The sequence below is a fragment of the Chrysemys picta genome, chromosome 1, assembly GCF_011386835.1.
Source record: "Chrysemys picta bellii isolate R12L10 chromosome 1, ASM1138683v2, whole genome shotgun sequence".
Classification (NCBI taxonomy): domain Eukaryota; kingdom Metazoa; phylum Chordata; order Testudines; family Emydidae; genus Chrysemys; species Chrysemys picta.
The window spans coordinates 66,896,666-67,106,734 of NC_088791.1; the positions used below are offsets into that span (position 1 = coordinate 66,896,666).

The following is a 210,069-nucleotide window of genomic DNA, read 5'->3' on the forward strand; positions in this document are numbered from 1 at the left end:
GTTAAAAGTGGCCTGGGAAGGGAAGCTAGTTGTTGGCGGCTACTGAGAGTAGGAAAGCAGTCCTGCGTGGCTGGACTGGGGAAAATGTGTTCCTTAAGAGGAAAACACTACTAACTATAACAAGTAATAATGCTTGATGTATAGCTTGTCTGGAAAGGCTTTAATCTGAAGAGCAGCGAAAACACTAGAGACTGTTTTTGAAGCAGCCTGCTTCCAAGCCTTGCTTGTTTAGAGGGGAGAAAAGGAACTCCAACGACTGTCTTTGCTAGCAGCTTGCTCACAAGCTTTGCTTTGTTCTGGAAACAAGAAGGAACTCCAATTCTTCATCTGTTTATAGCCTGGCTGTGTTTCCTTCGCTCTGCTCTGGAATGGGAAGGAATCCTTAGGACTACTTATAGCCCTCACTTTACTTTGCAAAGAGAGAGAGGTGGGGACAATAGCAGGGCATCTGGGAAGCTAGCCCAGCCTTCTTCCTTGTCTGTTCCCAGGTGCTTTTCTCTCCCCATATCACTGAGGCTTTGTCTACACTGCGCTTTCATCGTTATAACTTTTGTCGCTCAGGGGTGTGAAAAAAACACACCGCTGAATGACAAAAGTTTTAATGACGAATAGCACCAGTGTGGACAGCACTTCATCAGCAAGAGACCCACTCCGGACAACAAGCTACCGCCCCTCATTGCAGGGTGGTTTTATTTTGTCGCCGGAAGAGTGGCTATACTGCACCGCTTACAATGGCGCGGCTGCAGGAGCGTGGCTGTGCCGTTGTAAGGTGTGCAGTACAGACATAGCCTTAGAAACTGCGGTAGGAGCTACTCAGTACAGCCAGCATCAGCATCCTGATCAACATGCCTCTCAGACATAGGTTACAACTTGCCCATTACTCATATAGCATTGTCAGCTCTCTTGATCTTACCATGAGTCTTGTGACATTTGATATAATAGCTCCAGTTCCAGGAGTTGGATTATGTGAGAATCTCAGCTTTGTTTCTTTTTTTTTTTTTTCTTAAATAAGTTTCAAGCCCTCTTGGTTGTGGAGAAAATTTTACTCTATTATAAAGGCTCAGAAACCAGAATGCAAAGAAAAAGAACCCCCATTTTTTTATTTTTTTTTAAACTCATTCAGAATGGAAATAAGGTGTATATTTTTAACAGTGAGGGTAATTTATAGGGCTCTTGATTATTCAGGTTAACTACATGATTAACTCAAAAAAAATTAATCCTGATTAAAAAAATGAATTGTGATTAATCGCAGTTTTAATCGCACTGTTAAACAATAGACTATCAATTGAAATTTATTAAATATTTTGGATGTTTTTCTACATTTTCAAATATATTGATTTCAATTACAACACAGAATACAAAGTGTACAGTGCTCACTTCATTTTATTATTTGCACTGTAAAATGATAAAAGAAATAGTATTTTTCAGTTCACCTCATACAAGTACTGTAGTGCAATCTCTTTATTGTGAAAGTGCAACTTACAAATGTAGAATATTTTTTGTTATGACTGCATTCAAAAAATCAAACAATGTAAAACTTTAGAAACTACAAGTCCACTTAGTCCTACTTCTTGTTCAGCCAATCACTAAGACAAACATGCATGTTGTTCATTTTAAGAACACTTTCACTGCAGATTTGACAAAACACAAAGAAGGTACCAATGTGAGATTTCTAAAGATAGCTACAGCACTCGACACCAAGGTTTAAGAGTCTGAAGTGCCTTCCAACATCTGAGAGGGATGAGGTGTGGAGTTTGCTTTCAGAAGTCTTAAAAGAGCAACACTCCAATGTGGAAATTGCAGAACCCGAACAACCAAAAAAGAAAATCAACCTTCGGCTGGTGGCATCTGACTCAGATGACTAAAATGGACATGCGTCCGTTGGCACTGCTTTGGATTGTTATTGGGCAGAATCCATCATCAGCCTGGACGCATGTTCTCTGGAAGGGTGGTTGAAGCATGAAGGGACATGTGAATCTTTAGCGCATCTGGCATGTAAATATCTTGCGACGCCGGTTACAACAGCGCCATGAGAACACCTGTTCTCACTTTCAGGTGACATTTTAAACAAGAAGCAGGCAGCATTATTTCCTGCAAATGTAAACAAACTTGTTTGTCTGAGCGATTGGCTGAACAAGAAGTAGGACTGAGTGGACTTTGTTTTATTTTTGAATGCAGGTTTTTTGTACATAATTCTATAGTTGTAAGTTCAACTTTCATGATAAAGAGATTGCACTACAGTACTTGTATTAGGTGAATTGAAAAATACTATTTCTTTTGTTTATTACAGTGCAAAGATTTGTAATAAAAAATAAATATAACGTGAGCACTATACACTTTGTATTATGTGTTCTAAGTGAAATCAATATATTTGAAAATGTAGAAAACATCCAAAAATATTTAAATAAGTGGCATTCTATTATTGTTTAATGGTGCGATTAATCACAATTAATTGTTTTAATCACTTGACAGTCCTAGTAATTAATCAAGGATTGTGGTGGATTTTTCATTACTGACAATTTTCAAATCAGCAGTGGATATTTTTCTAAAAGAGCTGCTCTAGGAATTATTTGGGGAAGTTCTATGGCCTGTGTTATATAGGAGGTTAGACTACATGATCACAATGGTCCCTTCTGGCCTTGGAATCTGATTGGTTTTAAAAAAAGAGAGAGACATTCTTTTACACTTAAAGCCAGCTAAGCAGAGCACGTTGTACTGTTCTTGTGGAATTTTGAACAAAAAAATGAGCACATTCCTGGGAAGAATTCCCTTTAGATTGTAGGGCATGTCCACACCATACCTCAATACCTCTTGGAGTGAAGTTAGCACCCATTTAGTCCCCTTATTCTCTAATGAACAGTGGGGGGAAATGTTAAACCACTGATATTTGAACCAAACAAAAACCTACGTTAATGATACTTATCTACTATTGGTACAGAGCAACCCCTGAGTAGGTATTGGACATTAAGCTATAATTATAAATTATATACAGAACTCTCCACTTTATCTACCCTTATTAATGTTCTAGGAATATATTTCAAACCCACTCTGTTTATTTCTAAAAAATGAATAGCTAATTATATGAACAAATAGTACAAACTATGAAAAATTTTCAATTTCCCAGAGCTCAGAAGAAAGGAGGCTTAATGCCAGTTGTCCTGGCTAATCAATCAGATGGTAGTTAATATGTCGCCCTAAATGCTGGCTCCTGCTTCTTTTATTTAATCTTGGTTTGAGATAATTGTCTGTCTGGCAAATGGGCAACTTCAGCTGAGCCAAAAATGGGTGGATGTAGTTTCTTTTCTACAAAGTATACTCGGAATCTGCTGCAGTGGAAATACGTTTCCATGTCCATTCCAGAGCTTGGAATAAGTTAACTGAACATAATGTCTTCTTGAGGCTGAAATCTTAAATCTGTGATCTCCAAGAGATTTTATTTTAATTCTTTCAGTCTGAATTACTGATTACTAACCTGCAAAGAACTACACTGCTGGATTATTATGGTTACAGAGCAGCATTTTGACATGTTCTTTCCCAAAAAATATGCTCAGAAGTGCTTCTCTTCATTTCTGTAGTGTTTTTCTGTAATTGTCACTTTTAAATGAGTGTGACTCATATCAGATGTCATGTCTGGGATGCACTTGGGAGAAAGTTTCTGTTTAGAAAGTTAGATCAGCACAATGGCAAGAGGAAAAAATACTAAGTAATGGTGAAAGCAGATGTCAAAATCAGGTTTAGCTCTGCTAGCATATCATCCAAAGTAACTTCATTTGTAGTCTGAATTTTGACACCTTTTGGATGTTCCAATCCATTCAGACAAATGAAAGACTAATAATGGTATCTAGGTGGTAGTATCAACACAGTATATACTTTAGGTAAACTATTTCCAGAATTAAGGATTGTTTTATATTTAATATTAGCATAGTCTGTTGGGTGGCTTAGAAAACCTCATATAAACTGCTATTGATGGAATGTATACAGTTGAATATACTAAACAATGCCAACTCTAGAAAGAATGTACAATTAGTGAAGGAATCCTTAGACAAATGACTGCAGATGTAAACAAACATAAAGAAGTTCTTTCAGCATCAGTATTTTGCTTCTATATGAACCAATTAAAGGTGAAATCTTATCCCCACTGATATCAATGGGAGTTTTGCCTTTGAATTCAGTAGAGCAGGGATTGCACCTCAAAACTTTAATCTGTATACACAGTGGAAGGCTAGGGTTCATTTAGTGCCACTAACATGTTTGTTGCATCTAGAGGCCTCAATTCTGCCCTCAGTTATGTGTGTAACCCCTTTTGAGAACTACTCCCATGTAAGTGTGGAAGAAGTAAGCTTGGCATATGTACAATCACAGACAGATCATCTGTTATCATTAATAGAAATTATAGTAGTTGGAACCAAGATTAGTGATCAGATAGTTTAAAGCAATATCTCCTGCAAATAAATCAAAGGGGTTTGGATACAGATACAAAAATATCACTCAGAGTTCTGGGAATTATTCTGAACAGAGCAGCAAACTAGTAAGGGACCTTTGATGTTTTTTCTTATGGAAAGGGCTGCAGCTGGATAAAAATAAAACACAAAAGAAGCTCCCATTTATTTGTAAAGAATCTGAATGTCTTTTAGCAGATAATATTTCTGGATACCACAAGCTTAGTGGGTGTCTGTAAAATGGATGTAAACTCTCAGCTACTGACTAATGGGAATCAGATGCTATCCAACAAAACTGACAAGTGTACATGTAATTCTATGCTTTTGGGCCCAGATTCTCCATGGTATCAAGGTGCCTCACTGTCATTCATTTGAACGGGAGATAGGTGCCTACCTTTGAGAATCTAAGCCATGGTTACTGCACAAAGGCTGATACATCTATAGCTGAAAGGACCTGCACATTAATATGAGAGAAAGAAGCTTATTATATGGTGGCAGTTTTTTATTAATGTCTCTGTCACGCTGTCTGGAGTGACTCATGACCATGAGTGCCTACCTCTGAGCAGATTGTCAAAAGCAGGGCAGACACCCCAAACTGGTGGTATGTTCTGTAATTAGATTTCACCACCTTGGTATCAAATGTGAACTCCCAAAGTACTGCAATAGTCTAATAATGGATTCACAGACAGTCCCCTTAGACACTCCTGTCTATCTTGCCACCCAGGCAGGCTGGCCTATGTGGAAAATAGTCACTTACTCCAAAAATCACAAATATTCCAGGTTGCACTTAGTCTCAAGAGACCAGTCACTCACCCAGGTCGAATTGCATCCTAGATCTCACACCAAAGACAATGCTGGTAGCCAATTCTGTAGTAAACTAACTAATGGTTTAATAGCTAAGAAAAAGAAATGAGTTATTGAGAAGTTAAAGCAGGCAAAATATCTGTACAGGTGAGGCATGGCGTATAGTTCCAAATGGTGGCAGAGATGTAGTAATCTACCTGTTTCCAAAACGTCTTTCAGGGCTACGCAGAATAACTCTGGTGATCTCCATCTTCTCATTCAGTTATTCTGCCCTGTTAGAATCCAGACAGTCTGGAGATGAAGGGTTTTCTTTGGTATCCATATTTATATTCATTCTCTTAGAACAATCTGACAGGACAGCTATCCAGTGGTTTCTTCTTTGATGGCCAAGAGAGAGGGATGCTTTTAGAGACTTTGAACTCTGAATGCCCTATGCAGTGACCACTCACTTTGAAGTGCCCAAAATGCATTACCTTTCTGATAAGAGTCCTTCATTTGCATTATACAAGGCTTCTTTCATGTTTGGAGGGTTACTTAGATATTGGGGTCATATACAATGCACTATATTAACAAGATACAGATAAGTGCAAAAAATCTCATTCATTATATGAACTTTAAACACCAAACGCATTCACACAGTCTCTTTTGATCTTCTGCTAGTACACAAGTGAATTGGCCTGTGAAGTTTTATCAGTTTTCAGCTAAATCTACAGATTTGATCAGAGCTGGCATCAGTGTCCTAGTCCCATATAGTATTTTTGAGTTAAGACATGTTCCTTCCTTCAACAAAGGAAGTACTTTGTCTTCAAAATTTGCCAGTACTTTGTCTTCAAAATTAGAAGTGGGTCACAATCTGGAACCTCACAAGTAGTTACAAGAATCAATAACTTCAAGCTCAATCCTCCTGTGAAGAGCTGAATGCCTTCACGGTCTTCAATGAGTCATGATTGTGAGTGCTCTGCACCCTGGAGGATTGGGCCCTTATATTGAAACCGTGCAAGATTATTAATTACAGCTATGATGTTATGTTTCTTACCAGATTATTATACATGGCATGTGGCATCTCACATTTTATCATATTCTATGACAATGGGACACTGCCAGTTTGAAATGGCGATAGAACATGAATGAAGGAACCTAAAGAAGCTTGGGTTATGCCTAGACTGCAGCTGGGAGTGAGCCTCCCAGCCCAGGGAAAATAGAGACATGCTAGTTCCTCTTGCACTAGTGTGCTAAAAAAAAGCAGTGTGGACATTGCTGTGTGGGTGGCAGCTTGCGGTCTTAAGCCCATCCAGCTCCCTGGGCCTGAGCTCAAGTGGCTAGCTCAAGTGTCTGCTGGAGCCACAATGACCATAATGTTATTTTTAGCATGCTAACTCCAGAGAAGCTAGTATGAGTTTGTCTATCCAGGCTGGAGGACTCACTCCCAACTGCCTTGTAGACATACCCTGGGTGGCCTATTGGCCAATCAGGTTCCTAAAGAAACTACCATCAACAATTAACCTCTTTCTGATGCAGACAGGCGTGTCTATATGTCACATCTTAGGGGAGGAGGGAAGGACTAGGCCACCTGCTGTACATTTTCAGTGGAATTCTTCCCCAAAACAATGTAACAGGTTCTCATTGACCTACACACCAGAAATACTTGGCATGGGTGATGCCCATGAACCAAATATTTATTTCCATATTAAATGTATATTGAGTAAATAACCTTCCCAGTATTATGTCGCATTGTAAGTGCTGCAAATTCCTCTGATATTCAGCTGATATTTTTGTTCTTAAGAAAATGTTGAGCCTTCTATTTGAATCTTTCTGAACTGAAATTGACCAGTCAGTTCAGGTCCTTTTCTGTTGCTTATGCTCACTGTTCTGTATTGATTGTTAATGCTGTATTTAAGTGTAGGAAATGTGATTGCTGGCTCACTTGGGACCCTCACAAACATGAGAAGTGTATTTTATGAAGTTACCTCAGTGAACAATCTGATAGGAAAATGAAGAGAAAATAGGTTAACAGTAGCAGAAATTCTGTTCAGCAGTTTTGTTTAATTTCAGTGACAAAACATAGTCTTCGCAAATTTCCATTGAATTTGTTTAGCCATTGTAATCTCACATTATAATGGCATCATCAGAAGGTCTTTTTATGCATATCCAAGATCCCATTACATGTATGCTAGAATCTTTCTGCCATTGCAATGACACAGTAATGAGTTTTTTTCTAGGACTTAGTTGTTTTTTTGTTTGTTTGTTTTTTAATCAAGCATAGTAATGGTATTTTAATGGCATAATCAGTCAGACTAGAAAGATTAGCAATAAAAACAATAACAGAAAATGTGGAAATGGCAGAAATGCTAAGACTTTTTTGTTTAAGTTTTCACCAAAAACTTTAGTAACAATTGGACCTCTAACTTAATGAATACCAGTGAAAATGAGGTAGGATCAGAGGCTAAAATAGGGAAAGAGCAAGTTTAAAAATTACTTAGACACATTAGATAGCTTCAGGTCACCTGGTCCTGATGAAGTACACCCTAGAATAATCAAGGAGCTAACTGAGGAGATATCTGAACAATTGGCGATTATCTTCTAAAAGTCATGGAAGACGGGAGAGATTCCAGAGGACTGGAAAAGGGCAAATATAGTGCCAATCTATAAAAAGAGGAATAAGGATAACCCATGAAATTACAGACCAGTCACCTTAATTTCAGTACCAGGAAAAAGAATAAAGCAAATAATTAAGCAATCAATTTGCAAACACGTAGAAGATAAAAACATGGGGGGAAAATAGGTTTGCGTAGTTTGGAGAAGAGAAGTCTGAGGGGGGACATAAGTTTTCAGGTACATAAGAGGTTGTTACAAAGAGGAGAAAAATTGTTCTCTTTAACCTCTGAGGATAGGACAAGAAGCAATGGACTTAAATTGCAGCAAGGGTTGTTTAGGTTGGACATTAGGAAACACTTCCTAACTGTCAAGATAGTTAAGCACTGGAATAAATTGCCTAGGGAGGTTGTGGAATCTCCATCATTGAAAATTTTTAAGAGCAGGTTAGACAAACACCTATCAGGGGTGGTCTAGATAATACTTAGCCCTGCCTTGAGTGCAAGGGACTGGACTAGATAACCTCTTGAGGTCCCTTCCAGTCCTACTATTCTATGACTATGAAATTATACCATTAGAATTTTACATATTAAAGTCTTGGTAGTAGGGTTTAATTGTATTTATTTATCTCTATCTATATTGTAGTAACACTGAAAGATCCTTCTTAGGATCAGGGCCACATTATGCTAGGGGCTGTAAAAACAAATAGGAAGACAATCCCTGCTCCAAAAAATAGGGGGAGAGGTTGAGTGAAAAGGATTGAACATAAATGCAAAGGCCTCAGTCCTGCAATTGAGTTTGCCTGTATGGATCTGATTTCAGGTTTGAGGCCAATGCGACCAGGGCAATGAATGGCCCCAATGCTGTAGATGTGCTGTATTTTAAGTTTATTAATTGAAGTAGTCTCCTACTTTATAGCTTTGTGTCTGTTATGTTTACTTAGTTTTCTCTTTTAAATGTGTATTTATTATGACTTTTGTCTTCAAATGAACATTAGCACTTGTCTACTTTCTCATTTTGTATGTTATTTTGATTATTTTAAGTCATTGCCTATTTATATGGATGACTGATACTAATGTATATGTTTTGTTTTTAACCCCCATTATGTTTTGTAATGGTCTTTTTATTGAAAAACTAACATTTGCCCGCTGACACTCTCTCTCCCTGCATGTCCAACCTCAGGTCACTTCTACCGCTAAGTACCAACCCAAATCTTTGTGTACTTCAGTTTTTAGTTACTTGGGTACTTCACTTCTGAGTTTGGCTGACAACCCAGGTTTCTTAACATAGCCAGAGTCCCAAAATGTGGTGCTGCTCCATCCCATCATTGCCCAGTACTTAAGGGCTGTCTCCTTAAGATGTAGTTTGTTGGCTTCAGATATTGTGCCTAGTAGGATGTGTCGGGTGAGGGAATGGATGGACATAAGTTGATTGTGGATGCACATTAAACATGTCAGCCATTTAAAACCATTTTGTTCCCCAGAATCTCAGACTGCAGTAGGAACTTCATATATATCACATGTATAAAAACTATGTTAAAAGAAATTATTAAAGTTGCATAATCAAGCATTCTAAAGTTAGCAAATGATAGAATTAAGGTCATCTGTGCCACATTAAATCAACAACTTCTTTTGAAGTGTAAGATGTGTGCACTGAATAATATGGAGGGACGGCTTCAGTCAGGGTGCATCTTGCTATTGATTGCATTTGTGATCACAAGGTAAGTTATTTTCAAAGCAAGATGCAAATAGACATTCTCAAAAGAAATCAGTCCTCTTTCTTCCTAGTAAATTCCTTTGCCACAGTAAGGGCAGAATATGCCCTCTGAATACTGGCCTTGCCCCACAAGAGAGATTGTAGAGACCAAATTCATCCCTGCTGTAACTCAGCTGAAGTCAATGGAGTTAAAAAAGAAATGAATATGGCCCTAAATAGTTATCCTACTGGCATCTATGACTGATCAGCTACAATTCTCTCTGCTGCTCCTGCTTCAGTTGGATATGCTATTGCTGGCTCCTCTAACAGGCCCAACTTTCTTCTACCAGAGTTGCGGTGCTCTCTTGAGGAGAGGAAGATGGGGGTTGTTGGTTGGATGGCCTACTCCATAGTCTCATGCTCAGAGAGTAGTCAGTTGGTCCACTGTTCTCTATTCAAGCCATACTCTGAAGACCCATGGCATCTTCAACTTGATTGCTGGATTGTTCCTTCCCTCCCTCTCTGTTCTTCTTTTCATTGTTTTTATTTTTAAAGAGTGAATAGTTATAAAGTGGTCACTTAAGCCAGTGCCCTCTCTGTTGTGTGCATTTCACACTTCCTTCTGCATCATTATTCACATAATTGTGACGTTTCCTTTTACAGTAAGTGCACTTCACTCTCCCAAAAGTGAAATTCCTATTTCAGGTGAGTTATATGAGGAAACTGCTTTCCTTCTAGGTAATGTGTTGTATTGTAAGTGTGAAATGCACAAGCCTAGCAAAGAAACAGCTTGAGGGGACAGAGCCTAACTAATTGGGAATTAGGCAAGTGTAGAGGAGCAGACTTACCCGGCGGCGCCTCCTGCTGGTGACTTCCAGGAATTAGCTCATTCCAGCTCCAGAGTGCCCTCTGCAGGCCAGTGATCCGCCTGTCCTCTGGCCCCTGTGTCCCTCCCAGGACCCCGGTGCCCCTTTAACTGGGTGCTGCCCCTGGCAGTACCCCCTCAGTCTTAGGGTCTCCCCTCCCCAGGGAACCCCCACCCACTATTCCCACCTCCCCTCAGTATAAGGCTACTGCCAGTCATCGTCTAGCCCCACACCCTGGGGCAGACTGCAGTATCAGACTACTCATCACTGGCAAGGTTGGGTTTGGACCTGCTGCCTTGGCCTACCCCTGGGCTGCCCTCTGCAATCCCCAGTGCCCCTTGGCCTTCTTCTAGGCCACAGCCTGGGGCTTTCCAGGCTGGCGCTCCCCAGCTCCTCAGCTTGTCCCCAGCCCTGCTCCACTCAGATACTCTGTCTCTAGCTCTCTACAGCCAGGCCCTTCTCTCTCTGGATGCAGAGAGAGACTGTGTCCTTGCTCCTGGCTCCCAGGCTTTATAGGGCCAGCTGGGCCCTGATTGGGGCATGGCCCAGCTACGGCTGCTTCCCCAATCAGCCCAGGTCTTTCTTTCACAGCCTGCCAGCCCTCTCCCAGGGCTGGTTCCAACCCTATCAGGGCAGGAGTGGGTCACCACCCTGCTACAGCAGGATTCTATCATCTCTTGCTTATTATTATTATTTTTTATTTTATTTTATTTTATTCTCTTCTTCCTTTTTTGAATTAGCCTCTTCTCTCATAACCATAAATCTGTGATCTGATATTCAGAATGCCCAACCCGTAAGAGAAATAACAGTGATTTCTTTAAACTGTGAGTGAAGCCTTCTCATTTGATGCAGCAGATACTTCACAGCTCACCCCAGATGACTTCACTAAATGCCCCAAGAAAGACAGCTTCTCCAAGGAGCAGGAAGGCGGGTTACATCTTAAAGGCATTAGGTTGCAGCTTCACACTTGCTTTGGTACCAAAAAAGGGACAGCAATCATCAGGAAATCTTCCCAACACAGAGATGCAAAGCAGCGGTGTGCAGCAATGTCTGGAAAGAATGGAAGCCAAAATGTGGAACAAAGATGGACAGGGGTAGAGTTGAGTACTAACTGCCTGCTTGGGGAATGTAAACAAACGGAAAGAAGATTGGAAGGGGTGAAGAACTGGGCAAGGATCCAGAATGTCCATTTGTTGAGTGAGTCCTGGCTGCACCAGATTTTCCCAGCAATAGTGGAGCTGATTTCCTCTCATTTTATCCCAAATATTTAATGTGGGTTTTAAAGTAGAGAATAAACGGAGAAGCACAACAGAGAACACAAAAGCTGATACAGTGAGAAAAGAGAAAAATCAAAAAAAGGATTAACAGTTTTATTGGAACGATTGGGAGCAGATGTTAACAGCTGCCAGAACAAAGTCATTTCTGTTCTTTAAGTGTAATAGTTCTCTTTCTAGGCATCAGCTCTGTTATTCAGAGCCTTAGGGCTTGTCCATGAACAGAAGTTACACTGATCTACCAATGCCGTGCAATTGAAACAACTCTTTTGGTGGAGTGCTTTCACATTGTGTCACTTGCCCTAGAGCATGTTGCTAGGCACACAGCAGCGCACTGTCCTGAAAACAGCATGGCGCCCAGTGGGTAGTAGATATTCCGTGTTCTTTGCACTGTCTGCAGGCTCCCTGCCGTGTGGGTAATTTTTTCATGCATTTCAAACAAAACAGAAACACCCTTAACAAGAGAACCTGTCTATGGACCCTTTAGCCTGCTTTGGCTGCTTCCAGCCACTTTGGCAGTGCAAAGCAGCCTTTAAAAATGCCTTTAAACAGCCCCTTCCAGAATTCCCTGGAATTAGGGAGTCCCTGGGTGATACTGAGCAGCCGTAGTAGTTCCTATATCACCCCCGTTTTAGCCATGGTGCAGAGGGTGTGGCTAGGCATACATTGCTATGATTCAGGAGTTCACCATTGCTGGAATATCCCCTGGGGAGCTGTGGGCAGCCAGCATAATTTAGAGCAAACAGAAGGTTTCCTCAACTCATATCTGGGGTCCAGCCAGCACAGATTGGCACCAGGATCCAGGGTCAGCAAAGATGGCATAAACCCCTGTTTTTCTACAGCCTCTGATCTTTCTGCCCCAAATCTCTAATACATTGTTACAATGTTGTCTTGTAAACTGCCAGTTGTATCAAATTAGGCAGTATGGCTAAAATATTCAAACTGGGGTGCCTAAAGTCAGGCACCTATAACCATATATAGGCATCTGAATTGACATGATTTTCATGACATGAAAACTTGGACTGAAGTTTGGGGAGGTTCAGGTGCTCAGTATCTATGAAAATTTGGCTTTACTTCAGGGACGCAAATTTGAAAATCTCATGCTGTTACTAAATTCCTTCCTGACACCATAAATTGAATGTGGTTAATATACCTAAAAGCACTAAAGCTTTCCTGCATTGTTGGTACTATCTGGAGCAGACCTAAAGTTAGCAGCTGTAACATGGTACCATTTCTTCCTATGCATGTACAGCATGTAGCACAAGATGTGCCAAGCCTGATCTGGGTGTCAATGTGCTAATTCCCTGTTCTGCGTTCTCTGCTAGGTAAGCCCTGTATGTCATGTTTTCCTGCAATCTGAATTCTAGATTCATTTGTAAAGCTCTATGAGATGTACTGATGAAAAGCACTATAGAATCATAGAAATATAGGACTCAAAGGGACCTTGATAGGTCATCTAATCCAGTCCCCTGCACTGAGGCAGTACTAAGTATTATCTAGAAAATCCCTGTCAGGTGATTCTCTAACCTGTTCTTAAAAACCTCCAATGACAGAGATTCCACAACCTCCCTTAATAATTTGTTCCAGTGCTTAAGTACCCTGACACTTAGGAAGTTTTTCCTAATGTGTAAACTAAATCTCCATTGCTGCAATTTTAGCCCATTACTTCTTATCCTGTCCTCAGTGGCTCAGGAGAACAATTTATCACTGTCCTCTTTAGAACAACCTTGAAGACTGTTATCATGTCCCCCTCAGTCTTCTCTTCTCCTGCCCAAACAAACCCAGTTTTTTCAATCTTTCCTCATAGGTCATGTTTTCTAAACCTTTAATCATTGTTGTTGCTCTCCTCTGGACTTTCTCCAGTTTGTCCACATCTTTCCCAAAGTCTGATGCCTAGAACTGGACATAGTAATCCAACAGAGGCCTTATCAGTGCTGAGTAGAATGGAAGAATTACTTCTTGAGTCTTGCTTACAACACTCCTGCTAATACATCCCAGAATAATGTTTTTTGCAACAGTATTACGTCATTGACTCCTATTTAGTCAGTGATCCACTATAACCCCCAGATCCTTTTCTGCAGTTCCTTCTTCCTAGACAGTCATTTCCCATTTTGTATTTGTGCAATTGATTATTCCTTCCTTCTAGATCATTTTGAATGCTAATCCTGTCCTCCAAAGCACTTGCAACCCCTCCCAGCTTGGTATCATCTGCAAACTGTATCAGTGTACTCTCTGTGCCATTATGCAAATAATTTATGAAGATATTGAATAGAACCAGAGTCAAGACACACCCCAGCAGGACTCCACTTGATAGGCTCTTCCGGCTTGGCTGTGAACCATTGATAACTACTCTCTGAGTACAGTTTTCTAACCATTTGTGCACTCACCTTATAGGAGTTTTGTCTAGGCTATATTTCCCTATTTGTTTAGGAAGTTATGTGAGACAGTATGAAAAACCTTCTAAAGTCGAGATAGAGCACATTGTCTGCTTCCCCCACCACCCATCCACAAAGCTTGTTACCCTGTCAAAGAAAGATATTAGGTTGATTGACATGATTAGTTCTTGACAAGAAGAGCTAGGTATTATTATTTAATAATAATAGGAAATAAATTCTTAAATTATTAAAATAAATTCATCACAGTTGGTAATACTATCATAAAATATAATTTTTGAAATACAGCATATTCCAAAGGGATAATGCCAAGAGGGAAAAAAATTAAATATAGATACTTGGTACTAGTGTATTTTAATTCAATTGTCATGCCTTCAGAATTCAATTGGAGAGAGGATGCCCCTATAAATGTTACATGTGAATGTGCTAGTAAGATTATACACTTAGATCATCAGCCACAGGAAAGCTGATTTTTTTTTTTTTTGAGGTTTCATCTCTCTCTTGACAAGCTCACAAAGGCCTTTTAGAGTTAATTATATTGTGTGTTTTTCCTGACAAGTCAGTAATGAATCATGAGGCTAGTTTGCAAAGTACTGTTGCCTCTTTTTTGACCCAAGCAGTTAGTCAAAATCTGGAGCCCTGGAAACGGTCCATTTGGGAGTAGAAATTGACTATGAAGACTGGTATTCTTTTTGATGCAATATTGTTTTCTTTACAAGGAATGTACAAAGTTCTGCTTCTCTCAATGCAGGAAGAACCAAATACCGGGGATAGCTTCTTTGCTTAAAGTGCCAAGCTCCTTTAACCAGCACACAAAGATCTTTCTGTAGATTTTTCAGGGTCACACTGTGCTTATAGGCTGTAACTTGGCTTTCTAGATCTCCTTGGAGTCTTACCCTCTTTCTTCTCTGGCCCCACAACTAGATTTTTCCCTCATGCTAATTTCCAATCTGAGCAGACTCTATTATGCCTTGTTTTAGATATGGCCCCTTAACTGTCTCTTACAACTATCTTAAGTGAAGGGTGTGCTCACACACCCATTTCAATGAGGTTTTAACTCAAAGCTTTTCAAGGTTTAACCCAGCTCATAACAGTACTTTGACATTTAACTCGGGGTATGAATGTGAAAAGTTTTTCTGTCAATTCCAGATTTATTTAAAGTGTGCTTTTACAAGGTGTTCAGGGAGAAGTTTTTTTGAGTCTGCAACACACTATCCTAGCTTCTGTGTTGAGGTGCAGAGTTACTCTATTAATGGATTCATCTGGACAGCAGCCAAGTCCAGGTGTTTCATTAGCCCTGCAATCATCCGATATACAAGCCTGAGAGCTTCCCTAAAGAAGAAAATTAGAGGCACAGACAACCTTGCTACAGGGAAGCTTTCACAAGAGGCATTTTAGGAGAGAGTATGGACCAAGTTTATGTTGATCTCTTTCAAAGCACATCCTGCCTGAGGACTTCATTGTTGAACTAAATCACTGCGAGAGCTGAATAAGTGAAACCGCCTAAAAAAAGGTGAGTTACATTTAAAAAAGACTTCTTATGTACACAAATATGTGACTGTATGCTCCATTGATAACCCAAAACACTGCAGGGTCACTACTAGAAGCAGTAATATTTGGACAAGTACTGGAGATTATTCTGGTACACTTTTTAAAAATAAGAACTGGGTGTGTTTGAAGTGAGAAACTGGGAGACAAGATACAGTAGAATCTCAAAAGCGAACTACGGAAATGAGACATTTGCTTCTATGTTCAAAATATAAAAATACAGTGCTTGGCAGAAATAGCCCCATAACGTGTTACAGCCAGATTTTGCTCTCATTGAAATTTAGTAGCAAAAGTCTCATTGATTTAAGTGGGAGCAAGATCAGGCACCCAGATATTGTAACATACTCTATGGGGCCATTTCTGCCATGCACTTCCTTTTCTTCCACAGTTATACAATTTCTCTCCCTCCTTCTTTAGTCTTACTATTCCTGGTACGCTGTGAAGTATCATTCTTGTATTTTTATATTTTGAACATATAAGAAAATGTCTCAGTTCCATAATTTGTGTTTGGGTTTCCACTGTATCGCATGTCTTCCAGTTTCCAATTTACTTAAAATGAGCTAGTCTCTGTGAGAAGACAACTACTGAAGAGTAACTTATACCAGTGACTTTGACTTATCTGATGATACGATAGTCACTATAGAAGAAAGAGAATTTGTGCTCCAGTTAAGGATTGGCTGAGAAACTGTAGATTCATCTCAATGCATTATTTAGTAACGTGGTTGCGCATAAGGCACAGCTACATCAGAAAGCAAGTGTAGATACTGTATGCAGAGAGAGTAGATGAAAGCGACAAACACATCATTACAATACAGGAAGAAAAGGACTTTAGGAAGAGTAAAGAAGGGAAAAGAAAAAATGAAAACTGATAAGGTAAAATCTTGATAGCATAGTTTGTTTTTAATTCTGGAATAATAAAAATGATGGTCATATTAGGCTAGTGGTGAGCTGCTGATGTCCTGAGAAGTTTGTCAGCATGGCATTTTTGGGTATAACAAATAGATGAGTAAATGAAAAGAAATAAGCAAATTGGCATACTATTAAAAACTGATTAATGATTATTCAACTGTCACATTTTTAAAAATAATTTTTCTGTACTGCAGATATAACAATCAAATTGATTTGGTAACAAAGAAAAAGTAATAAAATGTTGAAATTGTTTTCCGTCTCAGTAAAAAGCTAAATATTGCTGTAGGAGTATCTGGTTTTCTGACCACCATTTTTATACTACATATCTAATATTTGGATGCTATAAATGTACTTATTTCCTCTGGAAAAACTTTACATAAAATCCATTGCATCTTTGCTTTCAGGAGGTTTAATTTTCACAATGTGTGTGTTATGATCCCTGTTCTTAAGAATATTTAGTCAAGGTAAGGTAATCAATTAATATTGCAACAGCTATGACTACAGTAACATTTGTGTATTTCTCAGCACTTCTTCACAAATGCAGATAATTTTTTCATTGTTTATGATGAATTATTGTTGTGTTAAAAACAGCAGAGAGGAAAATTGGTGTTTCTTCCAAACATATCATTATACACACTAAAGGAATGAAGACACTATCAGATAATTTTAGAAAAAAATTGTCAGCAGAAATAGCAGCCCTTTAGAATAAGTTGGAAATCATTATCACTTCCATTGGGAATCACTGTGATAACACTCAATATGATGAACTCATATGGTATTCATGCAGTTACAAATAACTAATTTAATTGAAATTCATTATAGATCACATGGGCTAGATTGTCCCCCTGCCCTGGAGAAACCCACAGGATGAACCAGAGCATTAAAAATGTGGTCTTTCAGTATTCTAGATTATCATTTCCTCAATTATGATGTGTTTTGGGGAGCACAAAAGAGGCAAGGAGTAAAATGACAAAACTCCCATTGACTTTGATGGAGCCAGGATATCACCCCAGGTGTACAGTCTCCTATGGATCTTGAGAGCTGTTGGAAAGAGAGGAAGGATGGTCTAGTGGTTAGAGCATTAGCCTGGGACTCTGGAGATCTGGTTTTAATTCCCTTCTCTGGCACAGATTTCCTGTGTGACCTTGGGCAATCACTGAGGACTTGTCTACATGGGAACACACAGGAAAGTTAATCCTGAAGCAACTAAAGGTGTGAATTTAAAGCACATTAGTTTAAAAACTGCATTAAACCCCAGTGCAGACAATCTCAGAACTAAAGTGGCCTAATGTGAATTAAGCTAAAACAAATTAAAACCATTTTAACCCTGAATTAGCGTCTACATGGGGATTTCATTCAGTATAATTAATGTGCTTTAAATTTACACATTTAGTTAAATGGATTCACTTTCCTGAGTGTCCCCATGTCGACAAGTCCTGAGTCTCTGTGCCTCAGTTCCCTATAATACTCCTTTCCCTCATGGGGTGTTACTTAGTCCTGCCATGAGTGCAGGGGACTGGACTAGATGACCTCTCAAGGTCCCTTCCAGTCCTATGAGTCTGTGATTCTATGTTGTGACGATAAATACATTAAACATTGTGAGGTACTCAGATACTATGGCAATTGGGCCATAAAAGTACTTACTGTACCTAGACTGATAGAAAGAGAATTCCCAGTTGCACTCAGATACTGACTATCTTCCCTATCACAACATGTCTCCAGAGGGCACACTGTGGTGGTGCAGCTGTATTAACTCCCATTTATTCCTTTTCATGTGGAAATTCAGCTGATCTGTTGCTCCACATTCTTCCTCCTTCACTGTCCTCAAAGTCACTGGACTCAAGAAGATCAAGCAGAGGAGCATCCATGGGTTTCCAAGCACACTTCCTCTACTTCTTTTCCTAAGTCCCTTTGATTGATATTTTTTAAATTTATCCTGAAATGTATCCACTTTGTAACAGAATAAAAAAAGGATTAACATAAATTGAATTTCTGCCTCTCCCCACTTTTTTAAGACAAAGGAGTATTTTATAATAGATGCATCATGGCTGGATGAGCAATAGAAATGATCAAAGGTATGTTTATTTCATGGAATTTTTTCTTGAATGAAATGGAATTTTGAGTTAAAGATTTTCTGTGACATGTTTTGTTTTTGCCATGACAATATTGAAAACAAAAGTTTTAACTTTTTTCAACTGGAAAAAATGTAAGTGTTCCCCCACTGAAATGAAACAATTTTCATTAAAAAAAATAATTTTGCCAACAAATGAAAATTTTTTTTACCCAAAATAAATTTTTTGTTGTTTTCACACAAAAAATTAACAGACAATTTTAGTATCAACATTTCAATGGAAGACTTTTAACCAGCTTTAAAGAATAGCCAATTTGTGTAGTCTCTGAGGAAGCTCAAGAGGTCACCCTTCAAAACCGATATGGTAATTTTAAACAATTGGAAACCAAATGAAAAGTAGAAATATAATTCAATTTAAAACATTTCTTTATTGAGAGATAGATTAACATTATTTTCTGAGTGTGACTGCTATTTTTCAATTACAAAATGGTAACTGATTTTTTGATGTAGGTGGTATTCTTTTCTAAAGCTTTGTAAACATTACAAATGTCTAACTGGGCTCATCATTTTAGAATAAATACCTTGGCATTCATTGAACCCAACAGCTCAGAGATATTTATTTTATATTTATTTAATTTATTTTGATTTAGCAGGGGGTTGGACTAGATGACCTCCTGAGGTCCCTTCCAACCCCGATATTCTATGATTCATATCAGAGCCTTAGACTTTTTAGGAGTTTAATGGACTGAGATGAAAACAATAAAAAAGTGTTAGGCTTCATTCAGTGCTTAAAAGGCAATTCTGAGCATTACAGCATATAAAGGATACAACATGTGCTAAATGAGTCCTGAGGAAAAAATGATTCTTCAATTTGAATAAATAGCAATTAAACAATAGCAAAGAGAGAAATGGAACATGTCAAAATTAACTTTCTTTTTCAGTACTGTACTGACTTCATTTTATACACGCACATTTTCATCCCACAAAATGCCAAGTTGTTTAAAGTACTATGAAGCCGTCAAACGGAAATATGTCATGAATAAAAACTCAGCTACTGTCATTTAGATGCCTGTATTCTAAATGGAATGGTAATTGCAAATATGTGCATGTTTAGTAATTGTTTCCTTTTTTATGTTACTTAGGACCAAGACATGATGTACCTGACTGAAGATACTAGTGTAAATAACTTCAAGCCTACTGAGGGAATACAGGGGTCATATTGCAGGATATGAGAGCAATCAGAAAATGAGGATAGATTTCGTTACTGTAGACAATGGTCACAGAAGTAAACTGAGCTGCTGATGATACAGTTTAACTTGACACACCAGATTTATTTTATAAATAATTCATTTTGTTGTCCATTGAATAACCCCTCTCCTCTGCACCCCCATTAAAGTTCAATATTCAGAAGCTCTGGAGACCCCAGCAGGTGCCCGTTTGCTCACCAGAGACCCAGACCTGCTCTCACTGAAGTCAAGGGCAAAATTCCAATGAACTGTACAAGATTAAGTCTTCTGAAAGTTGCGACCACATTATGGAAACTATAAGAATTAACTGATTTAAACTGGATTTACATTTTCCCTCTTAATTCAGCAGTTATACCCCTAATACCATATATTCCTTCACTTTGTTCACTCATAGTTCCAACTGTAGCACTCTCACTACTTGGCTAGAGAGTTGAAAGTTAAATTTCCTCACCAGGATTTAGACCCTTACCTAAAGCTGACACTGTTCTATCCTGTAGGTTAGCATTTAGATACTACAGTGATCAATGCTCTAGAAACACCTGGATAGGGATTCTAAAAATGAGGTTTTGTTTAAGCACTGCATAGTTTTGTTCATATTCCATAGGATTAGGCAGAATGGCTAAACTTCCATGAGAATCAGCCAGTTCTCCCTAATGAAGGTCCAAACCAAGCCAGGAGAATGTGAAGAAAGACCAAGAACAGCTTATGGAAGCAGGTAGGAATCAACTTGGACATAATAAATATATTAAATTATCACAGTTGTATAGCTTTTAGGTACACTGACTCCTGATGATTTCAATGTAGATTGTGATGTAAAAGCTCTGTATAAAGGTTTGAAATGTAGAGAAGTGTGTGTCTCACTAAAGTGATTTTGAGCAAATAATAATAACACTGTCCCTATTGAAGAAAAGTTTGTGTTTTGATTCAAAGAAAAACATCTTTTTTGTCTTCCTTTTATTTATCTTGGGTGGGATTTTCAAAAGCTTGAATGTTTTCATGGAACTTCCAAGCATGACTTTCATTGGGATTTGTGCTCCTAAATCACACTACTACTTTTGAAAATCCTACTCTTAGGAATTGTGATATCTAAAGCACACTAATGTGTTTGCACATTAATTGGTCTGTGTGTAGACCCTGCTGGTGCATATTAAATGGTCTCTAGTGTGTTTTAACTTAATGTTAAAGCGCACTAGGGAATATTAGTGTACACCAGTAGGGTCTGCATGGACCAATTAATGCGCAACACATTAGTGCACTTTAGAAATTACAGCGCTTGTAGTGTGCATTACCTCATTATGTTGACAAGCCCTCAGTCTTTAGGTCTGGTTGTTTCACTAGGAGACATGGAGAATCAGTATAAATAATAATGGTAGCATAATGATCCACCTCGTTGTCCATGACTCAAAACACTGCTGTATTCCATAGGGATGCTGCAGCCGGAGACAAAGTACTCGGTTCTTGATGTCTGCTGGAGCTGCCATAAAAGATGCTAATCAGTGCCATTTGCAATATAGCCACTTATTCATGATAAACTAGACTGAAACCATAAGGCCTCTCACCTAGGCCCCACTGAATAAGTATTAGATTATAACAATTTTCACTAATTACTCACCTGGGGTGATATAGAACCAGTGATCTAGACATAAAAGAACATTGCCAATTCTTTCAGTATCCACATGGCTCCACTCACAGTATCCAATTATTTTTTAGTTTCAGAAATGCACAATATTAATGCAAAAATTAGAACAAAGTTAATTTAATTGTAAACAACAGAGAGTGCTGTGGTACCTTTAAGACTAACAGATGTATTGGAGCATAAGCTTTCGTGGGTAAATACCCACTTCGTCAGACGCCGCATGCGTCTGGAGCTTATGCTCCAATGCATCTAGTCTTAAAGGTGCCACAGCACTCTCTGTTGCTTTTTACAGATCCAGACTAACACAGCTTCTCCTCTGATACTTAATTGTAAATAGAATGTTCTGTTCCTAATAACAGCACAAATAATACATGTTACTAGACCACATTCATATTTGAAGAATATGCATATAAGAGAAATTTTTAAAAAAGGAACAACCCTCAAATAAGTATCCAGTATTGGGGAATTCCCAGCATTTAATGAAGCTTTCTCTCCTTCTCCACTGGAATGGGTTTTTCCATAAGGGGAAACCTGGATGAAAACAATGTTGGTCATTAAAAAGCCATTTATAAGCATCAGGGCAGATGATAAGGAATGAAAAATGGAGAAGCTTTGAAGGGAATAAGATAAATGAGGTAAGAAATTCTGGAGATTTATTCCTTTTAAAATATATGAATTTAATTCACAATTTTGACTCTCGTTCATTCAGAAGTACTCAGGAGACCAATGACAGACTCTTCTTCCCTGCCCCTGGTAAAATAAGAGACTATTTAGCACTATCCTTATTGAATCTGATACATTCCACTAGTTTTTTTTGAGCTATTCTGTCAGTGAAAACATGGCCCTCTTAACAAATGTCTCCTATCCAGGAATCTTGCATATCCATGTTAAGCTAAAAATATTTAGAAATGTACAGCTTTGGTGTACATGCACTGTCTAAATCTCTTAGCTCTCCAAGTAGTGGAGTCGTAGTCCAAAAGGACATTTGATAGAAAGACTATCTGTAAAAGACAATATGGCAGAAGAACCATGAGAGTAAACTCCTGGCCACATTGACACCAATAGGAGTTTTGCCATTTACTTTGATGGGGCCAGGACTACATGCTCTCATCTCTTGATTGTTTGTTTGAGTTTATCTGCAACACTAATTTTCTCTTAATTTTTTAAGCATCCATTGACTCTTCTTCCATTTATTATTAGTTGAGTAGCAAATGCCAACAAGACTTTTTGCTCTTTTGTAGCACCTGAAGATCTCCAAAGCGCTTTAAAGCATTAATGTTCTTTGGGGCAGGGACCTGTTCTGTGCTTGTACAGTGCCTAGTACCTTGGAGTCCTGGTCCCCAAGGTACTAGGCACTGTAGAGTCTTGTGACGGGGACTCTTAGGTGCTACAGTAATATAACAAATAATGACAAACCGTAATGATTTAAACCTCATAACATCCTTGTGAGGTACTGTAGGGAGTATGATCATCCCCATTTTAAATAGATGGAGACTGAGCCATAGATATGTTAAGTGGCCTGTTCAAGGTCTTGCAGATGGTCATTGGCACAGCCCAGGTATAAATCTTAAGAGCCCTGACTCCTCACCTTCTGAATGCAGTGTCTCCTCTATTGCATTCTCTGGACAGATATGGCAATGTAGAATCATATTGATTTGTAGATCCCTAGGCCCAGCTTCTCAGCTGGTGTAAATCAGCACAGATCCACTGACTTCAGTGGAGATGCACCAATTAACGCCAGCTGAAGATCTAGTCCTTAGCTTGTAGATTGAATTGAAATGTTGTTCTCCAGTTTATGGAGCTTAGTAATGTCCTTACAAAAAACATGCAACTTGGTTTTGTTAGCTTGGTGCAGCAAGAGTGCGACCATTCACGACAAATGGACCCGTCTCACTCAGCTAAAGCTATTGCTGTATTTTCTTTTCTCCCAACCCCTGTTTAGAACAGAAGAAAAACAGGAAGGCCTGAGACCCTTAGAGGAGCAAAGGCAGCAAGAAGAATACAGTTTGTTAATGGAGGTATAAGAGAAATGAAAATTACACCTTTTCATTTTATTAAGTACTAATTAAGGCTTGCAAATCTGACATTCTGCCACCAGACCTGGAGCCTGTGTTGTGATGAAAGCAGCTACCAGTACGTGTCTGGAGGTTGATTGCTATCCTGTGATTATACTGAATCTGATCATGGTCTTTTTCTTCTCTGACTAATGCTGTCATTTGAATAATAGATCACGAGTACATCTCACTTGGATAATCTATTATTCAAAAGAAGTCATTGTCCAAGGAAGATTTGACGCTGCCTCACAGAGCAGAGTCAGTTTAATTCAGGCAACAGGAAAGAGCACCAAAGTATTGTACAGAAATAAACTTTGTGACCCTACGTCCATGTCTGGCTGCTGTGGGGGATGGAAGGTGGTGAAATGGAATGGAAATATCACGACCCAGAGAAAAGAGTGCTTGACAGTCCAAAGGAGGTAGCAGGAATGAGATAATCTCTTGTACTATTAGACATTTTCTCCTTAGCCCTAAAAGGAGGCTGCTATTTCTGGATATGAGACTGTGCATGTTGGCGCAGCTTCCAGTGCAGTGCATGAGTTTATTTGAATCCTCTTCAGCCAGAATATGCAGCAAAATGGTATGGCCAAAATTAACAGATAAGACAGCACTAAAACTATAGTAATCTAGCTGTATGCACAAAATAAAGTGTTAGCAACAAGTGGATTTGAGCTAAACAATCAGCCATTTTAATGGTAAAATATGATCTTTAAAAGCCACAGACACATCAGCAAGGGATTGGCAGGGAAGGGGAAACTGTGTCTGCAGCTGTTCCCAGAGGCACTCTACGAAAGTTGCCAAGAACACTGGGGGAGCACACAGGGGAGTGGCAACAACCTTTTTCAAGTGACCCCTGAACCAGTGGCCTTATCTACACTTGCCTCCACTTGCGGCAGCATATAGGGTATATGTAGCAGCTCTACATGTGGCATACTCACTGTGGTGTGTAGCTATGCATAGCCATGAAAGGCTCTGGCAGGAGGGAGGCAGTGGGGAAAGGATCTGACAGGGTGGAACTGCCAGAGCTTTTTCCCCACAGCCAGAGTCTTTCACTGTGGCCAGGAAAGGCTCCAGCAGTGGGATACTACTCTGCTAAAAATAGCAGTGTAGAAGTGGGAGGCACTGCTTGGGCATGTAGAGAGCTATGGAGGGCATAGACCTTAGGGTTTAGGTGTGCAGGGCACTTTACTCCACTCACCTAAGCAATACCTCACCATCTATGCCACTATTTATATATTATAAATATATATAAATAATGTATAATAAATATTTATATATTAGCTGGACGTACAGGCTCTACTCATCAGCACAAACCTAGACCTGTTAGTTCCACTGACGGTGCTACTAAGGTGAATCCATGTTGATTGACTGACTGACTGAAGCACTTGGAGGAGAGGAAGGTGATCAGGAACAATCAACATGGATTCACCAAGGGCAACCTGATTGCCTTCTATGATGAGATAACTGGCTCTGTGGATATGGGGAAAGTGGTGGATGTGATATACCTTGATTTAGCAAAGCTTTTGATATGGTCTCCCACAGTATTCTTGCCAGCAAGTTAAAGAAGTATGGATTGGATGAGTGGACTATAAGGTGGATAGAAAGCTGGCTAGATTGTCGGGCTCAATGAGTAGTGATCAATGGCTCGATCTCTAGTTGGCAGCTGGTATCAAGCTTAGTGCCCCAAGGGTTGGTCCTGGGGCCAGTTTTTTTCAAAATCTTCATTAATGTTCTGGATGATGGGATGGACTGCACCCTCAGCAAGTTTGCGGATGGCACTAAGCTGGTGGGAGGAGTAGATCGGCTGGAGGGTAGGGATAGGGTCCAGAGTGACCTAGACAAATTGGAGGATTGGGCCAAAAGAAAACTGATGAGGTTCAATAAGGACAAGTGCAGAATCCTGCACTTAGGACAGAAGAATCCCATGCGTTGCTACAGGTTGGGGACCGACTGGCTAAGCGGCAGTTCTGCAGAAAAGGACCTAGGGGTTACAGTGGACAAGAAGCTGGATATGAGTCAACAGTGTGTCCTTGTTGCCAAGAAAGCTAAGGTCATATTGGGCTGTATTAGTAGGAGCATTGCCAGCAGATTGAGGGAAGTGATTATTCCCCTCTATTCAGTACTGGCGAGGCCACATCTGGAGTATTGCGTCCAGTTTTGGGTCCCCCACTACAGAAAGGATGTGGACAAATTGGAGAGAGTCCAGCAGAGGGCAACGAAAATGATTAGGGGTTGTGGCACATGACTTATGAGGAGAGGCTGAGGGAATTGGGCTTATTTAGTCTGCAGAAGAGAAGAGTGAAGGGGGATTTGATAGCAGCCTTCAACTACCTGAAGGGGGGTTCCAAAGAGGGTGTAGCTAAGCTGTTCTCAGTGGTGGCAGATGACTGAATAAGGAGCAATGGTCTCAAGTTGAAGTGAGGGAGGTCTAGGTTGGATATTAGGAAAAACTATTTCACTAGGAGGGTGGTGAAGCACTGGAATGGGTTACCTAGGGAGGTGGTGGAATCTCCATCCTTGGAGGTTTTTAAGGCCCGGCTTGACAAAGCCCTGGCTGGGATGATTTAGTTGGGGTTGAACTAGATGACCTCCTGAGGTCTCTTCCAACCCTAATCTTCTATGATTCTATGAAGATTTTCCTCTTTCCTCCCCCATCCAAAGATCTAGAATTCTTACTGCCCTTGCTCCAGTTCACAAAAGCAGGGAAACCAGAATCTGACCCTATGTGTCTCTGCATTGTGTCAAAGTCTTAAATTGTCCCAAATGGGGGGAAAGGTAGAATTAAGGGAATTTTAATTCATAAACAGAGTAGGTAGAATTGAGGAAAGGTGATAGTTAAAGAAATGATGAGCAATGTTTGTTTGGACTGAAAGAATTGTTGATTAGATATTTCCAAGGCTTCTGGGGAGATGACAAATTTGTAATAGCAACAACCCAGAATCTTAAAATGAGAAGACATGACTGTGTATGCATTATTAGAAGTTTGCTTGGGACACTCTTGATGTCACAAGGTTGCCACCCCTTTTGGACATTTTTTTCTGGGGAGCACTTACCTATTGATGGGTGGAAGAGTGGCAGGAAACTTTGGGCAGCAGCATCTTCATCGCATTAACCAGCATTGACACTCTGGTTGCCTCTGTCACCACCAAAGATGGACAGATTTACACTTACACAGTGGGCTTTATTTTTCCTAATCCTATAAAATGTTCTCACCAAACCAGATGAGGAAAGGGACTTAGACAACCTCACCACCTCCATGGTTGGGTCCTGAGCAACACTTTCCCCTTACTCCTCCTGCCTCCTTTCTGTCTTTTTTGCCTTTAGTCTAATAAAAGTCCATCTTAATCAGCTGAAGCTTATCTAATCTTGCAATAAAATATTTTCTGCTCACACTCTGAGCAGAAGAAAATAAGAATAACACAGCCAAAGCTTTTCTAGTGTCACGGGAGTAAAGCTGAGATCCAGGAGTGACTTAAGGCTCATATACCATGTGATCTGCAAGCATCAGAGGCAGAAGCTGATTCTTCTTATCCTTTTGCTGTTCTTTTCTCTCTCTCATGTGAGTAGTTGTCTTGTTCTGTCATAAAAAGGAAGTCTGATCAAATAATAAATGAGAGCTGCCACCTAGCGCTAACTCTAAGGGCTAGTCTACACTAGCAGCTGCACCACTATAGCACATCTGGTGAAGAGAGCTCTCCTGTTGGCATAATTACTCCACCTCCACCAGAGGCTCTCCCGCTGACATCGCGCTGTCCACACAAGCGCTTAGGTTGGTGTAACTTGCGTCACTTACAGGGTGGCTTTTTCACACCCCTGAGTGACGTAAGTTATATCAATATAAGCAGTAGTGTAGCCCTGCCCTCACATTTTATTCTGTTTAACAGAATTTCAAATTATTTCAGTTGCCTTAAATTCATTAGACAAATAGAGAGAAGAAATAAAGAAGTTAACTCAAATGCACACTGAGCTATTTATCTTTAAAATATTTTGATTTTCCCACCTATCTTGATAAATATTAAAAAGAATGCCTTGCTGGTGGTTTACAAAAAGTAAAATTAACTTCACAGCAACAGAATCCAAAACCAAAATTACTTTTAATGGGATAGTAAGAAAAGTAGGAATTAGGAATTTATAAAAATTGTAACATGCTAAAAACCCTCTGTGGTTCTCACATCTGGGAAAATGGCTTACCAGGAATTCAAAGCACAAAAACAATACCAATCTTAATTTAAAATATTTGGGGGAGAGGGGATTGGAATTGCATCTGCATGAACGTAAATAAGTTGTGTTCATCTATCTGTTTCAAAGTGTACAGATAGTCACATGCTTTTTTTTCTTGCTTCAGATGATGAAGATATTATTTATGCCCTCATGTTATTTTTACGTACGTGTAAATATACCTTCCTACTTGATCTATTTGTTTAATATACCGATGTGCTGTGGGTCACAGAAAAAAGCAAATTGCCTGCTTACGCGTGTTTACCAAAGCTTGTAATTGAGGAATTATTAATCTAATTGTCCAAGAGACACTTGCCTCTTGAATAATGAGTGCATCTCTGGCACAGCTTTTTCACTTTGAATCAGAAATCCAGGAAAGAACACGGAAACAACGGAATCAGCAGAAAGAACAAGCAGAGCTGCAAAAGGAAGAAAACAGAGACAGATGGAGGAATCTGTGTTACATCACACAGAACCAGCGCTTCAGCAAGTAAGGATATTAATTGCTCAGTACATATACACAATGACAAACAGCAGATTATTCAGAGTAAAGATGGACTATTTCCCTAATGTGTCCTGTATGATGGCTACAGATTGCACTCCTAGCTGCTGCTATTGAGGCCAGGTCTACACTACCCCCCTAATTCGAACTAAGGTACGCAACTTCAGCTACGTGAATAACGTAGCTGAAGTTCGAAGTACCTTAGTTCGAACTTACCTTGGTCCACACTCGGCAGGCAGGCTCCCCCGTCGACTCCGCGGTACTCCTCTCGCCGAGCTGGAGTACCGCAGTCGACGGCGAGCACTTCCGGGTTCGACTTATCGCGTCCAGACTAGACGCGATAAGTCGAACCCAGAAGTTCGATTGCCAGCCGCCGAACTAGCGGGTAAGTGTAGCCAAGGCCTCAGTTTGAGCTCTGTTGACCAAATCTCTTTAGGGTTGCGTGAAAAATGGGGGATTAACCCTTAATTTTCCCATCACGTTGGCTTCCAAAGCAACTAATCTTAAAATATCACCTGTCTCTGCTTCCAGTTCAGGCTGTCCCCGATACTTTAGGTTCTCTCTTCCCCTGAGCAGGAAGTTTTAGGATTTAGGATCCTTTTTTTTTTAAAGAGACTTACTAAGGAAGATCATCTTAAAAAGAACCTCAATATGAGGACTGAACCTAAAAATAAAGATTTTATTTAGGAAGGCTGAGATTTTGTCTGCTCCCACTTAGGCATTAGCCTCTGCCCAAGCGTACTCCTTGAATGATGCTCTGAATCAGGGAGACCATACTTAGACTTACAGCAATCATACATATAATCAGAAATGATTGTTCTACAGAACCTTGAGTCACCTCTTACATACACCAATTCTATACCTGTACAACTCCATTATCTTCAGTGGAGCTACACTAGGGTAAATAAGGGGACAATCAGACCCTAGATGTCTTCAATAAAATCATTATTGTGAGAGAGGACCCTAAAGTTGCTGTAAACTACAGCAACCACTATTTCAGTACTTAAATTATTCTTCCAAGTCCAGAAACTTCTTCTGAGGGCAAAAAAGAGGCACTTCTCCAGAGAGTGTAGAGCAGTGGTGGGCAACCTGTGGCCTGCAGGCTGCATGCAGCCCATCAAGGTAATCTGATTGTGGGCTGCGAGACATTTTGCTGATGCTGACTGTCTGCAGGCACAGTCCCCTGCAACTCCCAGTGGCCGCAGTTTGCCGTTCCCGGCCAATGGGAGCTGCAGGAAGTGGCGGGCCACAGGGATGTGCTGGGCTATTGGTTGCATTAAAAATGTAAATATCAAAAGGAGGGAAGCAAAGTGCTTAGGGACTTTGATAAATTAGAGAGGGTTCTGTAAAGAGCCACGAGAATGACTAAAGGATTAGAAAACCTGCCTTATAGTGATTGACTCAAGGAGCTTAATCTATTTATCCTAACAAGGAGAAGGTTAAGGTATGACTTGATTACAGTCCATACGTGCCTACATGGAGAACAAATATTTAATAACGGCCTCTTCAATCATGCAAAGTCAGATGTAACATGATCCAATGGTGGGAAGTTGAAGCTAGACAAATTCAGACTGGAAATAAGGCATACATTTTTAATGATGATGATAATAAACCACTGGAACAATTTACTAAGGTTCATGGTGGATCCTCCATGACTGAAAATTTTAAAATCAAGATTGGATGTTTTCTAAAAGATCTGCTCTAGGAATTATTTTGGAGAAGTTCTGTGGCCTGTGTTATACAGGAAGTCAGACTAGATGATCACAATGGTCCCTCTGGCCTTGGAATCTACAACCTTCTAGGGCCAAATTCTCCTACTTGCTGTATACTACTTTGAATGTTCTTGCTGAGAAAATGATTCCTTGTTTCTAGGCCCCTGACATGTATAAAGAATTGCTAACCTACTACACATGATGTGATGGGTTGGATCACAGAAACCCCCTTGGGAGCTGCCACCCAATGTGCAAAGACTACCCCTGCTTCTGTTTTCCCTGCCAGTTCAGGACTCCAGCACCCTGTCTTGCTGGGCCAGACACTCCCATCTGCTCCAACACAGAACCAGGGTCTGAATCACTTGTCCCAAAGCTGCAAGTTTACCTGAAAACAGCTCACAGAAGTGTGCTTGTCTTTAGCACTCAGATGCCCAACTCCCAATGGGGTCTAAACCCAAATAAATCCATTTTACCCTGTATAAAGCTTATGCAGGGCAAACTCATAAATTGTTCCCCTCTATAACACTGATAGAGAGATATGCACAGTTGTTTGCTCCCCCAGGTATTAATACATACTCTAAGTTAATGAATAAAAAGTGATTTTATTAAATACAGAAAGTAGGATTTAAGTGGTTCCAAGTAGTAACAGACAGAACAAACTAAGTCACCAAGCAAAATAAAATAAAATGCGCAAGTCTATGTCTATTCAAACTGAATACAGATAATCTCACCCTCAGAGATGCTTCAGTAAGCTTTTTCTCAGACTGGACACCTTTCAGGCCTGGGCACAATTCTTTCCCCTAGTACAGCTCTTGTTCCAGCTCAGTTACTTTATATTCACTTATCATATTTTTGTAGAACTATTCCAGTTACATTATATTCACTTATGTTTTTATAAAACCATATAGACTGCACAACGTCACACATGACATCTATTAAAATATGAACCTGCACTGAATATCATATGTTAAATACCTGAAATAACAATCACATTACAAAAATCTAACATTTAGTTCTATTAAAATGAGTCTACATTAGTCAGAGTAATTATACAAAAATAATTGACTTCATCTGCGTATCCTGTAATCACTGCGGGTCAGGTTCTTATACCTTTACTTGTGCCGAACAGCATCTTGCTCCACGAATGGTCCGGTTGAGTTCAGTAAGGTGAGTCGGGGGCATAAGGTATTGTTCAGCATGACTAAGGGGACCTGGCCCCAAGGACTCCATACTCCCTCAGTTGCATGTAGGCTGCAGGAGGAAGCAAAAGCACTTAGACATAAACCTGATGCAAACACTACCTCCTCAGCCCCATCTTTAATATTTAGTATATTTAGCAATTTATTTAATTTTATATCATTATTTTAGTAAGGCTTTTGATACAGTCCAACACACCACATTCTCATAATCAAACTAGGGAAATATGGCCTAGATGAAATTACTATAGGTGGGTGCACAACTGGTTGAAAGACCGTACTCAAAGAGTAATTATGAATGGTTCTCTGTCAAACTGGGAGGGTGTATCTAGTGGGGTACTGCAGGGGTCAGTTCTGGGTCTGATACTATTCAATATTTTCATTAATGACTTGGATAATAGAGTGGAGAATATGCTTATAAAATTTGTAAATGACACCAAGCTGGGAAGGGTTGCAAGGACTTTGAAGGACAGAATTAGAATTCAAAATGACCTTAAGTTGGAGAATTGGTCTGAAATCAACAAAATGAAATTAAATAAAGACAAGTACAAAATACTAAACTTAGGAAATAAAAATTAAATGCATAACTACAAAATTGGGTATAACTGGCTAGGCAGTCATACTGCTGAAAAAGATCCGGGGCTTATAGTGGATCATAAATTGAATAAGTCAACAATGTGACACAGTTGGAAAAAAGGTTGATATCATTCTGGGGTGTATTAAGAGGAGTGTCATATGTAAGACACAGGAAGTAATTGTCCCATTCTGCTCAGCACTGGTAAAGCCTCAGCTGGGGTACTCTGTCCTGTTCTGGGCACTGCAATACAGGAAAGTTGTGGACAACTTGGAGAGAGTCCAGAGGAGAGCAATAAAAAATGATAAAAGGTTTAGAGAACCTCACTTATGAGAAAAGTTTTTAAAAATTGGGCATGTTTATTCTTGAGAAAAGAAGACTGAGGGGAGACCTGATAACATGGGCGCCGACTTCCCCTCTTTCCTGTGGGTGCTTGACCCCACCCCCACTCCCACTCCACCCCTTCCATGAGGCTCTGCCCCCATTCCAACCCCTTCCCCAAAGTCCCCACCCCAACTCCACCCCTTCCCTGCCCCTATTCCAACTCCTTCCCCAAATCCCTGCCCCGGCCCCGCCTCTTCCCTGCCTCCTCCCCTGAGTGCACCACATTCCTGCTCTTGCCTCCCTCTCCCAGAGCGTGCTAACGCTGCCAAACAGCTGTTTGGCAGCAGCAGGGTGGGAAGCGCTGGGAGGTAGGCAGAGGCGGGGGGGGTGAGGGGAGCTTGGCTGCCGGAGACCTGGAGCACCCACGGAATCAGCACTTATGCCTGATAACAGTCTTCAAATATAGTAAGGGCTGTAACAAAGAGAATGAAGATCAATTGTTCTCTATGTCCACTAAAGGTAGGACAAGAAGTAAGGGGCTTAATCTGCATCAAGGGAGATTTAGGTTAGATATTAGGAAAAACTTTCTAACTATAAGGGTAGTTAAGCTCTGGAATAAGCTTCCAAGGGAGGATGTGGCATCCCCATCTGTCAGGGTTCCCTCCCCACTCTGAACTCTGGGGTACAGATGTGGGGACCCACATGAAAGACCCCCCTAAGCTTATTTCTACCAGCTTAGGTTAAAAACTTCCCCAAGGCACAAATCCTTTCCTTGTCCTTGGATGGTATTGCTGCCACCGCCAAGTGATTTAGACAAAAATTCAGGAAATGGACCACTTGGAGTCCCTATTTTCCCAAAATATCCCCCCAAGCCTCTTCACCCCCTTTCCTAGGGAGGCTTAAGAATAATATACTAACCAATTGGTTACAATGTGAGCACAAACCAAACCCGTTTTTAGGACACTGAAAATCAATCAGGCTCTTAAAAGAACTTTATTATAAAGAAAAAAGTAAAAGAATCACTTCTGCAAAATCAGAATGGAAGGTAACTTTACCAGGTAATAAAAAGATTTAAAACACAGAGGAGTCCCCTCTAGGTTCAGCTTCAAAGTTACAAAAACAGGAATAAAACTCACTCTTAGCATAGGGCAAATTCACAAGCTAAAACAACAGATAATCTAGCGCATTTCCTTGCCTTACTTACAATTTTTATAATCTTAGATGCTCATTTTAGGTATGTTTTTAGGAGATGTTTTTTCCTGTCCTGGTCTCTCTCTCCATCCCAAGAGGGAACAAAACAAAGAGAGAGCACAAAAAAAGCCTCCCCCTCCCCAGATCTGAAAGTATCTTCTTTCCTTATTGGTCCTTTTGGTCAGGTGCCAACCAGGTTATTTGAGCTTCTTAACTCCTTACAGGTAAAGTGATTCGGTACCTCTGGCCAGGAGGGATTTTATGTTACTGCATACATAAAGGTTGTTACCCTTCCCTTTATATTTATAACACCATCATTGAAGATTTTTAAGAACAGGTTGGATAAATAACTGTCAGGGATGGTTTGGGTTTACTTAGTCCCGCCTCAGTGCAGGGGGCTGGACTTGATGATCTCTCAAGGTCCCTTCCAGCCCTAAATTTCTAGGATTCTTTGCCAAAGTTATAAAGGATCGCCACGGTAGAGCTTCAAAGCTAAAGCTGAAAAGAAAGGGAGAATTTCTTGAACTATTTGGCATGTACTTGTGAAGAAATCAATGATCTACAGCTTTTCCCCTTGAATTTAGCCACTGGCACAAAATTATTTTTATTTTAAACAAGATTGGGAAAGTTCATTGGTAGGAAGATTAAACCATTGTTGCAACTAATCTAATACTCTTCAGTATGCCACTGGCAAAGCTGTTTGTTTGATTTTAATCTGAACCTACATGACTTGCAGAATATTTGGAATGATTATATTTCTCATTATTTTAATTAATCTACAGTTGCTTATCCAACAAATAAGCAAAGGATACGAATCTGTGTTTAACTTCTTCCTATGTTGCCCCCACCTGGCAGATTGTAATCATGATTGTGTATAGACTCAAGGTTACTTGCTCTTAATGTAACTGGATGAAAGGCCATAGACAGTTATGGGTTCTGCTTTTCTAGTTCAGTCTTGCAGGAGTTTAGGGTTCTGCTTGGTATTAGAAAGCATACTGAAAACAAGATGGTAGTGTGTAGGCCTTAATAGTATTCTTGGAAGACTGGAGATATCAAAAGATTATTTAATAACACACTCGAAGGCAATATTTTGGAGCTTAAACCTGATGGCCAGGAATGATCAAAACAAATAGGTAGGAGTAGAAAGAACAGATCACAAGTCAGAAACTTCCATGTAAAGCAGACATTCTGTAAACAAGCAAAATGAAAAGTGAACTGTTCTGTAAATGACCATTTAAAAATATATTAATGTAAAAAAAGGGCTGTGTTTACCCTCAGCTAAGAAATTACTGTACCTCTAATGAGGCTACTGTACTATGGCACTCCTGCTGCATCAAAGTCCTGTCTAAACATGAGCTTTACAGTAAGTGGCTTGCTGTAATGTGTATATTCCTTGACTCCAAAGAACAGCTTTCCTACTAGTCTGTATTAAAGGTGTGCAATTGGCAGTGCTTGGAAAAATAAGTGCTCTATATACTTACTTCCGAAACAGCACAGTAGTGACCAGGCAAGCTTCCCCACATCTGCCTGCCAATATGCCTCATTCTTGTTCGGTGACATCCATCTCAGATTCAGTATTGATATCCTTCCAATTCCTTGGCCTCTGTGCTGAGACAAACAAGGTGCCAATTAGTGATACGTGAGGTTGCTACTCTTGTAACATAGACAGCTCTTTTCTAGGAACTGGAACGAAAGCACCATTTCATTTTGCATAGACTGCCAAATATCTGAGAGATGGTAACTGTATTCCGTCATTACCAATTTAGGTTGGATTTAAACTGGTGACCTAGAAGTGAAAAACTCTGTTATTGCAAGATCTCGAAAAAATCCAGTTTCAGGATCTGAGCAGAGTGGATCAATGCATTCAGGGCTGGCTCCAGGGTTTTGGCCGCCCCAAGCAGCCAAAACCAAAACAAACAAAAAAAGCCGCGATCGCGATCTAAAAAAAGCCGCGATCGCGATCTGCTGCGGCAATTCGGCGGGAGGTCCTTCACTCCCAGGTGGAGTGAAGGACTGTCCGCCGAATTACCGCCGAATACCTGGACCTGCTGCCCCTCTCCGGAGCGGCCGCCCCAAGCACCTGCTTGAGAAGCTGGTGCCTGGAGCCGGCCCTGAATGCATTCTAGGGAATTACTCTATTAATTAGACATAGTACTTTTTGAGTATTATGTGATATAGTTTTCTGAAGCTCCTGCATGAATATCATCAATCCTTTTCCATTCATCTCACACTTAGAAAATATGCTAAGTTTTTACAACCTTGCAGCACAATCTCAGCAGCTCAAATGTTTCTCAAGGTTGTGCCTTTTCAAATAAATACCTCTAGGCAAGTGAAAGAGAGAGATTGCTACAATTAAGTAAAATAATGAAAATATCATGAATAAAATAGATCATGTAAAGTGTTTGATATTCTGAAAATTGAGATTAAAAATGTAGGTTTTAAAAACTAAATAATATAATACATTTGTATAATTTATTAAAACATACACTGATGCAAAAGGACAATTTTTATAGGTGTACAGTCCATTCATTACAGTCTTTCTGGTTTTTGAAAAGCTTCTTAAAACTATCTTACTATCCATATTGCTATTCATTCTGTATTCATTTCCATAGTAGCTGCACTCAATAAACTAGAAATAGTTGAAAATATTTTGCAATATTTTTTTCCTATTTTCAGTTGAAATTTTGATATAAACTTTCATCAACATTTTCAATTTTAAAAAAAAGTCAGTTACATACAACTTGATTTTTATCTTGATCCCTTATTAATTTGATGAAGTGTTTTACAGATAGACACCACAAGAAAGGTCTCCTTTGTCTTCAAATCAAAAGATAAAGGAATGGGTATACCAATATGAAATCTTTTTAACTGTGTTTTCCCCCCCCACAGGCCTTGGGTGTCCAGTTATTTTAAAAATATCCCCATGTACATCTACTGCCAGCCAATAGTGCAAGCCAGTCAGAGTGAAAAACAGAAAAATATAAGAAAATGGCAATGATGGGAAGAAATAAAAATTGTCTTTTAAAATATTTATTTTTGTACTGGGCCACTGTCGTGTGTTTTAAATAAAAAAAAATTCTTTCCCTTTGATCATATTCACGATGCGCTGGGATTTAATATCTTTCAGGGAAAATAAATCTGCCACAAACAGGCCACTGTGCTTTTTTCCTCAGACTTTTAGAATAACAATACAATGATCTGATACTTGGAGATTCAAGAATACTCTTATATCTGAAATGTTCATTAATGTTAATGGGAGCTATAATCACATGAAGGTGCAAATGCATCATCTTCATAAGCTTAAAGATGAACTTCTGTAGACAATTGCAATTTTTTGTATATTTTTACAAGAAGTTATTAATTGGTCTACCACATATGAGGTGAAATCCTGCTTGCCCAGCGCATGTGCATGCTGTTCCTACACTGCAGAAAATGTCAATCCCAGTACTGGCTGCCCCAGAAACCTATGGGGAAGTTGATTGCAGACACCCTTTTCCCCCTGTACACCCTTCCCATAGACAACATGCAAGGAGCATATTGGCACAGGTTTATGGATCTGGGTAAGGTCCACATGTTTGAGCATGAACTCCATGATTTGGCAATGGCCTTTGTAGTTTATCTGTAAGGAGAGAGTCCTATTGATCATGTGCTGCTGACTGGAATGTACCCGCCTATTTGGAGATGGTAACACCACATCCCTTGCGCTGGCCAGATTTTGGCCCATGAAAATCTCTACATCAAGGTAAAACCCCAAGAGGACAAATTGACACATACTGGTAGGGTCACAGAAGTACTTAACTTTTTGAAAGTTACCATGGAGTGAGGAGTTATATAAACAAGTGTCACATTTTTTATGGTGACTTTTCATCAAGTCAAATGCGCAGGAGCTGAATAAGTTACCTCTAATGGTAAAAATCACATGCCCACTGAACACAATATCAACTTGTAGCTAAAACTCTAAGGAGAACCAGAGCTTGTGTTTGCTTTTCTTTTGCAATATTTCTGCAAGAGTAAACTGTGCTTGATTTTCAGTTGACATATTATCTCTAGACTATCTGGTTCAGAGGATAGGTAATGAGATATAGAAACTTCCATCCCCAAGTCAGCTGTCTGAATGCAATCCAGGTCAGTGGTGCTGAAAATGATTTATCATCTGACTGCTATTAGATGGCCTGCCATAGATGAAATGAGTTGGTACTCTTAGGCAGATAGTTAGTCACAGCAATACAAACCTACCAGCACAGTTTGCACTAACCGGCACTTCAGTTTGCAGTTTCAGCAAACAGGTGAAGGACTGTGTGAACTGGTGTTTTCCCAACTAGCTCTAAACCAAATTCGCATGCTGTGTAGAGTCAAAGAACAACCCCCTCCCTGGGGTTTGAACTTAATGGTAAAAAAAAAAAATGCCAAGAAGACAATGAAAATTGCAACTAAGACTTCTCAGATTTGGCTGTTCCTAAGGTTCCTACCTCAGGGCTCACCAGCCCCCCTGCTAAGGAGGTGAGTCAGAGGGTAGAGCCTGAGTCCCGCTGTGACTTAGATCTAAGCCCTGTCATTTTGGAGTGGGAATGCAGCTCAAGCCACAGACCTGAGTCAGAAGGGTTGTGTAGTACAGTAGGACACATCCCGACAGCTGTGAGACTTGGGTCCAGAAACTCTAAGACCAGGTTTACAGTGGAGTGTGGATGCTCAAGGGTCAGCTTGGAAACCCCAAATCCAGAAGCCCAGGTCCCACACACATGGGTTTACAAAGCACTTGTAGACATACCTTCAGTTTTTCATATAGCATATGTTAATTTTTATTTTAATAAAATGGCTTGAACAAAAGCTAACATCTGATTGGTGTCCACCCGATGGATTCCACTTGGGTCAGTGTGGTCCAGTGGATAGGACCCCAGACTAAGAGTCAGGAGACCTGGCTTTTTTTCCTCACTCTACTACTGACTCATTGTGTGAAATTGGGTGAGCCACTGAGTCCCATATTTGCAACAAATGTTAAATGGCAGCTGCAGATTTAAGAGCCCAACCCCTCTTAAAATCAAGCTATAGGAATCTCCGGTTTGGCAAACAAAATTAGTGGCCACTTCTGAAAAAGTCACTTCTAATTTCTCTGCGCCTCAATTTTCCCATCTATAAAATTAGGATAATGATGTTTACACTTGTTTCTAAAGCACTTTGAGATCTATAGATGACCGGCACTATAAAAGTGGATTATAAGAAGCAAGCTTTAGATATCATAAGTGTCTAGCTCTCTGAATAACGATATCCCCTCCCCAGTCAGCTCATTATGACAGCCCAGTGTTTTCAATTTTCTTCCTGGTTTGGCACTTTCTTGTTATCCTCTACTGCAACCCCAGGACTTTTGGGGCTGTTGGAACTTGATCCCGTATTAGCTGCTTGCGGGTGGCCTGCATCTTCCCCTTTTGGTGACCTCCACTGCTTTTTAACACTGTTAAGATTGTATGAGCCAGGCCCCGAGCTGTCTAGCTTTTCTACTGCTGGCATTTTGTCTTCAAAGGACCATTGCTGTGGCCATTCAAGTCTCTGCAAGCAGTGAAAAGACTCTGAAAGCCTTTGAAATTTATGAGGCTCCACAGCATGGTCCGAGTAATGATGCGCATGAAAGAAAAGGTTTTATTTGTTTAAAATGTTGGTAGACACTATATAATTAAAAAGATGAGAAGATCTGGGTTTGTTGGTTTTTTTTTAAATGCAGGTTATTCTGAATCACTGGTTTCCACTCTTCTACACATTGGGCCAAATTCATCCCTTATTGTTATCCAATGACTTCACTGTTATTACATGCAGGATAAATCTGGCCCTTGTGTCTCAGCACACTCAGGGCATGTGTATATTAAATGATGAATGCTGAGTCTGATGTATGTATTCACTTACTTAGATTATAAAGTACCTTAATACAAGGACCACATAATTATTGGAGTAAAGAAACTTTTCAGTTGACAGGTAATATACAAACGAAGTGGACGTGCTTGCCTGGAAGAGCTTACTATCGTTTTACAGAGGGGAAAAAAACCAACACCTGGACTGTAGGAATACATGATAAAATGTTAGCAGACTTGGACAGAAGCTATGAACACAGACTATATTCTAGAGGACAGTTACTTTTTCATTCTGGTAATAATGTTGCTGCTTATATTGTATCACTTCAGCTTCTCAAAAATGGAAGCAGCCATTTGAATCTTCCTCTGGCAGTAGGGGATGATGGCAACAGAGCCTCTTTGACAAGTGATTCAGCCAGCTGAAGCATTTCCTGAGACTGGGCCTCAGCCTCACAGGTTAACAGTGGTCCCCACAGTTCTCAGGGGGAATAGCAAAAGGCATCTGGGGTTTAGGGCATTCTGCCCTACTCAGGAGCAGAATCTGAAAATCCAAGTATTGTGAAATCAATGAAACAAGAAAGGATTATTAAAGTATAATTACATGGAAGCATTTGAGGAATTACAAAGGAGTTCACAGTATCAAAATGAACATTTTCATAGAGCTACTGAATTGCTTATGTCATACCTCATGTCAGAATTTATCCAGGGAAGAAAGTTGATTGGCTAGATATATTAAAAACAGAGGAAGAAAAGTACTTGAGGTTTTACACAGTTCTGTTTGAGGCAAAAGTAGAAACAACTTTAACCCAGGTTAAAGAAAAAAATACTGGAGTGATGAGTTTTAAATACCATGAGGCTTGTTCAGAAAGGAGAAGATTATGGAGTGTGCCAATTCTAGAAGCCCATGTCTGCTTGCTGCATAGCAGCTTCAGCTATCCAGAGGAACGATGAGCAGGCTGTGCAAGGCCACACATCTGCTCAATAGTAAGAAGGTGCTGAACGGCTCAGGGGTTGACAGCAGAGTCTTGAACCAGAGCCTGAGTTGGGCTGAGAGGACTATGGGATTTGGTTGCAAAGGGCTGGAAAGGGCCATTACATGGCTGCTTCTGAGGGAAAAATACTCTTTGAAAATAACAGTTATGTGTACGGCTCAGATCAGCAGCGGCTCTCGTGGTGAATTCGGGCTGGACAGGACCCATAATCTGTGATCAAGGAAGTATTGATATCACATGATTGTAAGACTTTAACAACAGTTTTAATTAGAATGTAACTATTTACCAGTGTCAGGGCAGACAGACTGACAGGAAGCTAACACAGCCTGAAAAGTTTATAGTGTTAAACAGGGCAGGGTATGGCCAGGGTGGGCTGGGGATGAGTGGATTAAGGAGCTGGTACTGATCCTATTTAAATCAATGCCCAAACGCTCAGCATTGTAATGGAACAGGGTTGTGCCTATGTGCATTCCCACTGCATTTTCTATCAGTAGAAATCCTATGTAGTTGCTGGAGGAAATTAAAGCTAGGCCTCCTGATCTCCCCAGGTAGTGAGTTTCTCCTCTGCAGGCAGGGTGAATCTAGCCTTTTGTGTACACATAAGAATCTACTGGGCTGAGTCCAAGGACCTGATCCAAAGCTCATTGAACTCAGTGGGCTTTGCCTCAGGGGCCAAGTGATCATACAATTCATAATGGGCTGTAACAAAACATGCAAGTGAATCGAATAAAAACAAAAATGAAAACAGTTATGAAAAATTGTGTGTATATTTTTTCTCTCTCTCTCTCTTTCCTTTTATTATTAGATGACCTGGCAACCCATGTAATTTATAGGTAGATAAATGACTGCTGCTGGGAGGGAAGAGGGGACTTCCTGATATTTTTCTAAGTACTTTCTAATGTTTATTATATTTAATACTTTTTAAAATGTTGGTGCTAAGTGTATAAGATACAATTTGTTAAACTGTTTGTATCTGCTACTCCAAGTCTCTAAACTTTCCTAGCACAGACGTTCATCATTCCTTCCCTGAGCAGCCCAATTTCTGGTTAGGGTGTCTCAGCACATACAATCCTAAGTACCAGGTAATTAGCTTTAAATATAGAATTTAGCTTAATTTACATAACTCTGGCATAACTGAGGTCCCAAAGCTGCGACCCTCTGGCACCCAGAGCTGTGAGCCACTGTATCTCTGTAAGACTGAGTGTTGTGGGAGAATAGTGTGTGTCAGCTCCCTGCCATACTAGTCTGTCCACCTCCCCAGCAAACTGCTTGAGATTCCGCCAGTTGTTACCTTGCCTTGCAGGTAACAATCAGTGAACCCCAGTTCCCAAGTTCCTCAGAGACGTGTCTCTGCAGTGTACAGTCCCTCTGACTGGACACTCACAGAAATTATTATGTTTGGTGCCTCCAAAAAGCTGTGTATACACCAGCCCACTAGGTTACCTGAGGACACACTCTATACTTCAATATAACAGCACTGATATGGTTTATACTAAAATTAAGAATGAGCTTATTAACAAAGAACAGAGATTTAAGTGATACTGAGCAAAAGAAAAAGACACAGGTATGGTTACAAACAAACAAACAAAACAAAACATGCTTCCTAGAGACTAAAAATTAATTTTAGCAAGTTACAATCTTTGCTGATGCTGTTTGCTCACTTACATCAAGTTACCAGCATCTCTAGCCCTCTAGGTCAGGGGATCCAATCTTCACAGAATCAGAGGATCCTGTCCCCTTTGTTCCCTAAGTGATGGATAACTAGAATGTCTTTTTGCTCCCCCTTAGATTTTTCCAAAGTCCATTGTCTTCATCTCAAGAGCCAGGAAGAATTCCTGGGTGGGTCAGAGGATGCAGAGTCGGAACCCTCGTGTGCTCTGTAATTTGATTTCTCTACCACTTATTAGCTTAATTGTTTTGTTTACCTTATATGTAAATGTCCTTTCATTGTCCCCTGCCTGTAAGCAAGCTGGTCTGACAGGTAAATCCACATTCCTTTGTCTAGGGTAGACTTCATTTATTCACAGCCTGAAAACACATTTCCAGCTCACATCCAAAATTCGTTATACACAACCCTTACATACACCATGCAGTGATTTTCGGGACCAGTCTCTACCAGTTTACGAAATGATACTTTACATAACACCTCTTAGATACATATGATAACAACATTGTATTGAGTGTAGTGACCACGTCAGGTCTGATATGAGTTACAGTATAGTGAGCCCTTTAGCTTTGAAGAACTCTTAGGGTCACAAAAGTCTAATATACTGATTGTATGCTCAGATTGTTTTATGCTTTCACAAAGCTATCAGGTGCTGCTCACTAATGGGACAGAGCTACATAATTAACTATATTTCTACCCATTACTAACCTGAAAAACCATTCTGGTACCATTGTGCTTCAAGTCAACTCATCTATGCTAATGTACTCCACCAAATCAACATCCCCCAGGGCTATACTTTGAGCACTGTATAGAATAATTATATAACGGGCTGGAGAAGGATGTTTGTGCAGTAGTCATTCTGGATATCCAGCTGTATTGTTAGAACTGTTCCTCTATACATGTAGCATACATAGATTTATAATGTTAAAGAGTAGTGTGTGAAAATGTTGGTGTTTTATTCTTCAGTGTTCTCTGTCACGTATTGAAATGTTCATTAAACATGCAAGTAAAAACCACTATGTAGTGTAATGTGAAATGAATGCATAATTTAGAGAAATTTGTATGTGTTATGAGGGTTATTTGCTGCCATTCCTTTCTACATTTTATTAAATCAAATTTGCTAACACAACCAGACATGCTTAAAACTGAGGGTGTAAAATCTGCATTTATAGATTTAAAAAAAATAATGATAATATATTAATAAAACTTTCTGGAGAATTTAGCAGGTTGCTAAGATCCAGCTAAATTTTATATTTTTTTAAAGTCTAGAAAGTATAATTTTTGGCAGGTAATTTCCTCTATTATATATTCAGCAGGTCAGAGTAAGTGCAACAAATGAGGACTGTCTGCCCAGATGTATGTAGAGTACAAAGCTAGTTATCTGAATCACAGAGCTTGCTTTCAGATTTCAAAGGTTATCTTGGGAGATTCCATATTGAATCTCTTCATTCCTCAAAGTTCCATTACCTTCTGTCCCCCATAAAACCCAGCAAGCAGCAGCAGATTCATGTTAAATTTGATACCATCACACAAATTGTGCTCCTTGTATGAATTGCCCCTGCAACACAAAAAAGCCAATTCTGCTGAAACAGGAGTTTTATTAGATAGATTGTGAATTAACTTTATCTTGAAATGTGTATGTTAATAATGGAAAAGGAAACAGTTTCTGAATATTAATATCATATTTTATATAATCACAGGGTTCAATACTGTATTCATAATGGAAATGCAGATTCACACCATAAAGCTTCTACTTTCACAAAGCTCAATGAAGTAGAAAATCATTTTGTGGTTAAGCCAATGATCACCAACTCAAACCCTTAGTCTGAATCTCTAGATTTTAAATGCACCAAGAGTCATGAATGATTTAGTCATGCAATTCACTGTGCTTTGCAAAGCACTGAGAACAACATGGTTGAAGATGTATAATGGTTCAGAGACTTGCATTTTTAGCTTATTGTTTCTTTCTAAGTAGACAATGGAAAGAGAGAGAGAGAGAGAGAGAGTGTGTGTGTGTGTGTGTGTGTGTGAGAAAAGCCTTACCAATATTTTATGATTTTTTTTCTAGCATTTCCATTAAGTTTTCATTTGTTAGGAAATCATTTCATAACTACAAGTGCCATGCTGATTTGTATAGTAATGCATTCTTCATCTGTGGAGAAATTACTGAGTTCGGTGCTTTTATAGCTTTACCATGCTATAGCTGTGGAATGAACTACTTTATTTAAACTAATCTATGTTACAAGGTGCACTAAACATTTGGGACAGAGATTTTTATACAAGCTTCAAAATTGGGCTGGTTGAAACTTTTTTGATGAAATTTTTCATTGGAAAAAAGGGAGGGACGTCTAAATAAAGACAAAGTGAGGAAAAAAATCTTCTTGCATTGTTTATTTTTTTCCCCTGAAGAATAAAGTAAAGTGAGTGATACTAATGGAGAAAAAACCTCACTTTTTAATTACTTTCTGCTAGAAAAGTTTTTAAAAGTCCCCTTCCCCCCACACACACATGCAGACTTTCTTTCACTATTTACTTTGCTCCTTTATTTCACATGAAGGGGGAAAAGGGGGGGGATAAATAAGTGAGAGAAGGGGAAAATAAAATTCTTAAAGGAAACTTTTAAGCAAAATTAAAATTTTTGTTTTGAAAAATCTTGTTTTGAAATGTTTTGTTAAAAAGTGAAAACATTCATATGAAATGATGTTTTCTTTTGAATTTTTTTACAGAAAGAAAACCCAACATTTCAACCAGCTCAAATTCAAAAAAATGTTCTCTTGAATTGTTTGCTTGAAATATGGGTTAAAGGTGTGTATAGCTGTAAAGATACAGGTACAATACTATAATATATAACTGTTCTTTATGTATGTTCTGTATGTACAATTATTTATAACTTACAATTACATAAAAGTCTATACACATTTCAGGGAGTTTATGGACTTGTAAACATTAGTTCAAACGTGAAATTAATGACACATAAAGTGTTTGGTTTTCCGTTATATATATATATATATATATATTAATTAATAGAATTGTTAACTTGGAGATGTGTAATATTGTTAAGTGCAGATAGTTTGCTTCGTGCTGTACAAGATGCAAAATACCATGTCCTCACATCAAGTCTCTACCCACTCACCAAAACACACCTGGACAGTGTATAGAGAACTCAGAGTGTATAGGGGAAATAGTGTGTCCTGTGGCTTCATGGAAGATCCACTTGACCCCCCCACCCTCCCAAGCACAGGTATATTGGGGCACAATATTGCCCATTATAGGTGTTATGGACTAATTTCTTGTGGGAAAAAGTCTTTAGGGGGGATTTGAATTAAGAGAAGGTAATGGCTTGACAGACAGGAATAGAGAGGGCATGTGGGAAAGGGCATAAAGGCAGCTAAGAGAGAAATAAACCAATAAGCTTATTTAAAAAAATACCCATCTTGTTCAACAGCTGATCTTATCATATTAAAGAGACATCAGTGCATTAGAAAATGTTTATCTGTCTAATGGTTCTTCACAGAGCCTACCTCTGTGGTATCTTTAGGAATGTAAATAATATGTCTTTAAGAATATAAATGGTATTAAAATTCATGCCATCCCTGAGAGGTTTTGGGTAGTAACATGGAGGGAGAATTTGTGTAGGAAGATAAGAAAAGACCCAAGAAGATGAAACTGGCTTAGGGCTCGGAGAAGAGCTCGGGAAACAGAAAGGGGGATGTTGAAATATATATACATAGAAACATTAAAGAATGTACTTCTCAAACAATCATAAGCAGGCTATTACTGGTGACATGAACAAACCACTCATGCTTATCTCTTGTGACATGTGGTCAGAATCTCTATTTGGAATGAGAGCTTTGTTTTGTTCAGCTGGGCAGCAGGGGTGGAGGAATACATCACTCCTTATAAAGCCACGTATTTATATTCATATTATTCAGTAGTGCTCTCAGAAAAAAAATGACACCAGAAAGGTACATACTATTGCAAATGTAATTCAAATCTTCTTGTGTACTTTTAAAAAAATGTAAATAGTCTGAAATATGATATTATCCAGATAGGGGCCAAATGTCTGGGACTAAAAAGACAGAATGGAAAAGCACAAGAAAGCTGAAAGGAGGTCAGAAGACTTAGGGATAAATCCTGGTCTTGGAGGTGCAGCTACTCAAAATTGAAAACAACATAAGAAAACCACAAACTAACTTGGAACCTGTGTAATGTGGATGGATTACAGAACATCCTACATCGGCACATGTGTGCCCTGGCAGTATGCTCAGCTAACGTGATGAGGGATACATGACATCCAAAGAGAAAAAGATATGTGGGGTGTCCACAATCCAGCAAAAATACATGTTGCTATCCACAGCAAGATCTAGCAGGCAGCAGATTTAGGAAGTACACTGTTCCTGGTGAAAGGAGCAGTAAAAAGGACCTCACAGAGCTTGTGTGGGCCTGTAATGAGAGAGACTGCCCTGCTGTTACATTCTTGGTTTAGATACATGTGCAGTCACATGACACTACTGCCATTGATCAAAGTGTTTGCTATAAAATGAAGATTTAGGGCCAGATTTTTAAACACCTAAATACCTTTATATATCTGGCCCTTAGCCTACAAAGTGAAGGAGTAGATTTTAGCACAGTGGGTGTTTTATATTTAAAATATACCATAGTGTAAGTAAAGGCTGTAATTCCAGATCGGAGTCTGATAACAACCATCAGCTTTTACTTGCCAGGTTTATTCTGTCACCAAAACACCTTGATTGAAATTACTACCTTGTTAGTAAAACTGGTGATACATTATTCCTGATATGACACTTGAAGATCCTTTTAATTGGAACTATACTAAAATCATAGCTTCATGTCATGTTTTTATGAAGAGATAAAGCTATAGGTCGAGAGAGTCTCCTCCTCTGCCATCCCCTCCCATGGAGAAACTGACAGGACATTCCATGAGGATCTACTTTGTACAGTTTCCAGACAAGCATTCCTTCAGGCAGGAGGGGGATGGAAGAGGCATGGTCTCCCAATCACATAGGCTTTTCCTTGTGTATATAGATGTTATCTGGATCCCCCTGAGCCTAACGACATATACACTGCCACTATCGTAGGTTTCTGTTGGCTTCTGGAATACAGTGAGGACCACTGGAGGGCTTACAAACTATTAAAAGGGATCCATGTTGAAAGGAAGCCTCAGTGGCACAAATGCAGAGGTGTCTGCTGTGCTATGGTGTCTTCAGGATGAATTCCTCATGGCCATGCAGTAGAAGCCACAAAGAAGACCAGCAGGAGTTAATGGTGGGGCTTCCACAGGAAACAGCAATACAGCAAACAGCAACTGGTCCTGGCATCATCCCTTCCAACCTTTTACACTGCCCCCAAATTAACACACAGGGACTAGGGATTGGAGGTGGCGGAAGAGCTAATGTTGTAGAGTGCAGACTCTCCCTCTTTCCAGATCTGAAGAGATCTGCTGCATCTCAGTCCCCTCTACTTATAGACGCAGAGGGAAGTGGAGGGTGATCTAGCCCAGGTTTTCCACTCTCACCAGACATTCAGAAACTTGATGTTTAATGGTATTTCATGCTCATTGTAATTTACCTGGAGTCTGATGGGTTAAAGGTGAGGAACTCAATACTGAAGATTTTCTACTTCTATCATAGTGGCAACTCATGGCTCAGTTAACTAGTACTATATGTCCTAACGTGGCAGTTGGACCCTTAAATCAGACATGACAGATGACATTTTCAATTTACATACTTTTATGCTGTACGTCATCGTCGTTGAACCTTCATTGATTTCTTGAATGCTGAATAATTATAGGTCTCTCACTAGCAACAAGAGGTAGTTTTGTTGCCACTCTCTGCTGTCTATAAACTATATGTGAGCTTGATGGATTAAACAATGTTTATCTAGTGATGTTCACTCTAGCAGTGTATAGATTCAGCTTTCCCACACCATAATATGAACAGTTGTGGACTTTAGATGGGAAGTACCTATCTCATGGTCGCAGCTATATGCATGAGGGACCAGAGAGGAGAAGTAGGAAGGGCCAGAGCTCTAAAGAGTCAGGATTCAGATGTATGTCTGAAATTATCACAAACATTTCCCTGCACATAATGGTATGACCGTGGTCGACAGGGGCTATTTATAGCTAGCAGGGTGGGAACAGCAAAAAATTGATTTGGAGGCACATGCAAAAGTGCTGGCTGTGGTGTGGAGATTCATACAATAGAAATATAATAGAAAACCAAATAATTATTCTGATTCTTGTCAGTTCTTCAGCCTCAAACAGGTCAGTTTGTGCTAGTTCAAAATTTTTTGTGGAGGCTGCTATCTTGTGCTCTTAGATTCTGAGGGGAATGAAGGAGCCTAAAACCAGTATCAGGCCCCTTTCCCTTGTATTCATCACCCCCTCCCCCCCCCCCCACTGCCATTGCCTCCTACTGTTTGGGATGCAGCACAAAGGAAAGCAGAGAGGTGGCCTAAATGCCCACTCAGCAGATGCCACAGCAGTCCTTGGCAGCCTGGAGGAGCAAATGCCTGCGGCTCAGTTAGATACCTGGGAATCCCCCTGAGATACGAGCAGGCATGCCAGGGGGCTGCAGACCTGAGTACCACACAGGATGCATGACTCTATGCAGTTCTGGATAGAGGTGAGCAATGTTAAAAACATGAGTTGGGATGTCCTATGTGTTCTGTATTTTGCTCTTTACACAATGTGTGTAATATGAAAGAACCACATAGGTTCAGTGGGGTCCAGATACCATCTATATATACAAGGAAAAGCCTAACTACATATACACTACCACTGTGGCAGGGTTCTGTTGGCTACTGGAATAGAGTGAGGACCACTGGAGGGCTTACAAACTATTAAAAAGGATACTACCCAATTCTTATATACCCCAATATGGAACTCAGCCTTAATTATAGCCTGAATTACTATGGGAAAGTTTGATTAATCAATTAATGTATTTGATGGCACGTCAGATATCCAAGCATACTCACAAACATAAGATCCTACAGGCGAAGAAAAGCAAATAATAGAGAATTGTCTGAATTCCAGAGTGCCACCCACTAATTATTTCACCTCTGGAATTTTCAGCCAATCCCTGCCCCACACCCACTTCCTTGATGAAATCCACACTGTTAGTGGGTGGGGGCTGACAATACAGTATATACCTAAAATGCTGAACATGTTGGGAAAATATTTAATGAGTTAATCCTATCCTGCAAATGAAATTAATTTAACTGCATATCTGCAATTCCAGTGTATGGAATAAAAAGACAAACTGCTATGCAAGCTGAAATGATTTCATCCAGTGATCTTTTCAAGAAGAATGATTGTACAACTAAAAACCAACACACCCAGTCCTGCAATACTTTTAATATTTGTTGTACAGAGTTGGTCAAAAAATGTTCAAGGGAACAGTTTTCTGTCAGAAAATGCAGCTTTGTTGAAATTGAAATGTTTCCCAGGAACATGTTGATTCAGTGAAATTCTCTATAGGAAAAATGTTCAATATTTTGTTTTGATAATATTGAAACATTTTGATTAGATCAAAACATTTCATTTTGACTAGCATTTTGTTTGTTTTATATTATATTACAATATTATTTTTGTTTTATTATATTATGTAACATATATTTAATATTTTAATGTACTATCAAGTCAACAATGATTTTAATGGTTCTGAATCCAATTTTCTTTTGAATGTTTGTTCCACTGGAAACGTCACCATTTTGTTACAATTCAAATTTGTTACAATTTTTCAAAATTTCAGCATTTCCCTCATAAGAGAAATTCCAACTTTTATGTCATGCAATATTTACACTATAAACACACAGCACTAACTAACTCAACCCTAACACTAAACATTAAAGCCTTAGGTGCCGTAGTTGTGCTTGATTAATTGCTGGCTCTTTTGTGACCAAGTCTGCATAGACTTAAGGGGCATAATGCTATTGGAGCTACTATTGTTTGCATAAAACTAAGTTCCTGACCACTTGTAGTCATTGAAAAATCCTATGGCACTTTTTTAAAAGAATGAGGTTTGTCTCAGATAAATTGTAACGATGTAATGTCCTCTAACACCATACTGGATTTTTGGTCCAGTAACTCAGAGATGAGCACTCCCTACCGAATAAGCAGCACTACTTCTTACAGCATTTTGGGTTTTTTTCTAGGTTTCCTATGGCATAACCTGCTTGCTTAGTGAGCTCTGATAAGACTACAACTTGAAATTATATGGCTGTACAGCAGCTTTAAACACTCAGGGCATGTCTTCACTACCCGCCGGATCTGTGGGTAGCAATCAATCTATTGGGGATCGACTTATCGCGTCTAGTGAAGACACGATAAAATCAATCCCCGATGGCTCTGCTGTCGACTCTGGAAATCCACTGCGGCAAGAGGCGGAAGCGGAGTCGACGGCGGCGCAGCGGTGGTTGACTCGCCGCCATCCTCACAGCCAGGTAAGTCGACCTAAAATACGCAACTTCAGCTACGCTATTCATGTAGCTGAAGTTGCGTATCTTAGGTCGACCCCCTCCCCACCCCCCACCGCTAGTAGTGTAGACCTAGCCTTAGAGTAGATTGCATGATTTGTTCCATTTTATCTTTAGGATCTTAAGTATCAAGCCCGATGAATCATTTCATTGAGCCAATTCTAGTGCAGAAAGCCATTATTTCCTGTGGTTAAAGAATAGGTAAGAATGAATAACTAACAAGTGTTCCCCAAACACAGACAAACATATTTAAAAGTCTTTACACTAGTAAAAAGGCCCTATCTAAGTAAAAGACAAATAGCATATGCTAACACCCCACTTAAAGGTACTTATGTATATGGGACTTGGGGATTCCTGGAATTCATTTATTCAAACTCCAGGTTACTAGGACAAGAGATTGAAGATAAATCTACTTAAAAGTTTTCAGTTTATTTATGTACTGTCATCTAGGTAACTACAAAAAAAAGTAGTTGATCTCTATAGATGCTAATTAGCATACATTAGCAAATCCATTAAATTTATACTTTTATTTTGACATTCAAAAAGGCACCATTTATTTCATTTTTCTGACTAAAGAAAGGGAAATGTAGCTTTGTAGTTTGGATGATATATAGTCAAAGTTTTAAGTAAACCAATTATTTCAGCAACCAATAAGCAACTCGCTCTAATATCTCTGCTCCCATGGTTTTCAGATCATGTAAATATGGAAGCATTAGCAGTACTTTACGTTCACTTTCACTTGCAATGGGTGGGATCCCTGAATGGACTTAGGTGTTGCAACACTGAGCATCACAATGCCTAACTGTTAGGCACCTAAAAAAATCACAGAAACTTCTCTGTGATCCATGAAGCTTGAGTTAGGTGCCTTGGCTCTCCTTTCCCCAGTGACTGCTCCATTGTGGATACATATTTAAATAGTTGTTGGGCCAGAGAAAGCAAATGGCTCTCTAGCCCAGTGGTTAGGGCACTGAGGTGGGAGACCCAGGGTCCAGTCCTGTTGCTCCAATTACTCTTTAATTATTTATACACAGTGGAACAGTTTTAACAGGACATAGGTGCCAACTCCATGGGTGCTCCATGGCTCGAGCACCCATGGAAAAACAATAGAGGGTGCTCAGCACCCACCAGCCACAGTATTTCCAGGCCGGGGCGGGGGCTGCGCACCGATCAGCTGTTCGGCACCCCAGGGCAGCTAGCGGAGCAAAGGGGGCTGGTGGGAGGCGCCTGGGGGAAGCTGAGAGGAGCAAGCAGCGGGCACGCAGGGGTGCCTTGGGGGGAGCGGATGAAGCGGGGGCAGGAAGAGGCAAAGTGAGGGTGGGAGCTCAGGGGAAGAGGCAGAGCAGGGGGAGGGGGAAAGTCAGCACCTGTGCAACTGGAGAGAGTGAAGGCTCCCTACATCAGAATATCCCATGGCTCAGTGGTTAAAGCACTGCTCTGAAAGGTGAGAGGCCCCTGTTTAAATTCTACCTGAGAGGGGAGAATTGTTTCTGGGCCTCCCATATTGCAGGTGACTTCTCTAACCACTGGGCTGAAAGTTATAAAATGGGTGGCAGGCACACACCCTAGATTTCAAATGGGACCTGATTCAATAGGTGGCCTATGAGATTAGTCCCTCCATGCTACTTAGGAGGCCGAAAGCTTATCATCCTCTGTTTCGTGAATCATTCTGGGGCTTAGATAGAAGTTAGGTGGTGAAATAGCTCAGTGGTTTGAGCATTGGCCTCTTAAAGCCAGGGTTGTGAGTTCAATCCTTGAGGGGGCCACTTAGGGATCTGGGGCAAAATCAGTACTTGGTCCTCCTAGTGAAGGCAGGGGGCTGGACTTGATGACCTTGCAGGGTCCTTTCCAGCTCTAGGAGATAGGCTATCTCCATTAATTTTATTTAGTTAGGTGGCCAGATGCCTTACAGGAAGGCAGCAATGCACATGCTCAGAGGCAGGAAGGGAAGATAGGTGTCTAGGGAACTTTTACTCTTAAAACTTAGCTGTCAAGTGAGTTTAGACACCTGCCAGCTACGGCAGGAGTTTTGTGGATCACAGTGAAGCCAAAACTGGGATTTAGGTGCCTAAACTTGAGACTTAGTACCTAAGTACCTTTGTGGATCTGGGCCCATATCACCTAAGATGATGCTTCTACTCTACTTTCACCTTTAGTTACCATAGTTACTGCTTAATAGCAATTGTTGCACTTTGGTGCTCAATTTCTTCAACATCAGATGAGATCATCAGTATCACAGATAACTATACTGTATTCCCCATTGTCAGCTCCTTTCCTGCTGAAGTATCAGAGGGGTAGCCGTGTTAGTCTGAATCTGTAAAAAGCAACAGAGGGTCCTGTGGCACCTTTGAGACTAACAGAAGTACTGGGAGCATAAGCTTATGCTCTCAGTACTTCTGTTAGTCTCAAAGGTGCCACAGGACCCTCTGTTGCTTTTTCCTGCTGAAGTTTGCCAGAAAATTACAAATCAAGCTTACCATATATTACTGACAAAGCTTCCATGGTAAAGAAGCACACATTATAGGTACAGAGAACTTATTTCACACCTCATTGGAATTAAGCCTTGCAGAAGGTATCACCTGTTTAGTAGTATTTAACAACCTAATAATTTAAGGTCGGAACTGAAGCATTTTATATTCAATTGAAAACCACAGGGCGGGATCTCAGTAAGGTATGATGCCGAGTAGAGCTAGTAGAAAAACAAATTTGTCCCTATTAATGAAGAATTTTGAATTTTTTCAATCTGCTCTAATCCTTAGGTTCTCCCTCCTACCAGTCTTACAAATAAGTGCAATAGGATATTATTGTCTACAAATGGTTAAATTTTATTTTCAAGAGCCAGAACCACACTCTAACAGTGAAGTGCCTCCTTGCATTATTCATCAATGACTCAGAAGGAAGAGTATCCGTTCATGAGTCACCACGTGTGTTTTATAACCGGGGTGTCCCATCTGCCCCACCTTGCAGAACTTGTGAGCACTGATGAGATCACAGGAAAAGGTGGTGTGGCTATCAGCTAGAAATATAGGCAGAGACTTTTCAGCTTCTTTGAAGTTTTGACTTCAAAAGTACTTTGTATGCTACATTTTTGGTTTTGATAACTAAAAGCAACTTTTAAGTGCTGGTGTGAGTTTGTGAGGCTTGAAAGACTATTCTGCTCAAACTATTTATACTGCATCAGAATGTTTATCATTATAATAACTAGGAAAGGGGTTATAACCTTGGTAGATTTACAAAAACTGTATTAGTTAAATCTGAGGGTAAAAAACTGTGGTCCATAATTCTTAGAAAACTGGAAGGTCTCATGGTACTGTTTCTTCTTCTGGAATATCCTTTGGAATATGAAGAGGAATTTCTTAGTGGCCACTGCCTTTTAGTATCATGTTAGATTTTCTCTGGACAGAAGTGTTATTTACTCCTTCTCATAATGCAAGAACAAGGGGTAACCAAATGACATTAATAGGCAGCAGGTTTAAAACAAACAAAAGGAAGTATTTTTTCACACAATGCACAGTCAACCTGTGGAACTCCTTGCCAGAGGATGTTGTGAAGACCAAGACTATAACAGTGTTCAAAAAAGAACTAGATAAATTCATGGAGGATAGGTCCATTGATGGCTATTAGCCAGGATGGGCAGGGATGGTGTCCCTAGCCTCTGTTTGCCAGAAGCTGGGAATGGGCAACAGGGGATGAATCACTTGATGATTACCTGTTCTGTTCATTCCCTCTGGGGCACCTGGCATTTGCCACTGTCAGAAGACAGGATACTGGGCTAGATGGACCTTTGGTCTGACCCAGTATGGTCATTCTTATGTTCCTCCTTATTTCCAGTTGCTTCTACAGGCATCCAAACTTTGCAAAGAAGAACAAAGGCACCTATTAAAACAGCTGGAAATGAGGAAGAGCTAACACAGCTGCCACCTCTAAGGGCAACTACTACATAAGAGAAGGGGAGGAAACAGGAACTGCCTTTAGAGAGCTTCTTCTAGCTAGCCTCACCTTGCCTGTGAGAGGACTTTATTCTATCAAAACCCTGTCCTCAATTTTGTATCCCTTCCCTAAATAAATGTTCCTGGTGTAGATAAACTGTTCTAGTTTTAGTGAGGGTCAGATTCTCTGACTCTGCTTTCTTAGTAAGGAAGGATTAAAAAAAAGCAGCAGCAAATAGATTATTCTAAACTAGAATTTTTTTCCTTACTAATGTGAAATAGGGAACAAGGAAAAGAAGAATTGCTGGGAGGTGACGGGAGGGAGAGATGTGTCACGGTAATATAGCCTTTGTCCAACCTCAACTCTCTCCGTTTGGAACGGGAAAAGAAGAATAGAAGTGGGAAAAGGGAGGCAGAACCTTTACTCTTACAAGTGCTTCTCCAATGAGAATGAAAACTTCTAGGTAAACTCTGTTCCTTGGACACTCTCTTGCCTGAGCCATCCTCTGGAATATCAAGAGGAATTTCTCAGTGGCCTCTGCCTTTTGGTAATCTGCTTTCCCAATGGACATCATTTCCACTGAGGCAATGAACAGCTAAGGCAGAAGGGACACTCTGCTGTCTGGAGTCTGTCATTGGACAGCTCAAATGGGTCCTGGTATGTTTTCTCTCAAGCTCACCCTCTTCATTTGTCCCTAAACCCCATGCTTGGGGGTAGATCTCCTGCTTGATATTCCTAATGCTGCTCCAAATTCTCTTCTGATTCAAGGAAGTCCTTAAAGAGCTCAGCTTTAAATCCGATGCCTTGGCTTTTCTCTGGAGTATATCTGCTGATGCTCTGTCTCTCCTTCTCTCCGCACCTCACAGACACATCCCTTCTGTGTCCTCCCTTGGCTCATGGTTTTGCCTCTTTCTTTCTGCTATGTTCTAATTATTCAAATTTAGGGAGGAAACAGTGTACTTTCTCCAAGTGACACACAGCTGGTGCTTCTGACAGGTATCTTAGAATCTGTTGTAATTCTTTGCTCCCTTCTTCCAAGCTGGACCTCATGCCTGTTAATTTGTTAAAATCCCATTGTCTTCTGAAAAGATACCAATTAAAAGAATCTGAAGGATGAGAGTACTTGGCTAGACAGTAAGATGCCATGTGAACTTCCTCTTGTCACTGTGAACCAAAGCCTCGTATGTCACAGAGCATGGGCAGCGGGTATCAAAGGCCAGGGCAGGCTAAGCCTCCCCTAACCCAGGTTGTGGCCCCACCCATGTTCTGCTCCGAGGCCCCACCTCCCTCCCTCTCTCCCCTGAAGCTGGCAGGGGCTCAGCTCCAGCCAGGGCCACGGGCTAGAGCCACCTGGGGTGGCTCAGGCCACAGCCTGGGACAGTGTTCAGGCTGGCACAGGGCAGTGCTTGGGCCAGTCCAGGGGTCTGGCCAGCAGCTCGGCCTGGCGCTGGGGCCAGTGGCTTGGCCACTGGGTTTGGGTGGGCTGGCTGGCTGGCATGGCTGAGGCGGACCAGCCGGTGGTTCAGGGCAGATGGGGCGGGTGGTCCGGGGCTCCTCCGGTGGCGGGGGATGCTCGGGGCTCCAGCCCCGGGGGGGCACTGTGGGAAGAAGGGGCAGGGCCAGCGTGTTAGCCTCCCCAAAGGGGGGGTTTACCTGCTGCCCATGTCAAAGAGCTTCTGGTTCTTTTGCCAAGAGATCTCTAAGAGAAATTTTGAGACCAAGAGCATTATCAGGGGATCAGTTTTTTCTGTTGTCATGTAACTTCACATAGCTTATCTGCAGTTTAAAATATACCCTTATAATGAAAAGCTCACATTATGGAAGGTTGTGAAATAATGAAACCTCAGCAGTTTTATGGCCCAAGCTTTCATGAGAGAGACCATCAACAAAAAATTAACTATGTAAAGGCTTTTGATTCTCTAATTAAAAGGGTTACTGTATCTTGATTCCCCATATCTTGAATTGTTAGAACTGATTTGTAAAGGTTGATCAGTAAAAGATATACAGGATTAAAGCTTTAGCTGATGGTAATTGACTCTTTGAACTATTCATTGCAAATAAATTGTCCGAAAAATTAGACCTTTTTTTCCTGCTGCTGAACCAATCACAAACTGGCCCTAATTAATATGATTTCATAACTATCCTGTAAATTCTGCCTGAGTATTTGCCAAACAATATGAAAGAATAATTTTCCCAGCACACAAGTCAGTAAGTAAACTGTTCACATTGATAATTCTTTGAGCCACTAGGGATGTTGGCATCACTTTTAACTTGAGGCTGCATTAACTTAACAGAGTGGCCCCTTCCGTCCTGGGGAGCCTGCCTTCCAGCAGAAGGATTGCAGAAACAATCAGTTGCTGGGGAAGCCCTGGCAGGGTGGTTCCAATAGAACAATGCTGTCAGAAACCATGATGTTCACTAAAGTCTTATTGCCTCAGTGTGATTCTTGGGCCTGGTCCCCACTTAGTCCGGACTTCGGACTAAGGTACGCAAATTCAGCTACGTTAATAACGTAGCTGAATTCGAAGTACCTTAGTCCGAACTTACCGCGGTCCAGACGCGGCCGGAAGTCTCCCCCCGTCGACGCCGCGTACTCCTCTCGGCGAGCTGGAGTACCGGCACCGACTGTGAGCACTTCCGGGATCGATCCGGGATCAATTTATCGCGTCTTAACCAGACGCGATAAATCGATCCCAGAACATCGATGGCGTGCCGCCGGACCAGCCGGTAAGTGAAGACTAGGCCTATGTTATTGTGACAGGGTGTACTCACCCTGCACTGGCCCTGCAGGGGTTAACCATACCCTGTTAACACTCCCTCATCCTTGCTAGGTATGCTCCAATTGGAGGCAGACTATAAAAAAGGGTAGTGCAGCTCAATCTGGGCTGACCAGGGAGAAGAGTGAACATGTGTTGCAGTCTCCTGCCCAGAAGCTACCAGAGCCCTAGGCTGCAGAGACCAGCCATGCCAAGACCCTGGCGAGTACCCAGCTGTCTGCCGAGGCCCATGGAGGGAAAAAGTTGCCATAAACCTTGCTCATCAAGTACCCCAAGGAGAAGGAGGACCTGCAGACTATGGAGCGGGAAGACAGGGTAGGAAGTAGCCCAGGGGAACTAAATGTTGGTCCAGTTGCAGTACTGGGAATGGAGTCAGTGTGTTTTAGGTGGGATCCCTGCTGACGCAGTGGTGGGACCAACTGCCACTGATAGGGACCTGGGCTGCGACCCAGTGGAGTAGGGAGGGCCCAAGTCCCCCTACTCCTGGCCACCAGCCCCAACACTGAATGACAGCCTGCTCCCCTTTGGCCAGAAGGCCTGAGCTTGTTGCTGACTTGCCCCAGCCAGAGGCTGTGGGACCCTAGATGATGAGGCCCCATTGACTCCAGCCACTAGGCTACATGGCCCTGCCCCAAATGGCAGCCCTATTGACTCCAGCCACTAGGCCACGTTGCCTTGCCTAGGAGGGTAGCCATCTTGAAGCTGAGTACACCTGAGTAAACCGTAGGTGTACTTACCCTACGACAACTGGTGGAGAATGTGGGCAATGACAGCTACATGATGAGAGGTCCACAGCAGTGAGGGCCAGCGACAAACCCCCTATTTTGGTTTGACAAAGATGGAGATGGAAAAGGTTTTGAAATAGCTGTTGGAAAGCCGGCAACAATAAGTGGCACAGCAACAACATGGCGCAGCTGCTGCAACAAATGGCTACCCAGCAGCAGCTCCAACTAGCTCAGCAGCAGTGGCAGCAGCTGGTACAGGAGATGGCTACCCAGCACCAGGTGAAGCAGGAATGCCTGGTACATCAGATGGCGATGCTGCTGTGACCAACCATCCCACCTGCTCCCAACCAGGAGGGACAGGGTAGCAAGCGGACTGGCGGGGCTCCCAGTACAGCTCACCCATATGGGGCCCAGTGACAACCCAGAGGCTTTCCTGATGACATTTGAATGGTTCGCCACTGCTGCCCAGTGGCTAGCAGAGCACTGGGCTACCCTGTTGGTGCCATATTTGATCAGCCTGGACCAGACTGCCTAATGAAATTTAGACCCGCAGGAGGCACTGGAGTAGAACAAGGTAAAGACAACCATTCTTGACCAGACTGGCATCAATCCCAAGGCTTACTGCCAGCGATTCCACTGCAAGCAGTACCTGGGGGCCAAGCCTAAAGCAGTAGCCCAGAGGCTCTGGGACTACTGTTAGTGCTGGCTGGAACCAGAGCAGATGATTGGGACCCACGTGCTGGACATGGTGGCACTGGATAGTAAACACAGATCCTCCCCAGTGTGGGGGAGAAGTGGGTCTGGCAACATCACCCAGCCACCCTCATGGAGCCCATTTCCATAATGGAAGATTATCTGACCACCGAAGGATCTGAGCCACAGGTCTGTAAACTGCAAGAGCCCCGGGAGCTGGAGTCAGCCGGAGGGGGCATGCAGGCCCATGATAGGGAGCCCTCAGCACCAACCCAGGCTATCTGCAATAGTAGTAACACCAGCAAGGAGGCGCCCCATTGACCCACCTGCTCCTGAGGGGGAAGAAGAGGACCCACCAGGGAGACATGCAGTCTCGAGATTGGAACCACCGGCTGGGGGCCCCGGAGTCGATGTTACGAGTGAGGCCAGGAGGGCACTTCCGCCACGACTACCTGTTCACAGATTGTAAATACAGCCAAGTGCGGGTGGTCGGCCTCCAGGCAAGGAAGAGGGAGCCAGCCAAGCTCCTGGTACTCCTGCAGGTAAATTGCACCCCAGTGACAGCCCTGGTCGACTCTGGGTGTATCCAAATGCTTATCTAGGCCATTTTCATAGATTCATAGATTCTAGGACTGGAAGGGACCTCGAGAGGTCATCGAGTCCAGTCCCCTGACCACATGGCAGGACCAAATACTGTCTAGACCATCCCTGATAGACATTTATCTAACCTACTCTTAAATATCTCCAGAGATGGAGATTCCACAACCTCCCTGGGCAATTTATTCCAGTGTTTAACCACCCTGACAGTTAGGAACTTTTTCCTAATGTCCAACCTAGACCTCCCTTGCTGCAGTTTAAGCCCATTGCTTCTTGTTCTATCCTTAGAGGCTAAGGTGAACAAGTTTTCTCCCTCCTCCTTATGACACCCTTTTAGATACCTGAAAACTGCTATCATGTCCCCTCTCAGTCTTCTCTTTTCCAAACTAAACAAATCCAATTCCTTCAGCCTTCCTTCATAGGTCATGTTCTCAAGACCTTTAATCATTCTTGTTAGAATCACAGAATTATAGAATATCAGGGTTGGAAGGGACCTCAGGAGGCCATCTAGTCCAACCCCCTGCTCAAAGCAGGACCAATTCCCAACTAAATCATCCCAGCCAGGGCTTTGTCAAGCTGGGCCTTAAAAACCTCCAAGGAAGGAGACTCCACCACCTCCCTAGGTAACGCATTCCAGTGCTCTTCTCTGGACACTCTCCAATTTCTCCACATCTTTCTTGAAATGCGGTGCCCAGAACTGGACACAATACTCCAGCTGAGGCCTAACCAGAGCAGAGGCGAGCGGAAGAATGACTTCTCGTGTCTTGCTCACAACACACCTGTTAATACATCCCAGAATCATGTTTGCTTTTTTTGCAACAGCATCACACTGTTGACTCATATTTAGCTTGTGGTCCACTATAACCCCTAGATTCCTTTCTGCCGTACTCCTTCCTAGACAGTCTCTTCCCATTCTGTATGTGTGAAACTGATTTTTCCTTCCTAAGTGGAGCACTTTGCATTTGTCTTTGTTAAACTTCATCCTGTTTAACTCAGACCATTTCTCCAATTTGTCCAGATCATTTTGAATTATGACCCTGTCCTCCAAAGCAGTTGCAATCCCTCCCAGTTTGGTATCATCCGTAAACTTAATAAGCATACTTTCTATGCCAATATCTAAGTCGTTGATGAAGATATTGAACAGAGCCGGTCCCAAAACAGACCCCTGCGGAACCCCACTCGTTATGCCTTTCCAGCAGGATTGGGAACCATTAATAACAACTCTCTGAGTATGGGTATCCAGCCAGTTATGCACCCACCTTATAGTAGCCCCATCTAAATTGTATTTGCCTAGTTTATCGATAAAAATATCATGCGAGACCCTATCAATGCCTTACTAAAGTCTAGGTATACCACATCCACAGCTTCTCCCTTATCCATAAGACTAGTTATCCTATCGAAGAAAGCTATCAGATTGGTTTGACATGATTTGTTCTTTACACCAATGATCTTGGTACAGTCTCCTGACCCAGTGGGAGCCCCCATCCACCTACAATGCATCCATAGGGATATAAGACCATACCTGACCTCTTGGGTGAGGCTGGCAGCCAGCTGCCATGAGGAGGTGTGCCGAGTCAGCCTGGCCCCAACACTGGCCTACCCAGTGATCTTGGGGTGCGACTGGTGCTGGTTCCATGAAATCTTGCAAGAGTGGAGCAATTGCCACTGGGAAAGACAAAGCAAGGCCAGCAAAGAGGGAGCTATTGGGCCATGAAGGCCCGGATGGCTCGGGTGAAGGCCCCTTTGCCAGACCAGAGACACCGGTATGGCCCCCACCCCGAGGCTGAGGCACTGGAAGAGGCCAGCCAGGACTGGTTGAACATCAGTGGAGACTTCCTAAGGGAGCAGAGGGAGGACCCAACCCTGAGCCAGGCTTGGAACAGGTGGTGGATCCCAAGCAGGAGGGAGGTGCTGGCCAATGACCACTCCCTAGGATCCCAGTGTGAGGTACATGATTACCATTTCTACCGGCTGACCAAAAACCCTCGAACCCAGGAAGAATTCTATCAATTGCTGGTCCCATGGAGGTTCCACTGTGGCTTACTATGCCTAGTGCACTCAGTGCCCTGGCCAGGGCACTTGGGGAGGGAGAAGACCCTGCAACAGGTGGCACTGAGGATTTTCTGGCCAGGTATCCACCCCGAAGTTTGGGACTTCTATGCCTCCTGCCCCGAGTGCCAACATGCTGGCCCAAAGGAAGTGCCCAGGGCGTCCTGATACCGCTCCCCATAGTTGGGATGCCCTTTGAGCAGATTGGCATGGACCTGGTAGGGCCCTTAGAAAAGAGCGGGTCGGCGTGCCGGTAAATCCTCGTAGTGGTAGATTATGCGACTTGAGGCCATGCCATTACAGATGACCATGGCCCCCACAATAGCCACCAAGCTTCTAAAAATCTTTGCATGGGTAGGAATACCCTGGGAGATACTAACTGACTGAGGGACCAATGTCTCATTGAAGTTAGTGGTGGAGTTGTGCCCATTATTGAAAATTGGAGCCCTTACAACTTCAGTGTATCACCCCCATATGGATGGTCTGGTGGAGAGATTCAACGGGACTTAGAAATCAATGCTTACGAAATTCAGGGCTGACAACCCATGACACTGGGACAAGTTATTACCTGCACTGCTGTTCACAGTGCGCGAGGTCCCTCAAGCCTCCACAGGTTTCTCCCATTTAAGCTATTCTATGGGAGGCAACCCCAGGGAATCCTAAACCTCCTTAAGGAAACCTGGGAGGAGCAGGAATCCTGGGCCACGGGGTTGGTCCCCTATATAATACAGCTGCAGGAATGTTTCCAGAGGCTCAGGACATTCACCCAGTAGAATCTAGCACAAGAATGTCAATACAACTGAGGGATGAAACTGCAGACCTTGGAGCCCAGGGACAGCATCCTACTCCTACTGCCCTCCTCTGAATCCAAGCTCCTGGCCAAGTGGCAAGGCCCCTTTGAGGTGGAGTGATGGGTAGGGCACGTGGATTACAAGGTCCGGTTACCAGGGAGGCGGAGAGAGGTCCAAACATACCACATGAACCTTCTAAAGGCTTGGAAGGCTCAGGAGGGCTTATTGTTCATTCCCTACCCTCCCAGAACTAATGCAATAAGCCACCACATAGCCACCATCCCAGACCAGAAGGTCTGGGACAACCACCACACTTTTCCTAAGAAGATGTGGGATGCCATCCAAAAGGAGCTCAAAATAATGCTGGCCCTAGGAGTGGTGGAAGAATCTTGGAGTGAGTGGCAGAGCCTGATAGAGCTGGTCCCAAAGCCAGATGGGGCCATAAGATTTTGTATCAATTTCAGGAAGGTAATTGCAATCTCCCGGTTCGATGTCTGCCCCATATCCTGGGTAGGTGAGTTACTCGAGTGGCTGGCCAGTGCCCTGGATCTGACCAAGGGCTATTGGCAGATACCCCTGACACTGGCGTCCTAGGAGAAGAGGGCCTTCCCTACTCTGTTTGGCCTGTACCAAATTGTCACCATGCCATTCGGACTGCACAGGGCCATGGCCACTTTCCAGCAGCTAGTGAACCAACAGTTACAGCCACACAGCCAGTATGCGGCTACTTACATTGATATCATAGTCTACAGTTACATCTGGGAAGAACACCTTCAGCACCTCACTAACATATTGCGAGCCCTTGGAGAAGCCAGACTCACCACTAACCTGGCCAAGTGTCATCTCGGGCAGAGAGAGGTGACTACCTGGGATACACAATAAGAGAGGGGACCTTATGGCCATTGGTAGACAAGGGCAAGCCCTATGGGACTGCCCAATGCCTATGACAAAAAAGCAAGTAAGACAGTTCCTTGGGTTGGTGGGGTATTATCACCAATTCGTGCCAATTGCCATGCTGGCCACCCCCTATCAGACTTAACAAAAAACCTCCCAACCCCGGAAGATCCAATGGTCAGAGGAATGCGAAAGAGCCTTTAGGGATTTGAAAGAACGGCTGACCAAGCAGCTGGTTCTGTTTCACCTCGACTTTACAAAGTCCTTCCAGACAGATTCATCAGAAGTGGGGCTTGCGGTGGTACTGTCCCAGGAAGTCAATAGAGAGGAACATCCAGTCTTCTACCTGAGTCGTAAGCTATTTGCCAGAGAGACCTGATATTTGCCCACAGAGAAAGTGGCTGTGAAGTGGGCGATCAACAACCTAAGGTACTACCTACTGAGAAACCCCTTTCAGCTGGTCACCGACCACGCACACCTCCAGTGGCTCAATAGCATGAAGGATAGCAACGCATGGATTATGAGGCAGTACCTCTCCTTCCAGCCTTATGACTTCTGCGTATCATGTTGGCCAGGCAGGACTCAAATGAATGCAGATTTCTTCTCCTGAATGGTTGGGGAAGATTGAGGTGCGGAGCCACCACTGGACCCTGTCTCAAGCGGGGGAGTGTGTGACGGGGTGTACTTACCCCACACTGGCCCTGCAGGGGTTAACCATACCCTGTGGGCCAAGGGGGCCATACCCCCTCACCTGGGCATGCTTCAACTGGAGGCAGGGGCATCAGAACGGGGGACGGACAACAATGGGGCATGACCCCATCACTTTTAAAAGTGGGAGGGCTATGCCCTCCCATTTTTTATCTGCCATAAGGGCAAGTGATGGGGGAGAGGAGGTGGAGAGGAGCAAGCAGGGGATGGGGCCTCGGGGGGAAGAGGGGGTGTGAGGGCGGGGCCACGGTTTGGGCACTGGTGGCCCCTCCACTTTTAGGGAGCATCCGTCACTCCTTACTGGAGGCAGACTATAAAAGACGGTAGTCCAGCTCAGTCTGGGATGACCAAGGAGGCGAGCGGACGTGTGTTGAAGGCACCTACCCAGAAGCAGTCAGAGCCCCAGGTCGCAGAGACCAGCCATGCCAAGACCCTAGTGAGCACCTGGCTGTCCACTGAGGCCCACAGTGGGTAGGAGTTGCCAGAAACCTTGCTTACCCATCAAGTACCTCAAGGGAAAGGAGGACTTGCAGACTATGGAGCAGGGAGATAGGTTAGGAAGAAGTCCAGGAGAACTAAATGGTACTGGGAATGGAATCAGCGTGTTTCATTGGGACCCCCACTGATCCAGTGGCAGGACCACTCACCATTGATAGGGCACTGGACTGGGACCCGTTGGAGTAGGGAGGGCCCAGGTCCCCATACCCCTGACCACCAGCCTCACCACTGGGTGGCAACCTGCTCTCCTTTGGCTGCAAGGCCTGAGCTTGTTGCTGACTTGCTCCAGCCCAGAGGCTGTGGAATCCTAGATGGTGCCTGCCCAACCCTATTGACTCTAGCCACTAGGCCACGCTGCCTTGCCCCGAAGTGTAGCCGTACTGACTCTGGCTGCTAGGCCACATGGCTCTGCCCCAAAGGGCAGCGCTATTGACTCTGGCCATGTGGCCCTGCACCAAAGGGTCATTCTATTGACTCTGGCCACTAGGCAATGCTGCTCCACACCAAAGGATGGCCCTATTGACACTGGCCACCAGGCCACGCTGCCCTGCACAGGAGGGTAGCCACCTTACTGCTGACCCAACACCCTGTGATGGTGTGTACTTACCCCACAACAGTTATTTACTAAAACTTTGGATGTTTGGGTGAGCCTGATTCTTCTGGGTTACAGGTAAGAGTTATTCTATTGATTCTGTCAATAGACATTTGGCTTTCAAAATATTAATTCTATGTGTTTTTCTTTAAAAGTTAGCAGTGGAATAGATGTACTTTAATAATTCTATTGTAGAATTTCAAATTGAAAATGGTATACTCTGTGGGGGGGCATGTGGATTTTGAGGGGGTTTACTGTACTTTTTCATGAGGGGGAAATCAAATATACTGATTTTATGCTATGTCCAATGCTTTAATCTATCTAATGACTTTGTGTATTTTGTTAACAAGATAGTCAGCCTAAAATTTTATTTTATTTTCTGATAAATAGATTATTAAAAGATTATTAAAACTGAAATAATTTCAAAAATGTAGCTTTCACCCATTATGTGGACCGTTTACTTTTGCATTGATCCTGCATAGGTGGACTCCTATAATTGCAAGGTGCAAGTTGCAGGATTGGGGCTTTGATTTCATTTTCAGCTTCTTATGCATTATCACCAGGCTGCAAAATCTGGGTTGCTAATGCTGCTGCAGGCTATTTAAATCCATCAAACTGTTTTACTAAAATAAAATAAAAATAGTGAAATTTTTATTAACATTAGGTTTTGTGTTAGGCCTTAACTACCTGACATTGTCCCTTTTAAAATTTCTGTCTACCTTAATTATTTTTCCTACAGTGCCCCTCATAGTATCTGAGCTCTGTTTGTCGTTTATAAAAGAAAGAGCTGTGTAATTATGTACAGTTATGTTGTGATGCCACCTAAGTGACTGAACTAAGATTTTTTTTAATTTGTACAGATTTATTTGTTGAGTAATAGCAGGGATCTAGCTGTTTTCTGTATGGTCAGTTTAAGCACATAATGGCCAGAATACAACACAGAGTGTTACCCGGTAAGAGCCATAGACATCTAAATTCTTTTTGGTTTGACACATATGATTTGTTAAAACTAGCATGCAACCTTGTCAATGGGTGTAATGCCATTCTGACAGATGAAAATTAATGTAGTCATGCCAGAGAATTGATGGGCCAAATTCATTTCAGGAGTAAACCCACTGAAAGCAGTGGAATTGCACCAATTAGCAGGTAGCTCCAATATGTTCAACAAAAAATTTAGAACAGCAGGGCTCCTAGAAGAGTTTTCATGCCACATGGCTGTAAGACTATGCTATTGTCACTTCAGGCCAGAAATGGATTATGTTTAAAATAAAAAATTGTTTCTGTACATGCCTAAGGCAAAAATTTGGATCAGATATAATGAGTTACATTTTTAGCATAAGTGAAGGGGGAACAATTACTTGCAAAATTCCTTTTTGCTCCTCAGATCCTCCAAACTAGCTTTTTTGGGTGGATTCCTCACTCTGGAGAATGACCAATCCGTCAGACCTTCGACAGTGGATCTCGGAGTTTTTGGTGTTTTCTAACCAGAGCTACTCTAAGCACTTGTTCTTCCGAGTAAATAAGTTACATAACTGATTCATAAATAGAAACATATTTCAGTAAAGCAACATCTTTAGCTACCTTTTGAAAACTAAGAGCCCTTCTCTAAGCATCTAGGAGGGTCATAATAGATTAAAGTTGAGACGCTTCTGACATATTTCCAGGGAAAATGTTATCTTAAGCAAGACTGTAATTACTTAGACTAAAGCCTCCTGCCATGGTTCTGTGGCATGGAGGAGGGTTTAAGCAGTAAAGTGGCTGTGCAGAGAAGCTTTACAACCCCCTATCCACCATGGACCCAATTTCTTTGTTTCTCCTCTCTTCTCTCCCTCTCCCTCTCCATATATGTAGGGATGAGAAGTGTTGTAGATAGGCTGGGGAATAGTTTGAGATGGCCACTGGGTCTCTAAATTACATGGATCCACTGGTCCCAAGCCATGTGTTTTGTATGCGTTAAAGGGGCATAGCAGGTTGTAGTTGCTACTATGAACCATGAGCTAGTCTAGATCTTTGCCCATGCTAGCATTTTTCAGGAAATCCACTATTGCTGTACCACTGGTGCAATTTATTGTTGACAACAATGGTAAGATCACTACTGTAAACAGATCAAAGGCATTTTTATTACTGTGCCATCTAACCCTCCTTGGATCTCAGGCTCTCAGAGCAGGGCTAGATAACTTGGTGATAAACCATTCACACCAGTACTTCAACCATTGTTCCTACCAAAGGTAATGCAATGATGGGGAGATTTCCTGAAAAATGTGATTGTGGCCACTTCTTGACTGTCAAGGGGACCTATGCTATCCTTCCAGAGGCTGGGGCGGGGAGGGGGGGAACTATCCAACTCCAACCTCTGTGGAATTCCCACAGGCAATATTTCCTTACTCAGGCTTTTCACGCAGCTTCAGAATTTCATCCAAGAAGGCAGGATTAAAATAAAAAGAAAGCATTGTGTATGTGGTCCGAAACATATTGGCTAATCAAGAGTGTCTCCTTACATGCTCTGAAGATAAAATTACTGCATGTGATGCATGTGAATGAAGAAACAGAAACATATCCCTGATGCACCTAATCCAACCACTAAAACAGCATTATATCTATATCTAAAACAGAAGAGACTAAATGAGGGATATGAACATTTGTGATGTTTGTGCTCCTCAATGTTACGACATTTTTATTTATTCCTGTAGCAAGGTGGACAGACAGGGAGAGAGCCATGACTGCTCCCTGGCCGGCAGAACCGGGATACCCGTGGCCACCCTGCTGGAAGCAGAGGGGCGGGGCCGGAACAGGAACTATAAAAGGCCGGCCCTCTAGCTCAGTTGGGGCAGAGCTGCCAGAGGAGCAGGATGTCTCTCCCCTGCTGCTGGAGCACAGACCTGACGGAGGCTGTTCTGTGACAGAGACACGGAAGGGCTGCTGGAGCAGCCAGACACCGGGGACACCGAGGAGCTGTTGGGGCTGCCACTCGCCATTTACCTGAGTGAGACCGACGACAACCCCGGAACCCAGGTACCCCCGAACTGGGAGTGTAGGAAGGAGACCAGGGAAGCTGAATAGGGTTCGGCTGTGTGACTGATTGCAAGCCAGCCAGCGTGTTGCGGTCGGATTTCCCTGTTGACCGAGCGGCAGACCACTCTGCCACTGTTAGGACCCTGGGCTGGGACACAGTGGAGCGGGAGGGCCTGCATCCCCCTACCTCCTGCCATCCCACTTTGTAGTCAGGAGGCCTGCATTGGTCTGGCCCCGCCTGAACTAGGGTGCCAGATGGTTTGCTGACTCTCCTACCAGACAGTTAATCTCCCCTAGACTGCACTGTTGCTCTGCCTGACAGCAGGCCAGAGCCCCATACCTGAACTGATTGCTGCCCTGCCCTGATTGAGGGCTCAGGTGAATAGATTCTTTACTGCTCTACCTAACTGACTGTAGGTCAGAGCCCTTGCTGAATTACTGCCCCACCCTGACTGATGGCTGTGACATTATTAATATGAACTGTGACCGTATAGATCAGGGATCAGCAATCTTCGGCCCGTGGCCTGCCAGGGTAAGCCCCCTGGCGGACCAGGCTGGTTTGTTTACCTGCCGCGTCCACAGGTTCGGCCGATTGCGGCTTCTGCTAGCCGCAGTTCACCATTCCAGGCCAATGGGGGCTGCAAGAAGCCGCGGCCAACACATCCCTCGGCCTGTGTCGCTTCCCGCAGCCCCCATTGGCCTGGAACAGTGAACTGCGGCCAGTAGGAGCCGCGATTGGCCGAACCTGTGGACGCGGCAGGTAAACAAACTGACCTGGCCTGCCAGGCGAGCCATGTACCGCAGGTTGCTGATCCCTGGTATAGATCATTGTTGCAACCAGGGTCCTATAGTGGCACCAAATCTTGTACAAAGGAGGTCAAATAATGTGTCTATGAAAAGATTGTAATTTGTTGGTTATGATTATGCTGTCTGTATGTGTGTATCATTTTGTATTTGAAGTTATGAATATTGGCTATGTACTTGTGTATAATTCTAAGGGCTGGTCCACACTAACCCCCCAGTTCGAACTAAGATACGCAACTTCAGCTACGTGAATAACATAGCTGAAGTCGAAGTATCTTAGTTCAAAATACAAGGTACTTACTGCGGGTCCACACACGGCAGGCAGGCTCCCCTGTCGACTGCACATACTACTCTCACGGAGCAGGAGTACCGGTGTCGACGGCGAGCACTTCCGGGATCGATTTATCGCGTCTAGACTAGACGCGATAAATCGATCCCAGAAGATCTATTGTTTACCGCCGAGCCCGGAGGTAAGTAAGCACTTAACTGACAATGGACCTTGGGAGATGCCAATTCACATCAGAGGAGCCATCCAAACTGTGGATGTACTCCAGAGACTTGATTTGAACCTGCAGTTTATTCCATCACTGCTACAAGCCTGAACCAAGAACTTTGCCATTACTGTTTGTAATTGATTCCATTTAACCAATCTAGCTCTCATCTATATTTTTCTTTTTATGAATAAACCTTTAGATTTTAGATTCTAAAGGATTGGCAACAGCATGATTTGTGGGTAAGATCTAACTGGTATATTGACCTCGGTCTGGGGCTTGGTCCTTTGGGATCGAGAGAACCTTTTTTCTTTTACTGGAGTACTGGTTTTCATGACTATTCATCCCCCTAACGAATGGTGCTGGTGGAGATACTGGGAAACTGTACTGTCTGAGGGAATTGCTTGTATGACTTCTGGTTAGCCAGTGGGGTAAAACCGAAATCCTCTCCATTTGGCTGGTTTGGTGTGCCTTAGTAATAAAGGACACCCAGCTTTGGGTTGTAACTGCCCTGCTCTAAGCAATTTGTCCTGAATTGATAATCTCAGTTGTGTCCCGCCAGAGGCCACATTGTTACAATGGCCCAGGCAGATAGACGCATTGTGGCTCACCCAGACACTGGTCAGAGCCATTAACTGTGTGTCGCCCCGACCTGATTGAGGGCTCCAGGCCTATAGACTTATCGCTGCTCGGCCTGCCTGCAGGCTTGGGACACTGACTGTGAGCTGATTTTCCCCTGAACTGAAGCACACCGGAAGTGTCGTAGCGAAGGGGGCATGGTTTCCCACCCTGACGGATGGGAGAGAGCTGCGCCCACTTTACAATTCCTTACCTGTGAGAACTGTATTTTACTCTTTTTTGAAATTATGATTTGGCACAGCTGGGGTATTTTTCTCATAGCTTTTAACATACACTTACTGGGATGTATCCTCTCTGGTAAACTCTCAAAACTGTAAAAAGATACTGAGGGCTTGTCTACACTAACTGGGGGATCGATGAGCGGTGATCAATGCATCAGCAGTCAATTTAGCGGGTCTAGTGCAGACCCGCTAAATTGGCTGCAGATCGCTCTCCTCTCAACTCCTGTACTCCACCAGATCGAGAAAAGTAGGGGGAGTTGACAGTAGATCGTCTCCCGTCGACATTGCATAGTGTGGACACCGCGGTAAGTAGATCTAAGCTACATCAACTTGAGTTACGCTATTCACGTAACTCAAATTGCATAGCTTAGATCGACTTTTCCCTTTAGTGTAAACAAAGCCTTACATTTGGGCTGGAGGAGTAATTCTGTTAATGTCTGAGTGCTTTTTACATTTTTGGATACACTTGAACAGACAAGAGACCCTAGAGTGCATTCATTTAACATTTTACAAAATTTTGTTTTTAATTACTATTCCCCTTAATTTAAAAATGTTTTTGGAGGGAAATGTATGCACAAGAGGCATTGTTAGCAACCTCTTCTTTTCCTCATAAAGCAAGCAAACGAACAAAAAGACCTCATATGATATATTGAGACACAGATGACCATTGGATTTTTCATCTCATGAGTGATTTAGAAAATAGAAACCAAAACCGATCTATGCCTCACCACAGAAAGCATAACAGTACAGTATTCACACGTACATATAACATAACCTTTAAAATCAATTTTGGTTAATATATTTGCTGTGGGTGGGTTTGGCACCAATGTGTATTAGAAAGGAGAAGTGTAAGATTGGTTGCCTAGTCTAGAGAATACAAAGGAGGAATTATTCTGGCCTAATCTAATAGATTTTTTCCAAACGGTCATAAAATGTAAAATGCTGAGTGAAGGTTTATAGCAAAACTTATTGCTTGCAGTTTTTCAAGTTAATCTGTACATTTCACCAGCCATATTGTAGGTGAGCTTTACATGTGACTTTTAACTACAATTTACAAGTTACAAATCCTATAACTTGTTAGGTGTGATTAAACTGTATAAAAATAAGAGGCAGTGTTAAACAGTCGTCAGTGAACTTACCAACAAAAGACATTTTAACAGTATGGTTGCATTTAACAATGTGGTTTAACAATGGGGTTGCATCCTTCCTTCCAGCATAATTTTCATCATCAGCATCTTCTATTGAAACCAGTACTAAACTAAACTAAGACATAGGCATAGTTTTGCAATGGACAGAAATGAAAACTTTTGTTCCCTTAAGAGGGAGTTAAGGTTTTGGTGACATTGTACACTTTTTATTAGTACAACAATGGCTAGTGGAGCACGAGTTTGAGTCTTGCGCCTGGATATCCGATTCCCATAGGAGCAATTATAAATAAAGTTGTTTCAGATTGCATTTAAAACTGAGGCCCAGCTTGTACAGTGGATGGATATTTAGACTGTAAGCGCTTCAGGGCAGGGACTATCCTTTTTTCTGTTTCTATGGTGTGACCCAAGTTCATCTGAAAGGAACAAAATCTAAAGGGCAAATAAAAAGATCCTTTTTTTAATCTTGTGCTTTTGAAGAATGTGACTTATGATTTTTGAATGCTTGAGACTGCCAGTTAGTGCTTAATTAGATTCCAGAATCTACACTTAGCAAAATTATTTGAACTTTACATTGGGAAATATTCAGTTCTCATTTAATCTGTTGTATGTAAAGGCATTTAATAATTTAAAATATTACATAAAAATGTGTTTATTTTCTTAAGTTGATAAGATTGGTGTATGTGACTATTAAATACAAAAGATATTATGTCTAATCAGTAGGGCTGTCAAGCAATTAAAAAAATTAATCGCAATTAATCACGCTGTTAAACAATAATAGAATACCATTTATTTAAATATTTTGATGTTTTCTACATTTTCAAATATATTGATTTCAATTACAACAGAAGACAAAGTGTACAGTGCTTCATCCATCCATCTGTTGTTGTTGTTAAAGGTCTCAGAGCAGATTTCTGGTTCTTTGGCGGTTCTGGTAGAGGTGTCCCGGTAGCTCTGATTATAGCATTGTTAGGAGAGCTGCCCGTGCCTTTTTAAGAAAAACAGAGATGTTCCAATTTAGCATCAAATAAACATTTTACAAAACTTAACTTTGCCATCTCTCTCACCCACACCTATGTATTTGCTTAAAATACAAAACCTCATAAAATAACCAAACCAATAAGAAAAATATATTTACTGGGCTTCATCTATCCATCAGCCGTTGATGCTGATGGATTTTCCTTTTCAGCTGTCTCTTTCCTTTTTCTTTTGAGCTTGTTTATCTTCATGGAGAAGTTGTGAGATTATTCCCACAAAATGACAATGTTATAAATGGAGTAACTGTCCCTATTATAATTCTAAAAACCCTGTTGACATGGGTTATGAAACCATATCCTGATTTCAGAGGACCCGTCAACAAAGGTTCAGCTACACAGTAGCTGTATGAAGGTGGTGGAATGTGCATTTGGCAGATTGAAAGCCTGCTGGCACAGCCTTCAAAACCATTTGGAAGCCAGTGTCATTAATGAAGTCAACATTATTGAGGATTGCTGTGCCCTACATAATGTTTGCAAAGAGTGGACTCAGGACACTGCTGATGTCTGAACCAATACACACAACCAGACAGTGCCCCTCTTATCACTCATGCAATGGAAGTCTGAGATCCTTTGTGTGCCCATAATATAATGGGTATGCCTGGTCCCATCCATGAGGGGGAATGAAATGGTATTTGAGAGGGTTGTGTGCGTGTGATCCTTCTTGTAAATGTGTAGGTATTGTATATCATGAATTCTGTAAATACTTTCATAATGTATGTTATGCATGTTATCCATACTGGCGATGTGCTGCCATTTACAGGTTATGGATTACTGTGATCATAGAATCATAGAATATCAGGGTTGGAAGGGACCTCAGGAGGTCATCCAGTCCAACCCCCGGCTCAAAGTAGAACCAATCCCCAGACAGATTTTTACCCCAGCTCCCTAAATGGCCTCCTTAAGGATTGAACTCACAACCCTGGGTTTATTAGGCCAATGCTCAAACCACTGAGCTATCCCTCCCCCGCAGAGCTCTGTGGAAGGGAGGGGGCAGGACTGGACTAGCAGGGATGTGGCAGGTCAAGACTGCGGGGCATCGGCAGAGCTGCGGGGGAGCTCGTGACAGGATTCAGAGCTGCACCAAAGAGCAGGGGACTGGGACAGCAGAGGGGGCTGTGGGTGAGAAGTGACGAACTATGGCAGAGCTGTGTGGAAACCAGTCACTCTCCTCCTGATGTTATCTTCCCCATCGCTCCTTTCTTTACATTCCTTTACCCTTCCTGATCAAACCTAGCCTCAAGACCTCCGGAGAGTTTGGCTGCCCTCCCTTCGAACTTCTCCTCTTGGTATCTTTGGTACTGAGTCATCAGCAAGGCCGTGCCCAGCGATGGCAGTTTGTATATGTTTATTATGAAACTTTGAGATTAGGCATTTGATGACATTCATTAAAGTCTGTGCCACTTTTACCACTACCTATAATAAAATTTGTTACTGTTGCCTTCTGTGCAAATCCAACATTTTATTTCACATAGGTATTTACAAGCTGCAACAACCAGTAATGCAGACCAGCTGACCTCTCTCCATGAATTTATCTGCCAGTCTCTCCTCATGCTGTGTCTCTTTCTTCCCTGCAAATATCCTTATCCTTTTGGTAGTTGAGTTGGAACCTGGAATTTGTTTAATCAAGCAGGTCTCCCATTAGCTCATCCTAGACTCTCTTTCCCCACAGTAAGGTGGTTCAGGCACCCAGGCTTCAGGTGCCACGAATTATCCTGTGGAGGTGGAAGGCCCTTGAAAAGAGAGAAACAGAGAACATTATTGCCTGAGCATGGTAAAAAAAAAATACATTGGAAACAAATGGTTATGTATAAAATAAAATTGTAACTCAGAATCTACAGCCTGGACTTCAAAAACAAGATACTCTCATGTCTAATAAAATATTGCTCACCCAAACTTCCTGCAATGCTTTAGAGCCAGACAGCCCGTGATCCTTCTTAAACAAGGCATACACAATCAACTAGCCTCCTAGGTGAAAGATTTGGGGTGTCTCTGTGACGATCCACAGGGCTAGGACCTAGGTCAGATAGTCCCTGAGCATCTGCTGTATCCACACCACCACCCAACAACTTTGACAGAGCAGTAACTGATGGACTGTCAGTCCTGTGGGACCAAACACCACTGAACTACAGAGATCCTGACTGGCAGAGCCTACTGCATTCACTAATTGGCTGAAGCATGCTATTTAAAGCCTAAGAGAAACATCTGGAGGCTGTCTGGGCAAGTAAGCAAATCCCCAAAGTGTGAGGCATACAGTTCACAAATGGCCAGATAGGGAAATAGGTATCAGTTACCTCCTGCCTGAGGGGAACATCTCTGAGGTATGTCACCTCCTGGTGACCTGCCTTAACTCCAATACTTTAAGAGCATAATTTTCAGTACACAATTTCTTAAATAGCATCCATACATTTTGCAATGATTATGATGACCAGAGGGCTACTGGCTCTAGGTAGAGATTTCACAAGCCATCTTTAGATGAACTATTACGGAGATATCTGACCCAGGGGATCCTGTAAAACTCTGTGCATCCCCTGTGCCCTCTGCCAGTTGGCACCAAGGGGTCCCTGGGTCACAGTATTGCATTGCTGTAGTCCAGCCAAGAGGTAATGAAGGCATGAATAACTGAGGCCAAGTCTTTGTCGGCCAGGATGCAATGGTGTCTCCTAGCCAACAAGACGAGATGGTAGAAAGCATTACTTTTGGCTGTTGTGATGTGAGAGCACATCACCACCAAGGATCCAAGAGTATTACTAGGTGATCACATGCCCCCATATTTAGGCTTGTGACTAAAATAATGATAAAATTCTGAGAGACCACACAAAGAAGCTTTCTTTGGGTTGTATGCTGCCAGTCTTGTCTGTCAGTTTGCTGGCTTCTGAAGTTAGTCACAGCAAGATTAGAATGCTGTCTTAAAAGGCTACTAAACTGCATCTCGCATTCAGAAGATGTGAATGCTGCATGCTTCAATGTTGATTTTGGGATGGACTAGCAACTGAATATGTTTACGGATGTTTGCACAATTATATGCAATTCATGGGCACAAAAGTCTATGAAGTCTCACCACCTTAGAATTTCTCAACATTTATTTTGACATTCAGCAGAAGGGAAGCCAGAGTCCACAACCTTGGGAGATGATTGCCCATAACCAGCACAAATATTTATTGATATCAAAATTATAAAAGTAGGGTGAGAAATGTAACAGAAAATATAAATACATTATTAATCCCAGTCTTCTCTTTTTTTTGCTGTTGCCAGTGTAGACTAACTACTTGCTTTGGTCTTTCCTGAAATAGTAGGTTTGGTCTTGAACCCTTTGCTTTATAGAGAAGTTTTTTAAGTTGATAGTTGGATGGCAACCCATCCTCTACCCCACTATTGGCTCCTGAATACCTCTGAGCAAAAATCAATGCCTTTAGTATATGAAGTAAGTCACATTAATAGCAACAGTTGGCTAGGACTGAAGTATCCAGGGTAAGTTTGTTCAGTGTTGATGGAACTATTGCGTGTTTAAAGGTGAAAGGGAAGATTCTGCTCTGAACAAGGCATTGGCTATTTCTGTTAGAGGTCACAGTCACACCAGTTGTTCATGACTCACACAAACCAGGAAGGGCATGGGTCGGATTCACAAGTCTTGGTTCGGGACTCCTTTAGGGTGTCCAGAACATTTTGACTAGTGAATGTATAACTAAGCAGCTCTCTAAAGACCATGAGCAAGACAATAATCACAGACATATGATTCTTCCTAAGGTTCCCGTACCTTCTTTACCCCCACTTTCACAATTCTGGGATGGATCCCATCTAGTCTCTGTGTCTAACCAATCATTGTTTGAAATGCCATTATCGTCTCTTTTTGTGTGAGCTTGAACATTTCTAATATTTTCTCTCCTTTGGAAAATAAATTTGTCTGCACCCTCAGCCTTCCATTTTCCCTTGAGAAATAAGATAATCTGTCTACAGTCCTAATTTTCTATAACCGATATTATTTTACAGGCATTGTTTTGCTGACCTCTTTTTCTTTATACAGTGTGTCTGAAGCATATTATTTCTTGTAAAATCTTTCATTTTATTTTTTTATTGTAGGTCCTATTATTTTTCACAATGGACAGAGTTCCATTAACTTGACATTTGTCTTGATGATTTGACTTACTTTACACTAAGTCAGACACTGAAGAGAAGTAATAGACAAATATGTATATACTGGGTTTTTTTAATACTAATAAGGTGGTGGGATCACACCCTCTTCTAGGATGACATTTGGGGAGAAGGAAAAAACACCTTTACCAATTCCCTTGTTGAAAATACAGGTCCACTGAAAACCATGGGCATCTGGGTGGGGGCCTTATCTATATTTTAGTTCAACTTCAGTGACAGAGGGTATCTGGAGAAAAAAGGTCTCTAACACACACTTCTGACATGCTCCAAAAACTTGTGTTTTGGAGAGACTGTAAAATTTAGTAGACAATATTTATAATGAGAAAATTCTTTTGCTGAATGTTTTCTTCTAGGTGTGAATAAAGTTTAACACATTATAAGCAAATGAACTATTTGTTTTTTCCTGACAGCTGCTGGGATAATCTGCAGGCAGGAAAGTGAAAAGGCCCCCTCTACACTACATCTGTTAACTTAAGCCTGATCTACACTACAGAGTTAGGTCGCCGCAAGGCAGCTTACATCGACCTAACTACGTAAGGGCAAGTCTACATTTAAAACACTGCATTGGCACAGCTGCGCTCATGCAGCTGTACCGCTGTAACACTTTAATGAAGATGCTCTAAACTGACAGGAGAGAGCTCTCCCATAGGTGTAGTTAATCCACCTCCCTGAGAAGCAGCAGTTATGTCGATGGGAGTTCTCCTGCCGACATTGCGCTGCCTACATGGGGAGTTAGGTAAGTATAACTATGTTACTCAGGGGTGTGGATTTTTCACACCCCCAAGCAACGTAGTTATACCAATGTAGGTTTGTAATGTAGACCAGACCTAAGTGTCGACTAACATTTCGCTCCCTGCCCTGCTAGGCTGACTTAATAACTCCACCTCCATGAGAGGCAACGTCGATGTAGTTAGGTCGACACAGTGTCAGTGCAGACACTTCATTACTTACATCAACTGTTACTGGCTTTCAGAAGCTGTCCCATGATGCCCCACCCTGACAGTACAATTGGTACAAGTGCTCCTGGTGAGGACGCGCATTGCTGACACAAGAGCATAGCGAGGACATACAAAAGCGATTTAAATAATGCAGTGGCTGTATGCTGACGTAGGTTGAAATAATTTTGTAGCGTAGACATGCCCTGAGTTTGTAGGCTCTGGTTAACAAATGTTTTTTAAGTCTGGCAGCCAACAATGACACTGCTTCCTTCCCCAGACCTGAAGAGCTTGGTATAGCTTGAAAGCTTGTACCTTCCACCAACAGAAGTTAATCCAATAAAAAGCTATTACCTCACCTACCTTGTCTCTGTCATACCCTGGGACCAACATGGCTACAACACTGCAGCCAACAATGTTTTTTTTTTTTTTTAAATGGTTTTATCAGTTCCATTTTTGTATAAAACACACGGGAGAAACCTAGCCAATCAACACACGAATTGCTGCCACATGACAAGATACTTTTTGTCAAACTTTGAATCTAAAGAACATACAAATGTTTTCTCATGTCTACAGTCAATTGTCTATGCTCTCCCATTTAACTATTTCTTAAAAAATTCCACATATCCCCATATTTCTTCTGTCCCAGTTACAGTACAATGACAGGGAGGAAGAGGGTTGGTTAAAACTCCTCTCTATGCAGTTTTCTGCTGTCCCTTCTTTCCAATGTTTCACTTTTGTTTATGACCTAGGATGGCAAAGGATAATCCTCTGTTGCTGGTCTTGCTGTTTTTTTTTTTTCAAAGTAAATCTGATTCCGCAACTGTGCCTTTGTAACTAGTTTGAGCAATTCTTCCTCCTAGCTCTCTATGCAGTAGTATATGCCAGATTGTATTTTTCACATGCTACTGGTGCCACTTTTTGTGCATTACCAGTCACTCAGGCCTGATCTACACTGAAAAGTTATATTGGCATAGCTTTGTTGGTCAGGGGTGTGGAAAAAAACACACACCTGTGACTGATGTACCTATGTAATATAACTCCCAGTGTAGACACAGCTATGTTGACAAAAGAGAGCTTCTATTAACATAGCTAACTTTGTTTGGGGAGGTGATGTTCCTACACCAACAGAAAACCCCCTTCCATTGGTGAAGGCTGCATCTATATTACAGGGCTATGCTGGCACAGCTATGCTTGTATAGTCTCTGGGCTTGTCTACACTTACAGCGCTGCACCATTGTAGTGCTTAGTGAAGATGCTACCTATGCCAATGGGAGAGCTTCTCCCGTTGACATAGGTACTCCACCTCTCAGTGAGGTGGTAGCTGTGTTGATGAGAGAAACCCTCTTGTTGACATAGTTTTGTTTACGCTGGGGGTTAGGTGAGTATACCTACATCGCTTTCCACATCCCTGAGTGACACAGTTATACTGACATAAGTTGGTAGTGTAGACCAGCCTCTGTCATATAGACACACTCTTATATTGATTTAAAATTGGCTTATATCAGTTTAGATTGTGAAATAAGCCACTCTGAAACTGAAAGAAGACTGTCCACATACAAACTTGTACCAGTCTAGCTAAAATAGGTTTACAAACACACTTTTAGCCAAATCAGTGCAAGTTTGTATGTTGACAAAGCCTTACAGCTGCAAGCTAAACTGATCTATGCCAGGATTAAATTGAAGTAAGAAATTCCACACCGGGTTTTGCAGCAATTTAACTTAATTTGTTTAAAATACCCTTTTATTAAACTGGTACAGGCCTGCAGAACAGGCCTCATCCTTGCAGAAAAAATGTACTCAGCCAATAACAACAGGAGCAAAGTACAGGAGCAAAGGTGTGAACTCACCCCATTCATCACAGTAAGTTGTGGACTATTTATCAACTTCAGAGTTTATTACAAACCATTAAAATGCTAACAACTTTCCTTTTCTTTAAGAAAACAAAAAAGCAAGTCAAATACACAAAAGCTATGTACTTGCAATGTTAATATTCTACAATTAAACACACAAAGCAAGGGAATACAGCAATTAAGGTTCTTGAATTAACATTAACTTGCCCACATTGTGCATGCAGATTTGTGATTACTGGTTAGGCTACTGAATACACACTATGTGCAAAACTGAGTTCATGTTTCTGAGAGAACCTTACTTTTTGCATTCCTTGACTTTGTTCAAATATGTAACCTTAATGTTTCACTAATTTCCATTTTTCACTAAAGCCCCAATCCTGCAATCTGACCAAGTCTTCTCATTGGGTGTCAAACTTGCTGCCTCATCCACCCTCATTCTTTCCTACGAAGTGTATTTAACAGAGCAAATGCCCTCCTACTCCCACCAACTCCAAAAGGGTGTGTGGGTGTCTAAGGCTATGTCTACACTGGGATAAAAAAACCTGTGGCTGGTTCAGCTGACTCGGGCTCACAGGGCTCAGGCTCTGGGGCTAAAAAATAGGTGTGTAAATGCTCGGGCTGGAGCCCGAACTCTGGGACCCTCCATTCTCACAGGGTCCAGAGTTCTGGCTGGAGCCCAAGCCTGAACTTCTACACAGCCATTTTTAGCCCCTCAACCTGAGTTGGGCAAGCTCAAGTCAGTTGACCTGGGCCGGCCTTGGGTTTTTTATCCCTATGTAGATGTACCCTAAGAACTTCTGCCCCCACCTATTGTCTCATATGGTGTGTGTGTGTCTCACAGCTTGTCTATACAGCAGTGCAGCTGCACTGTTGTAGTGTTAAGAGGCCTGGTCCACACTACAAAGTTAGCAAGGCAGTTTATATCAACCTTACTGTGTTTACACTAAATTTCGCTCCCGCTGACGTAAATGCCCTGCTATGGCGACTTACCTCCATGTGAGGTGTACAGTCAATATTGATGTAGTTATATCAAAGCAGTGTCAGTGTACACACTGCGTTGCTTACATTGACTGTTACTGGCTTTCAGAAGCCGTCCCACAATGCCCCAGTGACAGTACAATCTGTACAAGTGCTCCTGGTGAGGACACGCACCGTCAACACAAGGTGCAAAGTGTAGACATGCACAAGTGATGTAATTACTGTCACCACTGTATGCTGCCATAAATTACGTTGACTTAATTTTGTAGCGTAGACACGCCCTCAGTGTAGATATTCCTATGCTGATAAAAGGGGTTCTCCCATCCTCATAGATCAGGGGTTCCCAATGCAGTGCTTGTGGGTGCCATGGTGCCTGCCGGGGCATCTAAGTGCGCCTGTGTACTGGCTGGCGGACGAGCATCCGCCGAAATGCTGCCAATCGGCAGCATTTCAGCGGATGCTCATCCGCCGCCACGGTCCTCCGTGGCTCATCATCTGGTGCCCGCCAGACGAAAAAGGTTGGGGACCACTGTCATAGATAATCCACCTCCCTGAGAGGCCGTAGCTAGGACAGAAAAATTCTATCTCCTTAGTGCTGTCTACACGGGGACTTAGATCAACTTAGCTGTCACTCAGGGGTGTGGATTTTTCACCATTCCCCCCAGTGATGTAGCTGGGTCCATCTAATTTTCTAGCGTAAAGCAGAAGCCCTCACAGCTGCTGCCCCCACCCATTGTCTCCTATGTGTATGTGTCTGTAACAGAGCTGCTGCGTCCCGGTCTCCTGAGGAGGGGAAGTGGGTGGAAGGGTAACAATCCTTATACCCCACCTTCTCTGCCAGGAAGCGGGTGTTTAACGGAGCTGCTCCCTCCGCCCCACGGCATTATCAGACCCAATACCCGCCCCCTCCTGTGCAATGTGTGTGACCGAGCTGCTGCCCCCTCACGTCAGGGGATCACAGCACTAATTAGGGCCCCGTTGTCTCCAGTGGGGAGCGTGTGGCAGGGCTCCCGCTCCCCTCCGCTCTCTCCCACGGGGGAGGCCGCTGCCTGTCCCAGGCCCGGCTCCCTGCTGCAGCAGCGCCCTGGCCTCCCGCCGGGGTTAAGCGCGGAGAGAGCGAGGCCCAGGAGCCGGGCTGGCCCGAGGGGAAGGAAGGAGCGAGGCGGCTGCGGCTCCTATCGCGGGGCCGAGCCTCCCCCGGGAGGCGGAGGGAGCCGAGCGAGCCGCGGGGCCGGGCCTGGACGTGCCACTCTCGCCGTCTCGCCCTGGTTCCGGTTGCCAGGCCGGGCGGCGGCGGGGTCGCGACGGCGGCGGCGGGCGGGTCAGAGGGTAAAGGTCGCTCCCCCAGCATCCTCCGTGCTGGATACTCAGCCATCTTGGATCCGCGGGACAAGAAAATTCATGCGGTGAGTTCGGCCCCCATTATTTTCTGGCCCCCTCCCCGCGGCGCGCTCTGCCCGCTGCCTCCCAACCGGGCCCGCAGGCGCTGGCGGTGGGGCCCCCGGCGGCCCGGGCCCGGCTCCGGGGTCCCTGGGCCCGGCCGCAGCCAGCCGGGTTTCCGTTTGCTTTTGTCTCTGAGGGAGAGAGAGGGGGGGACGCGCAACGTCTGAGTCGGGAGCGGAGCCCTTAGGCCCAGCCCAGGCAGCGGCCCCGGCCTCTTCCGCCATCTCCGGCCGCGGCGGCGGCGCCCGAGCCCCGCTCTGCGGGGAGGGAAAGGCCGGCACTGCAGGAGGCGGCAGAGCCCGGGGCCCGCACCCTCGGGCCTCTTCATCCTCTGCGGCCGCCTGTGGCACTTCACAGAGCCCCGGCTTCCCTTCCTGCTGCGCCGCTGGCTGCCCCTTGCCCTGGCCGCTGCCTCCCCTTCCACCCGCGATGTCCGCCCCCTGCCTCTCCTCCCCGCTCCCGCCTGTGTCCTAGTGTCTTTCCCCCAAGCCCTTGGCCTAGTTGTGGATCCTGATACCCTGCAGCCCCATCGTACATTCGGCTTGCTTAGGTGTGTGAGGATATAAGTTGGTGTTAATGTCCCCCATCCCCTGTGCCTTTTGGCTCCGGGTTAAGAAACCGATGGAGCAAAATCTGCCACCCATCGACTCTGGTACTACTGGCTTTTCCTTATAGGCGATGCTGGGGTTTTGCTGTTCAACAGTGTGGCCTTGCGGCCTGTTACCTGAGTCCCCTAGATGAAGTGAGGGGGTGAAATAGGGTTAATTATTTTTTGGTGTATTTTCCACAGCCTTTCTGAGGGAGGCTGAGATGATGTCGGAATAGGTTCTGATCCTCCCTCAGAAATGTTTGTTAAACAAACTTGAAGCAAACTGAACCACTTCCTCTGAGTGCTGTCTCTGTGTCAGATGATATCTTGTCTTCCTGTGTCTGGTGGTGTTTCTGCTTTGAAGCAGCTTTCAGTGTGAACCAGTGCTAATGGGAACATGCAGATACAGTAAGGGAGAGTTAATTTTTGTGTTTACAGTTGTAGCTGTGTGCACATATTCCTGAAATTTGCAAACCAAAACATGATGCATCTGTCACTTAAACTTTTATTATAATTCAAGTTACACATAACTTTAGTTTAGATATTTTGTACTACTCTGTCCAAAACCCACAACATAATTATGTCATTATGGATCAGCAGCGTTTACTTTTTAAAAAATCCAGTTTGTTAGAGAAACTTACTGCCAAAACTGTGGTGTTATATTGGCTTTGAATTTCATATATAAAATGTAGAGATTTCCTGTTTGATTCCTGGGTGGGGAGTGAATTAAGTCCATGAAGGAATGAAACATTCATATTGGCCTGTACAGCGGTAACATCTGGTGGAAGTGATTGGCTGCTGGGCTTAACTCAGCAATAGGGGAGCTTAAAGTTTATCAAACTTCCTGTCAGTCAGTAGACATTAGGTTTCTGGAAACATGGATGCAGTTCAAACTATTGAGACATGTTCAGAGCAGAATAATCAAATATAATTGCAAAGATTCCTTTATTTGGACCTGAGGGTGGATTTACATACGCACTAATGTCCTTTGATTTTTTTTCTATGACAGTATTTTTCAATGTGGTCTATTGTTGATCAAAGCATGCCTGATCCAGTTCTTGAGGTCTGCCACTATTTTATAACATCATAACTGTTTGTGTGGAGAATTCCAATGGACACATGGTAGACTTCCAGATTTCAAGGTGCTAGATCCTTTTGGTATTATAAAGTACTCAAATTCCTTCATAGTTTATAACAAGAACTGGCATACCATTCATTAGAAGGTGGTATTTCACTTCCTCTGCCTCCTCCCCTGCCCCCCCCCCGCCCCCCCCCCCCGGAAGCTGATAATAAGGCTAACATTAAGTTATTTTTTTCTCATATGTGTTGTTTTGTTATGATTTCTTTCTGATATTTGTTTAATGCCTTTTGCTAAGAATTTAAAAAGTGACTAGTGATTTTGAACACTTTAGTTTCTAAATGCCAAACTTGAGATGCTTTATTTACTTTTTTTAAAAGAGGGCGAGTATTTAGTACTTCTTGAAAATCAGGCCTATTAAGGTGTTTCCGATTGGGCAGACAAAAATTGAGGTCTCAGAAATCACTCTTGACTTTTGAAAATCTTGGCCTTTGTCTCTAGCTTGTGTTAAGAATTAGGTATGCCATTTAAGCAGGTACTTGAGGTTAGATCTGAAATCAGAAACTTTAATTTTTAGGCTTCAGTTTTACACAATTTGTATGGTGCGGAATATTCTGTACGTCAGTTCATTGTATCATCATAGTCTTAATTTTTATAGGTATTTTTGTATTTGAAAAATATACTTTTCACATCACTCAACTTTAATCTGTTCAAAAATTCTGTAACTTTTTCAACTTCGCTACTACTTCAACCCTGAAGGCAGGTATCAGTCACTAAATCGACAATGTATTGTTAAAGGTAAAATGAAAGCCACCTGCATCAGGCATTCTGACTTGATCTAAAATATTAAGCCTAAAACTAATTGTAGTTAGATTGTTCTGTCAAAAATGCACGTGCAATTCTCACTGAAGTCTATAGGAATTGTGCACAAGTATTCAAGGACAGAATTTGGCCTTAAGCACTGCAGAATCCCTGTTGTTTTAAAGTGCTGTTTAAATAAATCTATTATCCAACCTGTTACTTGTTTGTGAAGATCTGTGTGGTAATTAAAGAATATATGGTAGTTCCTACTTTTTCTTTAATTGTTGGTAAACCACTTGTCACACCAGCAAAAGTTTCTAATGAAGACCTGTCCGCTGTGCCTCTCATGAAGAATTTTAATGGGCACTTGTCTCAAGCTTTAGTAGAGAGAGAGAGAACTGGTGACAGAATATCAGGCAGTAGCTTGAAGACTGTTATGCTGCTTGTAACAATGTACAAATTACACGTCATTACTGAGCGTACACATCTTACTCTGCAGCTCTTAAAATAAAAAAATGTACAGCTGCATAAGTAAAAGGACACCATTTTCTTCCATAGTTTTTTATTTCTCTGTTGTTTGTAATACCTTCTACAAACTTCAAAATAATCTGGTGGTGATTGTTGTTACTGGTATTATGGTAGTACCTATGTACTCAAGTCATGGACCAGGACCCCACTACTTGGCACTGTACAAACAGAACAAAAAGATGATCTCTGGCCCAAAGAGCCTATCATTTTTGGTTTTCCATTTTGTAAATGTTTCCCTTCTGTTCCCTCCCGCCGCCGCCCCCTTATTTCTATGGAGTATAGTTCATCAAGCCTTTGTCTACTATTAGCTCCCTCGTTGTTGTTTTTTTCATTACTTATCAATGGTGCTTTGAAAATAAGATTTTTCACTTAAACTTCACCTCTTCTGCCGTCTGGTTGGGTGTGTTGTTTAATTTCACAATCACGGATTGGGAGACTTAAAAACCGAAAAATCCATAGGGCATTCCCCACCAGATCATACTTATAGGTTAAAATTTGTGACTAAGCTATTTGAGAATCCTTTTAAAATAATTAAGCGTTGTGATCTTTTCAGACCCTTCCCTTTGCTGGTTTATTTGCTCTAACAGTCCAAGAGTAACTAACTTGAAATTCATTCAAGTCTTTCAGATTCTCATTTCCATTTGTTTGTTTTGTTTTGAGGTTGGTGGGTTTTTTTCCCTTTGCTCTCTTAATGCACCCCAAATTTCTGGTGGTTTATATTTGCTAAAGTTGCATCAGTGAAATGGAAAATATTACTTTGCATGTTACTATGGTTGCCGGAGCAGTAGTCCAGAACGTGGGAACAGGAATAAGAAAACCTGAGCTCTATTACTTACCCATCTACTGACTTGTGTGACCTTGTGTAAGTCACTTAACTACTTTGTACCTCAGTTTCCCATGTGTAATAGTGGGGTAATACTTGCCTATCTTCGTAGCTTTATGGATGGAAAGTTCTATAGAAATGCATCGTATTATTATTTCATTAGTTACCGATAATTGTAAATCGTAAACAGTTGAAAACTAGCACTTAAAAAACTGTCTTGTACACTGTAAGTACGTAACAGTTCTGTTTGCACCTGGTTGTTTTGTAGTAGTGTTGCTAAAACACTTTCTATTGCAATATAAATATGCATATTTGTTTGGAACCATTAACAAGGAGTTTTTCACTGAAGTATCCGGTTGAAATAGAATAGAATCATAGAATATGACTAATTATGTACAGCAACTGAGTTTATTTCAAGATATGGACTGTTAGTCTGAATTTGTAGGTCATTCCTTGGTAAAGAAGTTTTCCTAATGCTGTCCAAATTGTGCATAATGTCATTCCTTTGTCAACTTTCTGCATCTACTTATTACATGCAGCTATTCAAAATGTTCTTCTAATTAATTAGTGTTCCCCCTTTTCCATGCATACAATTAATATATTCTATGAAATGGGAAATATTTGCTTGTAACTAATTTCTTCCTTTGTAGCTGTTTAAGTTGTAGTTGTAAAAAATGTTTTCTCACAAATTGCAAGTAATTCCACAGAATGGCTAGTTACCAAGTGCATATTCAAATAAGATCCATAGTCAGTAAAGTAACAGGAACAAGGTTGGTACACTTTCTTTTTTATTGTTTTAATTGTTTGGTAGCACTTCATTTGTGAGAGAACACTCTTTACAAGTACAATGTAAAAGGTGCACAGCCAGAAATAGTTACAAAGAATGTTCTTCCACTTCATATAAATTGTATAGACTGAAAACAGGAAAACACTGTTTCATTAGAGCCAGAAGAGAACAGTATAAACAGCTTTATGTGACAAATAGATGCTGAAAGCTCACTAGGGACTTTGCTATTGATTTTATGTGGAAGGCAGTCAGGTACGATGGGGATGGGCAGCAGTATAAAACCCCTAAGATAGAAATCCGACAGATAAAGAAATGGCAATGTGTGCAATTTGGACAGCATTAGGAAAATGTTTACTAAAGAAACTTCCTACAAATCCAGAGTTTAACAGTCCATATCTTGAAACAAACTATTTTATATACATGGCCATTCTGTTTCATTCATATACTGAAATAAAAAGTTCATTATTAATGCTTCTAAACCAGTGGCTTTCAGTCTGTGGTCCATGGACCCCTGTGGGTTCGCAGACTGTGTTTAAGATTTTCAAAGGGGTCTGCACCTCCATTTGAAATGGAGTTTGCGGTGAATTACCCAAGCTGCAAGTTATGAAGCATACAGATGCTAGAATCTCTGCTAAAACAGAATCTGTTTCATGGACTATTTAACTGCTGTGAAGGTATTGAGTGTCTAACCCATCTGTAACAAACATAGGAGTAATGTTAATGGATTCATATGAGAGTTTTGCCATTTCTTCCTACCATGACACACGATCTTGAAATTAGCTGGGGCGGCTTTAAATTGGGTAAAAATTCAAGGAATAAAGAAAATATTAGATGGCAAGGGAGTGCAGAGTTCAACCTTTTCCTGGAAGTGCATGTTAGGTTCACACTGCAGTGTGAACAGTGTAAAGCTGAGCTAGAAGACAGTTGGAGGAATCATTTTTAAAAAAGGACTCAAACTAACTTTGTGAAACCAAAACGACTTTGTTAATTACATGTATCAGGAGGAAACTGTTCTTAATGGCTTCTTGAAACTTCAGAATCTTGTCTGTCTGGAGTAGGATATTCCAATGCTGAAATCTCTCAAACATTCTAGTATGAGGGACATGGGTAGAAACCCGACTCTAATCTTAATCTAGTATGCTATTTTTGTCAGTATCCTCTTCCAGATGTTGAAGATGCAGGTGAAAATCTCCATTAATAATCTTGGGCAACTGTGTTTTGCATACATCAGTGTAACTGGCCTTGGTTTTGCAACATATCCAGTGCAGCACTTAATTTTCTAGAATGTTCTAAAGTAATAGTGTGAGCATATAGTCTGTGTTCTGTAATTTATTATTGCTGATTTTCTTTTTGTATTGCTCCCTGTGCTAGGAAGCATACAATTAAAAATACAGTGTAGGATGTGTTTATATTTGTTAATAGAGGAAATAATTACAAACTGCATTTTATAAATACCAGATGCTTTATCTATACTATTAGATGAGTTGCTGTTTCCATATTCAAAATTCTGCAGTAACATTCTTGGAAAGTCTAAGAAGACCAACAGTTTGAAAGTATTGTGTTGCACATTCAGAACTGCTCATGCAGTTTAAAAAAATAGCATATTTCTGTTTACAGGTATGTGCACTACAGGTATGGTAGACATAATTTTCCATAGACAAGATGAGCTGTACAATAAAAATAAATTCCTTGATATTTCTATATAATAGTTTTACAGGTGTAGGGTATGTGTTGTAGATGAGGGGAGAAGGAGAGTAATTTGATAAGTGTAACTTTCCTGTTATGGCTTAGCAAACCAGAGTTGTTAAAATATATAATACTTTTATACTAAAACCTAGCTTCAGGGAAAATTCATAGTCAAATTATACTTCAGACTTTTGGCTTTTCTGTGCTTATAGCAGTGCTCTTACTGGCACTCTGAGAATATCTTTGACATGATATTCCCAATTACTTGCTTTGTGTGCTACTGCTCAATTATAAGTTATGAATTAACCTAAGGGTTTATCAGTTTATCGCTGTATTAAGTGATGGAGTGCAGCATATATCTCATTTATGGGATCAGAGTGAAAAAAAATAACTCGAGGGTTGGAGCAGTGTAACTTTGACTTTGCAGTATGAAAAGAGTAGTGTTTAGAATATACAGTACTCATGTCTGCACCACTATTAAACATCCACAGCTGGCCCGTGTCAGCTGACATGGGCTTGTGGGTCTTGGGCTGCAGGGCTATTAAATTGCTGTGTAGATGTCCAGGCTCGAGCTGGATCCATGAGGGGGAAGGGTCCCAGAGCCTGGATGTCTATTTTTGCAGTTTTATAGCCCCTCAGCCTTAGACTCACAAACCCAAATCAGCTGATATGGGCCAACCGTGGATGTTTAATTACAGTGTAGACATACCCATAGGGAGTGTCTACACTGCCAGTCAACCTGGGCTCCTTACGTGGATTTTAGCCTTAACATCCCCTCTCCCTCCCCAACCTCTTCCCTACCCCCACCATACACAAAGACAAACCCCTGGCCTGAGTTTGGAGGTGTTTTAAAACCAGGCTAGATTACCTGATTCACTTTAATTTGGGCTGCAATTTGCCCACTTTACAGTGAGGGTCTCTAGAATCCTAGTGTCAGCAGAAAGAACCATGGATATGCCCCAGACATGTTCACAGGTGAATGCAGAAACAGTGAGGAGCAGTGACAAGGCGAGGGATTTGCAGCTGGTACACACACTGGCCTAGGCTAATCCAGGTGCCCAGATTCAGATGCCAATCACCTCGTTTAACTGTGTAGTGTAGACCTAGACTTTGCTCCCCTGCTGTGCAGTTGCAGCAGGTCTCAAAGATCTGGAGTACTCTTAAATACTAGGAAGAGTGTCTCCTTTATTTTAGCCTCTCTATAACCTCTATTTCTTCTGCTATCCTTATAAAAACACGTGTGCACTAATGTTTAATAGGTCATAAATGCTTCATTATGTGTATGTTTTCAAGATGAATTTTAAAATCAATTTTGCATATTTTGACTTCTTTCCTGCTTTTTCTCGAACACCGAATTATTTTTTTATATATATTAATGCCATTTGTCCTGAAGAAGTTTGCAGGTCAATACATCTTAAAGCAAAATGAATTAACAAGCAAACCTGTAGTCATGAAGAAAGATTTATAAAAACACTCAGTGAAACCTCTTTGTACTGTTATATCTTCAGATATATAAGGGATTTCTTAGATGTTTGATTGGTGATTGTACTAGCCAGGCAATTGAAATAGTTAGACATCTTTCTAGCAGTCACTAGAGTGTCTGTTAATGTTGCATTTTGATAGGAAAAATGAAATGTTGAAGATGCTTCGACAATAAAAGTGCATCTGTATCTTTGCCAGATTTTGTTGTTACTTCACCTTTTTAAAGAGTACATAGTATAAGCAACTCAGCACAGATATAACATTAATAGTTCAAATAGATCAAGGGTTTTTTGGGTGTAAAAATACGACGCAATTGTATTGAATTAAAATAATATGCCTTGTCTTCATTAGATCTTTTCTTAAACTTTTCCTGCTGTGGCTACCGTTGGTGCAGCTCTGTCTGCTGGTGTAAATTCTAGTGTAGAGAAGGCACTGGTGGCTGACTGCATTTTAATCATTATGTTATCTTGACCTGCTTTGAGCAGGACTGGGTAACAGTGATTGAAGTGTTGGCAACTAATGCACACTCTTTATCTCTAGCATTGGTGGTAGCAACATTGGGCTATTGAGAGAGTCTTGTGAAACGCAACCTGTTAATTTATTAGTAAAGAAAATATTACCGAGAAAAGTTGAACGCATGTGTAACTGGAGTCAAGTTAACACCCAGAAAATGTATTATGTTGAATAATTATGCTTCAAAAAATTGCAAGTGCAAAGGCCTAGAAATGAACAGCTAAGGGATGTAGTCCCTTGTATTGTATTACTTCACCTATTCAGTACACACATTTTTTTTAGTTGAAATATATTGATTAATACAAGGATAACTAAATGTAATCAGCATAATTTTTAATCTTAATTTTTACATACAATTAAAGATATGACTACTGATGGTAGCCATTACCAAGATCTTAATTTTTTTTCTTTCACTTTTATGGAAAGCAGTCATTTTTATTTCCACTAACTACATTTAATAGAATTATTAAGTCATCTTTCAGGTTTTGTGTTATGAGTGTTTTGTGTGTGTTATGAATTATATTGTTAACTGTCCATTTGTTTTCAGTCATAATGTAGTCACATGATTATATTTTGTCATAGTTCTTTTGGTTGCGAACATATTATCTCGAGTAATTACTGGGACATAAATATTTTTAAATTGGGGAGGGAGGAAAACAAGTAAGCAAAAAACACCTTTTACACAGAGTACACAAGAGACAGGAGGATTACAAATAAAATTGAAACGAGCTTAGCTTTTGTCTTGCAAACAAATAATAGACCCATTATGAGTATTTTAAAAAATATCATTTTAAAACTTTCTGCTTTAGTATTGCTAAGTGTGGACAGACGTACCCTCCCACCCCCAGTTCTAAAACACAGTCCATATGCTGTATAGAGTAAAAAAAATTGCTACCTTCATGTAGTTTGACTTATTAACAATAACAATGTTAGTTTGAAGTCTTTTCCCCAGACTTGGCTATTATTACTTTCAGACTGGTCTTTAGGTCCTGTCACTCTGGAGAGCCATTCTCACTACCCTTATATCTGAGTGAGATAATGAATCACGTTTGAGAGTGCACCTAATGTCTTCCATTTGCTGCCGTTAGGGTGTATTTCATAGGAGAGTGCTTGCGGTGTGGAGATCCAGCTAGTTCCTCACTGCCGTATACTTCTACCTCTCACTAACAATCTGACCTACATTGCCCACTCAAATTTAACATTGTCTCCATAAAATTTGCAAAGGTGAAAATAACAAATTACTAGAATATTATTGAAAATAGGTCCCTTGAATAAGAAATGGGACTTTATGATCTCCTAGTAACTTCTTTTGACTTTTACATAGAAGTATACAAATTTTAAGAGGAGGTAATATTAAATTTGAGTGGCCACTGATAGTGCTACATTGATCTTCAGCATTCACTATTGAGATAGTTGCATCCATTAACGATTCATTTCAATCCTTCCTAATGTTTTTTTTCTTTTTAATAACAATTTCCATTTAAAAAAGTGTAACTATTTTGGTTGTGTTGGACTCTGAAGCATACTTGCAACCTTAATTCCTAAAGTTTTTGTTAAGAAATATTGTTAATTTTAAAAGATTTGCCAAAGATTTTAAATTGTGTAGGTGTATCAGAGCTTATGAGGCCTAGCAGAGCAGGACTCTACTCCAGATATTAGTAAGTGCATAGGTGGTGGATGCATATGACGTTGGGAGTTCAACTGTGTTGGATATTGTGGGTAGTGAATGGTAGAGAAGACAAAGTGGTCTTTATCCAGATGGAAAACTTCTTATCCAGTCTGCATTTTCCTGCCTGCTCAAGCTCCCTATACCCCTGTTCTGTGCCCCTTCTATGAACTTCTGGCTTCTCTTGTACCTTTTTTACCCATTTGTCCCTCTCTCCTGCTCTATGCCAGTGTCTGGTGTCTTTACTCAAAGCCCTGCTTTCCAGAATTGGAAAGCATGGCTTTCTGCTATCTTTCCATGTCTCTCTTGTTCCTCTACTCATTCACACTCTGTCTGTCTGTCCTCCCATTCCATACCCCTTCCCACACTTCCCTTTGGTCTTTAACCCCCTACCTTTTGGCTCAGGAGTGGAAAAGTCAATTTATAACCATTTAAATGTTTATATTATATTAATTAAACAAACTGTTAAAAGAACATTAATGTTGCAAAGACAAAGCACTCAAAAGTTAGGAAATGCCAGAATTAAGATTCCCCATGAAACCTTAATTCCAGCCCTTTTTTGTATATGCTCTATGATATGGTGTCAGCATACAATCATGTAATTAATCTTTTTCATACTACCTTGTTTCATTCAGTGCATGTGATGGGTCCTGTCCATTGAAAGAGTAATTATTCAATATTTCTTTTTATCTTCATGGTTTGATGTATAGTCTCATGCATTATTTACTGCACAACATCAAAAGCCTGCATTGATTGCAAAATTATTAATTTCCTTATGAGGTTTTCTAGGATGTTCGCAGTAATATCTTAAATTCATTAATCTTGTAAAGATGTATTTTCACAACACCTCTGTAAGGTATCATCCCCATTTTACAGATGGGAAAGTGAAGAGTAGAGATTAAAGCCCGAAGTGTCAACTAAACTTTGAGTGCTGTATTTGAGAAGCCTTACTTAGTGTTTTACAACACTTTATATTCAGAGCAGAGCTTCCCTTGACCACAGTTGAATGTTCAGCATTTTTCAGTGTTTGACTTTGCAACATTAATATGCTTTTAACATAGTATTTGGGGTGCAATTTCCTAAGTTTTTTAAAACCTTTAACTTCGAATATATAGAAATTCAAACATGTGCAACTATAGTCACACTCCCCTTTCCCCCAAATGGATCATCAGCAGGGTTGGCACCTTTAGATCTACAATACAGTCCTCTACCACTGGAGCGGATGGAGTAACTGTTAGTATTAAGAAGAACAGGAGGACTTGTGGCACCTTAGAGACTAACAAATTTATTAGAGCATAAGCTTTCGTGGACTATAGCCCACTTCTTCGGATGCAGTATTAGTATTAGAAGGCTATTTTGTGGACCTGCCCACTAGAGGGGGATGGAGACACACTTTGCCAGAGGGTTTCATAGCTGCTTGCTAGACAGCAAAGGAATGTTGAGATCTAACAATAATAGGTTCAGGAAGGGAGTAGTCTCTAGTGGTTAGATTATTTTGTCCCTGTCCCCTTTTACTGCTATTTCCCCCCCCCCCCCCCCAGATCCTTGCCCCTGTTCACCTCTCCACCCTTTTGCTTCTATTTTTTCCCCTTCCACAGCTCCTGTCCCACTCTGCTCCTGACGCTGGTTCCTCACCCCTGTGCATTCAAATCAAGATGCTTCCTCCATACTGCCTGGGTGCCAGCAAGGGGAAGCATAGAAGAATTAGGTTCCATGCTCTCAGTTCTGGTGCCCAGCACTACAGTGGGAATTGGTTAATGGGAGGAACAATTTCAGGACTTGTACTCAGCTGCAGCTGCCCTTTAAGTATCCTACAGTATCATTTTCAGAGGATCATAACTTCAAAACTTTTTAGGTTACATTTTCAAAAGTGCATCAGTCCCTTTTTCAGAAGTGACTCAGGCCTGGTTTATACCTAAAATTTACGTTGACCTAGCTACTTCACTCAGGGGTGTGAAAAATTCACACCTCCGATACACATAGTTAAATCAACATAAGCCCCATTATAAACACCACTAGTTCAACTGAAGCATTCTTCTATTAACCTAGCAAGCTGCCTCTGTGGGGTGGATTAACTACAGTGCTGGGAAAACCCCCTTCTGTCACTGTAGCAAGTGTCTGCACTATAGTGCTACAAAGGCACAGGGTGTCATCCTGTAGGTGTGCTTCTGTAGCATAGACAAATCCTACAAGATTACATGAACTAGGTTGCACTTTGAAAATGGAATTTAGAATTGGTCTACATGTAAAAGTTAGGTTCACATTGCTACATTGGTCAGGGTGTGAAAAATCCACACACCTGACTGTCACAGCTATGCTGTGTCTATGGACGAATGCTTCTGTTGATGTAGGTAACTTTGTTCGGGGAAATGGTGATCCTACACCAACAGAAAAATCCTTTCCTTTGGCTTAGACTGTGTCTGTGCTATGGGGTTATGTCAACATAGCTACATTGATATAGCTGTGTTGGTATAGTCTCGGTAGTGTACACATACCCATAAGCTCCTAAGTCACTTAGGACTTGGCTACACTTAAAATATTACAGCTGCATCGCTGTAGCTCTTCAGTGTAGATATTACCTGCACTAATGGGAAGGGTTCTCCCATTGGTTTAGATAATCTACCTCCTTGTGAAGCGATAGCTAGGTCAACAAAAGAATTCTTCTGCCTACACAGGGATTTATCCTGACATAGGTCTGTAATGTAGATCTGGCCTAACTATGTTGCTCAGGGATATAAAAAATCCCAACCCCTGAGCGACGTAGTTGTATCGATCTAACCCCCCCATGTAGACAGCGCTGTGTCAGCTGGAGAGCTGGCGACATAGCTACCACTTCTTGGGGAGGTGAATTAATTATACTGACAGAAGAAGCTCTCCCGTCGGCGTAGGAGCATCTTCACTAAAGGGCTACAGTGGCACCGCTATACTGCTGTACATGAACACAAGCCTTTAGGTCAGCTTTACAGAGCTGCTCAGGAGTGTGGATTTTTATGCTGACCTAATTTTCTAGTGTAGACCAGTCTGTAGGCACCTGTGAAAATTTTACCCTTTTTGTCTGACTTTCATCAGACTCTGCAGAAAAAATTGTATCATGGTGTCAGTTTTGGCATGCAACATTTTAGAAAGATAAGTGTCATTTGGGGGAATTGAAAATTGGATTTAAAATTACGAGGTTGCTCCACCGCTCTATTTGTGGAATTACTTCCACTGCTCCATATTGAGCATGTTTTGTATAGATAATTTATCTGGGGAAATAACAGAAAAAACATTTTAGCTGCCAGTTTACAGAGGGTTGTGGCCTAAAAGGAAGCAAAACAGAAGAGATTGATGCAGGTAAAAGTGAAGGTGTAGGTTAGTAGAGTAGGTAAGACTGAGGAATTAGATGAGCTGAAAGTGATAATTGTAGTGGGACGCGTTAAATGGAATTGCAATGGAAGATGTAAAATTGGAGGGATATGGTGGGGGGAGGGAAGGGCTGTGAAATTGATATCAAAAGATTTATTGGATGGAACTTGGATAGTAAGAAAGTAACAGTAGAAAGGGTAGGAAATGTGTAGAGTAAGCTTCACTAATTGCAAAATGATCTAGCAAATTTGCAATATTAAGTTGTGGACATATAGCCAAAACTTTTTTTTCCTCTGAACATGAGCGAGTAAAACTTTGGGAGTGGATTGAAGAAAGGAACTTCAGGATTTTGTCTACCCTTAAAGAAAAATAATCTCTTATTGGTGCTGACGGTAACTGTATTAGTGGATAAACTGTTATATAATGCTTAGAGCAGCTCTAGAGAACACAGTGGTAAAAATGCCAGCAGCTAGTAGTCTATACTAATGTTCCTTCTATTGTTTTAATGAAGCTGCAGTACACCAGTGTGGCGCTACAGCAACATTGGGACATTTCCAGAAAGAATTGGGTATAGACAACCAAGCTAGATGCATTGATGACAGTAGACACTGTCTACTGGATCAGTGTTTTAAAGTTGTCTTTCCATTGGAGTTTTGCCTGCACTAACAAGTTAATCCACCTCCTAGCTACAAGTACAGCTGAATTGGTGTTGAAGACAGTCAGTGTTGAGAACGATTCTTTCTGGAATGTGTCTGAAAGTTGTTTTGGTCCTCTCTCTGCTTACATTTTTGGGATGAAAGGAACTATAAAAATGACTAATGTTCCCTCTCTCCTAGATGTCTTTTGTTGTTCTGGTGTGTGTGTGTGTATGTGTGTATGTGTGTGTGGGCATAAACTGTCTTTGTATGGTACCAAGCACAGAGGCTCTCCCATCTTGGTGTTCTATAGGTGGTACTATAATAAAAATAATCATTTTGGAGGTCAGGAGGGAAGTTACACTCCACTGCACTGGGTTATACCATGTTCATATTTAGAAAGGTCATAATGGACCACTTGAACTAAAATGATTATGAAAAGCTTTATGCCAAACTTTATATAGGGGAAAGCATTTTATCATATTAACAGACATCATGGATTTCATAATTTTTAACTTTTTAAAATTTTCTTGGAAACTATTTTGATAGTATTTTTTCCAGTGTATTGCATAAACAACTGTAGTCCTAGTAGCAGCAGTTCCCTACTATGAGACATGTTGATCACCTTTCAGAACTCTGCTTGTAGTCGCCCAATATGTAACTCACTTTTGTTTGGCAGAACAATCCTGTGAAATTCAAAGGCTTCCTTAGGATAGTTCACTTCCAGGTGCATTTACTTGCATGGTAGTAATTGTAATATTTCCATTGGCATACATAGCAGCTTCAGCCAGAAAGAAAGAAATAGCATTGAATATTGCTATATAAACTAAATATATGCTGGTTTCATGAAACTATAGATTTTCATCGTTCTGTTTACTCATATGGTGAGAGTCGTTTCTAAGGCCAAAGTTCAGGTACCTGTGTCTTGCTTTGTTCATAGCATTAGGTTCTCAACTAGAGTGTACAAGACTTAAAAGTAAAGAATACAATTTTGATGTCATTGTTTGTTTGTTACAAGTTTACTATTATTAATTTTTAAGTGGTTAGACTCTAGATTCACATTTATATTATTTCAGAAATCGCTTGTAATCATAACTAGTGTAATGTATGTGTGCAAAAAATGGAGAATGCACATTGTATTTTAACTCTAGCATTTCTTGACTTGAGTCCCTACCTGCCTAAGTTTGACATATCCTTAGGTTTTACGATTATTAACTTATTTTTGCATGGTTAAGTGCTACTCTGATTATATATAATTCAGTAGTTAAAATCAAATCCAGCAAATTTATACCATATATTTATTTGCCACACTTTTCCTGCCTAAAACTATATTTTAACATGTGTTCAGATCGGTCTCTGACTTCCCACCTTCTTCCTTCCTTCCTTCAGTCAATGTTAGGCATGCATTGTAACCAATATCACTGAAGTAAAGAACTGGTTTGAAGTTGTTGGTATTGAGCAACTGAGTATTTTGTTTGCTGTTTGTGTATGCTTCAGACACAGTGCCTCTGAACGCTTTGGTCCATCCCTTTACATGCTCCAATCTGGGCATACCTTCTGTGAAGTGTGTTTTGGATTTTCTAGGTTAAACGGTGCAATATAAATGAAATACTGGTTTGCGTGGAGTTTTGTATTCGTTTTAGTTTGTTCTGCAAACATTAAGTTGGGTTTTTCATAATTTTTTTTTAAATTATTTTTAATATATTTATATAGAAAATCTGCAGCCTTACCAACTTTGGCTGCGATCCAAAAGCTATAAACTGGAGTAGGCATAATAAGTATTTGGAATGCAAAACTCCAGTGAAAACATCATTGCACAGTAAGTGATGTTCATGATTTAATAGGTGGTGCTCTTGCTTTTTTGGAATCCATACTAGACCAGCAAACTAACATAATGTAGGGAGGTGTAAAATTAAGGTTCTGACCTTGTTTTTTAAAGATCCTAGGATGTCTTTGGCAAGATCCCTGGCATTAACCCCTGTTTCCTAACTAAATTAAGCAATAATATTTTCTCTCTAAATTTTCTTTGAAGTTTTAATTGATTACAGTTGTCTCAACTTCCCATCCAAAACTAACAGTGCACAGCAGTACTACACAATAAACGGCTACCAATTCCATTTCAGAAATGGCTGATTTTAGTGGTGAATGAATTGATTTTATAGTTTGTGTTTTAAAAAAAAAACAAGGTTCTCTTAACTGTGTGTCAAACTTTGGTTTTAAAAATCAGTTTGAGTTTATGAATGTAGAAAGGTGCCTGAAATTGATATAAACTTGTGTACTTTCACTTACATCTAAATGTAAAGTGCTGTTGCTGAAATTTGAGTTTAAAGTGGCATTTAATGTTTTAGTTGTGGTGAGTTAAGTTCCAGTTCAATGGGAATCTTAATGATGGAGATCTAAATCCCTGAAAATAAATAGCTGAAGAGGTGCTTACGCAGCCTTCATTAAAACAGCACAAATGAATTTCTGTAGTGTCAATCAAATGGAATACATAGATTAAATACTTTGATTTTTGCATACTACTGTCACACTATTTTTCACTCTTGTTGTATCCTGTAATGTTTGGTCATAATACCAGAATGTCTTGGCCTAATTCGCGCTGAGAGAAAAGTCTACCTGTCAAAGAAGGCAGATGTCTAATTGAAAAGTGGAGCCATGCTGAACAGCGTTAGATGCTGAATCTCCGTGATAAATAGGGTAACAAAACCTTTCATCACACTTGAGAGGACACAAGTTAAAATTTTATTTTGCAGGTCCTTGAAGAGCAGTCCTCTTAAAAATAATTCCCTCTGCTAGAAGGCCAAGCCCCCCCACTAGCCTTAATTCTGGTAGTAACACCCACTAGTCATCCATCTATATTGGAGTGAATAGTGCTTGACTTTGGGAATGATGTTCTTCCTTATTACATTCTAAAGGTTTTTCACATGCCTCTTTAATATCCTCTGGGGAAGTTTGTATGTCTGTACCTGATTTGCAAATATGGGTGAAGCAATTTCCACTCTCCAACCCTGATTAATGTTTGGTGTGATATCATCAATAGAGCACATGCTGAGGCATATCACTGGGGAGTTGGCAATCGCTTTGAGGAGGATTTGCTATCAAGGACTTTCAAATTTGTAAGTTAAAGCATTTTAGCACAGCCATGATTTTACTACATTTTGGGGGGGCGGGGGGGGGGGTTGGGCATCCAGCACATAACTCTAAAATAAATATGTGCTTATATATTTTGCTGTGGGAAAAGCCCAATTTAGGATTCCCAATCAGTATAGGTATAGAGCAGACAATTACAAATGCTTTTTTTACATTTTAATACAAAACATTTGCGAAGTAGTGTCACCTTAATTTACCTAAGTCCTTAGTTTAAGGTTTTGTTTCTTCCGCTAAAATTCACTTCACAACAATCTAGAACAATGCAAAGACATGGCTGTGATGTCATCAGCTGTTGCAGAGGACCCGTAGGTTCCTGATCTGAAGGTCTGGTAGGTTAGTAAAGATGATACTGAAATTGAAAGGACCCTGTTAATTTAAACATTATTTTTAAACCCCAGTTCCATGTGCATTCTACCAGTATTTGTAACTCGTTATTCGGTTTAAAATATTTATATTTTGCCAAGCAAATATATGAATCTTGAACTATGAAGATATTTCATAGTTGTAAATGACAGCTTGAGAGTATGCATGTAGAACATAGTCATCGTTTGATTACTCTTCCCCAGAAAGTCAAAAGATGCTGCCTGTGGGGTAGCCATGGAAGACAGAGGTTCAGGGCTTGAAACCTTGTTGTCTGTGAGGGTGGGTGAAGAGTAGTTGGTCCTAGAACTCCCTTTTGTAATGGTTTAGGGAACACTGAAGAGAGAACTCATAGTAAGCTGTTGGATTCGCCTAAAAATAACCTGTTTGAAGACACCCATTCAAATGCTGTTTGACAGAGATATGTAATAAACAACAAGCAACTTTTTGGGGGAAGGGGGTGTCTCTCTGCCTGTCAGGGAGAATGCGGTAAGGGGTCCACTCCCCTAGCTCTGCACCCTTCCCTTACTGCTCTTGTGGCAAAATCTCTCCATGTCTTTGTTTTTCAGAGAACCCAGCTCATATGGGATTCCACTCCAAAGTAGTAGTGGTTCATCACTCCAGGGTTCCTTTTTGGCTGGAGGCTGGTTACCAAATTAAGGGAAGCTCTTCGCTTTAGTAGTGGTCACTAGGATATTTACTTCTAGAGGATGGAGTCATGGGACATTTCCTCAGGGGCCCTTCCCTTTCCCAAATTGGCCCTTCCCGCCTGGAGAAGCCTTGAACCTCAGGTTTTGTTGTGTGGGGAATTGTAGGGGAAGAGAGTCTATGGCTTTACTGGGGGCCAGCTCAGGAATTTTTTCAACTACCCTCCATATGGATGGAGTGGTACTCTTTTGTCTGCGAAGGATCTGGCCATCCAGAGCTCCTCCGATCTGTCTCCTCTGGATCTGTCATCATTACAGACTGTGATGCCTGAAATGTCTGAAGAAGCAGCCAAGGATGTTGCGCCCCTCTTTGAGCAGGAGTATTTTGAAATGGACTATGAACCTGATTTAGCATTGGATGAACATATGGGGTGACCCTCTGCCATCTTTCCTTCTGAAGATGCTACACAGGTCCACATTTTGGTGGATAATATGGTGTCCACTTTAAATCTTCCTGGAGTACCTGTGGAAGAGACTTCTCACTCAGTGTCTGATATCCTTGCTCCTACCTCAGGGAATAGAATATCCCTCCCATTTTTGGATAATTTGCTATAGCCAGCTATCTCTGTGTGAGCTATGCCTGCTTCTTGTCAACCTGTTTATAAGAAAGCTAATAAGTTGTATTAGATACCTTCTGAGGGGGTTTCCTACTTTCATACTCACCCGGGCCCAAATTCACTGGTTGTGGCTGCTGCCAGTAACAGGGCAAGATCTGGACAATTTCATTCCACCCTAGCTGATGAAGAAAAGAAAATAATTGATTCATTGGTGAAACAGGTGTTCTCTTAATTGTTCCTTGGTATTAGGGTGGCGAATTATCTGGTGGTCATGGCCCTCTACCAGTTCCATTTACGGGAAAAGATGACATTTGTCCTTACAGGGTTTAGCTGACAAGAAGAGGTTGCCAAATGCCATATTGGTGGAGGGCCAAAATGTAGCCCAGCATTCCCTCAGGGCCTCTTTTGACACTTCAGAGACTCTGTTGCCAGAGCATTGGCATCTGCTGTGACCATCAGGAGGCATGCATGGTTTTGTTTTTCCTCCCTGACTCTAGACACACAGATTAAGTTGGAGGATCTCCCCTTTGAAGGGAAGGGCCTTTTCAGTGAAAAGACAGATTACTGGAAAACTTAAAGGAAATGAGGTTGCAACCTTCTCTCTAAATTCTGACTTCCTTTGCTAGGAGGAGATGACCTACTTTGTTTTTCCAGTACCAGAGCCTCTACCCTGCCCTCCCCCCCCCCCCCCGTCTTCATCATCTTATTTTTCATCATCAGAGAAGCAAACGGTAACAGCAGCCTTCCAGAGCCAACATAGTCAGAGGCCCTTAAAACTGAGGTCTAAGCCTAAATAACCTGCTTCTTGTCAAGGAACAGCAAGCCTCAATTTTGGCGAGACTATCGAGAGTTGAGAATCAGTCAGTCTGTCCCCTTCTTTGGAGAGAAGCTAGCTCATTTTATCATGCATGGAGACTAATTATGTCAAACCAATGGTTTATAGAGACCATAGAAAGGGGCTATGTACAATTCGAAATATTGCCCCCCCCCCATTTCCCTCTTCAAGAATCCCTCTCATGAGATTATTCTCTTGCAGAAGCAGAAAAATTGCTCCTGATAGAAGCAGTCAAAGAAGTCCCTGAATCCCTGTGATGTCATGGCTTTTATTCCTGTTACAGAAGGAAGACAGTGTATGTTTATCCAGTACTAGATGTAAGGGACTTGAACACGTAAATTTGGAAGTCCTGGTTCCATATATTGACTTTGGCCTCCATAATCCCTTTGCTATTGATTATGGGTTGATTTGTGACTTGATTTAAAGGATGTGTATTTTCATATTTCAATTTGTAATGCTTATTTTGGTGGCTGGATGCCATTTCCAATATAACCTGCTTACATTTGGCTCCTCCACAGCACCCAGAATGTTTACAAAATGCCTCTCTGTGGTAGCAGCTCATTTGAGAAATCAGGGTATTTTTGGTTTCAGAGTAGTAGCCGTGTTAGTCTGTATCCACAAAAAGAACAGGAGTACTTGTGGCACCTTAGAGACTAACAAATTTATTAGAGCATAAGCTTTCGTGGACTACAGCCCACTTCTTCGGATGCAGGGTATTTTTGTTTACCCTTGGCTATTGAAGGCCACTGTATGTGAGGACCTGTTAAGCCATTTTGTTTTTTACAACTAATTTCTTTTCAGGTCAATTATCTGTCCTACTCAATGGATTCCCTTTATAGGTTCTATACTGGACTTTGTGGAAGGCAGAGCTTTTCTATTGGATGATAGGTTTCTCAAGATGAACCAGAATCTATTAAAGATTCAGGAGGGTTCCACTCAGAGAGTGAAATACTTCTAGGGTCTGATGGCAGCCATTACTTACATGACACTGTTTGCTTGTTAGAGAATGAGATCTAGGAAGCGCTAGATATCTCAGGTCAACAGAACATGTCAGGACAACATCCATATGTTTATCACCAGACCTCAGAACATCATAGCCTACCTGAAATGGTGGTCAGTGAGAACAAATTTGCCCAGAGATTTACAGTTTAACCCCAGGACCTGTCTCTGATGGTAATGTTGGATGCATCCAACAAGGGTTAGCGGGGGCTCATCTGAATCAGATGACAATTCAAGGACATTGGTCTTATCAAGAGACAGCCCTGCAAATAAATATGTTGTAAGAGAGCTGTTCATTTGACCCTTAAGTCATTTCTTCATCACCTACAAGGGAGGGTTGTGCAGGTGATGGCAGACAATACATTGGCAATGTATTATATCAACAAACAGGGGAGTGCTCATTCTGCTCTCCTGCGTGCAGGGGCTGTAAATCTATGGGATTATTTTATCCTTTATGGTGTCTATCCCTGTGGCCCTGCATCTGGTAGGGTGGAAACAATGTAGTTGCAGATTGGTTCAGCAGAGACAGCTCTCTGTGCATTAATGGCCCCTAAAGGATCAGTTGGTTCAGACCATATTCTCCAGCTGGGATGGACCAGAGGTGGGCCTGTTCACAATGAGGCCCAACAAAAAGTGTCCCTTCTTCTGTTCCAGAGCTGGCAGGGACTGTCTATTCCTGCCTGATACTGTGCTACTGCAGTGGAGGAAAGGTTTAATGTATGCCTTTCTCCCCTTTGTATTGATCCAGAAGGTAGCGAGAAAGATACACCAGGACAGGTCTTGAATGATTCTCATTGCCCCGGTTTGGCTGTGGTAATGGTGGTTTATGCATCTCCTTCAGTTGTCCAGCAGAGTCTTTGTGTGTCTTCCTCTGTCACCAGACCTACTATCTCTTCACCTGTAGGAGGGCAGAGTTTTTCATCCAGACCCACAGTCTCTTCACCTGACCTGTGTGGGTGATTAGACCTTGACGCTGGCTGCTTTTGAGCAGTCATGTTCTTTATTTGTGCAGGACACAATAAAACTCTAGAAAACAGTCCACTAGAAATGGTTACCACTTAAAGTGGACCAGATTTCAGGGAGGGATGAGGGCAAAAACCTGATTTTCCCTTAATCTATTTCTATTCCTTGTGTTCTGGAATGCTTAATATACTTAATCCCAGGGTTATGTAACTCATTGTTAAAAGTTCATTTGGCAGCCAGTTCAGTATATTATACTTTTAGTTAATGGGAGATCATTGGTTTTTTTCATTGTTCGGTTAAAAGGTTTATCAAATGTATGTCCCCCTGTTAGGGATCTCAATTTGGTGTTGACCATGCTGGTAAAGTGGCCCTTTGAACTCTTGGCCGAGTGTACTCTCTATCACTTATCAAGACAGCCTTCAATAGTGACATGATGTCGGTCAGCAAAGTGAGTGAATCAAATGCCTTTATAGCTGATCCAGCTTTCACTTCTTTTCATAAAGTCAAATTAGCTCTCAGATTTGATCCCAGGCTCTTATCTAAAATGGTGTCTGATTTTCACATTAATCAGATTATTAATTTGCCAATTTATTTTCGCTAAACCTCATTCTAATAAGAGGGAGTCCGTTCTACATTCTGTGGATGCAAGAAGAACCCTTGCTAATTATTGAGATGGAACTAAGTGTTTTCGTAGATAGTCGAGTGAGTTTGTTTTTGTTTGTCTTACACTAACATTTGAATGGTTTACATGGTTTCCTGCCAGATTATAACTTTATGGATTAAACAATATATTGCTGAACATAACGTGCTAGAAAAAGGTTCTGAGCCTGCTTTGATTTGACTGCATTCCACAAGAGTGGTGACTATTTACTTTGCTTGTTTTAGGCAGATACCAGTTGTTGAAATTTGCAGGCCTGCAACCTGAATTTAGGTGCACACTTTCACTAAGTGTTATTGTTTGGATCTGGCCTCTAGAGCAGACACTGGATTTGGTAAAGTGGTGCTGCAGTGTCTATTCAATTAGGGATCTGTTTCTGCCTCTAGGTCACTTTTCTGCACTAATCATCAGTCTGTCCTATAAGTGGGAATATGCAGAGCCTCTCAAAGAAGAAATGAACTTGTAACTGAGATTCTTTGAGGTAGCTCTTCATATTTGCATTTCCTACCTATCTTCCCCACTCTGTGGAGCCCTTGTTTATTCTGTGTCTCTGGAAGGAACTGAGGTGGGGAGGGTGCTCCCCCTCCTATATAGCCTCACCTTCAGTACATCAATGATACTGAGGGGAAGGAGGGGGTGAGAGTGCTCCTATTTAAACTGCTAGAAGAAGGTTCTACGCAAGGCACCATAAGGTGGGAGCAGTACCCATAAGTGAATATGCAGAACTATCTCGGAGAATCTCGGTTAGAAGTAACCTTCATTTATGAAGAGACACTCAAACCATAAAACTTGTTATAAAATGACAACTGCCATAAGTGGCAGGAGGCCTAATACAAAAGCAATATTCTTTGGACCCTCCATATCCGAAAGTCTTAGAGGGGAATTCCTTCCTTCTGGTGGAAGGCAAATAAGATCTTTTCTCCTTTTCCTTTTTACAGTTAAAGCAGTTGATACAACTTCCTCAAGGGTAATACTTATGTCAGACACTGTCTTTAGTTTCCTACCTGAGATAACAGAAAGGTGCCAAGAGTTAGAATATTCACCATAAAACTGTGATAGTCAAGTGAGTAGAGGCAAATTCACAATTCAATAAAAGCAATGGGCGAGATTGCGGTGTTGTTTTAAACATAACTTTTTGTTAGTTTCCATGGTGAGTCCAATTTAATTGATTGCATGATATGGCCTGAATGCTTTTAAAGGCTTTCCTAAAAGCCAAAGGCATATTGGCCTATCAGAAAAATCTATGAAACAAGAAGTTGAATGAATTGAAAATTGGAAATATTTATCATAATCCTAGACTGCAATCTATTAACATAATAAAAGATTTGAGGAAGAGTTTTACTAATCAGTGGAATGTGACCCAAAAATTCTAGCATGGGAAGTGATAGAATTAGAATATGCTGTTTCTTAGATTCCTATGTTGTTGACTGTTTTATTATTTAAAAATAAATGAAACCCTAAAGTTTCCTTTATTGTACTGAACAAATGAACTCAGGCCTTGTTACCGTAACTTCATAAAAATGTCAGTACAGAATCTAATATTGAATGCAATCGCTTCTTTTGTACATATTTTATTATAAATCTGAATATCCTGGCCTGTCTAGGGGACTAGTAGTCAAGCTACAATCTATCAACTCTAAATTTGATGGTTTGTTTTTTGAATAACCATTACTAAAAGAGATTACACTGGGAAAGGCTGCACACCCAAGTAGATAAAAAAAATTAGCAGTAAGTAGAGATCCTGTAGGGCAGTGCTTCTCAAGCTATCTGATGTGGGAGACCGGCAATTTTTTCCCCCAATGTACCAGGGACCGGTGCCATATTATTATCCTATTCGACGTTCTTATGAGGAAACTTGCAGCCGATGGCTCGGTCTGCGGACCACAACTTTGAGAAGCACTGCTATAGGGAATGGAAAGGAAAAAAGGAGTGATAGCAAAAGTTGCTGCATCTTGGAGGTTAAATGTATGAATAACATGAGAATTGCTTAAAAAATCAAGCTGAATTAACGCTTGCCAAGGAAATTAAATGATGAGGTTTTTTTGTTTTTTGTTTTTGTTTTTTTGTTTTTAGTTATGTAAGTAAAAGGAAAATGAGGAAGGATGAGGTTGGGCCACTATGCAGTGTAGATGGGGAAGGAGATTTAAAGATAATTTAGGTATGGCCCAAAAACTAAATTAATACTTTGCCTCAGTTTTCAATAACAGAATATGGGTATGAAGGGCAGGTTGGCTGATGGAAATGAGTGTAGAGAAATGGAAATTTCCATACCTGAGGTGGAAGAAAATCGTAGCTAAGGCCATGTCTACCTTACAAAGTAGGAGTGGGCTAATGAAATTTGCTGAAGATACAGAGTTGGGGGGGCATCATCAGTACACAGGAGAATCGTGTTATACGGAAAGATGTGGATGACCATGAAGACTGGAGTAACAAATAGGAAGAAATTCAATAGTACAAAATGCAAGATCGTACACTTAGGGTCTAATAATAAGGATTTCTACTGTAAACTGGGGGCTCATCGGTTGGAAAAAAGAGAGACCTGGCTGTGTTGGAGATCACAAGATAAGTTTGAGCCACCAATGTGATGCCACTATGAAAAAGGCAAGGGTGATCCTGGAATGTATCCTGCAACGTGTTTTCAGTAGCGAGCGAAGTATTAATGCCATTCTACAAGGCACTAGATCTAGAATACCATGTACAATTTTGGTCACTCTAGTTCAAGGAAGATGAATTCAAACTGGAACAGGTACAAAAAAGAGCTATTATGAGGAGCAGGGGAATGGAAGGCCTATCTTATGATAGGAGACTGGAAGTGCTTGGCTTGTTTAGCATAGCAAAATGAAGGCTGAGAGCACATAGGAGTGCTCTCTATACATCCATCAAAAGGGTAAACACTGGAGAGGGTGAAGAGCTATTTAAGCTAAAGGACAATGTTGGCACAAGAACCAAGGACTATAAACAAATTCAGGCTGGGAAGTCGAAGAAGGTTTCTAACCATCAGAGGAGTGAGGCTTTGGAATGGCTTCCCAGGAGGAGTAGTGGAGGCAAACTACTTATTAGTTTTGAGAGCTGGACAAATTTATGAATGGGATTTTATACCAGGGTTGCTTGTGATGGTGGGGAAAGGGCTCGGCAGCCTTGGGGATCTCTTCTGGTTAATGTCTTTTGTTCCTAAAAATCTCATCCCTAGGACTCTTAGGTGGCACCGAACACATTCACTCTCTCTCTCTCTCACACACACACACACACACACACACACACACACACACACACACACACACACACACACACACTTTCAGTTGCATGGCTGGTTGGTTCTCCCTCTCAGGCTCCGATTGCCGAAGGAATTTCCGCCCAGGACAGATTGGCAGTGACCTTTGGTTGTGTTTTTTTGTGGTTTTTTTTTTTTTTTTTTTGCCTTCCTTTGCAGTGTGTGGTGTGGGTTACTTGATGAGATTATCTGGGTATATCTCACTTAATCAGTTCTCTGTTATTGCAGGGAGCTCTGGCATTGGTGCCCCTCAGTCCCTTCTATTTTCTGCCTGTGGCACAGAATAGTTTTAGTCTCCTGGAGGCTGTAAGTTTGGTTGTTGAATTTAGTGTGCGGGTGCGGAGTGGTGGTTTATGATATACAAGACTAGATGCTGGTGCTCCCTTCTAGCTTTAAACTCTCTCTGACTCTAAAATGGCATATGATTGAAGCTGCATTAAATTTGAAAATGTATTTCTGAACTAGATACAGTAACTCCTCACTTAACATTGTAATGTCCCTGAAAAATGTGACTTTAAGTGAAACGATGTTAAGCGCATCCAATTTCCCCGTAAGAATTAATGTAAATGGTGGGGGGAGGGTTAGGTTCCAGGGCAGCTTCCCTTACTCTGCATGCACCAGGGGTGGGGGGGCTGAGCCCTCAGCCTGCCCACTCCACCCCTTGTCCCAAACCCCCACCCTTGACCCACCTCTTCTCCGCCCCTCCCCCCGACCTCCTCCCCCTTTACTTTGCACGCTGCGTCCTGGCTCCTCCTCCCCCCTCCCTCCCCTCCCTTCTAAACGCTGCAAGCCAGCTGGCTTGCTGCATTTGGGAGGCAGGGGAGGGAGGGGGGAGGCGCACCGAATCCTTGCTCCTCCCCCCTCCCTCGTGCCCAGGGCAATCAGCTGGCTTGCGGTGTTCAGAAGGCAGGGGAGGGAGGGGGAGCCTGCGTGCTGAGTCCTCGCTCCTCCCCCCTCCCTCGTGCCTCCAAAACGCCTTATGCCAGCTGATTGCCGTGGACAGGAGGTGGGGGGAGGAGGAGGAAGGCGCTGATCTGCAGGGTCTGCCGGTGGGTGGGAGGCGCTGGGGATGGGGGGTTCCTAGGGAGGCTGCCAGCTCTGGAGAAAGTAGGCAGCCAAACAACGTAAGAGTGGAGCATTGCACAACTTTAAAGGAGTGTGTTCCCTAATTGATCAGCAATGTAACAACGAAACAGTGATAAGCGGGACGACTTTAAGTGAGGAGTTACTGTAATTTAGTCTACAGCTTTTCCCCATTTTTTTATTAGTCAGTTGAAAGGCTTGTTACATCTGAATTTTATAAAGGAAAAGTTCTTATTTCACCATAGATTATTAGATCTTGGGAGAAAAGAGCTTGGTGGAAATAAAATGTGCATCTATGAAGGAAAGATGGTAAAGCAACAACACGATCCAACTGGTCCAACACACAAAATAGTCAACAGTATGCAGGTTTACAGAGTGGATCAGGTCAAGGCAGTACATACACACATCATTCCTTATGGACAAAGAAGAATACATAAAACACTTAAGAGAAACCTTTTAACATCAGTTTGGACAAAGTGTTTTGCCTTCATGTGGGGGAAAACAAACTATCATTTTGGTATGTACCCATGACTCAGTTAACAGGTGATTTAACACATCAGTGAAAACAGAGGAAAAAGCAGAGAAATTATGGGCATGTCTTCACTGGCAACATTAAACGGCAACGCTCTCCCAGCGCTCTAAAAAAACCCACCTCCATGAAGGGTATAGCTACCAGCGCTGGGAGCCGGTACACTGGCATTTTACAGCGCTGAAACTTGCTGCGCTCAGGGGGGTGTCTCTTCACACCCCTGAGCAAGAAAGTTCCAGCGCTGTAAATTGCCAGTGTAGAAAAGCCCTGAGAAGGGATACCATGTGAAAACCCTTTAGCCTATGAATAAAGTGTGATCATAATGGGGCCTGTATGGTATAAAAATGTTTTGCAACCTCATCCAGCATTAAGACCACAATTCAAGGTTGCTGTTCCTGGAGTGTGTGACTATTTTCTTTGTCTGATTGTGAGGGTAGATACTAAATTCTCTTTTCATTCTGAGATTGAAGGAGGATGTGGAGACTTCTCATATTTCTTAAACCGTTAGATAATTTCAGAGCTAATCAAGGAAGGATTTATTTCAGTGTTCTCTCAGAACTTATTTTTATTTCCCTGATTCAGTTCTCTCTGAACTTGAAAACTGAAAGTGCTGTTAAAGCCATGCTCAGTTTGGTTCCCTTCCCAATCAAGATTTTTGTCTCCAGAGCAAGTAGATGCCCAGGCTAATGTTTATTAACAGTAGTTAAATGCTGTCTGTTACCCATTTATCCAGGGGAGGAAAAATATGAAATGGGAATTTCTCTGAGGTGCGAAGCTTGGAAACAATTTGTCAAAATCTAGGGTATTGGGCACACTTCCTCTTTATCCAACAAATATCTAATTCAAAACATTGTAAGACTGTCATGTGACTGCCGACATTTGGACAGTTATCTGCAAACTACTCTCAGAAACATGACGCTACCTCATTACTGCTGTTAAATTCTACCTCCTCAGCCTTTATAGTTGACCTTATAAAATCCTAGCTTTAAAAATTACCTTACAGCTTTTAGTTTTATGCAAATGATTTACTGAGACATAAGCACTTACAATTAGATTGCTTACCTTGAAGTATGCATTTTGGAGGGAGTGTTCTGCATGCTGTGCTAGAAAGATTTTTTTGTTTGTTTGTTTTTGTTTGTATTTTAGATTAATATGATTCCCATTTCATCCAGTTTTTTTACTTAATGATTTTCCTGTTGTGAGGATATGCTTTTGAAAGAGAGATTAGAACTTCATCTAGTAATGTCTTCTCAAAGATCGCCGCAACCAGTCTGACTTTGCTTTAACTGATAAGGAAAGAAGAAAATTTTCATGATTATAGTTAAGTTTTTAAAAAATAGCGTTCTGTTATATTTTAGGGCGAAGCCTCCGTATGCAAGTTTAACTATGAAATTAGTCTTCTGGCAATGAGTTGAAATGGTGTGTCCTACTTGAGGCTCAGCCCATGGTTGTAAGATCTTATGACCATTTCAGCTGAGCAGGACAAAAATCAGTAGTGAGGACATTTGGTGAACTTGGTCGCTTAAGGAAAAAAATAAATTCAGGTAAGACAAATTTCCCTTTCCTTGGACTATGCAGTCATCCACTGATGATGCATACATGCATGCATACAGAGATTTTTGTCGTAAGGCTCTATGTACATGTCAGCTGTATTCAAAATAAATACCAAAATATTTTTGTCAAACAGAAAAAAAGAAAATCAGAGAATTGTTGATGCTGACTTTAGGGAGGTGTTCAAACTGATTAAAAATAAAATTATCCATTTTTTAATTAACTTGTAAATAAAGTTTACAATAGTTCCCTACTTTTTCTCTGTAGATGTTGAATATTTCTGAATGGAGAACAAGTTTCTTATTGCATTCACACTCCTGAAATTTAGATGAAATATAAAAAAGTTAATTTTAAATCTTAAAATGACTAAAAAGAGAGACATCTAATAGCAAGTGAGTTCAGGTTGCTTTCCTTTCTTGATCTTCCTTTTGTGTATAATTTGGACCCGCGGGATGCCAATTTTGATATCCCAGTGTGCCCCTGCCATCTAGAATGAATGCTAGTGAACCTATATCTGTAGTACCAGATGTTCCAGTTTGGGCTACTGTCTCCTTTCCTGAAGGTTCTTCATGATTATAGCAGAAGTTGCAGCAACAAGCTAGCCATAAATATGCTACTTCAAGGCTAGTTATTTTGGCTCCTTCCTAGGTTCCAGAAATACAAGCAGTTTTCTAAATCATTTTAGTTGTTTCAAAATCTGATCTGCTGTGTCCTGCTTTAAGGACCAAATGTTGCATCCTGACCACTGATAACCACTTAGAGCCCTTGTAAACTATTGTATAATGCAGGGGAAACAGAATGTGTCTGAGGGTATTGAATAAATGTGAGTACCGTCATTGGAGATATCTGCCTTTTTCATAAATTGAGATTGACCTAGGATGAGGGTGATTAAAACTGATTTATTGTATTATTACACTTCCCTGTGACAAGTAGAAACTCTGGTATTCTCTCTAAATCTAGGCCCTAAATTTCTTTTTTTCTAGGCCAAAATTTAGATCCTCTGAACATGTTCGTTCTATTCTGAGGTCAAGGGTCTCTAAAGAATGCTCAGCAACAGATAGACTTTATTATATATCTCTGAGTCTTAGAATCAAAGAGGTACCCTTTCCCTCTTCATTGCCGAGCCTGTTCCGTAAATATTACTATGCTGGGTGGAAAGGTTTCAAGTGGTGTAGTATGTAGAATAGCGTTATGGTCATCCTACTTTCTTGCACAAACAGTGTAGATTGATGTTCCTCACCATGACATCTGTTCCTTTCTCTCAGAGCTTGCTATCAATCATATGTTTTGGTGAATGGAGAGTAAAAGAAATTACTTGCACAGATGCTTCTTTACTTTCTTATATTCCCAGCTGCCTATTCTGATCTGCATTTTTGTGTGTAAACAGTTCATCCTTGAACTATGTGCTATAACAATAGTTATTTGTTGAGGCTATCTATTAATCATCAACAAATTTTTATGTTGGAAACTGCGGAAGTCTCTGTTAGGGCTGAGCAGTACATGAGCATGACTGAATGGGAAGGAAGATGCCAGAAATGAAAGTTCTGTGATTCACTGCTGCTTGCTCTCAGCAGGGAAGAAACAATCCATCAATCTGGATTGATGGATGAGGATGCAGAAAAAAGGCCTTTGAAAGAAATACTTTTGGCGGGGATATTTAAATGTTCTTATTCTGTATTAAAAATGCAGATGTCAACATTGCATTGATGCATGATAAGTAAAAGTGAAACTGACCCTTTCGTTATCAAATCTCAATGAAGAGCAAAAAGGAAAGTTGGCACAAATATTGAAAAATCTTTCAGAAATGTTTTTAATGTCAGATGGTGACATAATGTAGTTTTAACCCTCCCCCCGTTTATATTGACAATGACTTTATTCTATAGATGCTAAAATACTGTCCAGTTGTCTTTATCATATATCATATATGGAATATGATTCAGCATCTGATTCATCTTTTGTATTTTGGCTTAGTCTATATTTGAATCTAATAGAAGCTATTGCAACCACTTACTGCTGTTCAGGTTGCTTTTCTGAGGACCAGGATGACTTATTTTCTTAGGCTATGTCTGCACTACAGACCTTATAGCTGCACAGCTGTACCACTGCAGCTGCAATGCTGTAAGGTCTCCTGTATAACCGCCCTGTGCTGGTAGGAGAGAGCTCTCCTACTGGTATAATTAAACCACCCCCAACTCTAGCTATGTCTGTCAGAGACTTCTCTTGCCAACATAGCACTGTCCACACCAGAGCTTTTTGTCGGCGAAACTTTTGTCAGTCAGAGGTGTGTGGTTTTGTTTTGTTTTTTTTCCCCCCACGCTCCTGACCAACAAAAGAGTTGCTAACGCAAGTGCTAGTGTAGAAATAGCCTAAGTCTCCAAATTTCCACTATGCTATTCAACAATATTCTCTTCTCTTAGCTCATGTTAAACTAGGATAAGGATAGGAACAGCCGCTAGGCCAATCATATCTCCTCAGCATTGCAATTTAGTGTAATTCAAGGATCTCTTTTGGGCAACTATAATATTTCTGAAGTGATTCTGTCAGAGAAAGTATTACAAAAAAAGAAAGATGCAATTGCTAACATGTAAGTAAAATCTTCATATATTTCTGTAACAACAAATATTTTTGGAAAATTGAAAAATGCTTTAAAAAAACTTTTCAAAGAGGAATGGCCAGGTTAAAATCACCTTTTTAAAAAGTGTAAATATATTTTTAAAATTTCAGTTTTAAATTACCTTTTGCTGTACTCTCCATTTACATTTCTCACATATTAAACAATGCAAATAGATTAGCAAATTTCACTTTTGTTTATACTCCATAGCCAAACTTTTTCATTTTCTTACGTTCTAACAGTGTTGCATTGTTTGATTGCGGACACCAAATTATTGTTGAAACTACATAAATAAAATTGAAATACTTAGTAAAATTAGCTTTACAAAATTTACACGGACCAAATTTGACCTCAAAATACTTCTGAAATTAAGCTGAAGGTAATAAATTTGTAATAAAACTATTGGAAAAAAGTTCAGATTATTTTTACAGACTGAAGTACTGTTTCAGCATAGAATGTTTTAATTTTTCTTGTAAAATGGATTAGTATTGATATATGCTATTCTTTTCATTAATTCATATAATTTAATTTGCTGATACCTTAATGAAACCATGTTTTAAAATTAAAGTAAAATTTGGTTCCATTGGCAAAATAGAAGCTCTCTTGTATCGAAATGTTTCAACAGAATAGTGTATTTGTTTTGTTTTTTGATTAGAGGAACTGGGATGTGCTTGACTAGAGTTTTTACCTTTTTTTTAATTGTGGAGGGTGGGGTGAGAAGGGGCTTCGTCTTTATACCTGTCAGACCTTGGTCTTGCTACTACATTGGGGTCTCATTCCTGCTCCATCCAAGCATGACTAGATCGGAGTGCCTTAGAAGGTCATCAGTGCTGTTTTTTAATCGATGAAAGAGGGTCATAATATAGTGTCACAAGGCATTTTTCCACCACCAGAACTGAAAGTGATGCCTCTTCAGTGCAGTCAATTTATACTTTTAGGAAGTGAGAGATTAGAGCAGGGATGGCCAAACTGTGGCTCTTTTACCATTAAAGTGTGGCTCACAGGCCCCCCTCATGTCTCTGCCCCCATTCTCCACCAACCAGACTGGGGGGGGGGGGGGGAGAGAGGAGGTGGGGAAGCTCACGACCTCTGCCTTGCAGCAGGATGGTGGGGGTAGCGGTAGGAGGGGGGTCTCGAGGCTTCAGCCCTGTGGGGCGCACCTGCCAGGGTTTGGGGCTTCAGCAGGAGTGGGGCTGAAATCCCAACCCCGGCAGGTGCCTCCTGTGGGCCTGAAACCGCAAGCCCTGGCAGCTGCGCCCCGGCTCTCAAACTTCTGAAGCTTGTCTTATGTGGCTCGGAGAGTCAGTAAATTTGGCCACCCCTGGATTAGAGGAACTGAATCTGGGTCATTTGCATGGCAATGCAGAACATTGCTCCTGTAAGCAACTCAACTGACTCAAGGAATTGTCTTTTTACGTGCAAGAGAAAATGGTAATCAAGTGACGTGAAATGGAATTAGAGTACTACATTAGCTGAATGAATATACTTTAGTTCTTTTTGCTAAAAAATACACTGTTTCTTTTGTTCTTTGGACTGGTCAGGACAGGAGTAATGCAGAGAGAGTGCACACTCGGCCCTTAAGAAGAGGGACTACATCTTGTTTGTCTCTATATAGTAACCTCTTCTGAGTGTTTTAAATAGCAGCATCAACAGGCTGTAAAGGAAAGTTTCTTCTAACTCTCTACCAGACGATGATGGCTATAATCTGTAGCATTGTGGTCTGAATCTGTAAAAGTAAGTGGGAATTGTAAAGGAATCCTGTGGACTTTTAACAGCAAAGATAATTCCTGAACAACCAAATTGAACATTCTCAAAGGTTAACATCTATTCACAGGAATATAGATTATTTTGGAAGAGGCACACTGTGTTTTAGTGAATATGATAGTTATTGCCCATCATTGAAAAACTTAAATTTTTAAAGAAAAAAGATGTATTTTGCTGTTTTGGTTAATTACCTACATCTATTAAAAAGTGCAGTGAACACTCCCACAAAAAACAGATACAGAGGCAACAGCCATTTAATCCCAGAGATAAATTGGAATTTAACAATGCAATTTATAATTAAATGTTTGATACAGCCTCAACATTAGCAACATTAAAGAGCAAATCTGTAATGTGCATCTGAGTTACAAACAGTGGACTGTTTTTTGTTCTGAATTTCCTCAAGTAATCCTACAATTTATAGTTTTAGTTCCAGTAGGGTTTGGGGTGGTGGGTTCTCAAAATCTGGGTCACCGCTCCAGTGGAATCTCTAGATGTGTTTAATTTTTTTCTATCTTTATGGAAATATGACCCCAAGTATCTGAAACTGTATACACTTCTTGTTCAAGATTAAAAAATTTACATATGTGGTTTTAGACTTTTGTGATCATAGGTGTGCAGGTAATTATGTGAAAATTCAAAGTTCAAAACATATTTTTTTAAATGGCAGCTTTGCAGCAATACTTTACACAGATAGTACATTTTTTAACATGGTTTCTAACTTCGTTGCTAAATGATATTGCCATTGGGCATGGGTCCAACAACGCTCCAGCTATCCTGGGTCCCACTGGGCAAAGGCCAAACCAACCCCCCTCATTACTTGCTTTAACTATCTTCATGAGACAAACACCTAATGTGTGTATTTTGCATTCTTATCAACACTTCATGGTATAATAGTAATATGTTTTTATTGCACCTTTCAATCCAAAAGGATCCCAAATAAATGTATAAGGTTTACTTTAACATCTCTGTGGTGGAAATTATGTATCCCTTCTGAGAACAACCTTACATAGGTATTTGTAGATGGGAAAGTGAAGAGTAACTTTAAGAATTTTGTTATACAGCACAGTTAAACTTTTGCTGCTATGGCTACCTCCCAGCTTGGTAACACCGTAACTGTATGAAAGGTGCCATATACTCTTCCATGCAAAACCTGTGACTTTTACATCTCATCCAGAAGATAGTCCTTCACCAGCTCAATACCCTAGAATACCATACTGAGTCACAGATAAGGGTGGATCCTACTATGTCAGTACCACATCCTGTACCACCTGGGTTTTCCATGGATGTGTCAAATTCAAGTACTGACAGTTTCCAAAATCCAAAGAGATTACAGTCCAAGAGGGTCCCTTTTCCTCCTCATTCGTACTGTAATTTAAAAAAATTCTTTCTCTCTATTGGCTTTGGTTTTCCTCCCTTGAACTCATTCAGTCAAACAAAACTGACTGCCTGCTCCTCTTTCCACTGTCCCCTTAGATCTGGAAGCATAGTTTGACTTCTGCTGTCTTCACGGACTCTTTTTTCCTGTGTATTATCTCTAAACTATTATTATTTATACATAAGCATAGCATTTACTTGCATTCTCCTCTCAGGGCTGTTTGGAATCCCTTTATTTCATCAGCCGAGGTTGCCAAATTTCCTCTAAGGTGCAGTAGTAGACGGGCGGGGGGAAGCTGGCCTGTAAGGTGCAGTAATAGAAAGCGGGGGTAGGAGAGAGTAGAAACCTCCCAGAATAAGACCGTAGAAGCAAAACATAATACATTGCATTATAAATATCAAATATATTTTCTTATGGTTTAGTACTAGACTTTATTTCCAGTATGTATTTTTTTCAGAAAAAGGCTTACTTAGTTTTTCTTTAGGTTCAAAAATATGTACTAGTATTGTGTAAAAGATATGTTTTGATAAGTTTTGACAGGCTTTGTCTCTTACTCTATATAAAATGTTAAAATTTGTACATTTAAGAAATTCTTAGCATTAACTACAGTATATTAAATTCTTGCTTTCATTGCATTTAGTTCTTTACTTTTAAAAACTACTTATGCACCCTTTTTTCCCCACCCAAGAAGCTGAACAGGCATGTAAAAATGTGAACTAAAAGTGTGATTTTTTTTTTTTTAATTATTATTTTTTTAAACTTGCAAAACAATGAACTGTCTTACTTGCTCAGGTTCTCAATGTATCTTTACTAATAACTTTATTAATTTACTTCATTTACAGGAAGTGTTCTTCAGTCAAAGTTTGCTTACCTCAGCAGAGACAAAAATTTAATGGGCAAAAGTACAGTGTTTAGGTAGGTAGATATTTTCATGGTGTGCTCAAGGTTCTTCTAGGAAGGATTTCCATTGTAATGGAATAGGCTTCAGAATGAAAGATATTGTGCTTTAAAAGTACTGTATGATGGATTCCATAATGAAATGATGAGGAAAGTTTATCTGAAGTATATTAATGTTGTCAATTAGTTACTCTTCAAATTTACATTTGTTAAATGAGATTACAGAAAGTTCTTCAGAATGTTGGGTGTGTGATTAGTTTATTTCCTTGTGTACCTTTTAACTTGGCAAATATTTTTATTTAATACTTGTACACAAAAGAGACTGTTCTTTTTGACTTTCTAGAATTTGAAATCTAGAACATGAATTTCCTAATAAGTTATGATAGGAATAGACTTCCGTGACTTATCAGATATTTTTCTACATTTAGCATAGCTGCATGTAGTGGGCTTCATTTAAATAATAAAAGGTTTCTTTTCCAACTTGTCTCTCTTTAATACTCTTTATTGCTAATAAAAATTACTGTTAAGAGACCACCAATGTGGTTATGAACAGCGGTATGCACAGAAGATAGATGAGGCTTACATTCCATTTTACAGAAGTTTTCTTTATATCCTCTTCCAAAACCAACCCAAAACATGAACTAAAGCTTTTTCAAATTAATATTGTCTAGTTTGCAAATATTTATTGGATTCCTTTCCATTTCTTCAGATCAAACAAATATTACAGGTTAGTAATAGTCCCTGAAAAGAGTTTTCATTTAATGCTCATTAAGAAAGAAAGAAAAAAGACAGACCGAAAACATATTTCTTTATAATTATATAGGGTATTTCTTAAGTGGCATTAAATTTAATTCAAATAGGGCTCTACCATTAAAAGTGGAAAGTTTGTTTTGCAAAATGTATGTTTACTTTATACAGTGTTTTCAAAACATTGCAGAGTTTAATAGCATGGTTTTTACACCATGTATCCAATGTAATAATACAATTAAGCATTAATCAGATTATAGCATGACCTAAAGGGAGGGCCTCTATTAAATAAAAAATGAGCTGGCGCTTGCAAATAGAAATTTAAAACTAATTTTGTTAATAATATAATTACTATTTATAATATTAGAATGTAGGAACTTCAATAGATAACCCCACACAATGAAAACAGGATTTCATATAGGAGCCTACAGAAAAGTAAAATGTCAAATGGTAGAAGAAAATGATCATGTTCATCAAAAAGCTGTTAAAACAAATTGAACATGGAAATAACAGAGATGGTGATAAGAACAAGTCCAAACATGTCTTAACTGAATAAGAATCTTAAACAAGACAGCTATATGTAAGAGTTGCCAAATATCAGGAATAACTTGCCTGTTGTAATTTTTTTGTTTTACTTCACACTTTTTGATGAATATTTGTTTAGTTTTAATTGTTGAACAGTTTCAGAAAGTGTTACAAATTATTTTTCTTTGACTTGCTATCAATACTGTGATGTAGTCTATTGTGCTTAAGTTGTAGCTACTAAAATATGAAGGTGAATCTTGTATACTTCTTTTTCTGTTATCTAGCAGATAATGGCCTTTAACATGATTTCCAGATGGCACACTTGGCTGAGAATTGAAAAACAGACCATGAGCAGAGTAGCTGACACTGTCCAATTACTTCAGAGGGAAACTTACAAGAACTCCTAAATGCCTGTAGCAGAAACGTACTCTTCCCCCAGCTTTCTTAGGTAGACAGAAAAAAAAGCCATATGACTTTTATCTTGGTATAAAACTAGGGCTGTCAATTTAATCACAGTTAATTCATGCAATTAGCTCAAAATTAATCACAATTTAAAAAATTATTCGCAGTTTTAATCGCACTATTAACCAATAGAATACCAATTGAAATGTATTAAATATTTTTGGATGTTTTCTACGTTCTCAAATATTTTGATTTCAGTTATAACACAGAATACAAAGTATACATTGCTCACTTTATTATTTTTTATTACAAATATTTGTACTGTAAAAATGATAAAAGAAATAGTATTTTTCAATTCCCTTCATACAAGTACTGTAGTGCAATCTCTTTATTGTGAAAGTACAACTTACAAATGTAGATTTTTTTTTTGTTACATAATTTCACTCAAAAACAAAACCATGCAAAACTTCAGAGCCTACAAGTCCACTCAGTCCTACTTGTTCAGCCAATTGCTAAGACAAACAAGTTTGTTTACATTTATGGGAGATAATGCTGCCTACTTCTTATTTACAGTGTCACCAGGAAGTGAGAACAGGCATTTGCATGGGACTTTTGTAGCCAGCATTGCAAGGTATTTACGTGCCAGATATGCTAAAATTTGTGTGCATCTTTCTGCTTCAGCCACCATTCCAGAGCACATGCTTCCATGCTGATGATGCTCATTTAAAAAAAAAAAAAAAAAAGTGTTAAATTTGTGACTCCTTGTGGGAGAATAGTATGTCTCTGGCTCTGTTTTACCTGAATTCTGCCATATATTTCATGTTATTAGTAGTCTCGGATGATGACTCAGCACATGTTCATTTTAAGAACACTTTCGCTGCAGGTTTGACAAAGCGCAAAAAAGGTACCAATGTGAGATTTCTAAAGATAGCTACATTACTCGACCCAAGGTTTAAGAATCTGAAGTGCCTTCCAAAATCTGAGAGGGACGAGGTGTGGAGTATGCTTTCAGAAGTCTTTCAGAAGACAAAACTTCGAGGCAGAAACTACAGAACCCATACCACCAAAAAAGAAAATCAGCCTTCTGCTTTTCATTATTTGACTTAGATAATGAAAATGAACATGCGTCCATCCACACTGCTTTGGATTGTTATCAAGCAGAACCCGTTGTCAGCATGGACGCATGTCCCCTGGTATGGTGGTGGGAAGCATGAAGGGACATATGAATCTTTAGCGCATCTGGCACGTAAATATCTTGTGACACCAGCTACAACAGTGCCACGTGAACACCTGTTCTCACTTTCAGGTGACGTGAACAAAAAGTGGACAGCATGATCTCCTACAAATGTAAACAAACTGGTTTGTCTGAGCGATTGGCTGAACAAGAAAGAGGTCTGAGTGGCCTTTTAGGCTCTAAAGTTTTACATTGTTTTATTTTTGAATGCAGTTTTTTTTGTACATAATTTTACATTTGTAAGTTCAATTTTCATGATCAGGAGATTGCACTACAGTACTTGTTTTAAATAAATAGTATTTTTCAATTTCTTTGCTACAGTGCAAATATTTGTAATCAAAAATAAATATAAAATGAGCACTGTACACTTTATATTGTAATTGATATCAATATATTTGAAAATGTAGAAAACAGCCAAAATATTTAAATAAATGGTATTCTATTATTGTTTAACAGTGTGATTAATCGCGATGATTTTTTTTAATTGCTTGATAGATCTATGTAAAACCAATTGTCTTTTTTTTATGACAGGAGATTGAGAACCTAGAAAGAAATCAGGATATTCTAGGTGTAAATAAAAAAGAATATTATAGGAGGAAAGTCCTGAGCAGACTTCAATAACCATAATTGTCAAACGTGAAAAATAATGGATAGTAACCAACTTTACTTGTCCAAAGATCTCATTCATTTGGAAGGAAAATTGTGAATTGCTTCTAAGAATGCGGCAGGTAAACAAACCGTCCCGGCCTGCCAGGGTGCTTACCCTGGAGGGCCGCGTGCCAAAGGTTGCCGATCCCTGGCTTAGACTTTCTTCACTTCCTATCTTTTCTCTAAGGAGAAGACGTTAGAAGGTAAGGAGGAAAAGAGCAATATCTGAGATACTTGTTTCCTCTTGTTGGCTACAGAGGTGGTGTTTCAGGTCTTCTAAATCAAGGATTCTCAGGTTGTTTGAAACCTATTCGTTCCCCCCCCTCCACCCCTCTTCATGGCTAGTCCTAGAATGCCTTAAGTTGTTTCAGCCCCAAATCCCAAAATGCTGCACTGTTAAAGTTTACATTCTATATATGGCCAGTAGAGATGTTGATGGTTTGAATTCTAGATTCGAAGACCAGAAGGGACCATTGTAACCATCTAGTCTGAGCTTCATCACACGCCATAGAACTTCCATAAAGGCCATAGAATGTAAATTTGATATTTTTTTTAAATGTGAAAAGTATCCTTTTAAAAAAAGTTATTGAATTATGATTTCCCTAGTCCTATATAGTCAGTCTAATTGCTGCAGCTCTTTACAGTTGTAACATTATTTTCTCACTGAGGCTCTGTCTATGCATTTATAATGCATTGATCACTGCAATTCTAGGAGCGCTTTTAAAATGAAAACTTAGTCTATAATAAGTATCGTGACCCTAGAAAATAACCTTGGGACCCATGTCGTGGACTTTAACCCAAAGGTTGAGAATCACTGTGGAGACCTCATAGAGCTTTTTGATCCCTTCTGTTGCTAAAACCAAAACCAATCAGATAGCATACAGCCCTATAATCCACATATGAGATCTGAACATGATAGCATGAAAATTGAGTGCCAACAGTTTAGAAGCTGCTCATTGTGAGTATAAATACCAGTCACAATTCTGTCATATTATTCATTTATTGACTGTTGGCAACAGCTTTACTGTTCATAATTAAATGTGGATATAGAGAGTCAATCGTGGATCCTTCCAGATACAGTGAATATAATGCAGCAGAGTTCCTTGCTTTATCCTGATCTGTTGTACCTGAAGTTTCCTAGCTGAAACCTTAGTAAGCATTCCTCTTAAGCTTATTGAGTCATGTAGTTATTTTAACCTCAATGGGGTACGATCCAAATAGTTATTCCAGCAAGTCCTCAAGAATGTTTTTCTAGACTTCTCCATAGAATTTTTATCCACAAACTCTGAGAAGAATTTAATTACGTTCTAGTCTCTAGTATTACATGACTCCTGCTGCAGTCTTCAATTATATCCCAGTATTTTAGTACTTTTGTAGTTGTGGTTCACTCTCACTTATTATGTAAATTGGGGACTGAAGGCATTCAAATATGACATTTCAACCCATCATTAAAGCTACTTTCTACCACCAACCATCCATTGTATTTCTATTTTCTCATTTCAGAATCTCTTATCGCATTTTCACTTTGAGAGCGAGGTTACATTTAATAAGGATTCTTAAATCTGTTTGACTTTTCTTTAGTTATCCTGATAAGGTGGTCCACAGCAGCCCTAAACCCTGCCCAGTTTAGAACACGAACTCAATTCTAAATAGGTCAATAATATGTAAGTAAAATAGACTAAGTAGGTTGACTTGCTGTGCTTGATAAAATCCTAAATCTCTGATAATTTTTGTATTGTGGGGTCATGCCATCCTTGTTGCACCCTTAAAAATGTTTTCCAGAATTGATTAATCTGTAGGCCTCCTTTCTCTCAATCCAAATGAATACTCTTAGAGATAACACTCATTACCCTTTCTTCATTGAATCAAGCGGGGGGGGGGGGGGGGTCTACATCCTGCGACAGACTTTTCTATCTCTGTGGGATAACTCACCCCAAAATGCTGAGATTGTGTACCTTCTGTCCCCAAACAGTTCTGTTATTTGGCAATTTTGAATTTTTCAAATCATAAAACTTAATTTTGGTGCTTCAAATCCAGCAATTTGGGTGAATTTCCAGACATGGATTTGGGTATCTTGTTTTTCTTTGGATGTGTGCAAGTAAGAAAGATTTGTAATATATAAACATAATAGCTTGACAGTTTTTGTTACTTTTAAAATATTTCTTCATTTTTTGCATGCATTCCATGCAGTGATTAACAAAGCACTAGAAACATCAAGATACAGTTTTGAATATGTTTAGGTTTTGCAGTTAACTTCTAAATACTGTGAAGTGTTCCTGCATAGAATGTTTGCATGCGCATCATATGACAGAGCACTGTATTTTGCCATTAATACATTTTCTATTAAATAGGTTTTTGTTGTTGGCAAGAAAGGGTTAATGACAGAAATATATTAATTTAACAGTTCAGTCAGAAACTTATTGCACTATAGATGGTAAAAATTATTTAAAAACCTTATTATAGTTAAGCAAAGAATCTAAGCACAGTATATATACTGTCTTCAGCATTTGTACATGTATTTGCCAATTCAGTTTCTCATCGGAAAGCTATGTATTGTACATAGTTTGAGAAACTGAATTGTATCATATAGATATTTTCTAAAATTGACAGTTTTTTATATTGTATGCATACACCAGGTGAAGGTGATAGAGGTATTGATAAATTGCAGAGCCCTGTGATAAATACTTTTTACTGTGCATCTGTCACCAGCTCATCTGTCCCTCTGCTCACTAAGGGCTTGTCTACACATGAAAGTGAATTTAGATTAAGGGAGGGAGCGAATTTAAAGTGTAATAGTTGTTATTCCTGAATAACTGCATGTCCGGATGCTCTTCTTCCGGAATAAGTGTGTCCACACTTGAAGATACTGAGAAATCATTATTCCAGAATAGCTATTCTGAAATAACACCATGTGTAGACAAGTCCTCATACAGCTCCCCTGAGTCTTACTTTAGAATTCTGAAATGTGCCAGAGAAATTTTTTCTCCTCTATCCAAAACTACACTTTCTTAGGCAGGATTTACTGCCTGGAGCTACTGCTTTTCTTCATCCCAAAATGTCACAACTTTGAAGAATGATATCTCATGGTCTTGCAGGGTGAGAAACAGGTACACTGTATCATTAGGAAGGGGAGTTTTTCCAGCACTCATTTCAAGCCCCAGAAAGACCTGAGAAAGAGCCCTGCAAATCTGCGGATATCCACGGACCATGTTTGTGGATTGGATACAGATAAAAATTTTGCCTTGCCGCAGGGCTCAGAGAATCTGACTTTAAGGGTGGAGTGACTTAAATTTAATTTGCTTGATTTCTTTCTTTCTTTAATTCAAATCACTGATATAAATCAGGTTGACACTTTGTAAAATTAATTTGAACACCTGTGCTATTGCAACTTTAAAAATGCATTTATAATTTAATATCTTACACATTTTCATCTAAAGTGCCACTATTGGTAAGGTGGTGTATTTTAATTTTATAAAACAGCTGTAGGCAAACTATTATTAAAGGCCTTGAGCCTGCAAACTCTTAAGCAGTTTATTCACATGAATAATTCCTTTGACTTTAATGGCACTATTCATGTGCTTTAAAGCACATGCATAAGTATAGCATTGGGGTAAAATTTTATTTTTTATTAAAAAATGTTTTCTTAGTGGCTTAAAATCATTGTTCAAAACAAAATTGCTTCGAGTGAACAATGAAAAGTTATTTAGACTTTTAGTATATTAACAGAGTTATTGTGAACTTTTATTTTCAAATACAGGTCTAGGAGCTTAACTGAGGAATTTTCAAAGCACCTAAGTGATTTAGGAGCAGACATATTCACTTCAAATTGCAAACCCTGATGGAGTACAGCTTGGTTGAAGCATTCATATCATCTTTCTTGATTTATGGGCTTTCAGTATATTGGACAAGAGTGTTTGTTTGGTTGATAATGTTTGGTTATTTGCCTATCAATGTTGTGGTTGAATTGTGGTTGAAATCAGAGCTAAGGCAGCCTAGTTTACTGGCAGAAGGTTACAATAAATAATCCCAAGAATATGTTTAGAATTTTATAAAGCACCCTAAAATCTCTCTCCTGTAAAATGTGTAACACGTTTTAGGGTGGGTGAGTGGGTTTGTGTGTGTGTGTATGTATGTGTGTTGATCAGCAATATAGCATTGCCAAAATTCCATGTAAATGTAAACCAAATACAACTTATATGTAAGAGAAAAAAAGTTGCACGTTTTGTGAAGCAGTTTCCAAAATACTATAAAATGTATAAGCATGTAGCATTTGTGTTGGCTACATGTAATTACTGCAGGACTGTAATAATAAAGCTAGATGTGCAGTATTAAGGCTTAGCCAAAGCTGATGGGATCACAGACCCTTTGAAAGTAAATAATTAGTTTTGAGGTAAATTAATGCAAGTAAAATTTCAGGGTGTGGACTCTTAATGATAGTGGCATAGGAAAGCAGTGATTACTGTACTGTTTGAAGGTATTACACAGTAGCAATGAACTAGTTTAATTTTTTTCAAATATACAAGAGAGAATGTACAATAAATGCAGGAAGCTCAATTCTTCCCTTTGCCTACAAGCCATTTATGTATGTCATACTGAGATCTTTTTAGATGTAAAAGTCAATCTGTTAGTCTTTAAGGTGCCACCAGACTCCTTGTTGTGTTTGAGATCTTTTTGTAAATCACTAAGGGCCTGATCCTGAACAGGGGTCTGCTGATTGAGTCAGCTACAGGATCAGTTCCCCAACTGGTTTGATCAGGAATGTGAAGTGTAAAGAAAATCCTTGAACTCAGACTTCTATGCTGATCATTTACTTTTAAGCTGTCTTAAATAATTAACTGATTTTCGCTTAAAATTATCGCCATGCACTCGTGAGAGAGATTTAAGATTATAGAAATATTCCTGTTATGTTGTTACTAGAAGAAAATAAGGAATTAAAAGTATTTAAAAGGTGAAGAAATATGCACATTGTTTGCCACTAATGCAGACTGTTGGGTGTTCCTCCCTTGTTCCTGGAAAGGGATAGTCAATCATGCTCTTTGCTTTTCTGCAAGCCCCTAGCTCAGTGGTCCCCAAACTTTGGGGCACAGCCCACTATGGGGCCACGCAGGAACATTTGGGTGTGGCAGGGCCTGGGCCAGTGGGGATGGGGAGGAAGCGCCACCCAACCCCGCTTTGTCCTCAGCTCTGCTCCTGCCAGCCCCGACCAGGCTGCAGCCGTGGCTCTGTTCCTGGCCCTGGCATCAGCCCAGCCTCTGCCCCCTTACCCTGTCCATGCCCCCAATCCCCTGGGAGCCGCGGCCCTGCTCCCAGCCCCGGTTCCCAACAGGAGTAAGGGGGGTGACGTAAAAAATATGGGGACCACTGCTCTAGCAACTTCCTGCAACTCTCTGGAGAAGCAGTAACATAGTTTCAGAAATAATATTGCTATTTTAGTAATGAAATCTAAGCAAGTGCAAAAGAAAACTCAAACAGACAATTGCTATTAAGGAAGGAAACGTTGGATTTTTTTTTTTTTATGGCAACACCTTTACAAGTCCAATTTTGGATCCTTTTACTTGACCTGAGATTAGTTTCCGTTTTTATAAGTGGTATAAGCATAAGCCACATTGAATTCTTTGACCTGTAGATATCCTGAACCAATCAGTTTGGGAACCAGAAGTTCAAATAATATATTTTGGACTGGTAAAAACACACTTTTTCATCTTTAAATGATCTTTGATTTTTTTTTTAAAAAAAACTTTAAAAGTTAAGGTTTTTTTTTTTTATGAACTAGTATATTTTCCCACTAATTATCCTGAACATCATACTTATCCTGACTGGGAAAGAAGTATCTAATATTTTGGGTTTCCCCCATAGAAGAATCTATCTTGAATGTTTTAGATGCAACAAATCCTGCATCTTGGCAGGGGATTAGACTAGATGACCCTTGCTTAACTGTAAATATGGCATTGTACGATAGCCTAGAGAATAATTTTGCTAATTGTTGTTCTGAGGCAATATAAACATTTGGATAAAGGTTTTATCACAGTTACAAGAGCAACACAATGTCCTGGTCTTTATCTTATCAATGTACATCCTATTTAAGTGTGCGCTTGCAGGCTGTCATACAGAGTAGTCCAATATAACAACTCCAAGAGATAATCTCTCTACAGAATTCAGTAACATGACACATTGTGAAAATAGGAACCTATGCATTCCTTTTGTAGCGTCACTTTGTTTATGTGGTAGATCAGGGTGGATAAAAATCAATGATTTTTTTTTTTGAAAAAAAAAATGGTCTTCATGACTAGTGATTTAAATCAAATCCACCCTGTGGTAGTTATTAGAAGAAGAGGTAGTCTTGTATTTAGGAACAGACAATCAATCAGTCTGCCAGGCTTTTGCAGGGTGGATCACTAGTCAGGAAGACTCTATTTAATCATGGATTTCTACATAAAAGTGCATTTTTGTTGGTTGTTATAACTTTAATACATATTCTTCACAACTCAGAGATAGATGTAGGTTTCATTTTTAGAAGATACACGTTATACATTTTTTAAGTGATTTATTTTGAAAACTTTTCAGGTTAGTTTGGGACAGCTATATCAGAAAATGAATGATTGTTTGGTTATTTCATTTACCAAAGGTAATTGAAGCAGATATTTATGAAGTCATTGGGAGGTGAACTATCTCCAATTCAACAGGTTAATCATTAATATTTGGAGGATTTTCTTGGCATGCTGTATTAGGAGGAGAACATCACCAGACAGACATTTAAATTGTTTTATTTAACTAAAACAACAATGTTATGTATTCTGGATTTTTTTCTTCAACAGCAAACATATAATATTTTAACAAAACAAGCATTTGAATTTAGTTAAACATTCAAGTTTTTTTAAAAAATCAGGTTTGTTTTTGTTAAAATTGTTTTTAACTAAGATAGTTAAATGAAATATAAAAAAAAATTTAAATTGACTGTGTCAGCCAGATCAACATGAGAAACTTAAAATATTGGCTTCTTCATCTAACTCAGTAGTCTTCACCTTCATTTTCCTGTTTGTTCATAATCTGGAAAAGAAAAACAAGCTTTCCTGCTTTTTCAGGTCTCAAACGATTTCTTAATTTGGAATGAATTAGTCCAAAGGAAGAAAATATTCTTTCTACACCGGCAGAAGAAGCTACCGCTGTTAAAAGTGAGATTATCACTTCAACAGTCTCTGAATCCAAGCGCTTAAGTGACTTCCACCAGTTCACTGGTGTGACTTTCTTTAAAACATTATCAGCAAACATATATTTCTTGAATGGTTCACCCTTAGCTATGAAGTTTATTATAGTTGGCATTATGGAGTGATGGTTGCTGGATATCCATGTCATAGCCGCCAACTCTTCTTCGGCAGTTAAGGTTTGACCCTGGTACCGCATATTGAGAATATTTGCAAGAAAATGAACTGGAAATAGTGCTTGTTTCATTATTTTTTTTAATGCTTGTAATTTAACTCTGTCATTGCATATTTCTCTTTTTAAGATCTCACTCAGTTCCTTCCAAATTTCAACAGCGTCAGCAATAAAACAGCTATTTCCCTGCATTTTGTTCAAGGCTACAGAAATAGGCTTCAGGGTACTCACCATTTCTCTTAAGCCCAATGTTGAGAACTTTGGCTGTGACTGTGCCATCTATTTTTTCCATAATTTTGTTCACAAACTGTCATCAGGTTAGGCCATTTCTTGATATGGAACTCAGTAGCAGACTGTTTTGAGCACTATCACATGTCTTGTGGGAGAGTTAGCGTGGTTCCTCCCACTTTTTTTCAGAGCAGCTGCTGCAAAGTGGTTGTTACTGAAGTATTTTGCAATTTCAACAACAATGGCCTTTATTTCTGGAACACTGAAGGCTTTGGCTAGGAAGTGGATCAAATGAGCACTGCAACCGTTTGTTACTAGCTTCGGACTCTTTGCTCTCTTCTAAATAATTTCTTTTTATCTTGGATACATTTGCAGCATTGTCTGTGACCAAGCTGCGTACTAGACATTTGAATTTTTTTTCAGTTTGTTATAGCTTTTACTGCTACTTCTTGTGTGTATTCTGCTATGTGTGCATTTCCTGATGTACCAATTGTTTCTGTAAGGAAGACATTCCCTTCTTCTGTTGTCACACAAGTACATACAGGATCATTGTGGACATCCACCCATCAAGACTCAGGATAAAAATTTTACCCTCTAGACCTTTTGCACACTGCTCAATTTCTCTTTCATACACTTTATCCAGCAATTTGCCTGCGACATTTGCTCTTTTGGGTGGACTGTCTTAATGACTGAACCATGTTAATGAATTGTGGGTTCTCAATCATACGGAAAGGAGAGTTTGTTGCATAAAGAAACTGGGCAAATTTTTCATCAATAACCTCTTTTTGTAATCTGCTGGTTCTTATCGCAAATTTATCTATGGTGGTTTCTGGATGATGGAGTTTTTTTTTATTTTTTTTTTTTCCTTTTTGCAACAGGTGTTAATACTGTGGCTATGTGACATACATGATGTGACTGAAACACTATCATTGGCAGATAAGTGTGAAACGATAGAAAATGATGGTGATCGTGAAGGTGGATAGTCTTCAGAATCCTGTATGTTGAGGATGGATTCTCTCCTAAACAAAATAAGTCAATAAAGTTATTTAATGATTATTGCCATACTGCTCATTTAGTATTACTCATTGAATTCACTGATACTCAGTTTAAAGGTGAAATTGTAAAAGGAAGATCTGCCTATTTCAGCTATTTATTTTTTATCACAACTGCATCTAAAATAATAGTACCATAGAATAACAACTATATGTTTTGCTCAAACATGAGAATTCAAGAATAGTCCAGAAGGAAGACAGGCAGTCCTTGAGAAAGAAGTATGAAATAAAAAAGTTTACCAACCAGAAGATCCTGCATGTTCAGACATGTTCCTTTCATCATCTTCAATGCAGCTTCCTCCTGAGAAGGAACACTTCTCATGATGTTGTTGTTGTTTTATTCAGGCAACCAGGCCTTGCATTTCTTTGTTGCACTGTTTGCATTTTGCACGCATGCCTGTCTTACCCACAGGTAGAGGATCTTCATTAAAATATTCCCAAACTGTGTCTCTTTTACAGCCTGCTGCAATTATAGGTTTTCCCTTCTAGTGAGAGACTGGTATGGTAGATCTCAAATCAATGAAGGCTACACTCGGAAAGACCTCAAGACTTCTGGAATATGCTGCTCAAACAGTTTCACTTTTGTTTCTATCTGTCCTTCCCTTCTCACCTTTCTCTCCAGACTTATTCTCCTTGTTCAGATCTATTCCGCCTCCAACCATCTTCTATTCATTGAACTTTTTGAAATTTTGCACTTTTAGAGAGAGGTAAGGGATTGACTCTGTGTACACAAATTTGCAGAGGGACAATAGGGTTGAGGTCTGTTATTTCTCACCTCTGTTTATTCATTTGTTTGTTTATAAACATTTTTGCTGTTAACAAGCATATTATCTCTGGAGACACAAATCCACAGTTTGAGAACTGCAAAATTGAGCATCTCTGATGGTATCTTCTAGACTGAGCACTTGGTCCCATTGGGTAGATAGAAAGAATAACCTAAATATACAGAAGCCTTTGAAACCTCATAAAATTGGGTCCCTAATCCATGAACTATTGGAATTCATTCAATTAAACATTACATGAATATATTGTCTCATGCTATAGAATTAGAATTTATAGTCCCTATTCCATGATGAGATACATTATAGCTCAAAGATAGTTGTAATTAAAATATCATTAGTTTTTTTCCTCAAAAAGCATTTTCTCAAAAACATCTGATTTAAATAAAACATTTTTTTTTAAATCATTGATTTTTATCCACCCTGGGCTTTTGGAAAGCACATTTTGGATGAAGCACTACACAAGCATCCTTGTCCTCAAGAAAAGAGGCACTACCCTAATATCTTGCAGGATTTGAGACGTCCCCACAGTGTTGTATAGAGTCCAAAGTTGCTCAGCTGGGAAAGCCACCATTCTAGTTACTCAGGAATTCTTTATAGAATTATGATGCTGTGGTTCCCAGCTTCTTCAAGAGTACAAGATGTGATTCACTCAGGGCTATTCTACTAAGTGGGTAGGTGTTTCTTCATTCTTGAAAACAGTCTCCTAAATTAGACCAAGCTAAATCCTCAGTTGCTACTTTAGTCTCATCCTGGTTCTTAGAGAGCTTTGTGAATTCTTGCCTTTTAATTTTTTGTTTCGAATTCTGTTCCACAAGGAACTTTCCTAATAGCTGTTGCTTTTCCCAGACAAGTGACCAAACTGCAGGGGTTTTCACAGTTGATGCATATTTACTTTTCCACTAAGAGTTGTCTGTGCTACCTTCATGTCCATCTCCCCCCCCCCCCCCCACACACACACACACTTTATCTACACTGAGAAATTAGACTTTCCAAATTTCTGTGACACCTTAAAGTTGAAAGGGAGCTTGTCACGGTCTCCAAGTACACAGTGATCTCTCTGTCTGCACAGAACAGATAAAAATACAAACTCAAAAGTTGCATGTTTTATTACTACGGTTTGAAGGAATCAGCCAAATCCTGAGGCATTTTGATTTGCACTAGTAATGTGCATACACCTTTTTATATTATGGTGGTATATTAAGTTACAGAAATTCTATGTCATGGATAGAAAATGGCTCACTATGAAGTTTGTGGGCTCATTTTGGACTGAGATATGAGAAACCTCAGAGCAGTATCACAAATTGTTCACCTGGTGATCTGTTAACATTTTCCAGCCACTGGGCATTGCAACATTGGCCTGGGGACATTGGCAAGAGTACATTTATGATGGTTCATTAAACCAGTGCATATCTTTATAAGGAAAATAGGTTGTTGAGTTCATACCCTGGTCATCATTCAGCACATTTTTCCCTTTCCTATCTTAGCAGTTGTCTCTGTAGCCTCTTTTCCCCCCTCTCCGTATCACGTATAGAGAGAGCAACAACTAGTCAGAAACCCAGTCTGTCTTGCTTGCTACTCAGTTACAGAATAACATATTTCCTATGGGCTTTGGTTACATCAGTACAAATGCTCTCCCAGGTATATATTGTAGGATGCAGAGTGCTGTTGAATTTGTAGGATTAACAGCTGTAGGCTAACAGATATTTTTTTCAGCTGTGGAAAGGGCACTACTGGAGGCTATTGTGAGTAGGAGAAAGTAATACATGAAGAAGTTTTGAGCTGTGATTAGCTTCCATCTGGATTAATGACTGATGAAGAATTGCTTCTCCTATTGCACTGATGTAATGAGGTTACAGAAAATTCACTGGTGGTAGACTTGTTTTTCAGTGATGGTAACAGTGAGTTTAAACTCTGGAATGCAAGACTCTAGCTAACACTTCGCAGTTTGGCTCGGAGTTGTTCGTTCTGTAGGTGAAGGTAAAGTCTTGTTTAGATCAGTGTAGTGCTGCCAGAAATGTTAATGAGACAAACACTTAAATGGCAGTACAATCCAGATTTACCTTTTTTTCCTGAAACAAAAATCTTATGTAAGTAGCTTTCTTGTTCCAAGACTTGTCAGTGTTCATGTGGCTGGAAACAGACTATTTAAAGCAATAGATTACTCCTGATTTATGAAGAATTTATTGCCCTACACAAAGCAGCAGAGGGTCCTGTGGCACCTTTAAGACTAACAGAAGTATTGGGAGCATAAGCTTTCGTGGGTAAGAACCTCACTTCTTCAGATGCAAGTAATGAAAATTTCCAGAGGCAGGTATAAATCAGTATGGAGATAACAAGGTTAGTTCAATCAGGGAGGGTGAGGTGCTCTGCTAGCTGTTGAGGTGTGAACACCCAGGGAGGAGAAACTGCTTCTGTAGTTGGATAGCCATTCACAGTCTTTGTTTAATCCTGATCTGATGGTGTCAAATTTGCAAATGAACTGGAAATTATACCTGCCTCTGGAAATTTCCATTACTTGCATCTGAAGAAGTGAGGTTCTTACCCATGAAAGCTTATGCTCCCAATACTTCTGTTAGTCTTAAAGGTGCCACAGGACCCTCTGTCTTTTTTTGTAAAAAACTGTATAGGGCAAGTATCAGAGGGGTAGCCATGTTAGTCTGAATCTGTAAAAAGCAACAATCTTGTATCTGAACATAATAAAATATAGTTGTATTTCATTATATGCAACAGACTATATTAAAAAAAATGTACAAATTCCTCATCTTGATGCTTTGTTAAAAATATGTGGACAATTACATCATTACAAACAAAAATTAATAGACTCTCTTAGTTTGACTTTGAGAATTGCCCCTTTTCTACTTTGTGTGCAAACAAATTGCTTTTTATTTTTAGTATCTTTGACACTATTTCATGGTCAACAGATAATGTTTCATTTTCTCATCAGAGTTCTTTTTTTATTTATATTTTTTCTTTCATCAGTTCTATATCTAATTCTATAGACTTTACAGAATTCATTTTTTTTAAATCATTTTGCTGGATGGTAGCTTATGTTTAAACATTTTTTCTGTTTTAATCAATTTCAGTTTTCACAACTGTAGGAAATTATGGAGGGGTCAGACAATTATTTAATTCCAAAAGTTCCAGCTTTATAATCTTTAAAACACAAGTTGTCAACATCACGTCAAAATGCACAAAATAAATATCCTTAAATAAAATTAAGTTGTCAAGCAGAATTTTTCGTTTTACCCATGTGTAAACTTTGATTATGATAGATGAAAATATTTTTCATCAGTTTGTGTATGTATGGTGAAATCAACGTTTACCAATAAAATATTGATCTTTCCAACCCTAACTATATGCTTTCTCTTTGCAGTTTGGTTTTTAGTCAAAAAGTAAAAACTTACATTTCAACAGAAACAATAAAAGAGACAATGAAAAATCAAACCAGAGTATCTTGAAAATATTTTTTTTAAGTTCTGTTCATTATATTTAGCATTCTCTGTTTGAATTTTGTGGAGAAGACCGTATTTGTAACACATTACGTGTACAAAGTGAAACTTTCAGTCAGATTACTCTGAGCCATACATGTGAGAATAATTCATTACTAGAATAATTTTAAATATTAAAAATTAGCACTGTGTTTCTGAGGAACTGTTAAACAATTTAAGTACAATGCAAAAATAACAGGCAATTGACCAATATAATTTTTTTCTATCTTTAAATATTTCTAATGGATTGATGTCTTATTTTGAAGTACACCCAATAATATCTGTGCATATATAATATTTAATATATATGAAAAATGCCATGACTTTGTCTTCTCCTTCCCTCTCTTTGTCTATCTCTTCAGCCCCCAAAAGCATCACAAAACTAAAACGCACACCCCACACTCTTCTGGAAAAAAACAAGGAATGGAAACAGGCCTGGCACTTTTCCCTAAAAGTTGTCAAACTCTGGCTGTCGGACCAGTGAACGCAGCAAATTCCAGGATTGATCCTCCACTAATTGTGCCCCGTCTGATCTCATTTACCTTAGTGATGCCTGGAAGACAGGTAGTCTCCCAGTAAGTCAGGACCCAAGCCACATAGGACTTTTATAGATCAGTCAAACCTCTTAAATTGTATCCAGAAAGAAGAGAGTAATACGAAACCATTGCAGTTGTTGTCTAAGAACTTGTGCAATCCGCACAAGGACAGGGATGGTGTCCCTAGCCTCTGTTCGCCAGAAGCTGGGAATGGGTGACAGGGGATGGATCACATTATTATTACCTGTTCTGTTCATTCCGTCTGGGGCACCTGGCATTGTCCATTGTCGGAAGACAGGATACTGGGCTAGATGGATCTTTGGTCTGACCCAGTATGGCCATTCTTATGCTTCCTATGACTAATGCTGTCAAATAAACAGCCAGTTGTGTTCTGTACTAGCTGTAACCTCAAAGTGGTCTTGAAGGGGTAGCCTCCTTTAGAGCCAACTTAGAAAGCACAAAGGCATGAATTAGTTTGGCAAGGCCCTGGTCAGGGAGAAATGGTTGTTGTTCCCTTATCCAGATGTAAATGAAAAATTGTGCCTTGGGACTCCAATGCCAGGTGATTAAGAACAAATTGGGAATGAAAAGAACCTCTGTAATTTAAATTTCTCGAGCAGCGGACAGTTCGTCTCATTGTGGGAAATAGTAAATAGCGGGAGCAGGAACCAGTCCTGCAGTATTTTCAGGTACCTTTCTGCCAGTTCACTAGCATCATCTCTGGTTTATAGTAGACAAGGTTGTAAACAGTATATACAATGATAGTAAAGGATAATGTCTGTAGCCTAATAGGGACAGAACTGGCATACTCTCCTTAATGAAGGGGTTAACAAAACATCCATTATACAGCACTGTATAAGGCTTGGCATATTACAGAAATACATATTCCCAGTTCTAGAGTTTTCAAGATGAGTCAGTCAAGATAGACAGATTTTTGTCAACAGTTGAGATAATAGGGAATAAAGGAATTGTTTATAAGGTAGGAAAAATTGCTTGAAGTGTGATTTTAAAGTAGGGACTTCAGAAAAAGAGAGCCAGAAGGTGCTTGGCATTGATGAAAACAGAGAAATTGTTCAAGCCATGGGGGCAGTATGATAGAAGGGGCGAAGACAGGGAACAGTAAGGCAAAAGAATTGAGAAGAGTGCCTTCCTCCAGTACATAACAAATGCAGCTTGCTCATTGAAGTGACCATGTTGCCTCCCTCCTGTTTTTAATTCCATTGAATCCCTCTCCTCTACGACATGTGAATTTAATAACATTTCTGCCCCTGCCAATAAGGCTCTTAGATATTGTCTTTTCCTACTCATTGACTCATCTCTTAGCATTGTCCTCTGCTCTGTCAAAATTGCTATCTTTTGGTTTTCTTCCATGTTGGCCCTGTGCATGAGCTGTTCTTGAAGACCACTGCCCATTTCCTTATTCAGACCCCTCCTCAATTCAGATTTCTACTGACACACCTACAGGAACCTACACAACTAATAATGGATAAGTGTAGGGACAGTTGGACACAGTTGATACATGTATAATAAAAAATTAAAAATCACATGAAACAAATGAGATGTGTACAGGTCATCATTTTGACCACTTCGTATAGTGTATCCCACATTTGGGTTGTTTTTTTTTTTTTTGGCTAATTTTAATTGAAATATGAATTATGACATTTATACTGTACTCAAGTGTGCTCTTTTATGCATCTCAACACAGTTGGCTACCCAGTGTTCTGACTAGTCACTGGTCAATCCATACTCAAACTTAAAACTAATGATTTGTGGATTTATACATACATTTTAATGTATAGTTTGCTGTTCTCTAGCATTTAAAATAGACCCTTCAGTTGCAAATGACTTCTTTAATCTGCATCCATCTCCCAAATATATAAATTATTCCCTCCCCTTTAATTACTGTTAGTAGGGCTTTTAACTCAGAAGATAGCTATTAACTGTTTAATGTCAGTACTATCCACTAGTTAATGACATACCAGTTACAGTGAGCACTGTTTAAAAAGAGAACAAATATTGTATCACTCTATTTTTTTTTATATTTAGAATTTATACTGCAATGGGTTATTTATAAGCTCCTCTAAGGGACTCGATAGCATAATATATGAGCACCTCAGAAAGCTTCAGTGTAGTAGTCACAATACCTTTATGATATCAGGAACTATGATCCCTACTTTACAAATGGGGATCTGGAACAAAGAGATTAGCGGACTTGCCCCATGGTCACTGAGGAAGTCTGTAGTAATTCTAGGAATATAACCAAAATCTCTTACATTTGTCTGGTATCTTGACCACAAAACTATCCTCCTTTCTAGCAGGAAGTTGAAGACAAATTTGTGGCTAGTTTCTGACCTGATATGTTAATGAGGAAGTAGTAGCATAATATTGGGGTCTCCCACATCCCAGGCAAGTTCTCTAACTTTCTTTTTCCTTTATGCTGCTTTTCCTGGTGAGGGTTGCAGCATCAGCATGGAGAGTAGGGAGGACCAGACCTCCTTGTTTTCCGCAACAGGTTCCACCTCCTCCGGGGGATTCCCCAGCGTTCCTAGGCCACCTGGGAGATGTAATCCCTCCAGCGTATCCTGGGCTGGCCTCGGGGCCTCCACCCAGTCGGACATGCACGGTAGAGTTCCGACAGAAGCCTCTCAGTGGGCATCCTTATCAGGTGCCAGAACCACCTCAACTGGCTCTTCTCGATCCGGAGGATTAGCAGCTCTACTCCAAGGCCCTCCCGAATAGCCGAGCTCCTCACCCTAATCACTGAACCAAAAGTTTTAAGGTGGCTGCCACTGCCGCCATCACCTCTGCCACCACCATCATTTTGCCTGGGACCTGATCTGGTAGGCAGCCTCGGATCACTCGTACTGGATTGAGCCCTGCACACAACTTAGGCAGCCAAACACCTGTCTTCCCCTGATTTGTGAATTGCTCTGTGGCTTAAGTGTCTGGATGCCTTTTGGGTGGCAGTTGAGCACATGCCCAACAACAAGAACATAGTTGCCTAGGGAACTTTTGCTCTGAAAAACTTAGGGGCTGAGTGAATTTAGGTGCCTACAGGGTTCAGCAGGAGTTTTGTGGATTATGATGGAGCTAAAACTGGGACTTAGGTACCTAAGTACCTTTGTGTGGATCCCATGCTTGATTACTTTGTTAGGTCAGAAATAGCTGTGTATTTAACAGATGGTACAAAGTTAGTATTGTTTCTAGTTGATGAAAGGGCATTTATAGACCTTGCCTCCCCTGGTAATTTACATTTGCAAGTATTCACCAAATACTCTGGTGCTTCTATTGGTAGAACAATTAATTTAAATTTTGATACCATGGCAGAATATTGACCTGAACCATAAAGCTCTTTAAGCAACTTAATGAAGCAGTGATATTCACTCTTACCTTAATGAGTCTTGTGAAACACCACAAAACTTTGTCAGCAGTATATTTCTTAATTTGCTTTTTGTCATGTTTCCTTTTCTGCTACTAATCAATTTATGTGCTGCTTTTCTTTGCATATGTAGAGTAAATCAAAGCTATTAATTGACAAGATAAAAATTGACTTTTTTTCCTGAGAAACAATAAATCTAACATTGCTTTCTAAACTGTATCTGATCTGTTCTTGATTATTAACCATTTTAGCAGAATCCATAATGTTGCTTCTTGTGGTAATTTATGACACTGAGCAATTACTTTTTGAAAGTTTTTTTATATTTTAGAATTTGGAGGGAGTAATATTTTTATCTTTCCATAGCTGTGTGTACGGTAGTGTTTTTAGTGCCTTTAATATTTGTAGGACATCAGATGCTCTTCATTATTTTTTGTTGTTGTTTCACTTACTGGTTGCATTTGTCTGAAAAGTGTTCTAAGTAGCACTAATGTAGATTTTTGGATTGGGAGGAGCACTTTTTCTTCCCTGCCTTTTGCTTTCTGTCTAATCATTTTATATATGTGCATAGTAGATGTAAATGATACCAGATCAGAATGGAAGAGTTGTGCAAGAATGAATGTAAAAGTATTGCATGACTACATAAAGTGCCAGACGTTAGAGAATCAATGAAGTGTATGTGTTTCCGTGCATGCTCGTTAGCTCTACTCAGTTCTTTTTGCTTTAATCAAGGTTCACTTTGAAGTTTCTTCGGAGAACAACAGGAGACTAGAAGATACTAAATCCGCACATAGTTGACTTTAACCACACAGAAAATATACCTTATTTGCATTATCTTGTTGCACAGTTGTGAACGTCAACAAAATCAGATTTTTAGAAGACGTAGTTAATGTTCATGAAATACACCCCTCGTAGAAGATCTTAGTTTGAAATGACACTTGTTTTACATGGGTTTCATACCTTAGATTCTATAGTAACTAAATACACTCCTCTTGTAAATATGCATTTCCTAAGTTCAGTAAAATGACACATCCATCCCAATTTTGAATCTCTATTTTGTTTGCATTGTAATGCAAGATGATTTGATTCTCTTGAGCTTTCTTTTTATATAATTTTGGGAAAGTTTCAACTATTTTTTTTTTCAATAAAAGTTTTAATTCAGTCTTTGACAGCATGTTCAGTTATATACTTCTCTGTAGAGCTTTGCCACAGGAACTTATGTAGCTCTTGTACTGAATCCGTGTGGCTGCTATGTATGAGTATGACACTGAAAGCAGTCATTGCACATACAGAAAACTTGCTTTTCTGTTACTTTTACAAAGTCTTGGTAGACACCATCTAATGCACTTACAAATATCCATTTTTAAGAGCATGAAAGGAATATGTGGTCTGAAAGTACTAATTTCTGTGCTCCTCTCACTTCTCTGAGATAAACAACTAGATGTTTTCTTAATTTTTAAATATCTCCTGAGTAATGAGTATTGTAATTCAAATTTCAATCTGGAGTGATATTATGTAGAAGTTTCAAGGTACTTAAGCTGTCATACTTATTTCTCTAAAGGAAATACAATGTAGTGTTTTAGGAGACAGGCTATATCTTGAGACTCAAAGTACTTTGAATTTATATCAAGTTTTGTTTAATCTGTGAACTGAATAGCTTGTTTCTGATTGTCTATTTTAAAAGGGATTTGTGAATTTGAAAAATAATCCTTTTATAAAAGCATATACCACTAGTACTGTAAGATTGTTCTAAAGGTGACCCACCTTCCAAATTTCTTGACAGATTTGCTGATAGATATATTGTCAGTCTTCTGTTTAGTCTTTATAGTTTTGAATTTTTAACTTACACAGGCTTTTTCTGGTTTAAAGAAAATAAGTAAATGGTGAAGACATTGACAAACCCCACAATTCATTATTGTATTCATGAAAAGAATACTAATCTGTTTCAGTGTTAAGCTACCATTGGGGGGGAGAGAATTATTTGGTTAAAATATTGAAACATAAATGCATTCTGGGATATTTCACAGCAGGACCATGTCTTAGTGCTACACAGGACAGAGTGAGCACACTGCAATTAAATAATAATGGGAAATAACTTTTATTCTTAATTCCACATAACATAATTTGTATTAGAAATGGTTTGAAATAAATATTATTAATTGTCACCAGTTTATGATTACATCACTAAACTAAATTCCCTCAAATTATGCTTCTGTGTTCAGGGCCAATGTTAATCTTTTTTCTTTAATACTGTGATGAGAATCCATGAAATGAACCAGTCAGCCACATATAGATTGAATTTTCTAATGTACGTTATATAGGTAAAAGTGCCCTAGAAGACTGTTGTTGTATAGGCATATAATTTTAATACTATTATAAAATTACTCAGTCAGAATATTTACCAAGGGAATGTTAATTGTAGAAACTGTCTACTTTCAAATATGCCAGTCACCTGGAAAAGTGGACTGTGTTTTTTTTCTATAACTGATGAAGGTTTTTTTAAATTGTAAGATTTATCATTGCTTTAGCCATCTATTACATGCAATGTAAAATATATAGAACATGTTGATATATGGAAAGTAATGCACATTGGAAAACAAATTTCAAATGTACATACAGGATGGGGTCTAAATTAGCAGTTATCACTCAAGACAGAGATCTTGGTGTCATTGTGGATAATTCTCTGAAAACATCCACTCAGTGTTCAGCTGCAGTCAAAAACATCTACCCATGTTAGGAGCCATTAGGAAAGGGATAGATAAGGCAGTAAATATTATAATGTCATAATGCCCTATATAAAGACATGGTATAAGAACGGCCACACTGGGTCAGACCAAAGGTCTGTCTAGCCCAGTATCCTGTCTTCAAACAGTGGCCAATGCCAGGTGCCTTAGGGGGAATGAACAGAACAGGTAAGCATCAAGTGATCTATCCCCTGTCACCCATTCCCAGATGCTGGCAAACAGAGGCTAGGGACATCATCCCTGCCCATCCTGGCTAATAGCCATTGATAGACCTATCCTCCATGAACTTACCTCGTTCTTTATTGAACCCCTCTATAGTCTTGGCCTTTACAACATCCTCTAGCAAGAAATTCCACAGGTTGTTTGTGCGTTGTGTGTGTGGGGGAAAAAATTATTTTGTTTGTTTTTAAACCTGCTGCCTATTAATTTCATTTGGTGACCCCTAGTTCTTGTGTTATGAGAAGGAGAAAATAACATTTCCTTATTTACTTTCTCCACACCAGTCATGATTTTATAGACCTCTATCATATCCCCCCTTAGTCATCTCTTTTTTTCAAGCTGAAAAGTTCCAGTTTTATTAATCTCTCCTCATATGGAAGCCGTTCCATACCACTAATCATTTTTGTTGCCCTTTTCTGAACCTTTTCCAATTCCAATATATCTTTTTTGGGATGGGGCGACCCCATCTGCACACAGTATTCAAGATGTGGGCGTAACATGGATTTATATAGAGGCAACATGATCTTTTCTGTCCTATTATCTATCCCTTTCTTAATGATTCCCAACATTCTGTTCGCTTTTTTGATTGCCCCTGCACATTGAGTGGATGTTTTCAGAGAACTATCCACAATGACTCCAAGATCTCTTTGCATGGTAACAGCTAATTTAGGCCCCATCATTTTATATGTATAGTTGGAATTATGTTTTCCAATCTGCATTACTTTGCATTTATCAATATTGAATTTCATCTGCCATTTTGTTGCCCAGTCACCCAGTTTTGAGAGATCCTTTTGTAGCTCTTTGCAGTCTGCTTGGGCCTTAGCTATCTTGAGTAGTTTTGTATCATCTGCACATTTTGCCACCTCACTGTTTACCCCTTTTTCCAAATCATTTATGAATATATCGAATAGGACTGGACCCAGTACAGACCCCTGGGGGACACCACTATTTACCTCTCTCCATTCTGTAAACTGACCATTTATTCCTACCCTTTGTTTCCTAAGAGGACTTTCCCTCTTATTCCATGACCGCTTACTTTGCTTAAGAGCCTTTTGTGAGGGACTCTGTTAAAGGCTTTCTGAAAATCTAAATACATTATATCCACTGGGTTCCACTAGTCCACATGCTTGTTGACCCCCTCAAGAATTCTAGTAGATTTGTGAGGCATGATTTCCCTTTACAAAAACCATGTTGACTTTTCCCCCCCAAAATTGTTCATCTGTGTATTTGACAATTTTGTTCTTTACTATAGTTTCAACTGGTTTGCCTGGTACTAAAGTCAGGCATACCAGCCTGTAATTGCCAGGATCACCTCTGGAGCCCTTTTTAAAAATTGGTGTCACATTAGCTATTCTCCAGTCATTTGGTATAGAAGCTGATTTAAATGAGGTTACAAGCTACAGTTAGTGGTTCTGCAATTTCACATTTGAATTCCTTCAGAACTCTTGGGTGAATACCATCTGGTCCTGGTGACTTATTACTGTTTAGTTTATCAATTTGTTCCAAATCCACCTCTAATAACCTCTCAATCATCAATTCTACAAGAAGATTTCTTAATATCTTAGTGTACTGTTGAGTCCAATAAAATGATAAACCAAATCTCCCTTGGTGATACACCACTACCTTGATATAACGTGACCCGATATAATACGAATTCGGATATAACACGGTAAAGCAGTGCTGCGGGGGGCACACTTCGGTGGATCAAAGCAAGTTCAATATAACGCGGTTTCACCTATAACACGGTAAGATTTTTTGGCTCCTGAGGACAGCGTTATATCGAGGTAGACGTGTACCTACAATAATTTTGAAAAACAAACATTTAATAAAGAGAATTAGTTTTAGTATTCTAAACCCGTTACTTATTTGCTTCAGGCTGCTAAACTCTAATATAATTTAATTAATCTACATCCATGTGAGAAATCTTAAATCACTGGTGATTAGGGAAGAGATCTTTTTGAAATTTGTGAAGACAGAAGTTTATAGAAATGTTTATCACAGAAATCAAACTCTGTGCTAGCAAGGCATTTGCTGGTTATTGACCCAAGTGTTCACGTTCAGCAGCATACTTTGTTGCACAAAACACTCACTGATAACATGTTTTCCCTATGAACGAGAGAGATTATTGTTTTGCTCTGAAATGTTCCCCTTTTTTCCACACGCAAACACTCACTTAGAGTGCTTACAGTCTCTAAATTTTCTAGCGTTAGGTTTGTCGTCTGGAGGGAGCATCTGGGACATAGCCATTAAGACAATAAGTGGTTAGGTTGAATTGATGATGGTTCTGCTATTCAGCGTGGACTGGAAGTCTCAAGCACTTCAGCTTCACTAGGTTAACTAGTCCTTCTAACTTCCTCCCACAATGTGGTGTTTCAAGTTTTACGGTCCTCCTTTTGTGACCCTCACCTCTGCCCCTGGTGCCTCAGATATTCCATGTGGCAATTCCTCATTTAATAAGGGACGCTATCTTGCATGGTATACAATGCTGAGCATTATTCACTCACCGCTGACAATATGTTCAGCAGTGTACAGAAGATAAGACAAGGATTTTACTTTAAGACGACAGACAATGGTCAAAATATCACACACTTTGGGGGCAGAGACCATTTTGTGAGGGGGATGGTCCGTGTATTTTGCACAGTGTCTATCAGTGGGCTCCTGATCCATGTCTAGAGTTTTTAGCTGCTACTGCATTATAAATAGTAGTGCAGATAATTTTTTTTATGCACATATAATAGCACCACTTGTGGAGGAGTATGGCTGCACTGTTCAAGTGAATTGTGTTTTGAAGCAGTATTTAAGACGAAAGGATGGATGTTTGTTACACGGGGTAGGGAGGGCAGCCCAGTTATAGGGGACGAATTAAAGCAAGATGCAGGAGTGAGAATGGAAGGAGTTGATAAGTGCACTTTGCAGTTTAAATTGTAGTAAAGAGCTGAAGCAAATATATATATATATATATATATAAATAAAAGCTGGTGGTACTCTAGTGTTAGCTATCCACATCTTTTTTTCTTTGTTGACTGTCTATTCTAGTGAAAACCTTTTGGAGCTGTACATGGGCCTGTGTCATTGAACCTGCTCAGGATCTAGAGTGATCAGGTGATCTGACTGGCGCTCACCACCTAAGCTTACAGCCAGCAGGTCTACATTAGGCTTACTGAAGAGAGTATTGAATGCAACACTAAGTGATGCTATGACAATATTGAGGGGGGTGAATATGGAACAATAATGTCTAGTATAATTTATCAATTTATCAAAAACTATTTTTGACCACCACAATTCACCCTCTCAAAAAACAAAACAAACACCAACAAAAAAACCCAAAACCCACATACCCAGAATTGGCTTTCATCCTCCATAATTGCACTACAGAGCTCTCTAAGAATTTTGGGGAGGGTAAACAAGAAGGTTCCTTAAAATACATGGCAAACTTAGTGGATACAAATTAGATACAAAGTATACATTGAGGGATGGAATGTTCTAGATAGCCGGCAACCCCCACTGTATAAGAAGAACCTAGCACAGGGGGTCTCAAAACAAATTTTTTTGGTGGCCTCGGGGTGTGGCCACCAACTCTTGCTGGTGGTTGCTCTGACAATTTTTCCTAAAATACTTAATAAACATAGTACTGCTATTACACATTAAAAGTGTTCTCTGCCTCACCTTCAGCCATTCAGATTCACACTTGACCATAGTGACCTCTTGATTCTGTTGCAGTGATTCAGAGATGAGTTCATTAGCCAAGGGAAAACAAAAGATAGGGTGAAGGATGAAGTACTTTGCTTTCCCTCTTAATTTATTTGGTATCTGATGGGACTCTGTGATCTACCAGGGACTGCATCACAATGGGGAAGTAATCTTTCTGGGTAACTTTTTCTGATGGTTCTTGTGGCTCAAGAATGAGCAAGTGAGTTTTATCTTTAGCTCCACCATGGTTGGTAAAGCCCACTTGCTCTCAGACCTTCTTTCTGTTGCAAGGATATTTCTAATAGTTGCTCACTTTTGTGGTGCTTTTAGTTATACACACCTGTTATGACGACTTTGATTGGACAAAATATGTGCCAGTGAGCATTGTTCTATATTTGTAGTCAGCCTCCAGAAGTGTTCACACAAGCTATTTTTCATCTTGCAGGCTCTCACTGTAATATTGTGGCAACAATCTGCAGAGAGATCTTAAAAATTTTTCTTTCTCATTCAAAAGTTTGCCAGCTGTAGGCTGGAACATGGTTTAAAACCAGCATATCTTTTAGACCAGGTTTGTGGTTAGTTAAGTGTGTGAAGTGGATATTAATGTTAGGCTGCTTCATCAGCTAGCTGCTTGTTCTGGGGACAGTTCTTGAGCTGAATACTGTGTTTGCAATTTCAGTATCTTCTAATCCCCCTGATTTCTCCTACTGCGGTTAATGATCCTCAGCAACCATCTGATTCTGTCATGCTATTGATTTTCTTATAAAATCGGGTATTAATGTAAAACGCCATCACTGTTATTCCATGGTGTGATCCATGCTGTGGTTCACACTGAGAATGGCTGGCAGTACTCTTAGTACTCTGAAATTCCATATATGCATACAACTCCCAGAAAGCACTTCAGCTCCCACAGTGCTTCATTGTATAGGGGGAACAGCCAGTTCAAAAACTTACACAAAAGCTCCTATTCTTAGCAACAATGCAAGTCATAGGCTTTGCCTACACTATCTGTATTTTCCCCATATAGCTATACTAGCAGAACCCCCACAGTGTTAGATGGAATGTGTGCCCAGAGACAGTTTTCCTGTTAGCACAATAACAATACCTCTCCACATGACAATAGCTGTGCCACAAAGCTATGCCTGCTCGGGGATACTTCCTGCATAGCTGTGTCAGCTAGGTGTTGGGTCTTTTCCCAACTTTGACCAATATAGTTATGTGATCAAAACTTTGTATGTAGTGTAGACCTGGCTCTACAATCACTGATAAAACCATGTAAGTAAGTGCCTGTCAACTGGGTACACTCAAAGTTAAGAGAACAGGAGTACTTGTGGCACCTTAGAGACTAACAAATTTATTAGACCATAAGCTTTCGTGGGCTACAGCCCACTTCTTCGGATGCATAGAATGGAACATATATTGAGGAGATTATATATATATAATACACACAGAGAGAGCATGAACAGGTGGGAGTTGTCTTACCAACTCTGAGAGGCCAGTTAAGTAAGTGGGAAAAAAACCTTTTGAAGTGATAATCAAGATAGCCCAGTACAGACAGTTTGATAAGTGTGAGAATACTTACAAGGGGAGATAGATTCAATGTTTGTAATGGCTCAGCCATTCCCAGTCCTTATTCAATCCTAAATTGATTGTATCTAGTTTGCATATCAATTCCAGCTCTGCAGTCTCTCATTGGAGTCTGTTTTTGAAGTTTTTCTGTTGTAAGATAGCCACCCGCAGGTCTGACATTGAATGACCAGACAGGTTAAAGTGTTCTCCCACTGGTTTTTGAGTATTATGATTCCTGATGTTAGATTTGTGTCCATTAATTCTTTTGCGTAGAGACTGTCTGGTTTGGCTGTACATGGCAGAGGGGCATTGCTGGCACATGATGGCATATATCACATTGGTAGATGTGCAGGTGAACGAACCCCTGATGGTATGGCTGATGTGATTAGGTCCTATGATGATGTCACTTGAATAGATATGTGGACAGAGTTGGCATCGGGCTTTGTTACAAGGATAGGTTCCTGGGTCAGTGGTTTTGTTCATTGGTGTGTGGTTGCTGGTGAGTATTTGCTTTAGGTTGGGGGGTTGCCTGTGGAGCATTTACTCCCTCACAAGAGAAGTAGTTGGTTGATAGGCCTAGTTCCTCTTTGTCCCTTGCTTAGGCGTAGCTTCAACCAAGGATTCCTGTATCCTACCCACATGGTGTAAAGCAACTTCTTTTCTCTCATTCTCCCAAACAGAGAAAAGGAGTGGATAATTCCCTTAGCCTGTTAAATGCTCCGTTTCATCTGGTAGGTGATTGCATTCTGAGATGATTTAGCACAGTTGGGATATGCTTATAATGAAACTTCACTATCTATCTGATAGTCAGTTGACTACATTGACGTAATTTGGGACACTTCTTTGTGTATTATTTTATATTGTCTAAAATTGTGCTAATTACTTCAAGAGAAAATACAGTAGATTATAGGCTCTTGCCTGAAGGAGTTTACAATCTCTAAAGAATAGTAATACTCCATTTCATTGTAATCAGATTTTCACTATAACTGAATTCCACTTTAAAGTCTTCTATGCACAGTATTTTAAATGTTGTTGATCAGTACAGTAAATGAGGAATATTTTACTATCTAAATACAGCTAAATTTCAGTAGCTGCTGTTGAGTTTTTCAGAGTCTGGACTATCTTATGTGCTTGAAAATATCATGTAAAGTATACAAGTGTTTGATAAATGCTTATATGTGGATTCCATGTTAACAAAGAGAACCACTCTCCTTTCATATACTGGAAGCAGCAAAATGATGATAATTGTAATGGGGGATGAGTTACTGCTAGTACAACAATATTAGCACTGAATTATTGACAGTTTCTATGGAGTTTCAGCCAAAAAAGTTGAAATTTACTGAACTACATATGGCCTGCACTCTGAGTATAAAAATCATGACTTCAAGAGTAGTAGGAATTTGTGCAAATAAGTTGATGTTAGGATCAGCAGCAATAAATGCTTTTGATTAGCTGAACTGCAAGTGTGGGTTAGGAGCTTGTATACAAATACTTTAGTGGAGTTAAAATATTTCAGTTATTTTATTTAAGAGTTTGGCTATGCATGATTCAGGGCATTTGGTAAGTTGACTGCCTAATGGGATCAGTGAACAACCCCTCCACTCCCTTATATTTCATTGTCCACCTGGCCAGATGGCATATTTTCTGCTTTGCTCTGAAGGATCACTAGTGCAGAAGGCATGGGACCTGACTAAAGAATTGCTCCCATCCAGCCAAGGCTCACCATTCCATTATTCAAATAACTCCGATACCAATGATGCACTAACTACATTGCTGCTTAGGGGAAGTTCACAGCATTTTTGATGATGCAACTTCCTACCACTTCACATTTTATGCCAAAGATGTAGAATGATGCAAATTAAAGCTGTGATTGAAAATTCACAAGGTGATATCAGGACTCATGCTCCATAGTTAGTAGTGTCATTTATTTTCTAGACTTTTTTCCAGCTGCTTTTTTGATATTTCAAGGAGTTAGAGTTGCTTAAACATGCATATTACATGCAGAGAGACGACAGGTTGAGATTGCGACTAACATCCCATTCTTTTAAATTCTAGGACAACTTTGACGAGCCAATCTTTTTACACAGTAGGCAGAGAAAGGTGCATTTTCACACATTAGTTGATTATGTGAACCCTTGCTGTGTGGAGGGAAGTCTATTAGCTAGCTGAGGTGAACTCTACCAAGCACCAATGTGACAGTGTAGGGTACATCTAAACCAGCTAGCATCTGTTAAAAGAACTTGGCCTGTCTGCACTATGGTTTTAAAAATACACCTTTTTTTATTCTAGTGTACACAAGGACTGTATGGCTGTATATATTGTTTGGGTCAGAGAATACTGAGTTACCATTTAAAATACAGATTTTAGAAAGCTTTGCTTCAGTTCCTATTTTAGTTAAGTGTATAATTAATGTTTTAATGTATCTGGTTTTATAGCAGAACTTTTTGATGTTGATAAAAGCCCAAGGGGGCTGCACTGTTGGATGTTCAGTTACCTCCTTTTCTTAATTTTATCAATACAAAAACTACATTAAAAGAATACTGTTTAGATTGGGTAATCAAGCACTCAAAAGTTAGGAATTTACAGTTGGTTGGTTGCCTGTGCGACCTTAGTTCGCCCCCTTATGAATCCACCCTGTGCATTGAATGAGGTAGGGTTCCTGGGGAAAATAGTGTGTGATCCTGCAATTAAGACTATATAATTAGAGCCCTACCAAATATATGGTCCATTTTGGTCAATTTTGCGATCATAGGATTTAAAAAATCATAAATTTCATGATTTCAGATGTTTAAATCTGAAATTTCATGGTGTTGTAACTGTAGGGATCCTGACCCAACTCTGAAGGCAGGAGTGCAGAAGGGTGGCATGATATGGTATTGCCACCTTTTCTTCTGCGCTGCTGCTGGTGGGGCGCTGCCTTCAGAGCTGGGCGCCTAGCCAGCAGCTGTCATTCTCTGGCCACCTAGTTCTGAAGGCAGCGCAGAAGTAAAGGTGGCAATACCGCAACCCCCCTACAATAATCTTGTGACCCCCCCCCCCACCCATCCATCCACAACTCTCTTTTGTAGCAGGACCCCCAGTTTGAGAAACCCTGGTCTCTCCTCTGAAATCGATGTAGCATAGGGTAGAAGTACACAAAAGATCACATTTCACGGGGGAGACCAGATTTCACGGTCCATGACGCGTTTTTCACGGCTGTGAATTTGGTAGCACCCTAAGTATAATGCATATGCATGTGGGGCCGAATTAAGATTAAAATGGCAACTGTAAATCTGGCATTGCTTTAGTTTGAATGCTTTAGTTCGAAACCCAAATACATACAAAAAAGTTAAGAATGTTAATTTCCTAGGTTTTGTTTTTTTAAACGACAAAAGTAAAAGTAGGTGTGTGTGTGTGTTTGTAACTCTGGCAATCTCCCTATCGTGCATCCTCAGCAGAATTTGAAGCCTGAGCCTTCGGCACAGACTTCCACCACTTGAGCTATAGGTGTAAATACAGTAGCTGTCAGAGGAAGGATTTTTATCCCAGAGTGTGGGGGAATGAGACACTGAAGCCATGTTCTGGATCTGGGTGTGTCTGGCCTAGTTTGCGCCCCCCCCCCCCATGCCATCTCCAAAAAGTCAGGGAGCTAGCTCCTGTGCACTTGGGGTGGTGGGAGGGATTGGCATGGGAAGCCAAACCCAGCTCTCAAAATCAACTCTACCCCACCCCTTGCCACACTGACTCTGGCAGCTCCCAGGTACTACCAGCAAAGTGTGGTGATGGTGCTGCTGTTCTGGCAGTTTGCTTGAGCTGGACTTCTTAGAACATTCAGCGGTTTTGAGAGGCTACCAGAATTTCCCAGGGGTTGAAGGAAAGCAAGGGAGAGGAAATAGCAACTACAATTTTTTTTTGACAATTTTGCTAAATCTGAATGGAATTTTATGGGACAAAGAAAAAAGGCATTTCTACAACCTGAGAGGTTTCCCTCAAGTGAATATCGAAGGCTGATTGCAAGCATGTATGTGTTAATGCTTCTAAAAGAAAAGGGTGCAAAAATCCTTTAGAATGGAAAGTGTTAAACAACCTGAATATAAGGGTTCCTACCAGCTCCCCCAATAAGTGTGGCTTTGTAATCTTTTATTTTTTCATAACTATTTTGGAGTTCCTTGAACCAGAAATCAAAATGACTGCTACAGAATATCAGAAATATCTGAGAATGAGGCACTGAAGTTCATATTTCTAACAAGGCGTTTTTCTTTTCATTCTATAGAAATTTCCACATTAGCAGGTATAATTTTTTTTTATCATTGCACTGAAATGCTTAACTGGTATTCTGAAACGTTGCTGAAAGCAAACAAAAACTTTATATGCAGAAGTACACTGATCTAAAAGAAGTCTCCTCGTGTTCCACAACATAATGTATGCTTTTGCGCCTTTGATCTGGAGCTCTGTTAATATAAAGTTAATGTAATGCTTTTCCTTTTGGGTTTTAAGGGACCTTGAAATATCATAGTAATCCAGTAAAAGGGATGACAGTATTTCCTTATTTATTTAGCTGTTTATCAAAACTTATTTTTTAGTTATAGAATATGCCCATGATATGTTTATGCCATTCTGTAGTATAGAAGTATTTCTCTAGCATAAAAAGTGACCATTAATATACAAATGACCTTATCCCTTTTGCTTCTTTAGAAAGCTACTGTGTATAGAGTGTAATCATGTTTCTTATCATTTAGGTGACAAACAGCATGTTTGGTGCTTCAAGAAAGAAGTTTGTAGAGGGGGTCGACAGTGACTACCACGATGAAAACATGTACTACAGCCAGTCTTCAATGTTCCCACATCGGTCGGAAAAAGATGTAAGCTGAGCAAACATAATATTTTGCCCTTTAATAATGGAGTAATCTCATAACAAGGTGTATGAAATTGAAATAAGGACAGAATGTCCTCTACTCCAGGGTATTTCTTTAAGCTGTAGCCTATGTAAGTTAGTTGATGTGTGGACCTCGCAGGTAGTTCAAATGAACTGCTTCAGTGCCCTACTCATAGTTTCTCAGCTTAGAGATAAAGGTAGTTTAGTTCCCAGAGAAGTCCTAGATAGATGGCCTGGATCTACTTTTCAAATTCAGCTATTTGAGAAAGATTAGGAGCATGTCCAACCCTGTCCGTTGCACAAGAACATTCCTTTCTTTTTTTGTCCCCGAGGTTGTTTCTCTGGCCCATTGTTGAAGCATTGCTTATTCTCTAAATAAAAGCTACTCCTTCCTTCACAGGGAGTGCTACCATACACCTGACTCTTTCATGGCCAAATATGCACAGGACTTGCTAGCTTCTGGGACCCATAGGATTGAGAATTAAATTGAGGATTATGATTCGAAAAACAATCCTCAAATCTACTGGAAAAAAATAAACTATATTATTCCTCCTCCCCCCCCCCCCACCCCAAAGGGGATTCTTATAGTTCAGAAGCATGTAGAAGGACAAAGTTCTTCTAGAAAACTCAAAATTGAGGACTTAGCTCCCCCACCCCCAGTGTAGACCAGGCCCAAGTCGGTCTAAGTTACACAACATCAGCTACGAAAATACTGTAGCTGAAGTCAACTTACTTAGAGCTACTTACCATGGTGTCTTCACTACGGTAGGTCGACTGCTGATGCTCCCCCATCAACTCCGCGTATGCATATCACTCCGGTGGAGTACCGGAGTCGATGGGAGAGCGCTCGGTCGTTGATTTATTACGTCTTCACTAGATGCGATCAATCAACCCCTGCTGGATCGATCACTCCGGAGGTAAGTGTAGACATGACCTTAGTATGATTATGCAAAGCATAACGGTCTATAGTAGTTTGTTAGAACACCTTTCCCATGATTGCCTCCTGTTCCAGCAAGGCATATCCTTTTGAGAGGGTAACATTACGAGATGGAGTACTCTAGCCCTTTACTCCTTTAAGGAATTGTTTGACTTGACACTTTTGCAGCACTGTCACTATATATTTCCTTTCAACAGCCAGGCCCTTCAGAATTTTTTTTTCAAGTGGCAAACCGAGAGCTTTTTCCTCATTACATTTTAGTAAAGGAAGGGTTCTAGACCCTCTTTAAAATGCATACTCTAGATGTAAAACTATATTTTCTGCCTCTAGCTAACTATTTATATAGTAACTGTCACTATAGTTTTCTTCCGGCTTGCCATTTAAGATAGCTTCAACACTAAGACTTTACCAAGGTGAAAGCAGCAAAACTAAGGGGAGGGCACCTGAAGTCTTGTCTTATAATTGGATGACTTAATGCAAGTGGCTGGGCAACAAACAGCACCACAAGTAGTTCAAGAGATTGTAAGAGTATTTGAGAGCCTTGGTTCAGGCCTTGTCTACACTACAGAGTTTTGTTGACACAAATTATGCCAACGATCAAAAACTGTTATAATTGTTGCTTGTGGAAGTTCACACAACGCTCCTTCTGTTGGCAGAGAGCATCCACAATTGGTGCTCTAGCATTGATAGTGAGAGCAGTGCACTGTGGTTAGCTATCCCACTGTGCTACTCGCCACCTTCTGCTGCTAGGACTTGTGGGAAGGTGGAGTGGATCGCAGTGCATCATGGGTGTTGGCTCATCATCGAATTATGCATGTTTTTTCCATCCCATCATTCCATGAGCTTCTGACTGCGTTTTGCGGCATTTTTCAATGGCCCATGTTTACTGTGTGCCCTCCATCTCCGTCTGAAAGGATGGATCTTGCACTGCTCTCTACTGTTGTAGTCACTGATGGGAACAGATAACGGCTGGTCATGCAGTATATCATGAGCATCTAATCTGAACAGGAATCAGAGGTGCCTGACCTGTTGCATACCATGGAAAGAAGCAACACCAGATTACTTTTGGCATTCACAGAGCAGCTGCACATGGTGCACCATTGCTTTTAGGCTTAGGAAATAAGCACTGAATGGTGGGATTGCATCGTTATGCAAGTCTGGGATGACCAGCAGTGGCTGCAGAACTTTCAGATGTGGAAAGCCACCTTCCTGGAACTGTGTGCAGAGTTTGCCCTCTCAGTGGAGAAGCGTGTGGTGATTGCTGTGTGGAAGCTGTCAACTTCAGACTGCTGCCAGTCAGTCGCGAATCAGTTTGGAGTCGGGAAGTCCACCATTGGGACTGCATTAACAAAAAGTGTGCTGGGCCATTAATCGCATCCTGCTATGAAAGGTCTATGACTCTTGACAATGTGTGTGAAATAGTGGATGGCTTTGTGGTAATGGGATTCCATAACTGCGGAGGGGCAATAAATGGCAGGCATATCCCAATTTTGGCCCCGGACCATCTTGCGACGGAGGATATTAATAGAAAGGGGTACTTATCTATGGTATTGCGGGTGTTTGTGGATTACCGTGGGTGTTTCACTGACATCAAGATGGGGTGGTCCACGAAGGTGCTTGACGCATGCATCTTCAGGAACACTGGAGTGTACAGAAAACTGCAAGCAGGCACTTTCTTTTCAGACCAGAAGATACCAACGGGGGATGTTGAAATGCCCATAGGGATCCTGAGAGACCCAGCGTACCCCTTGCTCCCATGGCTCATGAAGCGTTGCATGGGATACCTGGACAGCAGCAAGGAACGCTTCAACAATAAGCTGAGCAGGTGCAGAATGACAGTAGAACATGCCTTTGGCAGATTAAAAAACATGCTGGCCCTGCCTTTATGGCAGATTAGATTTAAATGAGGAAAATATTCCCATGTCCATAGCAACCTACTGTGTGCTCCATAATATTTGTGAGGCTGAGGGTGAAAAGTTTCCTCTGGAGTGGAGTGTGGAGGTTGATCGCCTGGCAGCTGATTTTGAGCAGCTAGATACCAGGGCTAGTAGAGGGATACAAGGGAGCGCTATTCGAATCATGGAGGCTTTTAGGCACTATTTTGACAATGAGCAACAGTAATGTGTCTTTCTATACAGCACTCTGCCATGCTTTGGTAACTTGCCACCTTGTATGAAAATGTTGATGATTCCTGACCTGATGATTCCTGTAGTCAGGAAATGATCAAATTGCCATTGTATTAATTTCAGCAGCAACCACCATGTGTAGGAGACATATAAAGATTGGTTATCTTTCAGAGAGTATGTTTTTATTAAATACCAATTAACAACACATACAAAAGGCTTGGTGGGAAGGGCAATAACAATGAAAGGCAATGTAGGCTCGTATAGCTGTGTGTAAGTCCAGCTATCATTTTGGAAGCTGTCTGAAGGGGTGGCATGAACAGGGTACCGAGACATTCTAGGAAGTTGCAAGGAATGTGTGGGAGGAGTTTGGGGAGGGCTTGAAAAGCAGTTCTGTATTGGCTTGGGGTGGGTGGGGGGAGCATGCATGTGTTCTGCCTGCAGCGTGATTAGGGACTTCAACATCTCTGTTTGCTCCTCCATCACTTTTATCATCTGCTTTTTGCCCCATTAAAATTCACTCCTGGCTCTCCTTCCTGTCTGTTTTATCATTTTCTTTTAAAGTATCTCTCCTCACCCTGTGTTCTTGTTTTTTGGCCTCTGAGGGTTGGATCACCTCTTGAAACATGTCCTTCTTGTCCTTCCTTGGTCACGTCCTTATTTGCCGGTGTGTAGGAGGGTTCCCCTGAAGGCCACATTTGCAGAAGCACAAGAAACAATAAACAGAAGCATGATTGTTAGTGCACGCCCAGCATCGAATCATTGTAGTAAAATGCACATCTTTTTAAATGTTTAAATGAATCAGTTTCTCATTGTCCCTTAGCAAGCACACAGCTCAGTGAATGCCCTAAACATGGTGAGTTCAGCCTGGGGGGAGGAAAAGGGGTGCTCAAGATGGGGCAAAGGGTCTAGGTGGTTTTTTAAGGGAATCACTGCAGGCAACTAGGAACAATATTGTAAATTCTGCCACCATTTTCCACAGGCGGGGGCCATTGAAGCTGATATTTCACTCCTGATGGTAAGCAAGGATGCAAGAGTGCATCTCCTCCATGCGTGCAGCCTCAGACCACGTCCCTAAGCTGCTTGCCTGTGTGCTGCTTTGGTCCCTGCACAAGTGATTGCCGATTGGCACGGGAAAGTTTCCTACAACAGGGGAAGGAACAAAGCACTTCTGCCAAGGAACTTTCGGCAGAGGATTGGCAAGTACCTGCAGAAAAGTTTTTCCTAGAGATCTTTGCAGGAATCCTGTGACATCTCGGTGGGCATTAACACATTGTTCCGCCACACTGCTTAGCTGCACAAGAGAGAATGTGAAGCACACGCAAACACAGCTAGTCGTGCACATTTCTGTCCCTTCACTCACTCCAGAATATGCAAAGCAAAGGACCTCATATAACTTAGCAGCATCAACTCAACTTATCAGAGCTCTCCTCTCCTGCATCATGTGTGCCAGAGACGGACTGCTGGGACTGGCGAGATCCCTCTGGAGTGAAAAAGAGATCCTGACTTGCTGTGCCAGTGGATGATCCTGCCATGTGCTCCACATTGTCCTCCAACTCAACCTCCTTGTCCGTGACTTACTTCATCCTTGGGGTTGAGTCCGCTGACTCCAGCCCTGCCGAAGTATCCACAGGGCTCTTGGCGGTAGCAGTGAGGTGTCCACCGAGGATGGCATCCAACTCTTTATAGAAGTGGCAGGTCTTTGGTGCAGCCTCAGGTCGACAGTTTGACTCCCTTGCTTTCTGGTACACCTGCCTCAGCTATTTTATCTGTGCACGGAACTGCTGCATGTCCCGTTCGTAGCCTTTATCCAACATGTCAGATTTCTTGTGGCCATAGGTATAGAAGTTCCTATGGCTGGAGCGGAGCTGGAACTACACAGCCTCTTCTCCCCAAAGTGTCAGCAGATCCAACAACTCACGTGTGCTCCAAGCGGGAGAGCGTTTGCTGTGTGGAGCCGCCCTGGTCAGCTGGGAAGATGTGATGTGAGCTGTCCACTCTGAGCAAACAGGAAGTGGAATTTCAAAAATTCCCAGGCCATTAAAGGGGGAAGGGTGGATGTCTGTGTACCTTGGTGCAAGGCAGCAGTGTTCGAACTGCTGACCAGAGCAATCAGGCATTGTGGGACATCTCCTGGAGCCATTTATTGGAACATAACCAAGCGCGCTGTCTACACTCACACTTTGTTGATATAACTTTGCTGCAAAAAGCTCTATGCCTTTTGTCAAGATGGTTTTATTTTGTCGGCAAAGCAGGAAAGTTTGTTGGTGGAAGGAGTATTGCAGCGTGTACATCTCCTTTTGTTGACAAAACTCTGTAGTGTAGACAAGGCCTTAGTTGAAGAAAAAGGATATATCAGAGTCTACCTAGATTCTCACCAGGAAGTTCAGTTCTAGATAACCAGAGTTGAAATCTTCTGTTGTGGAAGAATTCCATATGTAGTTCAGTGACTCACGTGCCCAGCCAGAACCTGGACAGTCTTAATTCACTGGGTCTGCTGATTTCATGTATAATGCAGTGGTTTCTTAGATCAGACTCCACTCCAGTCATCTAATCCTTCTCTTCTTCGATATTGGGTGCTCATTGCTTGGAGTGAGTAGATCTTTACTCATTTCACCTGTCATGGGCTATGGGTAGAACACCCATAAATGCTATTGCTATGGATTGCACTGGACAACATGTGACTCAAGGTAGAAGGTTGTCTTTGGCAAAGGAATTGAATATGCATTTTATAGAGCTTCAAGCATCTTGATCTTCTTTTGACAACTCAGAATTCCGCTTGAAACAAAAGTGATTGAATTGACAATGTGACTACTGCATCCAAACGGGTGATAATTCTGAATCAATTATTGTGTGAGCTTTGGTCAGGAAAGTATCTTATTCTTCTGAGTCCTATTCTCTTCTGAGGAGAAAAAATACACTGGCTGATGTTCTAATTACATGTTGGCTCACAGAAGAGAGTGGATCAAGTTGTCACCTCTAACCCTCAATGCTTTGCTACTGTAGTTCTCTGCCTGCGACACCCACAAAATCAAGGCATTGTGATGCACTTGGGGTTACAGGGTAAACAGTGACACAACTTTTCACCGATCTGGGTTGCATCCCATAACATAACCATTCAACCGCAAATAATTTCACTTCTCACAGACAAATCTATTTCTGTCAGTTTGCATCTGTAATGACAAAAGAAAGACCTTCATGTTTTGTGAAATAGTTTTTGCAGTAAATGCTTTCTCCATGATTTGGTGTTCATTTTCTCTCCCAGTCCTTTGACTGACAGAAAAGGCTACAGAACAAAGAAAAGCAGTGACATCAGCATAATCTTTGGATTAGTTGACTAGTTTTGTCTTGCCTGGAAAATCTGAATTCTTCTGTAGCAGGGGTCGGCAACCTTTCAGAAGTGGTGTGCCGAGTCTTCATTTATTCACTCTAATTTATGGTTTCGTGTGCCAGTAATACATTTTAACCTTTTTAGAAGGTCTCTTTCTATAAGTTTATAATATATAATTAAACTATTGTTGTATGTAAAGTAAATAAGGTTTCAAAATGTTTAAGAAGCTTCATTTAAAATTAAATTAAAATGCAGAGCCTCCCAGACTGGTGGCCAGGACCTGGGCAGTGTGAGTGCCACTGAAAATCAGCTTGTGTGCCGCCTTCGGCACGTGTGCCATAGGCTGCCTACCCCTGTTCTGTAGTTTCCAGGCTTCATCTTCTCAAGGCTTGATGTTTTGTTCTGACCATCAAATTAATTTTTTCAAAAGGTGACTCATGAGAGAGTGACTCTTATTTTAACAGAAGCTTTTCTTGCATGGGGATAGGAGCTGCATTACAGAAGCGGGAGAGGCACATCTGGCATACAACATCTGATAAGGAAAAATTTCTTGCTGATGTGATAGTATGAGTCTCAAAGCTTTGAAAATGTTCCCTACCACACACTTTTAAGTTGTTGCAAGCTGGCTTAAAAAGATTTTAAACTGTAAATACCTTTTATTGGAAGCTTTTGCTTGTAATATCTTGAGAGGCCAAATGGGGTTTGAGGTTGTCATCACACCATCTGATCAAGTAGAGTTGCTGTCATTTAAAGATATGAGTTCAACCCATGCATTTTGGATTGCTATATTTTGGATGTTGAAAGAAGTATGCAACAGAAGTCTGCTTTATCTTTTTTTACTGAGTTTTAAAACCCTTCATATGCTTTTGCTTTTATTTTTGTGTTTTGCCATTCTGCTTTGAGATTAAAAGACAGTATTTGGTTGGGAACAGGATGGTTTGGGGGTTGCTTTTTTTTTTTTTTTTTTTTAGTATTTGTTGTTATGGCAGGGGCACTTACAGAACCCATTCAGGTTTGGGGCTCAATATATGTAATAATGACTCACTTATAGATGTTTGTTTTCAAATCTCTATGATAAATATTTATTATCTTATTAATTTTTAGTTCCTTATCTTCCATTTGTTAATGTTTTTATTTTGTGGCTATGTGCAGTACTCTAACACAAGTTATTTTGATATTTTAGAGTTTTATCCATTACAAATACTAAGTCTCGGTTGGAGATTAAAAAGCCTGTAGGACTTTTAGTACATTTTCAGGAGACAGGTTTTCTTCAGGCTGCTGTATATAGTGTCTAGCCTTAGAGTTTGACATCTCTGTCTTCTGCTGCTACTGCCAGTTGCTGGGATAATGAATAAAACGACAGTATTTCGTTTTCCTGAGAAAATTTTGCTTAAATACCTTTTAGTTACTATTTGAGAGGCTTTTAGCTAAAAATTTGACAGATTCACGATTTAACTTCAGATGTTACATTTAGGGTTGTGTGTCAAAAGCATGCCTATGGAATCCTCTGACATTACAAGGAACTAGGTACAGTGAAGTTAGGACTGGGTAATTTAGTAGCATTAATTTAGATGATAAATAATTATTTTGTAATGGATGACTAGCTTTGATCCATTTGAATAAAGTGGAAAGTTAATCTCTGGCAAAAATCAGGTTAGTATGATAGATTTAATGTTAATAGGAGATATGTATTTTCATAAAACTTACAATTATATTTTCAAATATATTTGTATCAAACCCATTTCCCCTGCTTACCTTACGAAACTCGGAGCTTAAGTGCCATTTCTCTGCAATAGCTGATGATATTGCTAACACAGAAAGCAGTGGGGACGGGAGCCTGCTGTCCTGTCTGAGAGATCAGAGAGACTCTCTTCATTCATCTCATTATAGGTGAAAAAGCTTTTATTGACATTTTAAGAGATGAATAAAAGGTGCATTGCTATCATTTGACAACAGTCTGAGGAAATTTCTTGCTGGACATAAGAACAGCCATGCTCGGTCAGACCAGTGGTACACCTAGCCCAGAGGTTCTCAAACTGTGGGTCGTGGCCCCTCAGGGAGTTGCGAGGTTATTACGTGGGAGGTCATGAGGTGTCCGCCTCCATCCCAAACCCCACTTGGCCTCCAGCGTTTATAATGGTGTTAAATATATTAAGTGTTTTTAATTTATTGGGGGGGGGGGTGTCACCTTCAGAGGTTTGCTGTGTGAAAGGGACAAGTACAAAAGTTTGAGAACCACTGACCTAGCCCAATATTCTGTCTTCCGACAGTTGCCAATGCCGGATGCTTTCGAGGGAATGAATAGAACAGGCAATCAAGCGATCTATCCCCTGTTGTGCATTCCCATCATCTGGCAAACAGAGGCTAGGGATGCTCAGGCCATGGCTACACTCAAAACTTCGAAGCGCTGCTGCGGGAGTGCTCCCGCGGCAGCGCTTTGAAGTGCGAGTGTGGTCACACACCAGCGCTGGGAGAGAGCTGCAGGGGATTAGCTTACAGCACTGGGAGCACATCTCACACTGGTGCTTTACAGCGTTGTAACTTGCTGCGTTCAGGATGGTGTTTTTTTTTACACCCCTGAGCAAGAAAGTTGCAGCACTCTAAAGCGCCAGTGTAGCCGTGGCCTCAGAGCATGGTATTGCATCTCTGTCCATCCTGACTAATAGCCATTGATGGACCTATCTGCCAGGAACTTACCTGGTTCTTTTTTAAATCCTGTTTTGGTTTTGGCCTTCACAGCATCCCCTGGCAAGGAGTTCCACAGGTTGACTGTGTGTTGTGTGAAGAAGTACTTCCTTTTGTTTGTTTTTAAATTTGCTGCCTGTTAAATTTCATTGGGCAGCCCCTAGTTTCTTGTGTTATGTGAAGAAGTAAATAACATTTCCTTATTCACTTTCTCTATACCAGTCAAGATTTTATAGACCTCTATCAGACCCCATGCCCCCCTTAATCATCTCTGAAAAGTCCCAATCTTTTTAATCTCTCCTTATATGGAAGCTGTTCTATACCCATAATCATTTTTTGTTGTCCTCTCTGTACCTTTTCCAATCCCAATATATATTTTTTGAGATTGGACGACCAGATCTGCATGCAATATTGAAGATATGGGCATACCGTGGGTTTATATAGAGGCATTATGATATTTTCTGTCATCTTATCTATCCCTTTCCTCATGGTTCCTAACATTGTTACCTTTTTTGACTACCGCTGAACATTGAGTGGATGTTATCAGAGAACTATCCACAATGACTCCAAGATCTCTTTCACTGGTAACAGCTAGTTTAGACCCCATCATTTTGTATGTATAGTTGGGATTATGTTTTCCAATGTGCATTACTTTGCATTTATCAACATTGAATTTCATCTGCTGTATTGTTGCCCAGTCACCCAGTTTTGTGAGATCCTTTCGTAATTCTCCGCAGTCTGCTTTGGACTTAACTATCTTGACCAAATATAAGCATACATTGTATAATGTTAAACATGTGGCAACATTGTAACAATTATAGTATGTTTATCGAACAGTTGCTACAACTTAAAAATTTGTTTTCATAATAAATTTACACTGCATGATGGGAGAGCCAAGTGTTTGGAATTTATACGGTTTTACCTATATTTATAACCTATAAGGTATCTGCTTTTGACTTTTATCTAATTTGGGCATGTAAACATAAACCAGTGTTACTTGGCTAGAGAGGAAAACAGATATTCATGTTTGTACTTTATATTGTCCTTCAGTTTGCAGAGAGGGAGGAAGTAAAATGCATCTCTGAATCACATTTTAAGAAATTACAGGTAATTTTTTTTTTTTTTAAACAAACTGGAATGTATGTAGTAAAGGAAATAGAGAGCTATTTCTACCACGAGAAACTGATTTTTCTATCAGCAAACTACTGATTAAGAATTTTTGTTAACATAGGCTATAAGTAGGCTTGGAAGGATTAGATTTTTATCAGTAAAGGTCTTGCACTGTAAACACATAAATCAATGAAAAAATCTTTCCATCCGTTATAATAGAAATATACAGATAGGCAAATTAAGAAAAATGCTGCTTGAGAACTTCAGCGTTTGATTTAAGGATATTTACTTTGTATATTTTGACGTGATGTTGACAATTTGTGTTTCAATGGTTTTAAAACTTTAACTTTTTGAATTTCAAATGTCTACTGTCATTAAATAATTATTGTCTAACTCCCCCCTGCCCCAATAATTTCCCACAATTGTGAAACTTTAAATGGATAAAAATAGAAGAAAAAAGCTTAACCCATAGTTGCAGCACATGTGTGAACATCTACTCGATAAAAATCTAAAAAAGGTTAATAGAAACTTCAATATATCTGTTGAAATCATAAAGATAAAAATTGAATTCTGCCAAGCCTAGTTACAAGAGAGTTAAGTCATTATGCAAGTCTTTCAGTATACCACAAAATTGTTTCTATTGTTTACTACATAGCTATGTCTAGTACACCTATTTTTAAACCAACAGTATAAGATAATTGGTGAATGCAAATGAGTCTTAAAATTTCAAGTGGTTCTTTGGACCAAACTCCATTGCATGCATGCAATCATGCTCCTCTTCCATGCTCCTGTATTATAAATTGGCTCATTGAGTGTATAGTGAATGTATTACATTGTGTTAGAAATGTATTTATTTGTTAGTGTTCATTCTTTCACCTACAGTATTCATCTATTAATGAAGTGCAGCCAGTCTCTTAATCTGATTAAAATGTCTTTTATCAGCTTAGTCTTAATCACTCATGGCATCTTCCATAATACCAAATTACAACTTTCCCAGTAATCTCTTGTCTGATTAATAACTCATATTGTATACCTTAGTATTGTATATGAGTTTTAAAGAGATGCTAAATTTTTAAAAAAAAATAACACTTGTTAATGATATCATTTACACTTTAAAACTGAAAGAATTATAAAAATCAGTTTGTTTTTCACTGTTTAGGCAGTTTATTTCTTCCATTTCCTCAAGTTAAACAATGAAGTCGATAGTTATTTTCACTGCAAAATCTCAATACTTATAAATATTTTGAATATTGCAGATACTTTACTGTAAATGTTTATTTTAAACTCATCATTGGAATTTTAATAATTTAGAGAAATGCTTTTATTGGTCTTACATTTTGTAAATGCTTGTTAGAAAACCTAATTTTGGGGAAAATTTTGCAGTGGTCTATTTTAAATTACATTTAAGACAAAAGGAGAATTATTAAGAAAATGAAAGATTAAACCAGAAGAATATGATAGATCTAGTTTTTGTGTTAATTATTTATTTGCTTAACTTCTAATTTTATTAAATGGTTAACATAGTGCTGTCTCCCTTTAAAACTGTGATTCATCTACTCATGTCATTCTAATAGTACCTGTTGTGCTGTATAAGATGTGGTCTACACTATGAATTTAGTTCGAATTTAGCAGTGTTAAATTGAATTAACCCTGCACCCGTCCACACAACGAAGCCATTTACTTCGACATAAAGGGCTCTTAAAATCGATTTCTGTACTCCTCCCCGACGAGGGGAGTAGCGCCAAAATCGACGTTGCCATTTCAAATTAGGGTTAGTGTGGCCACAATTGCCGTAGTGTAGACATACCCATAGTAACAGAAACAAAGTAACACAGATACAGCATGATTGTCCTCTGTTGGTGACGAAGAAGATAATTATCAACCTTTCTCATATGTTTAGATATCCACTGGTCTGGATGATATTTGTGGATTTAAATTTGCTCGTTCTACCAGATTTGAGGCAGTTTAGGCTCTTTTTTTCCTACTTCTTCCTTTGAGTTTAGGTTCACTGGACTGGACTGATGCAGCACTTCATTGATCATAGTTTACACTGGGCAAGTCTACATTACAATGCTACATCTGGTGAAGATGTGCATAATTATTCCACCTGGGGGAGAAGCTGAGCTATGTGGCTGGGAGAGCGTCTCCTGCCAACATAGTGCCGGTGTGGACCACACAAAACTTTTGTCGCTCAGGGGTGTGAAACTCACCCCCCCAGCAATGCAAGTTAGATCAACTTAACTGATAATGTAGACCTGCCTATTCCTTCCATCTCGGAAAACAGCTTCAGCTTTGCTCAGGGAGCTATAGAGCATGATTATTTCACAAACTTCTGAGGAACTTCAAATGAATGTGCATGCAACTTTTTCAGGGCTGATGTTATTAAGCCTAGATAAATTACATTGCAATAAACCAATCTGGAGGTAATGAAGGCATATATAATAGAAACCAGTTCAGTCACCTAGTCAGTTTTTTCTTGTTAGAATTTGTTCATTGCAGTTCCTTCTTATATCTAAGTCTAGAATCAGTGAGGAGTGTGGTTGGACCTCACAACTGTTTTTTGGGGTGATAAGAGTTCTGTGTGATAAGACTTGCATTGTGGCCACTTAAGATTTCCAATTCTTTACCCAAGTAATACAAGATTGACTTTCTCACCTCAGTTGTTGCAGTCTTTGGTCCTGTTGCCTTTTATTTTAAATTTTGCAAACGAGAAAATTAAAGTATGCAAATTAGGTCAACTGTCTCTATTTTTATCAATTGCTGTAGGAAAAAAGTTACCTTGTATTTGATATTTTTCCTAGGAATTGGCTCTTCCATTAGTTCAGTCACCCACTTTTCCAGTCACCCACAGTATGCAGACCAGTGAACGCCTATGTATATGAGAGAGAATTAGGTTTATTTGTAATCTTTTATTTTCTCTGAATTATTCCAAGGCATTCTACAAAGCAGTCCATGACCATAATCAGGTTGGCTGTACTGTTGCCTATTCTTCGCTGCTTTTTTTTTTTTTTTTAATATTATTATTAAACGTAGCGCCTGGAACAATAGCTTCCTGATTGGGGTCTCAAGCTGTTACTATAATATGGATGATAATCCTTCAGCCTAAGGTTAAATATTGCTGTAAAATGCAAATGAGTTTAACAACAAAATCAAATACATTAGATAGCCAATGCACCCTTCATGATAAAATAATAAATGACATCATGTGCCTTTCCAGCTTACCTGAAATGTAGGTAAATTACAGAGTATTAAGCCTCTTGTATTTCCTAATAGTACATACTTAGGATGCCATATTAACCAATCTTTAATTGAATCCTACTGTTTTTTATAAATTGCTATAATCTCCTGACCATCATATATAGTGGCTGTCATTAAATTTTAACATTTGCAAGTGGTTACCACCCAGTTTTCCTTATACTTAAACCACACATTGCCATTAAAAGCCAACATCTAAAAACAGTGCCCACACAACAAGAAAAGAAGAAAATGGTAATTAATGTAGGTACATAAACAGTTCAAAATTAAATCACTGTAGACAAGTAAAGGATTGTATTCGCTAGGACTGAGACTTGACGTCTACATTAGAAATACAGTGCTTGATTCTTTATTGTGCTATGGCATTATTATGCCTGTTCAGTAGTGCAAAGGGGCTTTAAATTAATTGGCTCTGATCACAGTATGTTTCTCCAGTACTGTATATAAATACCTGAGTGGTGTAGAGATCTACGCCACTCATTACCACATCCTCTAGCATAAGAAGTAGGGATGATGGAAAGGTGGTGTGGTGTAATCAGACCATCTCTGTGCTCCAGCTGTTCTTAGCTACTGAAACCAGTCCTTCATGGCCACAAGTAGTTAGGACTGCTTTAACTTATGTATGGGGCCTAGGCAAGGCCCTGGCTGACCCAAGAATAAAGGAGTCACAAACATGACTTAATACCATCTTCACGGCCACACTCTCATTGTCCCATTTCTACTTCATGCATAGTTTGGTCAAAAATGCCACACTATCGAAGTTCTCTCTACCATGCAGGTGTACCAAGATCCTTTCTGTTTCTCACACTATCAAAAGCCATCACTTCAGAATTTCTAATAAAATTTATTGTTTACATCCTTCTCAGCGGGTCAGTAATAGACAGATGAAAGAAACTTGTCCAACATAACAGTATTTGCACAGACAAAACTCTTTCTCTTTTAAAGCATCACTGGTACATAATCTAGGAAAATTTTCTCCTTGGGTATCCAGGATACCAGAAGTCCTTCCAGTCTCTTTGTTTTAGGAGGCCAGAGTTTCAATTCTAGTAGGATCATTTGAGTTAATCCAGTGCTACTTGCAATGAGCGTAAGTAATACTGTAGTCACTAGAGCCCTGTTGCTCTAGCAAAACATCTGATATTTTTTTGAGATTCTCTCCATATATGAGGGGTAGCCGTGTTAGTCTGTATCCACAAAAACAATGAGGAGTCCGGTGGCACCTTAAAGACTAACAGATTTATTTGGGCATAAGCTTTCGTGGGTAAAAAACCCACTTCTTCAGATGCATGGTGTAAAAATTAGTTACAGGCATAAATATATACTGGCACATGAAGAGAAGGGGGTTACCTTACAAGTGGAGAACCAGTGGTGACAAGGCCAATTCAGTCAGGGTGGATGTGGTCCACTCCCAATAATTGATGAGGAGGTGTCAATACCAAGAGCAATACCAATTGCTTTTGTAGTAAGCCACCTACTCCCAGGCCCTATTCAAGCCCAAATTAATGGTGTTAAGTTTGTAAATGAATTGTTGCTCTGCGGCTTCTCTTTGAAATCTGTTTTTGAAGGTTTTTTTGTTGAAGGATGGCTACTTTTAAATCTGTTACTGAATGTCCAGGGAGATTGAAGTGTTCTCCTGCAGGTTTTTGTATGTTACCAATCCTGATGTCTGATTCGTGTCCATTTATTCTTTTATGTAGAGACTGTCTGGTTTGGCCAACGTACATGGCAGAGGGGCATTGCTGGCACATGATAGCATATATCACATTAGTAGATGTGCGGGTGAATGAGCCCCTGATGGTGTGGCTAATGTGGCTGGGTCCTCTGATGGTGTCACTAGAGTAGATATGGGGACAGAGTAGGCAACGGGGTTTGTTACAGGGATTGGTTCCTGGGTTAGTATTTCTGTGGTGTGGTTTGTAGTTGCTGGTGAGTATTTGCTTCAGGTTGCGGGGCTGTATGTAAGCAAGGACTGGCCTGCCTCCCAAGGTCTGAGAGTGAGGGATCGTTTTCCAGGATAGGTTGTGGATCGTTGATGATGTGCTGGAGAGGTTTTAGCTGGGGGCTGTACATGATGGCCAGTGGCATTCTGTTATTTTCAGGCCTGTCCTGAAATAGGTGACTTCTGCGTACCCATCTCACTCTGTCAGTCTGTTTCCTCACTTCCCCAGGTGGGTATAGCAATTTTAAGAATGCTTGATAAAGATCTTGTAGGTGTTTGTCTCTGTCTGAGGGACTGGAGCAAATGGCTTGGCTGTAAACAATGGATCATGTGATGTGTCCTGGATGGAAGCTGGAGGGATGTAGGTAAGTAAGCTGTCAATAGGTTTCCAGTGTAGGTGTTTGTGACCATCACTTATTTGCACTGTAGTGTCCAGGAAGTGGATCTCTTGTGTGGACTGATCCAGGCTGAGGTTGATGGTGGGGTGGAAATTGTTGAAATCCAGGTGGAATTCTTCAAGAGCCTCCTTCCCATGGGTGCATATGATGAAGATGTCATCAATGTAGCACAAGTTAGAGGAGGGGCACTAGGGGTTTTTTTTACCCACAAAAGCTTATGCCCAAATAAATCTGTTAGTCTTCAAGGTGCCACCGGACTCCTCCTCATTTTTCTTCATATATACCCTTTCAAAACCACAAAGAGTATGTGAATTGTTTGTATGCTATGTTGGACTTTAAACATTGTTGAAATCACAGTAATAGTAGATTGAGACTTTTTTTTTCTGTATTATCAACTCTGAATTGTTGTTTCCAAGGCATCCTTATTACCAGAAAATTCTCCTACTTGTTTTCTCTCAGTGAATTATGAATGATTTAAGTAATAAATGATTTGCCCTCCATATTGAATCCAGATCAAATAGTCCCTGACTCCGAGATCAGCTAGAAGCAGATGAGTTCTCAGTTACCACAAGGAAAACACAAAGAGAAGGAAATAATAAAAGCTAGGGTAGTGTATACTCTCCATCCAGTTTACTAACTTTCCAAAGAAGAAAATGCATATGACAAAACCCAGCTAATTTATCTTGGATGGGGTCATTGAGGCTTGTTTGTTGCATGTACCTTTACAGGGATGAGTAGTTTACAACAAAGTATTTAGTAGTAATAATCTTATATTCCATTGTTTGGGGTAATGAAGGCTTGGGGCTAAGCAATCCTTCATGTTAAAGAACTTAAACTACTTCTTCGAGTGATTGCTCACGTGAAATCCAATAGGTGTGAGTGTGCTGCATGCACGATTGTCGGAAGGATTTTCTCCTAGCGGTACCCGTCAGGTCGGCTGTGGAGACCCCTGGAGTGGCGCCTTCATGGCGGTGTATATAGGTCCCTGCCGACCCGCCGCTAGCTCAGTTCCTTGTTACCACTAGTGACGGTCATTGGAGCAGCTCAGTCTCTTGCATTCGCAAGTGCCTACTTAGTGGTTCCCTTTTCTTAGTTGTAAATAGTTATTAGTTTAAATAGTAGTTTGTAGTTAGTTGGGCTTACTTTGGGGGGGCTTTCCCCCCGCCCTATTTTCCCCAGGCAGTGGGGCATGCCTCAGTTGCAGGGGTTTAAGGCATGTGAGAGGTGTGCGAAACCTATGCCACAGGTGATCCGCACGCTGCTTGTCTCAAGTGCCTAGGAGAGGCCATCAGACAGAGTGCCCAAATTCACAGGAGCTTTAGACCCAGGACTGAGAGAGAGCGGGACTATCATTTTGAAGCTCCTCCTAATGGACTCGGCTCTCCGCCCCCAGGCGGCACTGGAAATGGATGCGGGATGTCCTGGCACCAAAAAAGGACTCCTCCAAGGAGCATCGGCGCTGTTACCCTTCGGTGCCGCATAAGAAAAAGAAGGCGGATGGGGTCGTTCCCCTGACAAGAAGCCGTGAGGGGATTCCAGCAGGATGCATCCTCCGGCAGCACACCCACAGTCTGGACCTCAAGACCCGGCACCATTGACTCTGGCCCCAACAGGAGGCCCGTCGAGTCCAGTGCCGATGGGCTACCTGACTCGGGAGGATCTGGAGGAAGAGCTTGACTTCCCCTCCATGCTGGATACCTATGAGGCAGCGTGGGACCTCATTGCCATGATGGCGCAGTCCCTGGCCCCACAGGTGCAAGCTCCGGCACCGCTAGCCCAGGCACTGTCAGCGGCACCGGCTGCAGCATCTATCCTGGCACTGCATATGGCGACGGCACCCTTTGCGGCACTGATGGCGTCATCGCCCCAGGTTCATCATCGCGGCAAGCCCACGATGTTACGGCGCCACTCACCATCACCTTGGTATCGCTCCCCGGCACTGTTGGGCTCTGCCCCCTGTGATCAGGCACAGACTACTCATCCAAGTCAGGTGCTGAGTCTTCTGTCTCTCGACGCAGCCAGTACCGCTCCCAGCACCGCAGACCAGTGGACTCTTTGGCACCGGCGGTTGCTTGGCTACCCCAGTGGCATGGCCTTTACAACAGCCCTTCTGTACTCCTTGGGCCTACCATCAGGATCAGGGCTCCAGGCTGGCATCGGCGGCATCCGCACTCTTGTCTTCCCCTGCCCCCCTGCACCACCACCACCTCCCCCATCGTCGCTGGCTTGACACACCCCCAGGGCTCCTGAGGACCCTACACGAGATAGGGACTCTGGGCTGTCACGCTCGGGCACAGCACCTGAACCAGCGCCATCAGTGACACGGGCACCGCCACCACCCTTCCAGCGATGGACACCAGGACCTTCTTAGCAGGTGGCCCAAATTACGTCAGATTGCTGGGTCCTGAGCACAGTAGGGGTGGAATATTCTATCCAATTTTGTTCCCTTCCCCATCCCTTTTCAGGGACCCTTCTCACGAACAGCTCCTTTTGCAGGAGGTGCAATTGCTCCTCGCTCTAGGGGTAATAGAAGAGGTTCCTCAGGAGTTCAGGGGGAAAGGGGTTCTACTCTGGCTATTTCCTCATCCCCAAGGCCAAAGGTTTGGCTCCGACTTATCCTGGATCTCAGAGACCTCAACACATTCATAAGGAAAGTGAAGTTTTGCATGCTCTCTCTGGCTGCCATCATTCCTTCCCTAGATCTGAGGGACTCTTACGCTGCCCTCGACTTGAAAGATGTATCCATTATCCCGGCCCAAAGACATTTCCTTCGCTTCGTGGTCAGTGGCCAGTACTACCAGTTCAGGGTGCTCCCATACGGGCTCTCGACAGCCCCCTGGGTATTCACCAAGTGTATGGTGGTCGTGACAGCCTTCCTCTGCAAACGTCAGGTGCAAGTGTTCCCGTACCTGGACGACTGGCTCATCGAGGATGAGTCACAAGCACAGGCTGCAGAGCATGTGTCTTTGGCCCAGGCCACATTCTACAGGCCAGGCCTCATAATGAATGTGCCCAAATCCACACTAGCCCTGACGCAGAGAATAGAATTAATAGGGGCTCTCTTGGACTCCAGGCAGGCCGGGACATTCCTGCCTGAGCTGTGCTTCCAAGCACTCATGGACATTATCGAAAACCTTAGCCGATTCCCCATAACCACGGCCAGAAATTGCATGAAACTGTTGGGGGATATGGCGGCCTGCACAGACGTGGTCCGGCACGCCAAGTTATGCCTTCGGCTCCTCCAGGCGTGGTTAGCGCGGGTGCACAGGCCGGGCAGGGACCCACTGGACATGATAGTTACCCTTACCCCTCGCATTCTTGAGTCTCTCCACTGGTGGCTGCAGCCACAAGTGGTCTGTGTGGGAGTACCCTTTGCCAAACCCCAACCTACGCTATCACTAGTCACGGATGCCTCAGCGCTCGGTTGGGGAGCGCACCTGGGCAATATCAGAACCCAAGGCCTATGGTCCCACACAGAACTATTGCTGCATATCAACGTAAGGGAGCTGAGGGCGGTTCGTCTGGTATGCCAAACATTCCAGGCTCGCCTTCAGGGCGTATGTGTGTTGGTGCTGACGGACAACACTGCAGCGATGTTCTATATAAACAAACAGGGTGGTGCTCACTCCTCTCCCCTGTGCCGGAAGCCCGTTAGCTGTGGGACTTTTGCATCGCCCACTCAATACACCTAGAGGCGTCACACCTTCTGGGAGCGCAAAATGAGCTAGCCAATTGCCTCAGCCGCTCACTTCAGTCACAAATGGTCCCCCAGGCCGGACATCGCACACTCGATTTTCCAGAGGTGGGGCTTTCCCCACATAGACCTGTTTGTGATGCGGAACAAGAGGAAGTGCCAGCGGTTCTGCTCTTTTCTGAACCCACAGCCCAGACTCCATCGCGGACCTCTTTCACCTTTCATGGATGAGTCACCTGCTGTACGCGTTCTCGCCCTTCCCTCTCATACACAAAGTCCTCCTCAAGACTCGTCGGGATGTGGCTTCCTTGAACCTCATAGCACCAGCATGGCCCCGCCAGCACTGGTTCACCATGTTGTTGAACCTCTCGGTGGACAGATCAGTATAGCCCTTCCTGTGTGCCCGACACTCATCACACCCTACACGGTCTTTTATAAAGATAAAGTGCAGCAACGCCCTCACCCTGTGTTTCTGCCAAAGGTAGTCTCCTAGTTTCATGTGAACCAAGACACATTTTTACCTATGTTCTTCTCTAAGCCTCGTGCCAGTAACAGAGAGCACATGTTCTATTTCCTGGACGTAAGGCATGCCCTAGCATTCTGCATTGAGCGTACAAAGCCATTTTTTAAGTCACCACAGCTCTTTATTGCAATCGCAGAAAGGATGAAGGGGCTCCCAGTCTCATCCCAGTGCATTTCATCATGGATCATGTCCTGTATCAGAACATGCTACAACCTGGCTAAAATTCCAGCCCCTCCGCTTATGGCGCACTCCACGAGAGCGCAGGCGTTGTCTGCAGCATTCCTGGCGCAGGTCCCTATTTATTGTTCCATAAGTAACTGAGTGGGATGTTTGAGACCATTGAAAGTAAAGTTTGATATTAACATCAGTATGTGATACACCTCTACCCTGATATAACACTGTCCTCAGGAGCCAAAAAATCTTATTGCATTATAGGTGAAACTGTGTTATATCGAACTTGCTTTGATCCGGCAGAGTGCGCAGCCCCACCCCCCTGGAGCACTGCTTTACCGTGTTATATCAGAATTCGTGTTCTATCGGGTCACGTTATAGTGGGGTAGAGGTGTATTACAAACTTTAGGTATCATTTTTTAGAGCAATGAAGTATCTATCTTTCTTTGTCCTTTTGGTAACAACTCTTTTGTTTGGTTGTTTTAATATAGATGCTGGCATCACCATCAACATCAGGTCAGCTGTCTCAATTTGGGGCAAGTTTATACGGGCAACAAAGTAAGTACTCTGTTTATTACTGATATGCTTCTTTTATGATGTATGCATGTTCATTTTTACATCTTGAGGGAGAATATGCATATCGTTTTTTCTGTTAATTACATAGGAGAGGTTGCATGTCTTTTTATGTGTGTGACCTGTGCAAGATACATTTTAGATCTGGGTTAGTAGGTTTTTATGCATTTGCCATGATTTGATGCTCTACAGTTGCTAAATAAATATCACCTAAAATATTCTATAGTTAAACACAGTATAAAGAATATCTGTGGCTTAGCCATGACTTTTAAAAAGAAAACTAAAACAATGGGCCAAAATAAACCTAGTTTTCTGAAGAATAGATACAGAATCAAGTGAACAGCTTGATCTGTAATGTGGTATTGTATACCCACAAAAGGCAAATTGATTCACTTCTAAAAGTTGGTCATTCTTAATTCGGTCTGTAATATGTGAGGTAGTAAAGCTGGGGAAAATATTCACGGTTAATAGTTATTTTCCCACCCTCCATTTCTTCCTTTTTATCCTGCAGCTGTTAAAAGTTTAAATTAGCAGGTGCAGAAAGACTAGTTGTGTGCTCTACAGAAGGATTTTAATTATTTTACCACCTCCTGATTAGACTTGATTGGAATTTTCTAGCAAGTTACCATTGTCGGCAGACACTGTATGTAAAGTATCTTCTAGGGTATTTTAGTAAGTGACTTTTTTAGCTGGACAGAGCAAGAGTATTGTCTCTTAGAAGATGCAGTCTTTCTGATAAAGTATTTAATTTTCCTTTGAATAACATTCAGGCTCTTAATAGTGAGAGTGGTTGTCCCTTAGACTGTTGACGAGTAACAGTGTTAGACCTACTGGTACATTCATTCCAATGATGAATTTTCTTTAAATCCATTTCTAGGAAATCTGAGAGGGAAGCTTTATGCTCATTTTTGGGGCCTTAATCTGGCATTGTTGAGCCTCTTTTACCCTCCACTATCTTTATAGCTTGGGGCTGTAGCTATTTTTGTACCTTTTTATCCATTGCAATTGTATTCCTTAGGCCCATTGAGGGCTGGTCCACACTAACCCCCCACTTCGAACTAAGATACGCAACTTCAGCTACGTGAATAACGTAGCTGAAGTCGAAGTATCTTAGTTGGAACTTACCACGGGTCCACACGCGGCAGGCAGGCTCCCCCGTCGACTCCGCGTACTCCTCTCGCGGAGCAGGAGTACCAGCGTCGACGGCGAGCACTTCCGGGATCGATTTATCACGTCTAGACAAGATGCGATAAATCGATCCCAGAAGATCGATTGCTTAGCACCAGACCCGGAGGTAAGTATAGACGTACCCTAAGTCACCCAGATGATCTAATACATTTTTCTTAACAACCTAATATTTCGATCAGTTCTGGCTGTGATGCCTAAAGTGCAATCTAGCTTAAGTGAAATCATGCTTAAAGTAGAAACTAGAAGGTCATATTAGAACAGTCTTCTGTTTCTTCCCGAAGTCTGGAATGCCATGCTTGGGACTAGATGATGTTTAACCATTAAAATGTTGTTTGGAAGAATCAAAATTGATAATGCCAACATACCTAGAATTGGAGTAGTGGCATCTGCTTCATTATCCATCTATGTATGTGTCTCATTCTGGAAAGGGGTGACCAGATCCAGATTATTGTAAATCTGAGTTAAAGAAACCCAATTTCCAGGCACAAAATTAGCTTTTTACTTTCTTCTCCAATGGTCAACCGAAGTCATTGCCTATTAGAAGTAATAACAAGGGAAAGTGAAAGAGAGAGAAAAATAGATTTCAGCAGTCCATCCACAAATTTACAATGAGACTTGAAGGATCAAACTCCATCTGTTTACATATATTCAGATATAAAAAAATATTCTATAGTTGGCAACTGCGGAGAGTTCGAATATTCACTGTGCAGGCCAGCTGAAATCTATTTTTCTCTCTCTCTCTCTCTCACTTTCCCCAGAGAATGCTTCCTATGTTTTGCACTGTGAGGTCAATTTCTAAATCAGTTCCTTAGAGATCTACTTTACCACCCTGCTGCCAAACCAGTGGACCAGTTATAAGGAATATTTTTTTAGCTGCACTGTTATGTATGCTAGTTTTGTTTCCTGATATATATTACATGTAATTTCCTTTTTATTGTATCTGGACATAATCCTGAAAATTTTTTCAAATTTAAATAGAAAAATTGATTTGTGAATCAGAAGAAAGACATACACAACATTTTGAAAATGTCCTCAGAAAACAAAAGCATTTCTTCACAGAGTATTTTTTTGTCATAATTGTTTTAAATAATGTGAATTTCCATTTTTATTTGTCTTTCATGCTGAAATGCTTTCTTTATTTGCTGTATATACCCACACACTTATGGTGAATCATTTGTATTGAACACAATAATATTGAACACGTAGTATGGCATTCACAATGATTTTTATTATATTAGTGGACAGTTAAAAATCTCACTTTTCTCTTATTTCAGAACATTAGACTTAAGTTAATTACAGATACTGAATTTCTATGGTCAAGAAGAAGCACTTTATACTTGACAGAGAACAATTCTAAAAAGCATACTATTGAAAACTAAATTATTAATATTTGTATTAAAGAAGTTTGTATTGTTTTGCATGAGCTGAAATAGTGTTTTCAACACAGGCCAAGTGTGTATCCGCTTATACTTTCTGAAAATGTATCTTCTAATTAATTTTACATGAATTTAAATGTACTGTATTTAGTATAAAATAATTCTAAATTGTGTAATTAGCCCATTCTAAAAATAGCATTTATCTTATGTTGAGGGGGTGGTCCAATTACAACTATTACTCTTTGCCAAATACATATTTTTCTATTTAATTATTAAGTGTTTTTAAAAATGAGTGATTTTTTTCCTACTTTCATTTTAAAAATGCTCTTATGAAATGCGTGTGGACTCAGCCAAATATGTATTATTTTTAATTCTTACATAAAAAGCTGTTTGTCGTAGCTTTTTAGAAGATAAACATGATGCCAACAGATGACCAAAAAAGAAAATTCTTAAAAACAAGATTGTGAGACACTTTAAAGAAGAACATTAAGTCTTGCTTATCGCTTATATAATTAAAGTTTTCAAAATACAAAATGAGAGTCAAGACACTTGTTTATACTGTTCCTTCAGTTTTAAAGCTATATTTCAGTACTGAGTCTAACAAACCAGTTGGAACATAAAACCTGCAAATTACTGATACAAAAGTTAAACCTATAACACTTACTGTAGAATGCAAATATCAATGGAAATGCAATTTTGGTAGTGCTTGTCAAATACAAAAAGCTTTCAAATAAAAAGCCTTTTTTCTGAAAATTACAAAAAGACAGATATTTGAAATAACTGAGCTTAGATCATGTAAATAAGGACTTAATTTTTTCACTGCATTTTCTTGCAGCATTACACTAATATTTTTTTAGATTGTCAAATTAGATTAAGTTCCCTTCTACACTGGATGGATAACAGTGATTGCCTGATTGCTACATATTTCCACCCCTCTGAATTTTTTTTCAATAGGTGCACTAGGCCTTCCAATGAGGGGAATGAGCAACAATACCCCTCAGTTAAATCGCAGCTTATCACAAGGCACTCAGTTACCGAGCCACGTAACGCCAACAACAGGGGTACCAACAATGTCACTTCATACACCTCCATCTCCGAGCAGGTATTTATTGGTAGCTGATATTTCTGCAATTGCTTTTTTTCTGCAGAGCAGTTTAAGCATATTTTACCTAAACTACTTTACATTATAGTTAATAAAAAGAAAAATATTTCCTATTATGGATCACTGCCTGTGTTGAGGAAAATATTTGTAATACACTGTTTGTATGTGTAAGGATAGTGTTCACTTGCAAATTCTGTTGCGTGAACACAAGACATCATTTGACTGCTTTGGTAAATGTTTGGTTAAAATTAGATGCATGTTATACAGCATTCAGAATATCAAGGGGGTAGCACAGAAGCACTAATATTAAAAGATTTTATATATCAATTGATTTAGCTATATGGTGTTTTCACACTCATAAGACTTTTATTTCACTTCAAATATTTTTTATAAGTATTCTACACTAGACCTGACCAAGGATTTGTCTAGTCTCATTGTATAAAGGAGCATGTGACTTTTCTAAAGAAACCTAAAACTCTGTACCATTTACTGAAAAGTAATTGCTTAGAATAAATGATGTGCCATATTGAAATTATTCATAAATCTAGCTTGACAGCCTAAAAAATTGATTATTCATTTCAGTTCTATACTGAAGTTGAACAGTATTGTATAGGTTCAACTTTTTTGGATGGTTTTATCTCTTTCAGGGGTATATTGCCTATGAATCCTAGGAATATGATGAACCACTCCCAGGTTGGTCAGGGCATTGGAATTCCCAGCAGGACAAACAGCATGAGCAGTTCAGGGTTAGGCAGCCCCAACAGAAGCTCGCCTAGCATAATATGTATGCCAAAGCAGCAACCCTCTCGACAACCTTTTACTGTGAACAGGTAAGACTGATTTGGTCAAGGTATATACATGCAGGTAAGGGGATGTTCAGCAGCATTCCTGAAATAAAAATCTAGTTTTATCCATTATTTTAAAGTTTGAAGTGGTGAATTCTTACTGCCAGGAGACTGTGTCTGCTTTGAAATGTACATAAGATTCTCTTGATTGAAGCCTTCAAACTAAATTTTGCCTGGCCACTGTCATTCACTACTGTTCCTGCAAAAATACATATTTAAACAGTTGTTTTTAAAGTGCAAGTTGGGGTTTTCTTTGTGCACATTTTAACTTAATGCTGGTTATAAGTTACATTAAATGCACTTGGAAAAAATAAGGCAAGAATTAAAAATATAATAGTTCTTTGAGAATTGCCTCTGTAGATTCACATGCTTTTGGAGTCTTGCGCCTCTGTGCTGCAAGCCACGCAACCATTTGGAAAGCATTGACTTGCCCTCCTGTAGAGTTGAGCATTCCTTGCAAACAGCCTCTGTTCCTTTCCTTCCACTGTAGGCATAGGTCTCAGAATCATCAATCACTTAACAGTAACACAATGCAAGATAAGATATGTTTGGTTTATATTGATTTTGAAGTTCTGTTTATATAGACAGTTTAAAAGAATCATAACTGTAGTTTGGTTATAACTGCTTTTCCACACCTTATGGTAGTATGTCCACCCAATGTCAGTGTTCCCAATCCCCACCTTTTCTTCATTTAAATCTCTCTGTACTGTTTGCAAACTAACTCATGTCAGTCATATGCCTTCTCCAACCCAACATTATGTAAAAAAAGAATGAGAGGGAGAGAAATTTTAAAATAATGTTTTTAATCTCTTAGTTTGTGCAGTTCCTATCCACTTCAAGAAAAGAAGATCTTGCTGATCTCCTCAGCCAGCCACAGTAGGGATTTGGCAGCAGTAGTTCAAATCCCTGCCTTGTGGCATGAGAGGGGTCTTTTGGTCCTCTCACTCTATAGCAGAGGTGGGCAAATTATGGCCCGCGGGACCGTCTGGCCCGGCCCCTTTGCTCCCAGCCAGGGAAGATAGCCCCCGGCTCCTCCCCTGCAGCCTCAGCACGGCGCACCGCCAGTGCTCTGGCCCATTGCTCCTCCTGAGCAGCATGGTAAGGGGGCGGGGAGCGGGGGGGTTGGATAAGGGACAGGGAGTCATGGGGGGCAGTCAGGGGGCGGTTGGATGGGGTGGAGGTTCTTGGGGTGGGGTGGTCAGGGGACGGGGAACGGGGGGGTTGGATAGGCGTGGGAGTCCCGGGGGGGCCTGTCAGGGGGCGGGGGTGTGGATAGGGGTCAGGGCAGTCAATAGACAGGGAGCGGTTGGATGGGGGCGGAGGTTCTGGGGGGGTCGGCAGTCAGGGGATGGGAAACAGGGAGCAGTTGGATGGGGAGGAGGTTGGGGGGCAGTCAGGGGACGGAGAATGGGGGGGTTGGATACGTGTGGGAGTCCTGGGGGGCCTGTTGGGGTGGGGGTGTGGATAGGGCAGTCAGGGGACAGGGAGCGCGGGGGGGGGGAGGGGTTGGGTGCGGGGGTGGGGTCCCGGGGGAGTAGTTAGGGGCGGGGGGTCCTGGGAGGGGGCGGTCAGGGGACAAGGAGCAGTGGGGGTTGGATGGGTCAGAGGTTCTGAGGGGGGCAATCGGGGCGGGAAGTGGGATGGGGCGGATTGTGGGGGGGGCAGGCTGTTTGGGGAGGCACAGCCTTCCCTACCCAGCCCTCTATACAGTTGTGCAACGCCGATGTGGCCCTCGGGCCAAAAACTTTGCCCACCCCTGCTCTATAGGCTACCTCGGCATGTTTGCTAATGAATATCAGCAAGTAAAGGGGCAAATAAATTAGTGTTTATATATAAAAAAAAAGCCTCATTAACATTATTTGAGATGCCCCTTTTCTTAGTTTTCAGCAGTAATTCAGAGATGATGAAATCTCAGTATGCAGTAGCTTTTGAATTATTGCCTTCGTCTTTTATGTACATACATCATATGCTTTCTTCTTGCGTCCCTCTCCCATTTAGGAAGAGATGATCACTAGTAACCAGGTTGCTATTTTTTATTGAAGCTATTTCCAGTGTGGGGTTATTCACTTGACTTTAAAAGCAAATATATACATACAAGTCTATAAATACACATGTTAAATTACACTACAAATGCCACTGTTAATACTAAATTTACAGACATCAGTACTATTGTGGATAAACTTAAAAACTTAATGAAGATTTGATGAATTTTCTTGACGGTCACATAATTGATAATCACTTCCATAAAATATTCTCTAAACATATCCCCCAATTTGAACAAAGTGTTGGCTATTTCAAAATGTATAGAATATTTAACTTTCTCCTCATCAGCTACCTCCGTTTTCCTAAAGAGGCAGCACTATGTATTGATAGAAAGTTGGATAACCCACAGGTAAAAAAACAACTGTGGGGCAATTTTTTCTCCTGCTGTCTGACCTCTTGTATCTCTCTGAAATCCCTAGTCTGAGGACTCTCTTAATTGCTGGATTTTATTTGTTGAGATGCGTTGTGTGAAAAGTACTATATATCAGCAGGCTATATTGCATGCCCTTACTAACTACATCAAGATTGACTGTCTTGTCAGTGCTCTCACCTGATTTAGAATTCCAGAAGATGCCAGAAATCTGTTTCTTCAAGTGGCTGATAGATAGAAGTCAAAGGGTTTGATGTATTCCAAATACACCACCTTGCTGAAGCCAAGCTGAGCAGGGTCATTCTGCACTTATTGTTCCCCTACTCAATCTCTTGAACTGTGTTGGGGGAACTGAAAGCAGTTTCTCTTGACCCACCTAGGGTGATTATGGCTGCTAGTAGGCAAAGTAAGTTGTCTAGTTCCCTGATTGATGTGTGCCCACATATGGGAAACTGTAAACGCAAAAGGTTAAGGGGGATAGCCTTTTTTACTTTTTCTTTTTTTAGACGTTGGCCTAATTGCTTTTCTTAATAAAGCATGAGAGAAACTAGGAGTTAATCTCGGCTTGATCTGTCCATGCTATCTTGTCAAAATATCATCTTGACTTTATTGTATCATATACCTTAGCAAAGTCAAGATGGTGTCTACTGTATTCTATTTATCTATAGATATATCAATTTTGTCATGATTCACTTATGAACTTATTTTAATGCCTATGGCTCTGTTATCCTTAAGTATTAGCATTTTTCTTAATATTCTATTAGAAATTTATAATAAAATTGTCTTGATTAATTGCCCCATTGTTTATACAAATTTGACAAGTGCAAAGTATAAAACGGTGAAAACTGAATTTGAAAGATGAACGCAGGTTTCTTAGCTTGTAATAACTCAAGTGAGGTGTTAATGACGTCTCTTCGTTTTCCTTTCTTGTCCTGTCTTCTCTCACTCAATTGAAGTTAGAAAGTGTTTATTTTTGTATCTGAAGTTTTTGTTTTTGTGCACAGTATGTCTGGATTTGGAATGAACAGGAATCAGGCATTTGGAATGAATAACTCCCTATCAAGTAACATTTTTAATGGAACAGGTGAGTTTTTTCTTTAAATAGGTAGAGTATGAAGTACAATAGGAGGTATATATGTTAGCTGGTTAAAACCCCAAATTGTTAAAGATATTTGTATCTCTAATTGTGAATTTTTGTAATTATGCTTAATGACTTTGTACAGAATTGTTCCCAGTACTTAAAAATATGCACATAAATTGGAACACTGACATTAATATATGACAAATGTGTAATTCAGTTTTTAAGATCGTATGTAAAATACAAAATACATGTAGGTAGTAGCAAATGGCATAAAAATAACACTTCTGAAATTATACTAGAAATTAATATTTATATTACTTTTAAAGACAAAGTAGAAAAACTTAAATTACACTGAAAATAGTTTGTTTTGCATGGATTTTTTTTTAATATACAAACATACATTTGTAACAGCCAGTTTCAATGTCAAAAATAATTTAAAGATCCAGGGACAACAAAGGGATGAGCCTGTTAAATGTTTGTTAATCTGTAGGCGGGGTTTAGTATGAAAATATTATGGTGAACAACTTCTTTAAAAACTATTTTTAGAAATCTTCCCTTATTTCCAACTCCTCTTACACAGATATAAAAAATGATCCTTTTCAATCAGTAGTCCAGGTTGTGACAGTTTCTAGGAATTCCAGACTGTTCATTTGTATTAAGAAAACTATATATAATATCATCCACAAAAATGCTTTACTTTAGGTATGTATGGCTATACTAAGCTTTCTGTATATACCTACAAGGTTATAATTTCAACTTTAAAATACTGATGATGTCATAAAGTAAAAGGGTAATGCCCAAGTGGTTTGTGTAGTCACTAGAACCCTGTGATGGCATTATAAACCTGTAATTCAAAATTTGTATATACTCTGATACCAGTTGCAAATTGGAATTCATGCCTTACCCTGGGTTTTACTACGTGTCTTCTGAAATTGCTTCATTATTCTGCCTTGTCCTGCGTTAGCAGCGATTAAAGGGCTCCTACAGCGCTGCCACTGATACTACTACTTCCCCTCTCCAAGCCCTTCTCTTGCTAGCTCCCTATTGTCAGTGAATCCTTTCTTTCCCACTATGGAACCACTGATAACTTCAGTCCTGTAATTTACAGGTACAGTGTCACATTCATGATTCTTGGCATATATTATTGAGTTGCTATTTTAAAAATAAAAAATGCTCTATAGCCTAGCCTAGCCTTGTCATCTAGGCTTTTCTTTTCTTTTTTTAAATTTATACAGAATACTGATAGAAACGTGAAGAGAAAATTAAGTGTTCTCCTACCTTTTAGTGGTGGGATATTTTTCTTCAGCATATCATCTGTTGCTAGCACTATAAACCATGGAAATCACATCTTGGTGACAGGAGGTGGTGTGTGTTGAACATTTTAACGAAATCAGTTTGTTTGAATGTACATGTTCGTGAAGAGAAAATATTTTTGATCCTTTTATTGTTTGATGAAGAAAAATGTGATTTCATGTATTGCAGTCCCTGTGTAAAAAATTCAAGGTGGTTAAAAAACAGAGTGCTTTTTATTTTAGATGGAAGTGAAAATGTGACAGGACTGGACCTTTCAGATTTTCCAGCATTAGCAGACAGAAATAGAAGAGAAGGAAGTGGCAACCCAACTCCATTAATAAACCCATTAGCTGGAAGGGCTCCCTATGGTAAGAATGTACTTCTGAAAACTTTGTTGAATAAAATAAATGTTTACTTGCCTGATTCGCGTATGGCTGTTTGTAATACATTGTTATGAGACAGTGGGTAACATTTTCAAAAGTGTCTAGATCCCATTGACCATCAGTAAGACTTAGGTTCCTAAGTTGTCATTTTCAAAAGTGACTGAGACGCTTACAATCTGGTCATCTTGATGCTTTTGAAAACATTACCCAACATCTCTGCAGTTGGAAGTTGACTTCAAACATGTTGCAAGTCATTATAACTCAGTTGTTTAAATTCACCTTTGATTGAAAACTGGCCTTTTTTTTTTTTCAGTCTGGATATGCATATTTTTAAATAGCTTCATTTTTTTGTTTCCTATCAAATTGATTGCCTGTCTTTTAGATGCCTGTTAATCAAATTGTCGTAGCGTACCTTGTATATACATTTTATTTCTAAAATAAACTAACATTAAAAAGTCAGCATTTGCTAAGAGATGTGACATCATATCAGAGATGCTACAGTTTCCTCCTATACTGTGCTACCTATTGACTTTTTAATAGTGATCACAGTACTTGATGCTTATTGATTTTTTTTGTTTAAAGTACTAAATAGACATATCTTATGCAATAGAACTACTTGTAGAATAGTTAAAAATTATCTTTGCTCATGTGACTTGTAGTATAAGTCATCAGGGTTGCTTAGCCTCAAAGTACAACTTTTTCTTGTTCCTTAATATATGTTTGTCCTGCATATCACTTCTGCATATCACTTGGGCAGTTGCTGTTATATAAATTATCATTGGGTACTACAGGAAAGAGGGTATTAAGTTTTTTAGCTCATTCTCCAAATTTCTGACAGAAAAAGCTCTGTTACCTTTAGAATAGCAATCAAAATTTTGCTAAAAGATCGTATTTGCGTCTATAAATACCAGAATCCATTTATTCAGAAGAAAGAAGAAACAGGATTCAGTAAACCAATTTCCTAAATTGAAAAAAGGGATCTTTGATCTCTTCTTGACCTCAGAACACTGGAAAATGTCTGTCAACTATCGATACGCTTTAGCTCATCTACACCTATCCAGAACCTCTGAAAAATGAGCTCTAGGTTTCCTTCTATCTGCACTTATCCTGCATCAGAGGTCTGAGGAGTAATTTGCAGCCAGTTACTATATTATTTCTGTATGTCTGAGCAAGAGGTTGTTGACCCTGGGAGTCCTTTTTTTTTTTTTTTTTTTTTAATTGGTACAATAAATAATGCTTCTCTTCAGTCCCTGGATCCGATCTTCCAGTATGAATGACCTACTTTTCTGAAATTAGGGTCAGAGCATTGAAGCCAGCTGATATCTGTAGACTTGCATTTTTCCTACTGTTTAAGTCACTGGCAAGTATAATATAGTGATGTTCTATTGCAAATTACCTGCATGTCTACTTAAAATATATAAGCCTAACCAAATTTCAGAAAACATTTTCAGAATTTAAAGGAAAACCGATTTCAATAAAAAAAAAATCTGTATCCTTTTTATCAAATTGCTTTAATATCATTTTAAAACTCCTCTCAAGGTTCTTCTGCTTATTCAGATGTTGTGTAAGATGTTCAGTGTTAATAGTAAAACTATTGGGCATAATTAATTCTTAGTGTAACTTCAATAAAAACAGTTCAGTTGTGCTAGTTATTAATTTGGTACCAAAGTTTTCTACATCTAATTTAAATAAGAGAACTGAGTCAGTGACGTATGGTTCCAGTAAACCAACACACTTTCATTTTTTTTCATATTTCCTGTTCTTTTAAAGTCTGTTGCACTGTACCAATCGCTCATAAAAGCAGCAGCAGAAAAATGTTTTCATAATAGTTATTAATATTGTACTTGCTCTCATTTGGATCATAGTCGGAATGGTAACAAAACCAGCAAGTGAGCAATCCCAGGACTTCTCAATACACAATGAAGATTTTCCAGCATTACCAGGCTCCAGTTACAAAGATCCAACATCAAGTAATGATGACAGTAAATCTGTAAGTGAATGTTAAAACTTTATTTTTTCCCTCCAGTGATTACGTTTTGTTTTTCAACAACCTAGTTTAAAATTGGCAGTAAAGCAATTTGAGTACACTTGTACTTCAAGGTGACAAATTTTAAGAGGTCTTCTATAAACTACTCAGTAATTGAAATATCACTATATGTACTATGCAGATTGGCTTTCCTGGGGAATCAGTTGTCTTCTGACCATGAAAATGACCTTGATAACAGATTATTTTTGTGGGGCGGGGATCAAATTACTTCCTCAGTTTCAAAAAAAGTCCTGTGTACTTTTATGTACACTTTTGGAGATAGAAAACCCGAGTTTAATTGTTTCTTTCAGGTACACCTCACAAAGTTTGCTTCTAGAATCAAGATATAATTGTTCTAAAATTCCCGTGCTGAGTTTTAACATAGGGAGATACTTCCAGTTCAGATCCCTCTTCTTAGCTAGATTCACATGTTACTTTCTCCAATAATAATAATAATAATACTTTCCACAGTACAGCACCTTCCACTGAGGTTCTCAAAATTCTTTATAAACTTAATGAGTTAAGTCTCGCAATGTCCATGAGAGCTAGGTAAATATTATTATTCCCCATTTTTTATATAGATAGGGAAATAATGGGATAAAGTGATCTTAACCAAATATCACACAGGAAATCTGTGTCATTAAGATTTCTAACTCCTAATACCTTGTCTTAACCACAAGACTATTCTGCATCCTTTTAGTTATTACATATTTACATGTATAACTTTATTGACTCTGAAAGTTTGGTAATATTGGTATCTATCAGCAATGTAAATATTAATAGTGTAATTGCATGGTTTGGGGTTGTTTGTCCTAAGATATCCATATTCCAGTGTAGTTTGATTATAGCAAGGTTTAGCAAATATTGGTGGGTTTTTGTGATTCTAGTTGGTCATTCATATTGTTACATATACAGTATTTACTGGATATTTAAATAAGAATAAACTTGTAAAAAGATTTTTTTCCTCTTCAGTTAATGTGGCAAGCCATGAGTGGCAGAGGTATTAAAGTAGGAACTGTTTAATTCAATTCAAGTTCTTTGATCATAGATTTCATTAATAAACTATAGGTAGTATGTAGTGTTCCAAGGAAATCATAAAAATTAAATTCAGGGGATTTACAAGTAAAACGGAGAGTGTAATTATCTCCCCAGTTAAAACCACAGTCCTGGTGCACGTGAGATCATGGAGCTGATTTGATAATACAAATAAGACTAGCAAAGTGGCTAATGTAAAAAAAATCCTAGATTCTGTACTTTAATGGGCATTTCAGAGTGGTTGATCTCAACTATGTACAACCGGTTTTGGGTTAATGCTTAACTTTTTGAACTTGGATGATTCATAGAATTTCCCACCCATTAATCTCTGCAAAGAAACTGCCAAAAGGGGAAATATCCTAGATCTGTACTAGCACCATATACCCTTTGGAATTTTTCAGTGAAGTATCATGAATCATTGTAACCCTGGGAGATTCAACCATTATTGCCAAAATTAGCATTTATCCACATTACACACTTGGATTTTTGAAGTAGTATAAAGCCTTTGCAGCATCCAAGAAGCCGTTGAAAGATATGGGAGTGAAGCTACTTTGTTGCATGCAGTCCTGCTATGTGTGGAGGTCAAATTCTTCATTTTTCATTCCCTGGAGGAAGCTGTTAAGGTTTGCCACTACTCAAAAATAGGAGGTAGAAGCAGACTCCGAGAGGGATTGGATAAAAATTGAACTGATACTATGTGATTCTATAAAAAGTTGTCTTGTCAAAAAGTCACAGTACTATGCAGGCAGTATGTCCTGATGTTCTGCCATTTGAAACAGCAGTACGTCAGTGCACACTAGAAAACTTGTAGTGTGCAGCAGCAAGATCCATATGGGCAGTTAGGAGGCAGCATGCTGAAGCACTGTTGATTTACACCTGAACTTGCTGCACACCAAACGGCCTTTTAGACGTGTCTAATTTCTTTTATTGTCCCTTCCTGTGATGTCTTCTCTAGACATTGGGCTCTTCAGAGTAGTATCCTGGCAGTGTGGCGCCATGCATTCTATGGTGTTGTAGAAATAGTAAATAGAAATGATGACAGAAAAACAATTTGCAGTAGAGAGCAAACATTTTATACAATTTTCTTGTCAAATATAGTGTTATACCTCTTTCCTAACTGGTGAGTGCCAACTGTAGTTTGCTTGCTTCTGTAATTGGTCCCGTTATTATATCCAGTGTCAGCCACTGCAGCTCAGAGGGGCTCTCTATGTGGAGACGAGACTGTTGGCTGGCATGTGAAGCGAAGGGCCCACGAGCACCTCCTGTGTCATGCACTCATTTAGAAATGCAGCAGTTTACTCTTCCCATTGAATATTCTGCTCCAAGTGTGTACAAAATATTTAAATATCCTGACCTTTTACATTTGAGATTATAGATTTGGGAGTAGTTCTTATTTTAGGGATTGTAAAAATGACAAAGGCATTAATCATACCTACAGATTGGTAACAGAACACGAGGACTTCAACTGACAAACAGAGCTGTGGTTTACATGTTGCTCATAAGTAAGCTCTGAAAAGTGTGGAAAACTACGTCTTTGTTTTTAATTCCTTTATGTTCAAATACCAGGGGTGTGTGTTTTTGTTGTTGTTGTTTTCCCAAAACTTAAAACTGAATTACCTTGTAGTGTGGCAGGGCACTTAATTTCTTTTGGGATATGAATAACTGAACAGACTTCAGCATCACAGTACATGTATGGTCCTGTCGATGGCTTTTGAAGAGCGCTTGATTCAGAAGGGCTGCTTAACCAAGTTTTCCATGTTGGTTTGTTTTCTATCATGCTAACTTGCACAAATTACTTGTTTCTTAATAGAATTTGAGTACATCAGGCAAAACATCTTCTAGTGCAGACGGACCCAAATTCCCTGGAGATAAAAGTTCAACAACGCAAAACAACAACCAGCAGAAAAAAGGGATCCAGGTGCTACCTGATGGTATGCTTGAGTCTTTTTTTGATAAATCACTTGAAAATACCTTCAGATGATCTTGTTGATTCCTCCACTTTTTGAAAGGAGAAAATTAATTGGTTGTTCTTGCCCAGGTCGGGTTACTAACATTCCGCAAGGGATGGTGACGGACCAATTTGGAATGATTGGCTTGTTAACATTCATCAGGGCAGCAGAGACGGACCCGGGAATGGTACATCTTGCATTAGGAAGTGACTTAACAACACTAGGTCTCAATCTCAACTCTCCTGAGTAAGTTCTGTTTTCAATACTGTCATCAGTTTTGTTTTTATTATGCTGCTGTTCATAATATTGGGTTCATTTAGTTCACATGAATATAAAAAAACTGCAGATACTTTGACAAATTAAATTTGAAAATGCAATGACAGTAAAGTAAAGCTTTCATTAATAAGAGAACTGTGCTTCAAGGCATATTGAGATCTTGTTTTGCAATCTTTCAGTAAGCTAGGAGGCTCTCTTTACTCCCTTAACTTGTTAAGGATTTTTTCAGGAACGCTTTAGTGTGTTGTTAATAAATTTCATGCATAAATTATTTTTTAAATAACAATTTTCCTTGAGGATATTTACATTTAACAATCCAGCAGCATTCTTATTGTAAATTAAACTTGCACTGATGTAATAACAAGCTGTACACCTTCATAGTTGCATTGTATAGTTGTATTGTTATCTTCAAGAGCAGTATACCTTTTGAAGTTAACTTCTAGTCCGTTAGCTATTTTATATTCTCCATGTGCATAATTGTGAGCCCTCCACCATGATATCACAGGGCAGTAAGGGATTTTAAAGAATCTCTTATATCTCTGTGTGGACTACCCATATCACCAGAGCCTGTGTTGGGAGGCAAGAGGGGAACAGCTGCTGGCATGCTGCTACTTCTCCTTCCATACATGTGGGAAGTAAGCGGAGTATTGGTTCTGCCCCCCCCCCAACACATCTGCCCACATACTTGAGCTGCTGTAGAGTGGGAAGTCATATGGATCAAGGGAAAAGCAGGAAACAAGAGTCACATCTCTTTCTTACCTTGTTTCTGGGGCAGTTCAGCGGCATACTATCTCTTACTCCGGCTGGATTGAAGAATTACAATCCTGCCTCATGTCTTGTGAGCTACATGGGCAAACTTGGGACATGGAGCTCTAAAGATTTTGTTTACTCTGCATCACCTAATAAACAGAGTACTAAAAACATAATTCATCTAAAAGATATTTGATGCATGACCCACCTACAGAAGAACCTTGCTGAACTTCATAGTTTATTCTCTCTCTCTCTCAAAAAAAAAAATAGATGGTCTCTTTTTTTCCCACCAAAGATTTGTGTACTATGTTTATTGAAATTTTATGAATGCACACAATAAACCAACCAGCAAAACCAGATTGGAATGGTACATATAGATGAAAGGAATTCTTTGCACTTCACATTTCTCAGATTATATACACATGAAATAGGTATGTATGTGAGTTCAAGAAGGATTGGAGAGAGAGAGAGAGAGAGAGAGAGTAAAAAAAGATGAAACAAGAAAGAGTAAGAAGAAAAAAAGTGGCATTCTGGAATCTCCACTCCTTATACAGTAATTAGCACTAATTTATATATATCCCTCATGTAAACTGATTATTTTCAGGAATTACTCCATAGTTCATTTCTCAACATTTTTTCAGAACATTGTTCCATTAGAGAGACAAGGTGGGCGAGGTAATATATTTTATTGGACCAACTTCTGTTGGGAGAGAGACAAGCTTTCAAGCTTACACAGAGTTCCATTGGTATTCTCAGAACTACACTTGTGCACCTTAACCACTCTTCTAATACGAATGGCTTTAGATTCTGCAGAATGAAAAGACTTAGTGCTGCTCTTACAGATGACTTCTTGTTTGAGTGTGATGGATTTTTTCTACTTCACTGAGAACATGAGTTTTAAATAGCTATACTAAGAAATAACTCTTCTCACTACTAGCTCCATAATCTGTAGCATTGATTTAATTTTGATTGTCTGAGTAGGTGCATCTCCAGGATGTGCGCAATATCAGAGTTGTTTGATATTTCCAATACAGATTGTCTTCAGAAAGGCTATGTTTGAACAATCAGCTTAGAGCAAAGTACATCTGAATTCAGTATTTTAAAGTAGATGTAAGTGTAATTTAGCACATGTAATTGATTATTTGAGTTTTTGGTACAATTTTGTCCCACTCTTTGCTAGTAAAACTAGCATTTAAAATCTTTTCATCTAAATCTCAGGTAATTTATTTATAGCTTTGGATATAGCTATATATATAAAAAATAGTAATGGTTTAGAATGACATTTTTCATGGTGTTGATATATGAAATTAAAGGTATTTTATTGTGGTGGTTTATTGATATGCTATGCATCTCCTCTATTTGATAAAAGTCCAAATTGTCAATATACGTATCTATGCAGGATATTACCAATTTGTTGTCATGATTGTTGGTAATTAGTTAACTGGATTTTTTAAGTTTTTAATAGGGAATCGTTTCATACAGAGTATTTACGATCTTCCTTGGATGCATATTATTCAAGTGACAACATTGGATCCATGTATATGTCTATATATTTGTGTTGTAATCCCTGCTTTTAGTCTGGTTTTGGAGCTTTTACAGTTGATGATACAGATAGAAAATTTGCTATTTTATTTTACTGCCCTCAAAGTTAGTGATAAGTTTTTGCCTAGTGTGACAGTCAGTTATCACTGCGCTTTAAATCAGCGGTTCTCAACAGGGGCTCTGCGAACCCTTTCAGGGAGGCCTGGGGCCCCGCGGCTAAAACCCAGAGCCTGAGCCCCAGCAGCTCCTGTGGGGCTGAAGCCAGGACCCAAGCGGGTGAAGCCCTGATGTCTGGCATCCCCCGCGCGGCTGAATCCTGGAGCCCTGAGCGCCCTGGTCCTCCCCACAGGGCAGAAGCCCTGAGCCCATGGGCAGAGTTGGGAGGCATGGGGGTGTTGCCTCCCTCCCCCCAAAACTACACTGTAAGAGCAGGGCAATCCTGGGGCAGCTCCACCCCCCACACACACCTCCTCCCCCCTCCCCCCCCCCCCGCCAGGTCAGAGGCGGGAAGCCAGAGCTGGGCAGTGTGGGACAGCTGCTGCTCTGACTGGTGCCATGGAGCAGGCAGCTATGGTGTTCCCTTGTCTCCTGCTGGTGCAGGGGGTTGAAGCTGCTCCTCCGCTCCCAGCCCCCTTTGCTCATGCAGCTGGTAAAAGCTGACTGGGCGGGGGGACCCGGCTCGGTGGCTGGCAGAGCCCTCGGGGAACTGGGACCGCAGGGGAGCCCTCCTGACACACAGCCCCTAGCTATCCCTCTCCCTGCAACCTGAGCCTACCCTCACCTTGAGCTACCCCCCTTCCCACACACAGCCCTTAGGTACCCAATTCGCTGCACCCTGAGCTGGTTTCAAACTCTTTGAGCTGAGCTCCCCCCTCCCATCTTTGAGTTATAGAGAGAATAGAAGTTGATACGGTACTGATAGGAATTGAAGAGAAACAGTCAAACGAAAGAGTCCAGTTACATCACATGAAGGCAGTCAGCTAAATATTGACAAATTTTATAAGTGCTTTTATACAAATGCTAGAAGTCTAAATACTAAAATGGATGAACTTGAGTGCCTTGCATTAAATGAGGGTATTGGTATAATAGACGTCACAGAAACTTGCTGGACGATGATAATCAATAGAACATGATAATACCAGGGTATAAAATATATAGGAATGGCAAAGTGGGTTGTGCTGGTGGGGAAGTGACATCATATGTGAAAGAAAGAATAGAATCAAATATAGTAAATATCCGAGAATCTCTGTGGACAGACATTCTATGCTTCATTAATGAGAGTATACCAGTAGCAATATACAACCAGACCAGGATGGTGACAGTGACTATGAAATGCTCAGGGAGATTAGAGAGGCCACAAAAATTGAAAACTCAATAATAATGGGGATTTAACTAACCATATATTGACTAGATACGTGTCAAGGACAGGATGCAGAGACAAAATTTCTAGATACCATAAATGACTGCTGCCTGGAGCAGCTAGTTCTGGAATCCCCAAGGGGAGAGGCAATTCTTGATTTAATACTAAGCAGAGCACAGAATCTGGTTCAAGAGGTAAATATAGTGGAACCACCCAGTAATAGCAACCATAGTGTAATTAAATTTAACTTCCTGGGGGGAAGGGGAAATATCAAAGAAGCCCACCACAGAAGCATTTAACTTCAAAAAGGGGAACTACTCAGAAATGAGGAGACTAGTTAAATGGCAATTAAAAGGAATAGTCACAAAAGAGAAATGCCTGCAAGCTGCATGGAAGCTTTTTAAAAACACTGTAATAGACACTCAAATTAAATGACAGAGTCCTGATAGAGTGCGTGAATATTCACCCACGAAAGCTTATGCTCCAATACGTCTGTTAATTTATAAGGTGCCACAGGACTCTTTGTTGCTTTTTACTGATCCAGACTAACACGGCTACCCCTCTGATACTCAAATTAAATGTATATCCCAAATACAAAACAAAAAACAGAAGACCACAAATGTGCCACCATGGCTAAACCGAGTAAAAGAGGCAGTTAAAGGCAAAAAAGCATCCTTTAAAAATTGGAAGTCAGATCCTACTGAGGAAAATAGAAAGGAACATAAACTCTGGCAAGTCAAATGTAAAAGTATAATTAGGCAGGCCAAAAAATAATTTGAAGAGCAACTAGCAAAAAACACTAAAACTAACCATTCTAAACTGTATCAGAAGCTGGAAGCCTGCCAAACAATCAGTGGTATTAAAGAAGCACCACAGAAAGACAAGGCCGTTGTGAGGAAGCTAAATGAATTCTTTGCATTGGCCTTCTTTGCGGAGGATGTGAGGGAGATTCCCACACCTGCATCATTCTTTTTGGGTGAAACATCTGAGAAACAGCCCTAGATTGAGATGTCAGTAGAGGCAGTTTTGGAACAAATTGATAAATTTAACCATAATAAATTGCCAGTACCAGATGGTATTCACCCAAGAGATCTGAAGGAGCTCAGATATGAAATTGCAGAACTACTAATTGTGGTATGTAACCTATTGCTTAACTCAGCCTCTGTATCAGATGACTGGAGGATAACTAATGTAAAGCTGATTTTTGAAAAAGGCTCCAGTTCAATACTTGGCAAACTGGTTGAAAATATTGTAAAAACCAGAATGATCAGATACATAGGTGAACATGATTTGATGGGGAAGAGTCAGTACAGCTCTTGTAAAGGGAAATCATGCCTCATCAATCTAGTATGTCAGCACGCATGTGGACAAGGTTGATCCAATTGACATAGTGTACTTGGTTCTTCAGAAAGCTCTTCAACATATTCATTAACAATCTGGAAAAAGAGGTAAACAAAGTGAGGTGGCAAAGTTTGCAGATGATACAAAATTACTAAAGATAGTTAAGTCCAAAGCTGACTGCAGGGAGTTACAAAGAGATCTTACAAAACTGGGTGACTAGACAGCAAAATGGCAGATGAAATTCAATGTTGATAAATGCAAGTAATGCACATTAGAAAACATCATCCCAACTATATATACAAAATGATGGGGTCTATTTTAGCTGTTACCACTCAAAGAAGAGTGGAGTTGTTGTAGACACTTGTCTGAAAACTTCTGCTCAACATGCAGTGGCAATCAAAAAAGGTAATGTTAGGAACCATTAGGAAAGTGATAGATAATAAGACAGAAAATATCATACCACTATATAAATCCATGGTACGCCCACACTGTTCTGGGAGCCCTATCTCAAAAAAAGATATACACCTCTACCCCGATATAACGCGACCCGATATACCACGAATTCGGATATAACGCGGTAAAGCAGTGCTCCGGAGGGGCGGGGCTGCACACTCCGGTGGATCAAAGCAAGTTTGATATAACGCGGTTTCACCTATAATGTGGTAAGATTTTTTTGGCTCCCGAGGACAGCATTATATTGATGTAGAGGTGTATTAGGATTGGAAAAAGTACAGAAAAGGGCAACCAACAATTATTAGGGGAATGAAAGTTTCTATATGAGGGGAGATTAAAAAGGCTGGGGAGTGTTCATCTTAGAAAAGAGATTGGGGTGGGAAGGAATATAAAGTCATAATTGGTGTGGAGAAAGTGAATAGGAAAGTGTAATGTGAAGGGATAAATAACAAGAACCAGGGGTCGCCCAATGAAATTAGCAGGTTTAAAATGAACATAAGGGACTACTTCTCCACACAGTGCACAGTCAGCCTGTGGAACTCATTGCCATGGGATGTTGTGAAGGCCAAAAGCATAACTGGGTTTAAAAAAAATAGAGAAGTTTACGGAGGACAGGTCCATCAATGGCTATCAACCGAGATGGTCAGGGACACAACCACATGCCCTGGGTGTCCATAATCTCTGACTGCCAGAAGCTGGGACTGGACGACAGGGAATGGATCACTCAATAATTGCCCTATTCTATTCATTCCCTCTGAAGCATCTCGCATTGACCTCTGTCGGAAGACAGATTACTGGGCTAGATGGACCATTGGTGTGACCCAGTATGTCCGTTCTTATGTTCTTTTGTAGTGTGAAAGTCTCCTGAAATAGTAATCAAATAATTTATATACTGCCCAGAAGTACAGTAGAACCTCAGAGTTACGAACACGTTCGGAATAGAAGTTGTTCATAACTCTGAACAAAACGTTATGGTTGTTCTTTCAAAAGTTTACAACTGAACATTGACTTAATATAGCTTTGAAACTTTACTATGCAGAAAATAAATGCTGCTTTTAACCATCGTAATTTAAATTAAACAAGCACAGAAACGGTTTTCTTACCTTGTCAATTTGTTTTTCCTTTCCCTTTATTATTTTAGTAGTTTGTTTTAATATAGTACTGTGCAGCATTTGCCCCCCCAATTCCCCACCCCTTTTTTTTTTTTTTGGTCTCTGCTGCCTGATTGCATACGTCTGGTTAAAAATGAGGTGTGTGGTTGACCGGTCAGTTTGTAACTCTGAGATAAGAGTGTTATCTGCTTAATACAGTGCTTTATGCTTTTCTGTGCCCGTATGAATTCTTTTTATCCCTGGCTCTTGCTTATTCCAAAAGCTAGAAATTCAAAATCTAGAGCAATTGCTATGTTCCATGAGCCAAAGATACTGCTTTAGACAGTTATCCGTTACTCATGTTTTTAGCACACTATACCAAATTTTTAAGGCTACAGTAAAATCTTTTTAAAGTCTTCCAAAACTTAGCAGACGTCACAACAAAAGTGATCCGCCTTCCTTATGGAATATAGTAAATAAATCAGGCTTCACATATAGCATACAGGGGATCATCTCTTTCAAAACTTTACCTATGATAGGCAGATAACATTAGGAAGAAGGGTCTTTACCCATTGAAATTTTTTTTGCAAAGATATTCACATTACGCTGATTAAAGAAATAGCGTTCTGTGATCTTTAAGGCAGTGTTTAGATGGGTGAGTGAGCCTTTATGTTCCAATTCTTGGGAAGTACTACACAGTTGGAAAGATTTCTCCCAGCAGAAGAAAGGTCTTGGTCGTTTTCCACAGATGCTGCCCCCTGTGATGCCTGCAGTCAGGATATATGAGGATATAAGCTGTTGTCAACCTTGGTTTAAAGGTGGTTTATGGTGTAGGCTTGGCACCCCTTGGTCTGGAATCATTTTTCTTTAGAACTTGGTTGGGAATTGGTCTTTTCCTGGTAACTTCCCAGGCTTGAAAGATTTTATAGCACTCTTATGCCTTCCTGCTAGAAGGTGCAAAGATTTAATAAGTTAGTAGACTGAAGTCTCATTTGCAAAATATGTCATAATACTATATTATCACAAACAATTAAAACAAAAGTGCAGCTGCCAAAAAAGTACATCTTGTGATTCACTGTCCTTTTTTGTTCCTCTGCCTGCTAATTACCAAACTTCAGTACTTCTCAGTGGATCACTAAGTCATTGGTTCAAATTAGCAAAGTTCTGCAGTGTTTAATTAGTAATCTAAAAGCTCCATTTTTTTCTTCTTGAAGTATTATCAAGAATTAAATCAGTGGTTCTCAACCTTTTGTACTGGTAACCCCTTTCACACAGCAAGCCTGTGAGTGCGACCCTCCTTATAAATTAAAAACACTTTTTTTTTTTATATTGAACACTATTATAAATGCTGAAGGCAAAACGGGATTTGGGAGTGGAGTCTGTCAGCTTGCGACCCCCATGTAATAACCTCACAACCTCCTAAAGGGTCACGATCCCCAGTTTGAGAACCCCTGAATTAAATGAAATCAGAACATTTATATTTTTCATGTTTTTTTCATGTTCAACTAAAGTGGTGAAATCGATTCTTTGTCAGCATAGAGGAGAATTTAAAGGAAGGGTACAATCATTATCAGTGGGAGAAACTAGGCCTGCCAGCTATAAGCCTTTTTCTTCTTTTAATTATGGGCTCAGATTTATTAGCCCATCAGGCTCTTGAGAGGTGTTACACAATACCTCCATTCTGCCGAGTATGTTTGGGCTTCTGAAAGGGGTTGGAGCCGAATGCACTTAGGTTACAAGCACAATTGAGAATTGTGCCCTTTAGAATTCAGTGGTGGGGAGGGTTGCCATTGAAGTCAGTGGTGTCAGAATTTCACCCTAAAAGTTAATGAAGTAACTAAATATAATGGTTTTGGAGGAGGGGAGAGATGGGGGCTTGGATGTCTTCTTCAAATTCATTGCTTTTTAATTTGAGTATGTTTTTTCTTGTTCAGAAATCTCTACCCCAAATTTGCATCACCTTGGGCATCTTCGCCTTGTCGACCTCAAGACATAGGTAGGGAAAATAAGTTGTGTTTAATGCTGTGTTGATATTTATAAATGAGAATCAATTACATGGTTTAACAATTAGGTCAATTCTGATTCCTTTATCTAGACTTCCATGTTCCATCTGAATACTTAACGAACATTCACATTAGGGATAAGGTGAGTGTGCTTTCTTGTCCCCTATAATAAAATATGTAGATAAGAGGCTGCTTGGTTTATAGAATTATTTTCAAGATAACCTGATGTAATTTTTCACAGATGGATATCTCTCATCAAATCTATGGGTTTTAGAAAAGTGTTAGTCTTAAATTCTGTAAGAACAGAGGTACATGGCATGTTCTAGGAATGTTACATACCCTTTCCAACATTACAAGACCAAAAGAACCCTGCATCTGTTCCCAGTTTTGTTTTCCTTTAATTTCTTGGATGCTAAAAATGGTTTGCATTAGCTTTTGGGGAGTGTGAGAATGGGTTTGGGAAAGAGCCAACAGAAATCATTAGAGCCATAGTCACATGTAATGAAAGCAGTAGTCAGTCTAGACCAATATCCTATCTCTGAGAGTGTCAGATCCTTCAGACCAAAGTATCAAACCCCTATAATTCACATTCTATATCAACACTATACAGTACAGAGAGATTTCTTGATTCCATCTGATCAGCTTATAGCCTGAAGCTTAAAAATTGATAGCTCTTACTCCTTTCTTTCCTAGATAATAGAAATAGGAATTTTAAGCTTGATATATTTAAAAATCCTAAATATTGTGTGTTGATGAGATCATTCTATAATGTTTTAAAAAATAAGATGTAAGGGATTGCTGTACTAATGTAGCTATATAATGAAATTTGTAAACAAACTAATAAATTTAAAAGTAAAGCAAGTAGATCAGAAAATACACAAAGAAAAAAGATCCCCCCTTTCAGGTTTGTTACTTACATTAACTGTCCTGCTGTTTATATAATAGGAAAATTGGAAAGCTTAATTTAAACTGGAGAAAAATTGAGCTTTTGATTAGTATATTATATTGCTATATATTTAGTACCGGGGTGGGCAACCTTTCAGAAGTGGTGTGCCGAGTCTACATTTATTCACTCTGATTTAAGGTTTCACGTGCCGGTAATACATTTTAACATTTTTAGAAGGTCTCTTTCTATAAGTCTATAATATATAACTAAACTATTTTGTATGTAAAGTAAATGAGGTTTTTAAAATGTTTAAGAAGCTTCATTTAAAAGTAAATTAAAATGCAGAGCCCCCTGGACTGGTAGCCAGGACCTGGGCAGTGTGAGTGCCACTGAAAATCAGCTTGCATGCTGCCTTTGGCACGCGTGCCATAGGTTGCCTACCCCTGATCTAGTATAACTTTTGCAACATACTTAATATAAGGGAAACAGTTTGACTATATTTTCTTGTCACGTTTAAATGGTATTAGCTGTCATTTATTTTATTTACCTTTTCTGGTTTTTAATCTTATTTTTTTTATCTTTTGCAGCTGGCTGCAATAAAACTTGGCCGATATGGAGAAGATCTACTGTTTTATCTCTATTACATGAATGGAGGAGATGTATTACAGCTATTAGCAGCAGTAGAGCTGTATGTTCAAAATATTTTGGCCAATTTGGTAATATGATAGAATGACAGTTTACTGTAGTAATCATGTAGTAAATCTAAAATTCTGCTTTCCAGTTTACTTCTAAAAGCGAGAAACGCTATTTTTAACCCCTAAAAATAGAGGCATGGTCTGGGCACAGGGCTGTAATCCTGGAGCTCCTGAATTCTAATACTTACTCTGGTACTGGTTCCTTTCTATAGTCTCTCCATTTGTAATAAAATGCACCTGCCTCATATGGGTTTTGTGTTGCTTTTAAAGCACCCTGGAGACAAAAAGTGCTACATAAATGCCAACAGTTGTTAAAATTAATGGTATGGAGAAAGTGAATATGAAAGTGTTATTTACCCCTTCACATAACACAAGAACCAGGGGTCATCCAATGAAATTAATGGGCAGCAGTTTTAAAACAAACAAAGGGAAGTACTTCTTCACACAGTGCATAGTCAATCAGCCTGTGGAACTTGTTGCCAGGGGATGTTGTGAAGGCCAAAAGTAGAACTGGGTTCAAAAAAGAATTAGATAAGTTCATGGAGGATAGGTCCATCAATGACCAACAACTAAGATGGTCACAGGTACAACCCCGTGCTCTGGGTGTCCATAGTCTCTGACTGCCAGATGCTGGGACTGGATGACAGGGAATGTATCACTCGATAATTGCCCTGTTCTGTTCATTCCCTCTGAAGCATCTGGCATTGACCACTGTCAGAAAACAGGATACTGGGGTAGATAGACCCATTGGTCTCACCTAGTATGGCCATTCTTATGTAACTATCTAAAAACAAAACAACAAAATGGAGGACAATAAACGTTCAGAAAATGGTTTGCTGCTGGAATAGGCCAACTTCTTACCGAGCATGGCCAAGATTTTGGTCCTACCATTAGGACTGTATTTAATAAATGGTTATATTGAGCAGATAAGTAGGTGTTTTATGGACTTGATTTTATGTCGTACAAAGTTTTTTTTTTTTGGAATAGTGTAAAACAATGTCTGCTTGAAAGGGTGTGTGTTTTGTATTCTAAAATCAAAGCAACTAACATACAAAATTCTTTTTCCTCCCAATTAAAAATGAAAGATTTAACCGTGATTGGAGATACCACAAAGAAGAACGAGTATGGATCACCAGGGCACCAGGCATGGAGCCAACAATGAAAACCAATACATATGAGAGGGGAACATATTACTTCTTTGACTGTCTTAACTGGAGGAAAGTAGCTAAGGTATTTTTTCTTCCACTGTGCAGATTTTTAAATCTATCAACCATGTATTTTTAAAAATCTTTTTTTAAAATCCCCTTTTTTACTGTATGTATGTGTGTGTGTAAATATTCATTCTGTATCCCACACACTGGCTTTCTGACTTGAATTCAGATGTAGGAGGGAATAAGAATTTCCTAAAAACACTGGTTCGTTACTGGAGGGGTGGGGGAAGGAACTGTCTTCTCGATCTCTTCAAGAGGTAGAAAAATGCAGAATATCATTTTTCAGTAGTTCTAGTTAAAATCCAAATACTTTGTTCTGATTACTGAGCTATGGAGTAATTACTTCTTGCCATTTAGAAGTTGGGCATGCAAATACTGTACTTTGTTTTAGAACATTAAAAACAGAGCACAAACCTTTATTTTCAAATTAAACCATTTCTCCTTTATGGTATTCCCTTCACAGATGCACATTGTAGGAGATTCATGCTTTGTCACTCGAATTACAGAATCCTTTCATATTAGGAAATATTTTGGGGCATATGCCAAAGCTCCTCAGAACTAGTGTTCTTGGCCATAGGGGGGTGTTCAACACAAACAATATCCCCACTTCTGTTCATCTTGCTTTGTTCTTCTTTGGCGGACAAAATCCAGCCTCACTGTGTACAGGATCAATGTCAAGATTTTATAGAATTTTATTTTTCTCCAAAAATGTAGTTATCGGTGTGTTAGTAGTTTCCTTAATTTTAAGATCTTTTTATGGGAGTTTTTTTCCTCACTAGAATTTGACTATCAACTGTCCAATTCCAGAGGAAGCAGCGAAGATTCTCACTTGCAATACTCTGGCATTATATTTACTTGAACACCAAGGGAGGAACTGACTTCCATTGTTGTTATGAGATGATGAGTGCTTTTATGGTATGATGCATTCAGAACAAGGTGATGTCTTCAGCGCTATCTCTGGCATGAGTTTAACACCAAAAAAATAAAAAAAGCCACCCAAGAACCTTACACTAAATGCAGTGCAATTTATTGGATCAATGGTCCCTCAAGAATTCACTGAGAAGTTTTGCATTTTTATTTTATTTTGTCATGATAGGGTCATCTGGATATAGCATGGGTTTACAATGTCCAAATTTAAATATCTGATCTGCTACAGAATAGCTTTTTATTTGAAGTTCCACATTTCTTATTCATCGAGGAAAAGGGAATATATATGCCTTTCTCCCATTTCCTCTGTTGTTTCAAAGTTGATAGGTCAGGCCCACAGTGATCTTGATATCTTCAGCTCAGCAGACGTGGATCTTGAATATTAGCCCTTTTCAAGAATCTTCCCTATAACCTATTATCAGATTCTTTATCTCAAGAAAGAGGGCAAGTATTTCATCCAACTTGAGATTTCCTTAACCTGAAAGCCTAATTGCAGGATTGTTTGTTGGTGAGTCATTGCACTTCTCTGTGTAAATCACATCTTTGCTGTTTGGAATCATGAAAATATTCTTCTAAGCAGCTATATGTCTGTAGGTGAAAGTATTTTCAGGTTTAACCAGAGTCTAAAGGGGGTAGTTCCATTTTCTCCCCTGTAGCAGTTACCTTGAATTTTCTGTTACCACAGTGGACTCAGGTTTGTCTTCATCTACAGATAGTATATATAATAGGTTGTCTCTGACTACCATATTAATGTGCAAGAGTATTCAGTATTTTCAAATCCCTCAATAAAATGGCTTCTTACTAGTCTGGTGAATGTGAGAACATCTAGTTCTCACAAAGTTTATGGAATCTTTTTTTTTTTTTTTTTTTGACGTCTTGATATGTTATCTTTTGCATCTGTAGTTAGGTTTTGTTTTGATTTTTTGTTGTTTTTTGACTGACTCACACAGATGAACATTTCCACACTTCAGGTTTTAATGGCAAAGCTGCCTTATACAATTTTTCATACGGGCAAAATAATTGTAAGGCCTCAAACAAAATTGGCCTAGATGAACTTGGATTTTTAACTGAATTAGTTGATTTCTTTATCAATTTTTTTTCTTAGTCTTAGGTATGCTGTCAGTAATGCTATCCTACATGCCTGAGACGTTCAGAGAGGTATTACCTATTACCTTAATAGTGGGGGAAAGGCCCTATTGGAAATCTACAAGATTGTTTCTCGCTTTTGACGAAAGTGAAGGCCAAAACCTTTCAGTTATAAATGGATCATATTATGTATTCAGACATCCTATGAGCTTATTTGAATTGCTGTACCAGAAAGAATAAGTGCCCACTCTGCCACAGAGGTAGCAGCCTGCATAGCTGCTATTCACTATATGCCTGTAGTAGAAATTGTAAAGTTGCTTCTTGGAGCTTGATTATTCCTACTTTTAGAAAGCAGTATTCTCTTTGCAGAATGTAGATTGGATGCTGTATTCAGGAGAGCAGAACTTCATTCTTTTTGACTAGTGTACTCCTCGTCCTTCTTCCAGGGGATAGGTAGGCTACAGCAGTGTCAATGAAGAAAGATTACTTTTACCAGTAGCTGTTGCTCTCCCAAATATATTGTCTCTGCAGATCCATACAGCTTCTCCTACCTCCTTCAACTTCACAAATTGACAATAATTGTCCACTATTAGGGAGGAACTGAGGTCTAGTTAGGGAAAGAGGTAGAGCTTTTATACCTTTTCTAGAATTCTGGATCCAAGGAACATGCAAGCGATAGTTTTAACTTATTGATTTCTTGTTAGTTTGGAGCAAAATATACCAGGCAAGCTGAATATTGGTGGAAGGGGAGCTATGGAGGACTATGGGGAAAATTTGCTTTTTTGAGCAATGGAAAAATAACGATTAGGCTAGCTCTTACTATCTATGTGTAAAACTCATCTAAGACAAGTGGGAATTTCAGGCACAGATGGAGGGCAAGTATATGTCTGTGTAGTAAAGTCTGTGTAGTAAAAATGCGATCTCTAATATTAACCTTTGGAGTCAGAATTTCCTAAGAGTTTTAGGATAATAAGGACATGATTAAATTTAAATGTTGTTTTTAATATGAAGGGTTAGTTGTCCAAGTGACTATACTTCTAAATCCCATTAGAAAAATTAAATTCCAGGGCAGTACAAATATCAAATACCGTGGAGAACGTATTCTGATCAATTGCAACCACATGAAGTCATTTTTAAAAGATATTTTCCTTGTACTTTGTTTTACTGTAACAGATACATTATTACCTAATATTGAGAATATCAGTTTGCCAGAAGAGCATATTAATAACTGCTACTTAATTGATCCATGGATGTGGCTTTACTGCAGTCAGGTTAGAATTATCTGCAATAAATTACCATCATTTACATCTGTACTTCAAATAAATTATTTTTTCTAGGTGCTTTATAATCTTTCCTCTTGTTTTAATGTATATGTGCATTCTTTGGATAATATTACTAAAAGCGCCAGACTGTGTTTTTTTTTTTTTTTTTTAAATATAGGCTATACTTGCAATTTAATAAAACTCTGTGACAACATCCTAGACTGGTTTTAACAATCTAATAAAAAGGATTATACATAATCCTACTCAGTGAAATAGCAAATAACATTAATTTAATAAAGAATTAGTGTTACTGTACATTCACCTTCCGTAACAGACTGAAAAAGGAAATGAGTGAAAATTGAATAAGCATTGAGACAGCTTCCTAGATTGTTTTGAAATTCAAATTAAATGAATTCTCCATAGACATTTAGTTAAATAGCCCAAGAACTTGAATAATGAAGAAGTTTACTTCATATTCACCATAAACAGAAATATTAAGGAAATGTTGATCACAACTATGATATGCTTATGGCTTTTCATCCTATTCCATGTAGAAAGTACAATATGGTTAGAGAAACTTTGATTTTATACTGAGCAGGTAAAGCAAGAGAATACTCACTGTATAGCTTCCTCTGCTGAAGCTGCTGGGGTGATGCTGAAAGGCTCAGCAACAAGAGACAGGAAAGTGAAGACAATGAGACCCAGCAATGCCGCCAATGATTACACATTACTAAAAGAAAATTCTCTTAACTAAAATTTTATAATTTCTCTATTCAAAAATGAGGAAAGGTGATCCCTGTTAAGAAACAAAATTAAAACCCTTGTTTTATTTTTCCTTCCTAGAAGCTTGAATTCTTTATGGTAGCGAAATGTAGACATCAGAAAACGTATTTTTTTTTTTTTTTTTTAGCAAGGGATGCTGCCTATACCAAATATCCTTTCAAATATTTACGGTCAATATTTAAATATTTTTTTTAATTATTAATAGAACAACATTTAACTTAATGACAAAGACATGCTATAGAGTAGTTGGTTCTAGTTCCTAATTTCTGTTTGGGTCTTTTGTGTCCATTTTGTAGCAAGTATTGTTTCTAGGCAAATTGAAAACTGTGTCTAGTAATGGAGCTTCCAGTGTTCCCTTGGTAGACTGATTCACAGTCCAATAGACTTCATCATTTTCCCTACATTTAGCCTGTTTAGCATACATTTGCCGTTGCTCTCTTTTATTCCATTAATCCTCTTTAAACAGTTCTCTTCCATATTTGGTGTTCACACCTACTAAATATTTTGTATAAATACATTGATTGCTGTGACATAACTCACTCTTTGTGACTGTAATCAGAATGACACATGAAAAATAAGATTCACTTCACAGAAAATTTCTTTAGCGTTGGATATGCTTTGTGGGATTTTCCCCCCTAAGTATGGAATCCCTATTCTTGGTTAATTCAAGGTATTTAAAAAAATCATTGTTTCCAAATGAAAAATAAAAGCAATTAATTTAACCAATGTTTGCTTAATAGACAAGCTGGAATTTTTCCATTTCTTTGTATCTAATAAATACAAAAATGATCAATGCAATTGTTCATATCCAAATCTATGATGGCCACTACTAACTAAAGTGAAACGTAAAATAACATGTATGAAAGTATTTTTCTATGTGCAATAAATACACTACTTTTTGGTTTTCAAAAATATTTGGTCAGTGAATTATTTCCCCCTATATTGTTAAATATAATAACTGTTAAGTGTAATTACACACTCTGAATGTGGGATCTTTTAATACTTCAGCATACCTGAAGCAGCAATAAAATGACTGACAAACACTGTTTTAATGCTTACAAAATTTGCATCCTATAGGTGTTAATATTTCCTAAAAAAATCTGTCACAGTAACAAATCTCAATCCATATGGCTCTAAAGGAACCCTCATGAGCCAGTAAGATTCCTTCCTTTAGACTCCAGGCATTAATTCAAGTGGCCGCTCTCTACATGTAGTCTTGAATGCACTCCAGAATATGTGAGGGTTTAGCATTCACCTGTTTCCTTGCTTAATAAGTTTTGTTAAAATAGCAATTCCCCAATTGTAGTCCATATACTGGTAATGATCTGCAGAGCCTTTTCTGGTCATCTGCAGAACATAACACTCTGAGAATCATGAACTGGAAGGTTGGAGAGAAGGTAATTTGAGGGGCATTTTTCTTATTTCAAAGTGAGACAGGAGAATTTCAGAGTTAAAGACTCTATCTTAAATTATACCCCCAAGAACCATGTGTGGAAGTGTTTTCCCCACACTGGTATCCCTTGTTTCTCTTCCCCCGCACCCCAAAAAGAAAAAGAGAGCTCATTACCCCCGCCCTATCCATGGATGTCCATGGGAGGGTGGGGTGGAATTTACCCACCAACACTAATACACTGGCACGCTATATTAAATATTTTCCACCTCAGGTCCCCAGGAGCTGCCACAGCCAGGAAGCTGGGGTGGAGGATGGGATGAATGTGCGGGCCAGAGCCACAGTAGGGAGACAAAGCTTTCATGCACATGGCCATGGTCTTGTAGATGCTGCTGGGATTCTCGAGGTTTGTGGAGAGCTTTATTTGGGGATATAGATTCAATTAATTCTCAGCATGATTCCCTAAATTCCCTCATTACCATGGTGAATTTTTTCTCTATGCCAGGTAACTTTGTTTCCCCTTAAAGATCAGAGGCCTGGGATTCAAAACTCCTGAACTCTAGTCCCAACTCTTGCACTGATTTGTATTCTAATTCATTTTACCCATCGGTAATAGAAATAATACTATATTTAACTACCTCCCAAAGGTGTTGTGAGGCTTTATTAATTTTTTCAATACTTTGAGTATGTTCCTCAGTAAGAGTTGACATAATCCCTACCCAGATAAGTTTTTAGAATCTGTAGGAGGTTTGTTGTTTGAGATAATAAGCTCAATAAATTACAGCGCTGAAGGCAGAAGTGTTTTATTTAGCCCGGGATGATTATTACTGAGTTATCAGAAAGTATCCTTAAAGTACTGTACTAAATTTTCAATTCACTTTTTGAATGCAAATGCAATGAAAGAGGCTTGGGGAGCTGTCAAACTACTAAAAGGTTAAAAAATGATTTTTTAAGCCCAGTTTTATGTATATTTTTGCATATACCCAAGTTGTATGCTGAAGATGCCAATGTGAGTACACAAATTGGTGATCACAATTCAAGATCATGCAGTGGAATTGTAATAAACGCAGAGCACTGCATATTCATAGCAGAGTTGTCAAGAGGTATTTAAATGGTAGGTATCCCAGCAATCTGATTTGTCATGGTTGCTAGCCATTTAGAATATATTCACATACTTGAATGGCTGGAATATTTTTATAATTATTAAGCAAATCAAATGCCCACATAATGCAAGGAATTGTATAAATGAGAGAGAAACTCTGCATTTATGAATTAGTAGCTGTAAGAGCCTCATACACTGGCTGAGCATTATTAATATTCAGTATAATGGTTTATAAAGTGCTTTGAGGTCTTTAGAAGAAAACCACTACTGAAGTGTAGTGTAGTAGTAAAGAGCTTCTATATATGGCTCAGCAAACCTAAAGGAAGGATGGATACACCTGAAGTTTAACACTTCACCCAGGTATAAACGGTAGTGGAATGCTTTGTTACATCTGTATTGGGAGCATAAGCTTTTGTGGGTAAGAACCTCACTTCTTCAGATGCAAGTGAGGTTCTTACCCACGAAAGCTTATGCTCCCAATACTTCTGTTAGTTTTAAAGGTGCCACAGGACCCTCTGTTGCTTTTTACAGATTCAGACTAACACGGCTACCCCTCTGATACTTTGTTACATCTGTGATTCTTAAGTCGATTTAAATCTCCTTACATGGTGGTTTATTCTTCTTACATTTCATATCATGAAGAAGAAACCTGGCCTAATGGTATTTCTGACTAATTTGCGTTCCACCAACAGTTGGCATGGTGATATGCCACAAAACACCTCAGAACTCAGCGTTGTGGCATCTAAAGTCAATCTTAGGAAAGATCTTTTGAATTGCTGAAGAATAGCTTTACTAAAAGTTTAGTTGACTTACCTGCACATTTGTGTCTTGTCTGTATGTTTAATAGTTTTAAGTGCTCACAACTAGGTTTCTGAAGCTAACTTGCCATTTAAAAAATGGGTAAGACGGTGCTATTGCAGATACTGCACTATATTATATTGATTTTTTTTTAAATAACTAACTATGGTCACAAGTATTTTTTGCCTCATTTATATAATAGGAGTTAAATCAAGCTATTTCTAAAAGCATCATTTTATTTAAAGAGAAGTTGCTCGTCATGGATACAGACATTTGCGTATGCAAGGGAAATATCAACAATTAAATAATCCTTTTTGTTTAATTGTAGGAGTTCCATCTGGAATATGACAAATTAGAAGAAAGGCCTCATCTGCCATCAACCTTCAACTACAACCCTGCTCAGCAAGCCTTCTAAAGACTTCCCTTTTCTTGGGGTATGGCTGTCTCAGCACAATACTCAACATAACTGCAGAACTGATGTGGCTCAGGCATCCTGGTTTTAATTCCTTGAGGATCTGGCAATTGGCTCATGCAAAGGGTCACCATTTGAGGTCCTGCCTTACTAATTATGTGCTGCCCAACAACTAAATTTGTAATTTGTTTTTCTTTAGTTTGAGCAGGGTCTGAATTTGTTTTTGTTTATTTTATTTTATTTTTTGCCAGCAGACAAGCTTGGGTCTAAAGACAAGCGAATACACTGTCAAAAATTTACCACTTAGTTTCCAAAATGTAAAAAAAAAAAAAAAGCAAAAAGACAAAATTAGACAATTTGCATTGTTCATTGTAGCACTATTGGTAATAAAAAATGTTTGTGCATTTTTATGTGAAGATCCTTCTCGTATTTCATTTGGAAAGATGAGCAAGGTCTGCTTCCTTCATTTTACTTCCCCTTATGTTTTTGAAAGGCAGTTTTCGCCAAGATTAATGCAAGAATATCTGACTGTTTAGAAGAAAGATATTGCCACAACCTCTGGTTAGTTTCCAGGGTTGTGTATTACTGAGCTTCATCTTTCCAGAATGAGCAAAACACTGTCCAGTCTTTGTTACAATTTTGTAATAAATGTGTACATTTTTTTTAAATTTTTGGACATCACATGAATAAAGGTATGTATGTACGAATGTGTATATATTATATATATGACATCTATTTTGGAAAATGTTTGCCCTGCTGTACCTCATTTTTAGGAGGTGTGCATGGATGCAATATATGAAAACGGGACATTCTGGAACTGCTGGTCAGGGGACTGCTTTGTCGCCCTGTGCACTAAAGGGCCAGATTTTCAGCAGCCAAGGACATCCATACCCAAGTGAATGTGATGGGACTTAAAGAAGTGAACTGAGACAATTCACTCTGGCTGTTTGAACAGCAGCGTTTCATAGGAAGAGAAAAAAAAAATCAATCTTGTATTTTCTGACCACATAAAGGCTTCTTCTCTTTGTAATAAAGTAGAAAAGCTCTCCTCACTGCAGTGTTGACTTTGATTTGAGATTGTGAAATCATTTCTTCAACAATGAAAAATGAAAATAACTGTTGAAGTATTAAAAATATCAAGCTGTACAGTGGTTAAGACACTTACATTGAAGAGTCTTTTAGCTGCTGATAAATAATTTAAGAGATTATATACCTTTCCTCAGTAGGCCAAAAATTATGGTCAATCTTGTTTTCACATTAAACAAACTAATACAAAATAGAAAATTATTTTTTTTGCAAATGGGGTTGGGTAACATTTGAAATGATAGAAAAGCTTGTATTAAAATATTTCTTTTTGTGATGGGTTTGTTGGTTTAGAATTAAAATATCCTAACTCGTCACAGCTTTACTTCCAAGCTGATATTTTACCACTTCAAACAGACAAGTATGTTTCATTTGATGCATATGACTTCCTGAGGCTCAGACCTCAATAAACAAAACCTGAATACACCATTTCTGGAAAGTACTGTAACTGTTCTCTAGACTAAAGGAAAAAAAAACAAACCAACCTGGGTAGTGTGTGTCCCTTATTTTAATGTGACAGCTATTTTACGTTCAACAACTTGTGGACTATATTACATCTGATGATGCAAACTGTTTTTAAAAAAATACCTGCGGTTACCAAAGCAAGAAAAGACAGCAAAACAATGTCAGTGAATCTTTGATTTTTTTTTTTTTTTTTTTAGTTTTTAACCTATTTTTCTATGTAGTACAAAAGAGTTTGTTGGCATTTATCATATAATGTTTGGAAATTGACCAATAATGACATTGCTGTGTTTCTGTATCAGGTGTATAGCAACTTTAAATTCTACATTTTTATATGTATTTTGGGATAAGAGAGACATAAAAATATAAAACTACTTATATATCATCTTTTTATTATTTAAAGCAAACAACTTTCTCAATCTGAAAGGAAAGTGATGGTCATAATTTAAATGGTTATAAACACTGATGAAAAAAAGTTGCCTATGATTTTCCCTAGCTAAGAAAAGAATCAAACATTTAACTATTAAGAAACAAAAACTGTAAACTGAGGAATGATATATTGAAAAAAATCACAACAGTTTAATGCTCACTCACGGTAAATATTTCTAATTTTAAAAGGGCCTGCTTGGACTTCAAGATTTAGGTTTTTAAAAGTATCTTAAGAATACATATAACTTTAATTTAGATGTGATTATTTGTGGTCTAATATATTTTCCTGCACAATATCAGTCTTGGTGAAATGAACAAAGGTAGAGTAAAGAGCAAGACAGTTAGTGAAATTAACAAAACAAAACAAAATCTTACATGCTGCAAATTGATGACATTTTAAAATCAATCATTAATCTGGAATTGGGAATGTAACCGCATCTTCCAAACGGTGACTTTTGTAAAGACTTTGCATTCAGTTACACTAATTCAGAAGCTTGATGTGCTTAAAATTAATATCAAATACAATGCACAAGTGTCGGTGCAGGAGCTGATGACTTATCCTTTCCAAGGGAATAAATGATTTGGCTCATTTATCCTGCTTCTTGGTGATTAAAAAAGGGGATACAGAGATTTGTAACTCCTCAGTTATTTTAGTTTTGTATCATGTTGTGCCAAACTAGGAGAAGGAGCTTTGAATACAAAACAAAAGATATAAAACTTGAAGTACTCCAGGAACTATTACAGGGCTCCTTAATAAAAAGCAGAACAGTTTAAAAAAAAAAAAAAAAAAAAAAAAAAAAACTTACTGAAAACATTTTTGGTGACTGAATTGACTTGGGATACTATGGTTATATCTACATTTCAATAAAAGACCCGTGGCACAGCCATGGCTGGCCCGGGTTACCTGACTTGGGCTTACGAGGTTCAGGCTACGGGGCTATACGATTGCAGTGTAGATGTTTTGTGCCTGGGCTGGAGCCCACGCTCTGAGACCCCGCGAGAGGGGTGGTTCTCAAAGCCCAGACTCCAGCCTGAACATCTATCCTACAATTTTTAGCCCCACAGCCTGAGTCAGTTGCCCCAGGCTCTGAGACTTGGTACTGAGGATATTTTATTACACTGTAGACCTATCCTGTGGGTATGTCTACACTCCAGTGTAAGTCCAGGATTTGAACTCAGGCTCAACCTAACCCCTCTTCTGTCGAGACACACATCACACTAACACAGGCTCCCAGGGTGGGTGGAGGATCCAAGCCTGAGTCAAGCCGGGACCCAGGATTCAAGCCCCAGTTGCTTTGCAGTATAGATGTAGCCCCACTGGACTCATGCTCTGGGATTCCACCAAAAGTATCCCACTGGCCAACTTTCTTTGTTCTCTGGCAGTCAAGTTTTGGTAGACAGTCAAGTTTTCCCACCCTGCACCATGAACAAAGGCTAGAGCAGCCACATTTTGGGAGGGCCCAGCATAGTGTGGTGTAGATGCTGAAGCCCCAGGTTGGGACCAATGGTTTATGAATTCCTAACCTGAGGTTACAAATGAGTGTAGATGCTCAAACCCTAGATTAACAAACCCAGGGTCTGCTAACTTGAGTTCTAACCCGGGCCTTAGGTTGCAGGATAGGCATACCCTATACTACAACGCTCTGGTTTGTTGTATATCCAGTGGCAGCTAATGTACAAAAAACGTTGAAGGGGATTTTATATTCACCATAACATTATTATTCTTGGAGTAAAAAGATTACTATCTTCAACTATTTTCATTTAAGTCTTTTTCTGTAATTACATGTAGCCCTCTTTGGACCGTGTGCAAGATAAGTTTTGAGTAGCAATATAAAACTGGCTTTCTCAAAAGAGTTGGAAATATTTAGATCTTTGAAGTGTTTCAAAGACATTTCATAGAATCATAGAATATTAGGGTTGGAAGAGAACTCAGGAGGTCATCCAGTCCAACCCCCTGCTCAAAGCAGGACCAATCCCCATCTAAATCATCCCCAATCATTATCAAGCCTGACCTTAAAAACCTCTAAGGAAGGAGATTCCACCACTTCCCTAGGTAACCCATTCCAGTGCTTCACCACCCTCCTAGTGAAAAAGTTTTTCCTAATATCCAACCTAAATCTCTCCCATTGCAATTTGAGACCATTGCTCCTTGTTCTGTCATTTCTAGAGTTGTGGTTTTGTTAATGCTTGTTATAAAGCCCTCTTCATTGAAACAGATGCAGAATTATTCCAGTTTATTTGGATAATCACTTCTCTGTTGGGGGAAAAAAATTAAATGGACATTACACACTTGTCTAGAAATAGTACTGAAGGGACTATTCAGTTAGACAACTATTCCTGCCTTATCTCAAACCACTGGGCCTTTCCCAAAACTGAGTTTAAAAACAAGCAATCTTAGCATTCAGTTCCCTGTCTGAGTTTTATTACAGCGATGGGTCCTGATGCTGCAAATATTTACGCATGTGAGTAACTTCATGCACTTGAGTCTTACTGAACACACATGTAGTTCCACTGAACGTGTGAGGCTACTCACATGTATACGGTTATTCATGTACAATATTTTGTCTTGGATACCAAAGCTGTCTGCCGTATGTATTTTAGTATTAGTGACTGACAGATTGCTGATTGACACAGTGTTATCCAGCACAGGAACTTAGTCCTGCTGCTATTTTGCCATACATTATGAGCAATGTTGTATCTTTAGATCAGTGCAATTGATTTGAATTTTTATAGATTCATAGATTCTAGGACTGGAAGGGACCTCGAGAGGTCATCGAGTCCAGTCCCCTGACCTCATGGCAGGACCAAATACTGTCTAGACCATCCCTGATAGACATTTATCTAACCTACTCTTAAATATCTCCAGAGATGGAGATTCCACAACCTCCCTAGGCAGTTTATTCCAGTGCTTAAACACCCTGACAGTTAGGAACTTTTTCCTAATGTCCAACCTAGACCTCCCTTGCTGCAGTTTAAGCCCATTGCTTCTTGTTCTATCCTTAGAGGCTAAGGTGAACAAGTTTTCTCCCTCCTCCTTATGACACCTTTTTAGATACCTGAAAACTGCTATCCTGTCCCCTCTCAGTCTTCTCTTTTCCAAACTAAACAAACCCAATTCTTTCAGCCTTCATAGGTCATAATCTCAAGACCTTTAATCATTCTTGTTGGTCTTCTCTGGACCCTCTCCAATTTCTCCACATCTTTCTTGAAATGCGGTGCCCGGAACTGGACACAATACTCCAGCTGAGGCCTAACCAGAGCAGAGTAGAGCGGAAGAATGACTTCTCGTATCTTGCTCACAACACACCTGTTAATACATCCCAGAATCATGTTTGCTTTTTTTGCAACAACATCACACTGTTGACTCATATTTAGCTTGTGGTCCACT

The 210,069-nt window shown here is 40.0% G+C and overlaps 1 protein-coding gene across 16 annotated transcripts; it reads left to right on the top strand.

Annotated features, from left to right (window-relative positions):
• Positions 1-81,010: 81,010 nt before the first annotated feature.
• On the top strand, positions 81,011-205,759 carry CNOT2 (CCR4-NOT transcription complex subunit 2). 16 transcript variants are annotated; one of them, XM_065571281.1, is made up of 19 exons: positions 81,112-81,160; positions 109,601-109,786; positions 116,386-116,458; positions 149,773-149,895; positions 160,036-160,092; positions 170,567-170,633; positions 174,167-174,314; positions 174,962-175,144; positions 178,577-178,656; positions 180,189-180,314; positions 182,195-182,319; positions 185,201-185,321; positions 185,429-185,585; positions 194,087-194,148; positions 194,248-194,297; positions 195,629-195,729; positions 196,822-196,966; positions 202,670-202,801; positions 204,624-205,759. In XM_065571281.1, the coding sequence occupies exons 4-19, from the start codon at positions 149,785-149,787 to the stop codon at positions 204,708-204,710; spliced, it is 1,752 nt and encodes a 583-aa protein (XP_065427353.1). In that variant the 5' UTR covers positions 81,112-81,160; positions 109,601-109,786; positions 116,386-116,458; positions 149,773-149,784; the 3' UTR covers positions 204,711-205,759. The 16 variants fall into 16 exon arrangements, with proteins under 16 accessions (XP_065428048.1, XP_065427231.1, XP_042716069.1 ...); XM_065571207.1 differs by lacking the exon at positions 109,601-109,786 and having other exon boundaries at positions 81,064-81,160; XM_065571334.1 differs by lacking the exon at positions 116,386-116,458 and having other exon boundaries at positions 81,111-81,160.
• The last annotated feature ends 4,310 nt before the right edge of the window (positions 205,760-210,069 follow it).

Excerpts from the sequence above, each read along its gene's own strand:
- CNOT2 (XM_065571159.1), top strand. The coding sequence starts at position 149,785 with ATGTTTGGTGCTTCAAGAAAGAAGTTTGTAGAGGGGGTCGACAGTGAC. Across the intron at positions 185,586-194,086 it reads CTCAATCTCAACTCTCCTGA|AAATCTCTACCCCAAATTTG; the intron begins GTAAGTTCTGTT and ends TTTCTTGTTCAG. Across the intron at positions 194,149-194,247 it reads TTGTCGACCTCAAGACATAG|ACTTCCATGTTCCATCTGAA; the intron begins GTAGGGAAAATA and ends TCCTTTATCTAG.